Below are 285559 nucleotides of genomic sequence, written 5' to 3'. Positions count from 1 at the left end.
GGGGAAATACAGTGATTCTACTAGGCAGTTCTTTCATAGCTCTAAATCCTTTACACAGTGCGGGTATGAGGAAGGCCAAAACTGATTGAAGCAATGATTTTGCTAGAAATCTTGCCTTTTCTTCTTTGCTTTTTTAGTTGTCTGAAGTCCAGATCAGAACTATTGACCCAAAAGTCTCTCAAAATCATCTGCATCCAAAAGTATAAGGGAACAGTACACCAGAGTCCAAGAGACAGCCCGATAGGGTAGTTTTATAGTTTGAAAATGAAGTTTGGATCACATGTTCCCCTTCCTGGAGTTTCAACTTAGTTTAGCGCTCTGTTTTTCCATGGTAGAGTTGAATGGAGTTTAATGGCTTCCTTGGCTGAGCCCTTTAAAAATTAAGTGCATGTTTGCTCAGCATGGACAATAAAGATCCAAGGACTGTGTCAGTGTGGATTTGTTGCAGCTTTTTTTTTCTCCCTAGAGTTGACCCTTCTTCTGTTGCTGGGCAATTGCTCTCTGCCTTCCACCTCATAGGTAGCTGCATTTTTTTGTAGGGTATGGATCTCGTTTATACCACTCTTGGCTTGGGGCCCTTTGAGGTAGAAGGGTCTGTATACATTAAAATGTTACATTGAGATTTGATCTCAATTAGGGGTTTGGAATGGGTCCTATATGAGGAGAGGTTAAAATGACTGGGACCTTTCAGTTTAGAAAAGAGGAGGCTTTGGAAAGGGTTCAGAAAAGGGCAGCTAAAATGATGAGGGGTTTGGAACAGGTCCCATATGAGGAGAGGTTAAAGCGACTGGGGCTTTTCAGTTTAGAAAAGAGGAGACTGAGGGGGGATATGATAGAGGTCTATATAATCATGAGTGGTGTGGAGAGGGCCAATAAAGAAAAGTTATTTATTAGTTCCCTAAATAGAAGAACTAGAGGACACCAAATGAAATTAATGGGTAGCAGGTTTAAAACTAATAAAAGAAAGTTCTTCACACAGCGTGTAGTCAACCTGTGGAACTCCTTGCCAGAGGAGGCTGTGAAGGCTAGGTCTATAATAGAGTTTAAAGAGAAGCTAGATAATTTCATGGAGGTTAGGTCCATAAAAGGCTATTAGCCAGGGGATAAAATGGTGTCCTTGGCCTCTGTCAGAGGCTGGAGAGGGATAGCAGGAGACAAATTGCTTGATCATTGTGTTCGGTCCACCCTCTCTGGGGCACCTGGTGCTGGCCACTGTCAGTAGACAGGATACTGGGCTAGAAGGACCTTTGATCTGACCCAGTACTACCGTTCTTATGATTGTGACCCACCTCATTATGGGAGCGGCTACAGTATTATTGAAAACCGGGATTGAGTTGCTTGTGTGATACCAAAAGATTTGCTGGTGCTGTTTAACATAATGAAACGGACTGTGTTATCTCAGTAGTGGACATTGCTAAGGAGTGAGCACTTTCCTGCATCAGTGAGGAAGTGCTGACAAGCCGGTCACAAGTTAAAATGTAATATTGCTCCATATAGTTCTCTGCGGTCTTTGCAAATGTCTGGCTACCCACTCACCATTGTTTTTTTTATAAGTGTCATTCACATTGTGCACAAACGCTAAATAGTTCTGATTCTAATAAGAATGAGAAGTGTCCAGTTCAGGAAAACCCAAAAAGTCTAACTTGGGACAAATAATGTTTATTTTTTTTCTAACTTACAAGGAACAGGGACCAGATTTTTCATCTTTTGCTTTAACAGTTATGTAAATTCAGTTATAACTAAGCCAATGTGATAGAATGGCTCCTATAACCTGCTTAGACAGTATAGCATCTGATTTTTGAAATCACTAGATTAAAATCTTTCTAGATTATACTGTTATGTTTATTCATCAGCAAACTATTGCTACCTTTGTTACCACTGTAAATATCACACTGTTGTCATAATACATGAAGCATGATGTAGATACACATCTTTCAGTGTGTACTAAACTCTCACATTGTCTGGCCTGTGCTGTCTTTCCAGGGCTTTATAGGCTGTTTGTGTGCATAGGATTTGTGATTTTTTCCCTCCCCTAAGACTAAAGGCTCCTGGTCACGTTCTTGTCTTGGTCATATTAGTTTGTTTTCCCATTCTAGAAATAACTCACTTGCTCGTTCTTTCCCCACTGTTGTGACTGATTAATGATTACTCGTTTGCTAACTCTTCCCTTATGACCCTGGGAGAGCCTTGTGGCTCTCGAGCACTTCCTGTATTCACCGATCAAGTGAAGCTAAGCTTACCCCCGGATGCAGGTGTCCCTTTTGGGAGTTATAGGGATTCTAGTGCAATAACTGTAATCATGGTTGGAAAGTAGTTTCCTGTTGTCAGCATTTGCAGAGTTATGTTCTACATATATAGCTGTAATGTCTTAGTGCCAAAGATGTCCCATTACAAGGTGCATAATAAAACCAACCCTGTAAACTGCTGGGTTAATCTCATGATTCCCATGAGTCAATATATAGTACCCTTGGTTTGGAGGACTGTTCAGGAGTAGCTGTGAAATATCCACATTGCTGAGCAGCTTAGTTATACCGACCTTAACCTCTTGTAGGCTGCACTATGTCAACAGAAGAGCTTCTCTCTTTGGCATAGCTATTGCCATTTGGGGAAGTGGGTTAGCTATGCTGAGAGCGCTCTCCCATCTGTGCAGCAGGATCTTTTCATAAGTGTTTCAGCTGCATTGGTGAGCTGCTTTGATGCAGTGTTTTTAATGTCTTCCTACTCTTGTCTAAACATTGGCTTTAGACATCTGTGCATGTCTCGGTCTCAAGTCTGAGGAGTAATGTACTTTCTGGGAGCTATAGTGAATATTGTGTAACTTCTGGGTTGCAAACTAAAGTGAAACACCATCTTTTGTGGTGTCGTCCTCTAGCGTCTCTTGGGATGGTGCTGAAAGGTTCCCTTCCCTCAATAGCTGGCATGGCATCTCAGAAAATGATTTGCAAATGCATTGTATCATAAGGATCAACAGTTTTTGAGCTAGCGAGATTCTCATCTGTTCACTAGGGATGTAAAATCCAGTTTAATTGGATAACTGATTAAACATATTTAAACATTATTTAACTGATTAACCGTTTAAAGAGAGGACGAGTTGGACCCCTCCCACTGCTGGACTTGTGGGATGGTGACCTTACCACAGGCCAGAGCTGCTCCAGTCTGGCTGGATCAGCCTTTGTCCATGGTGAGCCGCTTAGCAGGCGGGGAGTTGCTCCAGCCCCCACCGGTTAACCTTAACCAGTAAACCTTCACAGTTAAGACTTGAGGTAATGGTATAAAGTGATAACTTGCTGCTTTGATCGCTGTCAAGATTAATGCCTTCAGTGAGTTACTACTGACCTTATCCTATACTTCAAAAGTTGCTACCAGTGGCTTCTTAAAAGTTTGGAGTTAATTCTATAGTATCTCTCATCTGCTACAAACTGTTTGCAGTTCATAAAATGTTTGTATGCATCACATTGATTACCTTTCTGATGGACTAAAATGGCAGTTACTTCTCTGCATGCAGCACAGTTACACCATAGTTTTGGCTACGTGGCAAATCTCGAACAGGGAATCTAGATAGTTTACTGATGTAAACTTGCATAATATGGTCAAGTTTAATTACAGAAAACTAATAGCCATTCTCTAGTCACAAGTGGCTTCTCCAATGCTGCAGTGTCCTGTAACATCACCTGAGGGCATTGGCCATATGGTGACTCAAAAAAAAGAATGCTGGTTAGACTCACCAGCACTACTTGCTGTCCTGCTCACACAGTTTCCACTAAATAGGGACAGTTGCCGAGATTCAGAGGAGATTAGACCCCATAGTTGCAAAGGAGGGAGAGGTTTGCCTATCTATTCAGCATAGAATGCCTGTACTGCTTTAGAATATGTTGTCTGACTTGCACCTTTTATATTTCAGCATATAAAACCGTATCCGGCGTTAATGGTCCACTGGTCATCTTGGATCAAGTTAAGGTAAAAATTACTCGAATGGAATCTTCTTTTGAAGGAGACTGTGCCGAAAAGCTGGCTTGCAGTTCATGCCAAGTCTGCATTGGCACTTTACAGCGCTGTAACTTTCTAGCTCAGGGGTGTGAAACGCCCTTCTCTGAGCACAGCCCTGTAAAGCGCCAGTGTGAACCAGACTGCTGCGCTCTCACCACTGTTAACCACCTCTGCGAGGGAGTAGCTTACATAGAGCACTGGCCAGAATTGTAGGCAAAGCCCTAGAGACACATTTAAAGTCTTTAGCTCTGCATTCCTTGGGTCCTGGGATGTAGTTTAAACACAAGACCTTGTTTATATTGCAAACACTCAGAGCTAAATGGACTTTGGGACAGGCTGAGAAGCTGTCAGCACCTTGGTTGGGGAGGGTGAAGGTGAGGAAAGGAAAGGACTATAATTCTACATTTGAGAAAACTGGGGAAACATGCTACAGTTAGTTGAACAGTGTAAACTCTAATGCATGTTCAATTTTATCAGACAATGTTAATGAGTCAAATCTTGCAAAGTATTAGATACATGAACAAAGGAAATATTGTAATATTTTAGCGTGTGCTTATCAAATATTTGGGAAGAGTTATGAGGGAAGGGGTATTTTTTTTATGGGAGCATTGTGGGAGTTATTGGTGTAGCATGGTACATAAGGTACAATTTTCCATTGCTAGTGTTCTTGGCTTTTCTTTAACGTGGATCTCTGGGCTAATGCCATATGGCTTCGAATAAACTCGAAACTACAATGACTTTTTTCAAAAGAACAGTTTCAGGTTGTCTTTGGACAAGTTTTATTTTTTTCTCGACAGTTTGTTAAATCTACCACTCTGTTGAAAGAGCTACATTTTTGTCAGCAAACCTTAACTGCCTTTAGTTTCCCTTTGACTGATCTGTGTAAAAGATACGGTAGCTTTTTGTCTCAAGATCTATTGAATCTGTTATGGATAATGTGGTAACGCTTGTTTGCGGATTTTAACTCTCTCCCACTGTTTTACAGAGTGTTTTCTGCATTAGTTTCCTAGGTATGCAGAGATTGTTCACTTGACGCTTCCTGATGGCACAAAGAGAAGTGGGCAGGTTCTAGAAGTCAGTGGCTCCAAAGCTGTAGTTCAGGTAAACTAAGAACAGAATTGTCCCATGAATGCTTTTCCTTAGCAGGCATCAGTCTGGATTATGAACAAATCTGAAGTCTTTGTAACTTAATATAATGTTCTCGAGTCAAAACATAGTGTAAATGTAAAAATTCTTGGCAATCATTGGCAGGTGGATCTGAGTAACGTTCAGTTATTGCTTTTGTTTTAAAATTAAGGAGAAAGTTCTCTGATTGCAATAGAATCTTGTAGACCTAAGACAGGAAACTGTACTCCATCTCTGCCATTAAGCATGTACTGCTACAATGTAGATCCACTGCAGAGCTTCAGTGTATCTGAGACACCTCTGTGTAGCTCTCATAGGAAGTGTTAAATAGTTACCACTGTAATCCTGCTTAGCGCAATTCCTTCACTGTAGGTAGAAGAAAATGATTCTAAACTTTTAAAGGAAAGATCTCTGATGACCATTGGCATTCTTGGCAATCTTCTTTCACAAGTCATGTGTAAAATAACTTTTTATACAGTGCTGCTTTCGTAACACATCTATACAAATGAACAGTCCCTAAATGGTCTAGGAAAGAACTATTGTATTACACAAGTCTATCTTGGTTTTGCTACTTGTTGTTAAATCCGTTGTTGTTAGATAATCCCTGACTTGTGTGTGTATCCTATCTGTTGCAAATCTTTGTACAATGCTTTTATCTATCTGTGCTAAAGAAACATTTATCCCTTTCCCTGGTGTGTCTCCTGATATATTGCAGGTATTTGAGGGAACTTCAGGTATTGACGCTAAGAAAACATCATGTGAATTTACTGGGGATATTCTCCGAACCCCGGTATCTGAGGATATGCTTGGTATGCACTAGATCTTGCTCTTTAGATTGAACTGATTTATTTTCATGTATTATCGCTACAGATGGAAAAACTAGTTCTCTACTGTCCTGTTCATATGATCGTAATTATGTGATTGTTTTTGCAGGTCGTGTGTTTAATGGATCAGGAAAACCTATTGACAGAGGTCCCATTGTCTTGGCTGAAGACTACTTGGACATTATGGGTATGTTTTTATTAAAAGTCTGTTTTGGTTTTTGGATGGCACGGATCTTGCTTTCTGCTTTTAAATACTTAGTGACAGGCTTCTAACTGAACTCATGAATGCTAATTGGCAGCACAAATGGAAACAGTGGTGTGGAAGAGTATTTAACCAAGTACATCATTAGTAACATCAAAGAAACAAAGTGACCTGACTTAGGTGACCTCTATGCATCCTCTCCCAAATGAGAAGGTTTGAGACTATCCAGTTAATCTGTCAGTTGGCTGAAGCAGAGAGAAAATCGGGGGTGCGCTGAAGTGGTAGAGAGAGAAAATGGGAAGGGTTCCTTTTAGTTGGAACTTCTGGCACTATTCATGGTGCCCATTTCTAGTAGGGAGCAAGTGTCTGACTTTTGACCTGACTTCCATTATGTTCTTTGCACAAAATACAGTGACAAGCCACTTTTCAGAGGCCTCTGCAAATGAAACAGTCACCCTGAAATCATGTAGCAGGGTGTACCAAGTACTGAGTGTCCAAGCACTTCTCAGGAAGTTGTTCAACTGTTGAGTGGTACCCTGGTCTGGTTTTTTATAGTAATGCAGGGCATGGGAGTGGTTCTTAATTAGGGAGATTGCTTTGGTTAAAGTGGTTTAATAGTGTTAATTGTAATAGGATTGTGGTAACCTTCTCCCAAGGATAAGAGGGTGTTAATTGCCCTCCACGGACTATCTTGTCCTTTTTGTCTGCATGCATATAAACGCCAAACTGATAAATGTCATGACCAATTTAAAAAAAAAATCAATGGGTGAATGTCTAACTCGAACCACAAGTGTCTGTCAAGCTAAAGCATTTGCGGTTCTAAATGTGATGCATTTTCAAAGCCTTATTTTGAAGCCTTGCCTTGAAACCTTTATTTGTCTAACCTGAGCAATGCACAGATGAATAATGTGGTGGTTTCTCTGTGAAAATACAATAGGTCAGCCAATCAATCCTCAGTGTCGAATCTACCCCGAAGAGATGATTCAGACTGGCATTTCGGCTATAGATGGCATGAACAGCATTGCCAGAGGACAGAAAATTCCCATATTCTCTGCTGCTGGTTTACCCCATAATGAGGTGGGTGCGTTAATGGAGTTCTGAGAGCTTGGGGCAAGGGGTAGCTAACGGAAAACATTCAGTTCAGTGGCACAAATAACTTAAAGTAAATGAGTTGTGAAGTTATAGTGGGGGAGAGCTAAGAATATTGGGGTTTAAAATAGACAAAGTCCTGCTCTCCCAAGATGCTGCTTTATCAAATACTGATTGGCCAGATATCATGCCAGGTTCGTAATCTTCCTACGCTAGCACCCTTTCTCTGCCTTCCTTTTTCTCTTGCTTTTGGCCTCAGTGCAAAGATCTGGGAGACTTTTTATTTGTCAAAAAGTGGTTTATTCCATGAGTTAATCTAGTCTTTACAGTACATAAACACACATGCAACTTACTGCAGTTGATTTATGCAAGAACTCCTACACTCCTCTCAGATTGCAGCTCAGATTTGTCGCCAGGCTGGCTTAGTGAAGAAATCTAAAGATGTGATGGACTACAGTGAAGAGAACTTTGCCATTGTGTTTGCTGCCATGGGGGTAAGTACCGTTAAGCTCCTGTACATGATTAAGTATTGGAAAGTGTTGGAAATAAGCCAGGACACTCTGGATGCAGGTGAAAACAAGCGGAGGATTTATTATACATCAGCTGATGGAGTGACACGCAGGGGTTACCCTGGTGAACACTGGTTAATTAACACAATACAATAGATTATATAGTCAGCAGGTGGACGGAGGAAAAATGATTTGATAGGTCTAGCAGCAAGACGAAATGAGCACATAAGCCAATAGAACTACTAAAGATTACATAATATCTCCGCCCATTGCAAAGTAACAGCTCGTTAATTAATATACAGGTGGTTATTGTTCAAATGCCAAAACATGTCAGCAAAACAGTAATAACATTTTAGTCTGCATAGATGATGATGTTGCTATAGCAGGCGGGTATGGCCTTGAGTTGGTGCAGCACTTGGTTCTCAGGCTTATTATCTAGGAGTGAAGCAAGACAGTTTAAGCAAATTTTATGAATGTTATCTTAAGCAAAATGTGTTACATTACCAACTGAGACCCTTTTCGAGTGTTTTAGAACGTGGTTGCTATGGTGCCCAGGGTCTTTTACTGTCTGCAGTTCTTATCCTGACTGTGGTGTTCCTAGGCCTTAATCCTAGAATGGAGTTATTCTGTTTAGAGGCCTACTAGCACATTTAGGGCTGCCTCAGTTTACCCTACAGTTCCCTCCTTTTGACCTTAGGGTTCCCTGACCCGCCAGGTCAAATACAGTAATTTTAGGGTGTTTATTCTACGCTGGAAGCGACGGCACAATATCAGTACCAGTATGAATGTTATGACTGAAACTCCCCACATAATTTGGCAAAACACTACCTAAATCCACTCCCAGGGTATTTCTTCACCGGTGAAGGCGCTGCCCATGATTTAGGTTTGACCTCTACTGCCTGGTTGAGTGCCTCAGAGGTAGGTGTTTGGCATGGTCCACGGTGTTTCCCTATCTGTGTGTACCTCAGACGGCCGGCCTCGATATATCTTTGAGCATTGGCCACCAACTCCTTGATCTTTGCCTGCAGGGCCAGTAAACCCTCCTCTTGGTACTTACTTCCGCTGTGCCACTCAAGATCTCATGTTAAGTTACCCATCACTCCTGAAGTGCGATAGAGGATTTCATCAACGGTCAGGATCGCCCGGTGGGGGATTGTTATGCACACAGACAGATATGTAGAGGGGCAAGATGGAGTGATCTGTCTGGGTAGTCAAACACCAGTAGGTACCGTTTATTTGGACCAGCTCGATGTTTGTTTTTCTGTGAGAATCACATTAAACCTAGGCAGATTCGTCATGATGTTAAATGGGCAGGTACATAAAATTTTTATCAAAGTGGGTGCAATAATCCCTGGATACAGGGAGGTTTCTACACCTTCACAATAAGCAATGCTCTCTACTCTCTTTATATGCTCTTGCTTTGGTACAGGCAGGGAGGTTACCATTCTGAGCATTGTGAGTGAGGAGGCTAAAACAAACAGTTATACTATGGCCTGTCTAGGTGGGCCTTTGGGTCCTCAAGAATTTTTTACTTTTTTACTCTCATGGATAGGCACAGGGAAGATGGGGACTCACCACTTCTATAAGGGCTGGGTGGTAGTGGCTAAAGCTTTCTCTGTTCTTCAATACTGGCCTTTTAATTTCTTTAATTTAGTTCGATTAATTAACAATCAAATTAGTCTCTGGTCTAAATATCTGATTAGGTTTAGTGAAGTGGGCACAGAGCTGGACAGATCCTTCAAACTATTTAGGTTCACTTGATTAGCTTGGCTGGTGCTTAGGCCTTTACAAGCACTGGATATTACTGCATCTACTAGCCTGGACATAAGTGCTACTGACAGAGTTTCCAGGCCCAAACCAATCTGCGATGGTATCTGCTAAGCCCCGTCGTTGCCTAATTAGGCACTTGCCAATTCCATTAGCCAGTCTAGCACACAGCTGGTCTATACCAGTGTGGAACATCACCAAGGTAAGGACCAGTGACAGTTGTCTTAGTTCTGGGCCGGGTCTGTTCAGGGAATGATGCACAATTGGGAGGCTCTATTTTGTCCTCAAGGACTTGGTTAATAAAACTTAAATGAGGGCAATTTAGCAATGGCCTTTGTTTAACAAGTGACAGCCATGCCTTAGGGGTTACCTTTGTTTGGGCTTTAAGTGGTAAGCCCCAGTGGGAGTTAGTAGGTTTAACTTCAGTGGCCTGATGTTAGTGTTTAGTTTCTTTCCCACAATATTCCATACAAACTTTAACTCAGAGGACTGTGTATTCTTTGTCCTCGTAGTGTTCATGTTGTTACAATAAACAAATAATTATGTGTGAATGAGGGGAGGCCTAAGGTCGTGTATTCCCCATTGCTATTAGTGTGTATTTGTTCTATGTATGTGACTTGAAGGACGTTACATTGACTAGAGTCACTGTTTCTCTTATAGGACTAAGCATGGTTCACAGATGTTTAATTGTTAATAGGAACTCATGCAATTCCATAATTCTTGAGGCCTTTTAAGGCACCAGGCAGCAGTGAGTAGCAGGGCAAGTAGCTGTTATTGCAATGGTGAGGTTACTAGTTTCCTCATTGTTGTGGGCATCTTTACTTAAATATGCTGATGTCTCACTTGCCTGTGTTGTTACTTATAGATTTCTTATTATCTCTGGCTAAACCACTTTTATGGTTGGTGTGCAAATTTGCAGAAGCTAAATATTTTATTTATGTAGCCATTAAAGCAAAACCAGTCTGGTGGGGGAGAGGGCTGGTACCCGTCTCCCATCCTCCTGTTCACGTGATGCGCTCCTTGCTTCCTTCCAGTTCTTTTTTTGTTCACCTGTGGAGACATTGTTAACATTCTTCTAGCCTAAATAATTACTAAACTATTATCCTTTTACTGAATTTTAAAGTTGACAATTGATTAAGTTTAGAGTTGCCAATTGATTGGGCCCAATTATTAATTTTGTTGGTTTAAATCCATGCTTCTACTTAAATTATCCTTTCATTAAATTATCCTTTCATTAAAACAATTTCCTATACACAACAACATTTGCAATATGTATTACAATTAAGACACATAAGACAAACTTGGACAGAACACAAACTTATTATGTCATGACACAGAACCATGGTTTTTTGTTGTTTGTTTTTCTTCAGCTGGCACCAGCGCTTTCTGATGATCTGAAAGACAAGAAAACATTTCTACCCACATTGGGGTAGTGCATTATATTTAGAATACTTTTTCTTTACAGATGTTCTTTCCTAATTTTTATTATCCTGTTGTTACCTAATGGTATGCTTTGTTTTGCACACCAGCTTCAGAGGGTTTGAGTAAATTACTTCATTGTTCAATTATTAAGTTGAAGATGACATGCTTCAGTTTCCCTCTTGTACTGCAGTTCAGGCTCTTTTTTTCTTTAATGTGTGAAGCTTCAAATAATTTGCTGCCACAGAAACTGTTTCTTAGAACAAGGCACTTGCTAGTTACTATTTTAGCAAGCAAAAGGTTTTCTTTTCCTGAAAAGAATCATATACAATGTTACAGGCTTACTTATGAGGGACAGTGCTCCCCCCTTTCTAGAACAGACAGGCAGTTTGCAGACACAACTTTGGATTTGAAAGCAAGCTAAAAGTGCTATCAACTCAGCCTTGAACAGAGACAGTGAAGTTTCAGGGCTTGGATTCTTAAAACAATGGTTTGTTTTCTTAAAGAGTAAATTTAACCTTAAGGATTGAATGTATAGATTTTATTCTTCTATACAGTTAACCAGTTAAGTATCAATCAAATTTCTTATTTACTTTCTACTATGCCCATAGGACTCTAAACTCTTTGCCTTTTCCTTTCACATGCTTTTTTTTTTTTTTTTTTTTTTTTCTCTTCTTTCTTATGGTCTATCTTGATTCCTGCTAAATGACCTTTCCTAATGACACAAGTTTATCCAATATTAATTTGGTAAGGAGAGTGGGCTTTCCAATTAGCCCCACACCTCCTTATTCTTTTCAATATGTAAATATAATTGTGTATTATTGCAGTTAGCTATTATTAATTTTAAACTTCTTAGTATAGGGTTTTTATAATATCCATGCTGCAGCAGTTGATCTATGCTGCTGATTCTGGGGTGGATCACTTGCTCATGCTCTGTAAGGAGATTTATGTTGCAGAATGTGTCCCCTTGTTAGGGCAGATTTAGCTTCTGGTGATTACATCTTTAAATTTAATTTCTACCAGTTGCCTTTAAGGTGGCTTTTAGGTTACTTCCTCCCACGCCCTCAAGCTAATTATAACAGCGTGTGAGGGAAGGGTTTTAACTGTTTTTTTTTTTTTTTTTTTTTTTTTTTCCTCTGGACGGCCTCTGCTCGTGCGTTGTGAAACATCCTTGAATTGCCTGCGATTCCAGCCGGAGAGGCTGTAGTTATCTATTTGCTAACAAGGCCTTGAGAATCTCCTGAAGTTGGTTGGCAGACTTTCCTACTCTTGTATTGTGTTCTGTGTAAATGTTTCGAACTAAAATGCCTAGGGTTAATATGGCTTGATGGTCGGCAGGCATTCTTTCCTTGAGAATTTGGAGGAATACTTCCCATCAGCTGTTAAGTTTATTTGCTTTGAATCGGGCAAAGTTGTTACTAAAGCCCGTTTTTTCATTGGGAAGAGCTGATCTTTTTTAGTTATCTTTCATGCCTGCTCTCTAGCTATAACGATGTATAGCTCATATGGGTCTGGGCATAGAGAGGAGTAAAGGGGTAATGTGTCAAATTCCCCCTCTAAGCTTGGGAGAGGCAGCACAGTTGATATGGGTGCGCCAGCTGAGAAATCCTTTCCTCTCACTCCTCGTGCATTCTTTTGGCACAGAGGCACTGCTGCTTGTAAGTTACATTTCTTACCATAGGGAGGATTTCTTTTTGCTTTTCTGAGCTTCAATTTTATCCTTCAGGGCTTTAATTTCTTTTCTGTTAATCTGTTAAATGCTTACAGGTCCTTGGACCATGATGCACATACATATAGTGGGTGCTTTTCTGCAGTATGCTTAGACTAATCCCCATTCATTTTAGTTATTCAGGGGAGTATTTTGTCCACTCCTTGTTTGTTCAGTGGCTTATAAGAAACTAAATCTACACACTCCAAAGAAGGGGTCTGCTGCGTCTAGAGTGTCAGACTTTATTAGCAGCTTATGAAATAAGGGGAGTCGTCACTCCCTCACATATCCGCTCGGCCTCAAGGTTCGGCTGACCTCCCCTTGCATTTAAGACCTTGTCAGCGGCATTCACTCCTCATACATCAATTTGCATTCATTCAGATGAGTGATTATAAATGTGGTTTTTAACATACTATCAGTAGGAGAAATAGGATTATCTCTAGCAGGAAAAGGAGCACTCCTTGGGATTGAACAAATAATGACAGGGTATGACATACAAACACACAACACGTGGTCCGGAGAACGCAGAGGTTCAGCAGATCACACTTTCCAGCTGTAACTGCTACAGCTCACCGTCCGACCTTCCCAGTCCCTCCGGACAGGCGCTGGGTTCTTTCTCTTCCAGTCCTAGACTTGGGTGCTTTGGCTCCCAATCTGGCTGGGCTTAACTTCCAGCTCGGGCTCGGGCACCTTGCTCTCGACCCGGCTAACTTACTTCCAGCTCGGGCTCGGGCACCTTGCTCTCGACCCGGCTGACTTACTTCCAGCTCGGGCTCGGGCACCTTGCTCTCGACCCGGCTGACTTACTTCCAGCTCGGGCTCGGGCACCTTGCTCTCGACCCGGCTGACTTACTTCCAGCTCGGGCTCAGGCACCTTGCTCTCGACCCGGCTGACTTACTTCCAGCTCGGGCTCGGGCACCTTGCTCTCGACCCGGCTGACTTACTTCCAGCTCGGGCTCGGGCACCTTGCTCTCGACCCGGCTGACTTACTTCCAGCTCGGGCTCGGGCACCTTGCTCTCGACCCGGCTGACTTACTTCCAGCTCGGGCTCGGGCACTTTGCTCTCGACCCGGCTGACTTACTTCCAGCTCGGGCTCGGGCACTTTGCTCTCGACCCGGCTGACTTATGGAGGCTGCGCGCGGCTTTCCTCCCTGCTTCTGCTTTTTGGTACCTCCTCGGGGAGTCCACACACGACTTAACTGTCCCTCTTTAGCTTCGCCTTTTAGACGTACTCTTAGGGATCAGCCTTTTTCCCCGAACTTCCGTGTGTGGGCTTATGCCGTACGGTCTTTTCTTCTTGTAGTGTCTCTTGGTACTTTCACAATTACTGGCGGGGATTTGCACTATGCGAGAGTGTGTACGTTAAGTGCCTGTTGGGGGGCGTCCGCCAGGTCTTACAATGTTACGTGCAATGAGAGAGTGGGTCACCAGTTCGTGCTGCCTGCCGCCTTGCGTACTCGGCCAATCCCGAGCTTAACGTACGGCTCAATCACTCCCTGGTGATTTATCCAGTCTCTCCGTAACGAGCCCTTAGTTCTAACAGTACACAACCCTCTTGTGCTCGTCCCCAGTGGGGGGGTTAGATGTTCCTCCCTCCCTCTTTCAGGCCTGCCTCATATACTTGGTTCACCCTCATCCAGGTATCTCATGCCTCAAATGGGAACGGAACCAGGATGTGTCTGAAGGAAACTAGAGACGTCAACCCCTAGACCTAATGAGGTGGTAAATTAAATATACTCACCTCTCTTGGGTTTCAGTCTCCAGCTCCCGATCAGCTCACAAGCCTGAATCCCGGACGAGCCCCCAAACTGTTGGAAATAAGCCAGGACACTCTGGATGCAGGTGAAAACAAGCGGAGGATTTATTATACATCAGCTGATGGAGTGACACGCAGGGGTTACCCTGGTGAACACTGGTTAATTAACACAATACAATAGATTATATAGTCAGCAGGTGGACGGAGGAAAAATGATTTGATAGGTCTAGCAGCAAGACGAAATGAGCACATAAGCCAATAGAACTACTAAAGATTACATAATATCTCCGCCCATTGCAAAGTAACAGCTCGTTAATTAATATACAGGTGGTTATTGTTCAAATGCCAAAACATGTCAGCAAAACAGTAATAACATTTTAGTCTGCATAGATGATGATGTTGCTATAGCAGGCGGGTATGGCCTTGAGTTGGTGCAGCACTTGGTTCTCAGGCTTATTATCTAGGAGTGAAGCAAGACAGTTTAAGCAAATTTTATGAATGTTATCTTAAGCAAAATGTGTTACATTACCAACTGAGACCCTTTTCGAGTGTTTTAGAACGTGGTTGCTATGGTGCCCAGGGTCTTTTACTGTCTGCAGTTCTTATCCTGACTGTGGTGTTCCTAGGCCTTAATCCTAGAATGGAGTTATTCTGTTTAGAGGCCTACTAGCACATTTAGGGCTGCCTCAGTTTACCCTACAGAAAGAGACCAAGTTTAAGTACTGAAGAAGACTTAACAATCAATCCAGGTTGCTGTTAACTGGAGCTATGAGAATATACTCCTTTTTTAGAGGTGCATTTCACATTTTAGATGAGTATTATAGCTGTTGTAAAAACAAAAGGATTATCCAGCATGATGAATGGGCCTATCAGTCTGACTCGATACTGCCTGAAGGGGGGTAGTATAGTATCTTTAAGAATGGGTGATTCCATTTTAATTGGAAAAAGAGAACATTTTAAAGGATCCTCAGGCACGGTATTTTAAAAAACATGATTAACTCTGTAAATTGCCCAATCTGTGCCAGAATTGAGGGGAACATTTTCATGTATCAGGATATCGCGTTGCTGTCTAACAGGCCACCCCACTAGAAAACTAAACACTCAGATTCTGAATATATTGTATTGTAGTGTCATTGCGTTGTCACCTCCTCAGGTTAGGAGGAGGCAGAATTGTTGTCATTTTGGTCTCACGCTAAATTTCATGGTAGACTGTGCTGACTGAAAGCCTAGCAGATAATTCAGCATTAGGATGATAATGTCCATGCATCCAGGCTAGATCTCTCTGGTGTTACGCAGGACTTATGTCTGTCAGAGGATTATTTTATGTGGTTTCCTCTAAACTGACAATTGTCTTCATTCGACTAAAGTTAATCTTGAGCGTAAACAAGATACTTCATCTTCTTGCCACATTTAATCCTGAGGTCTGATTCCTTTGGCAGAATATTGCACTATGGATCAACTATCCATCATTATTCTTAGTCCCGGGTTAACTGAAAGCAGGTACTGGTAACAGAGATATTAAAGGCTTCCTCCAGCTCTGAACCAATGTTTTACACAACTTTATAGAATGGGAAGTGAAACAGTTTCTTGTTTGCGAATGACTGCTTCATCCTGTGGTTTAGGTAAACATGGAAACCGCTCGGTTCTTCAAATCCGACTTCGAGGAAAATGGCTCCATGGACAATGTGTGTCTCTTCTTGAACTTGGCCAATGATCCGACGTAAGTAGTAACATGGCTGCCCACACCAGAAATGTAGAGAGCTAGTGTACTGGAAAAAAATTATTCTGGCATCCAAAAGCTGCTGGAACCAGTTCTGAGAACCTTAGAATGATAGGGTAACGAGAGACCACAATGGTCCTCTAGTCTAGCAGGATTTCGTTATCCGCCATCCAAGAGAGGGCTGTCTAGCTCCTTTGGAGGACTTCAAGTGAAGAAGCTCCCACAACCTCCATTTCCCTTACAAGCCAGTAATGTGGCTTGTCAAATACCTCACTTCAGTGACCCTCTGCTCTGAGGTACCACAGACCAGGACGCTAACTATGTGCATTGCTATTACCAGGGCTTGCCAAGCGGCCGCGAGACCTGCTCGCCAGCTGTGCGGTTCTGTGCTGGCTGTTCCGGGTTGTAATCTACTCGCCACGGGCAAGTAGATTACACTATTTGTCGAGCCCTGGCAATTACTATACTGAGTAGGTTTCACAGGGCTTCTAACCAATGTTCCCATCTCATTCATCCATGTGCAGAATAAATGTGATGTGCACCGCAGCATATGAGAGTGGAGAATAGAAACACATGCTGCCAACTGGGGACACTGTGGGTGCTCTGCTAATCAGCTGGGAGGCATTTGAATTGCTCCTGGGTGGCTGCCCACTCAGCTTACAGGGAACACTGCTCCTAACGGGTTTCCTCTCTTACTCTTGAGTTGTGTTGCTGTAACCTGTACTGAACATGCCGTTCTGTTCTTTCAGCATTGAGCGTATCATCACCCCTCGGCTTGCTCTAACCACAGCAGAGTTCTTGGCCTACCAGTGTGAGAAGCACGTGCTGGTCATTCTGACGGATATGAGCTCTTACGCTGAAGCGTTGCGAGAGGTACTTGTTCCTGTGTAGCAGCTGCAGGTGTCAGCATGGTTAAGCGCCCTGCAGAACGGGAGCAAAATGTGGCTGAGTAACTTAGTCAGCCGAGCTCTAGTTTTTCAGAGCCTTTTCCGAAGGGATACACACGCCATTGGGGGGGAAAGAAAGCTGGCCTGTCAGGTTTAAAGTTATTCCAGACAAATTAATCTGCAGCAGGGGATGGCAGTGCAGAGTTCACTTTCCATATTCCGTGTTAAACCAGACAAATGGAAAGTTGACTAGAAATAACACACATGAATCTCCCACTTCAAAACTAATGTATCCAGTTGCTTATGGCTCTAGCTGTGGAAATCATGTAAAAATCACTTACTGATGTTTGCATGCAAGGATAAGCTATTTCCTGCATTTTTCAGGCTTCAGAGACTAAGGTGGTGTCATCAAGCACTGCAAAATTGGTTGGTCTGCCTGGATGTAATTTATTCGTAGTGGAGATTGATTCAGTAGTTCCTTGTCAACCTTCCAGTCTGTTTCTGATCAGCATTTTAGGATCCCTGTTTTACACAAGGAATGATCTTCCTGCATAGCTTGGGGTGCTCTCTTGTGGAGCTGAGTAAAGATGTATTTTGGCGCCACCATGTGGCAAGTCCTGTGAATCTTTAATGTAACTCTTGGGTGTGATGGCAGCTTTGTGGTAAGGAGCTTTGAGTAACTGTGCCTGGATTGCCTGCAGGTTTCAGCAGCTCGAGAGGAAGTGCCTGGCCGGCGTGGCTTCCCCGGTTATATGTACACTGACTTGGCCACTATCTATGAGCGCGCGGGGCGCGTGGAAGGCAGGAATGGCTCCATTACTCAAATTCCTATTCTTACCATGCCCAATGATGGTGAGTCCTGGCCACTGGCTTTCCCTGTGAATAGATTATCCGCTTTTTCACGTACGGTCGTATAACATCCGCAACGTCTTGGATGTCTTGGTACCATTGCTGTGGGCATTCCGTCGGAGGGCAGCCTGTTGGCTGGCTGACAGGATAATCATGTGATGTTTGATTAATACCAGTCAGGAGGCTGGAACTTCTAGTTTTAATCAGAGGACTGGAAGGGTTCTTGAGAGGTCTTCTAGTCCAGTCCCCTTCACTCAAAACAGAACCAAGAATTATCTAGACTCTCCCTGACAGGTGTCTATTCAATCTGCTTTTAATCTCTCCTGATGGAGGTTCCACCACTTCCACAAACATTAAGTTCCTTCCCCTTACTTGGGTACTGGAGCTCCTCTAGACTTTGGAGAAAGATCTGCAACCTCAACGTTGGCCAACAGAAACTGAACCTTAACAATAACACGTATCCATCCTATTGTGCACCATATAACATCTTCTCAAAGGAATCAGATCGGTCATGTAGCGCTGGGGCTCAGAGGTTGCAATATTTTAGCTGTGGTGTTCTTGTTAGAGACGCGAGGTGTGACTGTCTCTTATTGTTACCAACTTCTGTTCTTGACAGGGATGTGCTTTTGAGTTTCCACAGAGCTCTGGAGGCTTGAAGAAGAGCTCTGTGTAAGCTCAGAAGTTTGTCTTTCACCAATCAAAACTGGTCCAGTGCAAAGAATTACTTCACACATGTTCTCTCTAGTGCTCGTATATGGGCAGTCCAGATCCCAACTGGCTCAAAAAATGCATGTAAAAAATTAGAAGTACTCTAACCTAGCCTCCCTCCCAAATCGGTTGGGAGGTTAACCTATGAAGGGCATTGGATTGCCTCACAGCTTTGAAAAAAATCTGCACTTGCATAATATCTTGTATACAAAATACCCCTCCAGGGAGAGGAGAGCTGTATGGTGTATCCTTCTGCATGGTAAAGCAATTGCAGATGTTCAGACAATTGGGAAAGTAGCAGTTTTAAAATGACTGGAATGGATATAAAAAGCACGGTCTGAAAACTAACAGAGCCACTTCCTCTATCAGATATTACTCATCCCATCCCTGACTTGACTGGATATATTACTGAGGGGCAGATCTATGTAGATAGGCAGCTGCACAACAGACAGGTAAGTACCAATATTAATTCTGTGCCATCTTAAATGAAGAGTATTCTGTGGTATCTTAGACTAACAAATACATTATCATGAGCTGGCGTGGGTAAAGCCCACTTCATCGGATGCGTTAGAGTGGAAATGACACACTCCTGAGTGCATATGGCAAAAGCAGTTAATTGTAGGACCAGTGTGAATTATGCTAATTGAGTCAGGCTGGATGCGTCCTATTCATAGCTTTCGATGTGTGAATGTGAATATCAAAGGCAGGGGAAATTGCCTTTGTTGTTGGTTAATATTCAAGTCCAAGTTGATAGTGTCGAACTTGTAAATGATTTCCAGTTCAGCAAGTCTTCCTCTGTAATTGGGTGATGAAATGAAAAGTTCTTAGTTTGTTTTAGCCTGTTTTCCATTGGTAGCCTCTTCTGACAAAAGATGCTAAAAGAAGGACTTGCATACTGGTCGCCTGGCTAAAGTTGTAGGCCCTCGGCATCTCTAGAAGTGGGCACCTCTGTGGGAAGAGATGCCATGCATTGTAGACTGGAAGCCTAAAAGCAATTGTCAGAATAGAACTGGTGTTTGAATTATTTGGCATAAAGTGTCCACTTTGACTTTGTTGCAAAAGTCAGTTTAGCAAGATAAGATTACAAAGGCCCTCTTTGTGTGTTGACAAATCCTTTCCTTGCAATTCCATGCTAGAACTTGAGGGACAATCCAAAATGCCTTTTAAAGGTAGATACTGACCATTCCTCCTCAGCCTTTCCAGGTCGCGCTATTACTTTCTGTTCTCAGGAGAATTTTTTATCTTCCTGAGCTAACTTGGGAAGCTACATTTGTATCTGAATTAAGGCAAACTTTCAGAAACAATATTTATCAACTCGTGATGCTGCTGTGAGTGAACTAGCAACACTAAACACATGGAAACAGCAGATACCAGGCTCCTGGCTTTCTGAACAGTGGCGTGAATGCCACCAACTTTCTCTCAAGTGTCTATGCTACGAACCGAATATAGGGTACACATAGGAGAGAAATTTCTTGCCATGTAGGCGCTTATTCATGTCCCTAACCAGGCATGTTGAACTTCCTCCTGTTTTTAGTGCTATCCTCTAACTTTCTTTTCTCCTCTCAAAGATTTACCCACCCATTAACGTGTTACCCTCCTTGTCTCGACTGATGAAGTCTGCCATTGGAGAGGGTATGACCAGGAAGGACCATTCAGATGTTTCCAACCAGCTGGTATGCATTACTCTCCTCATGTAGAATCCGTACATACGCCTTTGCTTTCTTCTATCAAGCACCCAGAAAAAGCTCGTAGGTGAAAAGATCACGTTCCAGTCTGAAGCAGCTCCATTGATTCTTTAAACTTGAGATTCTTCTATAGTACCCTCTTTTGTACCAATCCGTTCGAAAGGTGACCACTCTGCTTGCTGGGTGTGCTGGCCACTGAAAGCTTTTCCGTTACTGGGCTTTGTCCACAACACCAGTAGGCTCTCAATGTATTGATATGTGAGGTGGGGAGTTCTTTCCCAGCTCGTTCTGCCAAATGCTGCTGTCTTCTCTTTCCACACCAACCACTCTGCCTATGTCTTGTGCAGAGTGTTATCCCGCACGTGCTGCATATCCAGCTAGTTTTTGTTCCTTAAGTTAATCTAATACTGCTCTGTTCAGGTTCTTCATGTTGCACTGAGGTGTCTGGAGCAATGTCATGCTGCTTTTTGCTCTCTTCCCCTCCCTTCCATTCCTCAACTCTGTTTAAAGCCATTGAAGACTCTGGAATAGCAGCCCCAAATTCTTTGGTCCTACCCACCCAGTACGTGCGCTCTGGGCCATGTATTAAAAATCCACGTAACTCCTTGTAATACGAGTCAAACACCTCGTGATCCATCTTCTCGTTTGTTTCTCCTCCTGTCCAGTATGCCTGCTATGCTATTGGAAAGGATGTGCAAGCTATGAAGGCTGTAGTGGGTGAGGAAGCTCTGACCTCAGATGATCTTCTTTATCTGGAGTTTCTGCAGAAGTTTGAAAGGAACTTCATTGCTCAGGGTCAGTATGTTCGGCGCCCATGGGACACTGGTGCCGTGTTACACCTGGGGTGACCAGGTCTCGCCTCTGATGTTGACCCTTTGAGCTGTTCCCATAACTTAGTCTCTTCCTTCTTCAGGTCCTTACGAAAATCGCACTGTTTACGAGACCCTGGACATTGGCTGGCAGCTTCTGCGAATCTTCCCCAAAGAGATGCTGAAGCGAATTCCTCAGAGCACCTTGGCAGAGTTCTACCCCCGAGACTCCACTGCAAAGCACTAACCCCAGCTTCATCTCTAGCTCTGCACTGCTGCGAAAGCCTGTTTAGTTCCCTCTTTCATGTGTTGGTGTTTACTTGTCACTCCTGTAATTAAAGCCGAGAACAAGTGACATGTGGTGCCAGTGTTCCTGATGTGTTAACAGGGATTTAAAATATCCTTTTCCAAAGCCTGGATCTTCAGTGGTTTTGGCAAAATGCCTGAGGGGAAGAAGCTTCAAAGTCTCCTTTCTCTGTAGATGTATATACCTGCTGTTACTATAATTACGTCTTCTGGCCTGACTTCCTTGAAAGTGTCTCCTGAGAGGGATTGCCAGAAGCTGCCCGTGGTCTCTGAATCAGGAACAAATAGAACTAGTTATTTAGGAGGAGCCAAGGAGCAAATAGGGGACCCCTCTCTTGCCCGAGCATCTGTGCTCAGTCTGATCTGAGCATCAGCAGAGCAGTGGCACATGAATAGATGGTGCCGTGTCCTGGCCTGCTCTTGGAGTGACTAGCAAGAGGAAGGTTGGCTACATGGCACCAGAACACTTCACCGTGGGCTTCAGTTAGATCTTGGGGGGAGGGGGGGGTCTCTGAGCATCGTAGGCTTTGTCCTAGTCTTGGACAAGGGAGTCAATCAACCTGTTTAACTGCCCCCCGTGAAAAAGGTAGAGAAGCAGGGAACTTACTCCAACCATTCCACTCCCTGAAATATACAAGTCACTAATACGAATGCTAATGCCCAGCGCTGTCCTGAATCATGCAAACACTGAGAGTACAACACTGTAAACTGCCCAAAGCTTCGAACTCTCATTACAGAACCGAGCTGTTATCCCGTTATAGGAGACAACCGTATTCTACCAGGTCCTCCCAATACAATAGTGTCTGTGGGCTTCAATCTTGTAATTTAGAAGTCTTGTACTAAATGATGCAGAGGGGCAGAAGGCAACTCTCGTTGGCATGTGAGAGGATATTTTGAATTCTGTAACAAATCATTCTCTGGACGACATTTGGGGTTTGAACCGCACTTCCAAACATGGATTTGGCCAGCCAGTTCAGAGCAAGCCAAACAGCGACGTGTTTCCACCTCCAACCACTATCTCCGTGCTTGGAGTGATTTTCAGTAGGGTTCAAAGCCCAGTGCAGAGAGGGTTTTACAGTTTTTTTTGTCTGCTTTCCATTTCTGGTCAGTTCATGGTGGGGTTTTTGTTGGGGGTTTGTTTGGGTTTTTTTGGCCTCTCCACACGTGTGTTGCAAACCATGCAAATACCTTTCTGGGCAGGTGTTAAACTCAGAGGTGCAATGTGACCTAAGCTGTGCCGATGACTCTGATTTCAGCTTGTCCCTGGTGTTACCCCTGCCGCTCTGTCCTATGCAAGTCTGACTTTATTGTTTGGTCTCTGTAACTTGGGTGCAATCGCAATTTCTTTCGTGCATTCCATCTTAAAAGTTGTCACTTCTATTTTTCTGGGGGAGGGGCGGAAATGGGCAGATGTAAGCATGAGAATATTTTAATGTAGAAAATGTGATATCTGAATAAGTTAAATATGAAAAATAAATGTTGAAGAAATCAAGTCTCAGTGGCTGTATAGTGGGGGGGGGGGGGGGGGGGAACAGCTTGCTTGGGGCTTCCTTGAGGCCTGTTGAATTTTAGAAGTCATTTGGAATAGACAGCTGGAGTCCCTACTTATCTCCCAATTTGGTGACACCGTTTACACGGACGTCCACTACAGTAAACTCTACAACTCGAGGCCCACCCTTCCTCACGCTTGCAGGTGGTCTTTACCTGCGCCTCCATCCTGCTCGTGTCTGGTTAGCTTCCCAACTACAGCTGTGGTGGTGGTGTAAATAGGTAGTGGCAGAAATTAGCTCTGCACCTTGGCCATTTACCCCTGGACTGAATCTTGACATCTGCAATCAACAGTGGACATGGGAAATTAAGACAATGATCATGTCTAAGGTGTGGGTGTAGGACTAACTGTCCATGTCTCTCTGAATGCCAGTTCTGGCCAGAATGACTCAGGGCTCTTATCACCATGTTTCTGTATTGCACTGGAGAATTAGTGAGGATGGCTTTATGGCAAGGGGAAGAGTAATGGGAATAGGTTTTTCCTGGCTCTTCCTATGTGGCCATGGCCAAATCTCTTCCACTACTTTCCCCACACGGGAATAACACTAAATGGGGGTGGGCAATCTGCAGACCATGGGTAGCATACAGCCCAGCGGCATGGAGACTTTGTTTGCCGTGGCCCATCAGCAGGTTCTGTAGCACCCTGGGCAAATCTGCCAGACACCCAAACCGAATCCGTTTTCCTGCTCCTACTTGGGTCTCTCTCCCCTGCCACTTACAGGTGCCCTTGCTTTGGTGCTATCCCCGCAATGCCCACAGCAGGGCGCTCTTTTCTCAAATTCTGAGTAACTCCAATTCTGGGACGCTGCCTAAGAGCCCCTGGGGTTTCTAGGCAGGGCTGAGCTGGCGGACTACAGCGGACTGCCCCCCAAAAGCTGCAGCAAGCCAATGATACTAACTTAAAAAGAGAAGGGGGGGATTTCCCCAAGCAGACTCAAATCTTCCCTATCGCTGCTGCTTTTCATTTGGTGACAGCCCCTATGGATCTGCCAGTAGCTTATTCTCTCTGGGCCATGCTGCTCTTGGCATCTGAGGAGGACTGGCGTAGCAAGAGTGCGCTGAGGAATTGGGAGGGAAGGGGGGTGGATTGGTAAAATGCAGCCACTTGTATACCCAGAAGAGCTTGTGGTAACTGGAAGCTCTGGTTTTCTGGAGGGAGCCTGGTTGTACTAGGAGCTGAAAAGGCCACAAGGGGAGGGGAACCGGATGCTCCTGTGATGGCAGGGACTTTTTGTAGGGCTGGGGGCTCTCCTGGGGATGGGGATGTCACCAGCCCAGCTGCTGATCTGCCTTGTCTAAAATCTGGGGAAGAGGGTTTTCCCCTTCCCCGTCAGACTGTGACTTCTCCGTGCCACGGTCTGACAGTTGACCCTTTTGCCGGCTCTCAACGGGGGTTGTGGGTGCTGAAATGAGAATAAATCCGGTCTGCGATGGATGGGGAGGTCAGGCCTGTGTCTTCAAATCTGCCCTGTGCATTCCCCCATTCCCCGCACTAACCTTCTGCCCTGGCAGTTTCCTGTTTACATCCAAGCAGCTGGCCTGGGTCAGGCCAAAGGTCCAGTGGCCAGTGCCGGATGCTCCGTAGGGAATGAACAGAAGCAGCATCATCAAGTGATCCCTCCCCATCACCCACGCCCAGCCTGTGCGCTCTTCCTGTGCTTTCCTGACATCCCTCGGGATCTCCGGAGGGGATTCCTGTCGAGCCAGCTGAGCGTGGGCCTGGCTTCAGCAGCAAATGCTGGATTCGTGGACTGGCGCTCTGCTTGGGCAAGGTGGGCGATGGAGCTTATTGAACCCACTTGGGCTGTCAAATCCTGTTTAATTGGTTAACCAATGAAGCAGGGGTGGGCAGGGAGGCCCCTATCTCGCTGACAGGCCCCAGCAGGGTTGGAGCCTGTTCTCAGAGGCTGTTAGAAGTCCCTGTGGGTGGAGTGAGATGGATTGCAGCCAGAGGCGACAGTCGGCGGGGGGCGCCCCAGTGCGCCGCTCCGGCAAGAGCTAGCTGAAAAGCCAGCCGGGAGCTGTTTAGAGCTGGCAGGGCCCCGGGTTGCAACAGGAGAGTGTCTGAAACAAAAGCGGCACCGCTAGCTGGAGCGAGCGGCACGGGGGGACTCTTGCAGGACTGGAAAGAGGCTGAGTGGCTCGGCTGGTCTGGACTAGTCCTTGCTGCCCCGTCAGGAGCCCAGCTTGCTGCCGGGCGTCTGGCTACAGTACTGCACAGCCAGGTTCCCGGTAAACTGAGCACTGCGGCGGCCACCCAGGAGACAGTCCAACGCTGCCCAGCTGATGAGCCGAGCACCCACAGCCGGCAGTGTGTGTTTATATGGGTGGTGCACATCCACATGTGCCTCGGCGCATGTGACAAAATTGATTCTGCACATGAATGGAAACTGCTATCCTGGCCTGGCGCTACTGGCACAATCCCTATATGCCTAGAAAGGGTTTTTTCTGTCTGTGGGAACATCCCTGCCCCCCGAAGCAGTAGATGAAAGCATTCTTCTTCCACCATAGCTACAGCAACACAGGTATCAGGGGGTGTACGTGCGTGGGTCCTCCCCCTCTCTACCCCGAAACTGAGGTAGCTATGCCAGCCTGACTTTTAATGGTAGACCAATGATTGCCTCGTTAGGGTTGCATGTTCAGCTGTAGCCATGGGAACAGAAATTGTACCGTTCGATTTGGATATCGTGTGGGCATGTCCCAGGGTGCACGAGGTGCTGGGCACCTAGAAAATACCAAGGCTAAAATGAAAATTGACCTTTTCTTGCAGTGGGACATTAGCAATGGTATCAACCGGGCAGGAGTAGCGGAAGGAGTATAACCCTGAAGGATGGGTAGTGAATGAACCACATAAGTGGCCTTCCTTCAGCTCGATGGGCTGCAAGATTGTCGTAACCTAGATGGATCGGGCTCCCTGTGCTGGCGTACCTAGAATGGAGAGGCTAAGTACAGCCCTGGCTCACCCAGAGAGGACTTGTCTACACTAGAAAATCACATTGTGTTAGAAACCACATAACCCTGATCCATACCGTTTAGTGCTCCGTGTAGCGAGGGGCGGGTGGGTCTGACGTTGCTAGCTGATCACCGCTGACCGGACCTTAGGGGTATTCTCAGTGAACGAACCCCAGTTTCAACCGCTGTCTATGCCGAGCATTAGGGAATGTAACTTTCCAGGGCAGAGGAACCCAAATGGGTTGGGAGTGGGGATAATTTTCCTTCCCCTTTTCTCCTTGAGCTGGGTAACACTAAAGGAATTTCAGAGCGAGCTTGCAGGACTGGAATTCATCTCCAAATTTGTCCTTGTTACGCTGGGCTGGAATAAAGACATTTGCTGAGGGGCCGCATTACAAAGCCAATTTCTCCTGCCTTTAACATCCGCATTTCCACATCAAAAGCTACGTATGGGGCATATCCAGCCCACTTAATTAGCCTCATTAACGGGGATCCTACAATTGACAGGTACTTCTGCTGCTCTATATATCTCTTGGTTTCTGCTATTTCCATTCCAGTCCATCCGATGGATTTTACCTACAAAAACTCACGATTCTGTCTATTCTGGTTAGTCTCTCAGGTACTGCAGGACTACTCAGCTGTTTTTAACAAGGTGACCTGTTTGGTGCTTTCTGCCAGCTCTGTCATTTAGGGTCATGGGGACTAATTGGATCCCTGACAGCTTACACTTCAGTTGTGTTATCGGTGGAGGAGGTGAGAAAACTCAGCCCCTGGTGCCTCGTTAGGAGCTGGCCTGGGTTGGGAACGCCACAGGGGATGCGAGACAGAGCAATCCTGCCTCTTTGCCTGCAGTGGGGGAAAGGGGAAGGAGAAGTCAGACCAATATGGAGGTTCTGTAGAAAGCCCCTAGCTGGACCAGTCAACGGGCAGCTGTGTCCAGATGGGAGAGGGCTGTGAAAAAACGGTATCTCAGCCTGTGCTAAGCTTGAGATGATGGAGCTAGGGCAACATGGTGCCTCCTCTTTGCACCGCTCAACACCGAAGCCGGAGCCTCTTGCATGATCTTTACCCCCTCGCCCAACAGGGAAGGTGCCCGGCCGGATGCTAAAACCAACAGCCTTCGAGTTCACTGCGGAGACAGCAGGTACGGTGCCAAATGGGACGCACTGATCCTACAGCAGCTGCCCTCGCGCACACACTCTGTTTTCTTCACTTGAAGTGGTGATGGGCCTGGTCCCTTCCACCTCCTCCTTTCAACCAGCCGCCTCCCTGGGAACAGCTGTCCCCTCCTTAGGGAAGGGGCGAGGACGAACATTCACTGCCCGCAGGCCCTTGGCTTGTGCTGGCAGATGCGTGGCAGGGGCTTGAGGTGGGGGGGACGTGACTGCGGGTGATTAGCACATGAAAAGAGGCTTTGCCCCCTCCCCTCTCTTCCCTGTGTGATCAAGGTGGCTTGGCCTAGGGACGCGCCTGCTTTCCCAAGTCACTGGGGCCTTCTCTGGGTTTGCTATTACTCAGGATTCAGCCCCGGGCGGGAGCCAGGCATCCCGGTAGCTGCAAAAACATCCACAGGCAGCCAGAAGCAAAAGCTGCAGATGGCTGTGCTCCCATTTCCCCCTCCCCCCCCCCACACCTGGGTCCGCTCCCCCGGCGCAAACTCCCGCTGCCCTTCTGGATGCTCAGGGTTAGCTCTCGGCCAGTGGGGCTCAAAGGTTTTGGACCGTGGCCCACCCCGCTCAACACAGACCTTGCCCAGGATGACAAATGGGTGCAGGAAGGGATGGGACTGGAGGCGCTGGCAGGGAGGTGGAGTGCAGGAGGGGTCTGCGGGTGCAGGGTCTGGGGGTGAGAGGGTATAGAAGCAGTGTGGTGGGGGGGTCTGGGGTAGGGGGTCTGGGAGTGACGTAGGGTGTAGGAGGGGTCTGGGGTGGAGGGTCTCGGGTGCGGTAGGGTGTAGGAGGGTCTGGGGGAGCAGGGTCTGGGGGTGCAGGGTCTGGGGGTGAGGTAGGGTGTAGGAGGGTCTGGGAGTCGGGGATCTGGATGTGAGATAGGGTGTAGGAGGGTCTGGGGGTGCAGGGTCTGGGGTGAGGTAGGGTGTAGGAGGGTCTGGGGGTGCAGGGTCTGGGGGTGCAGGGTCTGGGGGTGAGGTGGGGTATAGGAGGGTCTGGGGGAGCAGGGTCTGGGGTGAGGTGGGGTGTAGGAGGGTCTGGGGGTGCAGGGTCTGGGGTGAGGTAGGGTGTAGGAGGGTCTGGGGGAGCAGGGTCTGGGGGTGAGGAAGGGTGTAGGAGGGGTCTGGGAGTAAGGTAGGGTGTAGGAGGGGTCTGGGGGTGCAGGGTCTGGGGTGAGGTGGGGTGTAGGAGGGTCTGGGGGAGCAGGGTCTGGGGGTGAGGAAGGGTGTAGGAGGGGTCTGGGAGTAAGGTAGGGTGTAGGAGGGGTCTGGGGGTGCAGGGTCTGGGGTGAGGTGGGGTGTAGGAGGGTCTGGGGGTGCAGGGTCTGGGGTGAGGTAGGGTGTAGGAGGGTCTGGGGGAGCAGGGTCTGGGGGTGAGGAAGGGTGTAGGAGGGGTCTGGGAGTAAGGTAGGGTGTAGGAGGGGTCTGGGGGTGCAGGGTCTGGGGTGAGGTGGGGTGTAGGAGGGTCTGGGGGAGCAGGGTCTGGGGGTGAGGAAGGGTGTAGGAGGGGTCTGGGAGTAAGGTAGGGTGTAGGAGGGGTCTGGGGGTGCAGGGTCTGGGGTGAGGTGGGGTGTAGGAGGGTCTGGGGGTGCAGGGTCTGGGGGTGCAGGGTCTGGGGGTGCGGTAGGCTGCAGCAGTGGGTTGAGAGTGAGGGGTTGGAGGGTGCAGAAGAAGGGTGGGGGCTGTGTTCTCTCGAAGCCAGGCACTTGTGCGGCAGTTTGGGAGAGATTCCAATGTGGCCCAGCTGATTAGCAGAGCACCCACAGCTCGGTGCGTGTTTCTGTTGTTGGTGCACATTTGCATAGGCCTCAGTGCACATACAATTATTCCGCACCAGGATGGATCATTGCTCATGAGGGAACCAGTTCTGGCAGCTGAAAGCCACCCCGGGGGCATGCTTGTCCCTGCCTGCCCCCACTTCACGGGGACTGTGAGCGGGGGAAGGGCCACAGCCACTAGAGAACAACAGAGTGAAATAGGCTAAAGCTCCTTAAACAGCTCCAAAGGGGGTGGGGGGGGAGAGCCCTGAGCCCTGTGCACCCAGGAAGCTTTGGGGGAGCAGTTTTTCCAGCTTGTCTGAGCTCTCGGAGAGGCGGAGCTTTAACAGGGACGTGGACTCAGCACGTGGTGTTCCCAGCTCAGTGTGACCTTGGGTGAGATACTCTGCCTGGTTCCCTTCACCGAATTAGAGTGTAGCCTCTTTGGGGGGAGGGGCTGGTCTCTGCGTGTCTGACCGGGTCTCGATCTCTCTACGCCACCCTAAGACAACGTGTAAGCCGGATCCAGACACCCCTGAACGGAGGAACCTCTTTGCTCCTGCTGAGGGTAAAGCCCAGCTGAACAGCACCGACCCGACAGGCCCTGATCCCTTGTAGGGGAAGCTGCACGGAGACCGCATCTGGTTGGGAACGCAGGCGGCATCTCCTCCCACCCCGGCTGCTGTCAAAGATTCTAAGCCCCCCACGCCCCAGGCACTGTGAGCCGAGCCAAGCTTTCCCTGGGAAGGATCAGCGACACCAGGCAAAGGCCCAGCCTAAATACCTGCCTTCTACTCAGCCCCCTTCTCCCTGGGGGATGCAGTAAGTGAGGCCACTGGGGAACAAGACCGACCCTGCCTCGCTGAATTCATCGAGCGTGCAACGGTCCGACGGGAGCCGGGGAGGGAGGGACCAAGCAGGTTATCAGATGCAATCTGCCTCATTAGCACGCTCCCTCCATCCTCCCCCCTGCTGCGCTCTCCTGCCTTTCTGAGGGCCTGGCCCCGGAGCCGTTCCGCCCCGCGCTGCGTGATATGTGGGGGAGAGATCGTGGCAGGAAAATTGCCCTGTTATTTTTAGGGCTGGGAATATAACATGCCTCACCTGTCATACAATCTGAGAGCTGCGTATGTCTCAATTACTTGAAATTGAGGAGTGAGGGGGGTAGGGCGTGAGGGGGTGGGCTGGGCTGGCTAGGGGGGGATGTTGCGGTTGGGTCATCAGGTTGCGTTGTGAATCCTGTTGGCTAATCTGTCCCCCCTCCGGAGCTGGGTTTTCCACGGCTAGTTTCCCTGAGAGGCATCTGACACGCCAACTGTTTTGCTCTGTGGAATGGGCAGATCCACACAGAGCACAGAGAGAAAATCGGTGTAAGGGAGCTGAAAAGAGTTGAAATACGTCCTCAGCTTTGGTTGAGGTGTATTGTAGGGTTCCTCTGTATGGATGTGCATCCTCCATTCTGCTGTAGAAGGAAAACAGCAGGTCAAGACTTTTTCTACACTGCCACGTTTTGTCACCAATACCTGCCTTTTGGCAACAAAACAGTGAGCTCGTTCACACTGCCATGTGACTTTTCTTCGGAAAAGCACCCAGTTTTGGTGACAAAAAGCTTCCACCCCTGCGAGAGTCTTTTCTCTTTTCCCCTCTCTTTATTGTCGACAGAGAGCCAATGTGGACTCTGCTGTTCGTTTTGTTTAGAGAACTGGCTTTCCCCAGTATCTCACAAGGCCTATACTGGTGGCTGTGCTCAGTGTTCTGTGATCTCTGCTGCCCTGCAGATCTGCGCCTCTCCCCTTTCAAAACTCTGGGAAGTAACTGACAGCTGAATGAGATGCTCCCTTTGAGGAACAAACAAAGAACAACTCATTGGACTGATCCTGTTCTGCCCTGCTAGCAATACAGCGGCCGGCAGGCTGCTGCTGCAGGGGGAGGGCTGAAGAGACAGCCGTGCTGCCTGGACATTCCTCAGCACGGATTGCTCCCAGAGCTATGAGGGAATCCCACAATGCTTTGCTCTGTGTGTCACCAGGGGAACTAGCCATGTGGCCATGAAATGTTGACAATGGAAGGCAGAAAACCCAGTTTTGGTGGCATTTGCACATCGACAGTGCTTTTGTTGCCAAACCATCCCAGTGTAGACAGAACCGAAGTCTCGGGCTACATGAAAAAGTGAGGCCAAACCAGCTACGTTGCTCAGGGGCTATGAACAATCCACCCTCCTGAGCAACCTACTGATGCTGAGCCAACCCCTGTTGTAGACCTCGCTGGGCGGATGAAAGAATTTTCCTGTCAACCTAGGAGGGTGACGGGTGCGTGTGCGTGTGTTGGAGGAAAGGCTCGTTGGGGGCTTTCAGACGGCACTGATGTGACTGCAAGAAAATAGGCTGGAAAAACTCTGGGCCAGATTCTTTACTGCCGGAGGTTACCTACATCAGAACTGGGTCAGCCCCAAGGTCCATCTAGCCCAGGGTCCTGTCTGCCCACAGCGGCCAAGGCCAGGTGCCCCAGAGGGAGGGAACAGAGCAGGGACCCATCAAGTGGTCCCTCCCCTGTCAGCCATTCCCAGCATCTGGCAACCCTGTCCATCCCGCTGATAGCCATTCAGGCTACGGTTGGGGTGGGCAAATACAGGCCCATGGGCCAGATCTGGTGCACCAGGTTTTGCCTTTAGTGGGCCCCCATCACTATATTTACCTGCACCACTATATTTAAACCTGCTACCTACCCCAGGCAGCATTTGCACTCACTGTGCTCTGGGGTAAGTTGACTGCACGAGGGCTACAGGAAGTCAGCCCCCTGTGAGTGTTTATCTCGCTCAGATTTGCAGGTAGCAGATGGGGGAGTGGATGTGTCTCATACGTGAGTCACAGCCCGAGGGGGTCGCTTCCGCCAAGGCAGACGGGATGTGAATAAGGAGGGATGTGCGTGTGTTGTTCACAGCAGCGTCTGCCACTAACATAGATTCCCATCTGGTTTCCAAAGCCAAGAAGCAACTAGAAAAATCAATCCATTGGCTGTCCCTTGGCCTCGGCACTGCCAGCCTCACTAAAAGCTGGCATCCCAGCCGCATCCCTCAACGAGTCGAAACACGTTGAGGGATGCGGCCCCTTGTCCGCTGTCCCCCTGGGGAGATCACGCTGGCATGTTAACGCCTCTCTGGAGCCGCTGCTGGCTCCTCCTAGCAAAACAGGAAAGGGGGCTGCGAAGGCAGCTGGTTGAACAGCATCTTGCTTCGTTCACTCAGCAGCCTGCCAGGCAAATGAGAGGGGGGGCGTGTGTAGCCTGACACTGCAGGGAAAGCGGGTGAGTCTAATGTGATTCTGGAACGGAACAGCATCTCCGAGGACTGGGATGACGTGGTGCAGAGTTCAGGGCCATGCCCATGGGGACTCGCAGTCTGTACATGACAGAGGAACAGCAAGACCTGAGCGTGTTGTCCACACGCGGGTAACGTGGAAAAAGGCAAATGCAACCCTAGGAAGCAGCAGGGGAGGTAATTCCAGTGGCAGGACGGGCGTGTGATTGCCGGTCCACAAGGCTCTGGGGAGACCTCTCGAATTCTGTGCAGCTCTTCATGCTTACTGCTAAGGATGAATGCAAACAGGAACAGGTGCAGAGGAGGGACACACGGAGGAGCGGGAAACCTGCCTCATGGGAGGGCACGTAAGGAGCTTATCTTGTCTAGCCGAACACAAACAAAGTCTGGGGGAAGATGCGATTGCTCCCTAGGAATACATCAGAGGGATGAATAGCAGAACAGGAGAGGCGTTACTTAAGCTCCGGGCAGTGCCGCTGGATACGAACGGGCCATCTGTAAGTTTAGGCTTCAGATTAGACGAGGGTTTCTAACCATCCGCGTGATGCTCTGGGACGTCATGGGGCCAAACACCTAGCTTGTTTCATGAGTGAGCGCTGGTATGGCCTACAACAGTGCCCATCTATGGCAGCTGTTCACAAATATCTCTAGGCCAGTGGCCAGAGACAGGACACGAGATAGGGAGGAATTTTTTCCCAGGGATCTGACTGGCGGGTTTTGCCCTCAAGTTCAGGGTCTAACTGATCATCCTAGTTGGGATCGGGAAGGAATTTCCCCCCGTACTCGCTTGGCAGAGGTGTTGGGATTTTTTGTGTGTTTGGTTTTTTGCCTCCCTTTGCAGCGAGGGGCACTTGCGAGTTTGACCTGGCTCGTGGGTTTTAAACCTTTTTTCTCATGACCCAGTTGAAGAAAATCATTGCGGCCCGGCAGCCGACATAATGCGACTGGCCCAGTCACGCAAATATGTGTCCACCTGCAACGTGCATGAATAAATGTTACAAACACCCACAATTTGGGGTGCTTAATGCTGCCCTTTGTGGGCATCTATTTGGGGTGCTGGAGGGGGCTCTGGCTTGGGGGGGGCAGGGCTGGGGCGGGATTGGCTTAGCTCGAGCGGCTCCCGGTCAGTGGTGCAGCGGGGCGCTAAGGCAATTTCCATGCTGCAACCCAGAAGCAGCCGGCAGCCAGTGGGAGTGTGGAGTTAGTGCTCGGGGCAGGGGCAGTGCACGGAGCCTGGCGCGCTCCCCACCTAGGAGCCGGGCCTGTTGCCAGCTGCTTCTGGGGGGCAGTGCAGTCTGCAGGGCCAGGCCAGGAAGGAAGGTGCCTCATTTCCCCCGCCCTCCACTGCTCACCTGATCCCCCTGCAGCCACGAGCTCCAGCGCCCGACATTCCCCCACCCAGCCCTGGGCCGCGCCCCGTCGGTTGAAAACCCTGCCCCAGAGCACATGGCGGGGTTTCTATAACTGGAAGTCGTGTTTAAATCGAAGTGTGAGGACTGCAGTGTCGCAGCCAGAGGTGTTGGGGTCTCTTCCTGGAGTGGGTGGGTGAGGGGCTGCGGCTTGCAATAGGCAGGAATTTGGGAGTAAATCAGGATGGTTCCGTTTGTCCTCAAAGCCCTTGATCCCGTGACTGGGTTTGCATGTGGGTGGGTCCCGGGATTGTTGGGGACATCTGACATGTCAGCCCCCTCCCTTCCCAGACCGGGCTGCAAAACCAATGAGATGCATGTTTATTTTTATGGGGGAAACAGTGGAGAGGCCTTTTTTCCCTTCCTCCTCTCCCCAAGCCAATCAATGACAACAGCAGCCCCCACGGCCTAGGGTTGCCAGATGGTTTAACAAAAAATACTGAACCCCCAACCCCCAAAAAATCACAGGGGAAAAATTCTGTTGAACAAAAAAAAAAAAAAAAAAGGCGTTGTGCCTTTAAATGGCCCCACGCTCCTTACTCCCCCTTCTCTGCCCCCGCCAGATGTGGCAGGGGGAAATTGTCCCCTCTGGGCTTCCGTCCGAAGGCAATAGGAAATACCGGACATTTCACATGTCTGAGATTTTCTGGGTTTTGTTACCGGATGGGGGACCCAAGTAACGGAAAGTCCAGGCGAAAACCGGACACCGGACACGTTTAGGCTCCTCACTTCCCAGGATTCCAGCAGGGCCTTGTGGCCTTTCAGAACACACCCCTGTGCGCTCGCGAGGATGCAGCCAGGGACCTTGGGGGTTCGGGTGAATATTTAAGAGGATGTTTGGTTCCTGGATTGATTCTGCCAATGTGCATGCTCCTTAAAATGTCACTGCACATGTTGTTTTACATCCCTCTCCGCAGCCATGCATCGCTGCACCAGCTTTGCCCAGCTTTCCCTCTAGCAGCCTCGCCTGCAGTGATGTAAGCTGCGCTGGACGCCGGGAGGTTGCTGACTCTTCATTTGAAGCGGGGGAAGAGCTGTTACAAAGCTGGCTCGGGACGCAGGAGATCTGGGTTCAATTCCTAGCACAGCCCCTGAATCCCTGCCTGATGCAGTCGTCCCTACTCCTATGCAGTAGGGCACCTGAAAATGTGGGGCACTGCTGGGTCCTAATGTCCACCCACCTGCCTCTTCCTGTCTGTGGCTCTGCTTCCTAATACACTTCAATGTGGCGAAGCCAGCCAGAGCTCTTAGCAGAACCTGCAAAAGAGCCGTTCACGTGGCAGTGAACCCATTGAACAGACATTTGCCAACCCCAGGTCTAGATTGTCAGTTTCTGAATTTTCCGTAGCAGAGGGGTAGAAAGTCTCTGGCATTTCCACTACATGCATCTGATAAAGTGGGTCTTAGCCTAACAGATTTAATAGAGCATAAGCTTCTCTGGGCAAAGTCTACACTGCAGGCTTTTTGCGCAAGAAAGCCCGTTCTTGCGCAATAAGTTGCGGAGCGTCTACACTGCGCGTACATTCTTGTGCAAGTAAATTTACAGTAAGGCGTCAGAACAGAGGGCTTCTTGCGCCAGAGTTATTCCTCACCCCAGAAAAGCTCTTGTACAAGAAGGCAGTGTGGATGGGCAACAGGGGTTTCTTGCACAAGAAACCCCTATAGCCAGGGCCGGCCCGAGCCATTCATGCGCCCCGGGCCCCGAAAGTACAGCGCCACCCCCGGGAGTGCAGCGCATGCATGGATCCGTCCCCAGGTGTGCGGCGCCCCCTGTCCCCGGGCACCCAGCGCATGCGTGGCTCTGCCCAGGGCACCCAGCGCATGCGTGGCTCCGCCCTGGGCACCCAGCGCATGCGTGGCTCCGCCCAGGGCACCCAGCGCATGCGTGGCTCCGCCCTGGGCACCCAGCGCATGCGTGGCTCCGCCCTGGGCACCCAGCGCATGCGTGGCTCCGCCCAGGGCACCCAGCGCATGCGTGGTGCCGCCCCCGTCCAGCTCGGCAGCCCTGTGTGGCGCCCCCTACAATGGGGCCCCCCAGGCGGTAGCCCGGTTGGCCCGTACTTTGGGCTGGCTCTGCCAATCAGAACTTTCTTGCGCAAGGGAGCGTCCACACTGCCATGGATGCTCTTGCGCAAAAGCACAAGGCAGTGTGGAAAACAGTTCTTGCACAAGAAGCCTGCAGTATAGACGTAGCCTTAGTCTATAAGGTGCCCCGGGACTTCTGTTGTTTCTGCATTTTCTGTGTTAGTCGAAGGATCTTAGTTTAAAATGTGGGTTAAAAATATTTCATTCGTGTCGTGCTGAAGATTATAAAATCACAGCTCTAAAAAACTGCCCCCCCCATCGTCAGTCGTGGGGTCACCAGTTTAACAGCATTGCATAGGGCCCCATAAACCCTAAAGTTGGCCCTGGTCTGAGCTTAGGTACGTCACTTATCGCCAGATTGTCAAAGGTATTTAGGTTCTTGAAGAAGCAGATAGGCACCTAGCTGGATTTTTAAAACTTGTCGGTGTGTATTGGGACATTCCAGAATGTGTCTCTGCATGCTCACGCACCTAAATACCTTAGCAAACCTTTTAATCTCTCTGAGCCTCGGGTCCCCATCTGTAAAATGGGCGTAAAACGCTTTCGTCCGCCTTGTCATTCCGTGACTGGCTAGTCAACCCCATGCTGTTGGACTAGAGGCAGACACTCGGGTTAGAGCAGAGGTGCTCAGCCTGGGGTCTGGAGACACCTGGGGGAGGGGCCATGAGCAGGTTTCGGGGGGGGCCACGCAACACGGCCAGAGTTCGACTAGCTGGGGCCCACGGTAGAAAGTTGAAGCCCGGTGCTCTGAGCTCTGCCACCTAGGGCAATGCAGCTTCATGGGGGGCCCTGTGGCAGGGGACCCTGACAACCAGCAGGCTTCTAATGCTGCCTCTGGCTTTTATATGCAGAAAACCAGTTATTGTAGCCATCACGTTCTTATAACATGGTTGCTTCTAGGCGTAACATCTATACCCGGGGCCCTTGGCCCACAGAAAACTCAGTCGGGGCTGCCCACAAGTGAGAAACACAAGCCCCCATCCCTCCCCAGCGTGGACTCCCCAATGCTGAGAGTCCCGAGCCTCAGGGGTTGCACCCAAGCAAGCCGGGGGGTCTGCATCCGTCCTCCGGGCCTTAGGTTCCCCTCCCCTGCTCAAGACAATAAACCACTGAGAGAGAGCGAGGCGAGGTTTTAAAAAATTTATTTATAATATAAATAAAAACATAAAATGACCATCGTGTCCATCAGTCACCAGAAATAACATCTAAAAACCGGCAGGGGGGAAAAGGACTCTCTGGTATGTACAGCCTAACCCCCGGCCTCTCGCCTGGGGCGGGACAGCGTCACAGGGACTCACACGCCGAAGAGTGACACACGGGCAGTGCGGACGGTCAAACACGGCATTGTGCAAAGGCAGCGTCTCCGGTCACGCGCGCTGTACAGCGCTTGCTGAAGGGACGGGCCTGGGGGGCCCTTGGCGTGCCCGGGGGGGGGTGTCAAAGGCAGCGCACCCTTGGACTGAAATGGGGAAAGAGCAGGGCCTTAGTGAGACAGGAGCCGGTGCCTGGTGGAAAACTAGGTAAGGGACTATTTTGCTCGTCTTGTGGCGTGTAGAGTTCGCGTCTCACGTTGCCCCGCTGGCGTCTAGCGGGTGGTTAGCCCTGCCTCAAGAGGTCAGGGCTTGTGGAGGGGCAGATTCCCAGGCTGTGTCCTGTGGATCAGACTGGATTCTTATCCTGGCCCTTCCTGGAAGGACAACCCTTTTGGCTCTAATTTGACCAAAGGGAAAAATAATGGACCAGAGTATTCAGAGCCCAAACAGTCTTTTCAGCACCGATCGGGGTCAAATCCAAAGCCTCTGGTTTGACATCTGAAACTGAATCGAATTTTACCAATAGCCTTCCTTTTTCGAATGGGTCCCCCCAAACCGCCCTGAACGTTTTAGGTGTTCAGAATCCAGGTGTTGATGTAATTTGAGGTTCGCGCCGAAGAGCGGTATCATTTCATTCCCAATTCTGCATCTGCACCCGGGAGGTGCCTTGGAGACTTTAACGGGGCTCTGTGTGGGATACAGCGCCTGTGCATGCAGTTTGCAGGCTCGGAGCCTTAATACGCCCCCAAACCAGCTGTGCTGTTAAGCTCTCTGACATGTGTCTCGTCTGTGGCTTGCCCAACCTACCTACCCTCGTGAGAGTCTCCCACATCACAATCATGGCTCGATCCTTCAGAGGTGCTGAGCACCGGCTGCTCCCACTAATTTGGGGGCAATTCACGGGTGCCCCGCACCTCTGAAGTTCCAGCTCCTGGCTTGGCACTGAAGAGCCAGCTGAAAACAAAGACGCGCGAGGCCACGTGGTTAACGCTTGGTCCCTGCTTTTTGAAAAACAAGAATTCAGTGCAACGTGAGCATGTGGAATGCTTCCCAACCAGACGGTTTTCCAGGAGCAATCGGCTGTATTTAAGGCAGCTACAACCACCCCTTGCTGTAAGAGGTTATCATGGGCACTACAGAAATCAGGAGCTATTCATTGGTTCTAAGTTGTGAGCATTTTCACGGCTAGTTTCTTGGCTCCCCCTTGTGCCAGAGGCAGTGAACGTGTGGTGTGTGGGGCAGGGAGGCAGCAAATCCATTTATTTGTTGGGAGACGGACACCGTAGCTTGCAGAAAACAATGCCTGCCAACTCACACCCCCTCCCAACAGAAAATCTCTAAGGAGCAACTGGAATTGGGTCTGCCTTCTCTGAAAGATCAGATGGATTTACTTTGGAGGGGGCAGGTTATTCCTAGAGAAGGATATTGGCTGCTTCTGGGCTGAAAGAACAGCATGATTGGGAAACAGTAAAGAAAGGGCAAGACACAAAGGCTACATCTACACTGGCGCGTTCTCACGCCAAAACTCTTTTGCAGAAGAGTTCTTGTGCAAAAACTCTTCCAGACAAGAGCATCTACACTGGCATGTGCTTTTGTGCAAGAGCATCCGTGCCAGTGTGGACACTCTCTTGTGCAAGAAAGCTCTGACGGCCATTTTAACCATCGGGCTTTCTTGCGCAAGAAATTCATGTTGCCTGTCTACACTGGCCTCTTCTGGAAGAGCTCTTGCGCAAGAGGGCTTATTCCTGAGCGGGAGCATCAGAGTTCTTGCACAAAGAAGCCCTGATTTCATACGTTAGAACGTCAGTTTACTTGCACAAGAACACGCGGCCAGTGTAGACAGGCAGCATGTTTTTGCACACGAGCGGCCGCTTTGGCGCAAGATCGTGCCAGTGTAGACACAGCCAAAATAGCTAAAACTCCTGGCACTAGGGGACCTGATTCTGTTTCCCTGAACCTTGTGTCAAACAGTGCATGGTGGGGGGAGGGCAGCTGCTCTCTCTCTCTGGTGCAGCGGGGTGCAACGTAGGCCATTGCACCGGCTTCAATACCTGAGCCAATGCAGACGGAGAAGGGGGAGAAGGCTGTGACTCTCAGGCTGTGGCTACACTCACACTGGATCGACAAAAATATGTGTTGGTCTCAGGTGCTTAAAAAAAACCCAACAGCCCACGAACAACTGAGCTTGGCAAGTGAAAGTGTGAGCGCTGCTTTGTCGGCAGGAGTAGGGAGAGGAGGTATTTCCCCAGCACAAGTGCGGACAAACAGCGGTCACAAGGCGGTGTTGACACTGGTAAAAGCGGTGCCGGGTAGCCATACCCTCCAATCAGAAATGGTGCCGCATCGGTGCAAATAACAACACAGAGCGCAGGGCCCTGGAGCATCAGCGCATGGTGATGTGGACCCTTTCCTAACCCTGCCCAGGCAGCGGGTAAAGACCCAGCTGGGAAGGCAAGCCTCAGCCCCGCCCCTTCCGTCTGAGGCCCCGCCCTTCCATCTGAGGCTCCGCCCCTGGTACCAAGTCCTGCCCACCCCCACCCTGATGCATCCTGGCCACATGGAGGGCTGGGGTTGCCATGCTGCTGTCTCATCCCCAGAATTCGCAGTGACCAGGGGAAGCCGGGCTGCTGCGCCTTGGCCCAGGGAATGTTGGCAATTTTGGGAAGGCCGTACCTTCCTTTGCCTACATCACCAGCTGCCTATGCTACCCTGGCGTGTGGGTTTCTGGGTTTTGAGGACGACACAGTAGCTGCCATGATGGTGGTGGTGGCCAAAGTCTTATCTCTCGCCAGCCAAAGGGAAAGGCTACCTGTCGCATCTCTACAGTAGAGAGCTCCCAAAAGGAGCTTGGGGACACGCACAAGGCACAGGTTGGTGTCAGGGCTGAGACGCTGGCGGGCCGAGGCGTTGGCGAGAGAACGTACGAGCCGTTCACCTCCAGGCCGGGCCTGACCTCCCGCGTTGGCTTAGGAACCGGTTGGCTCAGGGGTTATCTCATTCGTTGGGATTATGGAAGGTCATGGCTTAGAGCTGGACACGTGACGGGCTTGGACACGTTCGGTGGCTCTCGGCCCAGGACTAATCTCCAACTGCTCTACAAACCCCCCTGCAATTGGCAAGCGTGACTGGCAGCGTGGCGAGGCGAGAACCCAGAGGACCACTGAAGCAGAACTCTTCTGTCTAGAGGAGGGATGAGGCCCAGTGGGAATCAACGTGTCAAGAGACTCCTGACCAGCTAATGTCCATCCCGTATCTGTCCCGGGGATAGCAGCTTCTGCCGGGCCGCCTTTCCCGCCCACTAAAAATCACATGCCATCCCAAAGGTGTTTGGCATCTGGCCGACTTCTCCACCACGAGCCTGTCTCACCTCCTGGCCCTGGCAGCCCTTGCCCGCACAGCGGGGCCAAACTGGCACAGACAGGAGGCCCGAGGGCAGCTTTCGGCAGGGTCTGAGCGCAGCAGAATGGGTCGAGAGGCTGGAGTTTCGTCGCCCTCTCGTGAAAGCCTGGAGGACGAGGGCAGCTCAGGGTTGGGAAACAAAATGAAACAGCTTTCCCGGGCCAGCACTGTGCGTGGACCCCACGGGCTCAATAAGGAGAATAATAAGGCAGTCGGCGTTCAATAGGGGAGGATGTGGGAGGATCAGCAAGAACTAGCTGGCCACATGATACATGTCGAGCCAGGTTTCTCCCAAGGGGGACAGTAGCTTCCCAGGGGAGTCTCCGGAGAGGAGCGCAGTTTGGAAGTGGTAACTGAGACATGTTTTTACTCTGATGGGGATACCCTTAGAGCCAGCTTCCTGGCTGGAAGGTGGAGAAGGGCGGATGAGCATGTAACGGCCGTTTTCCGGTGGAAACACGGGGCCCGATCACCCATGGCCTTGCCTCTCGAGCAGTTCTCTAAGCCGTGCAAAGCAGGGGTACACGGCGATGGCAGCGTTTCACCCACGTGCACTGGTGAAAGGGATAGCGCGCGGTGCAGGGTGACGGAGAATCAATTCCCTGAGCTCCAAATCTCCATCAGATCACTCGGAAGACGGGTTTTCCCGGTGCCTTGCTCAGTCATTCGCTAGCGTCCGGGGGAGGATGTGTACAGTTCGTTCTCTGCCGGAATAACGGCATGCTGTGGGCCAGACAGGGGTGCACCCACCGGGCAAAGAGGGACCATCGAAGCAAAGGCTCTTCTGGGCCCGGGATGTGACCCCAGGGCAGGGGGCTGTTTGGCTCTGCAATATCAGAGGTCATTATGGGCGCTCTCCTCCTTTGTGTGGGGTCCCTCCTGGCTGGCAAGCATGCAGAGATGGAGGGGCCAGCTATGCGTGGGATTTTCTTTGCCCAGGTGAGGACTAAACTCCTTGGGTTCTGGCTGCACTGGGAAGGTTTGGAGGCAAAAGTGTGGGCAACGTGCAAACCGTTTTTCTGCCCCCCACTGTTGACATTTCATGGCCACGTGGCTAGTTCCATGGGTAAGCATCCTGCAGGGCAGTGCAGGGGGAAGGCAGAGCAGATCCCTGCGCTTCTTGGGATTCTCTTAGCTCTGGGAGCACCCCGTGATGAGGAATGTCCGAGCAGCACAGCTGTCTCTCCAGCCCCTCCCCTACAGCAGCAGCCTGCCTGCCGCTGGGCTCCTAGCAGGGCAGAACAGAAGCATCCCAGTGATTTATTCTTTGTTTGTTCCTCAAAGGGAGCAGCTCATTCAGCTGTCAGATACTTCCCGGAGCTTTGAAAGCGGAGGAGGTGGGGGGGGGGGGGGGAAACGACAGGCCTGCAGGGCAGCAGAGATCACAGAATACTGAGTACAGCCACCAAACACTTTCCCAGAGATCAAAGCTCCAGATCCATCTTCTGGGGTTTGATTTAGTGGGTCTTGTGAGGACCATCTAAATGGACCGCTGATGGCGTGCTCAACCCCGATACTTACACCGCAAGGTGTAAGGGATGTCGATGGGAGAGTTTCTCCCGTCAACCTACTGCAGTGGGGATGCTGCAGAAATTCGACTGAAGCTACGTCGACTCCAGCTATGCTGTTCTTGTAGCTGGAGTTGCGTATCTTAGGTCGACTTTCTCACAGAGTATAAACCTGGCCTCAGTTAATACGCCCTGTTTCCTTTTTGTCTGAGGGCACAGGCTCAGTTTTATTCTCTTCCTTCTTCGGCTACATCTAAACTACACCCCTCTGTCGGCAGAGGAATGTAAATGAGACGTATCGAAAGTGCAACCGAAGCGGGGATTTAAATATCCCGTGTTTCATTTGCATAATGGCAGCCGCCACTTTTTTCCAAAATGGGGCTTTTTGAAAAAGAACGGCAGTTTAGACGGGGCATTTTCAACAGAAATGCCCCATTTCGAAAGATCCTGTACTCCTCAAAAATGAGGAGTTGAAATGCCCTGTCCAAATGCCCCGTCTAAACTGCCATTTTTTTCCGAAAAAAAAGCGGCAGCTACCATTATGCAAATGAAGTGTGGGATATTCAAATCCCCGCTTCATTTGCACTTTCGATACGTCTAATTTACATCCCTCTGCCGACAGAGGGGTGTAGTTTAGACACGGCCTTAGAGACGGGGAGGGATCTTCTCATTTCTACCTCCTCCCCCGACATTTCCACTGTCGTCTCTCTAGAAGAAATGGACGAGGGAGGAGGTCCCTGGGGATCTTTCTTGAGGTGCTCCGTGTTAGCCTAAGGACCCAAGAAGCAGATCTGGGATACGAATGCAAGTTTCTGGCATGGCAAAAATACCTCCTTGGCCTACAGGGACTGGGGCTTGGAAGGGTCCTACTAGGTTTGTGCTACAAATTCTAGAAACCAGACTCCCTTGGAGGAGGACACATTGATTTCTGAGTGGCTCAGTGTGATCCTTAGCCCTTGGGCCCAGGCTGAGGGGCGGAAACGAGGCGTTATGCCCAGTGGCACTTGAGGACAGAGTGCCCCAGGCCTCCTCGTTCCAGGAGCTGGGCCAATGTGTGAGTTCCACACTGGAGGGGGCTGGTTTCCTTAACGTCGTTGTGACCCGGTGCTCGCTCGGCACCCCTGGGAGATTTTGGCCAGCGTGTCGCTTGATTCCCTGATTGCACAATCACTTGCTCAAGGCCCGTTCCAATCCCCAGCCCTCCCTCTGCCCCCTTTCTCGGTCCGACAGGTGGGCGGCCAGCGACCCGCCGAGGATGCACCAGACACGAAGGGCGGAGGACGGCACGTCACCGTTAGCATGTGTCGGGGGGGAGGGTTCAGCTCCACAACATGACAGGGGCACCACCCCGGCGCCACAGCAAGGGCTCATGAGCTCGCGGGGCAACCCGCATGGCTAATACATACACGGTTCTTCCAAACTGTACATGGGTTGCCCGGCCTGAACCGACCCATGGGGATGGGCTGCCCAGTCCTCGCCAGAGACGCTCCTCCCCGCCGCCGCGAGGGGGGGAAGGAGAGCGAGCAGGTCTGCTCAGATCTCCGTGGCGATGATGTCCTCGTAGGGGACGTCGGGGCCAGGGATCTCCAGGTCGATGGGCTCCTTGCCGTCCCCCCCCGCGGCCAGTTGCTGGAGCATCTTCTCCATGTTCTGGTTCCTCTTGTACATGTGCAGGTAGCTTTGCTGCAGCTGCTTCTGGTACTGGATCACTTTCTCCTTCTCCTCCTTCCAGACCTGGCGTTCGTGCTGGAAGCCTGACGTCATCTGCTCGTTCTTGCCTCGCTCCTCCTTCAGCTCCGCCTTCAGCCTCTCCACCTCCCCCTGCAGGGCGTGGACGTCCTCCGTCGTCCCCCCCGCCGGGCTGGCGGCGGCCTTCCCCTCCCTCCCGTCGCTCCGCTGCTCCCGGAGGCGGCTCAGCTCCTCGCGGAGCTCCACGATCTCCTGCTCCAGCAGGTTCACCTTCTCCCGCAGCAGCTCCGACTCGTTCTGCTTGCGCTGGAGCTCGTTCTCGCACACCTCCAGCTCCACGGCCCTGGTGCGCAGGGAGTCTTCCAGGTCCTGGGTCTTCCGCTCCAGCCCCTCCGTCTTCCCCCGCAACTCCTTCAGCTGGGCTTTCAGGCTGAGGAGCTCCCCCGTCTTGGCGTTGAGCTCCGTCTGGGAGTCCTTCAGCTGCTGCTTCAGGAGGGAGATTTCGCCAGACTTCTGACACACCTGTGGGGACACACCAGCCAGGATGAGCCACCGCTTTGCCCCCGACGAAGTGCGGGGTCTGAGGCCAAAGCGGTGCGCATGCCGGTCACCCGGGCGCCTTCTGATTCCGGTCAGTGGCGGGGCCGGGAATAGAACCTGGCTGAGAAACCAGCTCGCTGCCCCGTGGGCGTTTTTACACCATCCCTGAGCAGTGCAGCTAGCTCAGCGATGCAGAAAACCAGCTGCACACGGGGCCGTTCTTACACAGAATACGCAGCAGTGTAGGGCACCTGAAAATTTGGGGCACCGCTGGGTCCTAGTGCCCACCCACCCCGCCTCTTTCTCGTCCTGTTCTCCGGCTCTGCTTCCTCCCGAGACGAGCTCGTTCTCTTAAAAGTGACACAGCCAGCCAGAGCTATGAGCAGAACACCGAACCGGGGAAAGAGCCAGTCAAGTGGCATTTGCCACCCCCAGGTCTATCCTGCCCGTTTCTGAATTTGCCGTGAGTCGACAGGACCCAAGTTTAAAATTTGCTTTAAAATTTTTGATTGGTGTGTGCCTGAGATCACAGCTTTCAAAAATCGTCGTCCCTCATCCTCGGGCGGTCCTCAGCCACAGGGGCTCCATTTACCAGTACTGTGCAGGGCCCTGTACATCGCAAGGACAGCCCTGGCTGCACTAGCTTTGTGCTGGGCCGCTGCCGTGTACGCCAGCCTCAAGGCTGGGATTTTGCAAGGAGCCTCGGGGTTGAGGCACTCCAATAGCAAAGGAAGTCAGTAGGGGCTCAGCCCCTTTCTCCCCCAGAGCCGGATTTCCAAGAGCTCAGCGCCCACAAATGGGGCCAGAATTCCCAAAGGGTTCGGCAGCCAACATGCACCCAAGAGCCTAGTGCTAAGCTGAAAACCTGGCCCTTGAAGTTGTGTCCACACGGAGGCTGGAAGTGAGTCCCCTGGTCGAGGCAGAGCCGCAGCCTTGCACCAGCAAACAGCTGTGTGGATGCTGCCCCACCCGCTGAGGTTCAGGGGGGCTCTCTGAGCTCAGACCCCCCCCACAGCCTGGCTCCCAGCTCGGCATAGACGCACCCTGAGATTTCAGTGTTAGGCATGGGAGGCGGGTGCAGGCCCAGCTGGAGAAGGCAGATGAAGCCCCGCCCCTTCTGCCCAAAGCCACACCCCTTCCCGGAGACCATGCCCTTCACAACCTTTCCCCCCATCTGCCAGCCATGCCCCGTCCAAGTGAGCTCGTGGCACAGCCCCAGCCTTCCCCGACCGCCAGGGAACCGGGCTGGCGTGCAGCACAACTCCCTCCTGGGCCGCTGAGCCGGGTAGGAAAGTCTGGAAAGGCAATGCCTTCCCTTGCCTGCATTACCCACCGGCCATGGTGCTGGGGGATTTCAGTTTAGGAGCAACTCAGCAGGAACAGGAAAATAAATCTGCACATAGGGAAGGAGAGAAAGAGGCTAAAATCAATGTTCATGAGTCGCCCTTCCCTAAAATACAGAAGAGTCCATCCCCAGCTGTGGCTCTGTACTGCCATGTGGAACGCACCGCCGGGAAGCGATCGCATCCATGCTGCAAGGCGGGAACGCTGCTGGAGGCGTCGGCCATTTGCCTCGCTTTTGTTAATTGATATCCAATCAATGAGGAGATTATTTAAAAGGCAGGCATGGGGGAGGCAGGTTTGCATGCACTGGTACACTGACCAAGTCAAGTCCAGGCAGTTACAGAAGCCTTGTAGTTCCTGGAGGGATGGAAGGGGAGCAGGCTGTAGTCTGGAGAAGTGTGCCCTGGGCTGTTTGGTGAACTGAGTTATTTTAATTACTGTTTTTTTTTTTTTTTAATGTTGCAGCTGTGTCTTTAAATGGTCTGAGATGCCCAGAGCTCAGGAGGGGCACAGGGTCAGTCAGCATCATAGAATCACAGAGCACTGGGACTGGAAGGGACCTCGTGAGGCATCAAGTCCGGTCCTCTGCCCTCCCGGTAGGACCAAGCTCTGTCTACGCCCAGTGTTTCGTAGCTGTGCACAGCGTGAACGCCCAGCCACTAAGCATCTCCGTGGGCTCCCGCCAGGGGAACCGGGCAGCCAGCTGTTTGCACACAGACTTGCCTGTTTGTGGAGGCAGGCTCCTTCCTTTCACGGGCACCCCCAACTCCCCCTTTTCTTGCAGCCACAGCAATTTGGACCCCCCACTTCTGTGGCTTTAGTGCAGGGGTTCTCAAACTTTGTTTTGGCCTGCAGCGCACCCCGCTCAACGCAGGCCTTTCCACAGACCACCCGCCAACCACCCATGATGTCAAAATGGGCGCAGGAGGGGTGGAGATGCAGGGGCATTGGGCGAGGGGCAGGGTGCAGGAGAGAGCAGAGGGCGGGGGGTTGGGCGAGGGGCAGGGTGCAGGAGAGAGCAGAGGGCGGGGGGTTGGGTGAGGGACAGGGTGCAGGAGCGGGCAGAGGGCGGGGGGTTGGGCGAGGGGCAGGGTGCAGGAGAGAGCAGAGGGCGGGGGGTTGGGCAAGGGGCAGGGTGCAGGAGCGGGCAGAGGGCGGGGGGTTGGGTGAGGGACAGGGTGCAGGAGCGGGCAGAGGGCGGGGGGTTGGGCGAGGGGCAGGGTGCAGGAGCGGGCAGAGGGCGGGGGGTTGGGCGAGGGGCAGGGTGCAGGAGCGGGCAGAGGGCGGGGGGTTGGGCGAGGGGCAGGGTGCAGGAGCGGGCAGAGGGCGGGGGGTTGGGCGAGGGGCAGGGTGCAGGAGCGGGCAGAGGGCGGGGGGTTGGGCGAGGGGCAGGGTGCAGGAGCGGGCAGAGGGCGGGGGGTTGGGCGAGGGGCAGGGTGCAGGAGCGGGCAGAGGGCGGGGGGTTGGGCGAGGGGCAGGGTGCAGGAGCGGGCAGAGGGCGGGGGGTTGGGCGAGGGGCAGGGTGCAGGAGCGGGCAGAGGGCGGGGGGTTGGGCGAGGGGCAGGGTGCAGGAGCGGGCAGAGGGCGGGGGGTTGGGCGAGGGGCAGGGTGCAGGAGTGGGCAGAGGGCAGGGGGTTGGGCGAGGGGCAGGGTGCATGAGCGGGCAGAGGGCACAGTGTAGGGATGGGTGGTCCGGGAGGCAGGGTGCAGGAGCGGGCAGAGGGCGGGGGGTTGGGTGAGGGGCAGGGTGCAGGAGCGGGCAGAGGGCGGGGGGTTGGGCGAGGGGCAGGGTGCAGGAGCGGGCAGAGGGCGGGGGGTTGGGCGAGGGGCAGGGTGCAGGAGCGGGCAGAGGGCGGGGGGTTGGGTGAGGGACAGGGTGCAGGAGCGGGCAGAGGGCGGGGGGTTGGGCGAGGGGCAGGGTGCAGGAGCGGGCAGAGGGCGGGGGGTTGGGCGAGGGGCAGGGTGCAGGAGCGGGCAGAGGGCGGGGGGTTGGGTGAGGGGCAGGGTGCAGGAGCGGGCAGAGGGCGGGGGGTTGGGCGAGGGGCAGGGTGCAGGAGCGGGCAGAGGGCGGGGGGTTGGGCGAGGGGCAGGGTGCAGGAGCGGGCAGAGGGCGGGGGGTTGGGCGAGGGGCAGGGTGCAGGAGCGGGCAGAGGGCGGGGGGTTGGGTGAGGGGCAGGGTGCAGGAGCGGGCAGAGGGCGGGGGGTTGGGCGAGGGGCAGGGTGCAGGAGCGGGCAGAGGGCGGGGGGTTGGGCGAGGGGCAGGGTGCAGGAGCGGGCAGAGGGCGGGGGGTTGGGTGAGGGGCAGGGTGCAGGAGCGGGCAGAGGGCGGGGGGTTGGGTGAGGGGCAGGGTGCAGGAGCGGGCAGAGGGCACAGTGTAGGGATGGGTGGTCCGGGAGGCAGGGTGCAGCAGGATGGGAGCAGGCAGGTGTGAGAGGGAGGGAGGGTGCGTGAGGGGATGGGGTGCTGGGTTTGGGAACGAGGGAGATGGCGGGCGCTTACCTGGCTCCACGCCTCCTGCAGCGCCCAGACAGCGCCCGCCACTGCTCCCATTGGCTGCGATTCCAGCCAATGGGAGCAGCGGGAGAAGCTCCAGGCGGGCGGTTCCCTGTGCCGCCGTTCCCCCAGCCGGGGACAGAGGTAGCGGCAGCGTGCGGAGCCGCTTCTTCCCCCGCAAGCTGCCCGCGAGTTCTCCCCCCTCCTCCGCAGCGGGAAGCCGGCGCTGGTGCTCCACCCTCGGGGGGGGGGGAAGGCGCCACGGGGCTGGAGGGGGCAGGCGGGGGAGGGGGGAACGAGCCCCAAGCCCACGGCCCCCCTGCAAGGCAGTGGCGGAGCACACGTGGAGAACCAGGGCCCTGCCTCACCTCCCACTGGGTCTCCTCCAGCGCAGGGGCAAAGCTGGTCTTCTCCTTCTCGTAGGACCTCAGCTTGGCCTGCAGCAGCTCTTGCTCCTTCAGGAGGTTCTCCAGGTCCTCGCGAAGCTGCTGCTTCTCCCTCTGCAGCTGGAAGACCTGGAGCTGCAGCATCTGCTGCGTGCGCTGCGTCTTCTGCGAGGTTTGCTTGAGCTTGCTGGTGCACTTCTGCCTCAGCGCCTCCAGCTCCTCCTTGCAGCGCCTCTGCTTCTCCTCGTACGCCTGGCAGGAGCTGGCCTCCCGCTCCTCCAGGCTGCTCTGCAGCGCCTGCAGCTCCCCTTCCCGCTCCAGCAGCTTCTGCTCCAGCGCCTGGATGGTGCACTCGTCCGTGGAGATGGGCGAGCGGACGCAGGCGGCTTTCTCGTGGTGGCGGGCGGCTTTTCCGGGGTTGAGGATCTTGTTGCCGCTGTCGGAGAAGGACAGCGCCTTGAGGCTCACCATGTTGCTGTCTGGGATGGCGGCGCATTGGGTGATGTTGTGGGCCGAGCCCCCGAAGCGGCTGATGGGCCCCATGGGGGTGACCAGGGGGTCCAGCTGGTAGCTACTGGTGGTGCTGTGGGTCGGGAGGCTGGACATGGAGTTCCTGCCGGAGTCTGACAGCCCTCCGGAGCACAGCGCGGGCTTGAGTTCCTGCTCCTTGGCTTTGTCCGGAGGGTGCAGCTGCTGGGAGAGGTGGCTGCCATTTTCCGGAGAGGAGTGCAGGAGCGCGCCGGAGCGGGGCAGCACGGGCTTGAAGGCCGTGGGCCTGACGACGCCCTTCTCTGTGCCCTAGAGAGGAGAGAGGCTCTGGTCAGTGCACACCCGAGGACGCAGATCCTACGCCTTCCCGTTGAATACTAACGCCCCCTTGCAAGGGCAGGGTCGGCGGCTGCAGGGGCGGGGGGACCCCGGAGCCCTGCTAGCGGACGCCCTGCAGGGCTGCCTCGCGGGGGACGAAGGCGGGGGGACGGTGGGCGTGGTTACAGGGATCCCTGCCTGTCAAATTTGGCTGCCCTGCGTCCCAGGCAATGAAATTGGGCGGGGGGAAGGGGGGAGGTTCGAAAACCATGTGGAGAGGTCACCAGTCTCAAGTGGGTGGCCGTGTTCATCTGTAGCTTTAATAATAACGCGTGGTTCTGTGGCACTTTAGAGACAAACGCAATTCTAGAGGATCCCACGAGCGTTATGGTGTAGGATCAGATGAAGTGGGTTGTGCCCAGGAAAGCGCGCGATCCTGTAGGTTTGTGAGTCTCCAAAGTGCCACTTGTGATATCACTAGTGAAAATGGGGGTAGGCGGGAGAGTTTGGAATTCTAGAATCAGCTTAACTCTCTTCCCCCTTGAGTGTTTCCTTTGCTTCTCCTCCCCGTGTCTCTCTTAGGACTATGAGAGCTATACCAGAAGATCTGTACCATCTATACCGGAAGATCAACGCTCCCGAGGTCGATTTTCTGGTGTTTGATTTAGCAGGTCTAGTACAGACCCGCTAAATGGAACGCAGAGTGCCGGCGGCCGGTACTCCACCTTTTACGAGGAGTAAGGGAAGCTGATGGGAGCATTTGGCCTCCCCTACTGTGAACACCACCAAGGCCAGGCTTAAGGGAAGCCGACTCTAGCTACGCATTTTGCATCGCGGGAGTTGCGCACCTTAAGCCGACCCGCCGGGTCTAGTGTACACCAGGCCTCAGTGCTGTTTGCTCCCGGGTAAAGTGGAAGACCCTGGGTCTAAACGCTGCAGCAGGCGGGGGAAGCGATGTTCGTGGCACGCCAGGCTCCCCTTCTCTTGTTGCCTGGGAACCTGCCCTGGGAAATCCGCGGCTCCCGGCAGCCCAGTCATGGGACAGCTCATCCCCGGAGCCACTGCCAACCCCGCTGTGAGTTGGAGCTGCGGGAACATGCTGGGAGCAGGGCGAGCACGCGGCAAACCCAGGCACTGAACAGGGGAATAAATAATTGTCGTGCTTTGCAGTGATCTCAAGTCCCTTTCAGAAGAGGGGGCGTTACCCCCATTTTAGACAATACAGGGAACTAAGGTTCAGAGAGGTTAAGGAACTTACTCAAGGCTGTGAAGTGACTCAGGGGCAGAGCTGGGAATAGAACCAGGGCTTCTGAAATCTGAGACTCCTATTTCACCCAAGAAGGCATCCTCCTTTCCCAAAGCAGGGACTGGAACCCCCGGACTCAGCTCATCAATACTCTGCGTCTGGTACCATCATTTGCACCAGGGCAAAGTGGGAAAGGAAACACCATGGGTGTGATCTCTTAGCATGTTACACTCGGGGGAGGTGGCCACTGGGGCAAAAGGCAACACAAGGGATCACTAGTTCATAACTAGGGGATGGTAGCCCGGGTTCCCTGCAAGCTGTGCACTTGGCCGGCCACACAGGAGAGATTCAAATGCCGCCCAGCTGATTAGCAGGAGCCTGACAGCTAGGTTTGTGTTTTGATGGGTGGTGCACATTTGCACATGCCTCGGTGCATATGAAAAAAATTATTCTGCATATGGATGGAAAAAATCCACCCCGGTGGAAGATTAGAGGGAACATTGGTGGTAACTGCTCTCCCTTTAGGCCTAGGTGAGAGGGGAGTCCCAAACCTGTTTGCCGTGTAATGTGGGAACATGGTCCGCACAGTGTTTGGCAATACTAGACAACCCATGTTCCTGGCCCACTACCTGCAGGCAGGAGGCATGTGTCCTGTAGAACTGGGCCAGTCTTTTAATGCTTTTGAACACCCGGGGATCACAAGATCTGATTCCTGAGTACCCCTGTTTACACAGGGCATCGCCTCTGGCCGGCACCATGGGAATATATCACTGCAGCAGTGCAGCGGAGCTGTTTGTAAAATGCTGCTTCTCAAGAGGTTGGGACAAGGACTCTGCTATCTATCTAATTCCTGCCTCTGGCTGTCAGGGCTCTGCTGGAGCACTCAGCTCCTTCGTGACCAGCTTCTTGTTTCAAGAGGGGCGGTTGCCTTGTGAAAAGCTTCCTCAAGACTCCCCTTTAAAGGCTCTGGTGTTTCTCCTTTATTATACCCCCTGTTACCATAGTATCTGAGCAGCCTACAATCCTTTAATGCATTTATCCTCACCGCCCACTGTAAGGCTGGATGCTGATATTATCTGCTTTGCACAGATGGCGGAAAGACATTAAGTGATGTGCCCAAGGGCACACCAGGAGTCTGTGGCACAGCAAGGAACTGAACCCAGATTTCACAATAACCAAGATAGCCCCCTGACCTTGCAGCCAACCTTCCTGTTTTATATCAGAGGGTGTTTTCATTTCTCTCTCCCTCACTCTCATTGTTACCAGGAAGGGCTTGCTACTTTGCAGACCTCAGTCACGTGGTACTCAGCAGAGCTTGGAGATTTTGAGAACCTGAGCAAACTCCGTGGCTGCTAAGTCTCTCGGGAAATTGGTCTGGGTTTGGAGTTTGCAATGAAATCTCAAACCTGATCAGTCTTGGGGTCGGACACAAACAGTGAAGCACCGTTCTAGGGGTCTTCGGTCGGCCTGTAGGCTTGGGAATTTTGTTTCCATGAAGGGACTCTCCTGATGAATCAGTGGCAGAATTGGAAACAGAACCCAGGTGTCCTGAGTCAGACGCAGTTCTAACCACTGGACCACATTGCCTGTCCTACCCCCTAGTGCTACCACAATCCAAGAATCTGCCTTGGTTTGTCTGCAACTGCTCAGATACCACCCCTCCCTGGGTCTTCTCTCCTGCAGAGATTGGCCCTGATCTCAGCTGTTGGTGTAGCAGCATCTAATGGAGACAGGGCAAATTGTTATATGCTGCAATTTGCACAGCTGGCACTTACCTGAGCTTCCAGCTAAGCCTAGTGCCACGGATGAAACAGCAGCGTAGCTGGACTATGTGAAAGGCTGCATAAAAGGCATGAGCCACTCCGCTGGCTGTAAACAGGGAGAGTGCTCAGTAGGGATGAAAAATCCCATGTAATTGGCAAACTGGTAAACATATTGTTTAACCGATTAACTCATTAAAGGTGGACGAGTGAGGTGGGGGAGACTCTCCAGCCATCTCACCCGCTGCTGGGCTGGAGCACCCTTTCTCCCTTGCCTCAGCCCCTCTGATTACCCTTAACCGTTTAACCTTAATTGGTTACCCTTAACCATTTAACCATAATTAGTGGTTAACCTTGACTGTTTAACCTTAACCATTTAACCTTAACTGGTTAATCTTGACTGGTTAACTTTAACCGTGTAACCTTAACTGGTTAACCTTGATTGGTTAACCTTAACTGTTTAACTGGTAAAAGGCCTTAAACACAGTGCGATGTGTCTTTGTTACTAACCAATTCCAGCTGATTGGAGAATGGCATCAGTTTCTGAGGCGTGGGCGTGCCAAAGTCCATGCTACTCGCGCCAGCCTGGCTGCCCAGGTCCCCGCTGGAGAGGGAGGTATAATCTGTCCGGTGGGAGCCAGGGGCTTTCTGGTTGACCTTGATGTAAAAGAAGTCCTCATTCTTGTTGCCTTTGGAGCTGGACTTGTTGTGGCTGGAGTCCTGGGAGAAGCCAAACCTCAGCAGCCCATCTGAGTACCTGTTCAGCTTCTTCAGGTGAGACGACTTGCGCAGCTTGTACTGAGAGGCCCGGCAGTGCTTGCTGTGGAAGCTGTGGCTGGAGATGAGGCTACTGACGCTCCCCATGATGCCCTGGGGCCGATGGCATGGAGAGGAGAGAGGAGAGCCCGGGAGTGTCGTCTATGGACGTGTTCTGGCTGCGGGTGGTGATGGGCTGCACTGCAGTCATAGCAAAGCTCTCGCTGGGCCCAGGAGCTGCAAACCTGCAGGAGACAAGAAGTGATGGAAGAGGCTAGAACCGGGTGATTCAAGGGCATTGCAAGGGCAGATCTGGCTGCTGGGGGCTGCAGGGATCATGGGGGGCGTTCTCTACCCCAGCAGCAGGGCATCCTGAAAACCAGATGTGTCACCTACAACACATCCTTAACGTTTAACTGGTTCGCTAATTAAAGGGATTTTACATCCCTAGTCACCAAGGCTGGGTCTAGACTACATGCCTCTGTCGGCAGAGGCATGTAGATAAGACACATATGCAAAGGCAAATGAAGCCGCGATTTAAATGATCACGGCTTCATTTAAATTTACACGGCTGCCGCGCTGAGCCGACAAACAGCTGATCAGCTGTTTGTCCGCTCAGCGCGCTAGTCTGGACGCTCCCCTGCCGACATCAAAGCCCTTTGTCGGCAGCCCCGTTATTCCTCGTGGGACGAGGTTTACCGGGGCTGCCGACAAAGGGCTTTGATGTCGGCAGGGGAGCGTCCAGACTAGGGCGCTGAGCAGACAAACAGCTAATCAGCTATTTGTCGGCTCAGCGCGGCAGCCATGTAAATTTAAATGAAGCCGCGATCATTTAAATCGCAGCTTCATTTGCTTTTGCCAAAACAACAAATCTACATGGCTCCGTTGACGGAGCCATGTAGTCTAGACGTACCCCAAATGAAGTTAATAGGTAGCAGCGTTAAAACAAACAAAAGGAAGTATTTCTTCATGCAACACACAGCCAACCAGTGGAACTCCTTGCCACAGGATGTTGGGATGGCCAGGACTTTAACAGGTTCCAAAAAAAAACTAGATACATTCATGAAGGTTAGGTCAATGGCTATTAGGCAGGCTGGGTGGGGGTGGTGTCCCTAGCCTCTATCAGAGGCTGGAAAAGGATGACAGGAAAGGGATCACTTGAGGATTCCCTGTTCTGTTCATTCCCTCTGGGGCACCTGGAATTGGCTTCCGTGGGAAGACAGGATCCTGGGCTTAGATGGACTTTGCTCTGATCCAGTCTAGCCATCCTTATGTACTTTAAGTTTTTATAACGTTTTCATGATTGTTGTTTTAAACTGAAAACAAGTGTTGTTGGCCCTGGGACCACGTCAAGAACCTCCGAATTGCCAGCACACCGAGGAATCGGATTTGTGCACAGCTCTGCGGGCGTGTCAGGGGGAGCTGCTCCCTCGGCCGGGCGTGTGGTGCTGGGGAAGGAGATGCCACGGGAGAATCGGTTTAAGTTAAATTCCGGGCTGCTGGCTCCGAGGAAGGTTTTCTTCTGCTGGACCCAGCGCGGAGCAACCTCCCAGTCCTCAGATTCCTGTGTGATTCGGGGACGTTCCCTTCCTGAGTTAGCACCACGTCTGCCTCTGAAATATTCCTCGTGCCATTGCACACACAGAGGCTGTAAAACCCCCTGTCATCGGTTAAGGGTAAATGCAGCGGTTAGTCTGTTAACCGATGAAAGGGGTGTTAGGAGGGGGGAGGGAGAGCCGGAGCATCCCCTGCCTACAACACACCCACTGCAGACAGGGGCTGTTCCAGCCTCACGCTAGATGGGCTGCCAGCTCCCAGCCCCGTGTGGAGGGCTGGCGGGGCCGGAGCAGCCCTCCGTCCGTGGCACCGGTTACCCATTAGCTAGTTAGCATCGCCTGGTTAACCAGGTACCCAGTCACATCCCCAGCATGCACTTAACCTGCCACCCCTCTCTGCCGCTAAGGGAGAGTGAAAATAAAACTCTGCCCTCATCTAGCATCTGGTAGCCACGGCTCTCAAACCCCCGGGCTCACTTGTCCCTTTTTCCACCATCATGGGCTGTATTTCCTCCACAGGCAACTGCTCCTCTTTCTTCTGCTGCGCTCTCTCTCTCTCTCTCTCTCTCTCTCTCTCACACACACACACACACACACACACACAGACACACCCTCTTCTTTCTTCTGCTGCTCTCACACACAAACACACATTTATCCTTCCACTTACACACACACACACACACACACACAGACACACACACACACACACATCCTCTTCTTTCTTCTGCTGCTCACTCACACAAACACACACACACACTCTCTCTCTTCTTTCTTCTGCCACTTATACACAGACACACACACATCCTTTTTTCTTTTGCTGCTCACAGACACATACACACACACATTTCTTCTGCCACATACACACACACACACACACACACAGACACACACATCCTCTTTCTTCTGCTGTTCTCACACACAGAGAGACACACACTCTCTTCTTTCTTCTGCCACTTATACACACACACACACACACACACACACACACACACACACACACTCATTTCTTCTACCACACACAGAGACACACACACACATCTTTCTTCTGCTGCTCACACACACACACATACCCTCTTATTTGTCCTGCCACTTACACACACACACACACACACACACACACACACACACACACACACACTCCCTCCCTTAAGCCCTGTATTGAACCAACAGGACTCTTCCAGAGGCATCAGTATCCCCCATTGTTCAACGGCCCATTGTCCTGCCCAGCCACTCCATTAACTTTGCCGCCCAGCTGACCTGCCCTTTCATCGGGCCCCCTCCAGGGCTTGTAATGCAGCCAGGCTGGAGCCAGGCCGTCCCCCCATCCCTCTGCCCGTCTCCCCGTCCCTCTGCCCGTCTCCCCGTCCCTCTACCCGTCTCCCTGTCCCTCCGCCCGTCTCCCCGTCCCTCTGCCCGTCCCCCCGTCCCTCTGCCCGTCTCCCCGTCCCTCTGCCCGTCTCCCCGTCCCTCTGCCCATTTCCCACCATGATCCGAGATAACGGCGGGCGGGTGTGTGTCCCTTTGCACATTCGTGCGTGGGAATGCCTGTTTGTGCAGGGGCGTGTAAGTGCGTGGGAATGCCACGTGCGCACGTGTATGCATGTGCGAATGCACGGGGATGACTGAGCGCCGGGGGGGGGGGTGCCTCAACGCCTGCATGCGCATGAAATCAAGCTTACCTGAGCGCGCAGGCCATGGTTAGCCTGCAGGCCTCCCCGCTCTGCCCCGTACAAAGAACAGGCTCTGACTGAAAGGAGGCTGGTGGACTGAGGAAGAGGAGACGCACAAGGTACCTCAAGCAGGGGTTCAGAGGGGGAGCCGTGTCAGGCTGTGACTTAACACCAAGTGGTCCTGTGGCACCCGAGGGCCTGTCTACACTGGGGTGTTATTTCGAAATAACCAGGCGAGCGCCCACACGCCCGAGCCCGTGACTTCGAAAACACGACTCCCGCTTGTGACGAGGAAGCCGCTTCTTTCGCAGTAGCTAATGCGGCGGCATAGACGCAGCCGTAGAGACGAACCAACATGTATAGACTCATGAGCGTCCGCGGGCAAAACCCACGTCCTCGGAGGGGCTGGCTATGAGGGATGTGAAGGGTGACGCGAACACGAATCGTGAAAGGGTGTCACACGGAGGAGGGAGAAACATTGTTCTCAAGCTCTCAGGGCAGGACAAGAAGCAAGGGGCTTAAACGGCAGCAAGGGAGGTTGAGGTTGGACATTAGGAAAAATGTCCTGCCTGTCAGGGTGGTGAAGCACTGGAATAAATTGCCTGGGGAGGTTGTGGAATCCCCATCTCTGGAGATACTGAAGAGCTGCTTGGACAGACGTCTCTCAGAGGTGGTCTAGACGGCCCTGTGAGGGCCGGGGACTGGCCTTGATGACCTCTCGAGGTCCCTTCCAGTTCTAGTGTGCTGTGATTCTATGCTTACCGGTTCCGGTTCACTGGTGGGCACTAGAGCAGCCACCCACCCACTGCAGGCAGGGGCCGCTCCAGCCCGGCCAGAGTAGCCTTCAGCGGGAAGTGGGGGGGCTCTACCCCGGCCACAGGGGCCCTCCCGCCTGCCTCCCCTTGAATCAGTTAACTGGTGAAACTTAACGTTTAACTGGTTAACTAACTACCTGGGATTTTGCATCTCTAACCTCTGCGCCACAAGAAAACCCCCGCAGCTGGCAACTTGCTTGGGCCATGAAGGCAATGACATTGCAGCGAAGGTGTACGCTGAGCATTTGGGCGGCCGCCCAGGAGAGATTCAAATGCCGCCCCGCAGATTAGCAGAGCGCCCCCAGCTGGCAGCCTGTGTTTCTCCTGGTGGTGCACATCCGCACATGCCTTGGGGCACGTAGCAAAATTTATTCCGCACATGGGTAGAAAAAAATGGAGAAGGAACATTGGTCGAGCGCCTTGGCTCTAGGCTGTGCCTGAACGGCCAGAGAGCCGTCAGCCTGCGGCAACAGACCAAGGCCAGCCCCGGCTGGTTTCCTGCAGCGTAGACACACCATAGAAGGGCTTTCCCCTGGGGATGAGGAAGACTCTGATTAGCTCCCCCACGAGCTGCCTGAATTCCCCCCGGAGCTGGAACGATGGAATCTCCACCTCCCTCACTTCGTGGCACGGTTCCCAGAAAGCCACCGGCTGGAGGATCTCCAAAAAAGGGATCTTCCACCCGCTCCTGGGGCCGCCTCTTCCCGTGCCAGACTCCGCTGACGCAGGCACCCTCACCTCACCCGTTCACCTTCCCTTCTCCGGCTGGCCTCTGCTCCCGCTGCCCGAGGGCTGGCCGCCCTCGCGTTCTAACTTGCCTAGCGCCGAAGGCAAGTCCCGGCCAGTGCGGCCATGCTGTGAGCAGGAGTGGAGGAGAGGGTCGGGCTGTGGGCACCCCTCAACGATCAGCCTGCCAACACAGCCGCTCTGCCTGCCACGTGTCCTCCTGTCTGCTCCCCACACGCTCCCCCCCATGCCCAGAGGGGACAGAAAGATTCTCCCACAATTCCCTGGGACAGCACTCATAATGCGGCTAGGTCTAGGGCAGAGCTACGAACCCAGGGCAGCACCTCACCCCCCAGCAGTCTGGCCGTGGCCGCTCGGTGCTCTCCAGCAGCCTGGCCGCATTCGTTAGCCTCGCCTGGGAGGAAGGGCGTGGCGGGGGGGAGAACATGAGTTCGCTCTGCCGGGAAGAGAGGCTCCACAGAGACCAACCGGCCCCTGTTCTGCTCCCTTTGTGTGTTTGCAGGCAGCTCCCGGCGCTCCCCTTAGACGCCCAAATCAAACTGTTTCCAAGGAAGGCCAGCTGCCCGGCAAACATCGGCTTGAATGCCAGGCACTGTGGATACCCCTCGGCCGCGACAAGGGCCGGTGAAATGCCTTTCCTCATAGACAGCCAGCCTCGACGGGACAATTGTGATTATCCAGTCTGATGGGGCGACTGGTGAGGGGTGACATGGGGGGGCCACTGGCTATGTGACCCCCCCCAGCCTGGGGAAGGGCCGGGACACCCCCTGGGATCCCCACCCCTGCTCCGCCCCTCCCCGCCTCTGGCCTGGAGGGTCTAGTGGGGCTGGGGTCCACTGCTCCCCTGGCCGTGCAGCTCTGCTTCCCGCGAGTGAGCCGGAGCGACATGCTGCAGGCTGCCGGCCCCCTCATGAGTCTCCTCCCCCCGGCGCTTAGAGACTCTGGCTCCACTGGCCGGCCCTGTGCCCCTCCACCCACGGCACGAGGGCACGTGCTCCCCCTTGCGACTCCCCCCCGTGTCACCCCTGCAGTCTGACCTCCTGCACGTCGCAGGCCGCAGACAGACCCCTGCCCCAGGCACCCGGTCCTCGACTCACCAAGTGAGAGCAGGGGCAGGGAACGTTTTTTGTGTCGGGGGCCTCTGACCCACAGGAAATCCAGTGGGGGGCTGCACAAGAGTGAGAAGCAAAACAGCCCCCAACCCCTCGCTGCTGTGGCCCCTGACTGAGGAGAAAGATGCTCCCCACATTCCCCTCCCACACCAGAGCCTGTGGACGGGGTGGGGAGGAGGAAGCAGGCTAGCAGCTTTTGTGCGCTCCAGCCCCACAAAGAGGTTGGAAGGGGGCTGGAGCACCAGCACTGGCCCCCCCAATGCTGGGAGGAGCCCCCAGCCTTGGGGGCCGGATCTAGGCAAGCCCGGGGCCACATCCGGGTGAGGGTCCCCACCCCTGAATCCGCCACGTAACGCTAGTTTAAACCTGCAAGTGACTCAGGCTGCAAAGAAAAATTCCTTCCTGACCCCAAATCGGGCAATCGGGTCGATGGAATTTTCTGTCGGAACTCGGCGCTCCCCCCATCTAGCCCCTTGCTGCCCATCGGGGCCCCTTGCATGCAACCCTCCCCGCCCCCACGTACGAGGGAAAGGCAAGGCGGGAGGATGCGGAGGGAACTCAGCGTGTTTCCAGCTATTTACGAAAAGGCCTGGAGCAAAACAAGCCCAGCAATTAGGCCGGGCTCAATACCCTGCAGCCAAGATCTCAGCAGAAGCGTGTCCTCTCCAGACCCCGCGGCGCTGGGGTGGAGTTGAGAACCATGGAACGCCGATGCTGATTTCTTCCCCCAGCGTAAATGGCTTCCCCTCCCCCCTCCTGGCAGGACGAACGCCCCCAGGACGGACAGAGAAAGGCAGAATTCTAGGAGGAATCTGCGTTTGGTTGAGGAACCGGAGCCAGAGGGGCACTGCATGTGTGCAGCAGGAACCTGGCACCCAAAGTCTACTGGGGCCCGGTGGCTTTTTATGGTCTATGACCAGGTCCACATTTAAAAGTTTCGCTGGCATCATGATGATGGTTAAGGGGTGTGATTTTATTATGACCTAGCTGGGCCGGTGAATCCCTAATATAGACGCAGGGGCAGGAACTGTCGGCTCTGGGTTTGTACGGTGCCTCGCACAATGAAGTCCTGCTCCATGATTGGGACCCGTAGGAGCCATGGTCAGATAATAACGAGAGCTCGTGTGCCACGCAAATTTATTGTGCTCACTGTACCGGACTAAGTACTGGGGCTAGAAGTGTGCTCTTGCTGCTATCGCGGTTCCTGCTTGAGGGGGGTTGTGCCGACAGCTCGACTAACACAGCTGTTAAAAGCAGACAAAGCTGCGTCCTTTGGGAAGCAATATTCCCTCTGATTTTTATCGTCCATGTGCGGAATACATTTTGTGCTGTGCACCCAGGCATGTGTAGAGGTGCACCACCCACAGAAACGCATGCTGCCGGTTGTGGCTGCTCTTCTAATCAGCCACTCTTGGGTGGCTGCCCAAGTGCCCAGCTTACAGGGAACACTGTTGGAAAGGGATTTCAGTTGCCCCCTCAAAACCAGCCATATATCCTCAAAAAAAAGTGACAAAGCTCTGGGAACCAGCAGCTGAATGATGGGGAGCATCTGCTGGAGGAAAGGAGTACTCAGGCCAGATCAGCCCCAGCTGAGGAGGGCTAATGAAGTCATTAAAAGGGAGAGCAGAAAGAACGCAGGAAAGAAATGCTGAGGAAGAGGGAGGGTAGGGAGGGTAGGAGAGTGAGCAGGCAGGCAGACAGACAGACAGGCACTCACTCACTCACTCACTCACAAAGTTTGATTCTCACACCCATGGATTGAATTAAGATACTGGACAGCTGGGTCATTATCAACCTACCCAACAATGGTTCTTTGTCTATGTAGAATCTCATGATCCCATCTACAAGTTTTGTCAGTCTTTAAGTGCTGCCTGACCATTTGTTCTTTGCTAATTAATAGTTTTTATCTGCCTCTTGTGACTATCCAGCCTTTAGGTATTTTGAAACTATTTGTTTCTCCTATTACATTCCAGTTCCACTTTCCCCTTGATATTTTTTACCCACTGCCTCTTCTTGTCTCCCCCCGCTTCCCCCCCTCTCTCCCCTGGCCTTTCTTCCCTATTTATTTTGGTCCTGGACATCCAAATCTCTGATCATCTGAAGAAGTGGGCTGTGCCCATGAAAGCTCATGATCCCATCTACATGTTTTGTTAGTCTGTACAGGATAAACTTAAAAAAACCCAACAAATAGTCTGGTAGCACTTTACTCTGGATAGTTAGAAGCTTCAGGAGATAGCTGAGTTAGTCTTTAAAGGGTAATTTCTCTCTTTTGGATGAAGACGTTGTGCAGCTAAATAACACTGCAACTGAATAGCACATTTACAAGTTTGACACTATTAACTTGGGCTTCAGTCAAGATAATAACTAGCTAACGCACTACAAAGACAATTTCCCCAGCCTTTGATATTCGCATTTCCACATCAAATGCTATGTAGGGGACACTGCCAGCCAGATGTAATTAGCTTAATTATCATGGTCCTACAATGGCCATTTTTTTCTGTTTTTGCTGCTTTTGCTGTTATATATCCCTCGGATTCTGTAATTCCCACTTCCAGCTCATCTCAGGAAGTGGGTTTTACCCATGAAAGCTCGCAAATCTATATATTTTTGTTCGTCTCTAAGGTGCAACAGGCCTGCCAGTTATTTTTAAAGTTACAGACTAACACGGCGACCCCTTGGGGACTGTAAATAGCAGTGATGGACTAGCAGTGGAAAGGGGGAGCACTCTAAATAAACCACACACCAATCCCTACAGGTGTCAAAGGTATTCGCGAGAGAAAACAGTAGTGAGTGAGCATGCCCCATTACAAGTAACCTGGTAAAACTGTCATAGAATCGTAGGATCCTAGGGCTGAAAGAGACCTCAGGAGTCATCCGGTCCAGTCCCCTCCCCAAAGCAGGACCAACCCCAACTCAATCAGCCCAGCCAGGGCTTTGTCAAGCCGGGACTTAAAAACCTCTAGGGATGGAGATTCCACCCCCTCCCTAGGGAACCCATCTCAGCGCTTCCCCACCCTCCGAGGGAAAGAGTTTTTCCTAATATTCAACCTAGACCTCCCCCTCTGTAACTTGAGCCCATTGCTCCTCGTTCTGCCATCTGCCCCCACTGAGAACAGCCTCTCGCCATCCACTTTGGAGCCCCCCTTCAGGGAGTTGAAGGCTGCTCTCAAATCCCCCCTCCCTCCTCTATCCCATGCTGCCAATGCTTACAAGGGCAGGATATGGTCCAGCTGAGTGGTGTTTGGAGCTGGCCCGTCCATGAACCCTGCGTGTCCGGGATTTGATCAGCTGCTAATGGTTTTCATGCCCTCTTTCCAGCCATGCTTAGCCAAGCTAGACACATTCAGCTCTTTAAATCTCTCCTCCTGTCAGCCTGTGCGTGCTCCAATTTTCAGCGCTTCTTTTAACCTACCTCAAAGGGCTGTTGGGAGGCTTAATTACATTTAATGCCTGTGCTGCACTTAAGAGGAGAGGGATTCTATATGGGCTTATTATGGCTCTGATTGTTTGGAGGTATGCGGCACGCGAGCCTCAATTCCCTGTGCTAGAGAAAGGAGCATTTCCCAGCTCTGTGGCACTTGGCTCTCCGCAGCAGGGGTATAATGAAGATGTAGCGTCTAGATAATTCAAGGGTTGGGTGGAAGGAAGGGAGGGGGCACAGGTTGCTGGTGGGCAGGAATTAATGCACAATCAGAACGGAGCACATTCAGCTTCCCTGGGAACGAACGCCCGAAAGGGAGACGGGCGGCTGAGTCATTCTCGCCGGGCGAAGGGTCAGACGCCCGTTCTGCTTCCTATTGTTGGCGAAAAAGCTTTTCAGCTCCATGCTCTGGGTGTTGGGGTCACCGGCCTGTACCCCGGCGGCCGTGGGCCGGTGCCAGAGCCCTGTCACCTGAGTGTCCTATCTGGGTGGGGCAGGTTGGATGCGGCTTTGCACAGGAACGAAGGAAAACGTGGCTCCCCGCAAAATCCCCGGCTGTGGGCAAAGCACAAATCCCTCGTGGGCTTGCGAGGGACGGCTGCACAGGCAAGTGTGTGACAACGCAGTGAGGGGAGCTCCTGGGATGTCCCAGTCTGGGACTGTGATCGGTGCCTGGGACAGCCTGCTTCTCCAAAATTCTCCTGTCCTCTGGGGCATCCTAGTTATACTCCCCTGCACCACCCAGGGTAACTCCTCTCCAGCCTAGATATTCACTGTAGGCCCCTTTCGCGTTCCAGGGCACCCAAGACTCTGCTCTGTGCTGATTAGGCCTCAGTTGGAGGATTGTGTCCAGTTCTGGGCACCGCGTTTCAAGAAAGATGTGGAGAAATTGGAGAGGGTCCAGAGAAGAGCAACAAGAATGATTCAAGGTCTAGAGAACATGAGCTATGAGGGAAGGCTGAAGGAATTGGGCTTGTTTAGTTTGGAAAAGAGAAGACTGAGGGGGGGCATGATAGCGGTTTTCGTCCTAAGAAGGAGGGAGAAAAATTGTTCTTCCTGGCCTCTGATGACAGGACAAGAAGCAATGGGCTTAAACTGCAGCAAGGGTGGTTTGGGTTGGACATTAGGAAAAAGTTCCTAACTGTCAGGGTGGTCAAACACTGGAATCAATTGCCCAGGGAGGTTGTGGAATCTCCATCTCTGGAGATATTTAAGAGCAGGTTAGATAAATGTCTATCAGGGATGGTCTAGACAGTATTTGTTCCTGCCATGAGGGCAGGGGACTGGACTCGATGACCTCTCGAGATCCCTGCTAGTCCTAGTATTCTATGATTCTAAGACAGACATAGAGTCTTCTAACCGTTCCTCGTCTGTCATTTTCCCCAACCCCTTGATCACTTTTGTTGTCTTCTGAACAATTTCCACATCACAAGTGCAGGGAATCAGACACAGTGTTCCAGGGTCAGCTGGACCCATGCTCTGTAGAGGGGATTATTATATAAAAGTTGAGACAATCCAATTAACTTTAAGTTTATTAAATATCTCACATAGAGAGATTATCATGAGCCAGGGCTGGTTTTTTCTAAGTTTCAAACTCCAGTTTCAAACGCTTGGCCCTTAGGAACCCAGGACAGGAAGAACCCTCCCTCGGTCCCCCCCCAAAAAAACTCAGAATGTGCACTCGGTCTAAAACCAATATCAGTTTGGTGGGTTAGGAGAAATAAGTAAAGGCCTGAACCATGGAGTTTTTTGCTGTGATGCACCAAGGCAATCGCAGTTTGGACCCATTCAGCTTTTACTGGTTAAGAGAGGTAATCTGTGTGGAGGAGGGTGAATTGCCACAGGGCACGGGAGAATTGGTGCAGAAATTCACTCAATGCGCATGAGTTTGTGTGTGTGTGTGTGTCTATCTGGCACGGTGCCTGTGTGTGTACCTGGCATGGTGGCATCACAGAGCGAAAGCCAGGGCAAGACATCCAGCAACACAAGGGGAGGAAGGAGGAAGGAGGAAAGGCAGACACCCTACCCACATAGGCTGAGATTTTTCAAAGATGCCAAACAGATTTTGATGCCTTACACACAGTGGCAATTGAGCGTCTAAATCTCCTAGGAATGTATCCAACCTCCTGGACAGGCTAAAACTAGGGATGTAAAATCTGGTTGAACCAGTTAACTGATTCAAGGGGGCCTTGGCCCGTCGTCCGCGGTGGGCCACCCGGGATGGAGCAGCCCCCACTGCGTAACCAGAACAGGTAAGTGTCACCCATTACAGGTGATGTTTACTGGTACAAACAAACAAACAAGCACTCTGTCTGTCCGACTCTCTCTAATATCGTGGGTAGGGTTGCCAGGTGTCCGGTTTTCACCCGGAGAGTACTGAAATCACGTCTTCGGTCTGGTACAAAAACCCTAAAAAATATCAACAAGGGTTTTTTTGCTTCACAAATGTGGTTGGTCCCCAGGTTTTTTTTTTTTTTTTTCCCTCAACAAGTTTGGTCTCTTTTTTTTTTTTTGCTCAACCAATTCCCCCTCCCCCCCCCGCCATCTTCGGGATTTTTTGTGAAGGTATCTGGCAAGCCTAATTGTGGTACCTTTGAGTCAAGAGTCTCAATGTGCTTGATGCCTATCAGGAGCCCCTCCATATTCCCATTTTACAGGCAGGAAGACTGAGGCCGCAGTTTAGGCTAACATTTTCTGAAAAATGGCCTTTGATTTTGACTGCATAGTTGGAGGTGCCAAGGGCCTGATTTTAAAATCCCTGCTGTGTCAAGTGAGCGGTGGCTGTTCAGCTCCTTTGAAAAACTGAAACCCGCCCCCCTCCCCAGAGCTTTCAGGCGGGGAGCTGTCAGTGAACACGCCCACAATACAAGGCCACTTTCGCCTTAAGGGGCTTGTGATCATAAAATCAGTAGCAGAGCAAAGAAAAGACCCCTCCTGAGCCCACCCAGTTCAGTGCGTTTACACTGCAACATGCCTTTCCTTGCTCCGTTTCTGGTGCATCTAGCGAGATAGGAAGGCATGTGTGGGAGCTGCAGGGACTTTCCGACAGCTCGGCAAGAAACATTTCAACAATTCTCATCCCTCCTACGCCCCTCTCAAAGTTTGGTGTGTGTGCGTGCGTGCGTGCGTGTTCCTTTTCATTTAAGAAGTAATATGTGAAATGTACGGAGGAGTATGCTCTCATTGTGGTTCATTAATATAAAATGAAGGGCCTGCGGCAGAGAATTCAGAACAGGAAAGGAAAACCGGTCTCCTAAGTGAATCCGACTGTGGCGAGGTCTTGGGAAAGGGTGTGTGTGTGAGTGTGTGTATGTGAGTGCGCTGCTGTGAGTGTGTAGCGCCATCAGTGTGAGATTCTGGGGTGGGTTTTGTGAAGGGGAGCAATGAGTCTGTGGTGCTGAGTAAGGTGTGTTGTCTCAGTGAAGGTGTGGTGTGGAAGCAAGAGGCGTCTGTCTGTCCTTGTGAGCCTGTCTGGGTGTCTATTGTGTCTTTGGGTGAGGCCTGGCATATATTTTCCAATTGAGTACATGGGGTAGCTGTGCGTTTGTAGGTGTGATGCGTGTGGTGTCTACACAGTGTCTTTGCATGTGTGTGTTCATGCCACTGTGGGGTGCGTGTGGGTGTGGTGTCTACACAGTGTCTTTGCATGTGTGTGTTCATGCCACTGTGGGGTGCATGTGGGTGTGGTATCTACACAGTGTCTTTGCATGTGTGTGTTCATGCCACTGTGGGGTGCGTGTGGGTGTGGTGTCTACACAGTGTTTTTGCATGTGTGTGTTCATGCCACTGTGATGTGTGTGTGGGTGTGGTATCTACACAGTGTCTTTGCATGTGTGTGTTCATGCCACTGTGGGGTGCGTGTGGGTGTGGTGTCTACACAGTGTCTTTGCATGTGTGTGTCATGCTACTGTGAGGTGTGTGTGGGTGTGGTGTCTACAGTGTCTTTGCATGTGTGTGTCCATGCCACTGTGGGGTGTGTTATTTACTCATGTCTGGTGCCAAGAGCCAAGGAGACATGTGAAAGCTGAACCCACCCGCCCAGCCTCACAACTGGGTTACACTCCCCTCGCGTCGTTAACTTTTACAACCGCTGCCGAGCTCCGTCAGCCTGTTCCAAGCCCCTGGCCTGGCCTCACTGCTGTGGGAAACACCGGGAGCCGACAATGCAATTCACCCTGTCACTTGCCCACTGACAGAGACAACACCGAAGACATGAGGCCTCCGTGGCCTTTCCCCGCCCTGCCGCCTCCTGGTAAATTAGCCTGATGCTCATAGCTCCGGCTTGCTCTTTTGTCTCCCTGGGCAGGGTGGTGACCGGCCTGCAGGGAGGGGGGTGAGATGTCCGCATGGGCTCGGGCTGCCCGGGTGTGGGTCAGGCTTCATTAGCCATGCATTACGTGTCAGAGCCGCTGTGGGGGACAGAATGCAGGGACCCCTCAGGAGAGCCGGGGCATTGGGATGCAAATGGGGCCGGGCTGGAACCATGTGCGAGGGGCCAAGGAGATTCTGCCTTTGCCGTGGGGCATGGAGACCGGGGTGGGGGCAGAGTCGGTGCTTTGTGTGGGCGTGTGCCTGAGCCGCAGGCCTGGCTGGCGATTCGGTGGCCGCGCCGAGAGGCAGGTCGCTCGGTGTGTGTCTGGCTAGAGGACCCTTCACGGGATTTCAAGGGCCTGTTTAACAACATCAACGGAGGCGGAAAGATAATGGGCCGTACGTGGGGGTCTGTGAGGCGGTCCCTGCCACAGCTCTCAGCTGCCGTCCTCTGGGCTCCAATTTCTGTCACCAGATACCTCCGCAGGACTGTTCACTGAGCACACCAGAGACGGTGCCTTTCCTGCAGCTATGACAATGCAGGGGGAGGAAGGAAGGGTTATCTTCTCCATTTTACAGCTAGGAAATAGAGGCCTAAAGACCAAAGCCCAGATTTTAAAGGGATTTAGGCTCCTTACACCCACTGATTTCAAAATCGACTTCAAAGCTAGGTCGAAAACTCGCCCTGGATGACGCAAGGCCCAGGGAGTTTGTGGCAGGGTGAGGAAGCAATAGACCCTTTAATCTTTCCCATCCATGTGTGGATTTTTTCCATCCATGTGCAGAATAAATTTTTATGGACACCGAGGCATGTGCATATGTGCACCACCAACAGGAAAATATCAACAATTGTGGGTGTTCTGCTAATCAGCTGGGTATCGTTTGAATCTTTGCTAAGCGACTGCACCAGTGCACGGCTTACAGGGAACACCGCCAGGAATGGCCCTGCAGCACCTTAGAGACTAACCAACAAAAACAGAGATGGTATCAAGAGCTTTTGTGGGCACAACCCACTTTTTAGTGAATCCAGATCGCCTGGGGCGCAGGCCAGCCTTCCTTGCTACTGGCTGCATGACCAAAACCTCTATTTGGATGGGCAAGATGTTTCCAGGAACAACCCCTTTGGCACACGGCTTGCGGAAGCGAACACCCGCACTGCTGTCAGACTGCGACTCCCCGTTTGTCACACGGAGGGTGGTGACAATAGCTACACTTGTACAAAAGGAAACACCTCCATTGCAATCAGACTGGGCGACAATCTAGCGCCTAAGGAGAGGTCCACACGAGGCAACTATTTCAAAATCACGACATTCGAAATACTAACTCCCGGAACAACAAAAACAAAGTAGCGTGTCCCTATTATGGGGGATCCTTGAAACGAGTCCAAGCCGGGAAGCCCTGGGGAGTAATGACTTTGAATGACTCTGGGAAGTCGTTATTTCGAAATAGCAGCAACGGGGCAGCCACCGGACTGGACCGCTGTTCCTCAGAGGCGGGAATCTCTTTGCAGGAAAAGAAAGAAAAATAAATCACATCCCACATTCCTTTCCAAAAACTAGTCATCTCAAGGCTGCTTCCCCCCGGGAGGAGGCCAATCCAAGTTCCTTTCTGGCTGGCTGGAAGGAATTCAGTCTTATCTCTTCACAGCCTCTTGAAACATATTCGCTTTGAAGTCCTTTGTGGATCCAGCTTGTAGCCTCTTCCTTGCTAATTTTCACACACTCCCTCTCCCTCCCTTTACAAGCTGATCCAAGTGAACACCTCTTCTCAGATTCCCCTCCCTGGGTTGATACCCAGCTCATCACCTTGGTGGCGCGAATGTTTCCCCCTCTCCTCCGTTCTCTCCCTCTTCTTTCGCTTGTTCATTTCTCTCTAGTTCATTGCTAGAGAGGGGACAAGGATCCTAAGTCAGTTTGGAACAGATTTTCGTAGGTATTTAGGCACCTTAAAGAGATAGCTGGGCACGTAACTAAGGGTGTGTCTAAAATACATTTTGATCTGAGGAAGTGGGTCTGGCCCACGAAAGCTCATCACCTAATAAACCATCTTGTTAGTCTTTAAAGTGCTACATAGTCCTGTGTTTTGTTTCAGCTACACCAGACTAACACGGCTACATTTCTATCACTATTCTAAAATACATGGCTCCATCGATGGAGCCATGTAGATTAGGCTGATCGGCAAAGGGAAATGAAGCCGCAATTTAAATAATCGCGGCTTCATTTAAATTTACATGGCTGCCGCGCTGAGCCGACAAACAGCTGATCAGCTGTTTGTCGGCTCAGTGCGCTAGTCTGGACACTCCCGCGCCGACCTGAAAGCCCTATATTGACCTCCCCATTATGCCTCGTGTCGGCAGGGGAGCATCCAGATTGTCTCGATCTGCCGACAAACAGCTGATCAGCTGTTTGTCGGCTCAGCGCGGCAGCCATTTAGATTTAAATGAAGCCAAGATTATTTAAATCGCGGCTTCATTTCCCTTTGCCAAACAAACAAATCTACATGGCTCCGTCGATGGAGCCATGTAGTTTAGACGTACCCTAAGATGCATGTGAGTATCTAGAAATCGGTCCTTAGGACCTTAATGAACCTTTTGAAATGTTATCCCAGATCTCCTATATAAATAGGAGGGGTCCAGGCTGTGCACACAGGCTAGGGGCTCTCTCGCCAGGAGATGCCCCCCACAGTCCAGCTGAGGATCCCGAAAGGCCCAAGGAGCCGCTTGGAGACTCTGACCCTTGGCTGTTGCCGGTGTCAGAGTGAAACGTACAAATAGTCCGGCCCAAAGCGTCCTGCTGATTGTCCCATTCAAAGATGGACGGAGCTGGAAGCCTGAACCCGACCAACCCCCAAATGTTTCTTCCGGGAGTGGGATGTGGAAGCCAAATCAGGATCCAGATGTCAGACTGGGCCCTGATTTCTGGCCCAGGTCAAACGGCAAACCTGAACTAGCTGTGGCCTCCTGTGCGCAAGGGGGGGGGGTTATTCCGCACCGATCATTTCACCGCTGGCTTCGAGAGACGTTTCAGGGAGAGGCCCCGGTTTCCCACAGGACGCCTTCCTCTCCCCTGGGTTCTTAAGACGCCTGCTCACCCCAGCCCTCCACAGAAGTGGCAGCATTAGCGTTTGGAGTGCCCCCTCCGCGGAGCCGGCCTTTGCCCACCCCCGTCATCTTCACCCTAATTGTGCTAATAGGAATGAATTCCAAAACCCGCCCTAGCGAGCGCCGTACTCTTCCCCTTCAATAGCCATTCCGTGCTGGTGAAGGGCCCCATTACAAGGCATTCATTCATGCTAATTCATTGTCCCCATTCACGCGCCGACATTCATTGGGATCATGGCGCTCACGTGAATTGCATCAGGAAGACACAAGGCGGACACATGTGTTCTGGCCTGATTTGCCATTAGAGAAAAGTGGACACTTGAGATGAAAAATAACCAGCCGGAATTACATGCTACTGCCACTCCAATAGCCTGGGAGTCCATCACACTTAAGGGTGTTTCACTGCACACGGGGAGACTCCACACCCCCAAAGCTGGCAGCCGGGTTGGCATTGAGGTCCGTGGGCTTGATGCCAGCGCAAGGCGGGTCTGTCGTACCTTGCCTCTGCAGCGACCCTGGGCAGCTGAGGGGGTACACCCGCCCTGGAGATCTGGCTGCCTTCCCGGCAAGCTCACCCAGGTAGGAAAAATGGATCAGAAGCAGCGTTCCCTGTACACTGAGCGGGTGGGTGGCTGCCCAGGAGAGATTCAAATGCTGCCCCCTACTGAGGAGCAGAGCGCCCCCAGCCGGCAGCCTGTGTTTCTCCAGGTGGTGCACATCCACATGTGCCTTGGTGCACCTAACAAAATGTATTCCGCACACGGGTGGAAAAAAATTAGAGGCAACATTGACCAGAAGTGACGGATGACAAGGAATCTTAACAAAATCTGACATCGGGCACGGTGACAGTCAGAGAGCAGGCCGGGCTAGCAGGAAGAAGCGACGAGCCAGGCTACAGCCCTCTGATTGCAAGGGAGAGCAGGCCGCACTGAGTTCAGGGTCAGATTTGCTAGGGGCCTTACAAGAGCAGGACCCTTAAATCCCTCGGCTCCTTTCAAAATCGAAGCCCTTATGCGTGCCAGGGTGCTCAGGGGGCAGACCCTGAACGGAGCCCTTTGAACCAACGCGCCCCATGGGCCTAATGGTTCCCTTGTGCAAAGTTAGCGGTGGGCTCGGGAGCTGGTCGGGTTAGGAGTGGACGACCCCCCCCCCCACCTCTCTCCTCTGTCATTTGAGGCGCCGTGAACCAGACCTTCCCCTTGGAGGGGCGAGATCCAGGGCGGGCTAACCTGAGAGATGAAGGGGGGGAGGTTTTTTGGTGACAGCGGGGAGCTTTGGCATTGGAGGGGGAGGGGAACTCAGGGGGTTTCAAACTTTTTTTCTCCTGACCCAGTTGAAGAAAATCGTTGACGCCGCGACCCGTCAGAATGTGACTGGAGTGTGGGCTCCGGGGGGGGGGGGGGAGGGGCTGAGGAGGGGAGCTTTGGAGTGTAGGAGGGGGCTCCGGCTTTGGGGGGGTCAGGGCTGGGGCAGCAGGAGGGGCTTAGCTTGAGCTTCCTGCCTCTCCTGGCACCGCAAACCCTGCTGCGCCCCAGAAGCAGCCGGCAGCAGGTTCCCAGCCAATGCGGGTGCGGGGCTAGTGCTCGGGGCAGGGGCAGGGCGCGGAGTCCTGTCTGCTCCCCACCTAGGAGCCGAGCCTGCTGCCGGCTGCTTCTGGGGGGCCGCGCAGTCTGCGATGCCAGGTAGGGAGCTGCCTCAGCCCCCCCATTCCTCACCTGACCCCCCTGCAGCCACGAGACCCAGCGCAGGACATCCCCCCGCCCAGCCCTGGGCTGCGACCCATCGTTCTTAAACCGCCGCACTCGCCGGAGGAGGTGATTTCAGTTGGGCAGCGGTGCGGGTATCCCAGAAGGGGATTAGCTAGGGCACGACAGAGGGGTGGGGGCAGTCCAGGATGGGGCTGCCAGACAGGGACTGAGATGCACTGGCAGAGCCCTGCCTGGAGAGCCCAGAGCTAGGACAGGGATGGCCACACGTCAGGAATAGACACACGGACGGAACAATTTGGAGAGGGAACTGCCTCGACATCTGTCTTTGCCGGGCCTGGTTTTAAGCTTCCCCCCTTCTTCTTTTTTTTAATTTAAACAAGGCGAGCATGAAAATGCGCTCCGGGCAGGTAAAGTCCCCAAGAAAGCCACACGATGGACGAAGTGACCTAGCTGGAGAGGGATGGCCAAGGAGGGATCACCAAGGAGGAGGCAGGGTAATTAAAGTCAGGCCCCGATGGACTGGAAAAAGAAACCTTCCCAGCCAGGCTCCACTGGACTTTCCCGCCATGCGGCAGCAAACACCTGGTCTGCAAAAGCAAAAAGCAATTTCCACCGCTCCTGCGAAAGCGGAGTGCAGGCTCCCGCCTCGCGCCCCTCTGCGGTATCGCTCCATCGCGTCACCCCACAGATCGAGAGGTTATTGTTAGGGGAGCTGCTCCGAAAGTTCCAGCCCCTCCCCCTGCCTTCAGCGCCCAAGAACAGGAGCGCCCCAGGGGGCAGGTTGTGTTCCAGAGGGAAATAAACGCATTGTCGGAGCTATTCTAATCCCCCCGGCCTCCGTGCATCTCAGGCCTCACCTCTAGCCCCACTGTCGCTCCACTACACGGCTTGGCTGCTATCCATCCTGCCCCACGACATCCCCAATCCCAGGGCCCCCCACAGCCCGGTGTGAGAGAGAGCACCCCAAACCTGAGCTGGTAACCGTGACTCAGATACTCGCTCCCCCGAGCGCCAGGAAGGAGGCGAGGGAGAGTTTCTGACCAGGACAATCCAGCTGAAATCTCCACGGTCCCGCTCCGAGAGCGGGGAGCTGGGAGAATTGCTGGGATGGCCGTCACCACCCCCACAGCCCTGCCCCAATCCAGTTTGGGATCCCCACCGGCATTAGCAGACTGGGCAAAACTACATCCCATGCACTGAGCGACCAGGCCTGTCCTTGGGGGGGGGGCCCTCCTCAGTGCCCCAGGGTTAGAGCCCTGCCCCTGCCCCACCCTGCTCTGCCTCCTCCTGCCCTGGTGGCACCCCTCCACAATATAAGCCAGGTAGTTACGGGGGGCCTGAGTGGGGGGAGGTTACAGAACATAACGGCCAGACTGGGTCAGCCCAAAGGTCCATCCAGCACAGTATCTTGTTTGCCATCAGTGGCCAATGGCAGGTGCCCCAGAGGGAATGAATCAAACAGGTAACGATCAAGCGATCTCTCTCCTGCCGTCCATCTCCACCCTCTGACAAACAGAGGCTGGGGACACCATTGCTTACCCAGCCTGGCTAATAGCCATTTATGGACTTAACCTCCATGAATTTATCTAGTTCTCTTTTAAACCTTTTTATTTAACTCAGGCAAGGAGTTCCACAGGTTATTCCATGGGTTGCCGCAGTGTGAGCCAGAGTGACCTGGTAGCCTGCTCAGCTCTGCCCCGCTGCCTGTCTCCCAGCCCGCTACGCTCCACTTCACTGCAGCAGTGGGACATAGAGCACTCTGGGGCACAGGATGGTTGGGGCGGCTGCTGTGGGGCCCACAAAAGCACAGGGTCTGGGGCAGATACTCCGGACCATCCCATGGACAGCTCCAGGGGCAAGTCAGGTCCTTTTCAGGCTTCCCCATGAACCACGGAAGGATAGGCCATCTTGGCCCTTGAGGTTCAAGCTACTCTCGATTCATGACCAGGAGGAGACACAGACAGATGGTCGCACCTCTGCTGCCGTGCGGGTCGCACACCTTCCTCAGGAGAAACTGAGTCAGGAGGGTGAACCCGCTGGGTCTGCGCCAGGCTGACACTTCCTTCGTTCCTATGCTTCACGAGTATATACAGGGCAGCCCACGAGTATATACAGGGCAGCCCACGAGTATATACAGGGCAGCCATTCTGCCCAAATGTCCAGCTATTATTTCTCTCCTACATTATTTAGTTATTATCGATTCTGCTCAGCAGCCCTCATCAGAGTTGAAACTTCACTGCACTAGGCGCTGGACAGACAAGACAGAAAAACGCTGCATCCCCCTAAGGAAAATCAAGTCTGAAAAAAAGCAAAAGAGACAGAACAAACCAGAAAAATAAATGGCCCATTTGGTCACGTGACTTTCCGAACCGCCTCAGCAATTCAACGCCAGAGCCCCGTGTGCGCACGAGGCGTCTCAGGTGTGCTCTCGGCACAAAGGAAATGTGCATGAGCCACAGCTAAATATTCTCAAGCTGGGGAGATCTTTTTAGTTTATTTAAGGCCTTGGAGCAGCTGGCTTTTCCCACTAATGAGCCACTAATGCGGCCGTGAAAATGTCACTAATTGGAAAGGCAGCTTTGATTCTTCTGGTCTCCCCTTTTCGTTCAAGCATTTGCAAAATCTTTGGAGGCTCAGGGTTCGTGCCTGCAAGACATCAAGTGCCCCCCAATCTCTGCTGAAGTCAGACGTTGTCCTGTGGCTCTCAAGAAATTCATGCTTTGCTGAGAACAGGCACTAATTGATTAGGCAACGAGGAGGGAGAAAAATTGTTCTCCTTGGCCTCTGAGGACTGGACAAGAAGCAAGGGGCTTAAACTGCAGCAAGGGAGGTTTCAGTTGGACATTAGGAAAAACTTCCTATCTGTCAGGGTGGTCAAACACTGGAATAAATTGCCCAGGGAGGTTTAGGTTGGATATTAGGAAAAAAAATTCCTATCAGGGTGGTGAAGCGCTGGAATAAATTGCATAGGGAGGTTGTGGAATCTCCATCCCTGGAGATAGTTAAGAGCAGGCTGGATAGACACTTGTCAGGGATGATCTAGATGGAGCTTGGTCCTGCCATGAGGGGAGGGGACTGGACTCAATGACTTTGCAACGTCCCTTCCAATTCTAGGATTCTATGGAAGGAAGCTAGCTAGGACTAGAACACGGATCCTTCCAGTGCCATATTTACAGACGCCATTTAGCCTGATGAGCAGGCGAGCCAGGAGAACTACAGGACACACAGGGTGGGGGAAGGTGAGGAGGGATGCGGAAGTGGGGCCAAGCGGGGAGGGAGCAGAAGGGGGACCGAGGCAGACCTGGGGGCAGAGTGGGGTGCCAACGGCACCCCGATATCTTACAGTTATGATCTGCTCCCCCTATTTTCTGGAGCCTGGCTGACAAGTTTAAACTGCTCTTGCTGCACCCTCTGAGCACGACGGTGAGGCCGCCGCGTTCCCGGTGCAGACACAGCTGGGTCGCTGGAAGAGTTCCTCCATCCCCCTCGCTACTGCCGCCCGAGGTGGCGGACAGCAGGACCCGTGCTCAGCGTGACCGCACGGACCCGGCCCTGCCGCGGTGCTGCCGGAGTACCCGAGGCAGACAGAGCCTGGGCACGCCCCCTCCTTGCTGACAGATGCCCCGCGATCGTTCGCTCTCCCGCAGGCGGGTGAATGGGCCCTCGCACACCCAGCGCCGGTTATTTTTGGGTCCTGGAACAGCGTGGGGCTGACAGCTGATGCCGAGGTGGGTGACAGCTGAATGCCGCGCGGCTTTCACTTATCTCCGCCAGGCCCTTTTCACTCATCTATTTCTGAATCAATAAAACATGATCCGCCAAGACGGGCGGGGGGGGGGGGAGAACCAACACCCCAAGAGAGGGTTGAAAGGGTCTGACTAGGCCCCGGCTCTACTCAGCCTCTCGAACCTCTCCATAGCGGGACCGCTGAGCTGGGGTTGCGGCTGCAGGGGAAGGGCTGTCTCTGTTCAGTGCGTGTACAGCGCCTGGCGCACATCTCCATTCCTTGTGGCCCTTCCAAGGCCAGTCTTTGGGAAGAGCCAAGCCCTAATACCTCAGAAAAGGGGGTGAACCCATTCCTGCATGCCTCCTGGGTAGAGGGCAGATAAGGGATGCGCTGCAGGTTAGGTAGCGTGGCCTAAGGGATAGGGCACTTGCCTGGGGAGTCTAGGGTGGTGGGTTCAAATCCTCCTGCCTAGCTGGAGGCAGGATAAGGGAGGCTCTGAAGGAGGGGGCAGAAATACCTTTCTGAGCCCCAAAGGGCTACCAGCTCATGCCATGAAGCATGGATTTGGTTTCCCATCTCCAGCCGTGTGTAAGACCAGCATCCAAAGGGCCTGAACGTATTAAGCAGTGTAAGGATGATACGGTGTCAGAGCCAGAAATACCAGCCACGTGGCCTAGGGTCCCCAAATTCCAACCCACCCGCTAGACAGGGCGGCCTTAGAAACACAAGGCTTCCTAGTTCTCCCGTCGGCGATTAAATCCGCCATCTGGGACCGGGAATCCCCCCCGCGAGTGTGGCGAAAGGCTGCGACCCCAGGCCCTTCGTTTCATTGCCAGGAACTGTCTCGTTAGCGCTGTGAACCCAGGGAGCTTTCCACGGAGAGTTAGAAAGTTGAGCGGCAGGGTTGCCATGGAGATGGGCTTCTGGTGGCAACCTCCTCGTCTCTTTTCTCCCGCTTCTGAGCTAATAAAAGGGCTGCCGGGAGCCCATGGGGAAGCAGGACTCCATCAGTCCCGTTCGGAGCGGGGTCTCTGAACCACACACAAGCATTGGCCTTGGACGGCCTTTCAGGGCAGACGTTACCTCGGTCTCCTCCTAACCACCGGAATCACTGGCCCAGCACCGGTGTCAATGAGTTTGCCTCCAGTGGAGCTTTTTCCCCTCCTGTTAGCTGCCTGCCCGTTGACTCAAGGCAGCTAATGTTTGGTCCGGACTAGTCTTGGCAGGCCCCACACGTCTGCCCTGGAACACCTCCCCACAGGGGAGAACTCGCCTCAGTAAAACGAAGGCCGTTCCGAGATTAAATACCAGACTGATGGGTGCGAGAGAGGGCGCGAGTCCCAAATCTGAGCTTGGAAACGGACCGTGTGACTGAGGCTATGTCTAGACTACGGAGTTTTTCCGGGATACCCCGGAAAAAGTCTGACGCATCCAGGGAACGTGTCTGCTCTTCCGAAATTCTTTTGGAAGCCCCGTGTGCTTCGTTTTATGAGGAAGAAGGGCTCTTCTGAAAGAGGAGGTTTTTCCAAAATTTGGCCCAGTGTAGATGGGCCACATTTCGGAAAAGCCTCTTCCGAAAAAAGAATAGGAGAAAGGTACGCAAATTGCAGAGCACAATTTGCGTACCTTTTTCCGAAAAAAGGGGGGCAGTGTAGATGTAGCCTCTGATACTAGCTCCCTTGAGAGCCAGGAAGGGTGTGGGGTAAGGGACGGCAGGGTTTCTGATCAGGACCGTTCGGCTGAAATCCCCACATTCCCGCTCCAAGAGAGGGTAGCACGGAGAGCTTTTCAGTGTCGCTCCTTGGGCCTCTCTCCCGTTGGCAGCGATAAGTGTGGGATTCCCGCCTCCTTGATCTTTCACCTCCCTTCATTGCTGCTCTTCCATTCCCCTGCACAACTCACTTAGCTCAATTGCTGCATTACCATTCCGGGAGGCACACGCCTTCTGCCACCCCTCACCCCGACAGCGTCTCTCCTGGCTCGCCGCCCTTTCTGCCCTCGCACGAGAGTCTTCCCTCAAGCCACCTTTCCTAGCAGACAAAGCAGCCGAGCCCTCCTGGTGGATTCCTTCAGCCCTTGGTCTCCGGGTCAATTTTGGCCAAGATGTTCACACCAGGCTAGATCATCACCAATTTCTACTGTGCAACCGTGCCTGCGCTTGAAGAACTAGGACTCACGCACGCCTTCTTCTGGTGCATTCCCTTCCTGTCATTCCTGCCCCCCGAGATTTACAGTGACAACATGACCGGAGACCCCTCTCCCCAGGTAGAACCTCGAACCTTCATCCATTCCTTTAAACAAAATTCCTTCCCTCCTCCCTCCCCATCAGGGTTTCTCCCTTTCCTGGTTACCTACTGAAGCTGCATGAATCTCATGGGCAACACATGTGATTGTAACCCACGGATGGTTCCCCCCCCACCCCCGTGCTGATCCTCAAAGGAAGTTAGTTATTTCTGCCCTAGGTTTTGGTGGTGCACATTCCCACATGCCTTGACGCACGTAAAAAAATTTTCTGCAGATGGATGGCAAAAATCTGCACATGGGTGGAAAAGATGAGAGGGAACATTGCTCATCACCTGGGTTTGGACCAAAGCCCGACAGGAGTGCATCGCAGCCCTGCACCAGCTGAGCTAAAGGAGTAACTCCGTTAGCTGACAGCAGTAATAGGCTGTGAAACGTTAGCGATCCAGCCACTAACGGACCCGCTTGGTAAGTGGGATGCAGCCAGGCCGGGTTGGAACTCCCCTCTCCTGATTTAGTCAAAACCAAAAGCAGGAGGCAAAACGTGCCAATCCCAAAGTACTCCAAACTCTCCTACCTCAACCGGAGACCTGTCCCCTGGGGGGATTAATTTTCAGCTATGCTCAGTGCAATTGAATATCTGCAAAGAGGCCTCACTGTACGCCTGGATGTGTGTGTCAGACTTCTCTTCCTGGGCACAAGGACTTGCGCCTACAGTCTGATACTTCGCTAGCCATCTTGCAATCAATGCAACCAAACAGTCCCTCTATCTGCCTCGGGAATTTCCAGTGGCACACCATAAGCAGTCTAAAGACAAGCAACGCACGCCCCTGCGCGTGAAGAACTAGGACTCAGATGCTTTCCTCTGGTGCGTTTCCTTCCTGCCATTCCTGCCCCCCAAGACTTACAGTTTCTCTCTGGAATGGCCATACCTTCTATCCCTCTCTTGCTGGTTCTCACGGCCCACATTATCGGGCCAAAGTGATTCTGCTGTTCTGGAAACACCAGCAAAGGCAACTGCTGCATTTGGAGCGAAGAAAAGGACTGGATTCGGGAGGTGTCCACCATTTTGTGGTTTGCCTCGTTCTCTCCCCCTCCTCCTAGTGCTCTCGAGTGTGTATTGCACCCCCTCACTCCTGCACCATTCAACCCGTCTCAGAGGCAGCAGCAGTGGCGGGAAAGACCTGATAAATCCAGTTGCCTTTTTGTATTTTTCTCCTTCTGTCTGCTGAAGCTTGGCCCATTGTAAAATCCGCCCCTTTAATTCCTGGCTGCCGAAAGGAGGCCGTTACATGAGAAGAGAAATGCACATCCAACTTGCAAGGAATATTCAATTAACTTTTAAACAAGACTGTCGGTACCCGCATGCAGAGATATCATTGAATTGTTTTTTTTTAAATATACAGGTACTTACATTTCACAGAGGCATGTCCACTGGTACGGTAGCTGGCTTTGTGGCGGCTGCCACTGATGTCTTGTTAAATGTCAATTAAAGATCTAACTGTTCCTTGCAATTTGCATGCCAAATTAGAATCTATGACATCGTTTGCTTTGCTTATGCAATATGGCAGCCGGCCAAATTCATCCCTCTCGCATCTGCGAAGCCCCAATAAACTCCCCTTAGAAAATTCCATTGATGGCAAACGGGCTTGCATGATTGCACGGCAAGGTAAAATGAGAGGATCACATACATGCCTTGTTCTCTGAAAGCAGGAGGTAGGTAAGAGTCCAGCGGGGGGCTCTGGCTCACACCTAACGAGGGCTAATGCCCCCAGCCAGAAAAATGCTTACCTCCCCAAAGCAATCGGCTCAGGAGAGGAGCCTCGGAAGTCTCATATCCTAGGCTTGTGTGCCTGTGTTCCCCCTGCTGCTTGGAATCGTGCTACAGCCATACAAACAACACAACACTCGCGGGTTAGGAAATGCAGCCTCGCCAAACTCTTCCCAGCCTCTCCACCCCCACCCCTACTTTTAGATCTCGCTCACTCCTTCTGTGCGGCTGGTTTCTCTCGAGACGGGAGCTGCAAGGGGCAAGGAGGCAGCTGGAGCAGTGGCGCTCTGCTTTGACTGCCCTGCGTCACTGCACTTCCAGAGCGGGGGTTTTCTTATGGTTTACGCCCCTTCAAAGAGTCGCTCAGGGAACCCGCCGAGGCAAACTCAAGAGCAGCAAGGTCAACACGCCATGTCACATAAATTAGGCAGCTGGTGACTTTTAAGGCTTCCCAACCAGGGGAAACGCACGACGGCGCAGAAGAGATTAGCAGCATAAACGCTCAGGCAGTGGGAAGAAATGCTCGGGTTTCCCAGCAGGGCTCAATCCTCAGCTACCCTGAAGTCCCCGGGCTCCTGTTGAGTCCCAGCTGGAGCGGGCGGAAACGTGATTTGTGCCGCTTTGTGAAACGCTTTGCGGGAACATCTCTGGTTCAGTGACTGTTTGGTGCCCCCGAGCCAGCCAGAGCAGGGCTCCATGGAAAGCCAAGCGGGCTGTGGGGACCTAAGTCTTCCATCGGCTGGTCTGTTGGAGCGGCACCCACCCCGGCTCGCAAATCAGCTTTGCTTTGCCAGCTGCGGATGGGGGCAGGCAGTTCTCGTGGGGTGAGCGTCTGGGGAACTGTGTCTCTCTGCATGCCCCTTGCGCCTCCTTTCAGAGCACAACCCCACGTCAGCCCGTCCCGCTCACTCACCGGACAAGCAAAGGGTCCCCAAGAGAGGAGGGAAGCGAACAATCGGGGGTTAATTAGCTCAATCTGCTGGAGCCCTCGGGCCAAATGGAGTTCTGGGACAATAGAGCAGCCGGCAGCATCCTGGCAGCTACGGTTCTGGGGCAGCCGGGGTTCTCAGCTCCCCCTCTACACCCTCCCGCTGCAGCGACGTTTCGGGATTACTGGCAGGCACCAGGCACTCGCGGGTGTCTCGCCTGGGACAGAGACATGCTCCCTGCTGGGTTGGATCCTCTGACAGACACAGGCTGATTGGGCCTCCCCCGGTTCTCCCAGTCCTGGTGCCCTTCCCTATCCTTCCCTGTGCCCTTCCTTCTCTCTCTCTCCCCACCAGAGTATCTGAATGCACGGACACCGGCAACCGTAGGGCAGGAACGGGGTAAGGATGTAAGAGCTTAACCAGTTAACCAATACACGGATGCTCATCGGTTTCTGTGACTGATTAAACTCTGCCTGCTCCTGAGCTGATGCGCGCCAGGAGCCTGCCGGATGCAGAGCATGCAGCAGGGGGCAGCCGGCACCCTGGGAGCGGAGCCAGCAAAGGACATCCATAGAGGCACCCCTCCATCATCCTTCCCTCCCTTGTCTCAACATCCCACATGAAGACGGATTACAAGCAATTAGAAACACTATCCCAGAGGACACTACTGCCAACCTGATAGCAGACCTATGTAACTTTGTTCTCACCCACAATTATTTCCGGTTTGAGAACAACTTATACCTCCAGATCAGCGGCACAGCCATGGGTACACGCATGGCCCCACAGTATGCTAACATCTTTATGGCTGACCTAGAACAACGTTTCCTCAACTCCCGTCCCCTTTCACCCCTCCTCTACCTACGGTACATCGATGACATCTTTATGATCTGGACACATGGCCAAGAAACACTGGAGATATTCCACAGAGATTTCAACAACCTACACCCCACCATCAACCTCAGCCTGGACCATTCTACACGAGAGATCCACTTCCTGGACACCACCGTACAAATCAACAATGGAAAATTAGACACCACTCTCTACAGAAAACCCACTGACTCATACAGTTACCTACATGCATCCAGCTCCCATCCAGAACACACCACACGATCCATCGTCTATAGCCAAGCCCTTCGATACAACCGCATCTGCTCTAACCCCACTGACAGAGACCAGAAGCTTCAGGATCTCTACCAAGCATTTATAAATCTCAACTACCCACCCAGAGAAACAAAAAAGCAAATTGAAAGAGCCAGACGAATACCTAGAAACCATCTACTTCAAGACAGACCCAAGAAAACCAACAATAGAACACCACTTGTCATCACCTACAACCCCCAACTTAAACCTGTCCAACACATTATCAAGAAACTACAGCCTATATTGGAACAGGATACCATACTCAAAGAGACTCTGGGAGACAGACCCATAGTCTCCTATAGACAACCACCTAACCTCAAGATGATTCTTACCAACCACCACAGGACATACCACACTAATACCAACCCTGGTACCTTCCCTTGCAACAAACCCCGTTGCCAGCTTTGTCCACATATTCATTCTGCTGATACCATTATTGGACCTAACCAAGTGAGTTATAAGATCAAGAACACATATTCCTGCGCATCCAGAAATATAATCTACGCTATCATGTGCCGAAAGTGTCCGTCTGCTATGTACATTGGACAAACATCTCAGACACTTCGCCAAAGGATTAATGCCCACAAAACAGATATTAGACAAGATCACAAAGAGAAAACAGTTTCTTGCCACTTTAACCAGAAAGGACACTCTCTAAATGACTTAGCCACCTGCATTCTGCTACAAAGACCTTTTACATCTGCACTTGAAAGGGAATCCTCTGAACTGTCATTCATGTTAAAATTCGACACTTACCACCAGGGACTTAACAAGTCTTTGAACTTTCTCACCCATTATCAAGACAGTTTCCCCAATTATCACCTGTAATACCATTAACTCACAAACATCCCACTCTCCCTACCTTTAATATCAGCAATTCACAGACACTTACCTTCCTTCCTCCCCCTTCCCACCCCCCCCCGCATCCTCCTTCTGTTCTGCAATGTGATTTGTCCTTTTCATATTTGTTCATTTTTTTAAATTGTATCCTTTGGTATATATGGTTGTGACTACTTTCTTCCACTATTTGATCTGAGGAAGTGGGTCTGGCCCACGAAAGCTCATCATCTAATAAACCATCTTGTTAGTCTTTAAAGTGCTACATTGTCCTGCATTTTGCTTCAACTACCCCAGACTAACACGGCTACATTTCTATCACTTGTCTCTACTGGTACATCCCCAGGTCAAACGGTACCCTGTCACTGACAAGGTTTCTATCGGTTACACGGTTATGGATTGTATCGATTTTTTTACCTCTCTAGTGCGCCCCCTTGTGGTGGGGGAATGTGCAGGTGGGTATGTGGAATGGATCCTGCGATCAGCTGGTTCTGGTACTTTGCATCCCTGCCGTGCCCAGCGGCCTGCCTAGGCCACAATCGCAGGGCCTCCGCCGCTCGGCCCCGGCAGCTGCTTTTGTGCTTCTTCTTCAAGGGCCCCATCAGAGCTGGGCGCAGCCGCCGCCGGTCTGTGACCTAGCAGGCCCCGGAGCCGTTCCGGCACTTGGGTGTCTGATTTAGAGCCTACCCCCTGGCTCCAACCGCAGGCCCTGCCTTAGAGCCGGGCCGGCCTTACGGACGGGCAAACTAGGACCATGCCCGTAGCCAGAGGGTGAGGGGCAACTCGGCACGGGTGCTGCTTGTCGAAGGGGGTGGGAGGCAGTGAGCAGGGGCGGTGTGGCGGGGCCTGGCGGACGCGCAGGGGTGGGGGCACAGGCGGGAGGAAAGAGCAGGGGGTGGTATCAAGGGGGCACCCTGCAGGGGTTGGGGTAAAGGGGGCACAGGAGGCGAAGCAGGGGTCGGGGAGCCCCAGGGTGCCAGGGGAAATGGGCGGAGCTATGCACCCCGGGGTCAGGGGCCAAAACCCAAGTTCCCCCAGGGCGCCATTTTCTCTGAGGCCGGCTCTGTCCCAGCGCTGGAGTGGGAAGGGGGAAGTTTCCAGCCTCAGGAGACACCCCCGTGCTCCCACTCGTCTGGCCAGCACTAAAGCTCACAGCCGAGCCACAGCGGCGGGAGGGGGGGCTCAGGCAGCGAGCACCCATCTGGGGTGGGGAGCTAGCCCCTCCTGCTGCCATGGCTCCCTTTCCGCCCTTACTGCACCCTCTGGATCTGCAGGCGTCTCGTCCCCTCCCGCCCTTCTAGCGCAGCCCAAGCCCTTCGGTCGGGATCATCCCTCCTTCCTGCTCCCCTGGCCACTGTGCGCTCCCCCCCAATCCCGCACGGCTCTTTCCCCTCAACTCCCTCCGGTCTCTTCTCTTCACCTTGCCCCGGCTCCACCTCCGCTCTCATTCCCTCAGGCTCCCCGTGCCCCGGGCACCTCCGCCAGCCTCCCTGAGAGAATCGTTTTGTCGGTTGGAGCGGGGCCCGGAGCTGGCCACGCCCTGTGGGGAGCCGTGGGGTTCGGAGGTGGCCCTGGATTGGACCGAAGCGAGGGCTGGTCAGAGAGCTGTGGATCAAGCCCGTTTCTAACCGACGCGCGCATGGTGCCGAGAGGGTCTGAGGAGCCGTCACTATGGACACGGCCAGGGGGAGCTCATGCCAGGTCCCGTCTGTTCCCAGCACCCCCTGATTCACCCCAGCCAGGACGAACCGTCCCTTCTTGCCGACGTGCGACACGCTGCTCCCTCCCCTCGCACGGCCTCCAGAGACCAAACACGTCTCCTGCCGGACATCAGGGGGCCTCTGCTCAAGGTCGGCGTGGGCAGCCGCCCCCTCCCAGGCGCTGGGGTGTCCCGTGTGCACCTCCTCCATGGGTGGGAGCTATCTGCCCACTCCGTGGAAGGCCCCGTCCTCAGACCCTCAAGGGTCTGGCAAGGTTGGCAAACGCACAGAGAAAAAGCTCAGCCCTCAGGGGAGAAATTTCGGTCTCGGTACCATCGTGAGCGCCTGCGGCATATGCCCATGCGCCCCGGCGCTGCCAGCCTGCTGCACCTTTGCTTTTTCTCCCCTCCAGTGAGCCAGCCACTGGGGCTCCCTCTTTGCCCCCCTTCTCCAGAGGGGAGGCCCCCCTGATCTTCCCCCCAGGACAGAAAGCTCCACCTCCGGCACCCTCACCCACTCAACAGGGCTTCTCAGGGCTGTCGCTTTTGAACCCTCTCTTTCCGGCGAGAATCGAATGTGCGTTTGCCTTCCCCTCCCTGCCAGCCCTGCCTGCCAGTGAAGAATGACTAAGGAGGTGGGTGGAAATGGAGTGAATTAAGACCGATTTAGCAGCCTGTGGTGCCAAGCGAGGGTGTCATCTAGGGAACGGCTACAGACCCAGCTGGGCATCTCCAACCCTAGTGCACTGGCAGGGAGGAAGGGCACAGTACAGCGTGTACTCAGCAAGCAGTGGTGGCTGTGATTGTGACGGAGCACGTAGCTGTGCACCAGGGTGTGAGACAAAAGGTTTTGTGTGGCCACCCCATGTTGTGTGGGTGCACGTTCGCTTGTGCAAATTCAGGGCACCAATATGCGGTGCACCAGTGATTTTTTTTGCACTCATAATTCGTTGCACCAGTGATTTTGCATCCGCCGACGGAAGTCCAAATGGCAGGGTTTGCATAATGTCGAGGATACGGCTATGTCTACACTGCTGGTTTCTGCTGGCAGAGAGGATGCAAATAAAGCGCTGATTAGCATTTTGTCACGCTTCATTTGCATAATCTAGTCGTGCCGTTTTTGCACAGGGGGTTTTTGTGCAAAAAGGAAACATCCACACTGCTTGTTTTTGCACAAAAACCCCTTGTGCAAAAACGGCTCAACTAGATTATGCAAATGAAGTGCGACAAAATGCTAATCGGCGCTTCATTTGCATACTCTCTTCCAGCAAAAGCCGGCAGTGTAGACAAAGCGTAGGACAAGGGATTGAAATTACAGCAGGGGAGGTTTAGGTTGGACATTAGGAAAAACTTCCCACCTGTCAGGGTGGTGAAGCACTGGAATCAATTGCCCAGGGAAGTTGTGGAATCTCCATCTCTGGAGATATTTGAGAGCAGGTTAGAAAGATATCTGTCAGGGATGGTTTAGATCAGGGGTGGGCAATAATTTTCACAGGGGGGCCACTCAATGAATTTTGGTATGTAGCCACGGGTCGGCTCCACCCCCAAAAGGGGCGGGGCCTAGGGAGGAAGGGGCGGGGCTAGGGTCTAGCTCCCTCCAGAGTTGCCTGAGACTGGAGACTTTGAATTAAAAACACAGCAAAGGGCAAGCGGCTCTCAGTCCTACCACAATCGGCTTGCCTGGCAGACGCCCGGAGTTGCTGTGGCTATTTAAAGTCTCCCGGTTGCACCGCTCTCCTGACCGGAGCCGTGAGCCCTACTGCCAGGCAACGCGGTAGCAGCAGGATCACAACACGCGAGCCCTTTAAAGTGCGGCTATTTAAAGGGCTCACGGCTCTGGACCCTGCCGGGGTAGCGCCACGACCGGGAGCCAGGAGCCAATAGGATCCTGCTGCCTGAGCCGCCGCCTGGAAGTTCAGTAGCACAGGCAGCAGGATGTAAATAGAAAGCAGCCTGATGCCGTCTGCGGGCCGATCAAAGCGTTAGGTGGGCGGATCTGGCCCCTGGGCTGCTATCTTGCCTAGACCTGGTCTAGATGGTGCTTGGTCCTGCCATGAGGGCAGGTAACTGGACTTGACGACCTCTCCAGATCCAGTGTTCTCCGATTCTGTGAATATCGCCTCTTTGAACGTTAAGCCCTGCAAGTGCGTGTGAAACTGTGAAGCTTTGTGCAACGCCAAGTGCACGCGGGTGTGCCTGTGTGAATTCAGGTGTGCTGGTGAGAGCGGGTGTGAGGACACGGGGGCCACGAGGCTGCGGCTGCCTGGACACGAACCTGGCAGGCTCTGCTCTGACGAGGTGTTTAATCAGGGTCTGGCGTGCCAGACCCAGGAATTCAGACAGCGCAGCCTCATTAGAACGTTTGTTCCAGGTGGCGTGCTCCGCCGAGATCACATCTGCTCACACTCCTACTCACCACATCCCGCAGCAAGAAAAACAACCTCGCTGGCTGCATTTGAACAATGCGCAGGGAGCGGAGGACGACGCACATGGCTGCTCAGAGAGAAGGGATCGCGCACCGATTTTTCGCCCTGTCTGAGCCAGGTTCCAGTAAGCCTCCAGTCACAAAGGCAACGAGGTTGCCGGTCTCAGCTGAGTACTTATTTACTTTTCCACGTGGAAAATAAAAGTGTAATCAGTCTCAGTGGGCACTCTCTGGTCCAAAGGGATCCCGGACTAGCGAGGAGGAGGGGGAAAGCAGAGCAGGGACGGGGGCGGGAGTCAGGACTAAAATAATAGAGTGTTGTATGGATTTGGGACGCAAATACCCGTGTCACATGACGCGTTAGTATCCACTGAGCTAATGATCTAGACTTGGTAGGTCAGGCTGAAGGTGTATTGACAGAGCTGTGCACACAGGAAGCCTGGCCCACACGGGGCCTGCCACTCAAATGTTACAAATTTTAAACATCTGCCAAATTTACCCCCACGTTTAGAAGAGACACACATGCCATAGTTCCCCCCGAGGGCAAATTCTGAGCACGGAAAATCCACTGACATTGCAGACTAGTGAGCCAGTGTAAAAAAGGAGCAATCCCCCCTTCCCCTGCACACGTATCCTGTCTGCATCCGCGGGCACCCTCCAAACATCTAACCGGCTAGGGAGCAGCGAGAGCCTGGGATGCTGCCTCCCCCGACGCCCAGCTGTCTGGACACCCCTAAAAGACGAGAGGACCCATGGGCAGCGTTCGCTGTAAGCGGCGCACGTGGAGAGATTCAAACGCCGACCAGCTGCTTGGCAGAGTGCCCTCAGCAAGGGTTTTGTTTCTATTGGCGGTGCACATTCATGCACGCCTCAGTGCATATAAACTTATTCCGCACGTGGATGGAAAAATTCGCACGTGGACAGACACAATTGAGGGAACATTTCCTGTGGGGGTGATCGCCCAGCAGCACACACACAGGATGCACAGGTGTGCGCGCGCACACACACCTAACGGCACTAGCATCTACAGAGGCCCACGGCTACATCCGCCCACGCAAGCAACAATCCCTTTTCCCCCGTCACACTGCGCTTCTCCCTCTCCATGAACGCGACCCACCCACTCACTGCTCTCTCTCTCTCTCCCACAGCAACTTATGTCTTATGCAAGCGCTCAGCCCTGTTCTTCAGCACCGCATGGAGCTGGAAACAGCCAAGGGAAGCGTCCTCACTGCAGTGCTAGCTCTTATCTTCAGAGATTCCCAGCCTAGCAGAGCGGATGTTTCCCTCCCCTGCCCTCCGCCTGAACCAAACGAGACCTTGAGGCCCTTGCACAAGCAAAGAACTTTTCACGACTCCAGAGCAGTGTGAGACAGGCAGCCCTCGCTGAGTAACCGGTGTTAAGCAATGCACATGTCTTGACAATTCTGCGCTGGGCAGCCCAGAGATCATGGTTTCACATTGAGCAAGAGTGATACCTGGCTTGTTGGTTTTGTTTTTTGGTGATCCTGGTGTCTCTGAGTCTGAGCCCCGGGTGTTGCAATCTATAGGCACTGTGAGTGAGGCTGGGTGCACACTAGGATGCAACCGGACCGGAAACGCACCCGGAGCACAACCTGGGTGAAGCGGTTGTGTTGTTTCATGTGTCCAGAGTGCTGGGGAGGCAGGACGCCTTCTCCAGCGGGCCTGCCTTGTGCCGTGCGCAGTGCCGCAAGAGACATGTGCCCAGAGTGTGTAAGGGGCATGAAGTGTTGCGTGCGATGTGTGTGTCGGCGACACTGGCTGCTGCGTGTTGTGCCCGCGCTGTGTCGATGGTGCACTGCTGATGCACGGGGTGTGCTGCGTGTGCACCGTGTGTGTTGCCTATCGAGTCAGGCAACCCCAGCCCATGAGCTAAGTGCCTGGATCTTATTCCTCTAGGTCTCTGTCCTCGGAGTGCTCTCTTTCCCTCTAATCACAGGAGTTGGAACCAGGGGCGCTGGGGGCGGGAGGGGGGTGCTACTGCACCCCCTGCCTGGAAGGGGCTTCCATCCCCTGCAGGGTTTACACTTTGCACTCTCAGCACTCCTCCCCCCCCCCCCCCCACACACACATCGTTCCCACCTCCCTGCCTGGAGAGAAGTGCATTGGTCTGTCCAGCTACCGCCTGCCCCCGGTCCGATCCCACCTTTCCACACCCCTCTCCTCCAGCCACTGGACCGAAACCCCGGCGCACGGTACCCGGGGGGCATCGTAGATTTCCTCTCCCCCCCCCCCGCCCCAGTTCTCTCTCCTCTGGGGCTGGGGACCCCCAGGAATCTGCACCACCCCCAAGCTCCCCCAAGCTCCCCTCGCCCTGCTCCCCAAAGCGCAGACAGGTCCTCCCTGCGGTGGCATGCCCCCCCCCCCGGCTTTAACCTCCCCCCATGCGCTGGCACGGCCCCCCCCCTCCGGCTCTGACCCCCCCTCCCCGGCTCTGACCCCCCCGAGCCCGGGACGGGGAAGAAAAACTTGCGCTACCTCGAGTCCTGCGCGTCTCCTTCGCCCTCGCCCGCTCCATGGAAGCGCTCAGCCCCGCTGCGCTCCGCCCGGCCGCTTGGCTCCCGGCCCGGCCGCTGCGCCCCTCTCCATCCCCGCCAGGAACCGCTCCGGCTCGGCTCGGCTCGGCTCGGCGGGGGCGGGGCGGCGCTCCGCAAGCCCCGCGCTCATTGGCTGCCCGCCGGGAGCCCCGCCACCGGCTTTGTGTCCCGCCTGACAGCTGGGGCGGTGGGCAGGGTCTGCCCGCCCTTCCCAAAGCGGCCCCCGGCGCCCTGGCGAGGCGCAAGACGCGCCCGCCCGGTTCCCCTGCTTTGCAGCGGGATGAGCAAAGGCGGGGAGGGAGGGGGGGGGGGGCTGAAATGCAGGGGGTAAAGCGGGGGGAGGGGAGGGCTGGAAAGTGTAGGGGGGGCACAGAACCAAAGTGGCAACCAAGAGGATGGAAGCCACCCCAGGGGACAGCAGCCCCGCCTGCCAGCCCCAATTCCAGCACCTCTAGGTGAAGCCGGTTATGGACTTCACTGTCCAGGGATTTCCCACTTCGTGCCTGCCCCTGACCTCACAGAACACTGGGCCGGGCAGAGTCCTCCAGAGGTCACCAAGTGCCTGGGGCCCAAGATGCAAGAATGGCTCCAGCCAGCCCTGGTCACTAGGTGGACACACATAAATGCCCCGGCGGGCACCATGGCGCCTGTGGGCTCCGCGTGGGGGACCATTGGTCTAGAACATCCCTGACAGCGGGTGATGAAGTCCAGTGTTTAACCACCCGGACAGGTCAGAAGTTTTTCTGCAGGTCGTTTTTTGAGGATATGGCTGCTTACGCAGATAGGCGGCTATCCGCTTTATAGCCACATCCGCGGAGGTCAAGGTGCATGTCGGCAGTTCCTTTTTGCGGATACAGATGGGGATACACATTCAAGTACCTAAAAGGGCGTTACCAGGAGGAGCCTGAAAAATTGTTCTCCTTGGCCTCTGAGGACAGGACAAGAAGCAATGGGCTGAAATTGCAGCAAGGGAGGTTTAGGTTGGACATTAGGAAAAGCTTCACTGTCAGGATGCTTAAACACTGGAATAAATTGCCTGGGGAAGTTTGTGGAATGTCCATCACTGGAGATATTGAAGAGCCGGTTAGACAGACACCTGTCAGGGATGATTTAGACCAGTGTTTCTCAAACTTTTTTATAAAGTACCCCTTTAAAAATTGTAAGGACCCCCCAGTACTTACAGGTTTCAGAAACACAAAACTTTTTTCTACCATGGCAACACATTTGTTTAAACAGCGTAACCATAGCCAGACGGGCGATGACATTTTTGGGTGTAAAAAGTACAAAAATAATAAAGGGCTGTAAGATTTAAAACAAAAATGCAGTTTTCTCCGAATTTCAGTGGTGTGGACGTACCTCCAGACTTCTCTCGAGTACCCCTAAGGGTGTTGAGACACACGGGTCTAGACAGCTCTTGGCCCTGCCGTGGGGGCAGGGGATTGGACGCGATGACTCTTGAGGTCCCTTCCGGTTCTAGTGCTCTGTGATTCTATGATTTTGTATCCGTGCAGGGCTCTGCTTTCCGAGGCTCCTGGGCCTTGTGCCTCCGTGCAGAATACTTGGCTCCCACGTTAGCCCACGGGGAGTAATGACAACACCAGGTGCAGACCGGAGAGTCATGCCCTTCAGGTCCCGTCCTGTTGAGCCCCACACGATGAATGTTTCATAACCACCGAGTCTCTCTCTCATAGAACGTGGCGTGTAAGCAGCGATACCAATCGCCCGTCACTATCTTCCATCTCCTAATCCTTGCTGGGAAAACTCCCGCCCGCACTCCACCGGGAGGAAGGCAATAACGGCTCTGGGGCACTGGTCTGAGCCAGCGGACCAACAGCCTGCCTGCAGAATTGCTGGAGCAGCCTTACGAAGTGCAAGGATATTCAAGGATCTCGATTCGGTTCCATAAGACACCTCCGCAAACCTTTAGCAAGGCAAACACAGCCTGTACAATCCAGGACAAATTTCATCTCTCTCCCTCCTTCCCCTCACTGTATTTAGGACAGGTCTTAATCTCCATTAAATTATAGAGAATTAAAGGATTAAATTATAGGATTTTAGAGTTTTATGATTGTATAGGATATAAGGTCTGTATAGGAGCTTAGAGTTAACCTGTGGAACTCCTTGCCAGAGGATGTTGTGAAGGCCAGGACTTCAACTTCATTCAAAAAAGAGCTAGATAAATTCATGGAGGATAGACTCATCAATACTTAGGTAACAGGAGAGGGATAAGTGGATGAGTCCCTGTTCTGTTCACTCCCTCTGGGGCACCTGGCATTGGCCGCTGTCAGCAGACAGGACCCTGGGCGGGATGGACCTTTGGACTGACCCAGGCCGGTCGTTCTTATGTTTATTTGTTTTCCTTGTGGTTGCTCCTGTTCTTTCCAGAGACCCCAGCCATCCTGCGGATGTCACTGTGCCCACTGAAATGTACAAACTCCTGCTAAAAGCCAGCCCCTGTCCTAAAGACTTTGTAAAGCACACGGGCAGTTCTTCAAAGCCCCACTGATCTCATCCCTGTTTGGTTCTGCAGGGTTTTTCCTCCAGAGAATATTCATTGCAGGTGAGGGATGCTGGGGTGTGTGCAGGCTGCACAGACGAGTCTCGAGGGCTCCGAGACAATCTCCTACCGAGTAAGTCACCCGACTTATGTGCCGGGTCGCCGATGATTGCGGGGGATCAGGGGGAACTGCCCCGGGGCTCAGCAATTCAAAAGGGCCTGGGGTCCCGGGCCCTTAAATCAACACCAGAGATTTGTGTTAACTGGGGTGGGGGACGGCCCGGTCTGGGCGGTGCTGAGGACTGGCAGCCCCAATCTCACAACTTTCACCCTTCCAAGAGCGCGGAGCCCCACCTTGCTCAGGGGCCCGGCCTTTCTGTGGGCCCCGCCCCCCACGTGTGTGCCTCAGTTTCTCCATCTGAAAAATGGGGGCTAATATATGGAACGCAGTGAAGATGATCACTCTTATTTGTTGCTAGCGCAGTGACACCTAGGAAAGACCAAGCCTCATCGGAGGAGGCGCTGACCAATCAAAGAGCATGAGAAAGTTGCCGCCCGGTTTGCGTGTTTGAGTCACAGTGATGGGGGCGGGTCTGTAATGTGTTTGTTCGTGCACATGGCAGGTGGACACATAGTCGTGCGGCCGTGTCTGCACTGCACCAGAAGGGGTGTTCTTCCTTAATGGGGTTGCAGCAGCGTTGACAACTTGGCAACTCGGCTTTTAACTTGGGGGTGTGATCAGGGCCGGATTAAGGGGGGGCTAGCTGGGCAGCTGTCTGGGGTGCCAACCTATGGGGGGCACCTGATGGCAGCTGTAAGGGGCGCCGTACGGTCAGCTCTTTAGAGCTGCCATCAGGTGCCGCATGCCCGGGGCTGGAGGCTGCATGGCGCCTGATGGCAGCTCTAACGGGCACAGCATGCTGGGGGGCGGAGCTGCGCCTGCACCATGCGCCCGAGGGTGGAGCTGCATGTGTCATGCGCCCACTGCCCGGGGCACAGGAATGGCTCGAGCCGGCCCTGGGTGTGATGGGTAATGTTCCCCACAACCCGCTCCCTCTGCTCATCCTAGCCCAGGGGATTTCCCCCGCCTGGGAGCTAGAACCCTTCACAGGAACCAAGAGGCCTGTATAAACTGAGCAGGCTGCTTCGGAACTGAAACCTAGTCTCAGAGAAGTAGCCAAGTGTCTGCAGCAACAATGCAGAGTCCCGCGGCACCATAAAGGCGAACAGATTTACTAGGGCATAAGCTTTCGTGGGTTAAACACCACTTTGTCAGATGGGTGGAGAGATCAAAGAAATCTGTTAGGCCATGTCTTCACGGGACGGAAGTTCTATGGTGCCACAATGGAGCTTCCGGAATTTGATTGAGTGGGTCTAGGTAAGACTCGCTAAATCGAACTCAGAGGGTGCCCCTGCCAGCAGCCAGTACTCGTGCTCATGCAAGGAATAAGGGAAGCCAAGGGGAGCGTCTGCTCCTGTCGGCCTCCCACTTGTGGATGCCGGGGAAATGTGAAACAAGGTACATCGACGCTAGCTATGTAATAAACGTAGCTGGAGCTGCGTATCTTGCTTTGACGATCCCTATGAGTATAGACCTGGTCTTGGTCTTTAAGGTGCCGCAGGATGGCTCGTTTTTCTAGAAAGCTAGGGTTTCGAAGAGCTTCCCTGCGTGTTTTTGAACCCCCCTGCACAAGGAATAGAATTGACTATTACGTTCTGCAGGACAGTTTCTTCTGCTCCATGTAGGGCTTTTCCCTCAGGGCAGGCGTTCCTGCCTCTCTCTCTTTCTCACCCGCTCTTAATCCCTTGGTCCCATCTTGAGCAGACCTGTTTGCAATCGATAAGCTGAGTTAGCCCACTGGAAAGCCCTGGTTTAGCTGGGCAGCCTGCAGCACATCGGGGTTGACGCGTCATGCCGCAGGCTGCCTGCCGCTCAGCCAGGTGGGAGGGGGGCGTGCCCCCTCCCTGTCTGGAGCCTGCACCTGCACTCCAGCAGGAAGCCTGGGCCAAAGCTACCGCCCACAACTCCAGTGGATTTTGGAGCCAGTTCGGGGTCTCACTGACGTACCCCCCGGCTGAGATGCAGAAAGACCCCCCCACACACATTCTCCTCTCACACCAAGCCTAGAGGGGCCCGGGCTAGTCGATTTTGTGGTCCCCCCCAGGCTCTGGGGAAGGGCCCCAAAATGATGGGCTCAGTGTGTGGTGTGGGGGGGGGTGCAGGAGCGACTGGGGGCACTTTCCTGGTGGTGCAACTCCCCGAGGCCGCACATGGCTCCGTCTCCTGCTGCTCCCAGGCACCACCCCCTGCTGCCCCTATTGGTTGCGATTACAGCCAATAGGAGTGGCAAGGGTAAAGCCTCCAGGCAGCACTTTCCCACGCGGCCCTTTCCCCAGCGAGGGAGAGGGGCCATATGTGGGACCACTGCCTCCTCCCGCCAAGCAGAGCCAGTGGGTTGGATCCAGCCTGGGCTTGCCTGACTCCGGCCCATGAGGCTCAGGGCCCCCCAATCCCCCACTGTAGGAAGCTGGTGTTGGCATTCCAGCCCCATGGGCGGTGGGGGGAGTGTCAGCACCAACTCCCTGCTGCGGTGCGAAGAGGGGGAGGCCTTGAGCCTTGGGCACTGGATCCAGGCAAGCCAGGGGCTGGATTCGGGCCTCAGGCCTGAGGTTCCCCACCCCTGGCCTAAGGGAACCCAGAGGAGAGGCAGAAGCAGAAGGAACCGGCATCACCGGCCTGATATTGTGCAAAGCCCTTTCCCGAGGGGGTTGGCCCTTGTGATCCCCACAGCAAAGCCAGGCCCTTTCTCAGGCGATGCGAAGGCGCACGCAGGGCAGTGGCCGCGCAGCGTGGGAAGGCAGAGGTGGGGCTGAGGCGTCACCCTGCCAGGTCCGGAAAGGCAGGAAAGGCAGTTCCTCCGTGCCAGCAATGAACCTAACCTCACCCAGGGCTGCGCACGGGGAACCTAAGCAGAGACAGAACATGTCCTGCCCATGGCCTGCCCTTCCTTCTGGTCCCTGTAGAGCCAGCAGTAACGGCCTAGCTTCCAGCCGCTTTACAGTATAGAAATAGCCTGGCAAGGGGGGTCAGGTTATATCTTTCACTGGACCAATTTCTCGTGGGGAGAAAGAATTTCTCAGGCGTGCACAGGGCTCTGAAGGCGACAGCTGTACGTGAGCTTGAAAGTTGGCCTCTCTCGCCGACAGAATGGAAGGTGTTCCCCCCGCCCCCACACACACACCTTGGCTCTGGAATATCCTGGGACCAACACGGTGAAAACAAGATGCCATGGAATCCAGGGCCAGTTTCACACTAAGCCCACTGCACCGCAGGAGGCGACTTTGGGTACGTCTACACTACAGCGCTAGTTCGAACTAACTTAGTTCGAATTAGTTAATTCGAACTAAGCTAGTTCGAACTAACGCATCTAGAACTTAAAACCAATTCGAACTAGCGTTTTGCTAGTTCGAACTAGTAAGTCCACATTGAGTGGACTCTGAACAGGGCTTAATGATGGCCGGAAGCAGTGCCGGCAGGGCATAAAAGGAGGACTTAGAGCATGGAGATACTGTCTCAGGCTAGCCGAGGGCTGCGCTTAAAGGGTCCCGACCCCCACCCCGGACACACAGTTCTAAGGGGTGCCCCGCTTGCAAAGAAGTTCTGGCTTGGAGTGCCCTGAGTGCCCACACTGGGCACATCACACCACTCGGCCATCAGCCCGGCTGCACTTGCCGCAGGCTGCCATCTGGGGAGAGGGAGTAATTGGGGGGCTGCAGGAGAGCTTCCACCCCCAGAAGCCCGCAGAGCCAGCCCAGTCCTCCCCATCGGGGGCTCGTACCCCATTCCTCCCTCACCTCCTTCCACTTGCCCTTCCCTAGCCCCCCTTCTTCTTGATGTACAAAATAAAGATAACGTTTCTTCCAACATTGACTCTGTCTTTATTGAACAAAACTGGGGGAGACTGGGAAAAGGAGGTGGGAGAGGGGAAGAGAAAGGCTGGGAGAGGGGAGGGCAACTAACATGATCAGGGGTTGGGAACAGGTCCCAGATGAAGAGAGGCTACAGAGACTGGGACTGTTCAGCTTAGAAAAGAGGAGACGGAGGGGGGACAGGATAGAGGTCTGTAAAAGCAGGGGTTGGGTGGAGAGGGTGCATTCAGAAAAGTTCTTCCTGAGTTCCCATAAAGAAGGACTAGAGGACACCAAAGGAAAGGACTGGGTAGCAGGCTTGAAACTAGTAAGAGAAAGTTGTTGTTCTTGACAAAGCAAATAGTTAACCTGTGGAACTCCTTGCTGCAGGAGGCTGTGAAGGCTACAACTAGAACAGAGTTTAAAGGGAAGTGAGATCAAGTCATGGAGGTTGGGTCCATGGAGTCCTATTAGCCAGAGGGTAGGAGTGGTGTCCCTGCCCAAAGTTTGTGGAAGGCTGGAGAGGGATGGCACGAGACAAATGGCTTGGTCATTGTCTTCGGTCCATCCCCTCCAGGGTCCCTAGGGTTGGCCGCTGTGGGCAGACAGGCTACTGGGCTAGATGGACCTTTGGTCTGACCCAGGACGGCCATTGTAAGCTCAGGGCTCAGTGTCGGGGGTCTCAGTGGACCCCCTTGATTTTCATTCACACCTGGTCCTGGGTGGCCAGGCTGGCAGCTCTCCTGCCCTAGACGGCCACTTTCCTGTGCCTAGTGCGGAGATCGTGGACGAGGTCCACGATGTCCGCACTAGCCCAGGAAGGTGCCCGCCTCTTGCGGTCCAGGGCAAGCTCCCGGGAGCCGCCAGCCTGGTCCCGGCAAGAGGGGGTGGGCTGGGGGGCATCGGGTGGGTGGCTCTGTGCCGTGCCAGGTGCAGGGTCTGCTAGCTGGGTGCTGGCAGGCTTGCACCTGGCACGGGCACCGTAGCCAGCCCGTGCCCCTTTAAGGGGTCCGGGGCTGGGAGGGGGGCATAGAGTTTCCCTGGTGTTGGCCAGAGTGGCCACCAGGGAAACCTGGGGAGGGCTAGCCTCCCACTAGTTCGAACTAAAGGGCTACACAGCCCTTAGTTCGAACTAGCTAGTTCGAACTAGGCGTTAGTCCTCGTAAAATGAGGTTTACCTAGTTCGAACTAAGCGCTCCGCTAGTTCGATTCAAATTCGAACTAGCGGAGCGCTAGTGTAGCGCATAGGAAAGTTAGTTCGAACTAACGTCCGTTAGTTCGAACTAACTTTCTAGTGTAGACATACCCTCAGAGAGTAACGAAACTAGACAGAGGGTGTCATGCGCTTTCGTGGGCAAAGCCCACGTCCTCGGATGATCCGCGAAAAAGTCCGCGTGGTCTATGACAGTGTAGTCACCCAGCAAAGCCACAGGGCTACTTGTGGTTTTTATAGATTCTCCCCGGCCAAACATCAAAGCAAAGTGGGTGCAAAATGCCACCAAAACAGAATCCTCCCCTTTCCTGGGGAACAGAAGAACAGAAGAACGGCCAGACTAGGTCAGACCAAAGGTCCACCCAGCCCAGTATCCTGTCTGCTGTCAGTGGCCAATGCCAGGTGCTCCAGAGGGAGTGAACAGAACAGGTAATGATCGAGCGATCTTTCTCCTGCCATCCATCTCCACCCTCTGACAAACAGAGGCTAGGGACACCATTCTTCACCCACCCTGGCTAATAGCCATTTATGGACTTAACCTCCATGAATTTATCTAGTTCTCTTTTAAACCCTATGATAGTCCTAGTCTTCACAACCTCCTCAAGCAAGGAGTTCCACAGATTGACTATGCACTGTGTGAAGACCTTCCTTTTATTTGTTTTAAATTTGCTGCCCATTAATTTCATTTGGTGGCCCCTAGTTCTTATATTATGGGAACAAGTAAATAACGTTTCCTTATTCACTTTTTCCACCCATCATGATTTTATAGACCTCTATCATATCCCGCCTTAGCCTCTTCTTTTCCAAACTGAAAAGTCCTAGTCTGTTTAGGACTAGGAAAGGGAGAGTTGCTGCATTTTTGGGTGCGTCTACACTGCACCCTTATCTCGAAATAAGCTGTGCAATTTGAGCAAGGGAAACCATGGAGCTTATTTCAAGTTCATTTCGAAATAGATTATTTCCAAATTTGGCGCCGTCGACACCGCACCAAATTTCTAAATAGAGTGCTATTCTGAAACGTCCCTTAATCCTTGTGTAACGGGGTTTGCCGGGACGTCGGAATAGCGTGCCCGTTATTTCAAAATCTATTTAAAAACTAGCCAAATAGCCTATCATAAGACGGGCTTTTCAGGTCTCTCCTGCATGTCAGTCTTCTCTCCTGAGCCTCCCGTCTCTCTCTCTGTCTCTCTCTTTCTCTTCTCCTCCCCCTCCTGCCTCTCACTTGGGGGACCACGGAGCTCAAATGGCCTTTTGGGCTCAGTGCTCCTCATGCTGCATGAGGAGCGTGGAGCCCAAACAGTCGCTTGCACCACTTGCTCCCACGCGGCAGCCTGGCTGAGCGGCGCAGAAGTCAGCCGAGCGCCATGGCGGGAGGCGAAGGAGGGCGGGGTGGTGATGTTCACGGCCAAGGGGCGGGGCCTGGAGTCGCCGTCACGCCGCACATCACCGCCCCATCCCCCTTCCTCTCCCGCCGTGGCGCTCGGCTGACTTCTGCACCGCTCAGCTGGGCCGCCGTGGGGGAGCAAGCGGCTGTTTGGGCCCCACACTCCCCATGCTGCACAGGCGCCCCAGAGGGAACAGCCAGCATTTCGGCATTACAGACTCTTAGACACTGGGCTACTATATATAGGATGACGGGCCTGCTTTCAAGACACGGAAAATGCTATTTCAAGATACCGGAAGTATCCCCAAATAGCGCCGCTGTGTAAACGCAGCCTTTCACACCAGCTTTCCACCGATATAAGCAACAATACACACTGAGGCAGGAAAGAATCAATCGTCCGTCAGATCCCTCTTGATTGAAGGAGCCTTTACTAGCCAGACAAGACACACGCCCCTTTCTTTCCCTTTAAAAAAAAATATTGTTTTTGGAATTGCTCGCTGGCAGCTCAGTTAGCTTCTCTGCTGATGTGTGCACCCACCACCCAGTGCTGCCTGCTTGCCTTGAAAGCAGTCAGCTGGAATTTGCTATTTTAGGAACTAAAAGTAAAAAAAAACCCAAAACCCGATATTAATGTGAGCACAAAGGGGCAATTTAACAGGGAGGAAAAATGTTCGGATTCGCTTCCAGTTGAGTGAGACTTAATATTTCCATTGCTGGGGACATGAATGGAGAACCCAAAGCCAAGACGCTGTTTGTGCCAGATAAGCCAGTGGCCGACTCTCTTGCCTGTCGCGTAGTATCCTGAGTTTGCTGGAGCTGCTCAGAAGCTAGTGACGGGCGAAGCTCTGAAGGCCCAGTCTGTTGTGCTGCTCCTGTGCTTGCTGCAGACACGGAGGGATGGGGCAAAATTGGCTTTGAGCCACTTTTGGACCCTATTTTGGGCCTGGCTCTTGACGTAAATGACGGCAGCATCGCAGGACGAGGCTAATTTATACTCTGGCTGCAACTGCCCCCGACGGGCCAGATAAGGGCAACAGAAGCAGAGGGGGTCTTTGGTCAAGTCCGTCCCCCATGAACACCCCCTGTGGAGGGGGCTAGGGCAGGGGGCAGCCATTCTGACGGTTCCCCCCACTGTACACAGGGGCATTCCCTGGAGACAGTGTCCGTTCCCTTTCTTCCCCTGGCGCTACAAAGCCAGGACGAGCCGCCCTCAGGTTTGTACGGCCCAGTGACCGGAATGCATCCTTCGCTGCCTCTCTCGTCTCACGCCCCTGTCCTTGAAGTGAATCCCAGGCGGAGATAAAGCTGATTCACGCCCTCCGCACAAGTCAGCGCTTGCCCCGTCTGCCGTCCTCGCCCCCTCAAGCCCGTCTGACTCTCTCCTGTTACCTCATCCCTTCAAATCGCCTGGCAGGCTGCCCCGAGCCGGGTAGCCTGGGAGGATTCTGGCAGCGAGGCCCACAAAGGAATTCGCTGACAGACTTGGGTGCCAACACCCACCGATCCCCCCTCCGCGTGGCCAACGAATTGGCCGGTGGGCCGGACGCTGTCCGCAGGGAGAGGCCGTGGGCCGCGCGGCATCAGGCAGCCTCGCTGAGGGTCTGCTTGGTGGGCCCCTGCGGCTCGTGCGCCCACACGGATCCGGAGCTGCACGGACTGAGCGAGGGCGGAATTCCCACCGGCAAAAGCGCCTCCTTATAAGGGGAAAGAACGGGAGTGAAAAATCCCCTCCCCCGCCTCCCCCCACGAGTAAAGAAATCGGTTAGCTCGACGGCTATTTCTGTGGCCTCAAAGCTGTAACGTCAGAGGAGCAGATAAATCCCTGTGCCAGCGCTAGGGCCGGAGAGGCTGTTTTGGCTTCTGATCTGCGGCTGTGACAGGGCCAAAGCATTGACCCGGGGAGCTGCCTTAACTTCCAAATGTCTCGGGGCTTGCAGCAGCAGAAAACAGGCCACTGTCTTCGCCCGGGGCCGCTCCTTCCTCCTGCGTCTCACACCCTCCCTGGAATGTGCCCCCCTTGGTCTGGGCTTCTGCAAAGGTAACAGAGGAGTCAGGCTCTAAAAGAGACAGGCGCCCCGAAGAGGAGGTACGAACTTTACTGGCAGGGCTGCTGCCGCCAGGGGCTCGGAGCCAGAGAGCCTGGCTTAGGGAGACCAGATGCCCCATTTCGGCCGGGGCTGTTCCTTTCGAAAGCCCTGTCCCCAGCCGCCCCAACTTGTTTGTCCCAGTTGGTGCTTGCGAGCGACAAAGTCAGCCCTGCGTGCGAGGGAGGGGAGGGAGGGCCACTCAGGAGGGGCCGGTGGGTGGGCAGCTGGAGGTCTTGGGCCCCACATACAGGGAGTTGAGGGGGGTCCCACACTGGCCCCATGCAGGCAGCAGGAGGACTCCGATTGGCCCCAGATGAGGTGGGTGCATGGGTAGAGGATCACAGGCTGGACACGGGCAGGCAGGTTGGATTGGAGGGGGAGGTGAACCAGCCTCATGTATAGGGGAGAAAGAGGAAGGTCTGGAGGGCGGGGATCACGGGGGAAGGGCATCTCGGCTGGGCCCCGTGCAGCGGCCCATTTCCCCTTTGGGAAAATAGAGTCACCTTGCTTGAAGGCGGGCACCACTCTAAAGAGGATCCCGGTTTGAGTCTTGCCACAGCTGGGTCTCACCCACGTCTCGACAGCATGGGAGAGGAGATGCTATTTAGTCAGCTTGAGTCCCTCAGTTGCTGACCCCTGCTGGGCTCAGTGAGCAGACGCCAGCAGCTTGGGCTAGAGTTGTTAGTTCAAGTCCCTGTTCTGCCACAGTGTTCCTATGTGACCATGGGCAACTCCCTTAGCTCCGCTGGGTCTGAGTTTCCCCAGGTTGTAAAAAGGAAACAGAAGCACTTCCCTGCCTCCTAGGGGACTCGAACAATGTTGCAAGGTGTTGAGATACTACCAGGAGGAGAAGAGGATATAAATACCTTAGTCAGAGTGAAAAGGATATTAAATTAAAATGAGACTTTACCATCACCGGGGGAGGCCCACTGAATGGAGAGGCAGAGTGTGCAAATTCAGCTCTGCTCTATAAACTGTAAAGGGAGAGGCCATCAGAAACAGAGAAGGGGAGAATCAGGAAGGGCAGCTTATTATGGGCTCTCTCCAATCTACGATGCTCTAAAATTCCTGCTGTTTGTATTAGGATACTGCCTAGGGAGCCCAACTGAAATCAGGGTTCCATGGTGCATGGAGCTGTACAAATGCATAACAAGAGACAGCACCTTCTCCAATGAGATTATAGTCTAAGTAGACAAAACAGATGGTTAAGGTTTATTATTATACCCATTTTGCAGATGGGGAACAGCGACCCAGAGCCTCACACCCACAGCCACAAAGGCATCCACGCTTCCGTCTATTTCAGTGGAAGCTGGGACATAAGTGACTTGGCCAAGGCCCCAGGGAGGGGTCTGTGACAAACTCATGAATCAATCCCAATCAATCCATTGAGTCACTATCTGCAAGAACCCAACTTCCTTCTAAAATCATATTTTACAGCAGTGCTTCCAGTACCCAGCTACAAAGGCCACATCTTTACTAAATGGATCGATGTTCTGGAGTTTGATTTAGTGAGTCTAGTTAAGACTTGCTAAATCAAACTCAGAGGGCACCCTCACCAATGGCCCGTTGTCCTGCTTCTGCAAGGAATAAGGAAAGCTGATGGGAGGTTTGCTCTTGTTGGCCTCGGGCTGTCGGGACAGCAGGGAAACTCACAAGATACGGACTCCAGGTACATAATTAATATAACTGGAGTTGCATATCTTAATTCGAACTTGCCTTTTAGTGTAAATCTGTCCAAAGAAACGTGATTCATCTGGAATTCAAATAATTCCAGAGTAAACCAAGGCGCTGATCTGATAATGAACGGACTAAATGCCCTTTTATTTTATTTTGATACAAGGTAAGTAGAAATTAGAGGGATGGGGATTTCCTGTTTTGTTACAGTCCGATTATGACTTACAAAAGCGTTAGAAGTGGATACTGTTTAAACAAGATTTATCTCTATATAGCTAAGGAAATTACAGGATAATCAGAGCTATGATAACAGCACCAAAGTGATACATGTCACGAACTTTACTTTTGCTGCAGCCTCGCAGGGCAATACTAACAAGCTGGGGTTAAGCAGGGAAAAGGAAATTACCCAAGACATTTCTCCAGCGGATTCAAAGAATAGTGGTGCTAACCCTCGATGGCAAGTTTCTCTTCCCGGAGAGACTACCGAAGGTATACTATGATTCAGTGGTTTTTTGGACACTGCAGTCACATAACAATACAGATCCCAACTTCACAGCCGAATTCCCAAGCAGGGGTAATGCAGCACAGGGAATATTCATACTCGGATGGTAAGCTCTTTGTATCAAAGATGAGACTTTCATTATATGCTTCAACAGTGCCTAGTGTACTAGGGCTGAGGCCTGTTGTAATACGCATTCATGATAACAGAATAGACTAAAAACTGAGCAAATTCAGATTAGGAACCAGGTGCGACTTTATAACAGTGATGGTGATGAGCGGCGGGGCAATTTACCAAGTGAAGCGATAGGTTCTCCCTCACTTAAAATCTTTAAATCAGGGGTGGCGTGTATCTTGGGAAGTGGGGAGAACAGGGGGTAGGCGTTGGATCCGCCTCTCTCCGCCCTTTTCTCCGTCTCCGCAGTGCGCGTTGAGTGTGTGGGAGCTGACCTGCTCTGACCTGCTGTCCCGGGGCTGCCCAAATTTTCGGGTGCCCTCTGCAGCCGCGCCTGCTGCATACGCCTAAGGACAGCCCCGGGCAGGGCTGAACACTCGACTTCTGCCAACCGTCCCTTTTAGGCGTCTCCAGTTGGGCAGCCAAAATCTCTAGCCTGGGGAAATCCTTGGCTTAGAGTGTGTCCGCACGCAGAGCTGAGGGTATGATTTCCGGCGTGGGGAGACGTCCTGGCCCTGAGTATCACTGAGCGAGGCCAGGGATCTTCAAAAGACAGGACACAGCCCAGCGTGGGGTGGTAGGCTGTCGGGTTCTGGGTCTCGCGGCTGTAGGGGGATCCGGTGAGCAGTGGGGGGCTGAGGCAGCTCCCTGCCCGTCCTGGCACCACAGACTGCGCTGCGGCCAAGACACGGCTGGCAGCAGGCCCAGCTCCTAGGTGGGGGGAGTGCACAGGGCTCCCTGCACTGCCCCTGCCCCGAACACTAGCCCCACACTCCCATTGGCCGGGAACCTGCTGCCGGCTGCTTCTGGGGCGCAGCAGGGTCTGCGGTGCCAGGAGAGGCAGGAAGCTGCCTTAGCCCCCGTACTGCACCTGCTGCCCGAGAGCCGCTCCAGGTAAGCCCCTCCCGCCCCAGCCCTGCCCCCCCAAAGCCGGAGCTGCCTCCTGCACCCCAAAGCTCCCCTCCTCAGCCCCACCCCGAAGTCCACACTCCAGTCACAATCTGTTGGGTTCTGGCATCCACAATTGTCCTCAGCTGGGTCACGAGGAAAAAAAATGGAAAACCGCTGCACTCGTCCATTAGCAAACAGAACGTAGCCATGGCAGCACGAACGGGGGGCGGGGCTAGCGGCCCTGAGTAAGTGCGTATGGTCTCTCATGGGCACGGCCTTGGGGTGCCCGGCCTCTCCTGCGGCTCGCTCGCGATGGCTACCGTCTATTTGGCATCCCTTCGCTCGACCTCTCCTCACGCCGGGAATCACCCCTCAACCTTCAGGCCCTAGACGTGAACTGAGAAGGGCCACCATTTCATTTAACAGGAAGAGCAAAAAGGATGTAAGCCCTCCACTTTCTGGGCAGAAAGGGCGCGTCTGTTCCGCATCTTTTAAGCAATCCCATTATTGCGGAATATAATCGCTGTCCCTGTAAACCTCGTTCCATGAGGCGTGAGGGACATTTCGGAATAGCGCCTTATTTCAAAATTTGGCTCCGTGTAGACAGTGCCAAATGATGAAATAAGCTACCGTATTTTCCGGCGTATAGGGCGACTGGGTGTATAAGACGACCCCCTAATTTTTTAATTAAAAGATAGGGTTTCATCTTATACCCCAGCGCCCCTCCGCCTCCTTTGCTCCCGGTGTCCCTGGTCTGCTGGAGACGGTCCCCAGCAGACCAGAGGCACCGGGAGCAAAGCCACAGCAGCTTTGCAAAGCCTCGGGGGAAGCCGGCGGGGGGGCATCCCAGGCGCGCCTGGGATGTATACCCGGCGTACAAGATGACCCCCGATTTTTGGGGGATGTTTTTTAACATCAAAAGTCGTCTTGTACGCCGGAATATACGGTATTTCGAAATGGACTCAAAATAAGCGATGCAAATTATCGTTTGGTGTTCCTCAGTCTTAAAACGTTTAAGAAACACTGATCTCAACGGGTCTTGGGCTAGCTTTGCTGTGGGAAGGGAGAGCTCAGTGTTGGCCTGTTAGATCCAGAGTTGTGAGTTCAGTCCTTCAGGGGGCTATTTAGAGATTTAGGGCAAATCCATCAGGGATGGTGTTTGGTCATGCTATGAGGGGAGAGGCCTGGATTTGATGATCTCTTAAGGTCCCTTCTGGCTCTATGAGATGGGTATATCTCTGTATCTTTATTTTTTTTATTCTGAGCTGCAGGGGCAGTGTAGATGCACCCGCCATGCCCTCTGGGCCAGAGATTCTTGCACTTTGCTCGGAAGCCGCTGGTGCCGGCCCACATCGGAGCCAGAAATTGGACTCTGCTCTGATGCAGACGAGCAGCTGCCACGCCCCAGTTCCACAAAGGACGCCTCCACAGCATCAGGTGGATGCGGATTTGGGTCCCCACTGGCCCAGCCCAGAATCCAACCTGTATCTGAGAGGCAAAAGGCTCCGTCTCCTAACGAGATCATTTTATTTAATTGCAACCCCCCACCCCCGCAACCCTGGAATTATTGTGTCTGCTTTGTGAAGCTCTCTGGTGAAAGGGGGCTCATCAAAGCGCCTAATTGCTGCCGCCCACACAGTGCTGCGCGCCTGCAAGAGGCAGCTAAATAGGGAAGCGGCACTTCAAGCCTTCTCCCAACACAGAGCTCTAACGCCTGCCACAGCCCAGGCAGCCCAGAGGAGGCCTGGCCCTCGTGCCCTGCTGAGTGGGTGGGTGTTTGCCAGCAGTGGCGGGTGGCCCGTCGCTCACAGACCCTCAGCTGGTATCTGCCACTCAGCCTGTGAATGCTAAAGAGGCAAAAGGCACCGAAGGCCACGGCTCGGCATCTGTGTGGCTTTCCTCTGCCTGGAAAAAGGATGGCTTGCTTTTGAGCCTGTCTCTAGGAGGTCCAGCTGCAAAAAAGACACAGGACAGGGAGGAGGAAGGTCTCCGTTGCCGCCTCTTCTGGGTGTGATGCTGGTCAGGGTGTTAATTCATAGAATCCTAGAACACTAGAACTGGAAGGTAGCTCGAGAGGTCATCTAGTCCAGTCCCCTGCCCTCACGGCAGGACCAAGCACCCTCTAGATCAGCACGTTTTAAACTTTTTAAGACCGAGGAACACCAAACAATAACATTTTTTATGAGGAACACCAAGGATTTTTTGTTGAGAAAAAAAAAGTGTTGGGAGGGAAGTTATTGAGCAAAAAAAAAAAAAAAGGTCACCTGCCCCTTTAAGGGAGGCCATTTTGAACTCTCTCGCTCTCTGATCTAGATCATCCTTGCTAGATGTCTATCTAACCTGCTCTTAAATATCTCAAGTGATGGAAATTCCACAACCTCCCTGGGCAATTTATTCCTGTGCTTCACCACCCTGACAGTTAGGAACTTTTTCATAATGTCCGACCTAAACCTCCCTTGCTGAAGTTTAAGCCCATTGCTTCTTGTCCTGTCCTCAGAGTCTAGGAGAACAATTTTTCTCCCTCCTCCTTGTAACACCTTTTTAGGTACTTAAAAGTAGCTACCTTGTCCCCTCTCGGTCTTCTCTTTTCCAAACCGAACAACCCCAATTCTTTCAGTCTTCCTTCCTAGCTCATGTTTTCTAGAACTTGAGTCATTGTTGTTGCTCTTCTCTGGACCCTCTCCAGTTTCTCCATGTCTTTCCTGAAATGTGGTGCCCAGAACTGGACACATGACTCCAGTTGAGGCCTGTGCAAAGCAGAGCGGAAGAATGACTTTTCATGTCTGGCTCACGATGCTCCTGTTTATTTTCTACACAGCTGGAAGAGTGCACGGTAGCTTCTCCTATAGCCCGAAAAAGCAGGAAAAGGAGCAAACGATGGCTCATCCTGGTCATCTCTGTGCTGACGACTAACCATCTAGTCACCCAGCCAGTGCAAGTGCATTCCTCTCACTTTGGGGTAGATCAGTGTTTCTTAAACTGTGTTCTGTGGCACACCGGTGTGCCGCGAGGGAGTTGGAGGTGTGCCACGGAGAAAAACAGAATTCAAAATGGCCACTCTTAAAGAGGCATGAGACTTTTTTTTTTTGCTCAAGAACGTCCCCTGACCCTTTTTTTTTCTCAACAACTTCCCCCCCCCCATCTTTTCCCCCCCAACCGTTTTTTTTTTTTTTTGCTCAACTAAAAATCCTAGGTGTTCCTTATAAAAAAAATATTGTTTGGTATTCCTCAATCTTAAAGGCTACGTCTACATTGGCCCCTTCGCCAGAAGAGGCATGTTAATTTCCAACTTCAGAATAGGGAAGTCCGCGGGGGATATTTAAATCCTACTTTAAAGTAGGAATAAGAGATCCTCCGGAAAAGGGCTTTATTCCAGAGGATCGTGCCAGTCTAGACGCTTTTTTCCGGATTTTCCCCAAGCCAGAAAAAAAGCGGCGGCCATGTTTATTTAAATCCCCCGCGGATTTCCCTATTCTGAAGTTGGAAATTAACATGCCTCTTCCGGAGAAGGGGCCAATGTAGACGTAGCCAAAAAGTTTAAGAAACACTGGGGTGTATGTTCTGGGGGGAGGTGCAGCAGCCGGTTGACAGCTGCTGACAGTCTGTACAGCCCTAAATGGGAGCTGAGCAGCATGGAAAGTGGTTCTTGCCTGGAGATGCCTTTGGAAATCATAGAATCATAAAGCAGGAAGAGACCTCAGAAGGTCATCAAGTCCAGCCCCCTGCCCAAGGCAGGACCAATCCCAACTAAATCAACCCAGCCAGGACTTTGTCAAGCCGAGACTTAAACACCTCTAGGGATAGAGACTCCACTATTTCCCTAGGAAACCCATCCCAGTGCTTCACCACCCTCCTAGTGAAATAGTTTTTCCTAATATCCAACCTGGACCTCTCCCACCACAACTTGAGCCCATTGCTCCTTGTTCTGCCATCTGTCACTACTGAGAACAGCCTCTCTCCAGCCTCTTTGGAACCTCCCTTCAGGGAGTTGAAGGCTCCTATCAAATCCCCCCTCGCTCTTCTCTTCTGCAGACTAAATAAGCCCAAATTCCTCAGCTTCTCCTCATAGGTCATATGCTCCAGCCCCCTAATCATTTTGGTTGCCCTCTGCTGGACCCTCTCCAATGCGTCCACATCCTTCCTGTAATTGGGGGCCCAGAACTGGACACAATACTCCAGATGTGGCCTCACCAGAGCCGAGTAAAGAGGAATAATGACATCTCTGGATCAACTGGCAATGCTCCTCTTAATGCAACCTAGTATGCCATTAGCCTTCTTGGCTACAAGGGCACACTGTTGACTCATGTCCAGCTTCTCATCCACTGTAACCCCCAGGTCCTTTTCTACAGAACTGCTACTTAGCCAGTTGGTCCCCAGCCTGTAAAAATCCAGTTCTGCAGTGCTCTATCCCCTGAAATAAATACACACCCGCCACTATACGGACAGCAGAATGCAAAGCAGTGCCTGGGGATTTGCAGGAGAAACTCCTTGTGGGAAATAATGGGTTAATATCTGATTCCTCCGGGTGAGCAGATAGATTGCACAGGGCAATTAGCCTGTAGACTGGCTCAGCATGCTTGCTGGGCACTCTATTGGGACGTGTGTGCACTTTACGGTCAGAAAAACCCGCTCAGCCATGGCAAACCAGTACGCCACCGCATGACCTGCCAGATTGTCACAGACACAGGCGTCAATGAAGACACTAGCCAGTGATGTTGTTATGTCCCATAACACAAGAACCAGGGGTCATCGAATGAAATGAATAGGTAGCAAGTTTCAAACAAACCAAAGGATGTTTTTCTTCATGCAGTGCACAGTAAACCTGTGGAACTCCTTGCCAGAGGATGTTGTGCAAGCCAAGGTTTTAACAGGGTTCAAAAAAGAACTAAATATATTCATGGAGGTTAGACCCATCAATACTTATTAACCAGGATGGATAGGAATGGTGTCCCCAGCCTCTGTTTGACAGGGGAAGGATCCCCTGTTCTGCTCACTCCCTCTGGGGCTTCTGGCATTGTCCACTGTCGGAATACAGGACACTGGGCTAAATGGACCTTTGGTCTGACACAGTATGACCGTTCTTATGGCCTTATTTTGATCTGGGTGGTGGTTAATGAGGTAGACAACTGCATAGTGTGGTTAGGGTTGCCAAGTCATGTGATTTCATTGCAAATCTCTCAGGATTTGGTGTGAAGGTTTTCTATGCCTTATGAGAATTGGCTTATGAATATGCATAGCTCAAAGATGCTTTATGCAAAACCGGTCATGTAACATATCGATTTTACTGTTATAATCTGCTAAATCTGTATATCCTATTTTTGTGCAAAATCATTCTTGTATGTGAAGTTAGAAATATGAAGTGTGAATCTGTTTCTAGATCTAAATGTGTTAATGAGGACCATTAGTGACACTTCAGGTATTTAAGGATTCAATAATCAAATCAACGACTTGTGAATGGCTGGGTTTGCCCTGTGAGCCCAGATTGTCCTTGGTCCTAGAAAGATATGTGACCATTCCACCTGGTACTGGACTCCATCTTGGACCTGGTAATTTTCCATGGGGTTGGGAGTTGGGAAAACAACAGATTTCCACCTTGGGCGAATATCTGTTTATGCCATGGGGAGCAATTAGTCCTTTGTCTTCAGCTGGCTTTTGAAACTGACTCTGACTGGATCGTCAGCTTTCTTCAGGGTTCTTTTGTATCCTCTGAGGGAGGCCCAGGCAAAGATCTGCTCTGATTTGAAGCTTATATACCTGAAATAAGAACAGCAGTTTAGGGTAAAAATTTGCATGTATCGAGTTTCTTAGTGTTATAATTAGAACTCGCTATGTATTTTCTATTCATTTTAATTAATTAACATACTTTGATCTGACTGTTCTCACTTGCAACCACTTAAATCCTACTTTTTTTACTTAATAAAAACACTTTTGTTGATTATCAAGCCCAATGTAAATAACTAAAACTTACAGGTAAGCAACCACTGCGCATCTCTCTCTTTAATTGATAATGTGACCTAACCTTATGAGTTTGCTCAGTGTAAAACTTTGACAGAGCAAGGTGGGTTTATTGGGGGCTTCAGTCCCATTGGTTTTTTTTATTATTTATTTATTTATATATATATATATATATATATATATAGAGAGAGAGAGAGAGAGAGAGAGAGACACCTATCTCATAGAACTGGAAGAGACTTCAGTCCAGTCCCACACCCCCATGGCAGGACCAAGTACCATCCCTGACAGATTTGCCCCAGAGCCCTAAATAGTCCTCTCAAAGATTGAATTCACAACCTTGGGTTTAGTAGGTCAATGCTCAAACCACTGAGCTATTCCTTTCCCCTGTGTTACCCATTCCCAGCCTCTGACAAACAGAGGCTAGAGACACCATTCCTACCCATCTTGGTTAATAAGAATGGATGGTCCTCACCTCCATAAATATATCTAGTTCTCTTTTGAACCCTGTTAAAACCTTGGCTTGCACAACATCCTCTGGCAAGGAGTTCCACAGGTTGACTGTGCACTGCATGTAGAAAAACTTCCTTTGGTTTGTTTGAAACTTGCTACCTATTCATTTCATTTGATGACCTCCTAGTTCTTGTGTTATAGGGGGGTTGGTTTCCTGAGTGCTGATCCCTTAGAATAGAACCCTCCCAGAGTTGAACTGGCTCAGTGTCTGTGTGGCTCTGCAGGGGGGTTGGCAACCCCAACTCTGTGCCTTGTCTGGTGGGGCCAGGGGATCTGGTCTGGCAGTACAGAGTGGTGGGGAACCCCAGAGAGGAGGAAGGTGAGTTTCAGTGGAACTTTTCTTAAAGACCTGCCTCCTGGAGGCATGGTATCACAAGCACATCTCATTTTATTGTGTGTTTTTTTAAATGAAAATTTCTAGGACTCAAGTTTGCAGATCAAAACTTAAAAAGGTGCAATACAAAGGATCCTCAGAAAAGAGGCACTGCAAATCCCCCAAACTCGTTATCTGTTAAAATCTCCTGGTTTTTAAGACACCACGATGTCTGGTATTGGTGATAGTGGGTGAATAGCTCTTGGCAGGAACTAGAACCCAGGGTTCAAAATCTGGTTTATTACAGAACCAGGGGCCAGCTGTACCATTGGAACACCCAAATTAGCTCTGATCTGGGGGCTTGGATGGGGTTTGTCTGCGCAGTTGGTCCCAGAGGTTTTTCTGCTGTCAGCAGAGCACAGATACAAATTTTCTATCCCCCTCCAGTGTGCAAAAATGGCCCATGGAGATTTGCATCCATGGACGCGATATAACATGGGTATCCGTGGATTTGCAAGGCTCTAGCTTTCATCCTTCTCCCTACAAACTTCTGCATTATTGACTGAGTTATGTAATACCTGATCTGGGACTCTCTCTCTCATACACACGCACGAATAACCAGCTGGGCAGCAAAAATGTGCTGCGGGAGGAGGCTGTGAGGCTAGTTTGTTTCACTCTGCCTGCCCGCCACCGTGAATATTGTAAAGGTTGCTTTCCCAGCACTTACCAGGGAAAAAATTATCCTGGTTTTCTCCGGGGACTATTCAACTTACAGCTCGGCTCTGTTTGCTTCTGCTTCATTGGCCAGCCAAGCTGAATCCCTGTGAATAATTCAGTGGAGGCGCTGCACTGTTTGTCTAAATAATTCATCCCCACTTTTCGGAGGAGAGATGAAGGGAGGGGGGTTGCATCATCAGAGAGACTCCAATCCAGGCAGGAGTTTCCGTCGGATCAGGAAGGAGCCCGTCAGGCACAGAGGAGGCTGCGCTGGGCTAGAAAGAAACAATTCAAGATCTCTCCGCTCACGCCACAATTCCAAACGGGACCTGCCCGGCTTTATGGCCACCTCTGCAGGGCTTGTCGATGCTCGAATGTGCACTGGTTGAATGAAACCCTTGTGTCGACGAAGAGTTACGCAGGTTTAAAGCCATTTCAACCTGGCACGTGTGAATTCAGGGCAAGTCTGTCCTGAATTAGCCGACGTTGCTATTAGCCATTTTAAAACCAACGTAAGTGCGGCTGCAGAGGGCTGGCAACTAATTGTTAAAACTGTTAATTAAACCGATGGGAATTGGTGTGTAGTCCAGGCCTCAGAGGGAGCCCTTTGCTGACCACTATCTGGTTGGGGCTGGGGGGTTCAGCTGCCTCACTGCTCCCCACCCCAAATCTCATAAGGAAATGACTTTGAGACCCTTTGCCTAGTTGGAGTGCACACAGAGGTACGCTGGGCATGCTGGGAGGGAGTTCTCATCTCAGGCACAGCCCTTTCCCAAACGCCTCTGCTAAAATATCCCCCGAATCCTGCCAAGAACAAGACCTGGAAACACACCAAACCCTCCACCCAAAACTCCCCTGATTTGTCTGATGATTCCTCCATCCAATTGGTCTGTCTGTTGCCCTAGCTAAGTGCTTCCCGCTAATGCCACGGTGCCTCTCAAAAGTCTTCCAGGAGACCCCACAGAGCAAACTCCCCAGGAAGGACCCTGGGATTGGGACAGGTGGAATCCCAGGTCTGTCTACTCTGTCGCTGGGATGGGTGGACGAAGTGGGAGGTGTTGCTCTTCCTCCAGCAATGCCCCTGCAGCAGGGCCAGAAGGAAAAGCACATGGCTGGCATGTGGGGTGAGTCCGCAGGGTTTTTACCCGCCCCACAAATGCCCGCCCACCGCGTTTGATTAATGGTTGAACAGCTGACGGTGGATGAGGATCCTTTCGGAGCTGCACTCCCAGCAAGTCACTTACCCCGAGGGATCTTCAGGGCTTCACCCTGCCCCTCATTCCAGCCCATGGGGCTCCCCACAAAACGCTCGACCGATACACCCAACCCAAAGATGCTGCGGATCCTGCTATTCCAGCCCCTAGGCATCCAGCCCAGCCCTGCCAGTGCACCCACATTCCAACTCGCAGCCTCCTCTCACACTAAGCGCTAGGACCCCACTCTAAATGTAACCCCCTTCATTGCCTTCTCCAGGGACAAAGCTGATTACTCAGCACCGGAGAGCAAAAGGGGAGGCCGGTGGCTATGCCCCTGTTGGGAGTGGGAGCAACTCAGACATGAACCTTCTGCATTGATTAGGGCCCCATCTGGAGTCATGCATCCAGTTCTGGGCACCCCATTTCGGGAAAGATGTGGAGGAATCGGAGAAGGTCCAGAGAAGAGCAACAAGGATGATTCAAGGCCTAGAAAAAATGAGCTAGGAGGGAAGACTGAAAGAACTGGGTTTGTTTAGTTTGGAAAGGAGAAGACGGAGAGGGGACATGATAGCGGTTTTCAAGTATCTAAAAGGGTGTCAGAAGGAGGAGGGAGACAAATTGTTCTCCTTGGCCTCTGCGGATAGGACAAGAAGCAATGGGCTTAAATTGAGGCAAGGGAGACTTAAGTTGGACATTATGGTGGGAAAAAACCCCCGTCCTACCTGTCAGGGTGATGAAACTCTGGAATAAATTGAGGGGGAGGTTGTGGAATCTCCAACACTGGAGATATTTAAGAGCATGTTAGATAAACATCTCTCAGGAATGATCTAGATGGTACTCGGTCCTGCCGTGAGGGAAGGGGACTGGATTTGATGATCTCTCAAGGTCCCTTCCAGTTCAAGTGTTCTATGATTCTATCAACAGTAAAAGCTCTGTTATCCAGCACTCTGAATGCTCAATTAACCAGAAATTCTGATATCTCCCAGTACAATCTCTCCGTTCAGTCTAATAACTGGGGCTAGTACCCTGCCCGGCATGTTCTGCACTCTGCTTTTACGTAAAAGAGCAACAGGCAAGGTAAGCAAGCGGAGACCAGGGATCTATTCAAAAAAGCAGCTCCTAGGCTGTGTTAAAGGGTCATCATAAATTCAGCCTCGTCTCCTGCTACACCTTCTACATCTGCAATGATCATTAATTGATGCAGGTAACGATGACCCTGCCAGATTCTAAAGTGCCTTCTGAGTCATCAAAGAAAGATTAGATGATGTTCAGTACAGTTTAGCGTGAAGCATGTTTTTAGCCATCTGGGTGTATGCCCATAGGGTTATGCAGTGTCATCAGAGAACTTACTGTATAGAAAACTTTACTTATAGACACCTAAGTGTTTCAAGAAACCAATCGCTCTGCTACTGGGTTGGTGAGTACCTGCATATTACTTTATACTTTACTTATTTTATCACATTCTAATTCTTTGGAAATTGGCATTCCCTTGGTCAAGTCTAATTCTGTTAACCAGTCTCAGAGGAGTAGCTGTGTTAGTTTGTAGGGGTATGTCTGCACTACATGACTCCATCGACGGAGCCATGTAGATTTGTTTATTGGGCAAAGGGAAATGAAGCGGCGATTTAAATAATCGCCGCTTCATTTAAATTTAAATGGATGCCGCACTGAGTCGACAAACAGCTGATCAGCTGTTTGTTGGCTCGGCGCGCTAGTCTGGACGCTCCGCGGTCAACATCAAAGCTCTTTGTCGACCGCCCCGGTAAACCTCATCCCACGAGGAATAACGGAGTGGTCGACAAAGGGCTTTGATGTCGACAGCAGAGCGTCCTGATTAGCGGTTTGTCGGCTCAGCGCGGCAGCCATTTACATTTAAATGAAGCAACGATTATTTAAATCACGGCTTCATTTCCCTTTGCCTACAACCCTAATCTACATGGCTCCGTCGATGGAGCCATGTAGTTTAGACACAGCCTAAGACGCCACAGGGCTCTGTGTTGGTTTTGCAGATATAGACTGATAGATTTATTTGGGCTTAAGCTCCAGTGGGTAAAAACCACTTCTTCAGATACCCAAAAGCTGCTGCCCAAATAAATCTGTTGGTTTTTAAGGCGCCACAGGGCTCTCTGTGATCCAGAATAGTTGATTCATTGGCACCCTCTTTCCCTTCCCCCATGCTGGATAACGAAGCTTTTCCTGTATCTGGGTTTTCATTTCAGCCCATCACCATGGTATCTTGCCTCCTGACTTTCCTCTTCCTGGAAGGGGGGGAGGGGAAGTGCAGGGTGATCTGGAGTCTCCGGACGCAGCATCTGGGAATCCATTCAGGACAGGCCTGGGCTGCTACCTGTGAGAAACCTTCATCCCGCTCCACTCACAAGACCTCTTCTCCCAAGCCCTGCTGTGCGATCTCGGGAGGGCAGCAGGCAGAGCACTGGCTGGCTTAACTGTAGCAAATGGAGACCTGTTAATTGGAGCAAACGGAAGCAGCAGAGGATCAATTTTTTTTAAGTGACTCAAATATAAGAAGGCCAGAAACCTCTCCCCCAAGGCAGAACATTGTAGGCCGGGGCCCAGCGAGGCCGGACCTCCGTTGGGAGGTGCCCAGTGACACGTAGCTGAGCAGTGCGAGGCGCCTTCCTTTGCGTGAAGGAAATGGCAGCACCCCTGTAGGGGGCAGCGAAACCCCCACTTGGGCGTGGCGGGGCTGGTTAGTGACTTAGGGTCAGCCCCTCATCCGCTGTGCGAAGGTGTCATGCAGCCTCAGCCAGCTGAAAACACACTGAGCGGCGTCTCTGGTGGGCCTCCGGGGCCGGAGAGTGTTAGGAACGAATGCCGGTTGGGCGCCGGGATAGTGGAGATCGTGTTGGGGGTGGGTGGTGGGGAGGATTTAAAGGGAAGCACAAAGCCGAACAGGGAAGCAAAGGGAAGGCAACTCTTCCTCCCCCACCCTGTTATTCTTGCCCTATGGTATCAGGAAGGTGAATCACTGCAGCAGCTTGATCCTAAAATTGTGCTCACCGGGGACGTGCCAGCTTCCCACACACAGCTGCGATGAGCACACCTCGGTCGTAGCGCGCCGGCTCCGGGGTTATTCTAGGCCTGAGCCCCTCCAGCTCTGCCAGTGCCCCTCAATGCCGACCCCCCGGTGCCCCTCTGGTGTGAGTCTCAGCTTCCTCCGCACCATTCTGCTCCTGCATCTTATTTGCCATCCTCTCAGCTCTCCTTCCCCTCCTGCTTCCTGTTCTCTGGTCCTGGGCCTCCTAACATACCTCCCCCTGGAGCTACCCCTTCTCCATCAGCCCCACTCACTGATGCCCCCCAACTCCAGCTGCTTTCCGAGTCCTTAGCCCACACACTGATCTGCCTGCGTGCCCCAATCTTGTCTCCACTGCACTCCCTGCTTTGCCAGGGCACCTGACTAGCGGCCCACAGTAAGTCTCGCTACTCTTCTGCTGAATTACCTCTGAGCCAATACTCCAGCTGAGCATCTTCAAAGCTGCCTAGGGGATTCAGAATCCCGCAGTGGAGCTCATGAGAGGTCTGCTCCTAGAGTCTGATCCAGTGCCACTGGAGTCGAGGGAAAGCTTCCCATTGACTTCACAGGAGTTAGATCAGTTCCTGAGACCCCTTAGGACTTGTCTATACTTACGCAGAGATCGATCTTTCAGAGTTTGATTTAGTGGGCCTAGTAAGGACCCTCTAAATCAATTGCTGATGGTGTCCCTGTTGATCACAGTACTCCATGGGGTCGTGAGGAGTAAGGGAGGTTGACAGGAGAGTTTCGCTTGTCGACCTCCCGCAGTGGGCACACCGCAGAAATTCAGCTCAAGGTATGTCAACTCCAGCTACGCTAGTCTCGTAGATGGAGCTGAGTATCTTAAGTCGTCCTCTCCACCAGTGTAGACCTGTCCTAGAAAGTCTGATCCTTGAATGTCCTACACTGTGTAGTGTCCATCACAACTGTCACCTGGTCAAATTTTTTCAAACAAACATATATATATATAAATGGTCCTTTAAAAATTGAAAATGGTAATGAAAATATTAATTTCTTTCACAAATGTCTCTTTTTTTGAAGAAACAAGCATATGAAAAATCAAGCCCGTTTTTCAATGATGTTTTCCTTTCAGTTTATAGACTTTATTTTGTCTAGAAATGGGTCTAATTTCAAGCCCAATCAAACCTGCAGGTTCAGAAGTTTCCCCTGAATGGGGGTCCACATTGGAGTTGATGTTCTGTTTATCAGGGTGAAAAAAAGGAGCAGGGAATTAAAAAAAAATCCAGTGAGAACAAAATGATGAGACATGGAACAGAGAGCAGGGACAGACTAGGAAACAGAAGAGAGAGAGAAAACGCCGACAGTAAAATATTTACAGGGGGCCTATTTTCTTTTGCTCTCAACTGACAGATCAACACCCCAGCATCCACCGAGTTGAGTGATTTGACCCCAGTAGAAAATTCAGCCCTGTATTGTTCTGCATCCACCTGGGCCAGATGAACTCTTGGGTGGAACTTCTGTCCTGAGTAAGAGGCAGAAATGCAAAGCTCCTAGACCTCGCTGGATTTCCTCACCCTCACTCTGAGCAGAGGCCTGCACATTCTCTGCCTTGCCAAAGAGTCAGGGTAACATTTTCAGCCCATGTGAAATTGCCTGCTGGTGTCCGTAACCCTGCTCCCCGAGGACTCGTCGACTCTCCTAGCAAGAGGCTCAGAGCCCCTGAAACGAAACCTCCGGGCCTTAAATGAGTTTGACATTTGATTTTGAGAGCCGGTGATTGCAGCTGATGCTGCATGGCAGCTGGGAGATGCGGCATTGCCCAGTGGGATAGGGAAACGAGGAGGAAAAGGCACAGCTGACGCACCTAGAGAAGGCCGTTCACTCCCCTGCACGGGAGGGAGCAAGGAGGAGAAGCGGCAGCCAGCGAGAATTTGTCTCAACACCAGGCTGTGCTGCGGGAAAGCAACCCTTCCATATCTGGAGCTGGAGGGAGATGAGGCTACTCAGTGGAGACACCCATCCCTGCTGAAACAGCTGGGCAGGGAGGGCGAAAAGCAAGTTCTCTTCAGCAATTGGCACTGATGAGTGGAGTGGTTGGAACGGGAGCCATATGAAGAGAGATTAAAACGACGGGGACTTTTCCATTCAGAAAAGAGGAGACTAAGGGGGGATAGGATAGAGGTCTGTATAATCATGGCTGCTGTGGAGAAAGTGAATAAAGAAAAGTTATTCACTTGATCCCATAACATAAGAACGAAGAGTCACCAAATGAAAGGAACAGGTAGCTGGTTTAAAACAAACCAATGGAAGTTTTTCTTCACACAGCACACAGTCAACCTGTGGAACTCCTTGCCAGAGGAGGTTGTGAAGACCAGGACTTTAACAGGGTTCAAAAAAGAGCTCGATAAATTCATGGAGGTCAGAGCCATCAATACTTATTAAACAGAATGGGTAGGGACTGTGTCCCTAGCCTCTGTTTGTCAGAGGCTGGGAATGGGCGACAGGGGAGGGATCACTCGATGATTCCCTGTTCTGTTCACTCCCTCTGGGGACCTGGCATTGGCCACTGTTGGCAGACAGGACCCTGGGCTAGATGGACCTCTGGTCTGACAGCCACAGCTATGTTCTTATGTAGTGAGGGAGACTAGAGGATGGTCTTTGAGTAGAACCCCACAACTCAGGACTTCCCTTTTGAGGGGCTGCCCATGAGCCGAAGCGTCCTGCCGTTTCCGGTGGCTATTATTATTTGTAGGATGGTAGCTTCCAGGAACCACCGCCATGAACCAAGACCTCCTTGTGCACGGAGCTGCACAAACCCAAACACATAGAGTAGGACCACTCCTCTCCTGGCAATGGGAGAGGATGGGTCAGATTCAGAGGAGGGACAGGGTGACTCTAGGGCACATGGAGCTTCAGGAAATGCCAAGAAAGGCTGAAATCAATCCAGAGGTTGCTCTCATTTGCTCATTGTCAATGTGCATCAACACCCGCCCTGCCTTCACCTAACAAAGAATCCATCCCCCCCCTCCTTGGCTGGCCCTTTCTAGGTTGCTCCTTACAGAATCGCTTCCCGGATTTCCCTTCACTTCCTGCGTTAATGTCACTGCACAGTGGTTGTCTGATAAATGGCTGGCGTGCACCGTCCCAGAGGTGGCTGCATTTCAGCCATGGCTACCTGCAAAAGCACTGCGACTAGAGGATTCTTCAGCAATCATCCTGAAAGTGGTTTTCATTACCCGGTGGGGTCAGTAACAAGGTGGAGAGCAAATGCCAGAGCTCCCGGCGTTTCCCTTTCAAGAGCCAAAGAAGAAGGACTCATTCATCAATGGAGATCATCAGCCAGCCCCCAATCACCCGGTGTCCCCTTCCAGCTGTTAACAGCTGCAGGGCTGCTGCCTGGCTCTTTGTGCCTGTGAACAAAGGCAGCCCCGGCCGCTCCTGGAAAAGCAGCTGTGAGCAGGATGCTGAGCTGAGAACAATCACTCCTCGCTATGCCAGGAGGGTTATTATTTCTAGCTGGCTCGAGTGCTAAAAAACAACTCGCACAACACCGGGGCTGGAGGCAGGGGGAGAAAAGACACCTCCGAGGGAACACAGATGGCTGGGGATCTGTCGGGAGAGGAATGGTTAGCAGCCTCCTTGTTATGCGCCCCCTTCCTAGGTGCGATGCGCAGCAAGCCTGGGTTTGGGGGAGACCATTAAGAGAACCCCTTATTGATCATATGGCATTTCTGACATATGCCGGGCAGGCCCAGAACTCCGGGGGGGCGAGCGGGGTAGCCCATAAAGCCAGCTCAGCGCTGTGGCTGCTTCTGTGCCAAAGGCGTGAAGAGATGCCGTTGTTCAATACAAAATCCTACCAGGGCCTGCTGGAGAAAATCCTTTCAGATTTTGTTTGGGGGGAGGAAAGAAGGAGGAAAATGTGTGTGTGTGGGGGGGGAAGGTTGGCTCCCAAGTGGAAACAAAAGGCAGCCGTGGCGAGAGCGTAGCTGTGAATTCGCCTGCCTCTGCTGCATGTGAGAAACCTCCTTTTAGTTTTCTAAATCCCTCTCGCCGGCAAGGACTCTCCCACGGGTAATGGCTCAGTGGCTAATGCCAGCAGCCGGCTGCTTTCAAGATTAAAAGACATATGGGCCGTTCTCTCTGAGGGGCTGCTTAATTAAAAAATTATACTCTGTCGCTGGCTGGAAAAACAGGGTTTGGGCAGGGCTGGCTCATGGCTAGTAACGTTGTGGAGGGGGAGCGTGGGGGTGTTTCTGGGGACACTTCTGCTGAGGTAGCTTATTTCTGTCCATGAGACACCCCTGCTCCCCTACGCTCCCCACAAAGAACTCTCCAGCTTCACCTGCAGCCATCCCAGTCTCCCAGTGGGGAGCCCCAGGGCATTCTGGGAGTCCGCATCACCTCTTACCTGTAGCCTGTCCTCAAGCAACTCCGGGCCTGGACCCCACAGGAGATGTGCCAGAGCTCTTCATGTCCAATGGGCACATACTCTGGGGGTGTGTCTAGACTATAGGGTTTTGTTGACAAAAGTGGCCTTTTGTCGACAAAACTATACCTGAGTCTACACTGCTGCTGAGGTCTGTCGACAGAACGTTGACAGAACTCAGCAGTTTTGTCGATGGCAGTAAACCTCATTCGACGAGGAATAACCCCTTTTGCCAGCAGAGTTCTGAGTCAGAAGGCGTCCTTGCATCTACACCGTCATGTCGGCAAAGCGGCTTGCTTTGTCGACAGAACTGGCTGCCGTCTAGACGCTCTTTGTCAACAGAAGCTTTGTCGACAGTATCTGTGGACAAAACTTCTGTCGACAAAAGCCTGTCGTCTAGACGTACCCCATAGGACTCCCCACCCTGACCCCGCCAGTGCACTGCTATAACTTACCGGCCACCTCCCGTGCTCACTCGTCCAGACCACAGCTCACGCTTATCCCCTGCAAATCTGTAGCACCGCCCGAAATGCCAGCCTAGCCCTCAGCACTGCCAACAGTCCCTGTTCCGACCTGTCGCAGCCACGGCTAAGCCAGTCCTGAGTGCAGGCTCCACGTTACAGGGGATGTTACTCCCCTAGAGCCGTGGTCACCAACCAGTAGATCGCGATCTACCGGTAGATCTCAGGGGCTCTAAGAGTAGCTCTTGAGCCCTCTCTGAACTGCGCGCCTGCGCTGTACATTTACATTAGATTTCCTCATTTGAGGAGCAGCAACTCACTGAGCAACAACACAGGTGAGTAGCTGCGAGGAAAGGTGGGAGCTGGGAGGTCAGGAGAGCTGAAACACCCCAGCAAGCTGACTGTGGCTTTCAGCTGAAAGAAGCTGCCCCGCGCTCCAGCTGATTGGCGGCTTCTCCTCTGCGCCCGCCCATGTGGAGCTTGGTGCACCCTGGCTTAGCACCATGGCCAGCTGGCCGGGCAGCTACTTCTCTTCCCTCCAGCCCGGCTGCCCTGCACTTAGCCCAGGGAGGCTGCGTCCAACTCCAGCTGTGCTGGAGCAAGCTTCCCAGGCTGAGCACAGAATCACAGATGCCCATCTGATGGACTGTATATGACTAGCAATCTCAGACTACAACCCAGACTTCAAGACACTGGCAGATACTGTTCAGTCACAGGTGTCACACTGAGACTTTGTTATTGGAAGAAAACATATATAATTATCAATACTTGATTTTAGATTTACAAAATAGCAGAGAACAAAATGTATAATTGTAAATGCTTCATTTAACATTTAAATAGCATGAATTAAAAACAGACCATTTATTTCATAACTATAAACATGTGATTTTAATGTTATATATTGCATAATTTAAAAATAAACTGTTTAACAGTGTGTATAAGGGCTGGGGATAGCAAGTGATGGACAGGAGAATAGAGAGGGTGGGGCTTCAAGGAAGGGGCGGGGCTTCAAGGAATGGGCGGGGCGGTAGATCTTTGCCTGTTCTGAGACTTAAAAAGTGATCTTGGGTGTAAAAAGGTTGGAGACCACTGCCCTAGAGCGATGTTCAATATGAGCTTCCAGAGGGGAATAATGGACCAGTCCCTTGCTCTAGGGACAGGCTGACCGGTTAACCAGTGGGGGCTGGAGCAGCCCCCTGCCTGCAGCTCCAGATGGTTGCAATGACCCCCCTGCCCACCCCTGTTTAACTGGTTAACTAGCTAAACATAATGTTTAACCAGTTAACTAATAACTGGATTTTGATTAGGGCCCATATACGTGGATTCTCTCTAGCTACCTATTTCAGTTCTCAATGGCTAATAAAACACACTCTCTTACATTTACAACGTGCTTTTCGGCCAGAAAGACCCCCGACATACATCACAAAGTAGTTAGAAAGCATACCAAGATTCCTTGCACCCCCCTCACCGAAATGCAGCCAGCTCTGGGGAGGAATGTGGCAGGTGTTTCACTGTGCAAAATCACACCAGAACTAAAAGGCAAGGCAAATCCTCTTTCCACCTATGACTGCAGGGGTGGAGGGGGAGGGATTATAGCGAGGCAAGGCACAGATTAACTCCCCCCCGCTTCTACGCCTGTGAAAAGTTCCAAGGGGAACATTCATTTCCACAATTGCCCGGGGGTAATTTTGCATCTCATGTTTCCTTTCAAAAGGGGGATTTGAGGGCAGCCGATCAGCTCCACCCTGCAGGCAAAATGCTTAGCAACTGCGCAATGTGTGTGTGCCGGCAGGGCTGTTTAAAAACAAAAAAGGGAGAGAGAGAAAACATCACTTGCTGCCCTTCTCTGGCCCGGGCCATGCCACCGACTTCTGCCAGCACGCCTGGGTGTGCCAGGGCTGTGGTCCCCGACCAATAGACCAGTGTCGGTGGAAGGCTTGGGGGTAGCAGCAGGAAAACGGCGCTTTTAGGGGCCTGGTTGGTTTCCGTCTGCAGCTTGATTTTATGACACTAGTTTATCGCACTGCTTTGGCGGCATAGCGGGGTGCAGGCCGGGCGTGCTTTCACAGTATTGGACCCCAGTGAAGTCCTAGTGTAGACAGGGCATTAGCAGAGGGGCAACCAGTAAAGCCCTGTTAGCTCAGGACAGCCAAAGCCATGGAGCGGCTACTTCCTACGGGGTGGTTCTGCCAATCCTCTGAAATTCCCCCCCCGTGCACCTCCTCCGCCCTGCTTGGGCCGAGGTTATCAGGCAGCCCTGAGTAACAGGAAGGCAGGATGGAGGGAGAGTCAGGGAACTGCGTTCATTTCCCAGGTTTACTCCAGCCTCCTGGTGTGACTGTTACCGCAGGGCCCTTTGCATGGTAATGGCGGGATGGCTGCAGGTGAGTCTCGTCAGCTGTCTAGGCCTCCGGTTTGCCATCGCTGATACGGGAATAGCGATCCTTCCTTTCCCCACCTGTTCTGTTGTCTCTGGGGCAGGGAACATCCCTCACTACGGGGGTATGTACAGCACCTAGCGTAACAGAGGGGCACTGACGTGCTACGGCAATATAAATAATTACAAGCAGGACACCCACCGGCAAAGGCCATGGGGAGATAGTTCCCCCTTGTTTTGCCGTCTGTGTGCGGAACCTCCCCTAGACGCCGCCCCCTTCCCCTTGCGGCACTCACAGCCCCAGCGACGCAGGCTGGTAACACAACCGCAAAGGTGTGCGTGGCTAGGAGACTCACAACCGAGGCCTCGGCGGGGTATCGGCTGACCGGCCAGGCCACTCAATGAACTATCGAGGTTACCAGTGTTCGCTACAGAGCAGCCTCGCGCTTCACAGGCAAACGTGAAGACGAGGGAGTGAAGCGTGGGCGGCGGGTGAAGGCCCAGCTGGGGAAGGCAAGCTCCAGCCCCGCCCCTTCTGCATGAGGCCCCGCCCCTGGAACCAAGCTCCACCCACTGGTGGCCTGATCCTTCCCTGCCACCTGGTGGGGCTGTCGTGCTGTGGACTCAGCCCCAGCCCTCCGCGGCGGCCAGGAAGTCTGCAGCCCCACTGCCCCAGCGCCCCCAGCGGCCGGGTGTAGAGGCTATTTTGGGAAGGCTGTGCCTTCCCTTGCCTGCATGACCGGCCGCCCCTGGAGCGAAGGGAGCCAGCGACTTTCAGGGGAGCCAGGCAGGGTGACCCCGTCGGAATCAGCCCGTCCAAAGGAAGCTGTCGTGAGACGGCCTCCCCCGGATCCCTGGGCGACGTGGTCAGCCCCGCCAGCTGGCAGAGAGACCAGCGGCCGTTGTCGATGTCACTCCTCCTTCCCCGCCGCACCTGAGGCCTGGCCTGCTCATTTCACCTGGGGGGAGCCGTCGGCCAGAGGGCTCGGAGAGAAGCCTCTTCCCCGGACTCAGTGTTGGGAGGCAGATGAAGAATTCCCAACCCCGGAGGGATGTGCGTGGGGCTAGGGCAGGGCGGACTTTCGAATCTTCGCATCCTAGAACTGGAAAGGACCTCGAGAGGCCATCGAGTCCAGTCCAATGCCCCCCCGGCAGGACCAAGCGCCGTCTAGACCATCCCTGACTGGTGACCGTCCAACCTGCTCTTCAATCTCTCCAGAGATGGAGATTCCACAACCTCCCTGGGCAACTTATCCCAGTGTTTCACCTCCCTAACAGGCAGGACGTTTTTCCTAATGTCCAACCTCAACATTCCTTGCTGCAGTCTAAGCCCATTGCTTCTTGTCCTGTCCTCAGAGGCCAAGGAGAACAATTTTCACCCTCCTCCTTGTGATGCCCTTTGAGGTATTTGCAGGGGATTGACGGGCATGTCGGGAGTCCGGGACTGGGCAGCCGTGGGGGGACTGAGGAGCCTTGGTGTGGAGAACCGGGTGGACTAGCCCGGAGGTGCCCCAGGAGCAGCACGGTGGGAACAAAGGGGCCTGAGGCCTGGAAGAGCAGACAGGGCTGTGTGCCCACCCAGGGCTGAGGTGCGCTGCTAGGACTGGGAAGACTACACATTCCCCCCAAACCAGGCCCCTTCGGTCAGTCCCGGCTAGCCGGCCGGAGCCTGCTCCAGGCTGATGCACCAGCAACTGGCCTGCCCTGCAGAGCAGTTTGGAAAACCAGCGCTGGGCAGAGGCGAGGAGACCACCACGCCCCCGGGCCTCTTCCCCCGGCTCCGTTCCCCTCCTCTCGTCTCCAGAGAGCAGCCCAAGTCCTGCCTGGTTTCCTTTGGCTCCCCCTTCCCTCCCGTATTGCCTCTCTGTGATAACCAGCCCCCAAATCCATCCTCCCTCCGGCAGCCTGGGCCCGGGGCCTTATCTTGCCGCAGACAAATTGGATTCTGACAGTGATAGAGGCATCCGTGCTGGTGGGAATAAAAGAGGTGTGGTGCCGGCGCTCCCATTGGCCGGCCTGGGAGCGGGGTGCTGCTGGAGCGACACCACAGTCGCCTCCTTTCATAACTCATCCGTGATTAGCGGTGCCCCTCGTGGGAGGGGGCTGACGTGGGCTCGGGGGAGGGGGGGTTCCAATTAAAAAGGAGGCCACTCCGATTCCCCCTCCCCTTCTTCTCCCCTTTGTCCTCAGAATGAGAAAGCAAAGCAAAGAACCACCCGCATCCATGGGGAGGGGACAGGCAGCGCCAACTTATCCATTAGCACAGTGCCTAGGGCCCACGAGACTTTTAGGGGCCCACGAAAATCTTTTAGTGTCTTTTAAAATCAGAAGAAAAAAAATGAACTTTTAGGGTCAAAGAAAACGTTTTAATTTTTTTCTCCCATCAGAAAAAAAGCGAAACTTTTAGGGCCCACGGAAATCTATTCAATGTTGCCTAAAACAGAAACAAAATAAAATGGTGAAGTATTTCAAGTTATATCCAAAATCATCTTTACTATTGATATTATTATGGTGGGAGGGGCCCACGAAAGTCATAATGCGGCTCTGGAGACAGGAAGTTTCCACCTCCCAGGCCCCATGGAAAGAAATTCACACAGGCGGGGCAGAAATCAGCCAGCTAGGCTAGGAGGGGTGAACAGACCCCGCTGAGCCCGGAGGCTTTCCCCAGAGCACCCCAACCACAATCGCAACGGCCACTTTGGGCCATAGTTTGGCCTGTCTGTGGTTTTTCACATCGCTCTGCTCCCAGGACTACGCACCAAGGAATTAACACCGAGCATTGCAGCGAGATGTCTCTCCGCAGAGCGGGGGCGGGGAACCCTTCTGGGGCCAGGGGGCCACTGAGTCACAATGAAATGCGACCGGGGAGGAGTGAAAAGCAAAAAACAAAACAAACATAAAAAACCCAACGGAGAAGCAGAAAGATGCTCCCACGCCAGAGCCAGGTGGGGAGGGGCAGGCTAGTAGATATGGGCCCTCCTCATTTTGGGGGCCCCACCCCAGAGCACAAGTGTGTAGGTGAGAGAGAGCTGCCGGAAAGCAAGCTTGCGGTGGGGTCCGGGCAGGACGAGGGCGGGAGCACCAGCTCCCCTGTTCTAGGTGTGTGTTGGGGGGAACCCCAAGCCGCAGGGGCCAGATCCAGGATGACAGATGCTGTTACCCCTAGTCCATGGTCCCCCACCCTTGCCTTAGAGCTAATCAAACATTGTCCAGTAGGTTAAGTAACCTCCCCACCTGCCCTGCTGGTGATAAACACGTGCATTCGGCGCACAGATGGACAATGTGAGACACTCTCTACTCCCTCGCAGACTCACCCCCTGGCTGTGCTGGATGTGTTCCTGCCGCACAACAGTGAATCCTCAAGGAATAGGCAGCTGCTCTTTCTGAGGCATGGAGTCATGCTCATCCGTGATGGAGCTGAAACGCCTGGGCTGTGTCTAGACTGGCCACTTTTTCCAGAAAAGCAGCCGCTTTTCCAGAAAAACTTGCCAGCTGTCTACACTGGCTGCTTGAATTTCCGCAAAAGCACTGACGATCTCATGTAAGATTTTCAGTGTTTTTACAGAAATACCATGCTGCTCCCGTTCCGGCAAAAGTCTTTTTCCAAAAAACTTTTGCGCAAAAGGGCCAGTGTAGACAGCAGAGATTTGTTTTGCGCAAAAAAGCCCCGATGGTGAAAATGGCGATTGGTGCTTTTTTGCGGAAAAGCGCGTCTAGATTGGCCACGGATGCTTTTCCACAAAAAGTGCTTTTGCGGAAAAGCGTCCTGCCAATCTAGACGCGCTTTTCCGAAAATGCTTTTAATGGAAAACTTTTTCGTTAAAAGCATTTCCGGAAAATCATGCCGGTCTAGACGTAGCCCTGGGGTTTGGTTGGGCCTCCCATTGGCCACTGCCTGGCCCCCCAGGTAGCCCCATTGCTCTCAATGGAGCTATTCACAGAGCTAGAGGGGGCAGAACCCAGCCCTGATTTTTCCCATTCGCCGACATGGCTGATCTGCACTGAGATGAGAAAGGGGGTAAATGTAGGGTCCCGATCGACCCAGCTGCACCAGCCTCGGCATTCGGGGGGCTACTCCCCGGGAAGGCTTAATAACCCTCAGGCCAGGTCTACACTTAAAAGTTAGCTCCGTCTCGCTCCATTGCTCAGGGCTGTGAAAAAACAAAATGGTGCCCAGAGCACTGGAATGAGGTGGAAGTATCCCCGGTGTGGCCCAGATTAGGTTCCCATTCTCCTAGCGGCTGCATCTCGGAAAGTCCGATTAACTGCATTGGTGAAGAAAACCTCCTCTCCGTGGCCGTGCGCCGGCGGTACCGCCACAGTCCTCTCGCAGTCCAGGGTATCTGTTGCGACACAGACGTGGCCTCACAGTTTGCACGGCTCCGGGGAGGATCTCAAAGCCCTTGTCAGACACCGGTTAAAACGCCTCCGACATCCCCGTGTGCAAAATGGAACGTTCCCTGCTTGTTCCTGCACCCACAAGGCGTTCAACCCAAGTGACCTGCAGACTCATCTCCTTCCGCGCTGCACCTTTCAGAACCGCTCAGGATCAATTTACAGAACGAGCTCTCATCCCGGCGCACATGCCTGCTGGGTTAACCCCCCTCCCTGCAATGGCCCCGGGGACTCGGTACAGCATAGCTCAGGTCATGAAACAAAGAAAGAAATTCCCCATTTCACGCAGGGCATAGCTATGGGGAAATTGACCAGACTGGAGAGTGGGGAATAGGTCCCCATGTGGACACTCTTATTCTGGAGTAATTACTTCAGTCACATCTCCACTTGCCCTGCTGGAGATCAATCTTCTGGTGTTTGATTTAGTAGGTCTAGTAAGGACCCACTAAATCGAACACTGAGGATGCCCCCAGTCGTCACTGATACCCCTAGATTCTTGAGGAGTAAGGGAAGCTGATGGGAGCTTTTCCTCCTGTTAACTTCTCACTGTGGAGACATTGCCAAGTGTATTTTAAGATACATCGACTTCAGATATGTTATTTATGTAGCTAGAGTCATAGAATCCTAGAACACTAGAACTGGCAGGGACCTTGAGAGGTCATCGAGTCCAGTCCTCTGCCCTCACGGCAGGACCAAGCACCATCTAGATCATGCCTGACAGGTGTCTGTCTAACCTGCTCTCAAATATCTCCAGAGATGGGAATTCCACAACCTCCTCAGGCAATTTATTCCAGTGTTTAACCACCCTGACAGGTAGGAAGTTTCCTAATGTCCAATCTCCACCTCCCTTGCTGCAATTGAAGCCCATTTCTTCTTGTCCTAAAACTAGGAACCCTTACTGCTAGACCATACGGGAGCCACCTTAGTCGAGTACCTTAAACCGACCTTTCGGATCTGGTTTAGATCTGGCCTTCATGTTTCTCCACTTTGGAAGTGAGTAGGCCGGGATTAGGCATCACGTAATTTTGATTTAAACCCCAACAGCTTGATCCAAAGCTCTTTGGACGTCCGTATAAAGAGTCTCATTGACTTTTTCAGTCCTAAAACATTTCAACCTCAAAAACGGACCTCAAGCATGCACAGGACTTGTGCTGCTGTCCAGCAGGGGATGAAACCAGGAGAACTAATCGCGTGTGCTGGTACAGCATGAGCTGAAGAGCCAAATTTCCACCTGTAACAGCCCCACATGACCTTTGGGCTGAGCACGGAGAGGGACTGGAACACACACCCAGAGCTGTAACACACACCCGGAGCAGGGGGTTCCTGTAACGCACACCCAGAGCTGTAACACACTCCCGGAGCAGGGGGGTCCTGTAACACACACCCACAGCTGTAACACACCCGGAGCAGGGGGTTCCTGTAACGCACACCCAGAGCTGTAACACACCTGGAGCAGGGGGTTCCTGTAACACACACCCACCGCTGTAACACACACCCGGAGCAGGGGGTTCCTGTAACGCACACCCAGAGCTGTAACACACTCCCGGAGCAGGGGGTTCCTGTAACACACACCCAGAGCTGTAACACACACCCGGAGCAGGGGGTTCCTGTAACGCACACCCAGAGCTGTAACACACTCCCGGAGCAGGGGGTTCCTGTAACACACACCCAGAGCTGTAACACACTCCCGGAGCAGGGGGTTCCTGTAACGCACACCCAGAGCTGTAACACACTCCCGGAGCAGGGGGTTCCTGTAACACACACCCACAGCTGTAACACACACCCGGAGCAGGGGGTTCCTGTAACGCACACCCAGAGCTGTAACACACCCGGAGCAGGGGGTTCCTGTAACACACACCCACAGCTGTAACACACACCCGGAGCAGGGGGTTCCTGTAACGCACACCCAGAGCTGTAACACACTCCCGGAGCAGGGGGTTCCTGTAACACACACCCGGAGCAGGGGGTTCCTGTAACACACACCCACAGCTGTAACACACACCCGGAGCAGGGGGTTCCTGTAACACACCCCCAGAGCTGTAACGCACACCCAAAGCAGGGGGCTCATGGGTTCTAACCCACAAGCATTTCACTCGACTGCTGGGAACCATTCCTATGATAATGGCTGAAAAAGGAAAAGCCAAATCAATGGCTGGTTCTCTCCCTGCTTTTTTCTTTAGTGTCAAAGCCCCTCCGTGGATTGGCGGCGGCGACACGGGGCTGTGTGTAACCCGGCGAGCCTCTGGCTTTTCGTGTGGTCCCAGGACCCTCGTCTCTGAGTAGCGAGCCGGTCTGGAGCCAGGAGGGCCGGGAAACCTGGGAAAAGACCCAAACGCCAGCTGGCTCAGAGGCTGGCACGGTTTGCAACCCAGAGGGAGCGCTCCGGGCTGAGTTCCACAGCTGCTGGGGCTGCTGGATTCGTTCATGTTCTGCCTGACACGGGAAATGCCTTGTTTGCACCATGTCTTAAAACCCTCTGCACGTGTCTGCTAGGACAGTGGGAGTGTGGAGCTAGTGCTCAGGGCAGGGGCAGTGCAGGGAGCCCGTGCACTCCCCCCCACCTAGGAGCTGGGCCGGCTGCCGGCTGCTTCTGGGGTGCAGCACCGTCTGCGGTGCCAGGACAGGCCGGGAGCTGCCTTAGCCCCCCCACCGCTCACCTGATCCCCCTGCATCACTGAGACCCAGCGCCCGACATTCCACCCCCCAGCGCTGCGCCGTGACCCGTCGCTTGAAATCCACCCGCCTAAGATGCAAGTTCTGTGTGTCCAGTTGCTGGTTGTTCATTTTATATTTTCAGACATGCGGGTATCCCTTGAGCACACGGTGCTGCGTGAGGGACTGGCCTCCTCCTCCCCAGAGGCAGCTGCATCTTCTCAGCCTTGCAAGCCAACAGCTGGGATCCTCAGGGATGAAGGACGCCACGGGTCCATCAGAGGCCGTCGTACACACGTGTGACGAGCGTGGCTGTTTATCCATGGGGGGGAGGAGGGGCCGCGTGTGTCATGGGGCCGCGCACACGTGCAGAGCACACCCGTTGCGTTGCTCATGCTGAAATGCTCCTGCTGCACGGAGAGAGGCAATAAAGGAGGCGTCGGCGAGCAAGGGGGCGATTTGAACACAGCCCACCGGGAGGGGAAGGTGGGGGTTGCTCTGCTATTCGAATCCCCAGCCCGGATAACGAGCAGAACCTTGAAAGCAGCTGACAAACACAAGGGGGAGGGGTGGCATCCTAGTTGGATCAAGCCGTGGAGGAGCTTTTACTACCTCGTATCTCTCTGCTGTGTTGCCTCAGCCTCCCTCCGGCGAGGAACAGCAGCAGGGACCGGTCAGCTGTCATGCGGAACCTGTGAAAGGGCAGAGCAGCCGGATCGCAGGGCAGATGCTAAGTTGGCAGCTGGCTCCGGCCCAGGGAAACTCACCGCTCGCTGGAACAGGAGGGTTGTGGCTCTGGGGTAAGGGTTGGCGACAGACTCGTCCTTGGGGGCTGTCAATCAATGTCACTCAACCAGAGATCCGGGCATGTCATCTACAGAACAAGGCGCTGGCACAAGACTCTCGTCTCTTTCCGGTGTGAGTCCATCCCCAGGCGGGTTGCGGGGAGGTCGATGTTCTGATCCATTTCTCCCGCTGGGGCCAAAGCCTCAGTTGTTGTCTGAAATGGGAACATCTTGCACCTGGGCCCACTAATGCCTGGGAAAAAGGGAACCCAAGAGGCCCTGAGGAGAGAAAAGCCAGACGAGGGCAGATGCAACCAGGGAAGGGAGAAAGCTCCGAGTCCCGTGGCAAGCCGGACACGTGTGGCCGGTCAGGGTTCTATGTGGGGCCCACAAGATAGTTGGTCGCTGTTACCCACGGGCAGGGATGGATTCTGTTGGGTTCCCTCCACGGCATTTTTTCCCTACTAAAGCAAAATGCCGGTAAAGGCAGGGCATGTGAGGCGCGGGGGGGCGGATGGCACCCAGCGCTGGCTGTGAGAGCCGTGGGCATCGAGTCAAAAAGCCGCTATGGCTCAGCCGGCGCCCTGTGCCCATTGCAGGTCCCCAGAGCAGTTCGCAGTGTGGGGAGGGGGCATTGAATGCCGGTGATCTCCCTGCTAGGACTGCAAAGATCGGACCACAATGAGACGATCCAAGGCCTGGCCGTTGGCTGGCTGCAGCCATCTGGAGAGGGGGGGTGGCTTTGTCCTCAGCTTGCGTTGCTCTTTGCTGGCTACATCTTTGCTAACGAGGCACCCTGGGAAAAGCCAGGGCCCTTTGCATGGGGCCCTGCAACCCCGCTAGGCTGGCAAATGGTTTCACAAAAAATACTGAACTCAAAACAAAACGCTGGGAGAAAATTCTGTTGAGCAGAAAAAAAAAAAAAGGACCAGTCGCGGCCCCTTTAATTCCTGAGCCGCTCCCCTCTCCCTACGCCCCAGCGTGCCCCACCTGGATTTCCTTCGGGCATTTCAGGAGCATGGCGGAAAGGGATCTAGGGGTCATAGTGGACCACAAGTTGAATATGAGTCAACAGTGTGATGCTGTTGCAAAAAAAGCAAATATGATTCTAGGTTGTATCAACAGGTGTGTTGTAAGCAAAACTCGTGAAGTCATTCTGCTGCTCTACTCTGCACTAGTTAGGCCTCAGCTGGAGTACTGTGTCCAGTTCTGGGCGCCACATTTCAAGAAAGATGTGGAGAAATTGGAAAGGGTACAGAGAAGAGCGACAAGAATGATTAAAGGTCTAGAGAACATGACCTATGAAGCCAGGCTTCATGAACTGGGCTTGTTTAGTTTGGAAAAAAGAAGATTAAGGGGGGACATGATAGCGGTTTTCAAATATCTAAAAGGGTGTCACAAGGAGGAAGGCAAAAATTTGTTCCTCTTGGTTTCTGAGGACAGAACAAGGAGTAATGGGCTTAAAGTGCAGCAGGGGAGGTTTAGATTGGACATTAGGAAAAAATTCCTAACTGTCAGGGTGGTCAAATATTGGAATAAATTGCCAAGGGAGGTGGTGGAATCTCCCTCTCTGGAGATATTTAAGAACAGGTTAGATAGACATCTGTCAGGGATGGTGTAGACGGAGCTTGGTCCTGCCTTGAGGGCGGGGGGCTGGACTCGATGACCTCTCGAGGTCCCTTCCAGTCCTATTATTCTATGATTCTATGATTTATTTACCGGACGGAAGGCTCAAATTCTGGGCTGTCTGGTTCAGTACTGGACCCTTGGAACCCTAAACCCCGTGGGCATCTGCTCTAGCTCCGCCTCCGTGGCTGTGGGTGCGAAAAGCTGCGGCTCCACTTTGCTGTTCCAGAAATGGAGATGAAAGGTCACGGCCATGCAGGGCTCTAGCCAGGTGCTGCCTGGTACCTGCCTTTCCCAGCGAGAGAGCCATAGGACAGCCCAATGCTGGGACGGGGGGAGAACGGGTCGGCAGAGTGAGAAAAGGCCAGGTGGTGCGCAGTGGGGCTGGGAGGCAGGAGATGTGGGTCCTGCTCCTACTTCTGCTTTGTGACCACAGGAAAACCACTCTCCCCTCCCCCCCGTCCCCTTGCTCCGCCTCTTTCTTGTCTACTCAAAGAGCAAACTCTTGGGGCAGGGACCATCCCGCACTGTGTGGCTGTGGAGCAGCCAGCCAGGGCTGGCAACATACTTTCCCTGCTCTGTGCAATATGGAGGAGCTTGGCTCTGGACCCTCAGAAGGGGTGTGGCCTTGGGCAGAGGGGGGCGGGGCTCGGGGCTGCCCGGACTGCACTGTGCGGGGCTCCGGCGGAGATTTAAAAGGGCCTGGGTTACGGGCCACTGAACCAGCATTGGCAACTGAGCCTGGGCCCTTTTAAATCACCAGGCCTCCTGGCAACTGCCCCTTTTCTCTCCTCCACCCCCATTGGTGGCCTTGCACTCAGCACAAGGGGGCCCTGGTCTCAGCCGAGGCTTCTAGGCATTTCTGGAATAGAAAATTATTTTCCATGGAGAAACATGCACGATAAATCCACCAGGGTAACATCGTTTGACGCCATCTTTTAGGGGGGATTAAAATGCAGATCTGGGCCGATTCAAGCATTTTGTGGGTTTGTGCCGATGTCGCCAACGCCCCTCCCTCCCAACCCATAAGAACAGACCTACTGGGTCAGACCAAAGGTCCATCTAGCCCAGTATCCTGTCTGCCGACAGTGGCCAGCACCAGGTGCCCCAGAGGGGGTGGACCGAAGACAATGATCAAGCAATTTGTCTCGTGCCATCCCTCTCCAGCCTCTGACAAACAGAGGCCAGGGACACCATTTTATCCCCTGGCTAATCGCCTTTTATGGACCTAACCCCAAATTCGAAACAACCCTAAATGCTTTGGTTTGACATTTTGGACAAGTTTTGTTGTTTTGCTGTTTCTGTTTTTTGATTCAAAACGACTTTTTGTTTCACTTCCCCCCCAAGCCTTTTGGTTTGCTGAAAACGTTCGGTGATTTTCCTCTTGGATCACCCTAAAGCAATTTTTTCCCAGAGGTGTCTTTTTTTCTGGAACTCCTAGCAAACGAACAAATCCGTGATTCTCACAGCTCTGGCCGTGACTGCAACCTAGCGGCAGAACTGCAGAAAACAGGGTAGAAAAGACTGTGTCTCGTGAAGCAGGGTCTGTCTTACTCCAGGCAGAGCATGGATGGCTCTTGGATGGCTAGTCCCATAGTGTCCAACACGCTGCCCCTAGCCACATGTGGCTATTTGTCCGGTTGAGTGTGGCTAGTTCACTATAGCAGCAGCCACTGGTTACTGGTTGGACACCACAGACATCACCGAACCATTAGGCTAGGAGCTGATTTAAAGCAGCTAGTCGTACGCCCAGTGACGGGGGGAAGTGGGAGGGGACAACTGCCCCTGGGTCCATCAATTCAAAGGGGCCTGGAGCTCTGGGCTCTATAAATTTCTACCACACATGGGGTGGCTCTAAGGGCTAAGGAAGGGGTGGCATGACATGCTCCAGGTGGCAGTGAGGGCTGGGCCCTTCTGCCTGAGGCCCCGCCCCTTCCGCCTGAGGCCCCGCCCCTTCTGTCTGAGGTCCCGCCCCTTCTGGGAGGGCGGAGCCGTCCACCGCCACCTTGCCAGGGCTCCAAGAAGGGAACCAATGCCCCTGGCTACTCATTAGAACATCAGAGCGGCCAGACGGGGTCAGACCAACGATCCATCCAGCCCGGTGTCCTGTTTTCCAACAGTGGCCAATGTCAGGTGCCCCACAGGGAGAGAACAAAACAGGAAATCATCCAGTGATCCCTCCCCTGTCGCCCGTTTCCAACTTCTGGCCAACAGAGGCTAGGATCACCATCCCTACCCAGTCTGGCTAATAGCCATTGATGGACCTAACCTCCATGAATTTATCTAGCTCCTTTTAAACCCTGTTCGGGTGCATCTGCACGGCCCCCGGAGCTCAAAATAAGCTGCGCAATTTGAACGATGCAAATTGCAGCGCTTCTTTCGAGTCTCTTTCGAAATCGCTTTCTTCGTCAGTTGACGCTGCCTATCCCATGCCAAACTTCAAATAAGGCGCCATTCCAAAACATCCTTAACTCCTCGTGGAAGGAGGCTTACAGGGACTTGTTCAAAATAATGGGCTTGCTGTGAAGACACAGGATAGCTATTTCAGGATATTCCAGCATCCCGAAATAGCACATAGGCTTGGTCTTATGTAGAATTTAATGGGCTAGGAGTTATGTCTCACCACGGGCCGCATCCAACCAGAGGATATGTAGATTACACAGAGAGAGAGAAAGAGAGAGAGAACGCAGAAGTCAAAGTTTGTGGCAAAAGCACTCAAATGGAGGACAATACAAATTCCTTAAGATCTTTAAGAAAACAAACAAGAGAGTAACCAAAATCAGCGAGCATAACGTTATCAGAACAGAATGCAGGACTCCCGCTAAGAATTACTTAGCCTAGCAGCCTCCTACCCCTTCCTGAGGACCTGGTTTTAGCTTCATCCCTGGATGGTGCTGAAGGTCTAGACAGGTAGAGTGTGGAGTGGCTTAGTTGTACTAAGAGTCGCTAGCAGGTAGAGAAGCAAAGAGGAACGAATGAAGATTTGCAAAGAACAACCCAAGCACGGATATTTTATAGGGTCTTGGCACTGCTTGATTCTGGCCCATTCAACCCTGCTCAGATTTTATTTCCTCCCCCTAAGAAATCATGGGGTACACTTACTCTAGATCAGGGGTTCCCAAAGTGTGGTCCGCGGCCCAGTACCAGTCCTTAGAAAAAGAATACCAGTCCTTCGAAAAATTATCACACACGATCCTATTAATTTGTGTGATGGGGTAGCAGCACCCCGCACTGCCAAGCGCAGCGGTGCAGCCCTCTTGGGAGAGAGTCCGTCACTGCGGTGTCTCTGCCGGGCATGTTCCCGGGCGGCAGGGCTAGATCCGGTGGGCACTAGGACCCAGGGAGAAGGCCAGGCACTGGGCGCACCAATGCAGAACACCCAGCACTGGATGCAGCCAGGAGAAACGGTGCCGGCCGATAAAGCAGCTGGGTCTGGGGCCAGGATGGGGGGGCGGAACAACCTGTCAGACAGGTAGGGCCAACAACGCAATTTATTTGCATATTCATCATCTGTTTAATAAATATGCAAACATGCAAATAAATGTTACCGGTCCTCCGAAAGCTTGTGAATGGGTTTACTGGTCCCCAGTATCAAAAAGATTGGGAACCGCTGCTCTAGAGGTTAGTAGATTAAGACGCTTATCGCTACATAGGGATGAGGATTATCTCATTCCCGAAACCATTAGCTCCGGCCCTTTCCAGCAATTTCACTGCCCTGTTCTCCCTTTGCAGTTACAGACCAAGTCTGGCACCAAATGAACCTGCACAGATTTAGATTAATTCCCCTGTTTGGTTCCCTAAAACCGAGGGGCATCCAAGTAAGCATTTTCTCTAGGACACAGGCCACTTATGCCAATTTACTTTAATAATATACTTTGGCTGTTCATAAAGGATATAGGCTTGCAGGTTTCTTGTATTACAGCTTAATACTATGGATAAGCATGAATACCTACAATGAATACCTTATAATGAAAACCTACTGGCTGTGTCTACATTGGCACCCCTTTCCGGAAAAGGGATGCTAATGTAGACTTTGGAATAGGCAAATCCGCAGGGGATTTACATATCCCCCGCGGCATTTGCATTAACATGGCTGCCGCTTTTTTCCGGCTTGGGGAAAAGCCGGAGAAAAGCGCCAGTCTAGACGTTATTTTCCGGAAAATAAAGCCTTTTCCGGAGGATTTCTTTCAAGTAGGAATAAGAAATCCTCCGGAAAAGGCTTTATTTTCTGGAGAATAACGTCTAGACTGGCGCTTTTCTCCGGCTTTTCCCCAAGCCGGAAAAAAGCGGCAGCCATGTTAATGCAAATGCCGCGGGGGATTTAAATATCCCCCGCAGATTTGCCTATTCCAACGTGCTACATTAGCATCCCTTTTCCAGAAGGGATGCCAATGTCGACGTAGCCACAATGTTTAAATATGGAATAGGATAATGAATTAGAATGAATCAACCCAAGAAAAGCATGTCACTTGGTATGGCAGGCAAACAACTTACACTTATAGGCTACACTTCACAGCATCCTCTGGCAAGGAGTTCCACAAGTTAACCGTGTGAAGAAAAACTTTTGTTTGTTTGTTTAAACCTGCTGCCTATTAATTTCATTTGGTGAACCCTAGTTCTTGTGTGATGGGAAGGAATAACTCCTCTTTATTCACTTTTTCCACACCAGTCATGATTTTAAAGGCCTCTGTCATCTCCCCCCTCATCTCTTTTCCAAGCTGAAAAGACTCAGTCATATTCATGTCTCCTCACATGGCTGCTATTCCATATGTGGAAGCTGAGGGCCTGATCTTGCCATCCCGTCTGCACCACATTGGTCTTCCCTCCTGTGAGTACATGAGACCAGGTGCACAAATCAAGTCTTGTACAGCCAGGCTGTGAGAGTCAAAGATCACACGTGTACCGCTCTCCGTGCCCACAAGAGGCTGCTATGGCTATTTAGCAGCTCAGCCAGTATGAGATGCGGCAGTCCCTTTTCATCTTCAATGTTTAAAGAAATGAATGGTCCTCCCTAAACCTCCACACAAACATACACCCCTTGCTTGCATCTCTCACAGGCATCTATCCCCAGGTCAAGCAAGAGCAAACTCTGCCCTACGCCAGAATACAGCGGTAGGTTTGTATTTCCTTTGCACCGGTGGTGCACCACACCCAGTGGTTGTGTGGGTTACATTTAGCACCCCGGAGCTCTGACTACTGATCTCCCTGGTCTTACCAATAGAATTGGTTCCCAAACTTTTCGGTTTCACACCCCCTTTTTGATTTTTGAGAAACCCTCCTGTCCCGCCTCAAATAGCAGCAAAACTTGTTGAGAAAAAAAAATGTAACTGAACAAGGTTGAAAAACAAAAATAGCAGCAAAACTTGAGGGGAGGGGGCTTGAGGTGAGGGGGGGGGGGACTGGGTTGCCTCATGCCCCCCCTTGGAATTTCTTCATGCCCCCCAGTTTGGGTACCCATGCAATAGATAATGCTGCCTCCCTGGGGTGACACAAACAAAAGGAAGTTTTTCTTCACTCCGCACACAGTCAACCTGTGGAACTCCTTGCCAGATGATGTGGTGAAGACTAGGATTTCAACAGGGTTCAAAAAAAGAGCTCGATAGATTCATGGAGGTTAGGTCTATCAATGGCTATTAGCCAGGATGGGTAGAAATGGTGTCCCTAGCCTTTGATTGTCTGTAAATGGGTGACAGGAGAGGGATCACGTGATGATAACCTGTTGTGTTCCCTCCCTCGGGGGCATTTGGTATCGGCCACTGTCGGCAGACAGGACACTGGTCTGGATGGACCTTTGGTCTGACCCAGAATGGCCGTTCTTATGACATGTTTAATAAGCTGGACAACAGTAAGGGAACCCCGCTCCCCCAAAGAGCACTGTATTTTCATTCAGCAGTGGTGGAAAACGAAAAAAGACTCAAGGTTTCTCTGCAAATTCCAGCCTGGAGTACGTAATTTAATTACTTTAATAAGAACAATTTAGGAAGCTAATTGGTTTGTAACTAGGCTGAAATTTCTCCAACATCAAGAGTCATTTTCATTTTTAATACTGCTGCAGATGAAAGTAATTAGGTCGTTAGCAAAAATCTTCCTGCTCCCCTTAGCACATGTTTGACTGAGATGAAGAGGAAAGTCCCTGACTTTGGGAGCAGAGTTTGAAGTTCTAATGCATCAGGCTGGGTTTGCAGGGTAAGATTTCCTCACTGACGCCAAACGGATATTCCCCTCTATTCCTCCAGAGCCCTCTTGCATCCAGAGAAGAGAGGTGCCTGGATGTGGGTTCAGTTCCCGTCTCCCCCACTCCTCTAGGTGTTGCTGTAACTCCACGCATATAATAAAGCTTATGCCTTGGTAAACTTGTTAACCTCTAAGGCAGGAGTAGGGAACCTATAGCTCAGAGGCTGGATCCGGCCCCTGAGGCTTGGGGCTTCCCCAGCATCGGGGACCCAGCACTGATGTACCTGCACCCACTTCCCACCGATACCGCACACCCCTCTCCTGCACCCCATCACCCCCCCAGACCCACCCACCCCCAACACACTCCTGCACCCTAGATCCTACTCCCCAAGCCTCCTTCTTGGCAGCCCCCTCCCACAGACTGAACCTCTCATTTTTGGCCCCACCCCAGAGCCAAATCTACTCGCTCAGGCCCCCCTAGGATCTGGTGTGTGAGGGGAATGTGGGGAATGTCTTTCTGCTTCTCCATTGGGAGAACGTCAACGAGGTGCTTTTGTTTTTCTCTTCTCGCTTTTGTGCAGCCCCTGCCTGATTTTTCTGTGGGTCAGTGGGGCCCCGACCCCAAAAAGCTTCCCCGGCCCCGCTCTGAGGTGTCAGAGGGTTCCTCGTGCTTGCAGAGACGGACTCACGTGGCGACCCCCCAAGACTTCTCCCCACAACTGAATTCCTGTTGACCTCACAGGCCTTTTCCAGTAGCAGGCTACCTGGGAAGGGTCAGGGACCGGCTGTGTGGAGCAGAGAGCTGGGTTTCTTGAACTCAGAGTGGGCACGGTCAGCACAAGATTCCTGCCTGTTGGGGTACATGGGGAGGGGGGGCAAAGTTGTCAGATCCGCCCCCCCCCCGCGCCCACCCTCACGCTTCCCAGCCGTCACAGCTGAAAGCCCCTCTAATTTTCTTGCATCTCATCATGTATTGATAGCTGTGCCATGCCAGGTAACTATGGCAACTCATTGATTAGCATCCAGCCCCTGTGAAACGAGGAACACGCAGCCCTGAGAATTACAAATGATGCTGCATTGTCTGGTGCCAATGGCTGATTACTGCCATTTTCTGCCAGGTAGACCGGCCTTTGCAGGCAGCTCAGCGGTGTGTAATTACCGCGCGGTGATTGATGCATTGCTATAGTTACTATCGGCTGTGTTGCCTGACTAATCGCTTTTAAGTTCCCTTTTCAGATGGAAATGCATTGTCTGGGAAGGCAGAAGGCAGGGGGCTAAAGAGCCCGGTGCAGATTCAGCCTGGGAGATGCCAGCCAGGGCATGGAAGGGGGTGGAACCACTTAGAACAAACCACTGCTCAGATGTGGGGGAGAAGGAAAACGATGCGGGTCCCTATGAATTGCTATTGGTCTGCTCTCCGGCTTAAAGTGCAGGCACACAGGCAGGTTTTTCCACACACAGAATGGGAAGTGACTGTCTAGGCAAGATACTGCAGAATGAGATCTAGGGGCCATAGTGGAGCACAAGCGACATATGAGTCAACTGTGCGATACTGTTGCAAAAAAAAAAAAAAAACCTCCCCCAAAAACCTCCATGATTCTGGGAGGCATTAACAGGCGTGTTATGAGCAAGACACGAGAAGTCATTCTTCCACTCTACTTGCGCTGATTAGGCCTCTGTTGGGCTACGTCTACACTGGCATGATTTTCCGGAAATGCATTTAACGGAAAAGTTTTCCGTTAAGAGCATTTTCGGAAAAGTGTGTCTAGATTGGCAGGACACTTTTCCGCAAAAGCACTTTTTGTGGAAAAGCATCCGTGGCCAATCTAGACGCGCTTTTCTGCAAAAAGACCCGATCGCCATTTTTGCGATCGGGGCTTTTTTGTGGAAAACAAATCACTGCTGTCTACACTGGCCCTTTTGTGCAAAAGTTTTTCGGAAAAAGACTTTTGCCAAAATTGGGAGCGGCATATATTTCCGCAAAAGCACTGACAATCTTACATGAGATCGTCAGTGCTTTTGCAGAAATTCATGCGGCCAGTGTAGACAGCTGGCAAGTTTTTCCGCAAAATCATCTGCTTTTGCGGAAAAACTTGCCAGTCTAGACAATTTGCTCCCTTTTGATGTCCTGCCATCTCTCCTTGTGTGCCAAAGGTGAAACTCTCTGCACGCCGAGGTCCAGCACAAAGGCTGCGTCCTGCGTCCACCTCGTGCATGTGAATTTCATGGTGCTAGCAGCCTTTCCTCCTCCTGGCTGGAGAGGGAGAAAATGAACGCTAGCAGGGCCTTCTCTGGTGTGCATTCATAAAGCATGTGAACTCTTGCTAATGGAACCCCCTTGCAACCAGGAAGGAGGAGAATTGTTACAGACCAGGAATCGCAGCCTGAAAGGACGAATATTTTAAAGCCAATGTGCCAAACACTTTCATCCTCTGTCTGACAGTTGGCTGGAAACACGTTCAGTGACAGGAAGGTCTTTATCACTCAGTGATCCTCCCTTTGCTCTCCCACCGATTTACCACACGAAGAGGTAGCAGCTCTCACGATGGCCAACTAGATCCGCAGCTTGTTCTTGCTTAAGTCCACTGCACTAGCATGGAGAAGGCAGATAAATACACCAAGAGGAGCTAAATCATGCTTTGGCTTCTGGGCAAAGTATTGCACTTCAAGCAGGATTACCTCCTGGAACGCATGGCATGAGGAGAACAGGAGACCCTGCCTGGAAAGGAAAATCAAGAGGAGCGCTTGAACCAGTTCAATTGGCCGTGCCTTTTGCATGGTAACGGCAGAAGAGAGCTCATAGTTTGGAGTGTGGTGGTGTCATTTGTGGCTTGCTGGAGAGAAGGTGTGATCCCTGTCTCTACCTCAGATTTTCTCTGTGGCAAATTCCTTAATCTCTCAAATCGCACATCTCCGAACTGAGGACAGTCTGCGCCAAAGCATAAATGGACACAAATCAGGCATCAGAAATGGAAACACACCGAAACCTGGAGGGAAACGTTTTAACCTGCCTGGGCTCTCAGTCATGGATTGACAAGTAGCTGTCCAACAATGGAATTTCACGAAACAATTACAGAGAGAGTCTGCAAAACTGGAATTCACTTGCAACTTTGGCATTGTTACCCTGTGCTTGAATGGAGACATTAACTGGTTAACTCACTATAAAGCCCATTTCCCCTGCTTTTAACATTCACATTTCCACATCGAAAGCTATGAATGGGACACATCCAGCCCTCTTAGCCCTGGTCTACACTAGGGAGCTATTTTGAAATAATAAGCGGAGCGTCCACACTACTGAGCCCTTTATTACAAAATAAAGGGCTGGTTATTTCAAAATTTGTACTCCTTCTTTCCTGGGGGAATAATGTTTATTTCAAAACAGTTATTTTGGGAGTTATTATTTTTTAATAAGTTATTTTAAAATAATATCCTAGTGTAGACGTGCCCTTAATTAGCTTCAGTAACACAGGTCTTCCATTGGCAGATGAATGTTTTTCGCTGTTGCATATATCTTGGATTCTGTTCTTTCCACTCCGACTCATCTGATGAAGTGGGTTTTACCAGCGAAAGCTCATGATTCTTTCTATATATTTTTTGCTACTCTCTAACATGCCACAGGACTGCTCCCCAGTTTGAAATGTGGATGATTATCCGTGGTTGTTTCATCTAGTGAGAATGGAAGAGAGAGCAAACAATGCAGCAGTTAAACCAAAGAGTAAATTGTACAGTCCTTGACAACCAACACTCGTTTTCTGGGTGGAGAAATAGATTGCGGAGTTTAGAGGGATAGTCATACCATCAGCCTGTGTCTAAACAGGCAATGAACTTAAAGTCATCCTAGCTGCAGGCAGAACTGATTCCTGATTAGACAGTGATTTAATGCTCAGACCTCATTGGATCAAATGGGTCCTGGAAAAGGACGGTGTCCAACCTAGCTCAGGTCTGGAAAGATCACAGATGGGCTTTGCCTCCAATGGGGAGAAGGCCAAATGCTCCTGCAGCTCTTTCCCTCCGCTTCCAACCCTCATGCATCCCCCTATCCTACTCATGAGGGTAAGTCTACACTGCACCCCTGTTTGGTACCTTGAAATAGCTACCCCGCATCTACACAAGCCGCCTGTTTCAAATTATTTTTCAAAATAATAGGGCACTATTTCATCATCCCGGTAACCCTCGTGGACCGAGAGATAAGGGCTGTCTTGAAATAGCATGTTATTTCGAAATCTGGTGCCGTGTGGACGCGCCGAAGTTCAAAATAAGCTATTCCACAATAGATTTGAAATAAGAAACGGCCCATCTTATTTTGAGTGGAGGGTGCTGTATAGACGCCCCCACAGAGTTAAAAGCAGTTTGTTTCTTTTCAGGCTGTTGAGAGCAGCCAGGGGTAATTTAGTAGAAAAATGTCATGCTAATGCAATTCAAAGTTCAAATGATCTTTCATTTCGAGGGAGAGAAGAATGCGTGTGCTGTCGGAATGTTAAACCCCCTTGCTAGCCCTGCAATTCAAATAGAAATACGAGCTTCGGGGGATACATAAGTCACATGAAGTACTGTGAGCAAAAGGCACCAAATGAATAAAAATGATCCAGAAGCCGTGATTAGCATTGCTGGGGGGCCAGAGCCAGTGTCAAACAAGTGTTGAGGGCGTCAGCCGCAGTGTTGGAAGGGGGAAGTTTGCCTGAAATTACATTAGCAGAGAAATAATGAGAAAAAGTTACCGCGTGGAGCTTTCCATATTCATCTCTCAGAGTTGCAAGCCGGGCGCTCCTAGCACCCTCCGTTCCGATACGCTACAAGCAGGTGGGTTTGGCGGAGAGCTCAACGCGCAGCACGGCGTCGTAGACATCTGGCTGTGGAGTCACTGTTGTGGCACACAGAGAACTTCATGGCCACAGCAGGGCGGGAATTCATCTCCTCTTGCTCCTAGAGCGCAAGCCGGTGGTTTTCAAAGGACGGGTCGTGGCCCAGCACTGGGCCGTGGAATGTCGGGCGCTGGGGCTTGTGGCTGCAGGGGGATCAGGTGAGCAGTGGGGGGCTAAGGCAGCTCCCTGCCTGGCTTGGCACCGCAGACTGCGCTGCGCCCCAGACGTGGCCGGCAGCAGGCCCGGCTCCTAGGTGGTGGGGAGCACACTGGGCTCCATGCACTGCCCTGGCCTTGAGCATTAGCTCCGCACTCCCATTGGCTGAGAACCTGCTGCCGGCTGCTTCTGGGGCGCAGCAGAGTCTGCAATGCCAGGAGAGGCAGGAAGTTGCCTTAGCCCCCCTGCTGCACCGTGGACCGGGAATCGCTCGAGGTCAGCCCCTCCTGCCCCAACCCTGCTCCCCTAAAGCCAGACCCCCTTCTGCATCCCAAAGCTCCACTCCTCAGCCCCATCCCGGAGCCCATACTCCAGTAACATTCTATTGGGTTGCAGCATCAACAATTTTCTTCAACTGGGTCATGAGAAAAAAAGTTTGAAAACCGCTGGTGCGAGCCACCACTCTTTGAACTAAAGGGCTGTGTCTAGACTGGCAAGCTTTTCTGCAAAATCAGCTGCTTTGGCGGAAAAACTTGCCAGCTGTCTACACTGGCCACTTGAATTTCCACAAGAACACTGACTTCCTACTGTCTGAAATCAGTGCTTCCTGCGGAAATACTGTGCTGCTCCCATTCGGGCAAAAGCCCTCTTGCGCAAATCATTTGCACAAGAGGGCCAGTGTAGACAGCACAGTACTGTTTTGTGCAAAAAAGCCCCAATGGCTAAAATAGCGATCGGGGCTTTTGTGCAGAAAAGCGTCCGTGCCAATCTAGACGCTCTTTTCTGCAAATGCTTCTAACGGAAAACTTTTCCGTTAAAAGAATTTGCGGAAAATCATGCCAGTCTAGATGTAGCCAAGGAGAATCTCCGGGAGCACTACAGGGCCTAGGACACAGATAAGCAGCTCTGATTTCATCCAAGAGGAGGCGGGAGTAGATAAAAGTACAAGCCAGTTCACAGCAATGACAGTATTTCTGTCTCAGAGCGGTCGCCGTGTTAGTCTGTGACTTTAAAAAACGAGTCATCCTGCGGCTTCTTAGGTAGCATCATGAGCTTTTGTGGACAAAACCCACTTCATCAGGTGAATTGAAGTGAAAATAACAGAAACCGAGATCTATATCACAGCAGAAGACGTACCTATCAATTGTAGGACCTGTGTTAATCAGGCTAATTAAATGGGTGTGGCGGGGAGAACATACTCCACACGGAAGGAGGGGAGAAGACTCTGTGGGCAGAGGAAATCCCGCCCCTTTACCCAGACTGGGCATGCTCCAAGTACTGGAGCAGTATAAAAGGCAGCAGAGCTGTTCAGTTTGTGCTAAGCAGCGAAGGAGAAGGAGCTCCGTCCGGAGCGCCTGAGCTGCTGCAGCCAGCCACCCCGGCGGTGAGAACCGGAGGCCCGGGAGACAGCCACAATGCAACCCCTGTGGAATGCCAGGGAGAAGTGGCTGCCAGAGAGCTGGAAGACCCAGCTACCACGTGGGACATTGATCCAATCGGAGCGGTAGGAAGTAACCCAGGAAGGGGGCAGAAGCGGCCCACCCAGGTATCCGCAGCGTGTTTTGGCTGGATTCCCCTTCGAGGGAGTGGCAGGCAGTGCTGCTGGGGTTGGGACCTGGTGGAGCAGGGGGGTCCAGGCCCCCGGGCACCCAAGGCATTAGCCATACTGCCCTGAACTGGTGGCCATTTACTGACTCTGCTAGTTAACCATACTACCCGAACTGAGGGATATATATTGAGTCAGGCCATTGGGCCATGCTGCCTGGTGGGCGGGGCCGTTTACGGACTCGGGGTTACCTGGAGACTGGCAAAGTTTTGCAGGTTATAGAGATGGTTAACTTCCTTGTGGCCGAGGAGGCAGCGTCCATACCCTGGAATGAGGTCACTCCGGTGACGGGGGGTGCATACGCTGCCACAGTGGGCAGGATGTGTCCCATCCATAGCTTTTGGTGTGAAAATGCAGATGCTTAGAAAAGAGGAGACTAAGTGGGGGGATATGATGGAGGTCTATAAAATCATGACTAGTGTGGAGAAAGTGAATAAGGAAAAGTTATTTACTTGTTCCCTTCATGTAAGAACTTAAAACACGAACACCTTTGGATACTTCCCCCTCTTTCTCCATTTTTATCTATAATTCAAGCATTGGGGTGTCAGCTTTAATTAATGTTAATAGGTAGCAGGTTTAAAACAAACAAAAGGAAGTATTTCGTCATGCAACGCACAGTCAATCTGTGGAACTCCTTGCCAGAGGATGCTGTGAAGGCCAGGACTTTAACAGGGTTCAAAAAAGAACTAGATAAATTCATGGAGGATAGATCTGTCAATGACTATTAGTGAGGATGGGTAGGATGGGGTCCCTAGCCTCTGTTTGTCAGAGGCTGGAAATGGGTGACAGAGAAGGGATCACTTGATAATTCCCTCTTTCTGTTCATTCCCTTTGGGGCATCTGGCATTAGCTACTGACAGAAGACAGGACACTGGGCTAGAGGGATCTTCAGTCAGACCCAGTCTGGCCATTTTTTATCCCTCTTCTATTTTTATATGTATATCTCAGTTTCTGTTGTTTCCACTCCAATTCATCTAAGGAAGTGGGTTTTGCCCATGAAAGCTCATGAATCTCTTTCTATTTTAATCTCTAATGGTATGTCTAGACTGCACCCCTCTGCCGGCAGAGGGATGCAGATAGGCAGGTCGAAATTGCTAATGAAGCGGGGATTTAAATATCCTGCGCTTCATTCGCATAAAAATGGCCGCCGCTGTTTTTCGTCACGGAGCTTTGTCAGAGAAAAGCGGCAGTCTAGAGGCTGATCTTTCACTAAATAAAGCCTTTTCCTATAGATCCCTTATTCTTCGTAAAACGAGGTATACAGGATCTATCAGAAAAGGCTTTCTTTAGCTAAAGCTCAGCTTTTAGATTGCCGCTTTTCTCCAACAAAGCTCCGTGCCGAAAAAAAGAGGTGGCTATTTTTATGCTAATGAAACACGGGATATTTAAATCCCTGCTTCATTAGCAATTTTGACCTGCCTATCTGCATCCCTCTGCCGGCAGAAGGGTGCAGTCTAGACACACCCTAAGGTGCCACAGGACTACTCATTGAGTTTAAAATTTCAGACTAACACAGCGACCTCTCTGAGACTTTCCACTATCAACGGCAGGATGGGAAACACTCTTAGTGGATTGGAATGGGGGCTAGCATTTGTACTCCCCTTTGCACAGGGATGGATTTCACTCCAGAGTTGTACAGCACAGTGAGATCTCAGGGTGGGAACCGTCAGATGGTTGGTTTTTTTTGAAGAGGAAGAGAAATATCAAACCCACACGATACAGAAGCGCGACTGTTTCTAAGCCGAGTTGCTGGAAGTTCTAGACCAGACAACAGAGCCTCTTTAATACGGAAGAATCCAACAGAGCTCCCACTTTGGAGTTTGGGTTTACTAAAGGAAACCTTGGACACAAAGAGTTTTGTCTCCCTTCCCGTCAGATGACAGCGGCCAAGTTCTCTGCGGGTAAACATATTTCCAGTTTCTCCTTTGCTTTATCTTCTCTGCTGTGCTTTGTCCTTTGTTCTTTCCTTGTGCTTCCTCTTTTTTTCATCTTTCTCGCCTTAGTGACCCCCAGGGCGGTTTTCATCGCATTCCATGGTTTCTTTGGCGCGCACAGAGCCTTGGCAATGCGAATCAGGGTTTCCTCATCCAACAATTCCATCTTGTGTTTTAGTGTCAGATGTGGAAATGCCTTTGCTGGGTTGCTAAGGAAGGATGGAAGCTGGGTCGTCCAGCGAACTCTGCTACTTTGTATCCGACTCTGGGTCTGACCCAGCGTCAGATTGCTGGGGAGGTTGTCTTACTGCCGTATTATCCACACTCCATATCAATGTGAATAGGTCTCTTAGGCCATGTCTACACGAGGAAACTATTTTGAAATTGCTAAATTCAACTGGAGGGACGGCACTACCTAGAGCCCACGTTCCCAGGGCCGAGAATACTGTGAAGGCAGCGTGTTTGCTACCAGGGCCTGGGGGAGAGACAGATGGCCACTTATTGGAGGACCACAACCAGTTTTTCATCGCTGGCGGGAGACTGGCTGCCGTGCCATGGGGAAAAAGTACAAGGGGGTATTAAAGGATGCACATTCCAGAGCAGGCCTGCTGACAGGAGGGGGCAAATGGGGCAGTTTCTCCGGGGCTACTGTGAGCCCTGTAAATCACCACTGGAGCATCGCAGGGTAAGCGCCATGTTGCTCTGAGGCTGAGGATCGATGGACCTCACTCTAGGCAGGGCTTGGGGGCGGGGGGAGGGCATGTACTGGGCTTTTGATGATGCTTAGGTCTGCTTGTCCTGGCCCCATCCATTCCACCAGAGGCTCCGCCCCTTCAGCCTCCCCCCCCACCTTGCCCAGGGGCCTGTCTGCATCCCTGTTCCCAAGGAACCGCCTAAAAAAGTGACATCTTCTAGAGTCAGTATGGTCCAGGAATAGCGCATTGGCTCTGTAGTTCGGACCCTGACCTACTGTGTGACCGTAGGAAAGTCGCCCCCTCTCTGTGCCTGTTTATTGAGATGGTGCCTTTTTGGGGCAAGGAGAGTCTCTCAGTATGTGTGTGTACAGCGCAATGCGGTCCTGATCTCAGGTGTAGCCACTAGGTGCTACTGCAACATCTATCACGATACCAGCCCTGTGCTGGCAGGGGGTTCCCACGGTGGAATGCAGCTGGAAGCTGGACACCGGAGCTATTCAAATGAATGTTGCCCTGCACTCAAGAGACAAATAAAACTCCCCCTTGGCAGCTAAGGGGCTGCAGCAAATCTACCCCTCTGTGTTTTCCATGCGCCCCATCAGAACATCGCAAGTTCTCGCCTTTCTCCACCACCGGTTAGTCAAAAGGAGTTCTCGTCTTCCTGCAGGGGGCGACTCAGCCTCTACGATTGCCCCCATCTCATCCCATTGTTGGAAAAAGGGGATCAGGAACGGGGGGGCAAGGTGTGTCCTGGTCTGCCAGAGGGAGCAGAAAGGGTCCATGAGCAAGCCGCTAAGCGGGGATTGCAAGACCCTTGCTAACTGGTCCTTGCCTGGCAAGTCATGTGGCATTGTTTCTGTCCCATGCTTTGGGAACCAAACTACTCTCAAACCATACACCTTTCAGCAGGACATAGCATGTCGCGAAGGCTTTGGGAACCGACAAACATTTTTTGCAAAAACACTTGACTATTCTCTAGACACAACTAAAACACCCGGCAAATGATAGCAACGTGCACTCTGACTTTGTCCAGGAAAACATTCATGCCTCAGAGAGGTGTTTTGTTTAACCGCTCAGCTGATAATCATACACTACAGGCGTAACACACGCTGCTTGTGGAACATTCATTCCTGGCTGTCTACTGCCGAGCACAACGTAATCACTTATTTTTCTGTTGTTGGTGCACTTTCCTGTCACTAGAATGGCAACCGCCTAACAGGGCACGTGTCAAGGCCCTACAGGCGAACACTTTCCATTCTGGAATGGCCACTTCCTTATGCAAGGAGCTGGGTTGCTGTGATTGGCAGGGTGGCATTTCTCCTCCTCACTCATGCAATCTATTTATTCCCTAGCTACAAACCAAGCTTAGCCCTCATGACTGTAATATCTGAGCACCTCACACCACCCATGGGAGGTAGGAAAGCGTTGCTTCCTCCCCATTGAACAGCTGGGAACTGAGGTGCAACAAGGCTAAGTGACATGCCCAAGGTCATGCTGTGGTCTGTAGCAGAGTCAGAGACTTGACCCCAGCTGTGCTTCCAGCTTGCGTCCTTGTCAACAGCCAAGCTTTCCTTTCTCAAAGACCGGGCTTGCTCCTGAGTTTCTCCGGAAGGCAGGGGCTGATTCCTGTTAGTAAGATACATAAACCTGGAGATGAAGCTAATTTACACCACTGATGGCTCCGGCTGTCCTTGCAATTCTTTGAAGCGTCAATTACAAGATGAATCTCTTGCCTTCCTGATGCTCAGAAATGCCTTCGTTGTGATTCTGGAAGCAAAGCTCGTTTGTTACGCCTTCCTTCCCGCAGAAGAGAAAAAAAGTCCCCATCAATACCGAGACGATTCTTCTCCGAGGGAGTGTGGTGGCCTAAAAAATAACACCCCAGTCCTCTCAGAAGGCAAAGAGTGATGGAGAAGAAGCCTCGACCGGCTCAAAAGCACATCGTGCAAAATGAGCTTGAAACATGCCCAGGACTTTGCAAAAGTGGGAATCCGTCTGCCACTTGTGTGTTGTGAGCAAGACACGAGAAGTCGTTCTTCCACTCCACTCTGTGCTGATTAGGCCTCAGTCGGAGTCTTGTGTCCAGTTCTGGGCACCGTGTTTCAAGAAAGATGTGAAGAAATTGGAGAGGGTCTAGAGAAGAGCAACAAGAATGATTAAAGGTCTAGAGAACATGAGCTATGAGGGAAGGTTGAAGGAACTGGCTTTGCTTAGTTTGGAAAAGAGAAGACTGAGAGGGGACATGAGGGCAGTTTTCAGGTATCTAAAAGGGTGTCAGAAAGAGGAGGGAGAAAACTTGTTCATCTTGGCCTCTGAGGATAGAACAAGCAGCAATGGGCTTAAACTGCAGCAAGGGAGGTTTAGGTTGGACATAGGCAAAAAGCTCCTAACTGTCAGGGATAAACACTGGAATAAATTGCCCAGAGAGGTTGTGGAATCTCCATCTCTGGAGATATTTAAGAGTAGGTTAGATAAATGTCTATCAGGGATGGTCTAGACAGTACTTGGTCCTGCCATGAGGACTGGACTCGATGATGCCTCGAGGTCACTTCCAGGCCTAGTGTTGGAAGTGTTTGAAATGCTTCGTTTTCATTCGGATTCAGAGTGAAGCCAAGTATCAGAACTGTCACATATTCCCCGGGATAGAAATCCCAGTTCCTTGCACAGTCCTCATGGGAAAAGAATCCAAACATTCTGGATCCCAGTCCCTGGCCTTAATTTCCAGCTCTGGTAATCACAACAGCAGTATTCATGCAGGCAAGCTGTAGATCGGTGTTTACCAAATGGTATTCCGTGGAACCCCGGGGTTCCGCAAAGTGAAAATAACGGTTCCGCGAGAATTCCATTACAATAACACTTTCTGATTTTTTTAAAAAAGAATTAATATTATGCGATTTTTGTTTTTAAATATGTGCAATTAAACTAAACGTTGATCTCGTGACCTTGTTTAGTGGTTGTTTATTATCCTTACGTATGTGTGGTCTATTTTTTCAGCTCCATAGATTAGACTGTTCTAAGGGGTTCTGCAAAATTCTTTCACGTTTAAAAGGGTTCCGTGGCCAAATAAAATTGGGAAACGCTGCTCTGGATGATTTTGGGTACTTGCAAAGGAAGTAGGAGCGTGGCAGTGGTCCCATGAGTTGGTCTTCGCGTACATGGGAAGCAATATTTACAAATTGCTTAGTGGCACTTACCAAAAGTGATGTCTATTGGGTGGATAAAGTGTCCATTAGTCAGATAACACAAGCTGTTCAGTATTAACTGACTTATGCCCAGCTGAGCTGTTGTTGTCATTATAGACCTCGGAGGACTAATTGCCAGGATATATGCCCCGGCATTCAGATACCTGAAAGAGCTGTAAACTCATAAATCAAGCATGTGCTCACGTCTGGGAATTTCCTTCAGGCTGGCGAACCTCTTTGCCAAAGAGGAGGAAATATTCAAGAGCGTACCACTCACACACCACTCACCAGCCCACCTTCCCGAGCTCACGCTCCGATTCGGAGCCCCCCCGTTCACACGCTGTGGATGAGGGGGGTCTGAGGCTCCCAGCATTCTTGTGACATGGGGCCTCCTTATTTGATCCTGTCGATGTTGTTCTATAAGAATGACCAGACTGGGTCAGACCGAAGGGTCCATCTAGCCCAGTGTCCTGTCTGACCACAGTGGCCAAAGCCAGGTGCCCCATAGGGAATGAACAGAACAGGGACTCATCAAGTGATACCCCCTCTGTCACCCATTTCCATCCCCCGACGCACAGAGGCCAGGGATCCATTCCTACCCATCCTGGCTAATAGCCATTAATGGACCTAACCTGCATGAATTGATCTAGTCCTTTTTCACGACAAGGAGTCCTGTGGCACCTTATAGACTAACAGATGTATTGGAGCATACGCTTTTGAAAGCAAAGACCCATTTCGTCAGATGCATGTCAGAAGCTAGTTCTTTTTGGAACTCTATTAAAATCCTGGTCTTCACAACATCCTCTGGCAAGGAGTTCCACAGATTGACTGTGCACTGTTTGAAGAAAAACTTCCTTTTGTTTGTTTTAAACCTGCTGCCTATTAGTTTCATTTGGTGTCTCCTTGTTCATATGTCTTAAGTCCATCCGGCTCTCATTGCTGTAGTAACTAATCATCATTCTCAGTACCCTGCTGGGGCATGGGGACTAGTTTTGCCTGAGAGGGAAGGACAGTCACTGATTTACCAACACCACTTCTTGGCTCTCCTATGTCTGGAGTGAAGATCTTCCATCCTAGCACAGAGACAACCCTGAGGCGTGGCGTGGTAAGAACTGAAAATGAAGAACAGCTCCAAGGGAATGTTTTGGCTGCTTTTTGGGGGGCCAGAGTAGGTAACCTGTGCTGATACTGAGTAATACCAGACCCTTCAAGGAATTCCTCTGAAATAAATTACACTGCTTGTAGAGTAAGGGACTACCGGTTGAACCTCTCTAGTCCGGCACGGGATCTGACCAGTGCCGAACCACAGAATATGCCGGATCATGCGAGGACGATGCTGTCTGGCAGCATTATCAACACTTCCACTGCTCGCTGGGCACCTAGAAGACATGTAGGAGTAAATTAGATCTAAATAACAGCCCAGAACACTGAGAACCAGGCGTGGTGGCTGTAAACAAACTTTATGGGGTAGCCGGAAACTTGGCCACACCCATGGTAAGTGGCCATCTGGCTAACTAAAATCATTCCAGACCATGCTTGTTGCCGGACCAGAGAGTGCTGGACCAGAAAGATTCAGCCTGTACTAGATTCTGATAGATAGATGGGGTGTATGGAGATAGAGAGATAGATAGAGAGATAGAGAGATAGATAGAGTGTACGAGGATAGAGAGATAGAGAGATAGATAGAGTGTACGAGGATAGAGAGATAGAGAGATAGATGGGGTGTATGGGGATGGATAGATAGATTAGATGGATAGATAGGGTGTATGGGGATAGATAGATATATAGAGGGGTGTATGGAAATAGAGTGTACAAGGAGAGAGAGAGAGAGAGAGAGAGAGAGAGATGGGTGTATGGGGTTAGATAGATAGATAGATAGATAGATAGATAGGGGTGTATGGGGATGGATGGATAGAGTGTACGAGGATAGATAGATAGAGAGAGAGGGGGGGGAGTGTATGGAGATAGATAGATAGAGTGTACAAGGATAGAGAGAGAGAGAGATAGATATGGGTGTATGGAGATAGAGTGTACAAGGAGAGAGAGAGAGAGATAGATAGGGGTGTATGGGGATGGATGGATAGAGTGTACGAGGATAGATAGATAGATAGAGTGTACAAGGATAGAGAGAGAGAGAGATAGATAGAGAGGGGTGTATGGGGATGGATAGATAGATAGAGTGTACAAGGATAGAGAGAGAGAGAGATAGATAGATAGAGAGGGGTGTATGGGGATGGATAGATAGATAGAGTGTACGAGGACAGATAGATTAGATGGCATCCAACATATGAAACCGTAGAGACATAAAAAGAAATCGGAGACATCAATCCCAATAGCTTCTGAGTAACAGCCACAGTTGTTTTGCCTTTCAAATGTCTGTCTCCTTCTTCACAACCGCTTCCTCCTGCATTTCCCAGGGGGTTCCTTCAGTTAGTTCTCAGATGCTTCTCACCAGCTCCCTGTTCACTGGAAGGTGAGAACCTCCTCTCCCCCGTCTCTTCCTCCTTTGGTTATGAAAGAGGAGATCAGAGACAGAGAGAAGAGAGGAACTGCTGTATTTATTGGTGAGGCTAGATGGCAGGGGGCCCCCTCCTGCAGACTCACAGCTTGAAGAAAAGAGAGGCATCATCGGGAGTGGATTTTTTCAAAGATAGTTTTAAGGGGAACATCCAGTTTGATTGCGTTGGAGTCCCTCCTGTATCCAAAAAGTGGCAAAAGTGAATACATAAAAGTTATTTACTCCTTCCCATAACACAAGAACTAGGGGAGGTCTCCAAATGACATTAATAGGTAGCAGGTTGAAAACAAAAGGAAGTTTTTCTTCACTCAGTGCACAGACAACCTGTGGAACTCCTTGCCAGAGGATGTTGTGAAAACCAGGACTTTAATACGGTTCAAAAAAGAGCTAGAAAAATTCATGGAGGACAGGTTCATCAATGGCAATTAGCCAGGATGGGTAGGGATGGGGTCCCTAGCCTCTGTTTGTTAGAAACTGGAAATGAGCGACAGACGTAGGATCACTGGATGATTCCCTGTTCTGTTCGTTCCCTCTGGGGCACTTGGCATTGGCCACGGTGGGCAGACAGGACACTGGGCTAGATGGACTTTTGGGCTGATCCGGTCTGGCTGCTCTTGTGTTCTTATCCTTCTCTTCCCTACTCCTTCCGTCCTTCTGCTACACTCTCCCTCCCTGTCTTATCCCCCTTTTCAGGCCCCCTACCCCTTTTCCTTAGCTTTGCCAGCTCTCCCATTTCTATAAGGATCTGTGCCTTGTAGACCCCATTCATTTTTTTTACAACTGACAGTTTTGATGGGGGCCATTGGGAAGCGGTTTGCAGCAAGGGGCGTCATAGACATTAATAAAACGATTCTCCCTCCACATCCTCTTTTTCCCTTCCAGGGAGGCTACACTTGGGCATCTGGATGAGCTTGAGTTTCATCCAATGGCTCGGTGCTACAGGGAACGTCCCTGTGCGGAATTCACAAGCAGCTGCATTGCAAACTCCTCATGTCTGGCGATAACTTTTTACGAGGTTTTTTTTTTTCAATTCTCTGACAATATATTAAAACCGTATTTTTTTGGCCAGCTTTGCGACAGCTCGTTCTTTGCCCTTAAGTCACTCTCCTTCCCTACCTCCCCCCTTTTCACCCGAGTGGCATTTTCACTGGAGATGTTTAATACTCCTCCCCTCCCCTGATTCCCGGAGGTACATGGAAGTGGCTTTACGAACCCATAAATCCGGGAAGATAAAGTGCATTTTTATTAGTTGTGTTGGCATCAAAGAATAAAAAAATGGAATCTAATATGCAACAGTCAATAATGAATTTGCCTAATGGCCCTGCTTAGCACAGGAAAAGCACTCAGCCGAAAGGTGGGTGGGTGTGTGGCCAGCCCGGGAGGGCATGCAAAGCACCCCGAAGCATGCAAAAAGAGCAGCCAGACCCGGGCGTTTTTCACATGCCATGACTCACCCCTACAACCGAGCCTGCAGTGACGTGGCCCTTGGCTGCTGTAGTGCAGATGACCCGGGCAGATGACCACAGGAAATGAACGAACTTAGTGGGTCTGTGCAACGTGCCACCAAGCCACGGACATGCCTGCTGCCTTCCAGTGTAACAGGCTCCCTATGGTTCCAGGCTGCCTTTGCTCTGATTCCTGCCCCTTCTTTTTCCAGCTTTGTCCATGCCCTGCTTTGGTCCTGGACCTGCCTCTGCCATCCTGATTTGGGGTGGACTCGCACCTTGGTCCTGACCCACAGCCTGTGCCCTGACTCTGCGTTCAGCCTGCTTCCGCCCTACATCTGGCTTCCACCGCCACGCTACCCATCAGGCCTGACTGCCCAGAACCAGAGCCTGACACCCAGTCTCAAGTAGGACTGGGTTGGTGTTTACATGGCAGGAATTCTACCTAGATCCTGGTGTTTGTGCATGTTTATTGGTGGCTCTGTGAGCATGTGTGGGTCAATGGACTGGTGCGCAGTGGAAGTGTGTGAGTGTGAGATGTGCAGGTGTTTGAGGGGATTGCATGTGTGTGAGAGCAAACCATGGTGCAAGATGAGCAGGTATCTGTGTGTGCACATGTGTGAGAGTACACGTGCGAGAGTACATGTGGGCAAGATGTGCATGAGGGCGAGATGTGCATGAGGGCATGCATGTGTTTAGACTGTGGGAGTGGGTGCGCGCAGAGGTGTGTGTACTCTCTGAGTGCCAGTGTATGTGAGCATGAGTCGTGAGAAGGTGAGAGGCGGGCAAGTGTGCACGTGTGCAACTGTGTGCACTTGTGAATGAGCAGCACGAGTGTGTGCAAGGAGCGTGGGCCACAGGGAATGATATTCCAAGAGGAGCCGGGGAAGGAGGCGGCACTGGAGGCGGGAGTGTTGAGATTAACAGGCAATCCATCCATTCCACTTCCTTGCCAAGTAGGCTGAATTGGAGGAGACTTGGATTCCCAGGCTAGGTTTCCACCTGCAATAAAAACACGGTATTTGAACTTCCCTGCCCTTTGTCTAGCTCAACCTGGTGTTTTCAGATCCCTTCGTGTCAGACCTGGCAAGAATTGTCCTAACCCTTTAAACTCGGATTTTCAAAAGGGCTGAAGGGAGAGGCAACGGGAGATTGGCATTTATATCCCCTCCTCCGTGTCTTCCAAACGCCGTTCTTAAAATCCAGTCCTACAAGCGGACAGTGAATAGCCTTTCTCCCAGTCCTGCTTCAGCTGTCAAAATTCGTGTGTCTTTGAGCAGCAACGAACATGTTCCCAGAAGCAAAAAGGCCCTGTTCTGGGTCTATACAACAGGGGTCCAGGCCAGCACCAAAGCTCCTAAGAGCAAACAAGACAAAAAAATACAAATGGTCCCAGCACTTTTAGTTTCGCACCCTGGGGGTGTCTAGATTAAAGTGGCCTTTTTTCGAAAAAACTTCCCCCATGTCTAGACTGCGGCGGCATTCTTTCGAAAGTAAATCAAAAGAACGCAGCAATTTTTTCGACTGCGGAAAACCTCGTTTTACGAGGAATGAGGCCTTTTTTCAAAAGTGCTCTTTCGAAAAAGGCGCTATGTAATGCAAACGGTGCTTTTTTGAAAGAGAGCATCCAGACTGCCTGGGTGCTCTCTTTCGAAAAAGCGTCTTGCTGTTTCGACCGTACTGGTTGTAGTCTCGATGCTCTTTTTCGAAAGAGGATCTAGCTACTCACACGGTGTGATTGCACGAGGGACATAACAAGGGACGGAGTATGGGGAAGATCACCTCCTCCAAGATCTCCAGGGATATTTCATGGCTGGCCTACGCCCTCGAATCCCTCCATTCTTCCGCTATAAAATGGGCATCCAGTTGATGCTCAGCAGGGCTGAGTGGGAAACAGAAATACACTGAAGAGGCCACTAGATGGTAGGAGTCAGTCATGCAAAAGCAGGAGGCTCCCGTTTAAAAACAGATTCAAAGTGGGTGGGATGGAATTCTGCTAATTGTTCCAGGCTTGGGGGGGACACCAGAAATTAAGGCAGATTTGGACACCCCCCCCCCCAATATTTCAGGAGTCCGTGGATCTGGAAGCTTTGGTTCAGCTCATTATAGAGGTCGGGGCTGTTTGCAAAATGGACCCAAGCTCGTATTTGGAACCTCTTCGATATCTGGGGTGTTTTGGAGCCGGGCTTCTGGAGCGTGGCCTCAAGAGGGGTGGCTGATTGAGTGGTGCTGCAGGAGGCAGCCGCTGCTACTTCGGAGATGGGATGACTTGGATTGGGTCAGTTCTTTCGCACCTCTAGCCATGGAGTTATGGGAAGAGGGGTTGGCTAGGGAGCCACGGAATTCAATCCTGATTTACAGGGTGACATTTTTGCCTTGCCACAGGTGCAGAGGAAGGAGGGTGGTAACGTGGGACTTGTGAGAGCCCGGTTTCAATTCTCTGCTCTGCTGCCTAATGCACCAGGGACGTCACTTAGGGTACATCCATAGGGCAAAAAGTGCCCACACCCCGCCCTGCAGCAATGCCTAGGTCACTGGGCTCATGCCACAGGGCGCTGGGCCTTGAGACACGCCTCCTGCATGTGGGACAGAATCCCAGGAACTACAGCAGGCTGGGGACCGACTGGCTAAGCAGCAGTGTTGCAGAAGAGGATCTGGGGGTTGCAGTGGAGGAACAGCTGGAGATGAGTCAACAGGGCGCCCTTGTAGCCAAGAAGGCTAATGGCATATTGGGCTGCATTAGGAGGAGCATTAGAGGAGATCTTGAAAAGCGATGATTCCCCTTTATTCTGCTCAGGTGAAGCCACGTCTGGAGGCATTGCATCCAGTTCTGGGCCCCGCATTACAGAAAGGATGTGGCTGCATTGGAGAAAGTCCAGTGGAGGGCAACAAAAACGATGAGGGGGCTGGCGCACATGACCTGCGAGGAGAGGCTGAGGGATTTGGGCTTGTTCAGACTACAGAAGCGAAGAGTGAGGGGGGATTTGATTGCAGCCTTCAACTCCCTGAAGGGGGGTTCCAAAGAGGCTGGAGAGAGGCAGGTGACAGATTGGGGAGAGATGGTCTCAAGTTGCAGCGGGGGAGGTGCAGGTTGGAGATTAGGAAAAGCTATTTCCCTAGGCGGGTGGGGAAGCGCTGGGAGGGGTTCCCTAGGGAGGGGGTGGAATCTCCATCCCTAGAGGTTTAGAAGTCCCAGCTTGACATGGCTGGGACGATGGAGTCGGGGTTGGTTCTGCTTTGGGCAGGGGGCTGGACTCGATGATTCCTGCCGTCTCTTCCAGCCCTGGCTTTCTCCGATTCCTTTGCTGGGGTTCAGAGACCGAGCTCCAGGCGGAGCCAGAATGCCTTCATGGCTCTTTTTAGCTCCCTAGCTCAAGGCCTGGAAGCCTGAGTCAGTTGACCGGGGCTCCGAGACGGGCTGAGGAAGGCCTTGGGAATTTTTTGCCATGTAGACATCCCCTCAGTGTCTCTGTGCCTAAGTTCCCATCTGTGCAATGGGGCTGCTAGCGCTGCCCTCTCTCACGGGGGGTGTAGTGGGGATTAAGACATTAAAGACCAAAGGGTGCTCAGCAGGGTTCCCTGTAAGCCGGGCACTTGTGCAGCCACTCAGGAGACATTCAGATGCTGCCCAGCTGATGAGCTGTGCCTCCCCAGCTAGGTTTTGCGGGTTGCAGGTGGTGCACGTTTGCACATGCCTCGATGCACCTAAAATTATTCCACACACCGATAGAAAAAATCGGCCCGTGGTTGGCAAAGTTTAGAGGGAACATTGCTACAGCTGCTGGAAGCAGGCCGATCATCTAGGCTTGCTGCCAGCTGCAGTATAGACACTCCCAGAAGGACACACACTGGGCAGGGCTCCAGATTTCTTCCTGAGCAGTACCACACCCCCTGGCTCTTCTCAGACTCCTCCAGGGAAAGTCAGACAATTGCCAGCTCAGCCGGGTGCTTTTCCAGGCAAGGAGTGGGCCGGGGGACAGAGGGCTCCGATGCTGTGTTGAAGAACATTTCCGCCTCTCCTGTTTAGTTCCTGCCAGCGCGTCGCTCTGGGAGATGAGGCTGGGAGCCAATGATTGTGGATTTGGCTCCGCCAAATGACAACTGTCGAAGTGAGAGGCACTCAGAAGTGCAATATTTTCCCAAGGCCTGTTGTAAGTTTTATCTCCCCAGGTCTGGCTTTGGAAGATGCTCTGGCGGGCGGGCGGGCAGGCGGGCGGCAGTGACTCTCTCACTTCCCGCTTGTTAATGGCGTTTGTGACGGGGCGTTGGGGTCCCCCGTCTCCTGCACCCCGAAATGGCACAACCAGACTGCACCAGCCGGTGGAATAGAGGAAGTTTATTGCCTCTCCAGATACAGCACAGCACAGATGGAATCTGGTCACAGAGCTGGGCTAGGATGCCTCAGGCCCCCTTGAGATGGGGGAGACTGGGCCCCTAAACTCCAGCCCCTTTCCCTAGGTTGTCTCCTCCATGCTTCCAGACTAACTAACCCTCTTCCAGCCCTGCCCCCCAGCCAGGGCAGCATCCACCTTCCTTTGTTCCTCTCCATGGGTGGTGTCTGGCCATACTGGTTTGCATAGTGACTCATCCTGTTTTGCTGGGTCGTGGTACCCACGGCAGCCAGTGGGGGTTACCCCAGAGCTAGCAGCATAGAAACCAGCCAGGAAACCCCCACTACGTCACAGCGTTCCCTTTCCGTAACGCGTCAGGGCCGTGCCGTTTGTGCTGTGATGTTGTCGGGCACGACACCTGAGAGGGACAGAGGAGAGGCTCCAGGAAGTCATTTCCGGGACACCTGAAAGGGAGATGAGAGGCCTCAACGGTTAGAGCACTGGTCACTCACCAGTAGATCGGGATCGACTGGTAGATCTTGGAAATTCTGACAGGTGATCCTGAGGGGTGTGGCCAAGAGGTTATCAAGCACAGGGCTTCAGCTGCCCCACCCCAGCCTGCTGCACATCTCCTGCCCTTTGCTTTGGAGCTTCCTCTCCCCCCAGCCCCGGGAGCCTCCTGCTTGCTGTGCAGGGGAGAGAGAGGAGGGTGCTGATGTCCAGGTGCCCCCTCTTCCACCCTGTCTCCTTTCTCCACAGAGCGGAGAGGAGGCACAACAAGGCTTGGGATGGAGTTTGCCGGCTGCTTTTGAGAATGGTGCAAGATCAAGGCATGGGTGAGCCTGCCTTTGCCCCACTGCACCCCCCCCCCCCCAGGAGCCACCTGAGATAAGCAGTGCCCAGCTGGTACTCACATCCCGAAACCCTACCCCTGTCCTGAACCCCCTTCTGCAACCCAAGCCCCCGCCCTAACCCCAAGCATCCTTGCATCCAAACACCCTTCCAGAGCCTGCACCTGTAATCCCCGCTGACACCCCAACTGCCTGCCCCAGCCTGGCGAAAGTGGAGGAGGATGGGGGTGGGGAGAGGATGGAATGAGCAGGGGCGGAGCCTCAGAGAAGGGGACACAAAGGAGGCGGGGCCAGGGTATTTGGGTCTGAGGTTGATCTTGGATTGCACTTCCATTCAAAAAGTGATCTTGTGCTTCAAAAGGCTGGAGACCCCTGGGTTAGAGTATCATCAAAGAAGCCCAATTTCTTGTGTGAATTCTCTGCCCAGCCAGCCTTGGAGCAGTATAGCGCCTGGAAGAGAGATGAAGAGGAAAAGCATTTAGCACCTCTCAGGTCTTAGACCTGCTAGGATAGGAGCAGGGAACCTTTTCTGGGTCGGGCGCTGCTCCACAGAAAAATCGGTCGGGGCCGCACACAAGTGAGGGGAAAAAAGATGCTGATGTGGGCCCCCAAAATAAAGACACTCCCCATTTTCCCCTCACGCACCAGAACCCCTGGGGTCCTGAACTAGTAAAAGGCCATTAGCCAGGGGATAAAACGGTGTCCCTGGCCTCTGTTTGTCAGAGGCTGGAGCGGGATGGCAGGAGACAAATCGCTTGATCATTGTCTTCGGTCCACCCTCTCTGGGGCACCTGGTGCTGGCCACTGTCGGCAGACAGGATACTGGGCTGGATGGACCTTTGGTCTGACCCAGTACGGCCGTTCTTATGTTCTTATGTAGATTTTGTGGGACCCCTAGACTCTGGGGTAGGGTCAAATAGGAGGGGTTCACCGTGTGGGAGGGGGCTGTTGGGAAACAGGTGTGGGCTGGCGCTTTCTGCAGTACAGTGGCGGGATCCGCAGGGCCTGCAAACCCATGGCAGGCTAGGGTGCGGGAGCCTTATCCCCCAGCTTGCTGTACACCTCAGGCCATGTAGACAAGCCAAGGTCCCACAGGAACTGCGGCAGCGGTGGGGATGTGCAATCCATCAGAAACATATGTTGCGGATAATTGTCTAGAGATCTTTTTCCCCTGGCGTAATGAGATAGAAGCAGGAGGCACGAATATGATCTGCTTCTGCAAAGGAGTCGTATTATCTCATGCCTCCAACCCCAGCTCTTCTCGGCGCAGAGAAGCAGGGTTCAACAATCTCCCGGCAGCCTTGCAAAGCTGGTGCTGACCTTTCTTTAAAGAAGAATGGAAGGGGAGGGGTGCCTCTCTTATTCTGTCTCCGTTCCCTGAAGCAAAGAGAAGCATCCGCCTCCGCAGTCCCTCTCAGATTGAATGGGGGAGCCAAAGTCTGGGGTTAATCACCCAGGCGGGACATTGACAGAGAGTCTCTGTGTGCATAAGGACTCTTCGTTTTATCTGCATGCTTTCTCAGTGTGCCATTTACAAGGACAAAACACCTCCCTGCAGCTGGCTGAAACAACAGAGAGCAGCTTTCAGGAGAGGCCGGAAAGCCAAAGGAGTTTGGAAAGGAGGCTGCAAGTGTTTGGTCTTTGAAATCAAGACGCGTTCAATGCAATTCCTCTTCTTCCCATCGTGTACGACACGTGTCGCTCAGCAGGAGACGTTCAAAGCCACCGTTGTTCACATGTGAACGGTTCGGCATCTGCGCGCTCCCTGGATGGCGAGGGGGTCGGTTGCTAGAAGGGGCGGACTGGCCTGGCGGGATACTGGGAATTTCCCGGTGGGCCGTTGTATCCACTCGTGACGGGCCGCCGTTGCCCCGCACTCCGAGCGGCTCTGCGTCCGCGCTGTATGCGGCGCACAGAGCCTGACCCGCCGCGTGTGCTGTGGGCCGGACGTGACGCAGGGAAAGGGGGCGGGGCTTGAGGGGCACGCAGGGGTGATGTCATGGGGAGGGCCGTTCCCAGGCCTATTTTGATTGCCAGTCCGCTCCTGGTTGCTAGGCCAGGGCTGCAGGTCGGGATGGGCATGTGTTGGCAGAGCTGGGTGTGATGAGCACAGAACTTGCTGGGACAGTAGAGATAAGGGTGAAGTCATTTTTATCAACCCTTTGTCCTTCTTGACCACCAAAGGCAAAGCAAGGGGGGCAGGAAAGAGAGAGAGAAAGACAGAGAGACACCTAGACAGTCAGCAAATAGTCCTGAGGCTCCTTAGAGACTAACCCAAATATATAGAATCATGAGCTTTTGTGGGCACAATCTACTTCATCAGATGAGCTGGAGTGGAAATAAGAGTCCAGGAGATCTATACAAAGCAGAAGAAGTACTTGTCAATTGCACGGCCCGCATTAATGGGGTTAAGTAAGTGGGATGGATGTCTCTCATTCATCGCTTTTGATGTGGAAATGCCGATGCTAAAGGCAGGAGAAATTGGCTTTATAATGCACCAATCAGTTAATGTCGTTGTTCGAGCCCAGGGTAATGGTGTCAGATCTGTAGGGGTGCATCTACACAGCAGGGCTTACCTCGAAATACGGTACGCAACTTGAGCTATGTCAATTGCGTAGCTTATTTCCAAATAGCTTATTTCGAAACTGGGAGCGTCTACACAGCACTTATTTCGAAATCAATCATGCTTCCTCCGGCTTCCCTTACTCCTTGTACAATGAGGGTTGCAGGAGCTGGAGTAAGAAGTCCTGCAGCTTGACAGTATTTCGACATTATGTCAAAATAACTGTCTGCTGTGTAGCCACGGACTAAGTTATTTTGAAATAATGTTGCTGCGTAGATGTACTCTAGATGAATTCCCGTTCTGCAGACTCTTCCCGTAATTGGCTAGTGAAATTCCTCTGTAGAAGAACAGCTACTTTTCAATCCATGATTGAGTGCTCAGGCAGGTTAAAATGTTCCCCTCCGGGTTTCTGTGTGTTACCATTTCTGATGTCTGATTTGTGTTCATTTATCCTGTGTTGCAGAGACTGTCTGGTCTGGCCAATAGACATGGCAGAGGGGCATTGCTGGCACTTGATGGACAGGACAAAGGCAGAGACAGGGGAAGATAATGATGGGGGAAGAAGACAATAAAGAAAAGGGGAAATGCTGAGTGCGGGGGCGGAGGGACGGAGGGTGAGGAAAAGAAGCAGCACTGGCGGAGATAAGGAAAGTGTTGCTAATGTGCTGTAAGGTCTGAGGGGTTATCACAGGCTTGGAGATGATTAATGTGCCCCAGAATTCCTCACGGCTGTGGTCTGCTGGCCATGTGCTCAATCACTGGCGTCTGATGGACTGCCTGGTTCACCCGTGTCACTGTTTTAGGGTGGGTTATTGATGACCCTCCTTTGAAAGCCATTCCTTCTAATTACGTTTCGACCTGGGAAATAGCTGTCAACGCTGCTTGGCAGGGAGCTCCCGGACACAAGAGGCTGCCAGGTGCCCGAACGCCCCTTTTACGCTGGCGCACACACAGGAGAGACACGGGGTGGGTGGAGGATGCAGCTCACTGGTCCGAGGATGCCCCAAAGAGGACTCGGGCAGCTGGTGGCAGAGACCGAAGGCACCACCTCTCCCTTCTGGAAGAGACCCATGGCAGGAGAAGTCCAACTAGCCAGGAAACACCCTCTTCCCGCCAAGCTGCAGGGGAAGACTCTAGAGCAGGGGTGGGCAATATGCAGGTCACAGACCGGATGCGATTCGCCAGGTTTAGCCCCTGGCGAGCCACTAAACACTTCATTGACTCATGCGCCCACAGGGTCTAGCCACTCGCTGCTCCCATTGGCTGCAAATCGCTGTTCCCAGCCCATGGGAACTGTGGGGATGAATGGCCGCTTCCCAGGGCTCCCATTGGCCAGGAGCAGCAAACTGCAGCCAATGGGAGCTGCAAGCAGATATATCTGAAGGTGAATGAAGCATCTGATGGAACCCTGGCAAATCCACAGACCCCTGCTCTAGAGGGTGGGCAGGATGAATGAGTCTATGCCATGGGAAACACCCAGGCCATAAGCTGCTACCTTTCCTACCTTAACAAGGAGTTCAGAGCTGAGTGAGTTTACGCAGCCACCTAAGCAGGTCAGGAGGTGTCTGCATTAAGTGCTTAATTAAACTTGTAAATCCGGCCCCAACGGAGCACAACCAGCCCAGCTGGAGGGACATCCTGGTCTCCCTGCCCCCTAAACGCCTTCGCTCCATCCCCTTCCTCCCTCATCTCATGTGATTGAGTTGTCATGGGTTTCTTGCATCCCAGTCCCTCTTGCTCTGACAAGCCATGGGGCCGGAAGAGCCAGGGTTGCCCTTTTGCCCAGCGGTTTGCGGGGTGTGACATTATTGCAGACGAACAGAGGAAAAGTTTCTCCTTGCTGCACCGTCTCCAAGATCAATTAAAGCTGCCTAAGAAGGGGCCGGATTCTAATTTCCCCTCCACCCCCCGATTCTTTCCCATCTCTGGAGCCTCTGCAGTGTTAATTGTCCTGGCAACTTGCTCCCGTGTTCCTGCAGGGATGTTTTCCGACTAACACTGTAACTGATTAGGCAGGGGCAGGGAGCGAGTTGTAGAAGGGGAGCGGGAAGAAACTGATTTACCCCAGAATGCATAGCCAGGATCTTGATGTTTTAATTCGGAGCTCGAGGCCCAGCTGTGAATGGGAACGCTGCTTCTCGGCCAGTTCACAAGTGCTGACAAGCCGGGAGACAAGGTCTTTGGTGTGTGTGTGTGTGTGTGTGTGTGTGTGTGAGAGACAGACAGACAGACAGAGATGACAATATGATGCAGAGGAAACGTAGCAAGACCTTTCCCCTGCTTCTAACAAGCTTACCCCAGGCCTCCAGCAAACCTTGGATTCACTCCCTCAAGGCCTGATCCAAACCCCATTTAAATCTTTACACTGATGTCAGTAGCCTATGGTGGATCAGGGCCAAGGGGCCAAAATTTGAGGCAGGGTGTCTCCAGAATCTCCTTCCCTCCTTGCCAGGGTGGGGTGGTTGGGAGAAGGCCGGCCCATGGCAGCCGGGACTCCTTAATCTGCTCAATAAGCTGTTTTCCCCTCTCCCCCCGTCTGACATGCAACTTGTCCTCTCCCCCCCGAGAGCTGAAAGAAGGATGCTGGGAAAAAACCATGCAGTGGTTGACCCATCCCTTGCTCATAATCACAGCGGCTCAGGCTGTGGGGGAGAGCTGGAGTTGATTGAGTACCAGCCAGAAGCCTGCGAAACCTCAGAAGGACTCCAGAGAGGATGTAATATAAACTGGTGCAGTTGGCGTGGGCTCTTTGGGGCCACATGGGTGGGAAGCCATTTTGGGTCACGCCCCAGCCCTGCAGTAACGCTGGGGCTAGGTTGAGACTACACCTCACTGTCGACAGAGGGATGCAAATCGAGCACATCGAAATTGCTAATGAAGCCGGGATTTAAATATCCTGTGCCTCATTAGCATAAACATGGCTGCAGCTGTTTTTCGAAACGGAGCTTTTTTTTAAAAAAATGGCAGTCTAGATGCGGGTCTGTCGAAATGAAAGCCTTTTTTGATCGATCCTGTAAAGCTCATTTTTTGAGTAATACAGGATCTGTTGAAAAAGGGTTTATTTTCAACAGATCTGCATCTAGACCCGTGGTCACCAACCAGTAGATCGCAATGTACCGGTAGATCTCGGAGGCTCTAAGAGTATCTCTTGCACCCTCTTTGAACTGCGCGCTGTACATTTACATTAGATTTCCTCATTTGAGGAGCAGCTACTCACCGAGCAACAGTACAAGTGAGTAGCTGCGAGGAATGGTGTGAATTTTTTTTTAAAGTAGCAGTATAAAGATTGGGGGTAGCAAGTGATGGAGAGGAGGAGAAGAGAGAGGGTGGGGCTTCAAGGAAGGGGCGGGGCGGTAGATCTTGGCTTGGTCTGTCATTTAAAAAGTGATCTTGGGTGTAAAAGCGCTGGAGACCACTGATCAAGACTGCCATTTTGTTTTTGGAAAAAAACTCCATTTCGGAAAAAAGCAGTGGCCATATTTATGCTAATGAGGTGCAGGACATTTCAATCTCAGCTTCATTAGCAATTTTGATGGGCCTAATCTATATCTCTCTGTTGACAGAGAGGTGTAGTCTTGACACACCCTGGATCTAGGTGCTCAGAACAATCCATTCACCAGCTTGGCTGCCCGGAAGGCTATTTAGCAGCGACAGTGGCAGGCTGTGCTTGCCTTTTCTCACAGGATTAGTTAAGTTAACAGAGATTGCCTATCTCCTAGAACTGGAAGGGACCTTGAAAGGTCATTGAGTCCAGTCCCCTACCTTCACAGCAGGACCAAGTACCATCCCTGACAAATTTTTGCCCCAAATGGCCTCTGTGAGGATTGAACTCACAACCCTGAGTTTAGGAGGCCAACACTCAAACCACTGAGCGATCCCTCCCCCTAAAGCAGTGTGGATTGGGACTCTCAAGCCTCACTTAGTCATTCTGTGGAGCAGGTTGATGGCTCTCCCCCACCGCCTACTCTACCAAGGGGGACACGAGGCACGGGGAAGAGAGTGGACTTGACCACAGTTGCAGAGGCTCAGAAACAAAACTGGGAAAGGTGCCCAGGAATCCTCCTTCTCACGTGTTCTGCTCTTTCCACCGCATGGCCATCCTTTCCAAGCCTGGCAACAGAGCCCCAGCAACCTGACCCCCAGTCCTTTGTTCTATCCATTGGGCCATGCTTCCTGCCCCCAGCTGAGACTAGAAACCAGGAGCTCCTTGTTAGATCTCAAGACACATTGGCTCCCGCCAAGAATATAAGAACATAAGAGCGGCCAGCCTGGGTCAGACCAAAGGTCCATCCAACCCAGTGTCCTGTCTGCCAACAGTGGCCAATGCCAGGTGCCTCGGAGGGGACAAACAGAACAGGGAATCATCAAGTGATCCCTCCCCTGTCACCTATTCCCAGCCTCTGACAAACAGAGGCTAAGGATACCATTCCTACTCATCCTGGCTCATAACCAGGTTCTTTTTTGAACCCTGTTAAAGACCTGGTCTTTACCACATCCTCTGGCAAGGAGTTCCACAGGTTAACTGTGCGCTGCATGAAGAAAAACTTCCTTTCGTTTGTTTTAAATCTGCTACCCATCAGGAAGAGAGGAGGTGGCTTGAATAGGATCCCATAGCTAGAGCCGGCCAACAATTCTCTGACAATTTTTTTGGTTGGGAAAAACTGCTTTATCAAGCCTGAAACATTCTGCAAGGATGTTCCTATTTCAGCCAGATCCATTGCAAAATGTTGCTTTGGATATTTTTTTTCTATAAGGTTGAAGCATCAGAACATTTAGATTGATTTTTGTTTTGATACCTTTCATGTGGAAATCTTATTTTATAGGATATTTTCAATTTTTAAAAGCTGAAATTAAAATGAAGTTTTGGACCCAGATTGAAGGTTTGGGCCTAAATCTTTTGTTTGGAAAATATTTCACAGAGAATTTTGAAGGTGAGAAATTTTCCTGCAAAACAGAAACTCCAGTTCCCATACAGCTCTGAGGCCTGATCTACACTATAGCAGGTTAACTTAAGACACACAACTCCAGCTACATTAATTACGTAGCTGGAATTGACATATCCTAAGTCACATTGCCGCACCATCCACACAGTGGGAGGTCGACAGAAGCAAACACTCTCGTCAGCTTCTCTTGCTCCTTATGATGAGTAGGATTATTAGCACTGACAGAGACACCCTCTGAGTTTGATTTAGTAGGTCTTCACTAGACCTGCTAAATCAAACCCCAGAAGATCGACCGTGGCAGCATCGAGCTTCTGCATAGTGTAGATATGGCTTGAATGAATGAACATCTGCCTTCTATAGTTCAACTTTCTATATATTTAAGGGAAAATCTATATTTTAGCTTAGTATTTACAATTCGCCTCCTTCCCCATCCTGCTGGCTCCTTATCCATGAAAGTTATGGCATGATGCCCAGTGAGCATCTGAAATCAGGATCAGACCTTTCACCTCATAAGGCTTTGCTCCAAACGCATCTTGTTAATCAGGTTCTGTTAATCAGAAGAATGGAATTAGCTGGTTCTGTGTTTAGCAGGGGCCTGCTATTGAATGTAAGTAAATTATCTCCTTAACTACAAATCAATTATCAGAGCTGCTGTCAAGAGAGAATACTTTGGTCTGCCTTTTAAAACAAATAATAAACCTACATCCTTTCAATGCTACCGGGAAGAAGGATTGGCTGCTGACTTGAAGCAAAAACAATACATATCTGTCCATCAGGTTAAAGATCTATCCTCTCTGGGGTCACCGGGAGTTTGAAATTGGGGCAGAAATGTAATATCCTCTACAATTTTAATGGGTTACAAAAAGTTATTCCACTTTCCTTTACCTCTTGTATTAAAAAAAAAGTCCCATGAAACAATTGAGGGTAACAATATTTACCCTGGGCTCATGAAGTTAAATAGATGATGGATTAGTAACTCTTAGGTCTTATACGGTGCTTTTCATCCAAGGGCTTTACAAAGGAGGATAAGTATTAGCTCCATTTTACAGATGGTAAAACTGAGTCACAGAATGGCACACAGGCTTCCTGAGTCCCCGGAGTGTTGCTTACTCACTGTATCATATGGGGGTATGAGTTAGCTAAATAAGATTGCTGCTTTGAAGCTTGAGCCTCGACGGGGAGTATGGAGAACAATACAGTGCGTTCCACCTAGCTCTTGTTGTACAGCCAGGCTTTCATGGCCTTTTTGGAGGCAGGTGCCATGGCTTCTAATCCTGATCTGAAAAACTGGTTCTTCTCCATGGTCTTGGACAAATCGCTTAGGGCGTTTGCCGGTCAACCCTTTCACACATGAGAGTTGTTGCGATTGAAATCATGGTCGCTTTGCCAAAAGAGCTGTTATAATATATCTCACCCAGCGAGGGTTATGAGGCCGGATCAGCTCATGTTTGCAAAGCATTTTGGGAAGGAAGATGAGTCATCACTCAGCGTGCATTCCTCGGCAGTCATTCCCTCTGCCTTTTCGCCAGACGCATCTATCCTCACGTAATCCCGACTTGCCACTCGCCACCGTGTTTCTGCCTGTTCGGTTTCATCAGGAAAAGAGGGAGCGTTCGTCCAAGCTGAACGTGAAGCTTATGTAAGAGAGTATGGAACAAATCCCTTCCATAGGAGACAACAGATGAGCATCTAGTGCCAGGCTTCATCTCAAGGGTGAGTTTGCTGGGGTCCTGGTTCCTCCTCTAGGGAGGTTGTGGACTCTCCATCGCTGGAGGTATTTAAGAGCAGGTTAGACAGACACCTGTTAGGGAGGGTCTAGCTGGAGTTTGGTCCTGTTGGGAGGCCAGGGGGCTGGACTTGATGACCTTTCGAGGTCCCTTCCAGTTTGAGCATTCTATAATTCTCCTACAGCTATCCTTGAGATTGGCACTCACAGTGATGGGGGGAAATGAAAAGAAAGAAAGAAAGAAAGAAAGAAAGAAAGAAAGAAAGAAAGAAAGAAAGAAAGAAAGAAAGAAAGAAAGAAAAACTATTATTGGTGACGGGGGAGAAAAGACTCAACACACCCTCGTATAGAAATGCCAATCCTGTTAAGAAGCAAGGTGGGAATTGTTTGTTCCTCACTCTGGCTGCCTCAGCCACCTTCAGCCCTCGATGGCCTTCCTATACCAAACACCTTGCAGGCAGGAAGCATCTCCTTACCACACAGGCCGTGACTAAGAGCTGAGATCAAGCTGGTGACCGTGACAAGGGCGTGGAATGTCAAACTGCTCAGTCCCCTTTGCTCATGTGCCCAGGGTTTTGGGGTTCAAGACCTGCTCTGGCCTGTCCTGGCTTCGGAGGGATCCAGTGACAGTCGGTGGAACGGCTGTGCCCAGCTACAAACGCCATGCGGATTGATAAGCACCGACTGCACCCGGAACAGTTGCTGCGAATTAGATCAACCAGTTTGGAGTAGGAATCTAACAAGGCGTGGGAGACGGCATGTGGAAAACTCAGAGAAATCAAAGGCCATCCGCGGACCATCTTTGCTCCCGCAGTTTGGGGAGCAGAAGAGAGTCTGGGAAAGTCACCTGCTCTGAGACCACAAACCCCTAACAGCGAGCTGAAATCACAGGCCATCCTGGATGAGTTAGCTGGGGCAGGTTTGCCCATCACTAACTGATTGCAAAGGAAAATGAAGCCAGCCAAGCCATCTCCTGTTAGCCGGAGGCTTCCGCACATGGCCTGAGGAATGCACAGCAATGGGAAGGAGGAAACACAAACACAAATCACATTTGAGGGGAGCCACACGCTATTACTTATCCCACTAGAGCGAGCAAACATATTTGCATCTATTATAGCTTCATGATCAATTACTGATAAGAACGAACCGTTCCATCCTTCTTGATCAACGAAAGCACCGGGCTAATTTGGTGTATGGCATATTTCAGCTAATAAAGCCAAGTGAATATGAATGAGTCCACAAGGGAAAATAACAACGCCTTCTCCCCTAAACCTAAGAAGGAGAAAAAATAACCCTTCTCTCCAGCTGTGTTAAAACAGATGATCTGCCAGGGTTGAAAGTGCTTGCAGGAGGTAAGGGGATATGGCAGCATCTTTTGGTACCTACCTGGAGCCCGGAAACAACCTCTTTTTTAATTATCTCCCCAGGGAAGGCAGGAGAAAACAGTGCGGTAGTAAACACTTAACAACTCCACGCATTAATTTATGCCGGCTGCTGCCTTTGTATTTTGGAACAAGTTGGGCTCTTTTTTCTAATTGCTTGATGAAATGTCCCCATCAATCCCGTCAACACAAATAATGCCACTAAATAATGGATGCCCACCTGCCACCCGAATGAAAAGCCTGGCAATTAGCACTTGCAAACAGATGCAGAAGTGTGTGTGTGTGTTGTGAGGAGGGAGGGGGAAAGATGACAGCAAAGGACAGGGAGTGAGCTCACCTCTCCACCCCCTGCCTTCTCCCCAGCTCCAGCTCCAGCACTGGTTTGTCAGGCGAAGCCATGCCAGATGACACTGCTCAGTGAGCAAACAGTGCCAGACAAAAGCCAACTGGGTGTTTTAAACCCCTTCCCCACCCTCAGCCCCAGTTTTAGGGTAAATACGGGACGGGGTAACCTACAACTGGAGGTCCTTCGGCAGGTATCTAGAAGGAAGTACAAGCTTTCCCCTTCCCTAGCCCACTGTGATTGCAGCCTCGTGCAGTAGGAGCCATGTTTGCTCAGATGCTAATAGCCAACAAATCACATTGACAGGTTGAATCTCTCAAGTCCAGCACTCTCTGGTCCAGCAACATCCGTGGTCTAGGTGGCCAGGGTGGGGAGATTGTTGAAGGGGCGTGGTTTAGGGCAGAAGGGGCGGGGCTTGGGCTTGCCTTCCCCAGCTGGGCATTCACCCTGGCCTACCGGTGTTACTAAAGCGACACGCACAAAAAACAGAGGCAGGTGAAGGGAGGGGTGTGCGGATCGCACACAACGCTGACTGTGAGAGCCATGCGCTCCCCCTCTTCAGCCAATCACAGTGCTGCCACGTTTCAGTCAGGACCCCCCGCAAATTCTAGGGATGCAAGCGCAGTGAGTAACACTCCCTGATTCCAGGAGACCGTCTTGGGTAGGACAATCTTGCAGCCCACTGAGATGGACTCACTCACCAAGGTTGCCCATCACTGGTCTACCAGCGCTGCTTGACCTCACAGGGCTCTTGTGGGATGCTCAGAGATGATAGAAACAAGGGACATACAAATACATTAAACAGAGAAGGCCTCACCATCTGTGCTCCAAAATGGCAAGTCACTAGGACTATAACAATTTATTTTAGCTGAAAACTTGGCTCCCCCGGGTTTCTGATCCTGCCATGTGTTGCTGGGCAAATCACTTCCCCTTTTTTTGTCTTTGCATTGTTCATTCAGATTGTACGCACTTAGCAGAGACTTTTTTCCTCAGTGGGTTTTATACAGCACCGGACACAGTCTCAGCTGGGCTCAAACTATGCTACTGGAATATAAATGCTGAATGGATCAAATTGATGGTTGCAGGCTTTCCTTCGAGCAACCAGTTAGTGTCTGAAATGTGCATAATGGCATAGTATTGAACATCACTCAGAAATATTTTAATTGGCTTTTAGAGGAAACATGACTAGAGTTCCATATACATTGTTTTACATGCAGAGGCACATGGTCTTAGGAAAAGACTGGGAGAGTATTGCTAGCCTCTGAACCAAATTGTGTTCTCACCCTATCTGGTACGGATCCAGTCTCGCTCTGCATGTGAGTGAAACTTTTGCAAAAAAAATCAAAAACCTATTAGTGGTGGGGAAGGAGTTTGACCGCGGAATTTAAAAGGGACTTGTTCCTATCAAAGCTTCTCACTGAAACTACCCCTCCAAAAATAAAGCAGAAAAAGGCGGCGTTCCACTCGGCTAAGGATGCAATTTCAAGGAAACGTTAGAGCCTCCCCATTTCTCCCCCTTTCAATCCCAATATTGTGGTTTCTGCCAATGCTTCCACTAAGGCTAAGCTTTCCCCAACGTGAATAGCCTGAAAAATGCCAGTATTTGAAGGTGTGACAGGGCGCCTGCCCTGCCCTGGCCCTTTTAGACCAGGACTCAAGCCCCGAGCCAGGGCTAGGACTAGAGAGACCAGCTGAGGCTGTTTGGGCTAGGGACAGCCCAGCTGGTAGCGATTCACTGAAGCCCAATTTGCCTGGAGGGGCCAGCTGAAGCTATTAGGGTGAGTGAGAGCCCAGCTGACCGCTATAAATGGAGAAGCACAGTTTGCTTAGGGAGGAGTCAGTGGAGGGCTGATTGCAGAGGAAGCAGGAGTGTCTTGGAGGGAGACCAGCTGTGGATAGCCAGCAAGGCTGCAAGAGGGCCAGCCAAGACTCCTCCTGGCTAAGGGCTGGAGACAAAGACCCGGTTTGCGGTCGGATCGTGAGGCCGACTAGGTAAGAAGAGCAGCAGAAACAACCCGATGCCAATGATGAGCAACCCAGACAGACTGTTACTTGCCCTGAGAGGGGCTAGATGAGGACAGTCAGGGGGCACTGAGGCACGGTGGGGGCTTGCACCCCTGACTGAAGGGCTAATCTCCAAACCAGACTCCGGATGGTTTAGGCATCAGAGGAATGAAAAGAAATATTCAAGGTGCATATTTTTTTTAATAGTTCCCTCCCAGCATATTTTGAAGTAAAGAGGGAGTGAAAAAAAAATCCAGTACAAACCTGTAATGGGAGGAGGTCTGTCAGCTCTCTTTCTTCCCTGGCAGGAAAATAAACCCCATACTTTGTTCTAGGGCAATGTTTGTTCTGTGCATTAATTTTTTTTAATTAAAATAAAATCCCCAAGATTTGGCACGATGCACAGGGGGAACTGTGTTGCTTAGAGGATTAAAAATAAAAATAACTTTTCTTTCAAATAGATTACAAAGCACTTCCTTGCTGCTTTTATACCTGGAGAAACCCGTAGCAAAATAGCAGTTTGCTTTTCATGTCAGATTGGGCTGAAAGATGGAGTCGTCGAGTCTTCTTCAAAAGGCACAGAAGGTGAACCAGAGCCAAGGTAGGGAGGTTGAGAGGCATTGTGATTGTTGTTGTGTTTAGTCTAGAGTGACTTGACATTCAGGGTTTTTTTATTTCTAATGAGGGACAGCCAATATCACATCTGTAAAAGATACCGAACTGGTAAAGAGTCGGGTGTAAGGAAGGCACTGAGCAAACTTGCTGTCGATTTGCTGTGACATAGTGTGTGTGTGTGTGTGTGTGTGGGGGGGGGGGGGTTTCTGTCCACTCTGGTTGAGCATTCACTGCTTGCTGTGTTGTGTTGTGGGTGACCTCTACTGGCTGTGTCTGTAAGCACTGCCCAGTGGTGGTGGTGGTGGTGTGGGGAGCGTTCCTGAGGGCAGACCTGTAGACCATGACTAGCAACTTCACACCTAGAGGAAGGGGTGTGGCTACCGGGAGGGAGGGGTGAGTGTTCTGTGGTTTTTTGAGACGGGGCAGTCTGAGTGTGGGGAAGCATGGAGGAAGCAGACTAAAACCAGTATAGGAGTTCAGGGGCCTGACTCCTCGCAACCCAGTGGAGGACCTGGATTGATGGAGGCTGCATCGGTGGTTGATTTAGTGGGTCTTTACTAGACCTGCTAAATCAAACCTCAGGAGATCGATCTCACGGTAAGTGGAGACGAGTCCTTACACTGCTCTGCTAAAGCCCCTTGAATGCAGCATCGCCTGCACTGCCCCTCTGCTATTCCAGCACAACCACATGATGCTATCCTCAGTTTTGACAGATCTGCTCCTCTCCCTGATAACGCCAGTTCCCTTCCATGATATCCCCCTAGCAGGGCACCACTCTTCTCACCCTCCTTCCCAATCTTTAGATGTCAACATCCTGGCAAAGCAAACCTCCTGGCTGGCTGTCGTCCAGCACGGATGTGCTCCGGTGGTGACGATCAGTTAAATAACACAAACAGCTGTCCACCCAGATGTGAGGAAGTTCTGAAAGACTGTTGCCTTTGGCAGGTTAATAGCTTTGAGATGTTTCCAAAGGCGGAGAAGCAAGGTCTTAAATATTAATTTTCTATCCTCACACTTCCTAATGCATAGGCTACTGCCAACAGGTGCAACAAAACCCAGTCTCATCGGGATGAGACAGAAGGGGAGACATAAGAGCAGTTTCCAAGTATACAAAAAGGTGTTACAAGGAGGAGGGAGAAAAATTGTTCTCCTTGGCTTCTGAGGACAGGACAAGAAGCAACGGGCATAAACTGCAGCAAGGGAGGTTTAGGTTGGACATTAGGAGAAACGTCCTGTTGGTCAGGGTGGTTAAAACTGGAATAAATTTGTCTAGGGAGGTTTTGGAGTCTCCGTCACTGGAGATATCTGAGAGCAGGTTAGACAGACACCTGTCATGGTGCTTGGTCCTGCTGTGAGGGCAGGGGCCTGGACTCGATGACCTCTCGAGGTCCCTTCCAGTTCTAGTGTTCTAGGATTCTCAGGGAGTCCTGATTCTCCCACATTAGCCAGGGAAGTGTCATTCGATGCACAAAGTGGGCAAGAAGAGCTTTCTGAATGGAAGGCAGGAGTGCAGACCTTACACTGGCAAGTATCATCTACCTTGTTGCTGCTGTGAAGCTCCGAACTACCAGCATCCTTCACTCTCTCCCTATCACCATGAATGTAGCCAAGTGCATGTCGGAGCAGAGTGACGAAATGCCAATCTCCCTTGAAAGCAGAAAGCCGTCCCCCCCCCCCCCCCCCCCCACCATCCTTTCTTTTACTGCCACATTAATGAGCTTTCATTTGCATTGTGGAACCATGAAGTCCTTTGGCCAATTATGTTAAATGACAGGTACGAGGGACGTGGTTTCAATGGCTCTCCTGCCTCCTTCGAGGCAGCAGCTTGGATCCGACGCAGATTTCAAACACTCATTTCTCTCCTGCCGTGTTAAGTAGCAAAATATTAGTTTGAATAAAGCAGTGGAGACAAATGTGGCAATAAACTGAATTACACTGGAAGATGATGGGGCTATAAAGTTCGTCCTTGCGATTGCTGGAGACCAGCACCTGCTGAGTGGGTTCCTTTCAGCCGCGGAAGTGCGAAGAGAAGATATATCGCTGTGTCATCTGCTCATGTTCCTGCTCATGTTCTTCTCTGGCACACCCAGCTCGTTTTATACTTCAAACTTTTGCTGGTATAACAGAATTGGTCAGGCATGGGATTATTTTTTTACTGATATTTTTATACAGGCAAAAGCCGTAGGGTAGTCACAGTAATACCAGCAAAAAAAGTGTTCTTGCTCTTTATTTCAATCCTGGAGCGGACACAAACTGTACAGCTTGAACCTCTCTAGTCTGGCACCCTTGGGGCCTGACCCGTGCTGAACCGGAGAATTTGCCGAACCATAAGAAGTCAATATCGTCTAGCAGCATTACCAACACTGCCGCTCCTTGCTGGGCTCTTATGAGACATTGAGGGCACGTCTAGACTACATGGCTCCATCGACGGAGCCATGTAGATTTGTTTACTCTACAAAGGGATTTAAATTGCCACTTCATTTAAATTAAAATGGCTGCCGCGCTGAGCCGATCACCTGTTTGGCGGCACAGCTCTGTAGTCTGGACGCTCTGCAGTCAACATCAAAGGCATTTGTCAACCTCCCTGTTATGCCTCGTGGGATGAGATTTACCAAGGAGGTCGACAAATGCCTTTATGTCAAACGCGGAGCATCCAGACTACAGCGCTTTGCTGCCAAACAGCTGATCGGCACAGCGCGGCTGCCATTTTAATTTAAATGAAGCGGCGATTATTTAAATCGCAGCTTCATTTCCCTTTGCCTACAACCCTAATCTACATGGCTCCGTCGATGGAGCCATGTAGTCTAGATGTGCCCTGAGGGGTAAATTCACGCTAAATCACAGCAGAGAACAGTGATGGCCAAGCTTGGTGGCTGTAAACAAACTTGATCGGATGGTGGAAAACTTGGCCCACGATAAGTGGGCATCCAGTTCACTAAAATCTTGCTAGAGCAGAGGATGCCAGACTAGAGAGTTTCAATCTGTTCCAGCAAGAGCCCGTTTTGCTATAAAGCTGCATCTATACTAGGAGCATTGACCAGCATTGCTCTATTAATATAGGGTATGTCTACACTAGCTCGTTAATTTGAGCTAGGGAGGCAAATCAGGGAACCAGAGTTGCAAATGAAGCCCAGGATTTAAATATCCCGGGCTTTATTTGCATGTTCCCTTCCGGCCGCTATTTTTAAATCCCCTTAGTCCAAACGAACTGCCCGCAGCTACACGCGACAATCTAAAGTTAAGTCCTTAGTTCGGATTAACTGTTACTCCCCGCGGAATGACGGCCAATCCTTCCTGGCCAGCCAGCGGTCCAGAGCTGTTCTGCCATAGTCACAGCCCTCCAAGGCAGCTGAGGAGCCAGGATGCTGTGCCCTGGCCCCAGCTCTCCAGGATGGCCAGCAAGCATAGGCAGTTTTGCAAAGGCAATGCCTTTCCTTGCCTGTGTTACCTGCTGCCCATGCTTGTGGTGTCTTTTGACTGCTATTTTTGTCTCGACTCCCTTGCATTGAATAGTTCCCTGACTGTGATTGGTGAATAGCATCCACTGCCTCCAGGCTACCGAGGAATTATGTGATGCCAGAGCAAAACAAAAGTTATGAAAGTTGTCGAAAGCCAACGTTATGAAACACTTAGTCTTCGGGCAATCACAGACCCAAAGCCAAGCAAGGTCAACTCTGCCTCCATTTCCCCAAGGTAGCTAAATAGGATTGGGGACAGAGATCCATCTCAAGTAGTCTCCTACCTGACATTGGCCAATGCCGTCTACGTCAGAAAAAAGGTGTAAGAAAATCTGCCAAAGGCAAGTCTGAAATAGCCTGTCTGAAGGAACACTTCTTGCTTGCCCCCACTGGATAGAGGCTGGTGCATGAAGTTTTATGCCAGTCTTTCATGATAGGCCTGTCTCCCATGAGATAAGTGGGGGGTGGTTGGATGATTCAGGCATTTCTTGCCTTTGATTGGGTGCAAGTCAAATTATATTATGATGTCTCAGTACTGCAACCTTCAGAGAGTAGGTCCAAAGGGCTTTTTGATGGGCAGGGATGGTATCCCTAGCCTGTATGTGCCAGAAGCTGGAAATGGGCAACAGGGGATGGATCACTTGATGGTTCCTTGTTCTGTTAATTCCCTCTGGGGCACATGGCATTGGCCACTGTTGGCAGACAGGACACTGGTCTAGATGGACCTTTGGTGTGGTTGGTCTTTTGTTGGAGGAGGGGGGGGGGGGGAAGTGGGGAAAAAAACCCTTCCTGCAACTCACACATTGTGGAGCAAGATCCTATGCAACCACCTTCCTTAGTGTGGCCAAAATGATTCTTATAGGCATGTAGGGGCAGATAATTAGCTGATGTTAATTGACAGAGCCCCACTGGCTTCAGTGGAATCATACAATCATGGAATCCTAGGGTGGAAAGAGACCTCAGGAGGCATCCAGTCCAACCCCCTGCCCAAAGCAGGACCAACCCCAACTCAATCATCCCAGCCAGGGCTTGGTCAAATGGGGATTTAGAAATCTCTAGGGATGGAGAGTCAACCCCTTCCCTAGAGAACCCATCCCAGTGCTTCCCTGTCCTCCCAGGGAAATAGTTTCCCCTAATATCCAATCTAAGCCTCCCCCCCTGCAACGTGAGCCCATTGCTCCTTGTTCTGCCATCTGCCACCCCTGAGAACAGCCTCTCTCCATCCCCTTTGGAACCCCCCTTCAGGAAGTTGAAGGCTCCTATCAAATCCCCCCTCCCTCTTCTCTTCTGTAGACCAAATAAGCCCAAATCCAGGGGCAGTCCATGCAGCTGGGTCTGAGCGAGGCAGGCCCGCCAGCTCCACCTACAGCCCTGCCTTCTCTGCTGAGGCTCCACCCCACCATGAGGAGGAGGAGCAGCACACTGAGCACATGCCCCTCCCCCACCACGGATGGTGGTGCGGGGGAAGACCATGCACTCATGCATCCCAGCTTCCCCAGAGCAGCGGGGAGGGAAGACACACGGCCTGAGCTGGCCTGAGCCTCCCTGCCCCCAGAAGCAGCAGGAAGGAAGAAGGCCCATGTGTCTCCAGCTTCTCCGGCCCTGGGCCAAATTACAGAATTGCTCTTTTTGGAGTCTAAGAAATCATGGATCTTGATACCATAGTAGCAGCTGCTGCGTTTCAGCACCCTGGAGAGCTCCCACCCTTACCCAGCTCTTGTGTAGGGCATGCGACACCTCGAGGAAAATCTTTCTCGTCTTCCATTTTGCTTTTCTTCCTCCCTGCCTCTCAGCCCAGGAAATCCAGCTTTGATTTTTCCTCTCAGACAGCTTTAAAACATGATAACCCATCCTCAAAGACCACCAGGGAAGAAGGGAGATTTGCTGAGGTTGGACAGATGTTTGTCAGAAGGGAGAGGAAGTGTGTTCCTCGTGCACTGTTGCTCCTCTGCCAGACCACAGTCCTTGGCTCTGTGCAGCTGTGCTGGGCATAGTTTGGGACTGGGTTGATCGAGGGGGCATTATGGCCCCTTGATTCTGGCATTGGTCCCTGGCATAAAGTGAAGTCACTTCTGATATGCTCCGTATTGTACCAACTTCTGACACCCCTCCCCACCCCAGGATTCCTCTTGTGGAGTAATCACTAAGGCATGGAGACATCCTGCTTTCCACTTTTGTTCTCCCAATGTTCTTCTACATTGGTGGCACCAGCTGGGGTGGCTTAGTAGCCACTTTGGGGCCACACCACCCAAGGATTCACTGGATCCACTGCTGCTATGGGGCTGAACAGAGGTCAGAATTGGATCCTTTATGTTTGCAGAAGATCCATAGGTCTGAGGCACAGTGTTAGGGGCTCAGCTGGCTTCTCTCTCCCCATAGAAAGCAGGTCTATCTCCTCTGAGAGCCATGGACAGTTACGTGAACAAAAACCACCAAGGTGTGGCCCCCCTGTAGCTAAAGCACAGGCGAGTGACTAAATCTCTCAATTGAATAATGGTTTATGCTCCTTTACTAAACATGTGGCACCAAAGGCAAGATGCACGCTGGGTCTCCGGGTAGGAAGTTACCCCACAAAGAAGGGAGTCCTAGTGTTTTTAAAATGATTCTCTTTCCAGAAAACTTCCAGTTCTCATGCAAAACAAACACTAATACATAAATTAAAACATTTTTCAGGAGATTGAATTGCAGTCGAGGGGTGGGGGAGAAGAGGGAGAAGAGCCAGCTGCTAGAAATGTCTTGACCAAGTCTGGTAAAGTGGCTCTGTATTTACCTGCTATCTTTTACTCAAAGATCTCAAAGCATCCATTGGCCAAGCACAGGAAGCAAATCCTGGTGTCAAGCAAATGCTATTCAGTTTTACAAGTGGAGATGTTCCAGTGGCAGGCAAAGAGAGAGAGAGAGAGGTACAGTGATTGTCCCAAGGTGGCATAGTGAGCCCGTGACAGGAAATACAAGATGACACAGAGTTCACAGAATCCTAGGGCTGGAGGACACCTCAGGTGGTCATTAAGTCCAGCCCCTTGCCCAAGGCAGAACCAATCCCAACTAAGTACTATGTATTGATCTATTTGATTCTATTGCTTGTATAACCGTAATGCCGAGTGTTCCTAACTGAGATCTGCGCCTTATTATACATTGAATACGAGACAGTCTCTGTCCTGCAGAATTCACAGTCTTAGGCCACATGGGAAGATTTTGCCTGTTCTACCACAGTAGCTATTCCGATCTGGCGATACAACAGCCCTGTTAGATGAGCACTCCGGTGGCCACCTACAAGAGATTCAAATGCTGCCCAGCTGATTAGCAGAGTGCCCCAGCCGGGAACATGTGTTTCTATGGGTGGTGCACATCCGCATATGCCTTGGTGCACATAACAAAATTTATTCTGCTCATAGATGGAAAAAGTTACAGGGAACATGGCTGTACAGGTGTAGATATAAATGTATATCTAAGGGGATCATGTGTGTGTGTGTGTGGACTGAATAGGCCTGTGTGGGAAGGGGTTTGCACTTAACTCAGAATAGGGTGGGAGTTGTTATATTGATACACGTATATGGGTTTACAGTCACTTGCCCACATAGACAAGGCCTTGCTCTCAACTCTCCCCAGTGGGCTGCCTCACATCAGATCTGAAGACAAGCTGTGTTTGAGCTTGAAAGCTTGTCTCTCTTACCAGCAGAAGTCGGTCCAATAAAATGTATCACTTCACCCACCTTTTCTCTCACACGTCTGATCTTGACATTGACAAAAACATACTCCTCGTCTTTGGCAGTTTCCAGGAGGGGGTGTGCAAAGCAGCTTCCTTCGACGGTGCCTGCAACTTCTTAAGGATGCGAGTTGCAGCATGTCTCCCGGTGGTTAAACACCGCAAGTCTCTTGACCAACAAAATCAAAATGCGAATTTCCACTGAATAATCATCTCGTCAGGAGTGAGGGGACGAGGGGGAAATAAGAGCTGAAAAGCATGCCTTCCCTACCACACGCCTGCCTCATCCTGTTTTCTTTCTTGTCTTAGTTGATTTGTTTTGATCACGCCGGGCCGTTGCTGTTTCAGTTCATTTGAATCCCATTTGCGGCAGATTCATTAAAATAACAATCTATTAATGAGTTTTACTACCATCAGCACCTTGCACTCAGACGGTGGTACAAAGGCACCAGCAACCTCACAGGACTCTGACTCGCGAGGAAAAACCAGCAGTGACAAGCGGCACAGAGAAGTTTATATATATGCAGCCCGCGAGGATGCAGTTATTTTGATTTAAGATTTCCCTGCAAGTTAGTCCTGCCGAGACTGGCTCAGAACGCGGAAAGGGAGCACTGAAGTTGTTTAATAGGTATCTAAATGAGAGGTTTACACTGGAAGCAGTAGTAGAAATGATACATCACTGATACCTTGTTATCTTCCTTACCAAACCATAGCCAGTCAACATGTGCTTGTGGAGCAGATGTTTTAAGCTCGCATTGGGATATGTGATAAATTATTGCCAAATATGCTGAAGAATGTCTTAAAGCAAGGCCCAGGCCTGGATCAAAACCTGATTGTGCTATGAACTATGTAAACCCCTAAGAAAAAACAACAATAAAAGCCAGTTCCACCCCCAAAACTGCACCTTGACGGGTGGTTGGATCTTGGGGTGGTGAAAAGTCTTCACATTTTGACAAATATTCATTGAAGCTTCATATTTTTGATGAAAACAGGAAACATGCTGACAACATTTCTGTGACTTTTCCCTCCCCCTCCCATTCTTTTCAACCCAGAGTTGGTGGAAATTTTTGCCTAATCAGAATTTTGATGGAAAAAAGTTGGAAAAATGTCAGATTCAGTAGGGCATTGCATCTTAATTAGTGCAGAATCAATGCTCCAGCATGGCTCAGATAACTTCTTATGTATTTATAGTGTTGCAATAAGCCATTACGCTATTCCAATGATACTAAACTGGATTGCTGTAAATAAGGGTCCCAGAAACCCCAAGAACTAGGTGTCATCAAATGAAATGAATAGGTAGCAGGTTTAAAACAAACACATGTAAGTACTTCTTAACACAACACAGAGTCAGCCTGTGGAACTCCTTGCAAGTGGATGTTGTGAAGGCCAGGATTTTAACAGGGTTTAAAAAAAAAAAAAAAAAGCTAATGGTCCATCAATGACTATTAGCCAGGAGTAACTTGTGTCCCTAGCCCCTGTGTTTGTCAGAGTCTGGAAATGGGTGACAGGTGAGGGATCACTTTATGATTCCCTGCTCTGTTTACTCCCTCTGGGGCATCTGGTATTGGCCACTCTCGGAAGACAGGACACTGGATTAGATGGACCTTTGGTCTGACCCAGTATGCCCATTCTTATGTTCTTAATCAAACTTGATGCCTTGTTGTACTGTGTTGGACGTAGCCATCATAAAAAAGCCTCTTTCCCCAAAGACCTGGCAATCTAAATAGACAAAGCATGAGTGAACAGAAGCAAAGAGATTAAGAGTGAAACTTTCAAATGTGCCTAATTGATTTAGATGCATAAGTGCCATTAACTTCCAATGAGATTTTGGCTCCTATGTTAATAAATTACTGTCACACGGCATCCCCGTATTTTTATGGAAATATGTTTTTGAATATGTGTAATTCCAATGTGCTTTATGCAAAATGGGTCAAGTTTCATTTAAGAGCTTGTAACTGTCCGAATGTGTAGATTCTATTTGTGTGCATAATCTTTCTTGTCTGTGAAGTTAGCAACAGAAAGTGTAAACTTGCTCACTAATCTAGGTCTACTAGCGAAAGCCATTTATACCAACTCTGTGCTCTGGCTGGGGGAGATGAGTGGTTCTGTCCCAGAGGACAGGGTGGTGGGCAGGTAGGCAGACTCAGTGGTATGATTGCACATCAGGTGACAGTCTCAAGGGCATCTCTGTGACACAGTCCATCACAGTCACTTTGGAAAAAATGTACCTTAGACCCCTTGAGCACTTGAAAATTGTGCCCAAAGCAAGCCAGGAACAGAGTTCAAATCTCCTAACTCTCAGCCAAATGACTTAATCAGAAATCTACCTTCCCTGCCTATTGCTGGCATCTCTTCCTGTCCTAAAACATCACTCAGTGGTGCACGACTCTCACTAAACATAAGTCCGACTTATGCAAAAACATCAAGGCGAGAACGCCCTCATTTATCGGCAGGTCAAACTCATCTCAAATGATGCCTCATCTGAAATACATTTTCCATTGTTCAATAAGAAAAGAAAATCCACAGGCGCCTACCTGCCCTGAAAAGCACATTTTAAACCTCTCCTCGACAGGCTGACGATCCCTCTGTCCCAAAGATTGTTGTTGCAGATGTTTTCAATTTCTCACCACTTTGTCATAATTGTTATGATAAGCATTTCTGCCAAAATGGTAGTCATAACTCAATTTTCCTGAGGAAAATTAACAAAAAAAAAAAAAAAAGTGTTCACGGCTCATGCAACCTGGTTATTAAGCTGCAGCAGGAATTGACTGCAGCTGTGAAATAAGATATAATTAAAGTCTGGGGCCCTCCACCAGAGATCAGGTTTTGAAATTTGCTATGCTGTAGATACATGAATTATTGTGGCCAGGCAGGACAATCTGTCAGTCGGGAGCTTTTCTGAAGGTGCGTTTTGAAGAGGATGTTGATGTGCACATACCTCTGGGATGTACGTCCTGGCGGGCCCTTAGGTAGGGTCAGGCTTTGGATATACTCTGATTTGTCCCCTCTGAGGGTCTGGCCAGTAATGTGTTTCCTTCAGTGTCTGAGGAGATGCAAAGGAGTTTTTACTATAAGGCTTTGTCTTCGCTGCCAGTTTTTGCGGCAGAAAATATGACATCATTAGCATATTTTCTGCCATAAAAATTGACAGTATAGACATAGCCTATGGCTGTGTCTAGACTGGCATGATTTTCCGCAAATGCTTTTAACGGAAAAGTTTTTCCATTAAAAGGATTTACGGAAAAGAGCATCTAGATTGGCATGGATGCTTTTGTGATAAAAGTGCTTTTGCGCAAAAGCATCCGTGCCAATCTAGACGTGGTTTTGCACAAGAGAGCTCCGGTGGCCATTTTTGCCATCGGGGCTTTTTTGCGTAAAACAGTATTTACCTGTCTACGCTTGCCCTCTTGCGCAAAAGCATTTGCGGAAGAGGGCTTTTTCCCGAGTGGGAGCATCAGTGTATTTGCGCAAGAACACTGACAATCATACATTAGATCGTCCGTGTTCTTGTGCAAACTCAAGCAGCCAGTATAGACAGCTGGCAAGTTTTTGCACAAAATCTTGCCAGTCTAGATGCAGCCCATGTGTTTTGCCAGAGAAGTAAAATGAAGAACACAGAGGACCAGTTATGGGGCCACAGTGAATCATACAATCATAGAATGCTAGAACTGGAAGGGACTTTGAGAGGTCATCGAGTCCAGTCCGCTGCCCTCACAGCAGGACCAAATACCCTCAGATCATCCCTGATAGATGTCCGTCTAACCTGCTCTTAAATATTTCCTGTTATAGAGATTCCACAACCTCTGTGGGCAATTTATTCCAGTGTTTCACCACCCTCAGAGTTAGGAAGTTTTTCCTAATGTCCAACCGAAACCTCCCTTGCTGCGGTTTAAGCCCATTGCTGCTTGTCCTATCCTCAGAGGTCACAGAGACCAATTTTTCTCCCTCCTCCTTGTAACACCCTTTTAGGTACTTGAAAACTGTTATCATGTCTCCTCTCAGTCTTCTCTTTTCCAAACGAAACAAGCCCATTTCTTTCAGTCTTTCCTCATAGCTCATGTTCTCTAGACCTTGAATTATTTGTGTTGCTTTTCTCTGGACCCTCTTCAAATTTACCACATCTTTCCTGAAATGCGGTGCCCAGAACTGGACAAAATACTACAGCTGAGGCCTAATCAGTGCAGACCAGAGCAGAAGAATGGCTCCTCGTGTCTTGCTCACAACACTCCCGTTAATGCCTCCCAGACTGATGTTTGGGTTTTTTTTTGCAACAGCGTCACACTGTTGACTCAGGTTTAACTTGTCGTCCCCTAAATCTCTTTCTGCAGGACCCGTCTCATTCTCTGTGTGTGAAACGGATTGTTCCTTCCTCAGTGGAGCACTTTGCATTTGTCCTTATTGAGCTTCACCCTGCTTACCTTAGCCCATTTCTCTAGTGTGTCCAGATCACTTTGAATTTTGAAAGCATGGGGGCGGGAGGCTTAGGCCGTCCCGTGGCTGGCTGGAGCATGCTTACTTGGAGACCCAGGGGTGGATGCTTTCGTACCCTTCGCAGCCTCCCACGTATGGGCCTGGGATTGAACCTGGATCTAAAAGCAGAAGCATCTACCACCTGAAAAGCCAGCTTCCCAGGTGGCCACAGAGCCAGCTATCTGCAGGGGATCTGAACACTTCATTGCATTAGCCTGGGTTACGTACAGAAACAAAGCCTGTGTCACAAAGATTCAGAGATGATCAGGGACTTTTCTGTATGCACAATATACCAGCCTCGCTCTGGGGGGGGCGGCTACATCCTCTCTGTGCCTGGCCTCGGATCTATTTGAAAGACAGCCCACGTGTCACGTTTCCATGTATGTTATCAGGAACTGTGCTCTGAGCATCTGGTTATTCCCTTTCTCCAGCACTGGTGAAGCTACATCTGAAGTCCTGTGTCTAATTCTGCCTCTCCTGACCCCAATACAGCAAGGATGTGGATGCATTGGAGAGAGTCCAGCAGAGGGCAACAACAATGATGAGGGGTCTGGAGAACGTGACCTACGAGGAGAGGCTGAGGGATTTGGGCTTGTTTAGTCTGCAGAAGTGAAGGGGGAGGGGGGATTTGATGGCAGCCTTCAACTTCCTGAAGGGGGGTACTAAGGAGGGTGAAGAGAGGCTGTTGTCATATGGCAGAAAGAGGAGCGATGATCTCAAGTTGCAGTGGGGGAGGTCTAGGTTGGATATTAGGGAAAACTCTTTCCCTCGGAGGGTGGGAAAGCACTGGGCTGGGTTCCCTAGGGAGGGGGTGGAATCTCCATCCCTAGAGGTTCTTAAGTCCTAACTTGACCAAGCCCTGGCTGGGATGATTGAGTTGGGGTTGGACTCGATGACTTCTGAGGTCTCTTACTCAGGATTCTTTGAACTAGACACCCGATGCCTATTCAGTGGTGTTTGCTGGAGGGGCTCAGTCCAGTTTCTATTAGACAAAAGTCCATGACTCAGAAACACTGATTGGTTCCCTCTGTCCAGACGTAATCGCCAAAGTTCCCACTCCATTCCTAAAACATGACCCTTGAGAATGGCCTTGCTATGGTCAGAACAATGGGCAGTCTAGCCCTGTCTTCTGTCTTCTGACAGCAGCTGGTGCCAGATGCTTCAGAGGGAAGGAATTAAACAGGGCAACTTTCAAAAGGTCCATTCCCCTGTTGTCTACTCCCAGCTTCAGAGGCTTAGGGGCATTCAGAACATGGGCGGGGGGAGGAGGGTGTTCCTGACCGTCTTGGAAAATAGCCACCAGTGGATCTATCCTCCATGAACTGATCTTGTTCTTTTAGCCCATTTGCAACATTCTTCACAACCTCCCCTGGCAAGGAGTTCCACCAGTAGATTGCACGTGGTGTGGAGAAGTACTTCCTTTTGTTTATTTCCAAATTCAGATCCCAGAAAAGTCTGTGGGAATGTTCCCATTGGCTCCAGTTTGGATCCGACATCTGCCAGGGTCAGGGTGAAGGCAAAGCGGGTTTTGGTCTGGTGAGAGGCTATGGGCCGCCTGTCTCCAGCACTTTTTTCACCTGGTTTCTTTCAACAGCACAAAAGCCGTCACCGAGATAACACAATAGAGATACCGCTGATGTTCTGAATTAAAGTTTTCCAAACATGCATTTAATTTGGAATTAATGGGACAATTTTTCCGATGTTAATTGAAGGGAGAAAAAAAACCCTGATTATTAAACACAGATTCTCTGGGCGCTGACAACTGGGTAGTAAATATCCATCTAGCACATGGCTGCTAATTCCCAATAAATATGTTTCTTTCAATAACCAGCTGGTTTTAATTTAACAAATAAATGGCTGCCTGGTGAAATTTGAATTAACTGGGTGTCTGGAAACCTTAATGGCATGTAGCAGTCACACTTCGGCCCCCGCTCCCACAGTCTTTGCAGCCAGGCTGGGGGTCCATCAGAGACAGCAGAGAGATGGGAGAGGCCAACATGGCCCATTCCCAGCCCCCAAAAGCCAATCCATATAGGGCTTGCTGGTGGGGTGCAGAAAGCTGGCTGGTCATATGGTGCTGGTTCCAATGCTTAAATCACATTCGAAGACACTAACATGCCCCTCCTGTGATCCTTGCACATGCAATTTGGGTTGGCAAAAAATCTGGGCACCACATTTCAAGAATGAGGTGGAGAAACTGGAGAGGGTCCAGAGCCAAGCAACAAAAATGATTCAAGGTCTAGAGAACATGAGCTACGAGGGAAGACTGAACGAATTGGGCTTGTTTAGTTTGGAAAAGAGAAGACTGAGAGGGGACATGAGAGCAGTTTTCAAGTATCTAAAAGGATGTTACAAGGAGGTGGGAGAAAGATTCTTCTCCTTGGCCTCTGTAGATAGGGCAAGAAGCAAGGGGCTTAAACGGCAGCAAGGGAGGTTTAGGTTGGACATTAGGAAAAACTTCCTGCCTGTCAGGGGGGTGAAACACTGGAATAAATTGCCCAAGGAGGTTGTGGAATCTCCATACCTGGAGATATTTAAGAGTAGATTAGACAGATACGTGTCATGGTTGGTCTAGACTGTGCTTGGTCCTGCCATGAGGGCAGGGGACTGGACTCGATGACCTCTCGAGGTCCCTTCCAGTCCTAGGTTTCTATGATTCTAGGATTTGTAGTTGCGGCTGCAGAGACATTATTTGATTGCTTTGGGCAAAAGACATGGGGCTGGACAATGGTGAACGGGAAGGACCAGGGCGAGATGAATACCTCCTGGGAGCCCCTCCCTCCCAGCGTGTCAAGATGTGAGGCCATGGAAGCTGTGCTTTGCGCCGTAGTCTTTATTTTATAATAATTAAACAAATAATAGTAATGATCAATAATTCTTCCCATCTCTGACCCCTTCCTTGTGAGCATCCCAACGTGCTTTCCAAACCATTCCCCCTCTCAGTCCTCCCAACCCTGCTATCAAGTCAGTCACAAGGTCATTACCTGTGTTAGGCACAGAGGGGAAACTGAGGTACAGCTAGGGGCTGAGCCTGAGGCAGACCTAGGGATTAAACCTGAGACTCTGGATGCCACTCTCTCGTGTTGTTTTTTGGGGAGGTGAAAAAAAATAGGCCAGCACGTAAGCACCGCTAACTAACTCCGCAGATTGGCTCTGCTCGGTAGTCCCATTGTTGGCTGTTGATCATTTATTTCTCTTTTCATTTAGCTCCCAGCTTTGCAGCCCAGGCCTTATCAGAGAGCGAGATGCCTACGAAATTTACTTCCAGTCATGAAGAGAGTGCAGCAATAAAGGCAATAAAGTGTTTCCATCAGCTGAACAGCTCTCGGCAGGGAAGGGGGAAAGTGGTCCAAATTATGCCTGATAGGAAACTTAGCACTCCACGGTCTCCATCGAGAGAGCAATCACATTGCCACTGAATCAAGGCCTTTGTTTCCCATTAACGACCCGGGCGCATGCCGCGCGTATTCTTGGCTGGTGCCGTTCTGCCTCCAGGTTATTGTTTTAAATTTGAGTCATTACCACAAATTATTGTACTTAGCTGCTTCCACGACGTTCGATGGACGTCTGTTGTCACTCAGGCCTCGCCGTTAGACTTTCTATTGGCAGCGGGTGAAAAACTGCAGCATGCGCCTCCTGGCCACATGCCCGGCTGCCATGCTACGCCCGTCCCTGGGACATGATGTTCCACCCACTCCCCCACAAGCAAACCATAGGTCGGCCTGAGTATCATCCCAGAGCCAGCCGCTGGGGCTGTGTTATTCGGCTGTACTTCGCTTTTCTTTCAAGGGTCACAAAGCACCACCCAAATCACACTTGAATTCCTTCTGTGGCACCATCTCTGTGCCAATGATACCAGGCTGTTGTAGTACGCACAGCATCATCCTGAGTTTTGTAGGGCAGCCTCAAAGGCCTTTTACGAGAGGCGGTGGCCGAACACAGAACTTTAGGTTATCAAAGTGCTTCACAAAGGAGGACGCGAGCCTTATCCTGGCAGAACAGACGTGGACATTGAGGCACAACACATCTTGCTGCTCCTGACACAGCAGAGCCAGGTCTAGAACAGAGGCCTCCAAGCCAGCTGCTCTGCTGCTTTTACATTCCTCAGCATGGGGAGCTCCCAGAGCTACGAGGGACTCCCAAGAAGTACAGGGATCCGCTCTGCCTTCCCAAAGCACGGCCCTGTGGGATGCTTACCCACAATGCTTTGCTGTATCTCTCATCAGGGGAGCTAGCCATGTGGCAATGAAACATCGACAAAGGGAGGCAGAAAAACTGGTCTGACTGATGTTCACTTTTGTCGATGTTCGCATGTCGACCTCACTTTCATCACCAAACCATCCCCAAGGAGACATAGGCCTTGACTTTCCAGAATAAACCTCGCTCCCTTTGGAAAACTGAGTCTTGGGATTAAGGGTGTAATGCCAGCAGCTAGAAACTGCACCAGGACAACCCACCGGGGGCCTGGACAGCTGTGGATTCTAACAGACTCAGCAGGATCTGATATTTGGCTGGCTTGATCCTGACACACAAAATACCCACCTCATTGATGGAAAAAATCACCTTCGTCTGGCTGTACAGCAGGTCAGAGTCACCTTCCTGCCCCTCCAATAAGCAAAATCTGCCTCTTTGCTAACTCTTGGCAACCTTGCTGGACGGGTTGCGGGTGACAAAGGAGAGCAACCTACAGAGCGCTTTAAGCTTCTGCCTTCCAGAGTGATGGGAGAGGGACACAGGCAGTAGCAGGAGGCTGTTCATAGAATCCTCGGGCTGGAAGAGACCTCAGGAGCCATCGAATCCATCCCCCGCCCCAAGGCAGGATCAACCCTTTCTCTGGAAGTGGGTGAGAGGGGAGGATCACATGGGCATTGCCTGTCATGATCCCTCCCTCTGGGGAATCTGGCATTGGCCACTGTCGGCAGACAGGATACTGGGCTAGATGGACCTTTGGTCTGACCCAGTCTGGCCGTTCTTATGTTCTTATGTAACCCCAAATAATTATCCCAGCCAGGGCTTTGTCAAGTCGGGACTCAAAAACCTCTAAGGATGGTGATTCCAGCACCTCTTTAGGGAACCCATCCCAGTGCTTTCCCACCCTCCTAGGGAAATAGGTTTTCCTAATATCCAACCTAGACCTCCCCCACTGTAACTTGAGCCCATTGCTCCTTGTTCTGCATCTGCCCCCACTGAGAACAGCCTCTCGCCATCCTCTTTGGAACCCCCCTTCAGGGAGTTGAAGGCTGCTATCAAATCCCCCCTCGCTCTTCTCTTCTACAGACTTAACAAACCGAAATCCCTCAGCCTCTCCTTGTAAGTTCCTCCCAGTGCAGAAAGCCACCAAGCTAGGCTAAAAGAGTCAGCTGGAAAACAGTGGAGATAAGCTACTCTGTGCTAGCTAAGGGTCTGGGCCAAAGCCTGTGTCCGCTCGCACTCTCCTCATAGGTTTAGATGTGACTTAGCCCTGGCACCAGCATCTCTGCAGAGGGCTGAGTTTCTCTCTGGATGAGAATCCATTCCCAATCACTCTCCAACTGAGCTGGACTGAGACATGAACAGCTGAATGTAGCCCTGTCCTCAATCTCTTGGTAGCAGTCAACTTGCCCCAGCTGAGATCTTCCTTGATCTTGTGGAAATCTGCATCATAGAACCATAGAACCCTAGAGCTGGAAGGTCATCGAGTCCAGTCCCCTGCCCTCACAGCAGGACCAAGCACCATCTAGATCATCCCTGACAGGCATCTGTCTAACCTGCTCTTAAATATCTCCAGTGTTGGAGATTCCACAACCTCCCTATGCAATTTATTCCAGTATTTAACCACCCTGACAGTGAGGAAGTTTTCCAGTACTAGACACCAGAACTCCAATCCCTTATGGTTTGAATGCAGAACGCCTGGGTGTTGCTCTGTGTGAGTTGGAGCCTCATTGCCAGGGGAAGTCACCTCTTTTCCAGCAGTCGTGCTCTCTTTTTCTCTCCGCTCAGCCTCATTGCATTTGGCTTCATGCCACGTCTCGCTATTACGTGTGCTGCATGGGCCTTGGAAACATTTTTCTCGGTAGTGAATGCTCCGAGGGTTAATTACCCCCCAAAACTGCGGAATGGACCGCTGCCTCGGATATGGAATACTGCATGGAAAACAACGGTTCCTCTTCTCTTTCACCTTGCCGTGTGGTGGGGACACGTGCCAGATTCTGGTGCATCCATGCCAGGGCTCTCCCTCACGTGACTTGCAGCCACAGCACGAGGAAGGAAGGCAACTCTCTCTTGCTTAGCTACCCTTGTTAATAGGGTTGGTGGTGAGTCCTCTGGAGATGCAACACCAGACTGTCTTTCCAGCTGCGTTGCCTGCTTCCTTGTGAGTGACCCCAGAACAATAGGTTTCAAATATTCCAGTGGTTGGAACTCAATATTGATAATTGGATCTTCTTAGAATAAACAAAGGAAGACGTGAATCATTTCGAGAGAGCTGAATGGGGGAGCAGATAGAAAAAAAAACCCTCTTGCATTGTGTGTTTTCTTTTCTCTTGATCTCTTGGTCTGCTGAAACATTTATTCTCTATCACAAGTGGTTTCTCCAGGCCCACTCCAGAGGAGATGAGGTTTTGTTTATTCATCTGAAAGAGCTTAGGTACACGGTGAGTCATGCAAGCAGCAGTTCTCCTGGGTCTAATGGCCGAGGTTATCTGTTAGGCGGGCGTTTTGCAAATGTAGTGGTAGCCAGCAAAGTTTCTGGGGAAGAAGGTGCCCAACAGGAAAATTCTCTTTTCGGATTCATAGAAAGATCAGAGGACGTGGAAAGAGTCGTACGGCTCTTTCTAGTAATGACCCTGGCAGGAGGAGACATGTCAGGAGCCTTAGACAGGCCCAGCTGCTGTCCCTGGCAAGCCCAGCTAACTCCACAGCCTCGTCTGGCACGTCGAGTTGTCATCCTGCTCCTTCCGAGCACAAGAGCGAGGGGTGTGCACCTTAACCAGGACATTGGCTTTGTGGGAGAGCCCGATGGAAAGACAAGAACAATAGGGGCATACCGAGTCAGATCTGAGGCACATTGGTGGTGGCTGGGGGGGGGGGGGGAGGGTGCACCATGGATTGGAATAGCAGATTGTCAAAGTTAATGGTGGTATATTGGCCAAGATGTGTGTGTGAGAGAGAATGAGTTCACTAGTTGAGTTGCAAGGGGAAATATGCATCTTGCTGACCCAACCTACCCTTGGTTCTAAGTTTCTTCTAATTTGCTCCTCATTTTCTCAGGTACCTTAAATCCTTGCATTCCCCATCTCTCAATGGCTGCCCCAAACAGTTGCACGAAGAAAACCTTGATCCAGACAGACCAGCTCCAATCCTACAGGCTGGTCTCATCTTTACACGAGAGTTGCATCCCCACTAGTTAACTTGATGTCGTTAACCTGAGCCAGCACATCTGCCCTCAGCACTTAGAACGAACAGACAATTTCCCAGCGTGACTTCTGTTTTCAGTAATGGCTTCTCAGAGAAATGCAAATTTTCATCTGATTTTTTGGCTGATAAAAAGTGTTCAGGCCAGGTCTGTTCAGCACTTAAATTGGAGGACCTGTGGTTTTGTCTTGCCTCTTCATCAGCTCAGCACTCAGCTGAGTTGGCAGCTGTGTCTTGTGGGTTTGTATCCCAGAATTCCCACCGATTTGAGCACCAATGCATTATGGACAATTGCCAATGGCTTTCTGAGTATCCTCTGGTGTCACTGCATCCATGTATGAACATTCTTATTCTGTATTAAGTGAATTAAACTGAATGCTGGGTAAAGTCCAGATGCCCCTTTTTTGAAATAGTAGCACTCTGAGGCCAGGTCTACTCTAAAGGGGAAGGTCGAATTAAGATATGCAACTCCAGCTCCATGAATTATATTGCTGGAGTCAACGTACCTTAATTTGAGTTTCTCTGCTGTCCCCAAAGTGGGAGGCCAATGGGAGCAAACACTCTTGTCGGCTTCCCTTCCTCATCAAAGGAGCACAAGTACCAGTTGCCAATGGGGGTGCACTCTGAGTTCGATTTAGCTGGTCTTTACTAGACACACTAAATCAAACTCCAGAAGATTGATCACAATGGCATCAATCTCCCTGCAAGTGAAGACATGGCTTAAGAGGGATAGCTCAGTGGTTTGAGCTAAACCCAGGATTATGAGCTCAGTTTTTGAGGGAGCCATTTAGGAATCTAGGGCAAATCTGTCAGGGGTGGGACTTGGTCCTGCTGTGAGGGCAGGGGACCGGACTTGATGACCGCTCAAGGTCCCTTCCAGTTCTATGAGACAGGTATATCTCCATATTTTAAGATAGTACTAGGGACATGTTCTTACAAACAGCAGGCCTCATCTCATTACATCCTGCCCTCTTTGTCATCTTGCTGGTGGATGAATGGACTTGATGTCTTTGGGTGCTGCTGCCATGAAAGAGTGGCTACCTCACTTACCAACATCTAATCCATTGTTCATTCCAACCCAAGCCATACGCTAGAAGAAGCAGCTAAATGGAAGCAAGTTCCTTTTATTCCAGAATCAGAACATCCATCGTTGGAGTTATTCGGAACAGTTCTTGCACTTGTCATCTTAATCTGAGTTCATTTTAAAGTCTACACGAGATCTGCACAGGGAGCTATTTGGAGATCCTGAGCATCTCTGCTCTTGGTAACAAAAAACAAAACCAAAAAAACCCATCAACCCCTCACTCCTGTTCCGAGCCTGCCTGCCATAAATAAATCTCTCGCTAATGTCGGCAAGCGTGGGCCTCAGAGCCAGAGCTGTGATCTGCTGCTCATCAATAAATCCTTGAGGGTCTGTCTCCCATGGAAGCAGGGCTTTGTTCTGATGGTGCTGGTTTCTACCTGAGCCTGACCTTTCATGAGTAATTTCTTTTAACCCCGAGGAGCACAGCTGGGAGCAAGGAAAAGATTTCTGGTGGGTGGCAGCTGGGAATGCAATGTGTATTAAAAAAAAAAACAGAAAGAAAAGAAAACCAAAAATACCCCAGAAAGGTGAAGGGCAAAGAAAAATGTTGGACAATCAATGCTTCAGGGATAGGGCACCTGCTGATGTAAATCCATGTAGCGCCCTTGGGATCAATGGCGACAGCTTATCAGCTGGTGTAAATCATCCACCGTCCACCAAAATCAATGCAGCTTGGCTGACTGGCAGCAGCTGAGAATACGGCCCATACATTTTCACGTTCGGAAGAGTCCACTTTGATGCACTTCCTGCCTAGCACAGACCACGGACTTTCACCCAGGGGTTCCTTCATCAAGCTCAGTATCATGGGGGCGAATTACAATGTATACACCCAGGCTTGATGGACAGGCATTGTATACAATACATACACCTACTCAGTGTATGCAATATATACACCTACTCTGACAGTCGGAATGGACCACTAGCACCTCGGGGAGAATTCTTTCCATACAGGAGCCGGGCTGGCATATATAACTGCTGGCCACGGTCTCTCCCTTGCCCTCAAAGCCTCAGTCATAGGGGGACCTGAGGGCATGTGCTGGGGCAAGATGAGGAAGGACCATTAACACGTTGCACGATGACGGGGATTACCTCGAGGGCCGCATGTGGCTCTTTGGCCGGTTGAGTATGGCTACTTGGCTCTAGCAGTCGCCTCTCTAGGGGCTTCTGCTTCAGAACTGGCTGGACACCTCAGAACTGGCTGGACACCATGGCTCTAGGGAGCTATAGGGGCCTGCCTTAAGCCAAAGCAGCCCCTGGCCTGTCATGACCAATATCCCTGGCACATGGGATGGCAGGATGGTCTCTGGAGATGTGGCTTCACTTCCTACATCAGATAGATGCCCTTGATCTTCATGTGCAAATTTGACGCTGTTTCCCTGGGCCTGAACAAAGACATGGACTGGCTGGCCCATTATAAAACCCCCTTCCTTACATTTAACACCTCACTGACATCAACAGCTAAGTATGGGACACTTCCAGCCCACTTAACTAGCCTCATTAGCACCCGGTCTACACTGGCACTTTTTTATCTCCCCCTTTTTTCTGTTATAAATTCTGCATCCCCCATTTTTCTCCACTCGAGCTCATGGGAAGACGTGCGTTTTGCCCATGAAAGCTCACGATGCCATATCAATTTCAATTTCTCAGTGCCCCAGGGTAGGTCTACACTAGCTCCTTAGTTCAAACTAGGGAGGCTAATGAGGGCGACTGAAATTGCAAATGAAGCGCAGTATTTAAATATCTTGCGTCATTAGCATGTTCCCGGCTGGTCGCCATTTTGAAAATTGACTAGCCCGGAAGAACTGCCCGCGTCTACACATGTCAGTGAAGGGTGATTCCGAAATAAACCCCTTACTTCGAATTACCAGTTAAACCTCATGGTAATTCGAAGTAAGGGGTTTATTTCAGAATCGCCCTTCTCAAAAAAGATATTTTGGCCTTGGAAAGGGTTCAGAAAAGGGCAACTAAAATGATTAGGGGTTTGGAACGGGTCCCATATGAGGAGAGGCTAACGCGACTGGGACTTTTCAGTTTAGAAAAGAGGAGACTGAGGGGGGATATGATAGAGGTCTATAAAATCATGAGTGGTGTGGAGAGGGTGGATAAAGAAAAGTTATTTATTAGTTCCCATAATAGAAGAACTAGAGGACACCAAATGAAATTAATGGGTAGCAGGTTTAAAACTAATAAAAGAAAGTTCTTCACACAGCGTGTAGTCAACCTGTGGAACTCCTTGCCAGAGGAGGCTGTGAAGGCTAGGACTATAACAGAGTTTAAAGAGAACCTGGATAAATTCATGGAGGTTAGGTCCATAAAAGGCTATTAGCCAGGGGATAAAATGGTGTCCCTGGCCTCTGTTTGTCAGAGGCTGGAGAGGGATGGCAGGAGACAAATTGCTTGATCATTGTCTTCGGTCCACCCTCTCTGGGGCACCTGGTGCTGGCCACTGTCGGCAGACAGGCTACTGGGCTAGATGGACCTTTGGTCTGACCCAGTACGGCCGTTCTTATGTTCTTATGTTCTCTGACGCATGTAGACGTGGGCAGTTCTTCCCGGCTAGCCAATTTCCAAAATGGCAACCAGCCGAGAACATGCTAATGAAGCGCAGGATATTTAAATACCGCGCTTCATTTGCAATTTCGGTTGCCCTCATTAGCCTCCCTAGTTTGAACTAGGGGGCTAGTGTAGACGTACCCCCAGTTCCCCATCTGTAAAGTGATCACCTTATTATCTTCCCCGAAACTTTTTTTTTCATGTTCTCTGGTACATAAGTAGCCTTTGTATTAATAAAAAGTCTCTACGGCTCTTCTCAGTAACTTTGCATCAGTGAGGCATGGACATATTGTGGCCGGGGGGTTCATCGGTGCTAATTCTGGAATATAGATGTTTAAATGTTTATTACTGTCTTTAATTTCTCCACTTTGGCGAAGTCTGCCTCCAGCTCTTCCTTGGCTTCCAGGAGGACAAGGCCAAAGGGTGGCATTTTAAGTCAGCCTCTTCATTGGAAGGAGATACAACAGGAAGCTACGTAGAGAGCAAACACCTGGCAATGACAGAGGTGTGTTTGTGCGTGGGAGAGAAGAGCAGCTGAGCAATCTGGCCCGGGAGTTCCTGTGAGCTGGTAAAAGACTGGCCCTGCCCCCCACCACCACTGCCCTGCCCTCTGCCCCCTGGTACTCCGTCCCCTGAGAAGGTGGCTTCGGGGATTACCGGGGGGCCTGGCACAGGGTGGCAGCCGCGGTTGGGCCTCCTCACACTCCCCGTTACGGGGAAGCGGAACACACACAGCGGGCGCAGTCACTGCGCTTCCCTTCCTCATGGCTCCTGCCACCGCAGGGAGTGGGGGCCCCAAACGCTGCTGCCTCCCGGTGCCAGGGCCCCGATAACCCCCAAAGCCACCTCCTCAGGGGAGGGGTGCCAGGAGGAGGGAGGGCAGGGTGGGGCAGCGGCAGGAAGGGGCGGGGCTTGGGCAACGGGGACGGACAGTCCTCCTCTCCAGGCAGGGATGGCCCATGGGCCAGGAATTTGAGCCCCCCTGAACCCACATATATGGGGAATCTAGTCCCTGCCTCCACAGAGCTTCCAGTCCGTGTCTACAATGAGACATCACGCTCCTCATCCGGGCACAGAAGGGACAGGCTGGATCTGCAAAACCCCGGACCCAAGGCATTCTGTGATGCCCCGTTGACTTCATTTGAAGTTGTAACTCAGGGGGGAAGAACTCAACCTGTGGCTTTGCGTCTCTTCCAGATCCAGCCTGGGCTTGGAGCAGCAATGGTATGGAAATGGCAGGGACCAAGGCACCAAGATCACCTGCAATCTAAGGGGCTAGACCAGCTGGCTCCTGCAGAGGGAAGGTCTAACCATGGAAATTCCCCGGGCCCACCTCCAAATACCTGTCTCCTTTCCACTGCTGCCAGCCCAGCCCGGACCTGGCCAGGCTGCTGCTGGCGTCTGGAGCAATAAGCAAGCAGCTTGAATTTTCCAAAGTATTGCTTAAGCTCTGAGGGGGCCGTTGGCCAAGATCCAAAGGCCGCTAGGACCAATGGAAAAATACCCCTTTGTTTTCAAGGGGGTTGGGATCAACCTCAATGGAGTCTGCAGGGGGTGAAGCACTGGGAGGGGTTCCCTAGGGAGGGGGCGGAATCTCCATCCTTGGAGGTTTTGAAGTCCCGGCTTGACAAATCCCTGGGTGGGATGATTGAGTTGGGTTGGTCCTGCTTTGGGCCGGGGGCTGGACTCGATGGCTCCTGGGGTCTTTGCCAACCCTGGGATTCTATGGGTCTAAGGACTGTTGAGCTGCAGCTCTTTAATGAAGGAAGGTAAAACCGCTGGGCTTGGAGTAGATGATGGTCCCCAATGGTGAAACCCTCAAGGCCCTTCTACTAGTGTCCCCCAGCAACAGAAAGCTTGTCTGAATAGACTGAGGGGGCGGTTTTAGTTCTCAACATGTAGCCAAGTCTGGATCTCCCTAAAACAGCCTCATTGTTTAGATGTGGGGCCGAAAGCGGCCGATTTGAAACCTCCGCTGCTCCAGGAGGAGGCTGCAGTACCCTGCGTGAGATCCTAAGGATGCGATTGTAAAGAACCGCAAACTGCGACACTTGTAGGGATCATGATGTGTTCAGACAGCGAGCAGCCAGGCACGGTGCTGGCGCACGGCGCATTCACGAGGACAGCCACTGGGTGGCATTGCTAAACAACGAAGGAGAAAGGGGCCAAGCTGTCAAGACTGTTATCGCTTTGATCACCCTTAAACAGCCCAGCATGTTTCTTCTTTGGAACACTCGTGTGCCTCTGTTCTTCGGGATTTTACGATGAGGGGTTAAACTTGTTGGCTGTGTCTACACTGGCATGAATTTCCGGAAATGCTTAAAACGGAATACTATTCTGTTTTCAGTTTTTCCGGAAAAGGGGCATCTACATTGGCAGGCTGCTTTTCCGGAAAAGCCCTTTTTCCAGGAAAGCCTCTGTGGCCAATGTAGACGCGCTTTTCCAGAAAAGAGCCCCAATCGCCATTTTCGCAATCGGGTCTTTTTTCCGGAAAAGACTACTGGGCTGTCTATACTGGCCCTTTTCCGGAACAGTGTTCCGGAATAAGGACTTATGCCCGAGTGGGAGCAGAATAGTTTTTCCAGAATAGCGGCTGATTTTGTACAGTAGAGCATCGTTGCTTTTCCGGAAATTCAAGGGCCAGTGTAGACAGCTCGCAGCTTATTCCGGAAAAGCGGCTGATTTTCCGGAATAAGTGGCCCAGTGTAGACACAGCCCTTAAGAAAGGTTTGCTGGGCTAGGTGGGGAAGCCTCAGCATTCCAGCCCGGGAAACGCCACTCAGGTTCAAGACCAGAGGTTTAGGTCAACCAGAACCGACTGCTTCCGAAAAAAAAAAGTACTTATAATAGGGAGATAGGCACGTATTGTCCGTGGGGCCAGTTTCTTCCTCACCCCATGTGAGTCGCTGGTTTATACCCCAGAGCATTAGTGCTTATAGCCTTTATAAAAGAAATGGCTCCTATCACACAGCTATCTGTGGTTATAGACATGTCCAATCGTTTTCTTAAATTCTTCTAACCTCTTCGGCCTCAATAAGTCAGCTACCATCTGCAGGCTAATTACGGGCTGTGCTTTTTAAAGCATTTTCTTTTCGCCGCCCGAAATTTCAGTATCCTTTTAGGCCGCTTTGTTCTTGCTCTATGAAACAGGGCACACAGCCGTAGCCAATCTGCATTCTCCCTATCGTTCATTGTTCCGGGTGCATCTGTCACGTCCCTCTTCTCCGTCTCCTCTCAGAATGAAACAGTTACGATGTTTTTTCTCTCTCTCTCTCTTCTCAGGAAAGTCTGTTAATCTCCCCTTTCCTCTGTGACTGCACAGCAAACCCACTTATGCTCTTCTGGCCTTGCTGCCTGTTGTTTTGATGTCTTTGGTTATTTGTTCTGGAGAATTCCCCTTTGCCTTCCTATTTTTACCTGCCCTAGTTAAGATCCTAGCTACCGGCTTCGCTGGGGTTGGAGTGTTGGACTCGATAGCAGGTCATTTGCTCTCCTACATTTCTATGACTCTACAATTCTGGCATGGCTCTCATACAGCTTTGTACCATGCTATTTAGCCCTCCTCCTCCAGCCTTCTTCCTGTCCGCGGGGGCGCATCTGCCTTTTGTGATTGCTTAAGCAGCCTCCATGCTGAGACAAAGCATTCTAATTACATTGCGGCGCTTGAGAGCCTAAAAGTCAGCGAGGAGGTGGGTGTAATTCCCCCGGGCCTGCAGCCAGTCCATCGTGTGCTGCCGTGTTGGCAAGGTCATGACTTAGCGGGGAGATACCACGGCGTGCGGCACGTGGAGAGCCCGTCGACAGAACAGAAGTGATACCAGCTGCTGGTGGAAATTGTGCCAGTGATTCAGCAGTTGACACGCTCACCTTATTATTTGTATGGCCATGACACCCCCTAGGTCCAACCGATTTCAGAGCATCGTGATGCCAGGTGCTGGACATGCACGGGAAGAGGCAGTCCCTCCCCAAAGAACTGGACCGCCTAACCAGACAAAGCGGGGGAGGAAGGGGACATTATCCGGTTTTGCAGAGCTCCAAGGTGCAGAGCGAGTAAGTGACCTACTTAACTTCTCCATGGCAGAGGCAGGAATGAAACCCATCTCCCCTACAACCCACTCCCATCTCCCAAGGCCATCATGGCGCAGTCCGTCCTTCCGAGAATACGCAAAAGATGAAGTTCTGAACCTTGTAGTAAAGTCATTCACCATCCTGCGGCACTTTTTACCCAGCACAGGTATGTGGTGAACCGTAGCGTCCTGTCTCAATTCCAACTCACCTGCCACATTCCTCCTGCTGGTGTCACATGGATGCAACATTTTCTCTTTGCCCCCTGCACTTGTTAAAAAGGCTGCAAGTAAGGAGGCGGGCACAACCTATGTTTGTAGGAAAAGCCAGGCTGGATCAGACCAGTCAATGGTCCATGTACTCCAAATAGGTTGCAGGTTTAGAACAAAAAAAAAAAAAGAAGTTTTTCTTCATGCAACACAGTCAACCTGTGGAACTCCTTGCCAGAGGATGTGGTGAAGGCTAGCACTTTAACAGGATTCCAAAAAGAGCTAGATAAATTCATGGCAGAGAGATCCAGCAATGGCTGTTAGCCAGGATAAGCAGGAATGGTGTCCCTAGCCTTTGTTTGCATTTGACTCAGTGGGTTAGAGTACGGTGCTAGGGGACAGGCCTCTGGGGTTCTAATTTCTACTCTGGGAAGGGACTGGGGACTAGAAATTAGAGCAGGCTATGGACAAAAGGATTCCTGGATTCTTGTATAGCTCTGGTAAGTGCCTCTGGTAGACGCAGTTAGAACAGGATACCTGAATGCTCAAACTTCTGGGCTCTATTCAAGCCATGAGAAGTAGCATGGATGAAAAGCTAGAGCAGGGGACTATGGGGCATGTGTGGACGTGTGCGCGCATTTCTAGTTTTGGGAAGACTGTGATCAAGCGATGAGAGCAAGGGACTAGAAATCTGAGCTCTTGAGTTCCATTCCTGGCTCCCTATGTGATATTGGACAAGTGATTTCCCCTTAGCAGCTTGTCTGTAAAATGAACACAACACCATCAGTTAATCAGGACAGGAAAAGCTGAATAAACAAAAGGAAGGGTTTTTTTTCCCCCCAGGCAGTACACAGTCAACCTGTGGAACTCCTTGCCAGAAGATGATGTGAAGGCCCGGACTTTAACTGGGTTCAAAAAAGAGCTAGATAAATTCATGGAGGTTAGGTCCATCAATGGCTATTAGCCAGGAGGGGTAGGAATAGTGTCCCTAGCCCTTGTGTTTGTCAGAGGCTGGAAATGGATTACGGGGGAGGGATCACTGGATGAGTCCCTGTTCTGTTCCCTCCCTCTGGGGCACCTGGCATTGGCCACTGTGGGCAGACAGGACTCTGGGCTGGATGGACCTTTGGTCTGACCCGGTGTGGCCATTCTTATGAACTGAGCAGGGGCGCGTGTGCAGTACGTAAGCCCCGGAGAGCCCAGCTGAAACATCTTCGCCGTGTGGAACCGAATCCATACAAGTCCCCCTTCCCCCTCCTCCCCACACCCGTTTGCAGCATCCAGCAGCCCCGGTCCAGGGCTCTCTTCCCATCGGTCAGTGCCCTGCGCATCGGCCCTTCTGCTCCTTTGCGATGGCTTTCTCCCACACCATGTGTGGCTAGATATTCCACTCACCGCAGTCGTTCCCCGAGAAAAAAAAACAACACTGGAGCACGCTGCCGCAATTATCCACCACCACCTGTCTTACATTTGCCCAGGATAAGTATTTTTATCAGTATGACAGTGGAGCCTGCAGGCAAACCGGTTGCTCTACGCACATGGAGTGAGAGATGCTGCCTTGAAAAACTCCGTCTAAATAAAGACAGAGAACAGGGCGGGTGGGGGAGGGGAGATGATAATGGTTTGCCCAAGGTCACCAAGTAGGTTAGAAACAGAGCCAGGATTAAATCCTAGGTCTCCTGGCTGCTAGGACAGTGCTTGCTCTATTAGACCATGCCGCTACCTCTATGTACTAGCTGGTTTCAACTAGCATAGAAGGATATTGGACCAGTCCTACAGTTGTTTTGTACGTAGCAGAATTGTTCACCCCTTTAACTATGATTCATACACATGCTGGTAGCTGGGACTGTCTCTTTAAGAAGACCTAGCTCTCCTGTGTGCTTTATAGAGGAGGGCGGGATCATTATTCCCATTTTACAGATGGGAAAACTGAAGCATGGAGGAGCTACCTTGCCCAAGGTCACCTAGAGGACATGTGCAGAGCCATGCTACCTTCAGGGCAAATTCACGTTCTTACACGATTGTCTAGCATCTATCCCAGGCAGGTCGTGATCCTGACGGAGGGTTATGGGTGTTACTCCAATGCAAACAATGAGCGATTATGATAACTGTATTCGTTGTATGCGCCTATAAAGCCCCATTCTGCAAGTTTTCATCACAGGAGAGCATCTCATATTCCCCTTGAAATGAAGGGAACGACCTGCCAGGAGAGAGGTTTGGCAGGTTGGAGCCCATGTTTGGCTCAGAGGGCATCTAATTAGTCCTCTTTCATCGAGGCCTAAGAGAAGCGCCCTGTGGTGTCCTCCTTTCGCTGTTTCTCTGATATAGAAGTTGTAAGCAATAAATACCAGAGTCGTGCTTATCCAACTCCCTGCCCTTTAGCTCACTAACACTTTTTTCTTCCCCCCCTCCTCATGGCCCCCCAAAATATATGTTTCCTCTGGGACCAGAAAACCTGATTGTGTTAGTGATTTTGGATGATGGACAAAAACAAAAGTAACAATTACAACAAAACCCCACCACGACTGTGTGGCGGTTTGGTTTGCTTTCAAATGATTCTCTCCTCCTGGCATACTTAGGAACAAAAAGCCTTAATCAAGGAGAACAATTATATTGGAGAAGAACAACAAATAGGGATCAATAAGGAGGCTGTGCTGTCTGATGGAGAAAATTCATGATCTCTTGGCTGGATTATGCGGGCCAGCCAAGAACGACAGTAATACAAGGCAGTCCTGTGGTCTGGGATCAATTATGACATTTTATTCCTCTTCTAAAGCCTGGTTAAAGTCCCCCGACCCAATCTTATTAGAACCCAACCTCCAAGGAAACCAGTGCCCTTGCTATCAATTTGTAAAGAAAAAATTTACAGCACAAATTGATTGAAGACCTCACTCTTAAAGGTGCGGTGGGGGGAGGGTGAGAGGAGGCAGGTAAATTTCACTGCTCCCTCCTTATGGATCCCGTTGCTCCTCTCCCTAGTTTATGACATAATCTGCCGGCGCATTACCCAGGGTGCTCTCGGCTGCGTGTGTGCTCGTTCGGCACTAGATAAGGGGAATGATAGTGTTGGAGTGTAAAGTTTAGCGCCTGTGGTGAGGGCTCATTTTTCTCATTTCTAGTAAGGGAGAAAAGGAATAAAATGAAAAGAAAGTAATCAATAAAAGAAGAAAGGCATATATCTTCAGAGAGCATCTCGCTGCCTACACTTTTTTCCCCCAGGACTTAACACCAGAATAATGAACTGAAAAGCTCATTTTAGGGGTTCAAATATGCTGTCGGACACCCCCATCCTCCCTGCCCCCTGCAAAAGCACAGGGGCTGATTTTTCTCTCTGTTAGGACAGTATAAATCCAGGCTCCTTCTAGACTACAAAGAAAAGTCGGAAAAAGATATGCAAATCGGAAACCGCAATTTGCGCATCTTTTTCCGCTTTTCTTTCGAAAGAGGCTTTTCCAAAATTTGGCGCATCTACACCAAATTTGCGTCTACACCAAATTTGCGAGCTGTTCCTTCTTCCTCGTAAAACGAGGTTTACAGGGATGGCAAAAGAACACATCTGCTTTTCCAAATTTTTTTTTCTGCAAAAGCCGACACATTCTCTGGACATGGCATTGCTTTTCTGGGATACCTCCAGTATCTCGGAAAAGCGCTGCAGTCTAGCCGTAGTCCCAGATTTCAGTGACATTGGGCTGCATTTACAGTCATGTAATTTAGAGGCGAGCATGGCCAGCCGGCTTTCCAAATGACCCAAAGATTAGCTCCGGAGGGAAGAAGCTAACGACTGATATTCTAGGTTCACTCCCAGTCATGTAACTCCTGTGGTGGGGTTATTCCTGATTTGCCCCACTGTAAATGAAAAAAGAAAGAAAGAAAACAAAACAGGCACTACAGGCAGTCCCCGGGTTATGTACAAGATAGGGACTGTAGGTTTGTTCTTAAGTTGAATTTGTATATAAGTCGGAACTGGTGCATATTGTAGGGGAAACTCTAGCCAAACATTTCTCCAGAGCTCAGTTTTATTCTCTCACACCTCACTTCCCTCAGTCCTTTATTCTCAAGCTGAGGTGTCTGCTGAGAAAAGCCGCTCCGCGTCTCCCTGGTCTGCTGTGGGGGCGCTAGCTTCACGTCTCCCTGGTCTGCTGGGGGGAAGCAGCTAGTGCGGGGTTGCCTCACCCCGTTTGTAAGTAGGGATCCGATGTAAGTCGGATCCATGTAACCCGGGGACTGCCTGTACATGGGCTGCTTAGCGACCAAAGAGATCTCTGCTCAGATGCTGTAGATTAAAAATCAGGCCCCATTTTCCAGAGCCTACACTCTCCTTCTCTCTCCCTCACACGCATACAAATCAATAAATAAATTTACAATTTTTTTAAAAAAGCAAACCTATTCTTTCATTAATGTCAGGAATTTACAATAGATCAGTCAGATTTAATGGCTAGCCAGTCACTCCATTGTTAACAAATCAATATTTTCTTATGAAACCGTATGGACTGCCATAAATATCTTCGTAGTTATATGAACCTTCGTCACATCATTCATGTGCTGCAGAGGCTGTAATGAGTTACATGATGGCTGTGTCAGAGAGGATATTTATTATTTATTTCTAATATTAGCTGGATGGCCTGCTTAAAAAAAGAGGGAGTGAAAAACCACAAACCTGCTCATATTTCTTGCCTTGCACAGCAGGTATCACTTTAAAACCCACATGTTCATTGTTAAGAACTAAATCACGTGGATAGGGGGTAATATGAAGAATTTATTTGCACTTGCAATATATAATCTAATAGGTATAAATTTATAGCTAAACAGAAACACTTCTAAGCTGTTGAGTGGAATTGATGTTCTCTTGCAATCAGCAGGAAGTGTTAGATATGGGCACTAGCACGGGAGAGGCAGTTTTGCCAATCACACCTGGAATCACATGCTATATTTAACTGGTGAATGCAATTGGCATGGCTGTACTATAGGGCTGTGTCTAAACTGGCCAGTTTTTCCAGAAAATCATCTGATTTTGCAGAAAAACTTGCCAGCTGTCTACACTGGCTGCTTGAATTTCCGGAAAAGCACTGACGATCTCATGTAAAATCATCAGTGCTTTTCTGGAAAAACTATGCTCCTCCTGTTCGGGCAAAAGACTTTTTCTGAAAGACTTTTGCACAGAAGGGCCAGTGTAGACAGCACAGTACTGTTTTCCGCAAAAAAGCCCCGATCGCGAAAATGGCGATCGGGGCTTTTTTGCGGAAAACCGCGTCTAGATTGACCACAGATACTTCATCCTGCCAATCTAGACGCGCTTTTCTGAAAATGCTTTTAACGGAAAACTTTTCCGTTAAAAGCATTTTTGGAAAATCATGCCAGTGTAGACGTAGCCTAGAAGACGGAGGTACAGGTAAACCTCTCCAGTCCGGCACTCTCTGGTCCGGTAACATCCGGGAGCTGGCATGATTTGAGTTAGGTGAATGGCCACTTCTTATGGGTTTGGCCAAGTTACCTGTGGTCTCACAAAGTTTGTTTACAGCCACCAGTCTTGGCTCTCGGCTTCTGTGCTGTTATTTAGCTCTAATTTACCCCAAAATGTCTTCTAAGAGCCCAGCAAGCAGTGGCAGTGTTGGTGATGCTGCTAGAAAATATTGACCTTCTGTGGTTTGGCAAATTCTCTGGTTTGGCAATGGTCAGGTCCCGAGGGTGCCAGACTAGAGAGGTTCAACTGTATCCATTAGCGTTGTATAGGAACTCCTGGGTTCCTATCCCACCTTTTGGAAGAGGCTAGTCCAGTGATTAAAGAAAGGCATCGGGATTTATGACTTTGTGGTTTTACTCCCAGCCGTGGGAGGGTAGTATGGTCTAATGTTTAGAGCAGTGGGGATTGGGAGGTCTATTCCTGGCTCTGCTCCTGACTCATCTGTGACCTTGAGTGAGTCACTTCATTTCATCTCCCCGTCAGCAGTTGCCTAATTAAACCTTCCACGCAGAACAGCAAATCAGAGGAGATGAAAGACGAGTCAGACTGACTCATGCTTTCCCTGATGGGCAGCACCGTTCTCAGACCAGAAGGGGGAGCCCTTCTGCGCTGTGATTGCTCCTGGCTGGAATCCTGATCTCAGGGCCCATTGACACCTGGTTTCTGCGGGTGCGACGGAGCGCAGGGGGGTCATCCATTGCGTTTGATCTCTCCTGCCTGAAATTGAGCGGCAGCCCCGTTGCTCTTGGATGGCCACTTCATGGCCACATATAAATTGAACAGCATTGCCCAACGAGCCTCATTATCCACTCCCTCCTCGTGTCCTGGACGGCCCTGTAGTCCCATCCTGGGGAACCTTTGTCGATGATGTGCAGAGAGCCAATTTGCCAGGGATGAAATGAGCAACGCTCACTTGGCAAGAAAACATCCCCTACCATGCAATTATTGCCAAACATGCTATTTATGAGCCATCAAGCAACCCTGCAGAATAAGAGGGGGAGGAAGAAAGTGAGTCGTCAGGGACTCAATCGCCGTTTAAATTGTCCCTAGAAAACAGATGCATCAGGCTAGATGGAGAGGTGGTGTTATAGTGGGAAGCGGGGAGGGACAGAAAGCAATAGGCAGAGACAGGGAGACGCTGCCATATAGAAAAACTGAAACAGTGTGTAGGAAAAGATCCCAAGATCACTGAAGTCTGTAGAAAGGCTCACTGAGTTCCTTAGGTCTGCTCCATAAATACACAGTTCTTCTATTAAGATACCATCACACTTTATTAAGAGTGTATCTATACATATCAGGGATTTGTGCATCTGACTCGGTGAGTCCGTACTAGGACGTCCAATTTCAGTAGGCAGCTTCCTCTTATCTTACCTTAAAGCAAGGTCACGGTGTGGTTGTGCCAGGAGAATGGGAAGCGTTTGGAATTTGATTGGTTTCCATAACATGGATAGGGAGGAGGCAGAGAAAGTTAAGGGCTAAGTTTTCAGTTAAAAGCATTTGTGGAAAAGAGAGTCTAGATTGGCACGGACGCTTTTCCGCAAAAGCACATTTTGCGGAAAAGTGTCCGTGCCAATGTAGACGCGGTTTTGCACAAGAAAGCCCCGATCACCATTTTCGCGATCAGGGCTTTTTTGTGCAAAACAATACCGCATTGTCTACACTGGCCCTCTTGCACAAAAGCATTTGCACAAGAGGGCTTTTGCCTGAATGGGAGCAGCATAGCATTTCCACAAGAACACTGATAATCTTACATGAGATCGTCAGTGTTCTTGCAGAAATTCAAGCGGACAGTGTAGACAGCTGGCAAGTTTTTCTGCAAAAGCAACTGCTTTTGCGGAAAAACTTGCCAGTCTAGACGCAGCCAAGGAGTGCTGGATCAGTCCGTCTGACTCCTGCTCACTTTTCCTATGAATCACCTGGCCTGCAGGTCTGGAATTGCACCCCAATAGAGCAGCTTATACCAGTCTCCCAATGCTTTTACTCAATTGACGGGCTCCAACCTGTTTATCCCTCTAAATTGGTCTTAATTGAGCAAGCCATGAAGGCCTCCAATGAAAAAGCTACTCATTTACATGGGGCTCGTTTAATTGCCCACATCTTAACTCCTCTTGCTCGTCTCTCTGACTTTAATGAGCATCACCAGAACTGAATGACTTTCAAGGAGCCCTCCAACCCATACGTGTCAATTAAAGGGGGGAAAAAAGGGTTCGCAGGGATGAACAATAACAGCTCAGTAATGGGAACTAAAAATATGTCTGCACACGCAGCCAGCTTGTCTCTGGCTGTGATCTCTTCAGATTTCATCAGCTGGAGCCGGTTGGGATGCTCAGTCTGCCAGTAGGGAACCTCGCTTATGTTCTGCTGGGGAACCAGAAGAGAGGACTGCACGAAGGAGCAGTGCAACCAGATAGACTGGACACCAGATTGGGAGTCAGCTGACCTGGGTTTCTACCCTTGCTTGGCTCAGCCACTGACTCAAGGTGTGACCTTGGGTAAGTCACTTCATCTTTCCGTGCCTCAGTTTCCACTCCCACCCTTTGTCTGTCTTGTCTATTTAGACCAAAGGTGAGCAATAATTTTTGAGGTAGGGAGAAGGGGGCACACAAAGGTTTGAGTAAGTGGTCAAGGACCGCAAGTTTCTGTGGAGGGGTGCAGGGTCCGGGACAGAGGTTAGGTGCAGAAGGGCACTCGGGGTAGAGGACTGGGGTGCAGGAGAGGGGGTGGGGTCTGAGGGGGAGTTTGAGTGAAGGAGGGAGTTGTGATGTGGGGTAGGGGATTGGGGTGCAGGGTCTAGGAGAGGGTATGGATGCAGGAGAGGATTCTGGCCTGGGGAAGGAGCAGGTTCGGGGTACGAGAGAGAGTTGAGGTGCAGGAGGGGTTGGGGTGCCCGAGGTAGGCTCTGTCCGGGAGACACTTTCCGGAAAAGGACTTTTGCCCGAATGGGAGCAGCATAGTTTTTCCGGAAAAGCACTGATGATTTTACATGAGATCGTCAGTGCTTTTCCGGAAATTCAAGGGGCCAGTGTAGACAGTTGGCAAGTTATTCCGGAAAAGCGGTTGATTTTCCGGAATAACTGGCCAGTGTAGACACAGCCGTCTTGTATTTGGCCAGGCATTACTTGGCATCTCTAAATTCCCCCTGTAATGTCACTGAAGACGGAACCCTTCAATTCCCGTTCTAGAACACGCTAACATCGTTTTTTGGGCGGGGCAAGAATGGGAGCGTTCCGACTCTGTTATGGTGGCACTTCAGCTGGGCTTGGAGATCCTTAAATAGTTTGACAAGACGGCTGAGGTCGGACCTTTCATTGGATCAACTTCTGCGGGCAAGAGAGACAAGCTTACATGTCGCACGGAGCCCTGGGTCAGGTGGGGGAAAAATACTCACCGCATCCCTGCAAAATGCAAGGCAGGACAGATTGTTTATCAGAATTAGTTATCACGTACCGTAGGGGGCCCTTCAAGGTAGAAAGGCCTGTGAACACCTCTGCCGCGGTAGGACAAAAGGAGAGGGTGATTGTGTTGCAGGTTGATGTAATAAACCATAAATCCACAGTCTCTGTTCAGTCCATGATTTTTAGTGTCTAGCAGAGTAATGAATTTAAGGTCTCAGGTTTGTCCTTTGCAAGAGCACTGCATCTTTGGAGGATGAAGACGTAGGTCAGATATAGGGTGAGTGCTTTGTGACACGTGGTCTCCCAAAAGCGACAGGTTATTTTCTTTTATCATCCCCCTGCCCCGCTTGGGAGTTCGTTGGAGGGTGTCAGGTTGTTTTCACCACAGAATTGTTCCAGGGGCCGTGCAGGATGCAGGACACCACATGCTGTTCGAGGGCTGCAGGGGACCTATGGGTTGGGAAAGGCGTGCTGTGCTTGATCGTCACAGGAATGGAGACATGGCTGCCGGTTTGGCAGCGGTTCTGGCGGGGCCGGTGCCTGAGCCCAAGCATAATCTTTTCAGGCCTGTGACGGGGCAAAGCGGCCCCTCACTGATCCCACAGGGCTCAGCCAGGAATACTTGGCTGCAGAGGCCCTGCTCCCCAGCCCTACTGAGCATGCCCAGGCTGCAGCTCAGCTATAAAAGCCTGGGAAGAGACTCAGTGGTGTAATCCAGAGTAGCCAGCTCTTTCGACTTCAATGCAATTAAAACGGCTTTAATCTGGAGTAAATGAAAGCAAAATTTGGACCATTGACTGCAATGGAGTTACTTTGGATTTACTCAGGTGCAACGGACAGTGGAAACTTACCCATAACAATTTCACCCCAGACTGAATAACTTCCTCTTGGCAGTGTCTCTCTCTGCCAGAGACAGGCTGGTGAAATCCAAGCAATCAAAGCACTCATGTGCGCTGCAATATTTCAACCAGGTTTCACGTGCAAGCAACTCTGTCAGAAGCTGCACGCCAAGAAGCCCTATGGAGATGAGACGATTTAGGATGTATGGTTTAGTTCCGTGCGATATTACATCCCGTTCATCTCCCTTCAAGCAGGAAAATAATAAAGGAGAGAGTTCGCCTGGGTGACAGGGAGTAAAAAGGGGGCAACTTTGTTCATATCGCTTTTAAATGAGACATGCGGTGTGGTTGCCACGCAAAAAGAAGGCCTCGTTTTTTGGCCTTTTATTCCCGCCTTTCACTGCCTCGCAGAAAGAATTTCAAACTGACAAAAGGATCGACATGCACAGGGAGCATGGACACAGCCAGGGCACCACTTCAGAGGTTCTGATCACCTGAAGCTGTGCATGAAAAGCAAATCAAACTTCCAAGCTGTTCCCCTGTCCTCTCAACTTAACCTCCTCACTGGTGCTCCATTTGTCTGCTCTAGCTACTCATTAGAGCTTGTCTTAAACCAGGGTTTTTTATGGAGCAGGAACTGTCTTTTAAATCATGCTCAAATCGTCACTGGCATCCAAGTAGCTCTGTGGAAGTCAATGTCCTTGACTTCATGGTGAGCATGGACCGGAGGCTCCGAGGGAGTCAATCACCATAGCTAATTAATAGGCAGCAGGTTTAAAACAAACCAAAGGAAGTTTTTCTTCACTCAGCGCATAGTCGACCTTTGGAACTCCCTGCCAGAGGATGGAGTGAAGGCTAGAAATTTAACAGGGTTCAAAAAAGAGCTAGATAGATTCATGGAGGTTAGGTCCATCAATGGCTATTAGGATGGGTAGGAATGGTCCCTAGCCTCTGTTTCTCTGGAGGTGGATGACGGGGAGAGATCATGCGAGGATTACCTGTTGTGATCCGTCCCTCTGGAGCACTTGGTATAGGCCACTGTCGGAAGAGAGGATACTGGACTAGATGAACCTTTGCTCTGACCCAGTATGGCCGTTCTTATATTCTTATGTACCCCGCAACCACAGAATTACACCAGCCACCAAAGTCCAATCCACCACTGAGACCAGATGTTTCATGAGCGATTCACTCCCATTCAGGCACCCCAGTAAGGACCCAGTTTTTCAAAACTGCTTCACGCCCAGTTGGGCCCCCCGGGACACAAGAGGGGCTCAAGTTTCAAAAGGCAACTAAGACCACACCCCAAAGTGGTGCACCCCTGTGAAAATCTGGCCCTAGACCTCTTTAGAACACCAGGTTCAACGGCACACTGACCTAGCGGAGGCATCGAAGTACTGCTATGCCACTCACAACTTCATAAACACACACAGCCCCAGGAGGAGATGGGGTGGGGGGAGCAGGGACGGGGAAAAGAAGAGGCACACAGATTTCTTGCCATGGAAGGGACTGGAGAGCAGGGGGGTACGCACAGAGCCACTGTGTGGGGAGGGAAAGAGGACCCTTCATGTGGGAGGAGGGGAAAATGGAGGGGGATTCCACAGAACCACCATCAGGTGGGAAATTGGGGAAAGGGGCAGGGATCCTTGAAATAGAGAAGGTGGCAGATGTGGGAGGGATGAAAGGCATGCCTGGTGCGTGAGCAGTATGCCCAGGTGACATAAGCTATGGAGAACATAAGAATGGCTGCACAGGGCCAGAAGAATGGTCCACCCAACCCAGTATCCCATCTCCGTCAGCGGTCGGTGCCAGATGCTTCAGAGGAAGCGAACAGAACAGTCATCTATCGAGTGAATCGCCCCCTGTCATCCAGTCCTTGTTACCCCCTCGTAATGACACCTTTGGACACTTCGCCGTCTTTCTCCTTAAACTATAATTCAAGCATTGGAGTGTCAGCTTTAATTAATTCATGTCAATAAGTCTCAAGTTGAACACAAACCAAAGGAAGTATTTATTGACGCAACTCACAGTCGACCTGTGGAACTCCTTGCCAGAGGATGTTGTGAATATCAGGGCTTTACCAGGGTTCAAAAAGGAGCTGGATAAATTCATAGAGGATAGCCCTGTCAATGGCTATTAGCCAGGATGGGTAGGAATGGCATTCCTCTAGCCCCTTTTTGGGACCCAGTAAGTAGTTTTCTTCAGAACTGAACTAAGGCTTGGGATTTGACCTATGACCCAGTTGTCACATGATATCATTGATCTGCTTAAAGGGAAGATGCACACACACTAGCTGGTCATTGATTGGTCAGATTTATCAGAGCATTATTAATGTACCACGATAAATTCCTTTAGGAAAACCCATTGATTTCTGAAACGTGGCTTATTCAGTGGCTAGACGCGCTCTTCAGCGGAGCATGCCACTAGCTGAGAATTATGCAAATATTGATCTGGACATTTCTAATTAACGGCATCCATACATTGTTATGCATATGCACAGAGATTGATTTTCATAGGCCTGCTAATTAGATTTCACACCAGCGGTAACTATATTTATGTGTTCAATTATCAGCTTCATTATGAATGGTAATGAACTTTATTGGCTTAAGAACGAGCCACCATATTGGACATTCGTTGCCTTTTCTATTTGCTGGTGAAATAATTGGCTAATCAGAACCCTGCTAGCAATATTGGTTGTCCATACCAATGATGATTGTTGTTAATAATTATATTAATTCCATTTTATTGAATTTGCATTATAGTAATTCCTAGAAGCCGTGGACTCAGACTATGACTGTCCAGGGATGGAAAAGACAGATCCTGCCCCTAATTGCTTATAATTAAGTTAAAGACGTGTGAGAACAGCTGGGTACAAGAGAAGGAAAACAGAGGAAATAGTACATGACAGCTCCGTCTTGGACCCCGTCATGCCGGGCATTGTATATCCCGATGGATGCTGCTTGCCCCAGAGAGTTTACCATCTCAATAGACACGACAGATGAAGGGTGAGAAGTATTATTGTAGCACTGACAAGCAGAATCTAACCTGGGATCTCTGGAGCTTAGTGCATGATCCACTATAGCTGACACCAAACATGGTGATCAGTTAGACCCTGCGTATGTGAGCAAGACCCATTCGCCAGATACCTAATTCTAGGTAATAACTCAGAGCCCTTCCCATCATAGTGTCCCATCTTCAGCTGTTGGAGAGATACATGCCCGGGCCATGGGCTGTGTTAGGCAATCTCATCATACCACCCCCTCCAGAAACTTACGAACTCAGTACTGAAGCAAGTTGGATTTTTTTTGGCCCCTTTTACTCCTCTTGGAAAGCCCCCACATCCCAACCCCATTCCCTGGCAGGAGTATCGGAGAAGGACTGAAGGGGGAAGGGATGAGAAGGGGTCCCCATTTGCCCTGGCCCAGGGCATCACAAATACATAATCTGCCTCTGTTCCTAGAAATGCACCACAAAATCTCACCTCTGTGTCCAGTGGGACACAAGTTACCGAACTGTCAGCATCCACAGGGAGAGCACCGAAGCTTTGCCCAACTCTTGATTTAACATCTCAGCTCTCTTTCCCCCCCCCCCACCTTCCTTTATTGTGCCTACAATGCCTGTGCTGAAGCAGAATATTATGGAGCATTCACTTGCAATTTGGTGCCAGGGCCACCGGGAAATTGCTGACAATTTGGATGAAAATGCTTGGAAAATTGCAGTGTTTTATGCCCATTTGAGTGTGTGCGCAGAAATTGCACAGGAACCCAAGGAAGATGCCGACGATTGGAAATCTGTTGTTATCCCCGCCCCCCCCCCCCCCACCTTCTTGCTGCCCTTATGTATTTGTAAACAAATGTGTAAATGGAGCAAAAGAAATGAGGGAAAGGAGAAAAGTATCAGAGTGCAGGGAAATGAAGCTGCATGCACAGGGCAGGGCTGTCTCTGCTCTTCCCTTCTCGTAGAGTAAAATTCGTCCAAGTACAAAGGGATTTAAGATTGGGTTTACGTAGCTTATAGACTTTGTGTTGGTCCTCCGCATAGGGTGAATTTTACCTTCTGAATGTCACTGGGTCCTAGCTAAGTTGGTGTCTAAACTGTAACGGGCACTGGAAGGGTTTCAGAGAAGAGACACAATTTCCAAGTGACTAGCGATTAGAGCGTGCTGAAAAAAATTTGGACGGAACCCTTTCCCCACCTGAAATACCGTTTTGTCAAAATTAGAACAGCTCACGGGACAGTCTCAAAATTTTTCCATGGGAAACGAGATGAAACGTGACATTTTGACGTTATCGATTCACGCAGCTTGGGTATTTATATTTGCATATTCTATTTAATATTTTAAGCTAGTACGCAAGTTGAAACAAAATGAATCCTAACGTTAAAGGCAAAATGCAACATTTCAACCGTCCCAAATCCAAATAGGTTGGAACTTTTCCTTCAGAGGAAATTTGCTTCCCCCCACTTTTCTCATTTTGAATGGGGTTTTCCCCCCTCTGAAATGGTGGAATTTTCTATGGAATAGAAATTCAGATTTTGATGAGTCCAACCATTCAGTCCAAGATATTTTATGGCAACCTGGTTTTCAGAATCACTGAGCAATTATTGTGTGAAAATGAAGCCCCTTCAAGGTGTTGCAAGATGAACACGCCCTAAATCACTGGTTATTATGTAATATTTAGCCCAGCCTTGTAAGTTACACCTGCTTCGGTTCATTTGCCCCATAAACTTTCCTACAAACTGTAAAGTTATTTATGTGCAAGGGCAGTTGCAGGTGAATGGGGAAGTCTTTATTTCATAAGTTTAAGTGAGATACCCATCATGGGACTGCATGAAGGATAGGATGTTTCCTTATAAATAATGGGATTGTGTTATCCTGGGCCCATTGATCACTCTTTGCAGACACGGGCGCAGAAAGCACAATGGTGCAATAAACCAGCTACCAGCAATGTCTATTGATCTGTAAAAGCCTCTTGAAACAGAGTGACTTTTCTGCCTGGCCTTGACAGATTTATTTCTTCCTGCTGTGACAACACAGACAAACTTGCATCGGGGAGGGAGAAGAGTGGCCGGTGGTGAGTCTTACGACCCCTCCGTCCTCATCCCAACTAGCAGCCTCTCTGCTTGGATTCCAAAGAGAGCCGTACTTGGCACTTGTCAGAGCCACCGAGAGAAATGACGTTTTCCCAAGCATGGGCCCACGTCAGGCCTGGTTCATCAATGTCTAGGCTGTGAAGCCTATTTGTTCTGGATGGCGGTCGAGACAAGGAGCTGGAGGACAAGGGCAGACGGATGGCTGAGTTGTGTGATGTAACTTTTCAAGGCCTCAGGACGGTTCAGAGGGGATAAAGAACAAGGATCGCCCCAGTGTGACTACTCACTGTTTGACACCCTGCCAGAACAAAGCACCTCCTTGGTTTCAGGGGAAAGAGGATATCTTGCCTGACAGCAACACACGTACAGGGAAAGTGAGCGATACAAAACGGGAGCTCCTTTCGTGCAAAAGGAGCGTGGGCTAATGGTTATCTCAGGACAGAAGAATCCCAAGTCCAGCTATTGTCTGGGGAACAATTAGCTAAGCAGCAGTTTGGCAGAAAAGGACCTGGGGGTGACAGTGGATGAGAAGCGGGAGATGAGTCAACGGGGTGCCCTTACAGCAGAAAAGGTGAACGGCATATTGGGGTGCATTAGGAGAACTGCCAGCAGATCTAGGGAAGGGATTATTCCCCTTTATTCAACACAGGTGTCAAGGCCAAATCCCCACTCTGGCATGAAGAATGCAGAAGTGGGGGCCTGCAAAAGTACCCCCAAACCTTCTCTTTCTAGGCTTTGATATAAAGCTTCCCCCCCAAAATCTTAAAAACCTAGATTTCGGGGATAAAAATCTGCTGCCGCCACACGAGTAATGGTAAGAAAACCAGGGAAGATATCATTTGGGAAATCGCAGCCCTAAAGTAAAACCAGGACACAAAAAAATTAACCAATACCAGGTTAATAAAAAAAGAAAGAACTTTTATTATCACCACAATACTCCTGTTACAAGCATAATGATTAGATAGAAAAGTCACCAATTAATATACTCATGGGGGACCCTCTTGAGCCAAAAGCTTGGTTACAAAGAAGAGGAAACCCCATTTTAAATGCACAGATATCAGATTCCCATTCCGAAACCATAAAACAATAAAACCTAATGGATTTATCTAAACTTTACCCTACTTACAGATAGTGAAGAGTCTTTTCTTGGAAGAGAGACATGTCTGTCTCCCTCAGTATCTGGAGAAAAAACTGCCCAGGGACAAAGGAGGGAAAAGCCCAAAAATTCCTTTGTCCTAGATTGAAATCCCTATCTGCATTTTTATTGGCTGACTGCTACCTGGTTAGGTAAGGGACATAGTTAACCCCTTAGTCCCCAGGCTGCTGGCCATCCCTCATGGTCATGACAAGAGGTGAGGCTACATTGAAGTACTGGGTCCAATTCTGGGCCCCCCATTACAGAAAATATGTGGACTCATTGGAGAGGCTGAGGGATTCGGGCTTGTTCAGTCCACAGAAGAGAAGATGGAGAGGGGATTTGCTAGCAGACTTCAACTACCAAAGAGGATGGCAAGAGGCTGTTCTCAGTGGGGGCAGATGGCAGAACAAGGAGCAATGGGCTCAAGTTGCAGTGGGGGAGGCCTAGATTGGATATTAGGAAAAACTATTTCCCTAGGCGGGTGATGAAACACTAGAACAGGTTCCCTAGGGCGGGGGTGCAATTTCCATGACGATTGGTTTTTAAGTCCCAGCTTGACCAAGCCCTTGACCAAGGCTGGGATGATTGAGTTGGGGTTGGTCCTGCTTTGAGCAGGGGGTTGGACTCAATGACTCCTGAGGTCTCTGCCAACCCTGGGATTCTATGATTCTTTGCCATAGCCATCCGGACATCCAGGTGCCAGTCCCAGATCTGCCACAGACTCTTTGTACGACCAGTTAAGCTCTCTGTACTCTATTGAGCCCTTTTGGCAGGAGGTTAGACTGGATGGCCTTTGTGGTCCCTTCTAACCCAATGGTTCTATGATGCTAATACCTAACTTCTCCAGAAGGTTGTTTGTGGCTTAATTTAAGTGGACCCAGGAACCAGACCCGGTGGCAAGCATTGCACTCAGAACATGTGGGGGATAGAATAATCGAATCATAGAATACTAGAACTGGAAGGGACCTCGAGAGGTCATCGAGTCCAGTCCCCTGCCCTCACGGCAGGACCAAATACTGTCTAGACCATCCCTCATAGACATTTATCTAACCTACTCTTAAGTATCTCCACAGATGGAGATTCACAGCCTCCTGGGCAGTTTATTCCAGTGTTTGACTACCCTGACAGGTAGGAACTTTTGTCCAACTTAAACCTCCCTTGCTGCAGTTTAAGCCCATTGCTTCTTGTCCTATCATCAGAGGCCAAGATGAACAAGTTTTCTCCCTCCTCCTTATGACACCCTTTTAGAAACCTGTTTGGCAGCTGTGACATATTGTCTCAAACCTTACCCCAGGGACAGGGGCACGGAGAGGGTGAAGTTCAGACGGGAGCGAGCTGTGCGTCTTGGGAAGTGTTACCCACTGGGAATTCACTGGAGCACTCGGTTTCAGCGCACTCCAGGCTGAAATACTTCAGTGCGTGTCCTGGAATGTGCTGTGCTGCCTGGAATCCCGTCTGGAGTGCTTGCCTGCTGCTCCCGTCCCCTGCGGAGCACTTCAGGAGTGCGTCGCGTTGAAGTACTTCCATCTGGAGCACTTCAGGGCACCTGAAATACATTTAGAATGACTTTCGCCAAGACTGAGATGGGAGGGAGAGCCTCTAAATGGCATATCAGGGGTTGCTCCAGGAAGGAGGAACAATGACAGACCACGAGGGGTGGGAATGGGGTGGGGGAGAGGACTGATGACATCTGCAAAGTGGAGTGGAGACCTGAGGAGTAGAAAAGCAGCAAGGGCGGTAGGGCAGGATCAAGGGACATTGGTGGAATTATGCATATGCAGAGGCTCAGGGCTGGCCTAGGAGGGCAGCTGGACTGAGGTGCACTGGTCCTAAGCTTCAACAAGAGCCAACACCAGCAAAAGCAGATGGCAATACCATTGCACGTGGCAGGAAGTAATGACTCGAGTAATGCCCGGTGCTTGGAGCCTGAGCATTCTTGTTTCTGTGGGTTTAACCCCATGGGGAGTAGATCATGAGGGAACAGGTGCTGGGGGAGGATCCTAACTTCTGCACAAGCCATTGTGATTCTGCGATGTGTAAGTATAATAATCTTGGGAGCCACATTTCACCGCATCCTTCTTTGCTAACCTTGCACCCAATGATTCTACAATTCTAATCTCTCCCTTCTCCGGAAGGCTATTTGAAGCTAATTAACTGGGTCCCAGAACCCTTCTTCAAAGGCCTTGTCCACACTAAACTCCCCTATCGATCTAACCTACACCAGCTACTGCTCTTGTCCGGGTGGAATATCAGAGGCGATGGGAGAGCACGCGGAGGTTGATTTATCGAGTCTTAGCAGACATGTTCAATCGACTGCCAGTGGATTGATCACTGTAGTGTTGATCCACTGCATCATGAAGACAAGCCCAAGCATGCGTCAAGTCGACTTAACTTCCGTGCCCAGCAGCCTCTGTATCAGAAAATTGGCTCTCCCATTCATGTATTACTATTATTATAGTAATACCTACCAGTCTTGGAGCCCCACTGTGGTAGGCCCTACACATAAACATAGCAAGGGATAGTCCCAGCCCCAAGGAACTTGCAGTCTTCAGAGGCCAAAGGGAGAGTGTGACGGGGCAAACCTGCCCTGCACTGAGCAGGAGGAAGGGGAGCCGGTTTATTGGGTAGAGCACGCCCCTCCCCCACAGCCCTACTGGGCATGCTCGAAGTGCAGCCTCACTATAAAAGACTGCCGGGCTGCTCAGTTGGGGCAGACTGCCGGGGAGGAAGGAGCTCCGGCCCAAGCTGCAGGCCCGCTGCCGGACCTGCCGCCAGATTCAGATCCGGAGGGAACGCCGCTGTTGCTACTACCAGCCCCGGGGCGAGCATGCCCCCAACGCCGACGCCGGGGGGCCGCCCGCCCCGCTGCAGAAGACACCCCCGGCACTGCTGCCCCAGAGACAGGACCAGCTGACGTGGCCGCCGCCACCAACCTAGCATCGCCAGGTGGGACCTCCGTCGGCCACAAGGCTGGGGTAGGAAGCAACCCAGGGCAAGGGGCAGGGAAAACCCTGGTGGGCTCAGCACATTTCGGGGAGGACCCCCCGCTGAGCCAGTGGTGGGAACCACCCACCACCATTCGGGCCCTGGGTTGGGGTCCGGTGGAGAGGGAGGGCCCGGACCCCCCTACCCCAACCCCTCAGGGCATGGACTAGGCCTCTGGGCCCGCTGCGAGTGCTGGACTAGGCCTCTGGGCTGGTGGCTAATGCTTTAATCACGGGAAGAAGGGAAAGGGGCGGGGAGGACCCCACCACAGGGAGGATGAAGCAAAGCAAAATGTGGAGCCAGATGTTCCAAAAAGCGCCACCCAGCTGCTTCCATTGCGACATTAATAGCCAGAGTGTGACCACAGCTCAGCAATCAACCTGCTAAGCTCCTTTGAAAAGCTGGACCCAAGCAAAGTGCACGAGGTCCAATAGGAAATGGGGCGCAGAAATGGGAATTAACTATAGTGGGGTTACATCAATTGGAAACGGGTGGAGAATCAGAGCCTGCTTTCAGCTCTCTCACCTGGACAATGGCTGTTGATGTCATAGATAATATGGGGGGGCATGTGGGGTCATATGCCCCCCACTATGTGCTTCTTGGTGTACTGAGCATGCTCAGTAATACTACTGAAACCGACTGTCTGCACTTTGCCCCTCCCCCAACGATTAGCTAGCATGGGTTATCTTTGGCTGATGTTTATGGGGATCGAGTCTCTTCTCCATGAACCATTCTGACCGATGTGTTGAGTAGAGCTGGGGGAAATGTTGTGCACGACGCCAAAGCACGTTATCGATTTCCCCGATTGGTTTTGAATTTCGCAAAATGAAACCTTTTGATTTTTGAATCGGAAACAACTTTTTTCTTTTGGATTTTACTTTCTTTCTTTTAAAAAAATGGGGTTAAAAGCTCAAAATCAAAATGTAATATTTTCTTTGGGGGTTGAAGGAAAGGATTTTTTTTTCTTTCGAATCCACCGACATTACGAACATTTTTTCTCATTGCAATTTATGCTTTAATTTTTTTAGGAATTGCCATCAAAGGGGAAAATCTATTGTCCCCTGCCCCCCTGTTTCAGTGCTGAGCATACACCCCGGCTAGTAAGTGCTCTCAAAAGTTCTTCATTGCTTCTTCCCATTTGTTCACATTCTTACGAAAGCACCACAGTTCTGCTAACTCATCTTCCTTCTCGTTTTCCACTCCCTCTTTTTTTATTCCCAAATCTAGAACTCTCTTGAGATTCCTTGTAGCACGAGGCAGTTTACAGTCAATCTAGAAACTTGTTAAAGACCTCGGAGATGGGGAAAGGGAGAGAAAGCAAGAAAAAAAAATCAAACTGTTGATCAAATGAGACGAACCCTCCAAGCCTGGCTTACCGGTACAGAATGAGATGCTAATTAATGAACAGCAAAAGCAGCCAGGCTCCAATTTGCATAAATATGCATTGTCAAACTGTTAGGTAAACAAAGCCCAGTGCAGAATGGATTCATTACTCCAGAGATTGCAGCCTTGCTGTTCAGATGGGGATTACAGCCTCTGCAATTTTATTATATTTATTTATTTTGCTTTTTAATTTCTCTCTCTCCGGTTAGAATTCCATTTGACATCTATAATCAGCTGCAGACAGACCCCCCTGATGTACAACCTAGAGACGAATGATAATAAATGGATCCCTTTCCTTGTTTTCCCCTTTCTTCCTTCTATGTATGTAAATAGCATTGTTAATATATACATATGTTTGGTCTGCACATAAAGCGATGGGATTTTAAAATGCACATGCAGAAAAGCAAGTGACACGGACTTTGTAATCCTTTCTAATTACCGCTAATTGAGGCCCTTGATTGTGCTAAACACAGGCAGCTGGCACAAGGAGGTCAGCCCATTCCAATGGACAAAGGATAATTAGATGCACCGGAGTTAATGGGCAACGGGGGAGCTTCCTTTTTCATCCCCCTTTGATACATGGAAATGCTCAAAACAAGGACGTGGACACATTTCAGCTTGATCGTTGCTCCTCTGAAGCGCTAGGGTGCTTGTAGCAGGGATTCGTTTTTCATCAGGAATTAGCCGAGGCGGCCGTTGCATGGCTCCCTCGCGGGAAGGCTTGGCGGGTGTTTTGTCTGGCTGCTGTCATTTACATTTGGAGGGCGGGCGGAGATGTGCTTTGTCATCCTCGGGAAGGAAAGGCGAGGCATGGACCAGAGGTCGATGGGGCGGCCCGTTGTTGTCTTCTACTGGCTGGGACTAGAACTTCTGAAGGGTGACAGCACATGTGTGCGGTATGTTATCGACTGGCGTTCCAAGATGTTCTCACCTTTGCGGTACGTAGGATATCAATGGGCTGCAGATGGCTAAATTTAGTTGGGTTAGTTCTTTGGATTTTTGAGTGCTCTTCCTTCGACTTCCTGCTGTGTAGACAGTGCCAAAAGCTGAATTAAGCTGTTTCGACTGCTGCTACGCAATTGACGTAGCTGAAATTGGGTAGCTGCATTCGAGTTTTGCCCTGCGGTCCAGGGCGGCCCGTGAACCTAGGCGAACTAGGCCATTGCCTAGAGCGCCGCTGGCCCAGGCGCCCGATGATGACGTCACGGCCATTGATGGCCGTGCAGGCGGGGGCTCAGGTGGGCGCCAGCTGCTGCAGCCAGCCTCTGCCTGCTCCTTCCTGCGGTGTAGATGCACCCTTAGGGTGTTATAGTGCTGTCTATCACCACAGCATCTGAACACTTCCCCTTAACATGTTTGCCAGGGAGCTGGGCAAATGCAACAAATGTATCCCATTGGTATGGGCATGAATGTGTGAATACACTTTTGGTAGTTGTGTGTGGGACCTGTATGAGTTCCACGCACTTCTTAGCACCCTGAAACCCTGGGACTATCCCTAGAAGGGTGAATGCCCATAGAACAGACAATGCCAAGCAAAGTGACTAGAAGTCCAAGGAGTTTATGTTCCTGCTGCCCTCCCCTAGCCCTTCACTAGAGTCTATGTCTACACCAGAGAAACGGTGGTCCAGTGCGAGGATGCTTATCTTTTGAGTTGATCTCGTGCCTACAGGCTGCCGGCGTATTCTTACAAATCCTAAAATCCAGACTGTGACAGAGAAGGTGAAGAAGGTTCTGACTAGAACCAAAGGGGCAGAAGCTGATTCTTCCACCTGCATTGCCCGATTTCCCAGCGTTTATTGAGACTTCTCTCTCAAATGAGAAACGTGAAAACTAGGGAGGTGAAGCGTTAACCAGTGATCAAGCGTATCGGTTTCTGTTCCCGGTTAAACACTACCCTGCAGGTGCCTTCTGGCTCCTGGTGCACACTTGCTCTGGCTGCCAGCCCCACTCCTAGAGAGTGGGATCCACCCCACACTACAGACTCTGCCAGCCTCACTCCTGGGCGGCAACCCCACTCTAGAAGGGAGCTGGCTACCCCACACTGCATCACAACCTGGTAGGCTCCTGGCACGAGCCGGCTCAGAGATCCCACAAAGCAGGGCAGCCAGCTTCCTGGGAGCCGTGGGGGCACCTTTCCCATCCTTCCCTCCCCAATCCCAGTGGGCCACACTTCTCCAACAACGGTTAACTGTAGAATCGCTAGGATTTTGTAACCGTTACCGTTTTTAAAGCTCTGTTGGCATCCCTGGTGAAAACCCAGCCGCCTTTCGGATGGGAACTGGAAGGAAACAGAGTCCCACTGCTCCGCCTCGGGGCAGCAGATCTTGGCTTTCTTGAGACAACACAAGCCCCACACTATAATGCTAACATAGGCCAGGTCCTGCTGCCCCATGGCTCTCCTCATTTACCGGCCTCTTTGCTGTCCCTTGAAAACAGGTTTCTCGGAAGACTCCGTGGTTAGCTCCCAGAAGACTTGCAAGAGGATGCGTAGAAGACAAGGGATCAATCATCAAGGCGAATTGGCCTGAATGAGGGGGAAAGGGAGAGTTTGCCGGGTGCAGTCTCGGCTGTCGGAAAATCCTTAAAGCCATTTAGAGTCTTGAGCCATTTGAAAGGATAAAAACTCCTGCTCGTGATGAGCTGGCCCCTTTGACTAGTGGGACACAAAACACTCATGATGGGGGCAGTGGGGGTCTGCATGGTCAGAGCAGGCGCTCAAGGGCACGAGGAGGGGAGCTCACCACCACTCAGTGGAGACCGTCGGAGATCCCGGAACACAAGTCAGGCCGACTGAGTTATGCGAGCCGCAGGGAACTGCTGGAAGAGGTGCAGGCCAAAGGGGATGGGACGGATCGGGAGTCAAGTGGGGCTGGGTCTCCTGGTGTTAGAATGCCAGAGAGCGGGAGCATAATCATACAGGGGTGAATGCATCATGTACGCCTGCCTGAACAAGCAGGTTGCTCTAGTCCCAATGGACGCATCCAGAGGTGGGGTTGTATAAGCTCCAAGATAGATTGCATGTGTGGATTCGTTTAGTTTGGAAAAAAGAAGATTAAGGGGGGACATGATAGCGGTTTTCAAATATCTAAAAGGGTGTCACAAGGAGGAAGGAGAAAATTTGTTCCTCTTGGTTTCTGAGGACAGAACAAGGAGTAATGGGCTTAAAGTGCAGCAGGGGAGGTTTAGATTGGACATTAGGAAAAAATTCCTAACTGTCAGGGTGGTCAAATATTGGAATAAATTGCCAAGGGAGGTGGTGGAATCTCCCTCTCTGGAGATATTTAAGAACAGGTTAGATAGACATCTGTCAGGGATGGTGTAGACGGAGCTTGGTCCTGCCTTGAGGGCGGGGGGCTGGACTCGATGACCTCTCGAGGTCCCTTCCAGTCCTATTATTCTATGATTATATGATTCTATGATAAGTGCTAGCTGCATCGGGCTGGGTGCCCAATTCTGCCTCATGGTCTCTCTGCTCTGGTCTGCACGAGGGCTTTATTTCGAAATAACCCCGCTTAGGTCGAATTCCTAAGCAGGGCGTCCACACGGCCAAGCCCGTTATTTCGAAAGAATGGGCAGCCGGGTTCGAAATCTGCATGCCTGCTTTTCGTCAGGAGTCATGAGAATTCCAAAATAGCTATTTCAAAATAACGGTAGTGGGGACATGCCAGTGTTGCTGATTCGGAATTACTGTTCCCCAGGGTAATTTGAAGTAATGATTCCCAAGGCTTCCCGGGGCTCTAAGTCGAGACAGCGCGTCCACATTCACAGAGCCTCATTTCGAGGCTTCCCCGTAGTGTGGACACACAAGTTTGATTTTGTTAAATCGGGAGTTATTAAGTCGAATTTAGTAATTTTGAAATAATTTCCGAGTGTAGACATGTCCTCTGTGTGTGATTTTCCCTATGAGGGAGCTTTAAGAGCTGGCCAGCATACTCAGAACTATCGGGGGCAAGACAAAATAACCTTGGATCTCCTAATATTGGATACCTGAGGGCAATGTTCCCTCTAAGTTTTTTCTATCTGTGTGCAGAATAAATTTTGTTATGTGCACCAAGGCATGTTCAGATGTGCACCATCAATAGAAACACATGCTGCTGGCTGTGATCAGCTGCTGTGATTAGCTGCCATGGATACTAATCAGCTGGGCAGCACCTGAATCTCTCCAAGCACTCGGATTACAGGGAACACTGCCTGGGGGCAGGGCCCAGATCTCCAATCCTGGCCAGAGACTCTGACATCTTGTCCTGCTTTTAAATAGCGTGTCAATTTGTACGGGAGGTCTTACCCTATTTTCTTTATGATGTCTTGAATCTGTGTGATAGACGCCTGAAGAATCATTTGGGAAATGCCAGCATTTTGTTTTCCAGGGAAGACCCAAGGAGCTTAGTCTGTTCCTTTCAGAGCGCTCCATCGGAAATCAAAAGAGGCAGCTAGGAGACTGAGAATGTGACCGGCCTGCTGTAGCTTTTCTGCCTATTCTAGCATCTGGCTCGCAATGTCCAAGGGATTATTTGCCTTGCTTTATTCCAGCGAGGACGTTTTGAGGCTTTTTTCCACATGCGTAGAAAGCGGTGTGAGAAAACCTGGCGCTTTTGAAAGCTAATGTGAAGAGCACAGGGATCTGGAAGAGTCTTGCAAGAATAGATTTCTGGGTGCATTCACCGATGCTCAGCAGCTATGGAATGTAGGCAGCTTGGAAAACACACAGAGAGCTTGATATGTGTGTGCATATGGAGAAAGGAAGAAACAGAAAATCAATTTTGCTAAAGCAACAGGTTTTCAGTCTGGCTCCCAAATAGTGAATATAAACAAAAAGCCAGAAAGCCAGCCTTCCCGGCATTGAACACCTCATTTTTACATCCGAATCTAAGCATGGGACACTTCCAGCCCACTTAATTAGCCTCATTCGCACCTGTCCTACAATCATAGAATCATAGAACACTAGAACTGGAGGGGACCTTGAGTCCAGTCCCTTGCCCCCATGGCAGGACCCAGCACCGTCAAGATCATCCTTGACAGGTGTCTATCTAACCTGCTCTTAAATATCTCCACAGATGGAGATTCCACAACCTCCCCAGGCATCTTATTCCAGTATTTAACCACCCTGAGAGTTAGGAAGTTTTTCCTAAAGTCCAACCTAAACCTCCCTTGCTGCACTTGAAGCCCATTGCTTCTTGTCCTATCCGCAGAGGCCAAGGAGAACAATTTTTCTCCCTTCTCCTTGTGACACACTTTTAGATACCTGAAAACTGCTCTCATGTCCCCTTCGTCGTCTTCTTTCCAAACTAAACAAGCCCAATTCTTTCAGTCTTCCTTCATAGGTCACATTCTCTAGACCTTGAATCATTCTTGTTGCTCTTCTCTGGACCGTCTCCAATTTCTCCACATCTTTCTTGAAATGATAGCTATCTTTTTTTCCCCCTTCTTTTTCTTTTTTAACTTTCTGGGTTCTTGATATTCCTCTCCAATTCATCTGATGAAGTGAGTTTTGCCCACGAAAGCATATGAGTCTGAGGCAGGCTTCCCTAACGTAGACGTGCTATCTCGATGTTGAGCCCTAGGAGGCACTGGGGAGGAATAACAGTGGAGCGTCTACTCAGACCTTATTTTGAAATAGCTATTTCGGAATAGGCGTTATTCCTCATGGAATGAGGTTTACAGATTTCGGAATAAGCCGTGTGTCCTTTTGAAATTATTTCGAAATAACAGAATGGCTGTGTAGACGCTCAGAATGTTATTTTGAAATAATGCTAGTTATCTCGAAATAACAGTGCCATGTAGACACTCTCAAGGTGCGTCTACACTACCAGGTGATTTCGAAATACGTTATTTTGGAAATAATAGTGCCTGAAATATCTATTTAGAAATAAGCTTATTCCACCTTTCAAGCTGGAGTTTTCAACATAACAATCCCATTCTTTCGAAATAACAGGTATTCGTAGTATTTCGAAGTAAGGAGAGTTATTTTGAAATCACTCCCCAGTGAAGACAGGCCCCAAGACGCCACGGGACTTTGTTTCTAAAGTTGCAAACTAACACCGCTACCCTGCTGAGACTTTAAAAACAAACTGGTGTGTGTGGGGGGAGACATGAAATATACATACTGTGGCAGGGTGTTGCCCTGCCCTGGCCCTTTAAGGGGCCAAGGAGCTGGAGGAAGGAGGGCCCAGCTGAGGGCTATAAGAAGGGCCCAGCTGAGGGCTATAAGAACAGCTCCTGCGAGGAGAGAGAGCTACTGGCCTGCTGCTCTGGAGGAGAGAGCAGTTAAGACCTGACAGCCAGGGAAGAAGGAGGTTCCCTGGAGGAGGGCAGGACTAGGGAGGCTCAGGCAGGAGGAACCCAGGCTACACGGCCGGAGGCCCAGTGCTGCATAGGAGGCCGTCATGAAGAGCCGGGGTGAGCAATGGAGGGCTGCATAGGAGGCTGGGGGAGGCTGAGCCAGAAAAGCCCCAGGCCATAAGTCCGGGAGGCAACTGGGCAGGCAGAGGCGCGCCTGTGGCCAGGAAGTAAGGAAGGGCCTAGAGATCCTATGGCCTGCCCAGAGGGGCTGTCAAGGGTCTGGCAGGGGACCTGAGGCCAGGACGGCATGAGGGGAGCTAGGAGTCCCAGAGAGGAAGAACTGCAGGTCCCCGGGAATAAGGAGGACCCTGAACTATAACAGCATGGACTCGCCCCCGGAAGGGGGGGGCGGACGAAATATTGAGTGGTCACTGCTGGAGGGAAGTGACCTGAAGAATACCACCACATCCAAAGGGGGCGCGTCGGAGCAGCTGGCTACTCTCCCCACCCCCCCAGAGGCCACCTGGGAAGGAAGAGCCGGACACAAAAAGGAAAAGTGAGTGAACCTGCTACAATAACATTACACCGAACGGCTCGCACCTTGTAGCATTCTTTTAAGAATTTCAGAAGCAGTGTGGGAAAGGAGGCCGTCGATGCACCAGTGTTTCATCTTCCTTAATCCCCTTTTCATTCCTCCGAGAACGGCCTGTAAAAGATGCAAATGAGCATGGCAGTGGGTGGGGATCAGAGATTGAATCAAGCTCCAGGTCTTTAGCAGCTGCCGCACAGTCGGCAAGGTATTGCTTAAATATTTATTTAAAGCTGAAAGTGGGGAGAGCGGGGAGAGAAAGAGAGGAGGACATAAAATTAAACCTTTAATTATCTCTCAATTCATATTTAATGCCAGTCATCATTACGCCCAGATAATGGATTTACTGTAATAAGTGTTCTCCGTCAGTTCTTCGTAGGCCCAACCTTGGCTAAGTCTGGAAGGCAATACGGAGCTTAGATGAGACCTACAGTATTTAAGGCTGCATTGGGAGGCGGTGCAGAGAAATCTTCAATAGTTAGACAGTCAGACAACCATTCACAAACTCCAGAGAAAGTTTCATTCCTACTCTCTCTAAGTCCATTGGAGTTCTAGCTTTCACTACTGTGGATTTTCCCCATCCTTAACATGGCAGGGCTGGATTATCCAATAAGCAGACTAAGCATGTGCTTAGGGCACCAGCAAAGCAGGGGCACCAAAAAAAAAGAGATTTTTTTTTTGAAAAAAATTGTTATTTCAAAAAAAGCATCGAAGTTGTCATCGTGGGAAAAATCAGAACTCCACAGAATGCTCTTTTTCTCAGCTGAAAAGAATATAAAACCCTCAGAGAACAATAATGTGTCAGGACAGACTGGATTCACTTTCCCTATTGTGTACGGAAGCAGATCAAGTCAGCTTCGATGAATATATCCAGAATTTTGCAATCAGAAAATCTAGAAAGAAGCTATTTTAATTTCAGAAGACATGTCAGTTTTGTGTCATTTCAAAAAATACAATTTTATTTGACGGCATAGTATTGTGGTTTTTTTAATTACATTTGGGGGGCACCATACACTTCAGTGCTTAGGGCCTCTAAAAGTCTTAATCCGGCCCTGAACGTGGCCCAGAGGGAAGTTACCCGGTGAGGGAGAGGGGAAGGGTCAGTGAAAAAATCCATGTTGGATAATTGCTCAGACTGCGCGGGGGTCCAAGAACTGTCCATGTGAAGCAGCCCCCTCGTCCTCTCTTTGAAGGCCAAAGGCGGATTCTGACGAGGCCCTGGATCGCTGGCCGTTGTCACTCAAGTTTCCATTTCGATTGCCCCAGGATGCCCCCAGGGACTCGTCAGCTTCCTTTGAATCCAAAGATCTGCTGAGCAAAGTTGCAGCTCCATAAACTCCAGGGGGTGCAGGGCAACTGATAATGAAATATGAATGTGCCGAGAACATTAGGAAAATCCATTGGCACTTAAGTGACTTTGAATGCAAAACACTGATTAACTGCTAGAGGGGATTACCAGGGAGGCAAATGGGAAGTTACATGGGGAAATCGCCTAATATGGATTGATCAGGGACTCCCTTTAGACCAGAGAGGGCTTATTAGACACAGTACCTGACGCCGCTATTCAAAAGCGATGGTTAGTCAGGCTCCTTTGCTTCGCTTTTCTAACGGCTTATTAGAAGCCCCTGGGTAGTGGAATATCTCCAAATAGGATGAAGCTGTATTTACTAATTCACGAGGATTAGCAGAAATAGCATTATTAAGATCCCTATCAGGGGCTATGGCAAGGTATGAGGCTGCTTTGTAGGATCTCCGTAGGGGAGAGGTTACCAGAAGCAGGCTGGCAGAAGCTTGCTTGGAAGGGGGTGACAGCAGAAAATCATCTCCTCTTTTTTAGGGGCCCAGAAATTCTCATTCCCACAGATAGAATCATGGACTCCTAGCACACTAGAGCTGGAAGGGACCTGGAGAGGTTAGCAAGCCCAGTATCCAGGCTTCAGGCGATGAGGTTTCCAATAGCCATGTAATATTTAGCAAAATAGAGGCCACAAGTGTGGGAGTAAGAGCCTCATCAGGGAAGGGCCTGGCACCCACGAGGGTGGAGATCCTGGAGTCTTAATAAAGAATGACTGTGGAGAACAGGCCAACCCTGAAGGGTCGTCGGGCTCAGCACAGGACTGGGAGCCCAGACGACTGAAGTCCAGTCCTGACTCTGCCACTAATTTTCTCCGTAACCTTGGGCATGTCATTTCACCTCAGTTCTTCTGCTGCCTCCCAAACCTTGACCTGAAGAATCGCTGCTAGTCTAGCCTTTTCCCTCCTGGTCCTGCGGATGCAGCTACACTGATGTGTGCCAGTCTTGCACCCTGCTCTCCTGCCCTACAACCCCCCTCCTGTACCAGCCAAGGGCTTCTCCTGCATGGAGTCTGTCAATTGCTGATCATGAGCTGGTTCAAGTGATTAAAACAGAGAAACACTAAACTTAATTTTCCCAGTGACCTAAGATGGATGTTTAGTCCATGTCTCAGGTGGCAAACAGGAGTTGATGGGCTAGCGGACTTTGCCTCAGCAGCCTCATTTGTTCTCTCTGTATAAAAGATCAGGTGTATACCATAGCGAGCATTCATAGTGCTTTGACAAGGACCGGTAGCTTTATTAACTCTGCTTGTCTTCCATAGCAACATAAATACTGGCAACCAACCAACCAGTTATGGATGTTAATAGACACAACTCAGTGGCGACAGTCCAATCTTGTCGTGCTCAGACTTGATGGGCACCAGCAGGGAGAACCAGTTTAAGCTTTGAAAACGGGAAGAAAGTTATTTTGTTGCGATGGGTGTTACATCTACACAACAGCCCGGATGGATGCTCTGAGATCCATCCACCGGTGGTCAGTTTAGCGGGTCTAGTGAAAACCTAATGAATCAACCGTAGATCACTCTCTGGTCGACCCTGAAATTCTACCCTGGACGAGAAGAGTAAGGGAAATCGATGGGAGAGTTTCATCCATCGACACCCCCCTCTCCCCAGTGTAGAACCTGTAGTAATTCGTCTTGAGTTAGGTTGACACCAGCTACATTAGCCACGTGACTGGAGTTGTGTAGCTCAAGTTGACTTTCTTCTGTAGTGTAGACAGGCCACTTTCTCAATCTTCCTGAATGGAGAAAATAGGCTTCCAGCAGGGTTTGGAAAACTGATTTGTTGCTACATGTAAGACAGCTTCTAGAGTGCAGTTAGGATAAACTCATGTCTGTTGCACTGAGGTGAGGTGACAATCATCTATGCATGAATCCTTACTTTCCCAGTCTGCTTCGTAAGAGTCACTCTCCTGAGGAAACGGAGGCAGAGGCAGGTCGGTGGAAGAGACAAGATGAAAACTCAGAAATCTTGATTTGTTTTTCTCTCCTGCCACACAAACACTATCTATTTCTCACCTCTGCCTCTTTTTTATTTTTATTTTTTAAATTATTTCATGTCAGTTTCATCCCGCCTGGCAAATTATACTCTTTCCACTGTCACTTTTCCAACAGCCTCTTCCAGCAATTTGTTTGGCACCCGTACGGCAAAACTCGTTCTGAAAGACGAATCTCTTATAGGAAAAAAATAATCTTTCAGATTGTGCTTGCTAAACGGTTCTGTTTTGCCATTCACCTTTTTTTCCTTTTAATGACTTCCAAAACAAACAACTCAACAATTGGTTGCTCTGGGCGTGTATTTGTTTTTCCTTATTGACCCCAGATGATTTTGTTTTCATGCCATAAATGTTTCGCTCTTCTCTGAAGGTAGGATCTAACTCCGCCAGAAGATATGACCATGATATAGGATTCATGGGATGAAATGCCACGAGTTGCATTAGGCCTGACTGGATGCAGAGGACTATAACACAGATTAGGAATATAACAGAGTTTTAAAAAGAGCTAGATAAATTCATGGAGGTTAGGTCCATAAAAGGCTATTAGCCAGGGGGTAAGGAATGGTGTTCCTGGCCTCTGTTTGTCAAAGGCTGGAGAAGGATGGCAGGAGACAAATTGCTTGATCATTGTCTTCGGTCCACTGAGTCTGGGGCACCTGGCGCTGACCACTGTTGGCAGACAGAATACTGGGTGTGTTGTGAGCAAGACACGAGACGTCATTCTTCCACTCTACTCTGCACTGGTTAGGCCTCAGTTAGAGTATTGAACGAGCAAGAAAGGAGGACCCCTAATGGAGAAGATAGGGCGATCAACTGGGTATCTGAGGTGTTTGTGCACTAATGCGAGAAACCTGGGCAACAAACAGGAAGAACTGGAGGCCCTGGCCCAGTCCAAGAAATATGATTTAATTGGGATAACAGAGACTTGGCGGGATGACTCGCATGACTGGAGCACTGTCATGGAAGGGTATAGACTGTTCAGGAAGAACAGGCAGGGGAGAAAAGGAGGAGGAGTTGCACTATATATAAGAAAGCACTATGATTGCTCTGAACTCCAGTATATAGAGGGAGAAAAACCTGTTGAGAGTCTATGGGTTAAGTTTAGAGGTGCAAACAGCAGTGATGTTGTGGTTGGTGTCTGCTACAGGCCACCGAATCAGGTGGATGAGGTAGATGAGGCTTTCTTTGGACAACTGAGACAAGTTTCCAGATCTCAGGCCCTGGTTCTCGTGGGGGACTTTAATCACCCTGACATCTGTTGGGAGACCAATACGGCAGTACACAGGCAATCCAGGAAGTTTTTGGAGAATATTGGGGATAACTTCTTGACACAGGTGCTGAAGGATCCGACCAGGGGCCGTGCGCAGCTTGACCTTCTGCTCACAAACAGGGAGGAACTAATAGGGGAAGTAGAGGTGGGTGACAACCTGGGAAGCAGTGATCATGAGATGGTAGATTTCAGGATCCTGACCAAAGGAAGAAAAGAGAATAGTAAAATACACACCTTGGACTTCAGAAAAGCAGATTTAGACTCCCTCAGAGACCTGATGTAGAATCCCCTGGGATGCTAACATAAAGGGGAAAGGAGTCCAGGACAGCTGGCAGTATTTTAAAGAAGCCTTATTGAAGGCACAGAAAGAAACCATCCCGATGTGTAGCAAGAGAGGAAAACATGGTAGGAGACTGGATTGGTTTACGGTGGAAATCCTTGGTGAACTTAAGCACAAAAAGGAAGCTTACAATAAGTGGAAACTTGGACAAATGACCAGGGACAGGTTAAAATGTAGAGCTCGAGAACGACGGGGAGTTATGAGGAAGGCGAAAGCGCAAGTGGAATTGCGACTGGCAAAGGATGTGAAGGATAACAAGAAAGGTTTCTACAGGCATGTTAACAAGAAGAAGGTGATCAGAGAGAGTGTGGGGCCTCTACTGGGTGAAGGAGGTAACCTAGTGACAGATGATGTGGGGAAAGCTGAAGTACTCAATGCTTTCTTTGCCTTTGCCAAGGTCGGCTCCCGGACTAATGTGCTAAGTGACGCAAGAAGGGATGAAGATCGATAGCCCTTGGTGGGTAAAGAACAGGTTAGGAACTATTTAGAAAAGCTAAACGTACACAAATCCATGGGTCCGGACTTAATGCATCCGAGGTATTGAGGGAGTTGGCAAATGTCATTGAGGAGCCTTTGGCCTTTATCTTTGAAAAGTTGTGGAGATTGGGAGAGATCTCAGATGATTGGAAAAAGGCAAATGTAGTGCCCATCTTCAAAAAAGGGAAGAAGGACGATCCAGGGAACTATAAGCCGGTCAGTCTTACCTCGGTTCCTGGAAAAATCATGGAAGGGATCCTTAAGGAATCCATTTTGAGGCACTTGAATGAGAGGGAAGTGATTAGGAATAGTCAGCATGGATTCACAAAGGGCAAGTCGTGCCTGACCAATCTGATTAGTTTCAATGATGAGGTAACTGACTCTGCGGACATGGGAAAGTCAGTGGATGTTATATACCTTGACTTTAGCAAGGCTTTTGATACGGTCTCCCACAAGTATTCTTGCCAGCAAGTTAAGGGATTGTGGATTGGATAAATGGACTGTAATATGGATAGAAAGCTGGCTAGAAGGCCGGGCCCAGCGGGTAGTGATCAATGGCTCGATGTCAGGATGGCGGTTGGTTTCTAGTGGAGTGCCACAAGGTTTGGTTCTAGGACCAGTTTTGTTCAATATCTTTATTAATGACCTGGATGAGGGGATGGATTACACCCTCAGCAAATTTGCAGATGGCACTAAGCTAGGGGGAGAGGTAGATACAGTTGAGGGCAGAGATAGGGTCCAGAGTGACTTGGACAAATTGGAGGACTGGGCCACAAGAAATCTGATGAGGTTCAACAAGGATAAGTGCAGAGTCCTGCACTTGGGACAGAAGAATCCCAAGCATTGTTACAGGCTAGGGACCAACCAGCTAAGTAGTAGTTCTGCAGAAAAGGACCTGGGGATGACAGTGGATGAGAAGCTGGATATGAGTCAACAGTGTGCCCTTGTAGCCAAGAAGGCTAATGGCATATTAGGATGCATTAAGAGGAGCATTGCTGGCAGATCCAGAGATGTCATCATTCCCCTTTATTCGGCTCTGGTGAGGCCACATCTGGAGTATTGTGTCCAGTTCTGGGCCCCCAATTACAGGAAGGATGTGGACGCATTGGAGAGGGTCCAGCAGAGGGCAACCAAAATGATTAGGGGGCTGGAGCATATGACCTATGAGGAGAAGCTGAGGAATTTGGGCTTATTTAGTCTGCAGAAGAGAAGAGCGAGGGGGGATTTGATAGGAGCCTTCAACTCCCTGAAGGGAGGTTCCAAAGAGGCTGGAGAGAGGCTGTTCTCAGTAGTGACAGATGGCAGAACAAGGAGCAATGGTCTCAAGTTGTGGTGGGAGAGGTCCAGGTTGGATATTAGGAAAAACTATTTCACTAGGAGAGTGGTAAAGCACTGGGGTGGATTCCCTAGGGAAGTAGTGGAGTCTCCATCCCTAGAGGTGTTTAAGTCTCGGCTTGACAAAGCCCTGGCTGGGTTCATTTAGTTGGGATTGGTCCTGCCTAGAGCAGGGGGCTGGACTTGATAACCTTCTGAGGTCTTTTCCAGCTCTATGATTCTATTGTGTCCAGCTCTGGGCACCACATTTCAAGAATGAGGTGGAGAAATTGGAGAAGATCCAGAGAAGAGCAACAAGAATGATTAAAGGTCTAGAGAACATGAGCTATGAAGGAAGGCTGAAAGAATTGGGCTTGTTTAGTTTGGAAAAGAGAAGACTGAGAGGGGACATGTTAGCAGTTTTCAGATATCTAAAAGGGTGTCTCAAGGAGGAGGGAGAAAACTTGTTCTTCCTGGCCTCTGAGGATAGGACAAGAAGCAATGGGCTTAAACAGCAGCAATGGAGGTTTAGGTTGGACATTAGGAAAAAGTTTCCTACCTGTCAGGCTGGTTAAACACTGGAATAAATTGCCCAGGGAGGTTGTGGAATCTCCATCTGTGGAGATATTTAAGAGTAGGTTAGATAAATGTCTATTAGGGATGGTCTAGACAGTGCTGGGTCCTGTCATGAGGCCAGGGGTCTGGACTTGATGGCCTCTCAAGGTCCCTTCCAGTCCTAGTATTCTATGATTCTATGGACCTTTGGTCTCGCCCAGTTTGGCCATTCCTATGTTCTTATGTTTATGTTACGATGGTCATAGCTTCTGGCTTTATAATCGGTTAATCTGTCAATCTCTTTCTTTGATTAGTCAGGAGACACACTGGATTCCTCCATCCATTTTTGGACCTGAATCCTGCAACTAAACTCTGGTTTAGGTAATTAGGAGAAATGCAAGTTTGGTGGCTCTGTCCGATTGTCTTCCTATTAAGCTGTGTGTACTAGCGATGGCCTTAGACAGAGTATTAGACTGAATTGACTACTGAGCTGATGTGATGTAGCAAACCCGATGCTCCTAGTGTCGGATGAGACAGCAGCACCATTCTACTCAGCCAGCCCAACCGTTGTTAGAGGCTCAGGACTAGACCACTGCAAGGGCCGGGAGCACGGGTTTCCCAAGGTCAGGACTGAAGTGAATTGGCTCAGTGATGTGGGAGCTCAAGACCACGGTCGGAGTTCATTGTGCAGGTCACGGCCGAGGTGCATTGACAGAGCTGTGCCCCCGTGTCTTTTTGGGGGGGTTCCGGTTTGGCATAGCCAGGGTCTGTGCATGAGACTCAGGGCTGGACTAGGAAGGGGGATTGGGTGGGGAGGGAGGTTGCTTTTGAGGCAGGGACGGGGAACCTTTTTTTGGGGGTGGGCGCTGACCCACACAAAAATCAGTCGGGGGCTGCACAAAAGTGAGAAGTAAAAAACTCCCCAACCCCTCGCAGTACAGGCTCCCCAATGGAGGGTGAGGGGGCAGTCTTGAGTCTCAGGGGCCGGACCCGGGCAAGCTGGGGCCACATACAGCTCACGAGCCTTATGTTCCCCACCCCCGTATTTGCTGAGCTGTGCACTTGTGCACTGCAAGTCAAGGCTGAGACGCATCGAGAGAGCCATGTCCGGCTTGGAGGGCTAAACCCGCAGGCTGCTGGGGAGGGGCAGAAGGTCAGGTCCAAGGGGCAGAGCTGTGGGTTCCAGGTCGGGGATACGAGCTGTGGAGTCATGGCAAAGCTGCAGGCGGGGTCCAACAGAAGGGACACCTGGTGGCCAGGCTGAAAAGTCTTTGCCTGAGCTGGGCGAGGAGGCTTCCCGAAAGCCCTGTCTGCTCTCTGCCAGGTGGTTACCACCGTGGTCGTTCCCTTCCTTTCCCGAACATCAGACGCCAACCCCCTCCCCGCCTTCACAAATGCATGTTTTGCTATGTTTGCTTTCGCAGAAGAGTCTTGTCGTATCGATTGCAATCCACATGCGGGCACGGGCGCGTGCTGCTTCAGAAGACAGAGAAGAAATCAATGGGGATCCCAAGAGGCAGTGCTGGCTCCCCCTCCCCCAACTCATCCAGAGCAGCGCCCGTCCAGGGAAAGGAGAGGAGATCTGCTGGCCAGCAAGTACCTCGAGCCTGGGGCAGTCGTGAAGGGGAGGCAAAAGGGTTGGGGTTCAACTTTATCGCTTTGATTCCCGGGCTGTGTCTAGACTGGCAAGTTTTTCTGCAAAATCATCTGCTTTTGTGGAAAAACTTGCCAGCTGTCTACACTGGCCGCTTGAATTTCCGCAAAAGCACTGACGATCTCATGTAAGAGTGTCAGTGTTCTTGAGGAAATACGATGCTGCTCCCGTTCGGGCAAAAGTCTTTTTCCGAAAAACTTTTGTGCAAAAGGGCCAGTGTAGACAGCAGAGATTTGTTTTCCGCAAAATGCCCCGATGGCGAAAATGGCGATTGGGGATTTTTTGCGGAAAAGCGCCCGTGGCCAATCTAGACGTGCTTTTCCGAAAATGCTTTTAATGGAAAACTTTTCCGTTAAAAGCATTTCCGGAAAATCATGCCAGTGTAGATGTTGCCCCTGTGTTTAAATCTACTTTATATTTCTGAGAGTCCGTCCGTCCGTCTGTCTGTTCAAGAACACCTGCTAAACAGGAAGGATATGTCTAGTCAAGATGCGACTTGGTCGACAGGGAACGGCTCGGTCAACAGGGAACACCTTTGTCGACCGCTCCTGTAAACCTGGTTTCTCGAGGCATAAGAAAGCGGTCGACAAAGGCGTTCCCTGTCGACTGATCCACGTCTTGACCGCTGCACTGTGCCAATGATCAGCTGAGCCAGCACTGCGCGGCAGCCATTTTTATTTTAATGAAGCGGGGGATATTTAAATCCCCGCTTCATTGACTATGTCGGGTAATCTAATTTACATGCCTCTGTCTGCAGAGGCACGTAGTCTAGACATACCCTAAGAACCAGGACCACCACGGGAAGGGATTGGTTGTACCAGGGAGATGGGTTGTGCCTGGAATGGGATTGCTTCTCAGAAAACCGTACAGAAGAGAGACAGAATCAGCAGGCAAGTGAAAGGGTCTGGCTGGGGGCGGTGGAAAGGCACCCCCTTAACCAGGACTGAACAAACCCCAAGCTAGCACCCTTTAGGGAGGGTGGGGGGCTGGATACCACCCCATTCATACAGGGATATTGCTGGCTGTTCCCCTTTGTCAGGGAGCGAGGGGAAAGTGCCCAGTTTGCTGCATTCCTCACTCTGGCTGGGGACTGCAGGGAACAGATGACTGTGGACCTACCTCAGCCAGGGGACATGCACCCCTCCCCCGGATGTGTCTTCTAGAGCTGCAGTGGCCTTGGAGAGGGCTGGGGTTGTTCTCTCTCCCCGGGATGGCCTGCATCCTGAACTCCTCCAACCCAGCCCCACCATCCAGCAATCATTCACATGAAGCCTTGACATTTTCATTGTATTTTCCAAAAAAAAAATACCCCAAAGTAATTGAGTTAAGGACCCAAGCAATGCTGGGTCAACCCTCTCGATCGCTTGTATCTGTTTGATCTTATTGAAAGGACATGTTTCTCTGTTTCCCCAGTCAAAATGGTTCAGAATTTCCAGTGCGGGGCTGCCAAATGAAATGAATAGGCAGCAGGTTTAAAACAAACAAAAGGACGTTTTTCTTCATACAGCACGCAGTCAACCTGTGGAACTCCTTGCCCAAGGATGTTGGGAAGACCAGGACTTTAACAGGGTTCAAAAAAGAACTAGATAAATTCACGGAGGAGAAGTCCATCAATGGCAGCAACGGAGGCCCTAGCCTCCGTTTGTCAGAGGTTGGAAATGGGTGACAGGGGAGGGATCACTTGAGTCCCTGCTCACTCCCTTTGGGGCACCTGGCATTGGCCACTGTTGGCAGGCAGGATACTGTGCTAGATGGGACTTTGTTCTGTCCTGGTCTGTCTGCTCTTATGTTCTTAAGGATGGAGCTGACAAGGCGGAGCCTTGATCTAAATGGCAATACACTGCTTGTTACATTCTGAAGACCGAGCCCCTAGACAGAACAATATACTTTCTGTTTATTTTTATGTCTCCCCTTCTTTTCTTACTTCACCATATCACAGTCCAGTGTCACACCACAGTGTTAACCATCCCTTTAGATCTTCGATTCCCTCCTGCTTCCTGGTTTGATGTTGTCCATTTCGTATTAGACAGCCTTAAAAGGCACTGGGATGAGAGGAGAATGAAAGAGGGAACATCAGAATTGTGGGGAGAAACAGCTGGCAGAAAGGTTTTTCCCTTTCTCTCTCCAGATTCTTCCATTCTCTCTGCCCCCGAGCTGTTTACTTTTCACTGGGATTTTTGCTTTTGTCCTTTGTATGCTGTCCATGGTGCTGAATAGTTGACCATACACTTCAGCTCTAAAGACTTGGGAAGGGGTTTCTTTCCTACTCTATGTAGGCCATGATGACAGTGGCCAACAGAAGGATATCCCAATGACATTGGCAGATCATCTGGAACAAAAGGTCTTTGAACTGGGGAGATTGGTCTCAGGTTGAAGGGAATATGTTGTATGAACATAAGAACGTAAGAATGGCCATACTGGATCAGACCAAAGGTCCACCTAGCCCAGTGTCCTGTCTTCCAACAGTGGCCAAAGCCAGATGCCCCAGAGGGAGTGAAAAGAACAGGGAATCATCACGTGACCCCTCTCTTGTTATCCATTCCCAGCCTCTGACAAACAGAAGCTAGGGACACCATTCCTACCCATCCTGGCAAATAGCCATCAATAGACCAATCCTCCATGAATTTACCTAGTTCTTTTCTGAATCCTGTTAAAAGTTCTGGTCTTCACAACATCCTCTGGCAAGGAGTTCCACAGGTTGGCTGTGAGCTGCATGAAGAAAAACTTCTTTTTGTGTGTTTTAAACCTGCTATCTATTAACCTATGGACAACTGTGAGCTGCCCATAACTGAAGACAGGGGGCTGGGAGGGTTTGCGGGACCGATGGAATTCACTGGTGTTTGGGTCCCATGTCTCTTACATCTAAGTGGGACCAGTATGATCCTTTTTAAATCCAGAAGTGTTTTATGACAAGAGATATGTCTCCCCCCTTCCCACCGCTATTATCAGAGAAGAGCTGCAGGCGTCAGGTTGATGATCTCTTGAGAGTCTACTTTATAAGCCAGATGTACTGCCTTGTGCTTGTCAGTCTGAGTGCAGACACTTTCAAAAACCCACTGGAAAAGCTGGGTCCCGAGCCCCTAAAAGAAGAGCTGGCATCCCCAGAGGAAGAAGCATCATTAGAAGTGAGACCTAAAAAAACGCACCAGCAGACCGAATGCTGATGAGGCTGCATGGCACAGATACAGCTTGGACAGACCAGTCCGATGGAACATTTACCCTCTCCATTTTGTTTCCTAACCCTGTTCCCTCAGGGCCAGATTCTGCTCTCAGACTGCAGTGGATACATTAAAACTCCATTAGTTGCAAAAAATAGCAAGGGAGCGTCATTTTGTGATTAACTCAAAGAGTTTCCACTCGGGACAGTTTTACCTCTGATACAGACATCCTGGGTGACCTTGGGGGAGTCGTCTGATTCACAACCTCCCCAATTCAGCAGAGGGTGAATCCCAGGCTCGGGGAAATTGCTAGGAGTTTTTACCATTGAATTGAATAGCAATAGGGTCAGAATTTCCCCCATAGATTGTAAAGGAGCATTTTTGATCACCTGATCTCTCTTTCTGCATGACTCTTCCTTCAGCCGAAGCACATGCATAAAGTTCAGTTTGTGCTTAAGGGGTTTACTGAGCAGAGATGGGCTGGGCAACTGAAACCAAGGTGAAGTGAAACCGACCTGCAGTGCTACCGATCTGAGTGTAGGCCCATGTGTAAGGACTCTAGGAGCACCTCAGAAACAGATCGGCAACTATCCAAAATACATCAGAGGGGTCGCTGTGTGAGTCTGTAACTTTCAAAACAACAAGCAGTCCTGTGGCACCTGAGAGGCTAACAAATATATTAGGTCCTCAGCATTGCTGGGTAAAATCCACTCTGTCCACATATCTAAGTAAGTGACACTATTACAGGACCTAAACACATCAGCGACCACATAAGGAGCTCATAACACTACACATCTGCTAACCTGATCTATGCCAGCAATGCCCCTCTGCCATGTCTATTGGCCAGACCGGACAGTCTCTGCCACAAAGCTTAAATGGACACAAATCAGACATCAAGAATGGTAATACCCATAAACCAATAGAGGGAACATTTTAACCCCTGTGGACATTCAATAATAGATTTAAAAGTAGCCATTCTTCTACAAAGGAACCGTATTACCCAATTACAGCACGATCCAGCTGAACTGGAGTTCATTTAGAAGTTCCACACTATCAACTTGGGCTTGAATAAAGATATTAACTGGCTAACTCACTACAAAGGCAATTTCTCCTGCCTTTGATATTTGCATTTCTACATTGTGACGGTACGGGACACTTCTGCCCCGCCTAGGTGCCTCCCGGGGAACGCGGCAGGTCTGTGCTTCCTGCACAGCCGCCGCTGGTCAACCCGCCTCTGTGGGCAGGGCTAGGGCCGCAGGTGGGCACGCTGACGCCGAGACGCAGACCGGCGTGCTTGCATTAGTAGCACATTGGCTAGTGGACGCCGACGTAGGAGGGTGGGGAGACACAAACATGAGGGTGGGGGCAGGAAGCTTAAAAAGGGGAAAGAGCTCCAGACATGGAGGAGGGAAGTAGGAGAGATGGATGGAGAGCCGGGGGTAGGAAGCAGCCCAGGGCAGGGGCTGGACCATAGCCCGGCGAGCTGGAGGGTTTTGGAGGAGATTCCCCCGCCGGCTGGACAGGTATAGGCGTACCTGTTCTTAGGGCCCGGGGCTGGGGCCCGTGAGTGAGGGTGGGCCCGGGTCCCCCTCCCCACCTTGCCCCTGCTGAGGGGTCATGCACAGGCCATATAGTGCCCAGTACCCAAGGAGACCATTACTCTGAGACTAAGAACCAGAGGATACCCGTTGCCTGGGGCGGCGATGCAGGTCAAGGGGGTATCCTGCCCCCATCTTGGACTGGGCCGTGGGGTCTGCACCCCAACACACATCAAATGCTATGAATGGGACACATCCAGCCTGACTTTATTAGCTTCATTACCATGGGTCCTACAATTGTCAGGTAGCTGTTTTTCTGTTCTATATACCTTGGATGCTGTAATTTCCACTCCAACTCATCTGATGAAGTGGGGTTTCCCCATGATAGCTCATATATGTGTTCATCTCTAAGATGCCACAGGACTGCTGGTTGTATCTACAAAAGCAGCTGGGCTGCCACTCAAGTCCAGGGTCTGGATCAATGCCCTTTTTCCTGATTTCAGGTTTCACCTCCGTTTCTCTCTCTTGTGGCTCCATTCATGCTGTTCAGACTTCGGGCATATTTGTCTTCCCCATCGTTTTTCATTGAGCAATCATGCTCAAAAAATGAATTGCTGGCAAATTTCAGCAGAGTGAAAAATGTAAGTTGAGTGGGTGGTTTCAGGGGGAAATAAACGGGTTATTACGCTCGGTGCCGGTTAATGAAATCAGAAAGTGGAGTGGAACTCATCTAATATCACACAGATAAAAAAAGTAAAATAGATAGGTAAAAAAAAAACCCACACAATACTGCAGCTTCCTTGAAATGTCAAAATATCTCATTATTGAGATGATAAAGATGCAAAGAATAACAGGGTTTCAGGTTTATATGCCACATCGTATCTCTGCCTCTCTATAATTTTTATAAAAATATTAGCATTGCAGTAAGTCATGATGCCTCCCTGATTATATTTGTATGGGAAATAGGAAATGTGTGTCTGGAAAGGGCCTGGAGCTCTCTCTTTAATTCTAAGAGAGGGAGAGATAGTGATTGGACACTTACACATCTTTTCCAAAGCCTGGGATCTACCCTTTTGAACCATCTCCAGGCTGGGAGGGGAGTTTTGTCCCCATTGGTGGAGAGAATATTTCCATCTGGGTGGGTAAAAAAACACAATCAAAGAGAAGGAGTGGGGACTTAGACAACTGACTAGGAGGCAATTTGATCCAGTGGGCATGCCACTGTCTGGGAAGTCTAGAAATCTGGCTCCTTTTCCTTGCTCTGCCACTGATTTATGTGACCTTTGTCAAGTCATTTCATGTTTCTTTTGCTCCTCTCACTCTGTGCCTTTCTGGAATGTAAGTTCTTTGGGTAGGAATTCGCTAGCACCATATACCTGGGGCACGTCAAGTTCAGCAGCTGGGCAGCCGAGATGCAACCGGATTACAAACAATAAGATGACTGATAAAATAGTCAGTCTTCGGCCTTTCTACTCCTAACAGGCTTCAGAAACAATGGCAGTGGTGGGGTAAGCAGGCAGTTTTCTGGGCTGACCTCCGTGATTATTCTAATTGGAAATCAGAGAAAATAAATGTTGGAGGCTAAAGGTACTTTATTTAGGACATCCCAGGTTGGGCAGCATTTATCATCAAAATCATAGACCCTCAGAAATCAGAGACACAGAAACTTTAGTTTGATTCTATGTAACCAGGCCTATCCAACCAGGACAGGGGCTGGCTTCCTGCACTTCTTGGTCTGGTCCAATTTTAAATTTGGCAGTAGTCTCCCCTTGGCTGGTTTCTGACACTTTCTGCACTTTTGTGCCCGGACACCAGGGTGTAACTAAACTACACCCCTATGTCGGCAGAGGGATGTAGATTAGGCACATCACTATTGCAAATGAAGTGGGGATTTAAATATCCCACGCTACATTTGAATAAAAATGGCCACCGCTTTTTGCTGCCGCGGCACTTTGCCAACAAAAACCAGCAGTCTAGATGGGGATCGGTTGACAAGGAAAGTCTTTTCCGACCGATCCCTTATGCCTCGTGCAACGAGGTTTACAGGATCGTTCGGAAAAGGCTTTCCTTGTCAACCAATCCCCGTCTAGACTGCCGGTTTTTGCCGGCAAAGTGCCGCGGTGGCAGAAAACAGCAGCCATTTCTATTCAAATGAAAGCACGGGATATTTAAATCCCTGCTTCATTTGCAATAGCGATGTGCCTAATCTACAAGCCTCTGTTGGCAGAGGGGTGTGGTTTAGACACACCTCAGGTGTCTAATTCCCCAAGACTGCAGAATGGTGTTTGCATTCCCTTTTTCAAAACCCCTCCCCATGTGACTTTAGCCCCTTCCATTGCAAAGTGCATCCCACTGAGCAGACCTTGAAACGCGCCCCCCCCTTCTCCACACCCTTGGGCACAGCCCTTAACTTGCCTCCACTAAGCTAATGGCTTGATTAAGGACAAAATATAAGGGAGCTAAAAATAACCTCTTCCTGACCACAGGAGCAGCCAGCACAAGAACAAAACTCCAGCGGTAGCTCGTGATCTTGAATGCTTCTCATGAGTTCAAAATAGCATCGGGGTGCTGAGGCTGGGTGGTGGTACCTTGGTCCAGAAGAAACATATTCCACTTGGCACGGGGAATATCTTAGCTCCACTTCTGGGGATGGAGGGATGAGTTTATACGAAAGCACAGTCTTGCTTGAGAACCGCAGGAATGGCCGTTCGTAGTCAGAGCACAGGAAGGGGGCTGGGACTCTAGCTTTCTTTTCCCAGCTCAGCCATTAAAGGAAGCCGTAGGAAAGATAATCTAGTGGGTAGCACCCGAGGCTGGGACTCAATAAATCTGTGTTCAGTGCCTGATTCAGTTCCTGGATGTATTCCGGCCCTCAGCTCCCCATCTACAGAACAATGATGTTTATTAAACAATCAATGTGTGAGCACCTCGAGGCTAATAGGGTTATAAGGAATAGCCAGCGTGGATTTGTTCAGAACAAATTTTGCCAAACCAACCTAATTTCCTCCTGAGACGGGCTGATTGGACGACTGGATGAACGGGGAAGCAATACGTGGGTTATGTTGATCTCAAGCAGGATTTTGACACAGCCCACATGGCATTTTTATAAGCAAACTAGGGATATAAGATTTAAAAGAAATTAAATGCTCTAAAAGATCAGAGGATGAAGAGTGGTTATCAGTGGTTTGCTGTCAAACTGGGCAGGTCCCACAGGGGTCGGTCCTGGGTCCAGTGTTTTTTATTACAGGTTGAACCTCTCTAGTCCTATTGACTCTGGTCCAGTAACATTCGTGGTCCGGCATGATGTTATTTCGCCGTATGGCCACTTATCATGGATGTGGCCAAACTTCCCACGGTCCCATAAAGTTTATTTACAGCCACCAAGCCTGGCTCTCAGTGTTCTGGGCTGTTATTTAGCTCTAATTTACCCCGAAATGTCTCCTAAGAGCCCAGCAAGCAGTGGAAATGTCGGTTATGCTACTAGACCTTCCACGATCCGGCAAATTCCCTGGTTTGGCACTGGTCAGGTCCCAAGGGGGCCGAAGTAGAGAGGTGCAACCTGTGTTTTCATAATGGCTGGGCTAATGAGCTACGTCTAGACTGGCATGATTTTCCGCAAATGCTTTTAACAGAAAAGTTTTTCCGTTAAAAGCATTTGTGGAAAAGAACGTCTAGATTGGCACGGACGCTTTTCCGCAAAAGCACTTTTGCGGAAAAGCGTCTGTGCCAATCTAGACGCAGTTTTGTGCAAGAAAGCCCCCGATCGCCATTTTTGCCATCGGGGCTTTTTTGTGCAAAACAGTTTTTAGCTGTCTACACTGGCCCTTTTGCGCAAAAGCATTTCCGGAAAAGGGCTTTTGCCTGAACGGGAATGTCAAAGCATTTGCACAAGAAGCACTGATTTCGGACAGTAGAACGTCAGTGCTTTTGCGCAAAATCAAGTGGCCAGTGTAGACAACTGGCAAGTTTTTCCACAAAAGCGGCTGCTTTTGAGGAAAAACTTGCCAGTCTAGATGCAGCCATGGAGTGGAGACTATGTTTATAAAATGTGCAGATGCCACCAAACTGGGAGGGGCTGCAAGCAGTTGGAAAGCCAGGACAAGAAATCCAAATGAGCTTGGGAAATTGGGAAAATGGTCTGTACTCAACAAGAGGGAATGCAATCAGAGCAAGGCAAAGTGCTTCACTGGGGAAGGGAAAAATCAAACAAACTACAAAATGGGGACTAACTTGCCGGGGGGAGTATTGCTGGAAGGGATCTGGGGCTATTGTAGATCACAAGTCAATGGAGTTGTACAAAAGGCTGGCATCTTCTGGGGTGTATTAACAGGTGTGTTGTAGGCAAGATCCGGGAGGTCCCTGTTCCACGCTACTGCGCACTGGGGAGGAGCCCTTGTGTCCAATTCTAGAGGCTACTCTGAAATTAGTGCCACTCAGCCCCCGAGCGCCCCCTCCGGCCAGTGTCACACCTACTGTAGCCTGTTTTATAGTGGTTCCATCACCTTGCATTCGGGGCCGTGTCCCTCCAAGACCACGGCACCCTTTCCTCCAGGTACGGCCCCTCTCCGTGAACCCCCAGTGCCCTGTGTCCGCTTTGCCTTATTGACCCTACTGCCAGTTGTCAGCTAGCCCTTGCCTACGAGGCAAGCATCAGGCTGAAATGGCCACTCATCAGAGGCAAAGGGGGCGGGGGGACCTGCTGCCTTTGCCTGCTCCTCTGCAGCCCTGGTAAGCCGTGAGAGCAAGGCCTCAGCCTGGGAGTTCACTTGGCCAGAGCTCCGCTCCCCAGCCCCACGCACCCACCCACCCGTCTGTCCGTCCGTCCGTCCGTCTGTCTTCCTGCTCTCCAGCTGGAGTAGGAGTGAGTCTTTGTCTCAGGAGCTGGTATTTATACAGCCCTCAGCTGGGCCCTAATTGGTCTCTGCCTGCCACAGCTGCCGGATCCACAGTCCCACCCCTCTCTCAGGGCTGGCTTAAACCCTTCTTAGGCCAACGCCCGGTCACACTGAGGAAAGCTGGCTTTCCTCTGTGGGACCAATGTATTCAGCTGTCCCTGGAATACCTAGGAGAAGGTTTTGTGTAGAATACATGACATCTCACTGAGCATTTTCCATCCAAGCAGTTATTTTCCAGTGAAAACCAGGGTTTTCTTCGAGTGATTTGTGTGTGTGTGAAAAGAGTCAGAAAATGGTTTTTTTTTCATTGAAAAGCAAAGCTCCAAAGCCAACATAGGTCAGTTCCGAACGGCGACTGCTGTTGCTCAGGGGAGCTGCGGTTAGGATGCCTTGTCCCTCGGCAGACCCCCAGAGTTACCACAGGACAGGACAGTGGAAATCACGTGCACCGTAACAGAGCGAGCTGAGTGAACACGCTCCCCACTTCATCCCAGAGGGAGACTCCACGCGGTGTCCAAACAGGGGAGCTTGGGGTTTGGAAGATTTCAGTTTGTGGGTGGGTCTGGAGGAGAGATTTGACCAGACCGGAGGCTTAGCCCCCCTGCTAACCTTTCTGCCTGAATAGCCCTTTAGAAAGGGAGAGAAATATGACATTCATACACCCACGGCTCCTCAAAATTCTCTTTGATGGGCTGGGAGCAGCCTTCTGATCTGAGCCGTGCAGCTTGGCAGCTGAATTCTCCCAGGTCCACTGAGTCGTAGGCACATACACCCTGCTGGGATTCACACCTTTGACTCATACACCAGGGCTAGCCCTCAAGAGACAGCGCTGGGAGTAGAAGGCAAGCTAGAGAAAAAAGAGAGTGTGTGTAAAGTTGGCTCTGGCTGACAGCTCAAGGAGCTGAAACAGAATAAATAGCCCCCAGGCACACACTCAGATTGTACGCACATACATACACTCATCTCTACACACCCTGCCTTCACTCCCTCAGCCCTTGACTCACAAACTCACTGACAGTACCTCCACACATATTTTCAAAAGCCCCTTGATCACCAAGTCCCTTAGAGTATCAAACACTTAGAGCTACTGAAAACAACAACAAGAAGTATTAGGCTACACTGCCTAAAGGGACGATGCAGCCCGACTCCCACTGAAACGCTTTTCGAACAGGGCCCCCCGCTGCTTTTGACTTTTTGGAAAACCCCAGAGAAAAACAATGTTTGCTTTTTGTTCTACACTAGTTGCTCGGTGCTGCGGTAGCACTCCGCAATCCAACTACACGGTGCCATCCCTAAAGCACGTGTGTATACAACACCCCTGCTGGATCAACAGGGAAGTGTTATGCTCATTTTACAGATGGAAACCCCGAGGCCCAGAGAGGAGAAGTGACTTGACCAAGGTCACATAGCAGGCCAGTGACAGCACTTGGGTGCAGAACTCATGTGCAGCTAGAAACTAGACATCGACCACCTCCAGCTGCCAAAGGGGGTTTGCAGATGCTAAACTCATCTGAAATTAAACCAACGAAGTTCAGGAAGGCACCAATGAACTACTGATTTTCTAGCATCATTCTAATCCTTATGTGGGACTGTCTAATTGTGTTCACAAATCTCCCCTCCCCCCACTATTGCTGCTTCTGATTTTTCTTTGGAAATTACAATTGGTCGATTATTGTGAGGTTTCTTGTAAACACGGGTTAGTTACTGGAGGTTTTCTTTTGATGCCGCTGACCTATCATAGAGCTAATTTATATATATATATATAAGCTGGCTAGTAGGATATAAGTTGGCTAGTAGGAAGTTTAGACTTGAGAATAGACGAAGGTTTCTAACCATTAGAGGAGTGAGGTTCTGGAACGGCCTTCCAAGGGAAGTAGTGAGGGCAAAAGATCTATCTGGTTAAAGATTAAACTAGATGGGTTTATGAAGGGGATGGTTTGATGAGATAACATGATCTTGGTAACTAATTGACCATTCATTATCAGTGGGAAATAGGTCAATGGAGGGATGATAGGAGTTACTTTAGAGAACTTTCTGGGTGTCTGGCTGGTGAGTCTTGCCCACATGCTCAGGGTTTAGCTGATCGCCATATTTGGGGTCGGGAAGGAATTTTCCTCCAGGGTAGATTGGCAGAGACCCTGGAGGTTTTTCGCCTTTCTCTGTAGCATGGGGCACAGATCACAGCTGGAGGATTCTCTGCATCTTGGGGTCTTCAAAGAATTTGAAGGCTTCAATATCTGAGATACAGGTGAGAGGATTATTCTAGGAGGGGTGGGTGAGATTCTGTGGCCTGCACTGTGCAGGGGGTCAGACTAGATGATCATAATGGTCCCTTCTGACCTTAAAGTCTATAAGATACCTCTGCCAATGTGGCTTTTGGAGGGTGCCCAGCCACTGTTATTGCAGGTTTTTTCTTGATTCTTGTGAGAGCCCTGTGTGGGTACAAAATTTGTATCCGTGGCTGCCTCTGTGTCCACAAAAATGAGATTCCCTTTGATTCCTGCATATGCAGACACCTGCGGCTATCAAGCAGATCTCCACAGAGGTTGGGACCCACCGATATAAAACGGACAGCCATGGATTTTCAGGGTTCTAGATACAAAATTTGAATCAAGCCAGAAAAATGAGCCATGGATGTCGGCATCCACCTCCGAGATGCAGATCCGAGTGGCTATAAAGCGGATCTGCAGGGCTCGAATTATTATTTTGAAATCATAGGGGCAGACTCAGCTGTAAAAAATCCAACCCGCCGGCCAGAGACATCTCTGCAGTCCAAGGTCAGACCCCCAGCTGGTTTAAAGCAGCCTGGCTCTATTGACTTCACTGGTACTACACTGGTTTACATCCGCTGACGATCTGAGATAACGGTCTGGCCACAAGCTTTTCCCCACCCATTGGTATTTCCCCTCGGTGCCGTTCTTAGGAATCTGAGCCCTTTTAGAAGGTTGCTTTTTATAATTTCACTCAGGTTTTCCTTTTGCCCTTTGGGTGTCTCTAAGGCTACAGCTAAACTACACCCCTCTATTGGCAGAGGGATGTAAATTACACATATCAAAACTGCAAATGAAGCCGTGATTTAAATATCCCATGCTTCATTTGCATAATGGCGGCCACCGCTTTTTTTCGAAATGGGGTTTTTCGAAAAACCCCCGGCAGTTTAGACGGGTCATTTTTGACAGAAATGCTCTGTTTTGAAAGATCCTCATTTTTTGAGGAGTACTGGATCTCTTGAAACGGGGCATTTCTGTCATAAATGCCCCATCTAAACCGCCGTTTTTTTTTAAAAGCACACTTTTTAAAAAAAGTGGTGGCCGCCAGTATGCAAATGAAGCTTATGTCCCAGCTTCATTTGCACTTTTGATCCATCTAATTTACATCCCTCTGCGGACAGAGGGGTGTAGTTTAGACACAGCCTTAAGGGAGCAGACAGTGAAGTTAAAGCCACCTGATTCTCCTTCCTGGCCATCTGTTTCCATGTCAGACCATGTAAGCCCTGGGAAAGGTGATGCAGTTTAGCACGAGGGCTCAAAGTTGGAACCTGAGCTAAAGCTTCAGAGCTGCTTCCCTGGGAACCTGGGGTGCTTTGGGAGCCAAACTGTCTCCTCAAATTACATCGGGCAGCTGAAGCTGTTTTAATTTTGGAATTTTATGCTTGTGAAACACACACACGTATAGCAAGATTCCCCCCACCCCATGCCTGCTAACGGAGAGCAAAATCCAAAGGATTTGTTTCTTTCTTCTTCTGTTATCTCATTCCGCATGTTCAGATTAACTGTGGGATCTCTGGATCCCCTAGCAGTGCAACGTGCTTGCACAAAACTACCACTTGGTAGCTTTTGTTGCAACTTGCTTCCAGGCCAGCAGGGAAGAAGCATGTTACATTTATAACTTTGCCGCTGCCTTTGGCAGTCCTCCTCGAAACTAGGGATGTTAAGGACTAGTCAACAGGACTAGTCACTCCAGCTGCCTCTATCAGAGGCAACAAGAGGGAGGGGAGAAGAGGGGGTACTTCAAAGCGGCAGTGCCGCATGGAGCCCGGGGTCAGCTGCTCCGTGCGGCACAGCCCCTTTGAAACGCCGTGGCGGCATTTCAAAGGGACAGTGCTGTGTGGAGCCTGGGATCAGTGGGGGAGTCCCCAGCTGATGCCTGGCTTTGGCACTTTCGCCTTTGAAGTGTCACAACAGCCCTATCGACTAATTGAATAGTTGATGCAAAAATGCATCGACTATTGGATTAGTTAGTTGCACGATACTTAACATCCTTACTCGAAACCCATCCCCTCCAACAGCACTAACTAGCCCCCTTTCCCCACTTTGCTAGTCTCACCAGAGGGGCCAAATATGGAGCAGTGCTTAGAGACTCATCAACTCCTCTCTTGTACCCACTCTTCTCCCTGCTACAGTTGTGTCTCCCCATGTCTGCCAAGCCTGGGAGATGCTCTGATTATTTCCACCACGTGTGTGTGTGTGTGTGCGTGTGTGTGTGTGTGTAAGAGAGAGAGAAACTTGCCAAAGAAGGGCAGAGAAGAAGGCCTGGCACATTGTGAATTCATAGGCTAATAGCGACACCGAGCCAAAGACTGTCCATTCTTTGTTGGGTGATGACTTATTCCCAGAGGCGCATCAGTGAGTTAGTGGACCTCCTTGAGGATAAAGGCCCCGGTCGTGTGTACATTTTGGCTAGAAATGGGAGTCAGGTTTCTAGGGATCACAGGGGTGTGGTTCTGGACAATAGGAGGAATGTGTGTGGACTGGGAAACAACCTAACTCGTTTTCAAGTGGCGAGTGATACATGCATGACCAGGATTAGACGATGGCATAGGTGTGATAGCGCAGCACTGGACTTCCCTTCCAGCCCTATGTCTCCTAGATGCTGTCTATCGATCGGGGATTGGAATTTGGCCCATAGCTTGGGTTTTAGTGGAGAGTCAAAGGGAGCTGAGTCCGTGTCTTGCCTGTTCCCAGGAGCGCATGAGTAACCTGCGCGTGATTGCATGGGCGTTTGGTTGCATGCAGTCAAAGGCAAAGGACGCTGCTTTTGTATGTGACATTAGCATCAGACCACAGAGCATGAATTTGCTTTGCTAGGGCAGCGAGGTGCTCTGGGGGTGTAGGACGGGCTACAGAGGAGTGTGCATTGAAAAGGACAGAGAGGAACACTCAGTGGGCATGTCTACATGTGACGGGGTGTATCAACCCCACACTGGGCCTGAAGGGGTTAACCTGGCTCTCCTGGCTGAGAAAGCCTCGCCCCCACAGCTCTGCTGGGCATGCTCCAACTGGAGGCTGGCTATAAAGGCCTCTGGAGGTGCTCAGTCAGGGCTGGACCGTGGGAGGAGAAGGAGAAGGAGGTGCTGCAAGGAGCGCCAGGGGAGGAAGCACCGCCGGACCAAACAGAGGCAGCCAGGCTGAGAGGGGCTGTAGCTGGAGCTTCCAGACCAGAGCGTGAAGATGGAGAGGAGTTCTTACAAGTAGCCCAGGGCGGGGAATTGATCCCCGAGAAATCGGCGTATTGTGGCGGGATTCCCCGCCGAGCTAGCAGTGGAACGTGCCACTGCTCACAAGGCCCTGGGCTGGGACCCGGTTGAGAGGGAGGGCCTGGGTCCCCCTACGCCCTCCATGTGGGGGAGCTTTGCCTATACTATATGGACTCGGTGTCCACTGGGCCGTACTACCCTGACCCCAGAGGGCCATGCTGTATATTGACTCCCTGGCCACTGGGCCATACGGTGTATCTATTCTGTGGCCACTAGGCGGGGTGACCCTGAACAGAAGGGGGAATGTTTGAACTCTGTGGCCACTAGGCCATGCTGCCCTGAGTGCAGCTTGCAGCGCATAGACTTTGTGGCTGATGGGCCGCAGCGGGCTTTCGACGCCCTCTCTGGCGGGCCGAGAAGGCGCCCCTCGACGCTATGCTTTGCATGTGCCAGCTTGCGTAGACAAACCCACATGGGCCCCACCTGAGTGGATGGGCTAAAAGTCAAAATGTGGCCACGGTGCTGCAAACGGTGGGAGGGGCTCACTGCCCCTAGTGCATGCCTCACGTGGCAAGCCCCTCCCACCGCTTTGGTTATGTGTTTTGAATGTGCGGATGAACAGTAGCATGGAGGATTTCTGATCCTGCCGGAATTCATGCCCCCAGCTCCAAGGAGAGCCGTACCCTGTCTGTCTCCCTCTTCTTCCAGAGATGCGAGGAGTAACTTGGATTCTGCCTGATAGAGGGGGATATTTTTCTCCATGTCCCATCCAGCACGACAGAGATTAGTGTAAGCACAGCCCAGTAAGGGGAGGGATGGAGGGATCACTGCCTGAGAGGGATCACTGCCTGAGAGCATGGGAAGAGCTGATTCCAGGGCAGGAGATAATTATTTTTAGGGAGTCTGATTTTTCAGAAGAGCTCAGCTCCCAGCAGATCCCACAGAGAGCCAGATATCGGCATCTGGCGTGTTGTGCTTGTTTGATAATCTCTCCCCTACTAACTACAGAGGGGCTCATGGCCTAAGATGTGGATCGGGATCTGGGCTTGGCTTTCCCCTTTGGGCAGGGAGGTGAGACGATTGGGATTTTCTTAGGGCAATTTCACCTAAGACACGGCTTGGGGAAACTCCAAGGATGACCCTGCCTTGAAAGACATATTTCGTAGAGCTGGAAGAGACCTTGAGAAGTCATTGAGTCCAGTCCCCTGCCTTCTTGGCAGGACTAAGTACCATCTCTGGTAGGTTTGCCCCAGTTCCCTAAATGGCCCCTTCAAGGATTGAACTCACAACCCTGGGTTTAGCAGGCCAATGCTCAAACAACTGAACTAACAAGTTATGACTCTGTTCCAGCACACGCAATCTACCTATGCCCCCACCTGCCTACGGTTTAATCAGTCTTTATGCCCTCGCTCCCCCGGCTGCTTTTGGAACAGGCAGGCACTCGCGGTAAAGCGCCTCCCAACATCTCCATAGGCGAGTCCGTCCATCACAAAGTCTGCAAAAGCCAGTCATGATCGGGTCAGCGCTGGGGAGCTCAGAAGTGTGTGCACCAAAAGGAATAATTGGAACCATTTACACGCAGTGTTTGGCTCTACATTAACTGTAACTGCTCAGGAAAAAGGCCTGAGTATTATTTTGGGGAGCTTCATGAAACCATCTGCTCCAAATGGAGGGCTGGCCAAAAAAAAAAAAAAAAAAACCAGGACAGACAATTGTTTGGCGGCCTAAGGAATAGAGACTATAACTGAAATATTATATTATGCTGCCATATGCATTCCTAGAACTCCCTCATCTGGCATCTTGTGTTTTGGTCTAGCAAATCCATCCCCCAGATAAACCAGAAATAGAAGCTTCATGATGAAAACCATTAGGGCCATCTTTGCATAGAGGGACAGTAAAGGGTTGCTTAGTTTAGCGAGATGGACAAGAGAGGATGGAATGGGAATAGGCCCTAAGGCCAGAAGGGCCATAGAGAAGTCCTCCAGGAGGCTAGAGAGGCTCTGGAGGAACCAGCCAATCAGGGGCCAGGGAGGACTACAAAAGGAGCTGCAGACTCAGAGGCAGCTCAGCTGCAGCCCAGAACTGGAAGGGAAAAGGATGGGTGTGGCTGGGCTGGGCTGGGCTGGGCTGGCAGACCCAGGTGCTGGGGATTGGGGAGCTGTTCAGGACACTGTCTCCAGGAGGAGAAGCCCTGGAGGCCCCACTCTGTTATCAAGTAGGGGAAACAGACAGAGAGACTGGACTCAGAGAGGTGCTCTACAAGGGGCAGTGGGATGGGTCCCTGTTAGAGGTGCACCCTGCAAGGGGTTTGAGTATCACAGCTCTACATGACCTATGAAGCCAGGCTTCATGAGCTGGGCTTGTTTAGTTTGGATAAAAGAAGATTAAGGGGGGACATGATAGCGGTTTTCAAATATCTAAAAGGGTGTCACAAGGAGGAAGGAGAAAATTTGTTCCTCTTGGTTTCTGAGGACAGGACAAGGAGTAATGGGCTTAAAGTGCAGCAGGGGAGGTTTAGATTGGACATTAGGAAAAAATTCCTAACTGTCAGGGTGGTCAAATATTGGAATAAATTGCCAAGGGAGGTGGTGGAATCTCCCTCTCTGGAGATATTTAAGAACAGGTTAGATAGACATCTGTCAGGGATGGTGTAGACGGAGCTTGGTCCTGCCTTGAGGGCGGGGGGCTGGACTCAATGACCTCTCGAGGTCCCTTCCAGTTCTATGATTCTAGGAGTGGGACTTGGCTGGAGGGCAGAGGAGCCAAAAGGGCTTTTAAAGTGGCAGTGCAGGCAGACCGGGGAGTGACACCCCATGACAGGGGACGTCAGAGAGAAAACAAGGAATGCAAGAGAGAAGGCAGACGGGGCACTTGTGTTTACCCTTCCTTGGAGAAACACAGGGCGTCGGATGGGAAGGGACCCCCCCCCCCCCGCTTTCCCAGGCCACCTCTCCTAGTACAAGACCCCCAGAAGGTTCAGTGAAATGGAAAGCCAGGAAATCTAGCCCCGGTGGGACGGAATCCCTTTCTATGTGCGTGGGTTTGAGGTGGAGGGAAGGGCCAGAGGGTATCCCCGAGATCAGGAGTTAGCTGGCTTCTAAGGCGAAGAGACCCACATGGGTAATGAGAACCGCTACGGTCCATGCGCTAAGATACGCATGTAGGAAGGGCATGAACCGACCTGCTTCAGGGATAGCCGGGGGCTGAGAGGGGTCAGGGAGAGACTTCTTGTATGAGCAGGTTAGTCCACAACGGGCTACTACGCGCTTTCTTGCACTTTCCTCTAACGTGGGGGTGGGGAAGCCTTTTTGGGTCAGGGGCTGCTGATCCACCGAAAAACCAGTTGGAGGCTGCACTAAAGTGCGAGGCAAAAAAACCGTCCCTGACGTGGCCCTGGGTTGAGAAGCAGAAAGACATTTCCCCATGTTCCCCTCCCACACCAGACCCTCAGGTTTGGGGGGGGGCAGGCTCTGGGATGGGGTCAATAATGAGGGGTTCAGTGTGTGGGAGGAAACAGGGTTGAGGTGTGGGGTCTGGGCAGGAGCTCAGGGGCCAGATTTCCCTACCCCAGCTCTAGAGCATCAGTTACTGGCCATTGTGAGAGACAGATTACTGAATTAGTGGGGGGAGACTTGTTTTAGCCCCCAAGGCACAGGACTGAGACCCGGATGAGCCTATTTTCATTGCTATCTATGCCACAGACACCTGGCTTGACCCTGGGTGAGTCACTTAACTTCTTAGAGCTCGATTTCGAAAGGCATTTAGGGTCTTGACCATGCACGTAAGCCCCAGATAGCCTCAGCTCCCCATCTCTAAAATGGGTTGATATTCCCCATAGTGGGGGCTGTGGTACTGTAGATACATCAACGAGAAGTAGGCGCTCTGATACTACAGCTGCCTGAGGTCGCTGGGCTGATGCAGGCTGGCAATTCCTTTGCTGGTGGGTCAGCTTGGAGGGGGCAAAAATATTCTGAAGCCAGTGGCGGGGGGGGGGAGGGGAATTAAAATCACTTCCAAATTTCCCCAGTGCTGTGCAGCTGCCTCTGGGTTCCCCAGAGCAAAGCCCAGCTCCTTAATAGTCTCCTTTGTTAAAGTTAAAGCTCCGGAATGAAAGTATTCATGGTTATTGACCACGCTAACACAAATGGACACCGCAGTGCACTCAGACTGCTGTCTAAGTTGTCTAGTCCGCTGGCGGGAATATTAGCTTTTAGATGTAACGGCATTTAGAAATGACGTATGTTTCGACGAGATTCCCCTCTCACAATTAGAAGCCTAGAAGGATTTTATTAAAAAAATCAGATGTATTGCCACGAAAGCTCTTGGAGCGGGGGAGGAGAATACGTGACATTTTAACTCTCCTTTTTAGTTTCTAAGGAAAAGTTTTTAAGAGGTGTCCTTTCTGAATGACCTTCTTAATATGCAGCAACCCGAGAAGTGTCTCTATAAATAGTGTTTCAGGCGGCCATATTTATCTGCCCTCAATAATTTCCAGATCAAATTCGCTCACTTTATAAGTCAAACAGGATTAATTTCACCGCGCCCCTGCCCCCATCTACTTTCAACTCATCTAGTCCCTGAAAAGCCAGCTGTTTTTCTGCATGGTAAAGGAACAGAAGTTTGGCTGCCTGGAACCTGTAGAGAACAGGGGACTTATCTCCTGACAATGCCCAATTCTTATATTGTGCTTCACCTCAATGAACCTGAAATCATTTTACAAGGAAGGCTCATACACGCATAGTAGATAAGGGGAAACTGAGGCATGAGAACAGTCTGGCTAAATGGCAGCGCTGGGACTAGAACTTAAGAATTTAGACTCCCATGGCTTGCTAAGGCCACGTTACACTGCAGGAGCTGAAAAGCTGTTGGAAGATGCCACAGAATTCCTCCTGTGTTAATGTAATTGCTTCCCACTGTCATGAAAGGGAAAGGATTGTGTTGGGAGTATTCCTTCTTCCCGGTCCATGTGTGTACTTGGCTCTTGATTCACAGTTTGGGATAGATCTTTAACTCTTCCTGTCTCGTTCTCTGTCTCCAATTAGAAACGTTCCAAAGCAGGCAGGGATTTAGGAGCACACGCCCCATGTGAAATCATAAATCACCAAGACACTTTGAATCTCTCCCCTTTGGCCTGTTTGCAATTGGCTGCGCCGTTTAATACAGACAGACGCGGACAAACGGGCAGCTGGCGAACGATGCGCCAGCCCGCTCCGCACGAGCCCTTGGAAGCAGCCAACTTTTCCCGGCGCCTCTCCTTCGTTTCTCGCGCCGTGGGCTCACGCTAAGCGAAGCTGCCATGCAAGTGAGGAATCACCTGGCGTCTGGGTTATTTTAAATCTTTAATAGACATATTGCCTCGCATTAGGGCTTCATCATCCGCTCCTTTGTGTAAGCACAAAGAGAGTATCCATCACAATTAGCGGAACATCCCGGAAGACATAAAAAAGATGGACGTGCGTGCCAGACTGAGGCGTGAAGATTTAGACCCCTCTGGGGGGCTTTTGCTCGGGTTTCAGGCATGGATCCAGGGCAAGATCCTGAAGTAACAAAGAGCTTTCTAGTACGCAGAGACACATGGACAGCTTTAGAGACACCAGCCCTGCAATTCTAACTGGAACATCCCTTGTGGGACGCTGTCATCCCGACTTTCTACATTTGGTGTTTTGCTGAAAGCTCAGCAGCCTCAAATCCTGATATTACAGGGGAATCCGAACACGTAAAAACACGTACATTTCTGGCCCACGCAGCTCCCATTAAAAGCTGCAAAATGTGACCCAAGGCTCAGAAGGCAAATTAAAAGCAGACACAATTTACTGCTGGTTACGATTCTGAAGCCCAACTCATGATTTGGGGAGCTTTGTTGCATGAGCTTTGAACAGTGGGCTTTGTATGTCTCTGCGTATGTCTCTCTTTTTTTTTTTTTTAGAGCAATGTTTTTCAGTCTTTTCCACCCCGGAGAGCACCCTGCCCTGAAGTGAGGAGCTATCCCCTTAGCGCTATGGGAAGGGCATCATGGCCAATGTTGCCTCAAATTTTTCCATCCATGTGTGGAATAAATTTTATGTGCACCAAGACATGTGCGGATGTGCACCACCAGCAGAAATACATGCTGCTGGTGGTGGTGGCCACTCTGCTAATCCGCTGGGCAGCATTTGACTCTTTCCTGAGTGGCCACCCCAGCGCTCAGCTTGCAGGGAACACTGACTCGTGGCCAATGTTTGAGGAGCAGGAAGTGATGTCGCAAGTAAAAAGCCTTGCAGGAAATAGATCTTTTATGAAACAGCCCTCGAGGTGAGGGCCGGGGCTGCATCGAAGTTATGACCAGGGTTCTGTTTAGACTGGGGGAGTATTTATGATGACAGGCATTACATGAGATAGTTGGAGCGATGCCAAGTAAAAACCAAATAGCATCCCATTAAAAAGACAGCTGAGAGTACCATGGGCAGAGTGGGGGGGGAGAGACAGCAGCCAGCTGGCTATGGGAAAATAACTGGTGTCCGGAGCCTATGAATTGGCTGCTGCTTCTCCATAGGAAGGATTCCCTTGACGGGTCTCCTCTGTATGTGGGCTAACTCCTAGATGGATGGAGGCTTTGCACCCCGCAAAGGTAAAGGATGGCTGACTGGGGAGTAGAGGAAAGGCTGTAAAAGAGACAGAGAGAGGGTGTCCGGGTGGCAATGGATTAATTGCGGTACAAGCTATTAAAGGCCAGTCTGACAAAATCAATCCGGAGACTCTGTGGCAGCTAAGCAGGAATGGGCTCGCTGGCTTGAAGACTCCACTCGCCACGAAGACTGAGGAGGGGACGTGAAGGGCTTCTCCTGAGGGAGAAAGCTTTTCCTCCGACCCCGTTCCTCAGCCCCGCCCCGCCCCGTTGGTATGCGAGTCTGGGGCGCGCCAAACCGAACCGACACCAAGTGGCCCGAACCATCAGACGAACCTCACACCAGAGCACCAGCTAGCAGCACTGGTAGGAGGCTCAGGGAGGTGAGGTGCAAGGAGAGAAATGAAACCAGCGCGAAGTTTTGACGCACGCGCCTCTCCTACGTCCTCACGCCTGGGATGTAACATGGCCCCTCGTCACGGTGTCTGAGCACCTCACAAAGAGCACTGACGGGCTATGTCTACACTCGCGGCTTCTTGCGCGAGAAATATGCAAATGAGGCTAAGCGTGGAATATCGCCGAGCCTCGTTTGCATACCTAATGACCGGCCATTTTTGCAGAAGAGGCTCTTGCGCCAGAAGGAGCTGTCTACACCGCCCCTTCTTGTGCAAGAAAAACCCTCTTGCTCAATGCCGTTATTCCTGAAAATAATCGGCGTAGCGGCATTGCACAAGAAGGTTTTTCTTGCGCAAGAAGGGGCAGTGTAGACAGCTCCTTCTGGCCCAAGAGCCTCTTCTGCAAAAATGGTGGCTCATTAGGTATGCAAACGAGGCTCGGCGATATTCCACGCTTAGCCTTATTTGCATATTTCTCACGCAAGAAGCCGCGAGTGTACACATAGCCACGGCGCCCTCCCAGCCCTTCCGTGACACAGCACCCCGCTCTCCAGATGGCTAACGCGACGTAGCTGATGCTGCACTACAAATAATTAGAAAGAAGGCAAACAAAATAACTGAATAGCAGAGCCAGGAAGAGGACTCCGCTCTCCAGAGACCCACGTCTTAACCACCAGGCCATCCTGCTGCAATTGCCTTCAAGGAGGTTTATTGTGGTAGTGGCTTTGCTGGGCTGGGGAAAGCTGATTTATTCGACTAGATTTAAATAAGGAAATAAGACGTGTGTCTACATTATTACTCAAAATGTTTCAAATGATTATAGTCTGCTAAAGTTTGAGATTTCAAAATAAAATAAAGGAAACTCACAAATCCCACCCCCTTGTTTTTAAACACGTCGTCTCTATGAACCACAGGGGGCACATTCCCCAGTTTGGAAACCCATGCTCTAACTGGACCAAAATTAAGAACATCAGAACGGCCATACAGGGTCAGACCAAAGGTCTTTCTAGCCCAGTATCCTGTCTGCTGACAGTGGCCAATGCGAGGTGCACCAGAGGGAGTGAACAGAACAGGGACTCACCAAGAGAGATCTCCCAATCTCTGACAGAGGCTAGGGACCATTCCTACCCATCCTAGCTAATAGCCATTGATGGACCTAACCTCCATGAATTTATCTAGATGTTTTTTAATCTCTCTTCATATGGACCCGTTTGAAACCCCTCCTCATTTTTGTTGCCCTTTTCCGAACTTTAGCCTGTATAAGTCTACCTGAGCTGGAACGAACATCTTCACCTCCAGTGCAGAGGTAGCTGAAATCATCGGGCGTTGGCTACTGCTGGAAAAAATATATTAGCTTGAAGGGGTCATCCTTCTGAGATGTCAGAGTCCCAAACAAAGAGGGACAGTGTGAGCCAATCAGGAGGGCTTTTAGCCAGACAACTTGGTTCATCGTCCCAAACTGCAGTGTAACCTTGGGCAAGTCACTTAACCTCCCCAGGCCTCAGTTTCCCCAAATGTAGCTGATGCTCCTTACCCTCTGTGAGTCAAGTGCTCGAAGAGCTATGGATGAAGAGAACAAAATGTCATAGTTAGTCTGAGCAAAGACAGTAGGAGACAGCGTGGCAGACTAAATGGATGGTTTGTTCTACCGTGGCAACTCCTTTTTTGCTATGCTACCCAAGGAGTGACAGGGTGCGTCTACACTTCACCGCAACTCGAAATATGATTCACGATTTGAGCTCCACAAATTACGTGTCTTATTTCAATGTGATTTCGAAATAGCTTGGCTCGTCGTTTGGCGCTGTCTACACAGCGTCACATTTGGAAATAACCCGCTATTCCGAAACATCCCTTACTCCTCGTGGAATGAGGTTTCCAGGGATGTCGGACTAGCACGCCCAAAATAATGGGCTTGCTGTGAAGACTCAGGATAGCTATTTCGGGATATGCTGGTATCCTGGAATAGCGTTGCAGTGCAGACGTACCCATAGACTCAAGGTACCTGTTAGAATCAAATAAAACCTCAGACAACTAATTGGGAAATAGTTAAGGGATGAATATCCAGGTTTGAACTGCTGGAGGTTTTTTCAGTTTAGCATATGTCACGTCTCCCACTTAAACTCCTGTTTTAACAGGAGAGTTGATATCTCCATCCCATCAGCCCGCCGATAGAGAAATCTATGCCTGGATTTTTCCAACAGCAGCTCAAGAAATAAATCACCTCGGTCCTCTTAATTTATCATTTTTGTAGCCCAGTAATCAGTTTTGTACAAGCATGGCCATTGTGTTACAATGGAGAATGTCAGAGTAGCCTCCAAGCTTAATGAATAAAAAGCAATTAAACTTCCCAAACCTGCTGGTCTGTACAAATCCCCCTCTTTTTTTATTAATATTTCAAAGCCATTAAAGAAACTAATTACTTTCATTTTACATTTGCAGAATAGTCAAAGTCAGACCTCCGTACGGAAGCACAGATTTGCTAATCGTGTTGGCTTTATCTCAGCCCACCTAGAAGTTGGGTGGCTTGGCGAGGTTTTTCCCTCCGTGATCAAAAAGAAAAAGAGAAATGCATCTGGCCTTCACCATGACCCTAAATATAATCCAAGGAAAGAAGCCACGATATCGTGATAAAAGGCTTTTACTTAGAATGCAAGCTCTTCGGGAAAGGGACTGTCTATTCAGCTTGTACAGTGCCTTTCGCAATGGAATAAATTGCTTAGGGAGGTTGTGAAATCTCCAGCACTGGAGATATTTAAGAGCGTGTTAGACAGACATCTATCAGGGATGATCTAGATCAGGGGTTCCCAACCTTTTTCGGTCCTCGCACCTTCTTGGCTTTTAGTAAACCTTCCCGTACCCCCTATTCAATATGAAAGGAAATAAATTCTAGACTCTAGAATCCACAACTTTTGTCACTCACACGACTACTTTGGGAATATTTCAATTAGGACAATCTAGTTATTTACCAAATATTCCCCGTACTCCCTTGACAAGCTTCTCATATCCCCTGGGGGTATGCGTATCTCAGGTTGGGAACCCCAATCTAGATGCTGCTTGATCCTGCCATGAGGGCAGGGGACTGGACTTGATGACCTCTCAAGATCCCTTCCAGTTTGAGTGATCTATGATTCTATGATGGGATCCCCTCCATGCTACTGTAATGCAAATAAATCATAATAAATTGTTCGTACCATGGCTGCAAACCCTTCTGGGATGGCAGAAAAGTGGAGGGATCTGGCACTGTGGAACTGATCGTTGGAGTCAGATGACATTTTTGTCCACTTTTAATTTTTTTTAATGCAAGGTACCTCATCAGCTGAAATGATTCCCGCCCCCACCCCCAGCTTTTGAAGAACATTTTTTGGACTGTAGCTTCTCTGGGCTTTTTCCGGTATGAAAAAAGAATTCATAATGGGGGGGAAATGAACGTCGAAAACTGGGCCCCCTATGCAACCTAGGGCACAGCACCTGGCTCTGTGCCTCAGTTTCCCCTCTCTAAAGTGAGGGTATCAATGCTGCTTCTTTGTCTTGTCTATGAATAGTGCAAGCTCCTCAGAGCCAGGGCCGTGTGGCTTCGACACTCGGGTTCTGGTTTCAACTGGAGCTTCCAGGAACTGGCAGCACAACCACAACAATGATAAAATTCCAGCCTGCGCATCTCGTTTATATCCCTGCTCCCATTATGCAAATGAGTCTGAGGAGGAAGAAAAAAAGAAAAATCCTGCCCTCTCATCTAAGGGTATTATGGGTGATCTTTGTAACAGATTGTATTTACAGTTGCAGAGTCAAGGGATTAACATGCTCTAAGACTAGCTCATTTGCTTGCTACCCGGCTACTCAACATTAAATGCAACACATGGCTGGTAATTAGCCCCTCTCCTAGGGTCCAGGCCCGCTTGTGTCAGGTTAGAGACATTGGACAGAAAATACCTCCCTGCACCCATTTCCCCTCCCAAGCCGGCTCGTCTAAGGAAGCAGTGGAATGGCTAGACCAGGAGCCGGGGGAAGGAACGTCAGAGGCTGAGAGAGACAAAGGGGTGAACGTTCTGCTGCATTTTTAATCAAAGTGGCGTGGCTGATGTCCCTGGTCATGTTCTTTCATCTTAGCTGAAATGCTTCGAGTTCCCCTTCACAGGCCTTGTATGATTTATACCACCTTGAGCCAGTCCCTGAGCACTGGAAGGTCACCAAAAAAGGGCAGGATCATCAGTGAGTCTGAAATTTTACAACCGCGTCAGGTTGACGATGCTGGGCTTCTCTCTTATTTTGTTTGTCTTTCACCATCATAGCATGCGTCCCTTTCTCCAGGGTCTCCTACGTCCATTGCCTCTCACTATTCCCCTCCGTAACTATTCCTTCTCTCCGCTGTTCACGTGCAGGGTCCCATTCACATTTCCTCTCTCTGGCTTTCCCCCCCTTTATCGCCCTCATCCATGAGCCATTGTCTCGTCCTGCTCACCCTAGAAAGTAGCTCACTGATGCACTCTAGCCAATGCAGTTCAGAGAGTTTGCTGGTTCCCGTCCCTGTAGGAGCCTCCTCTTTACAAACCCTACAGCTGTCATGCCAGCAGGTGGAACAGAACCTGGGACCTCTGTGCAGGAGCCGCTACAGCTTGAGCTAAAAGCCCCCTGGCTCCCAGCTAACTCATTCTCTAGCTGTAAGTGGCCTAAGCACCACCGTGCGGCCCACAACCCCACCCGGAAGGTGTAGAAGCCACAGCCCTGGCTCTGAGGAGCTTGCACTATTCATAGACAAGGCAAAGAAGCAACATTGCTACCCTCACTTGATAGAGGGGAAACTGAGGCACCGAGCGAGATGCTAGGCTGCACAGGGGGGGCCCATGCTAGAGCTTTTTCCATTTTTCCACACCTAAACAAGCTGAGCCGTCCTTCGAACCAAAATACGTACTGAGTTCTAATGAGGAGTCCCGAGGCCCCCTGAAGACAATTAGATTTGGGCCCAAGTTTTTGTGGGCTGGAGCCCACTTTGTCGGAAGCATGAAGTGGAAATTTCCATTTGGCCGCAAGAGACGCACACATACAAAGAGAGCTACCCCTCTGGAACTCACTTGGCTCTCTGCCACCAGGCAAACGCTGCCGGCAAAGATGCGCTTTGGCCAACGCAAGAGCACGGTGTGGACACGTCAGATCGACTTGCTTATTTCAGAGGATCAACGTCGCCCTATAGAAAGTCAACTTCACTTCAGAGTGTAGACACTATGGTAGTTTAATCCCTGTTTGCAAATCCCACAGGGTAAGGAAGATAATGGAACAACCCCTTTTATCTCTTTTCATTTTTTTCCTTTCAAGATGGGACTATTTTTCCGGAAGAGGAAGGACACATGGACAAGGAAAAGGAGTGCTCAGTCCCAGAGCGTATAAATAGCTGTGGCTCGGAGCATGGCTCAATAGCTACAGCAAGGGGCTAATAAGCCGGAGAAGGAGCAGCCGACTTTCCTAAGCAACAAAAATCCTGTTCTCATGCAAATTGCGCTTAGTCATAAAATCCAGAGCAAAAGAACGGCGGAGGCTGGGTTGTGTAAGCAAGGATTATCTTGGCATGGAAAGTTGCTCTCAATATTTTTTTTCCCAGGAGGCATCGGCAGCCCTTCAATTCACTTGCCTCAGACCGGAAAGAAGAGCCGCATTGAATGATTTGCTGCACCGAATCTGCTTTCATTGGCTCCGAAATGCTGGCGAGTCGGACGCACCCAGCAGCTAGTGTGAATGAGTCAGGCAAAGATGAGACAGCATCCTTCACCCTGCAATCCCAACGTGCTTTGAGAACTACCGTTAATTAAATCCTTGAGATCAGGATTACCCCCATTTTACAGCTACACAGGAGGAGCAAACTGTGTCCCAGATTCCACGGTGAGTCAAAGTCAGAGCCAGGGCTAGATCTCAGGTGCCCCTTCTCTGTGCTCTCTGCTCTACTACTAGGGCAGTAGAAAGCAAGAAGAATATGCAATTGTCTGTTAAGTTCTGCAGCTCATCCCCAGAGCGGTATGTGAAATTTCTGTGTAGGCTTTGGTGCTAAATTTACCCCTTTCACAGGGCCTTTCCTATGCAAACTGTCCCTCATTGGTGCACCCAGGTAGTGCACAAAAACCTATCAGCTGCGTGTCATAGATGCTATACTGCTAGCAGCCAGCAGAGATTCTCCTTCCACTCAAGTGGCTGGGTGGGGCCTTTGTGTTTGGATGATTTCTGTCTGAAGGATTGCCAAGAAGCTGTGAACAGCCCTGGCAGGAAGCACGGTGACAGCTGTTCAGCCTGTTACGGCAGCAGATTTGTTCACAGATGAATAGATCTCTGCTGGTGCCGGTATTTGGTCATTGTGTATCTCAGTGGGGATCTGCACAGGAATGACCTGGTTTGTCAATGTGCACCTCACCTCCACCTCCTCAATCTTGTATTGTAGCCCCTGTAAACTGAGTGCTTGGGCGGCAAGTTTCTATTGGTGGTGCACATCTGCACATGCCCCCGTGCATATAACAGCATTTATTCCGCACACGAGTGCACAACATTAGAGGGAACATTGGTCATTTGGGATCAGTCTACCCTGCAATTATATACCCCCCTTTGACCCTTGCCAGCTGACACAGCCTGGCGGGGCTAGGGTAGTAGGCCTGCTAAATTGCTGTGTAGATGTTCAGGCTGGAACCCGAGCTCCGAGATCCTGACTGCTAGCGAGGTCCCGCTACAGAGCAGAGCCTGAATGTTTATCTTGTGATTTTACAGCCTGTGGCCCATCTCACTGACACAGGCCAGCCCGGGGAGTTCAGCTGCAATGTCGGTATCCCCTTTTGTTTATTTTGCTTATGAAACGGATCCCTGTTGGCCATCAGAAAAAGAGCAGAGGCGTTTCCTGAGTCACACAGCATAAGCAGCCTGCACGTTGTGTGTAAATCAGCCTTTGCCTGCTCTTTCAATTAGCCCTCCCCTCTGAAAAGCCAGGCTCCTCCCACTCAGCTGAGTGTGTTGTGTGTTCCCTTTTAGCAGCTGGTTCACAGCAGATGGCTATTGCCAGCTCCTGGTCTTCCTGGCCAAAGCCAGCCCTTCAGCTGCAGTGTTAGAAGTCGGGGCTTCAGGGTGAAAGCGGAGAGGCTGAAACCCTGCGAATGGCTCCTCGGGGAACGTCTACACAGCAGCGTTTTAATTCAGAGTAACTGACGTTATTTCGGAATAACAAAGTGCGCGTCTACACAGCAATCCACAATTTTGAAATAATGGTGGGAGGGAAAACATCTTACGCCGACTCCTGTAACCCCCTTTGCACAAGGAGTAAGGGAAGTCGGAGGAAGCGTGTTCTTCTTTCGACTTCCTGCTGGGTAGACAGCGTCAAAAGTCGAGTTGAGCTATTTCGACTTCAGCTACGCAACTGACGTAGGGCTTCCATAAATTTTCCTGGAGAGGGGAGGGGCAAATCAAGATTCCACTGGGGAAACTTGTAGCAAAGAGATTTGCATCCAAACTTTGAGAGATCCAGATTTCTATCACTTTCTCTGAATCATCGACCTCTTTAGCCCAGCTGACATCACAAACATCCATATGTTCCTAGCAAGCCAGCTTCTGGGTTTAATATCAGAATGGCCAGACTGGGTCAGACCGAAGATCCATCTAGCCCATTATTCTGTCTTCCAACAATGGCCAATGCCAGCTGTCCCAGAGGGAATGAACAGAACAAGGAATCACAAAGTCACCCAACTTTGTCACCCATTCCCAGCTTCTGACACACAGAGGCTAGGGACACCCTCTCTAACCATTCTGGCTAACAGACATCAATAGATCTATCCTCCATGAATTTATCCAGCTCCTTTTGGAACCCTGTTACAGTTCTGGCCTTCACAACCTCCTTTGGCAAGGAGTTCCGCAGGTTGACTGTGTGCTGCGTGAAGTAAAACTTCCCTTTGTTTGTTTTCAACCTGCTACCTATTCATTTCATTTGGTGCCCCCTCATGCTTATTTGATGGGAACAAGTCAATAACTTTTCCTTATTGATTTAATACATTCATTTCACTTTTGTCTGCTTCCTATTCTTTGTCTTGGAAGTGCCTCTCTCTGTCTCTCCTCACATGCCTCAACCCCTGGTCTTTTCAGAGGCTCGCTGCACTAGAGAAGAAGAGCCTGGCAGATCAGATAAGGCCAGAGTGGCCCTGAGGCCAGAACAGTAGCATTGCGCCGTCCTGCTGACTCTGGGATGGATGCCAGTTCCAATTGTCTCCTTGGGTAACCCTCTTTGCAAAGCAGCAGGACAGCCCTTCAGATGGACGCTTTGCTTCAAAACAAAGAAGGCAGGGGAAGAGAAAAAAAGACACAGACACAGCAGTGTCCAGGAACTCTGCCGTGGCTTCTAGAGGACATGTGGACATGCCGATGGACAGCCAAGTGGTTCACCTCCCTCCCTCGCCCCCCCCCCAGTCCTGCCAGTTCCCAACTGGAAGGGAAGGGGGGAAGCTAGCCGACACGACTCTGGAGAGGTCAGCACCTGGGCTGTGTCTAGACTGGCAAGTTTTTCCGCAAAATCATTTGATTTTGCGGAAAAACTTGCCAGCTGTCTACACTGGCCGCTTGAATTTCCGGAAAAGCACTGACGATCTCATGTAAAATCATCAGTGCTTTTCCGGAAATACTATGCTGCTCCTGTTCAGGCAAAAGTCTTTTTCCGAAAGACGTTTGCGCAAAAGGGCCAGTGTAGACAGCATGGTACTGTTTTCCGCAAAAAAGCCTTGATTGCGAAAATGGCGATCGGCGCTTTTTTTTGGAAAACCACGTCTAGATTGGCCACGGACGCTTTTCCGCAAAAAGTGCTTTTGCGGAAAAGCATCAATGCCAATCTAGACGTGCTTTTCCGAAAATGTTTTTAACGGAAAACTTTTCCGTTAAAAGCATTTCCTGAAAATCATGCCAGTGTAGACGTAGCCCTGGTGTGTTCCAGCAATCGGAGCTCTGCTTTCCTGCCCTCTTCCTGCCCCCACACTCTTATTTTGCTCTGTCGTCTTGATCTTGGTTTAGGAGGAAAGATCCTCTTGGACCCAGGGACCACAGCCAGGCAGGACCAGAACCATTTTGTATCTCGATGGGTTTCTTATTAGCGTTGTAGCCTGCCTAGAGGGGACGTTTCTGTCCAACCCCAAACCGTTAGTGCTTGGTTTATGGCTGGAGGCCGAAGGGTTTATTATATCCCATGTCATTTCTTATCTGGTCTAGTGCATCTCTGGGTGTTTTCATAACTCATCTGAATCTGTAGTTGGGTGTTTTTTAAAATCCCACTAATATCTGGGTTTCCATGATACCCTGTGACGGTTAAGTTCAATATCCTGCTGCATTGGTGCTTCACGCTTGCCCCACCGGAGGGAGCATTCTCATCCCACGAGGCACACTGGGGCAGTCGACAAGTGCCTTTGATGTCGACCACGGAGCGTCCAGCCTACTGCGCCGTGCCGCCAAACCGCTGGTCGTCACAGCGCAGCAGGCGTTTTAATTTAAATGAAGCGGCAATTATTTAAATCGCCTCTTCATTTGGGTATGTCTAATAAACTACAGGCAGTCCCCGGGTTACGTACAAGATAGGGACTGTAGGTTTGTTCTTAAGTTGGATTTGTATGTAAGTCGGAACTGGTACATATTGTAGGGGAAACTCTAGCCAAACATTTCTCCAGAGCTCAGTTTTATTCTCCCACACCTCACTTCCCTCAGTCCTTTATTCTCAAGCTGAGGTCTTTATTCTCAAGCTCCGCGTCTCCCTGGTCTGCTGGGGAGGGGCGCTAGCTCCACGTCTCCCTGGTCTGCTGGGGGAGGGGGGGCGCTAGCTCCGCGTCTCCCTGGTCTGCTGGGGGAGGGGTGCTAGCTCCGCGTCTCCCTGGTCTGCTGGGGGGGGGGGGGGCGCTAGCTTTGCGTCTCGCTGGTCTGCTGGGGGGGGGCGCTAGCTTTACGTCTCCCTGGTCTGTTGGGAGAGGGGCGCTAGCTTCGCGTCTCCCTGGTCTGCTGGGGGGGGGCGCTAGCTTCGCGTCTCCCTGGTCTGCTGGGGGGGGGGGCGCTAGCTTCGCATCTCCCTGGTCTGCTGGGGAGGGGCGCTAGCTTTGTGTCTCCCTGGTCTGCTGGGGGGGGGGGGGGGGCGCTAGCTTTGCGTCTTGCTGGTCTGCCGCGGGGAAGCAGCTAGTGCAGGGTTGCCTCACCCCATTTGTAAGTAGGGATCCGATGTAAGTCGGATCCATGGAACCTGGGGACTGCCTGTAATCTACATGGCTCTGCAGACAGAGCCATGTGGTCTAGACGTACCCTGGCTGAGCCGCACACACAGGTGGCAGGTATTGTAGGAAAGGGGAGGCATTGCCGTCTCAAAACTTCCTACGCTCCCCGGAGGGCTGGGCCTGCGGCACAGTAGCCTGGCCCTACAATCGGGCTTCAGGGCTGGGCATGGGCGGGGCTTGCCTTCATGGGGGGAGGTTTCTGAAGGGAAGGGGCAAGGTGGGGACCTGCCTTCACCCGCCAGCCAAGAGCACATGGAAATTGAAAAGCCTGCCCCAGCCTCGGCTGGTGGAGGTGGATCTTTTCGTTCAGGCAGGGGACTCTTCTACATTGAAATGGCGAGGTCCCAGGTCCAATCCTTGCTCTCTTGCCCCGCTGCATCCGTGGACACTGCTGGTGGGTGTGTTTTCCTTTTTATCAGTGTGGAACGTGCTGCCTTCCCCTTGAGACGCACGTTCCGGTTTTCACAGGACAGCCGTGGCATGAACTGAAGTGTGTGGTGTCTGGTGAGCTACAGAGGGTTTCATCTCTAGGTTAGCACTGGAAAGGGAGCTTGGACAATAAATACTACCGAGTGCTTACACTGCCCTTTCAATCATTCGCTGTCTGAGCACCGAACGAAGGAGGTCAAGATGTTCATCCCTATTTACAAATGAGAAAACCGAGGCACGGAGTGGAAAAGTGACTCACCCAAGGCCACCCCACCAGAGCAGTGGCAGAGCTAGGAATGGCACTCCTTTGTGCCTCTGTCTAGTGCTCCATTCAATGGGCTCACATTCACAGGGATCAGAAAGCTCTGCTGTCCTTTGGCCTAATTTCCATTATGCTGACAGTCTCAGGGGAACTTCCCAGGAACTGAATTGTCAGGTGGAATGCGGCACTTACGGAATATTACAGATCACAAGTAATAATTGACCTGGCTCTTTAATAATTAAAAAGAGAGTTATTTATTATTATTATTATTATTTAATACAGGCCACACTTTCTATTAAGGTTCCCTGTATAACAGAGAGAGAGTTTCTCTCTGTTTAATAAATGATTAGCATTTATTAAAAATCTATGGGGTTCATAATAACAGGTCACCGGGTTGCTTATAATGTTGCTTTCTGATGTGCTAACAACCAGCTAGGGAGGCTATGGATGGCCGCAGTGAAATCTCAGTAATTGGGGGTAATAAGAATCTCATTGCGGATAGTTGTCTGAAAACATCCACTCCATGTGCAGCAGCAGTCAAAAAAGCAAAAATCAGAATGTTGGGAATCACTAAAAAAAGGGAGAGCGAATGAGACAGAGAATATCTTATTGCCTCTATATAAATCTCTGGCCCTCCCACATCTTGAATACTGCGTGCAGATGTGGTTGCCTCATCTCGAAAAAGATCTCTTGGCCCTGGAAAAGGTTCAGAAAAGGGCAAGAAAAATGATGAAGGGTTTGGAATGGCTGCCATATGAAGAGAGATTAAAAAGACTGGGACTTTTCGGTATAGAAAAGAGGCAACTAAGGGGGGATATGATAGAGCATAGGTCCCCCACGCGATGCCTGTGGGTGCCAGGGCGCCTGCCGGGGCATTTATGTGCGCCCGCTGAGTGATCGGGGCTGGCCCTGCCCCAGGCTCACGGCACATGCCCTGTGCCGGCCCTGGGCGCGTGGCACTTGGGCGGCCTGGCCCCTGGGCGCACGGTGGGCGGCCCCACCCCTGGGCTCCCGGTCTATAAAATCATGACCGGTGTGGAAAAAGTAAACAAGGAAAAGTTATTTACTTGTTTCCTTAACAGAAGAACTAGGGATCACTAAATGAAATTCATGGGTAGCAGGTTTAAAACAATGGGAAGTTTTTCTTCATGCAGCACACAGTCAACCTGTGGAACTCCTTGCCAGAGGATGTGGTGAAGATCAGGACTTTACCAGGGTTCAAAAAAGAATGAGATAAATTCATGGCCATCGATGCTTATTAGGTAGGATGGGCAGGAATGGTGTCCCTAGCCTCTGTTTGTCACAGGCTGAGAATGTGTGACAGGGGAGGGATCACTTGAGGATTCCCTGTTCTGTTCCCTCCCTCTGGGGCACCCGGCATTGGCCGCTGTGGGCAGACAGGACACTGGGCTAGATGGACCTTTGGTCTGACCCCGTCTGGCCGCTCTTAGGCTCTGAGAAAAGGCAGGGCAAACACCTGTCAGGGGTGGTCTAGGTTTAGTGCAGAGGGCAGGGCTGGAAGATGTCTCAATGTCCCGTCCGGCCCTAGATTTCTGTGATTCTATCTTAGGTGTTGACTCTGTGGCTGCTCTGGGGCTGGAGCACCCTCAGAAAAAAATTAGCCTCCCTCTCCTGGCCTCCAGGGGGTCCCACGAATTAACTCCTCCCCCTCCCTCCTAGCGCTTCCCACCTGCCACAATCAGCTATTTCGGGGTGCGCAGGACACTCTGAGAGGGAGGGGAAAGAGGGGGGATGGAGCATGCATAGGGAAGAGACGGGGAGAGGCAGGGCAGGTGTGAGAGGGGCAGGATGGGGTGGGACTTGGGGGAAGAGTGGGTGGGGGCAAAGTGAGCTTCCTCCCCTGGGCCTGGAGGAAGCTGCTGCCTCTGGATTCTATGGCCTATAACACACAGGAGAGCAGAGCCAAACCAGGGCCCTGGGAAAGCCATGAGGGGTAGGGGGGAGGCTGGCTCCAGAAAGGGGCAGGGTCTTGGGTGGAAGGGGAGAGGGAGGGACAGCCAGCCTTCAGCACTGGCTGGAACGTGCCACGACCCCCTCCCCCAGCCCTTAGAGCCGCCCAGAACGTGCCACATGGTGCTCGGGTGACAATTTAAAGGGCTTGAGACCGGCAGCGGCTGTTAGAATAGCCAGGCTATGGGGTACTTGCTCCTTTTGCCCTCCCCCACCCCCCTTGGCGGGCCTGGTAACACATACTAGTGTCTATGACATGCTTGTGACATCTCCTAACCCTTTATAGATGATTTATAAAGGGAACGTTAGCAGAAAGTGTGGTCTCCAGCTAGCACCCAGTGTGCAGAGCGCTGTGGAGAACACAGAGAGACAGCGCCTGCCACAGGACAGCTACTCGCTGCAATCGTGGGGGGTGGCATGTGCCACCACGTGAACACATAAGCCAGAGGCGTGCCCGGTGTGTTGGCGTATGTCTACCTAAGGCCACCTGTGCAGTGTTCACCATAATGTGAGTGGCTCTGAGCCCCCTCCTCCATCCCCAGGGGAACGATCCATGGCCTCATTCTGCTGAGAAAACACCTGATCTGAACCAGAGCGAGTTTTCAAATACCAGCGAAATGTCAGATCCAAACGCCCTTGAATTCTGGGATTGTCCAATATTTGGATCCGCTCCTTGGTCCACCTCCGAGATCTAAGCACTCTTGAATTCCAGAGTCTTTAAAAAATAGGCCTTGATCTGTGTCTTCTGAAATCCACAGGAAAATCAGTGGAAAACACCAAATGTTGCTGGATCTCTACCCCTCCTCGAGCCCCGTCTCAGTTAGAACATCCAGAGCTTCATTTTGGGGCAGGGTGTTTTCATTCAGTTAGCCGTTTATTTCAGCCGAAGGATCTTTCTTTCTCTTTCCCTCCTGCTGTGATTAAGATCTCGGCTTGATCGTCCCTGGATACAGTCCCTCTTTCCTCACCCTACAGCTGCTGAATCCCTCTCCAAAATCATTCTGCCTTCGTTGCTAACCAATAATTGAAGCTGCTTGCTCTCACTTCAGAAAGAGTCAACAGAGAGAGGTGAGCCTTCAACTTCCCTGAGTGTGTCGTTCCCTGGGTTATTAATGCACTTGACTACGATGACATGTTTTTCTTGTCGCCCTTAAGAACTATCATCAAAACCCTTTCTGTAGCTAAAAGGTTTCCTGTGTTGTTTTTAAAAGCCTACCCCTCCTGTGCCCCCTCCCCCCCCCGCATCTTCCCGGAGCTACTGAATAGCTGTCGATCAGACAGACATGGCTCATGCATTTCCATAGATATTCATTTGTACTGTCTAGATAAACACAAGTTTGGTGCAAAGTGATTCTCCTCCCGCCCCCACCTCGCAGGGAGAGGGAGCGAGAGAGGGAAGGAATTATTATGATGTCCACAGCTAAGGTTGAAATGTACTCCTCCCACGCCGTCCCCTCTCCCCACAAAAAAAAGATCTTCCTGAAATGTTGCACCCCCCATCCTAACCCCTGGGAGAGAGGAAGTCTGGGAACAGTGTGACCAAGAATTCCCAAGTCATTGGGCTTGAATCTCTTCTCACTCAGACAGGGACTGACGTCAGTGACCAGCGCAAGGGGGGTCAGACCCCTGGCGGGGAGTTGAAAATTAAGCTGGTTCCTTTGAGACTCACCTGTCACCGGTTCAGTCCTTGGTTTCATTCAGAACAGACAGTCCAGCTTCCCATAGGGCACGTCTAAACTACGTTTGTTTTTGAAAGAGGATATGGATGGTTGAGGATGCAGGTTTTGGGGCAAAAAAACCCTTTTTTGAGAAAAACCATGTCAACCTCATTTTTTAAGGAAGAGGGTTTTTTTTCGAACAAGGGGTTTTTTTCCCTGAAAAAAAACGTGTCCAGACTACTTTCACTTTTGAAAGATCCTCTTTCAAAAGTGAGATTGGACGAAGATATGCAAATTCGCATGGAAATTTGCCTATCCTCTTTTGAAAATTCTACATTGTCTAGACATAGCACCATATACAAATGAACCCTCCTCGGAAGATCGTTGCCTGCTCATAACATCCTTTTCCTGGTCCTTTCTAGGGATGTCACCTCGGTGACCCTATGAAGTGAGCACCTGGAGCAGGGATGGGAACCTACGGTCCATGGTTCTAGCCCCCAGCTTGCTTGGGTGTGGCTTGCGGTGAGGCTCGGAGCCCCTCCCCCATAGCAGTGCTCCCCCCGCATAGCAGCTGGCACTCCCGCACCAGCCCTGTGCAGCCTCCACGATTTGGTACCACTTCCCTGCCCACCCCAGCCAAGGCTAGAGTATGAGTAGACCTCAGACAGTGCTCACGCTCTGGGCCCGCAGGGGGGCGCTGCAGCTCGGAGACTTTCGGCAAGGCTGGTGTGCGAACCGTGGGCCAGACCCAAGTCAGCCAGGGACCAAATGTGGCCTGTGGTTGGGGTTTTTTTTTTTTAATGCTTGTTGGGAGCCAGGTTAGTGAGGTTTGGGGATAATAGAACCCTTTCTCCCAGGGATGTTCTAAGGAACAAAATCCCATGAATTCCAAGGTGCTCTGCAGCAGAAGGCCACGTACGGACGTAGACAGCTAGACTCGAAATAGACAAGGCAAACAGCATCTCTGGGGAGGTAGTGGCATGGTGAAGATAAAGCTTCCAAATTGGCACTTGCATCCGCTGAATGCAACTCCCAACATGTATCCATTTGGCCCAATTCTTCTCTCCTGTCCTCCTCCAGGGACTCTCTTGTTTGTTTACGGGCGACCCCAATTCATAGTCCCCTAAGGGTTTGAGGGTGGCTAATGGCTAGAGCCGGGCTACTCAACTTTGGACACCCCGGGGGCCACAATGATACTCTCAGCACATGCCGAGGGCCGCAACTGAAGTGTGGTTGCAGAGACATGCAACTATATATGCAAATATATGCAAATAGCTTCTTTCACACAGAGCGCCTGGCGCTCCCGGCACCTCCTCCCTGGGGACTAGAAACGCTGACACCCTGTACCTGTCTATTCCAGCCAGCCCATCCGCTTGTGTCTCTCAGTGCTCGCCCTGCCTTGGAGATGCCTCACCTTTGCGGAGAGTGTTCTCAGTGGAGGCCATGTTCAAAGAGCGCACCCACGGGCCGCCTGTTGAGCCGCACGTAAACCCAAACCACACTGCAGGTTGCAAACAAACAGGCCACATGTTGAGTAGCCCTGGGCTAGTGGAAGGAGGTGGAAGATTTATGCCACATGAAAATGGGAGCCTCCGATGGCAAAACGTTGTTGCTCTCTGTATTGTCACCCTCCTGGTGGTGGTTGTCATGGCAACTCAAGGTATCCGGAGACTGCTCCCCGGAGCCCGCTGTGCCGGAAAGCGAGGGAGTGAAACCGAGAGTTGTGGGGAGAAAAAGAGACGGAAAGACGGGAAAGGCAGAACGTGTCAACGGGGCTGGAACAAAGACAGAGCGATGGGGTGGAAGCTGAGGAGACGGTGCGAGGAAGCAATCCAGAGAGGAAGGAAGGAAGACGCACGTCAATGCAGTAGGGAGAGAGTGACAGAGCGAGAGAGCTGGAATAGAAAGCAGGGAAGCCCCCACAGTGTGGGGAACACACCGTGGCTGCAATATATAAGGATGAATCTGAGTGCATTGATGGGCCAGTCTCTCCACTTTGGCCCGGGATGGACAGAGCAGGCGTTTACTCCTGAATTCCTGTAGCCGCGGCGGCTTCTCACCCACTATGTCGGCATCTATGTTGGTGCTGCTCTCCAGGCGCGTTCGCTGGCTGCATGAACAAGGAAGCGGTAACTTGCATGTGGGTGAAGGACAGGACAGGACGTGGTCAGCCCACGGGATGTCTTCACTGCACTATGGCTGATCCAATGAGGTTCACGCAAGCCTCCGAAATCTTCTCTTCCTCCCAACCTAGGGCTGGTGCACCAGAAGTCTAGTGAGGGACTGAGACCAGTGGCCACGTGTCCTCGAGGGCGTGGCGGCAGTAAGGAGCAGGGAGCAGGGGAAACGCCACCTGTTGGGGAGCAGGGGAGACGCCACCATCACAGGATAAAAGCAGGTCGTGTTCCTCTTCCTCTACGTCCTGATCCGGCACATCTGGACAAGCCTGCCCACTCTGGCGTGGTGTTTTCCAAACCTTATTTCTCACGACCCACTGAAGAAAAGGGTGGGTGCTCGTGACCCAACAGAATTCTACCTTTTGACTAAAGTGCAGGTTCTGGGGGCCAGGCGTGAAGGGTCTAGAGTGCAGGAGGGGGCTACGGGTTGGGGGGAGGAGCTCAGGGCTGGAGGAGGGGGTTGGGGCTCATGGTAGGGCATGGGCTTACCTCCAGCAGCTCCTGATCAGCGTGCAGCAGGGGGGCTAAGGCAGAATTCCTGCCTCTCCTGGCACCGTGGACCCAGAAGCAGGCAGCAGCGTGTCCGGTTCCGAGGTGCGTGGCTCTCATCCGCAGGCACAGACCCTCCCTCAGCTCCCATTGGCCGGGAATTGGCCAATGAGAGTGTGGAACCAATGCACAGGGAGGGGGTAGTGCACAGAGCACCATAGCCCTTCCACCCTGCCTAGGAGCCAGACCTGCTGCCAGCTGCTTCCAGGATGCTGGTCCACAGAGGCAGGACAGGCAGGGAGCTGCCTTATCCTCCCCTGCTAGTCACTGGGTCTTCCTACAACAAGGCGACCCCGTGCCGAATGTCGCATGACCCAGTGCTTGCCCGCGAGCCATGGTTTGCAAACCACTGCTTTGGTTCACTGCCTGAACGGCCTACTCCCCTGCAGACTCCCTTGTGCTCCCGCTGCTGCCCACCGAGGGCACCCCCTTCCCTTTCCCCTTCCCAATGTCCTTGGGGCCCCGCCTCCTTGCAGCAGCTTCTGTGGCCCACCCCAAGCCAGTTCTCGCGCTCCCCTTTTCAAGAGCATTACATCTGCAAAGTAAGCTCCAGCGAGAGCCCTTTCCAAGGGCTGCTGGCGATGACAGATGTTGTTTTATGGGCCACGGCACCCGAGATGTGAAAAACATAGTTCATAAATGTCAAAAGGAAGGAAGCAATATCCTGGATTGAGGTCATTTGATCCTCCCCTTCCCCGCCACGGGAATGCCTCTTTCCAAGCAGACACCCACCTAAGAGTTGCTATTTATAGGAAGCAGAAGCACCCTTTAGGGAAGCCGGCAGTTGCTGTGCTGGGGGCCATGGGTGGATCGTTGTATAACCAATTTAAAACTGATAGGAAGCAAATGATTTTTCGTGCAGTGCATCGTTAGTACACAGGAGCCAGTGCCGCAGGCAAGCTTTGAGGCAAAGAGCTTAGCAAGATCCCAACAGTGCATCTACACTGGGAAGGTTTGGAGACAGAAGTGCTGTCGACAGGCAAAAGACGCCAAACGTGAAAATCGGTCCAGCTAGTTTTTCTGCGTCCCGTTGTCAACATTTCATGGCCACATGGCTAGCTCCCCTAGTGACAGGTAGAGCAAAGCATTGTGGGGAAGCATTCCACAGGGCAGTGAGGTGGGAAGACAGAGCGGATCCCTGCACTTCTTGGGATTCCTTCGTAGCTCTGGGAGCTCCCCATGCTGAGGAATGTCAAAGCAGCACAGCCGTCTCTTCAGCCCTCCCCCAGCAGCAACAGAACAGAAGCATTCCAATGAATTATTTATGGTTTGTTCCCCAAACAGAGCAGCTCACTCAGCTGTCAGACACTTCCTGGACTCATAGACTCATAGACTTTAAGGTCAGAAGGGAGCTTTGACAGGGGAGGGGCACATGCCTGCAGGGCAGCAGAGATCACAAAACACTGAGCAGAGGAAACAGGGCAGGCATCGTGGGATACTGGTGGAAGCCAGTTCTCCCGACAAAACAGCAGAGTCCACATTGGCTCTTTGTCGACAATAAAGGGAAGGGAAAAGAGAAAAGTCTTTCGCTGGGGTGGAAGTTTTTTGTCACCAGAACTGGGTTGCACTGTAGTGTAAATGCTCTCTCTTTTGTCGCCAGAAGGCAGGCTTGGGGGACAAATCATGCCGGCAAGACAAGGCCTAAGAAAGAATGGGACATTCACGTGGACAACAAGAACATCCAAAGGCTTTAAGAACATCCTAAGGCTTTAAAAAAAACACCAAGCTATTTGTAAGGGATGTAAACGTTTTCTTCTGGGCAAAGGCAGTGTCTAAAGGACAGGGATCCAGTGATCTATCATCTCCAGCATGTAGTCTTTAAGGGTGTGTCTACACTGCACCGTAACTTGAAATAAAATATGCAATTTGAGCTATGCAAATTGCGTATCTTATTTCAAAACTATTTTGAAATAACGTATTTTGTCATTTTGGCACTGTCTCCCCAGCACCAAATTTCGAAATAAAGCTCTATTCCAAAACATCCCTTACTCCTTGTAGAATGAGGTTTATAGGGACGTCAGAATAGCGAGCCCAAAATAACGGGCTTGCTATGAAGATGCGGGAGAGCTATTTCGGGACACTCCGGTATCCTGAAATAGGGTTGCAGTGTAGACGTTGCCTAAATGTGGCCAGCAACAGCTGCTTCAGGAAAATGTGCAAGAACCAAGCAGTGGATAATTCTGGAGTAACTTGGCCCCATGAAAAGTTTTCTCTTCACTCCCATTAGAGGTTGGATTATCTGTACAGCAGCAGCAGTTCTGTCTCCTCTGATCCGCTTGATTATTTTTGCAATCCTCTGGGTCCTCTAATTCTCTGTATAAATGTCCAATCATTCTTTGAATCCTGCTAGCGTCTTGGCCGAGATACCTTGTGGCATTGCGTTCTCCAGGCTCCTATTTTCAGGAGGAAACCTTCAGCGAGTGGAGAGAAGGGGGCACGTCAGGAACAGGAGGTGACAGCAGCAAATCAGGTAGACAGTTGACAAAACCATTTGTCGAATGCCTAGGTGAGCTGAGGTGACAACTCAGGGCGCTTTACATTTGCCGGCTTGTCTTTGCTGGGGATCGTGTGCCTGTCGAAAAGCATTTCTGCCAAGGCCTGGCACCCGAATGAACAGCCACAGTGTTTCACATTAATCCCCAGTGACCGGCCTGCCCCGTGGCATCCAGCGTCACAATCTTATTGCACTGCCGGTCAGGCCATGCTGAGAGATGCCGCAAAGGCCGAGCCGGGGCGAGGGAAAGCCCTGGGTGTTTGTTCATTTAGGCTCCACACGAGAAGGATGCTCATCTCGCATTGGGGCCGACGAGGAGGAAAGCTGGGAAGAGACACTAGTTTCAATGGGGGGAAAATCAGGCTCCTGCAATTATTGGATCATAGAATCATAGACTAATAGGACTGGAAGGGACCTCGAGAGGTCATCGAGTCCAGCCCCCCGCCCTCAAGGCAGGACCAAGCTCCACCTACACCATCCCTGACAGATGTCTATCCAACCTGTTCTTAAATATCTCCAGAGAGGGAGATTCCACCACCTCCCTTGGCAATTTATTCCAATATTTGACCACCCTGACAGTTAGGAATTTTTTCCTAATGTCCAATCTAAACCTCCCCTGCTGCACTTTAAGCCCATTACTCCTTGTTCTGTCCTCAGAAACCAAGAGGAACAAATTTTCTCCTTCCTCCTTGTGACACCCTTTTAGATATTTGAAAACCGCTATCATGTCCCCCCTTAATCTTCTTTTTTCCAAACTAAACAAGCCCAGTTCATGAAGCCTGGCTTCATAGGTCATGTTCTCTAGACCTTTAATCATTCTTGTCGCTCTTCTCTGTACCCTTTCCAATTTCTCCACATCTTTCTTGAAATGTGGTGCCCAGAACTGGACACAGTACTCCAGCTGAGGCCTAACTAGTGCAGAGTAGAGCGGCAGAATGACTTCATGAGTTTTGCTTACAACAGTTTGGAGTGGAAGTGGGGATAGCAGACTTTGCCCAATGCTTTTTAGACATCTTGTGGTTGCGTAAGGAAACTGCCAGCCCACGGAGGTTCCCAATGCACTAGCCGGGGTACCGACATTCAGGGTGTGTCTGGGTTGTGGTTGGGGCGTGTGATTGTCGCACAGGGAGACATACCCTGTGGAGACTACGGGCATGTTGCAGTGCATGGATTTATTGTGTGACTAGCAAACTTAGCTGGCATTCACCTGATCCTTCAGGCCAGGGCCTTGGGGTTGTGACAGGGTACAGGAGGCTGGGGGGTGCAAGAGTGAGGATTGGGGGCAGGAGGCCAAGGGCGTCCCATTCAGCTGGGTCTTTTATCTTCCCCCATTCAGGGGCATTTTCTCTCCCCCCACCCACTTCCTACCCTGGTCCAGCTGCCAGGCCTTTTTTCTCTCCCCAGACCTCTCTGGCCACTAGGGGGCTTTTTAGTCCCCCTCCCTAGCTCTGCAGCAGTTCTGTCTCCTCTGTTTCCCCCACGATGGGGGAAAGGGTTTGGGGCAGGGGGGCAACTTACCAAGCAAGATGCTGGCCACTCCCTTGGTGATGCGACTGCCCCCTAGTGGACACCCTCCTATCACATCGCTCCAAAGAGCAGCCCCTCCCTTGGCATGTTACGGAAAACAGTCCTATTCCCAGGGGCTTCCGGTTGTCCTGGCACAGCCAAACTCTGACCTTGCTTTAAGTTAGGAGCTCGTACTGTTTAGGACAGGGTTTCCAGCCTATGGGTTGGGACCCAAATATGGGTCACCATTACATTTCAAAAGGGTCACCAGGTGTCTCCCCAGGTGGCTCTGAAGGAGCCATTCACCCATTTTTTGAATTGCCCTGAGTCACCAAGTCTTCCCGCATTATCAAAATGGTTCCCCCTCTGGAAAAGGTTGGGAACCGCTGGTTTAGGAGGCGTTCTTGAACAAACCGACTCACAGACAGACACACCAGATGGATGGACGCTCTAACTATATATATAGCTTAGTCTCTGCATGCCTCATTTTTCTCACTGCAACATGGAGACAGTGCTAGTTTCTTCATGGTGCTGCTGTGAAGGTTAATTAATGGGGCTTTATTATCCCACATGCTCTTGTTATGCAGATGCCTGGCTGACTACAATGGGTTTTCTCCACACAGGGCCAAACCCAGCAATTGTATTCTGCTACAAGGCTAGGATATTTTATTGTTCCAGCCAAGAGAAAATCCCTTCCTTGTGGTTTCAGAAGAGGTTGCATCCCTGAAATTTGGGGGTTCCGTTTTTTTTTTTTATAATTCCTCCTTCAAAAAATGTGTGGAAATGATTGATTTTTGTCTCAAAGCAGGGAAAATGCAGATTTCCTCATTTTCTCTCAGCAAAGCGCTGTTTGGCTGGAAAATAGGCCAGTTTCCACCTTATCTAATGCCTCCAGCTGCAATGCAAAAAAGCTCCCAGGAAAAGTGGCATCTCACACATTTATCTCTTAACTGCAAAGTTTAATTATCCTCAGTCTGCGGAGTACTGGCTGTCTTTCCCCTCTCTGTGCTTGGCCAGGGAGGGGGCAGACCTGGGGACCACAACACTTGACCTGAGCAGGAGCGTTGCGGGCAGCCTTTTCGCCATCCTGGAGCTCAGTGATTTCGCCGTGTGAGGATTTATGATGACAGCCAGATGAAAGCTGAGAGAGACTCGTTCAGCTCCAGCGACCAAGGACTGACTGCAGGCCATTTGACGGGGGAGGGGAAAAGCCAGCGCCGAAAGCCATATCATCCGAAAGGAGACACGGAGGAAGAAAGAAATGTGAAGAAAAAGAAAAGTCTGGCAAGAGAAACCCGATGAATAATAAATGAGCGATGATGCAGAAGAGCTTGCATTTGGGAAGCCCGGCATTTGTATTTAGTGGCTGCCCACCCTGCTACTGTACTCCTGCAGGTAGCTCTGCTAATGCCCCTCAATCTTGCCCCCACCCTCTCCTTTCCCAGTGCTGGACTCTCACATAGAAAAGTCCCAATGCCCCTGACATCTCAATCCAGCCCCACTTGCTGGTCCAGGCCTGGGCCTTTGCCAGGGTAGATTGCCAGTGGTACCGCTCGCCGCCATGGGGAGAGACCCCGAGCCCTTCGTCCCCATCCACGCCTGACTTGTTTAGACCGCTTTCCTCTTCCAAAAGAGGAAATGCAAATTAAGCACTGATTAACATTTTCTCACACTTCATTTGCATATCCTTTTTTCGGAAGAGGTTTTTGCACAAAAACAAGCCATCTAGATGCGGCTTTTTTGCACAACCCCTCCTTTTTTTGGAAGAACCCTTATTCTTCAAAAAATGAGGTTTACAGGTACTTTCAAAAAAGGGAGGGGGTTGGTGCAAAAAAGCCACGTCTAGACGGCTTGTTTTTGTGCAAAAACCTCTTCCGAAAAAAGGATAGGAAGATGATATGCAAATGAAGTGTGAGAAAATGCTAATCAGCATGTGATTTGCATTTCCTCTTTCGGAAGAGGAAAGCAGTCTAGACAAGCCCTCAGCCAGCAGGGTGAACGGAGGGTGTATTAGTTCCCCAGGGACACAGTGTAGAACAGACTTGTCGGCACAGGAACCAAAACCAGCTGAGGGCCCTGCCCTCCGTCTCTGTCCCCCAAGCCAGCAAGACTCATTCACACACCCTGCAGCCAGCCCCTCCTCCTGCCTTTGTCCAGCTGCCCCGCCCAAAAGTATTCCTTGGCCACACTCCCTCTCCCAGGCTCAGGGGACAGAAAGCATCCGCCTTTGTGTTTGGGAGGAAGACACCCTCACCCAGTTTCCCATCCCCATCTCGCTATTGGTGCAGCACCCAGGGAAACCGAGGCACACATACAGGACTGTAGAAACCACATGACCCAGAACGAAGTGAACAGAGTGAATACAATCCCCACGTCATCTTAGCACTCCACGGCGTGTTTGATTTCTCATGCAGGCAAATGTCTCATGGGGATTAAATTCCTGTGAGCCTTCTTCAGAGGTCTTTGACACAACCAACCCAGGTGTGGGAGAGAAAGGAAGGGGAAGGGGACGGCTTTGTTTGCGCTGGCACCTCTTCATTTTCTCCTTCGAGCACATCAGCAGCCCTGCGCTGGGGGAAACAACAATTAATTTTGTCACTGGATGAGGAATGGGGCAGTCCGTTGGCTTTCTCCTCACTCCTGCGATCAGCAACCAGTGTCTGCGTCAATAGCAGCAAATTCCTTCCCGCCTCATTCTGGGGGCAATGCGCATTTCTCAAAATCCAGGCGGGGGCTTGCATGTCGCAAAGATGCCCATCAATGATTTATGGCAAAAATACAGTCGTTTGTTCCTAATTTACTCATCTACAGCTTCATGATGCAAAGAGGGAGGGAAGAAAAGGAAAATACATGTACATATACATATATGTGTGTATAATCTGCCGAATGGTGTGGCAGAAATATTCCATGAATGTAGGAGAAATATTAGAGAAAGAGAGGGGTGTGGAAGGGGTGCAAGGGAGAGAAAGAGGGAGCTAGCAGAGAGAAACAGAATGCATTGATATAAACAAGGTTTAACTGCACTTTTGGCATGTCAGTTTCTTCTTAGCTTCTCCCTAAGTCTCAGCCTGGTGGAAGATCTAAACGAGGAAGAGGTCCTTCTCTCCCGTTATCCATCATCACTAGTGTCATGATATCTGGCCTTTTGATTGGATTTAATTAATTAATTTCTGTTTGGGTGAACAGCCCCGCTCCCCTGACCTCTTTGCATTTCCCTTTAGAGTTTGGGAAGAAATTGAATTGTCACAGCTAATGCGTTTAGTGGGTCTGGGGAACAATACGGTCTGATGTGTTGTTGTTTTTTTAAAAAACAATCCGCTCTGCTTTGGCATTACGCTCTATTGTGGTAATGAAATAGAAACAATGGGAGGGGAAACTAGAGGAATTGTCCCTGGATTTTAATTTATCCAGCCCCCTGCTGAACACAAAAGATTTAGCTCCTACTGAAGCCAATAAGAGATGCATGTACATTTTGAAGCACATCTGAGTTCCTGCATATAGAAGGACTAGGGGGGTGAGGATAGTTGTATAATGGCAGCAGCTTGTGTCCACACTACAGAGAGGTGTGTTAGTGGCTGACGAACTGTGCTCATTCGGGGTCTGACCCTTGATTGTGCCCATCAATGGGTGTTGCTAACACCCCTGCACATGAAGGAGGGGTATTTATGTGTGCACGGGATCTAGTTCACAGGAACACCCAGGCTGTGTCTACATTGGCACCTCTTTCCGGAAAAGGGATGCTAATGTAGACTTCAGAATTGCAAATTCCACGGGGGATTTAAATATCCCCACATTATTTGCATTTACATGGCTGCCGCTTTTTTCCGGCTTGGGGATAAGCCGGAGAAAAGCGCCTGTCTAGACGTGATTCTCCGGAAAATAAGCCCTTTTCTGGAGGATCTCTTATTCCCCCAAAGTATAACACCTGGTAACGTTTATAAAGACAAGTTCCTCATGAGTACTGGGCAGTATAAACATGGAATCAGAATAGCCAAGCATCTCAGGAATTATAGTCAACGACAGGCAAAATTGCTCACTAGCAGCGTGTATACCTAACCCATAGTTGTGTGTTGTGCACATTCAATGGCAAAAAAAAAAAAAAGGTACTTCAACCCCTTCAAAACACTGAGTTCAGCAAACCCCACAATTTCTGAATTTGCACAGTACAGTTAAGGTTGTCCATGCAACCTTAACTCTGCCCTCTTTCAGGACTGCCCCGATACCCCCCGCCAACACACACATCTTTATTCGGCCAACCCCACAGTTGCTAAAATGTGCAAGTGCCTCACTTCCTTTTACAAGCCATTCACTTTCACTCACAGGATTCCATCTCACACTACGAAAGGACAAACCAAAACAAAAAAGTCACAGTGCCATTATCACATAGTGAACGTGGTTATTTAGACAGCACCGTGCCTGCCTGGTTCCTTCATATTGTATGTGTTATCAGGCTCCAAAATTCCCCAGAGATTTCCAATTCCCACAGCATTCGAATCGGAGTTGGGTTCTTAACTCCTATGGGGACCATCGGGTGACAGTCGAACCTACACCTTCAAAAATGGGCTGCATTGACATTTTGTGGCCACCTTAACATACAGATTGCTTTCTCGATGCACTTTTGCTGTGTAGATGCTCTCTTTCGGAGGACCATTTTTTGGAAAGAGAACAAGTTCTTCTGAAAGAAGCCTGAAGTCTAGACATAGCCTCAGATGCTTACTTTAGCTGACCTGATGCATTCTTGTTCTTTTTTCTTCTTCTTCCTACTATATCAAGTGATTTTTTTCTTCCTTTGTGCGGTTTTCCGGGGGCATCAGTCAAGGATGCAGCTATTTCAGGAGAAAAAAACCCATTTGAAAGATCAAGATCTCTTCCCTCCAAAGGACTAAGCTAAAACTGTGATTGGAAAAATCCCCGGTGGATCCTCTCTGTCATATCACTGTCGGTTTTTTGCTACCCGTCCATTAAAACGCATTGACATGGAGAATGCACCATCATGGAGCCAATCATCATGCAACCTCTCACTGCCAGACAACGGAAGCAGCGATCTCTAGCAGCGGATTTTTGGGATGGCGGCCGACAGCCACAGAGGATGGAAGGACAGGATGCAGCACAGGCAACAGTGATGCAAACTTCACCCTCTTCTGTGTGCTCCAGACGTAGCTTCAAGAGGAGTCTAATGAGTTTGTTCTCCAAGGCTATGTCTACACTTGTGGCTTGTTGTGCAAGAAATATGCAAACGAGGCTAAGCATGGACTATCACCGAGCCTCGTTTGCATACCTAATGAGCCACCATTTTTGCGGAAGAGGCTTTTGCGCCAGAAGGAGCTGTCTACATTGCCCCTTCTTGCGCAACGAAACCCCTCTTGCGCAATGCCGCTACACTGCTTATTTTTCAGGAAGAACGGCATGTTCTTCCTGAACGAAGATGTGTGTGAGGGGGAATTGGGGTTTTAATTTGCTTATCGCTGATATCGGCCCCTGACTGATTTTTCTGTGGGTCAGCGGCCGCCTGACCCCAGAATGGTTCCTCACCCCTGCCCTATGGGGACTTAGACCCTACACCCTGGCCAAAGCCTGGAAGTTTGCTCAGAAAAGAGACATTGTTTGAGGCCTGGGAGCCCAAGTTGGCTAGCACGGCTGACCCGTTGCTGTCTAGCCATACTCTTCAGGAGGGCTGAGGGCTGCTGACATGGGCCTTAGACTTTGGCTACGCAGGTTCGTGTCCCTGTTCCGCGACAGACTCCGAGGGTAAGTCACTCGGGCTCTCTCTCTGCCTTAGTTCACCCTCTGTAAAATGGGGGTAAGAGAATCAGGGGAGCTGACAGAGTTGCTGACCTCTGGGCAAGGTGGGGGCGGGGCAACTCCCAGAAGGGGCAAGGCCTCAGGTTGAAGGGGCAGTACCGGGGCAGCCAGCACCGCGTGGCGCTCACCATGCTTCCCTCCTCCCAAGGCAGGTATAGATGCTCCCAAATAGGGGAGGAGTCTCTGTCGTTTCCTGAATGTTGCTATGAGGGTGGGATGGAACACTATGTCCGCCGGACGTTTCCACAGACAGCCCTGCCTCTTGCTCTAGCCTATGCCTGTTTGCACGCTAGCCAGCTCTTGTTCCTGTCGACATCTGCTCCTGCTTTAGCCGGCCACCTGGCCATTCTGACCAGCAGCTGCTGCATTTTGGAGCGTCGCTGTTTCGATGATGCTGCCTGGCTCGGGATTCGGGGCCAATTAGAGCGGAGAGGCAGGTGTGGGGGCACCTCTGAAAATCAAGTGCTTGGAGAAATAGGTGTGGTGATTGTAGGGGACAATCGGGAGCGAACGGTGGAGATGGAAGATCCCAAAGGCTCAGGTGCCATGTCTGAATATTTTCCTGTGTTTGAATGGAGAAGAAAAGTAATTGTAGGAAAACATTACAAAGGCAGAGTGAGGGGGTGCGCCCCCCCCCCCCCCCCCCGCTTTGCTGAATTTGCCACTGACA

General features: G+C 50.8%; 2 protein-coding genes and 3 long non-coding RNA genes across 7 annotated transcripts in view; 4 read left to right on the top strand and 1 right to left on the bottom strand.

Annotated features, from left to right (window-relative positions):
- Positions 1–22844, top strand: part of ATP6V1B2 (ATPase H+ transporting V1 subunit B2) — a 27761-nt gene extending 4917 nt beyond the window's left edge. Inside the window, exons 2-14 of the mRNA XM_075910950.1 lie at positions 3902–3957; positions 4990–5088; positions 5828–5921; positions 6046–6123; positions 7076–7215; positions 7620–7721; positions 16011–16108; positions 16858–16981; positions 17697–17847; positions 18922–19004; positions 20121–20225; positions 20903–21032; positions 21151–22844. Coding sequence (XP_075767065.1) covers positions 3902–3957; positions 4990–5088; positions 5828–5921; positions 6046–6123; positions 7076–7215; positions 7620–7721; positions 16011–16108; positions 16858–16981; positions 17697–17847; positions 18922–19004; positions 20121–20225; positions 20903–21032; positions 21151–21293 — 1403 coding nt within the window. The 3' untranslated portion in view covers positions 21294–22844. The remainder of the gene's footprint in view (positions 1–3901; positions 3958–4989; positions 5089–5827; positions 5922–6045; positions 6124–7075; positions 7216–7619; positions 7722–16010; positions 16109–16857; positions 16982–17696; positions 17848–18921; positions 19005–20120; positions 20226–20902; positions 21033–21150) is intronic.
- Positions 22845–42387: 19543 nt separating this feature from the next.
- On the bottom strand, positions 42388–88763 carry LZTS1 (leucine zipper tumor suppressor 1). Of its 2 annotated transcripts, none has more exons than XM_075910949.1 (4): positions 78653–80544; positions 52584–53074; positions 48243–49058; positions 42388–44018 (listed from the first exon to the last, which is right to left on the bottom strand). In XM_075910949.1, the coding sequence occupies exons 2-4, from the start codon at positions 52935–52937 to the stop codon at positions 43341–43343; spliced, it is 1848 nt and encodes a 615-aa protein (XP_075767064.1). In that variant the 5' UTR covers positions 52938–53074; positions 78653–80544; the 3' UTR covers positions 42388–43340. The 2 variants fall into 2 exon arrangements, with proteins under 2 accessions (XP_075767064.1, XP_075767062.1); XM_075910947.1 differs by lacking the exon at positions 78653–80544 and adding an exon at positions 88536–88763 and having other exon boundaries at positions 42389–44018.
- Positions 88764–171900: 83137 nt separating this feature from the next.
- Positions 171901–188563, top strand: LOC142820952 (uncharacterized). Of its 2 annotated transcripts, none has more exons than XR_012897981.1 (3): positions 171901–172039; positions 172513–172652; positions 187508–188563. It is a non-coding gene; the product is annotated as an uncharacterized LOC142820952 (long non-coding RNA). The 2 variants fall into 2 exon arrangements; XR_012897980.1 differs by lacking the exon at positions 187508–188563 and adding an exon at positions 179897–180804.
- A 23411-nt stretch (positions 188564–211974) lies between these two features.
- Positions 211975–239001, top strand: LOC142820961 (uncharacterized). Its single transcript, XR_012897997.1, has 3 exons — positions 211975–212300; positions 235493–235664; positions 238672–239001. It is a non-coding gene; the product is annotated as an uncharacterized LOC142820961 (long non-coding RNA).
- A 24103-nt stretch (positions 239002–263104) lies between these two features.
- On the top strand, positions 263105–280577 carry LOC142820951 (uncharacterized). Its single transcript, XR_012897979.1, has 3 exons — positions 263105–263659; positions 277438–277557; positions 279711–280577. It is a non-coding gene; the product is annotated as an uncharacterized LOC142820951 (long non-coding RNA).
- Positions 280578–285559: the final 4982 nt, after the last annotated feature.

Source organism: Pelodiscus sinensis, chromosome 28 (genome assembly GCF_049634645.1).
Source record: "Pelodiscus sinensis isolate JC-2024 chromosome 28, ASM4963464v1, whole genome shotgun sequence".
In the NCBI taxonomy this organism is placed as follows: Eukaryota; Metazoa; Chordata; order Testudines; family Trionychidae; genus Pelodiscus; species Pelodiscus sinensis.
This window is presented reverse-complemented; position numbering and strand designations above follow the sequence as displayed.

Bases quoted from the DNA above. Each gene is read 5' to 3' on its own strand.
- LZTS1 (XM_075910947.1), bottom strand. From the start codon at position 52,937: ATGGGGAGCGTCAGTAGCCTCATCTCCAGCCACAGCTTCCACAGCAAG. The intron at 49,059-52,583 runs GTTAGTAACAAA...TCTCCTCTCTAG, and splicing joins TCTCCAATCAGCTGGAATTG to GGCACAGAGAAGGGCGTCGT. The intron at 44,019-48,242 runs GTGAGGCAGGGC...GTGTCCCCACAG, and splicing joins TGGAGGAGACCCAGTGGGAG to GTGTGTCAGAAGTCTGGCGA.